Genomic DNA, 279,384 nt, shown 5'->3' with positions numbered 1-279,384 from the left:
CGCCAGAGGCCAGAAGAGGCTTGGGGATGGAGCTGTGCTTTGACAGTCGGCGAGAGCTGCCATTCTGGCAGGCCCCGCTCTAGGCCTTTTGTGTACATTTGTTTATTTAGTGCGAGGTGAAGGCAAGGAAACGGAGGCCTGGTCCAGGCCCTTTCCTCTCGGGCTGTAGCACAGGAGCTGGGTGGCCTCAGAGCTGTTGAGTGGGGCCCACGCCTTAGGGCCGTGCCCTCTGGGTCCTGCTAGAAGATGCTGCGTGGCAGTGGGAGGTGTAATATAGCCCCTCTGGGGGAAAGGCTTCCGGCTTCCAAACGCTTGCCTGTGTTAGGGCCATGGGGAGGGGGAGAGGTGCCTGCTGGGGACACGCGGGCCAGGCTCTGGCTTCAAACTCCATTGGAACCACCTTGTGGAACATCTGTGCAGCCACAGCACATAAAAATGTTTTCCTTCTGGCAGCCACTTTTATAAGGATGTAATAATATATGCAGTGCGCAAATGGTTCTATTTTTGGTGGGTTGGTATTGCCAGCGAGCTGACCCTGACCAGGTGTGGAGGGGAGTGAGCAGGGGTGGGTGAGGGGGCTGTGGAAATATGGCCGGGTGCGCTGAGCCCTGTGCCCCTCACTCCCCAGGTGCCTTTCTCCTTCCCTCCCCAGCCCCTGCGTGGCCATTTACGTGGGCTCAGCCTCCCGACCACGGGCTGAGGCCCCCTGTGTTCTGGGGAATCAAGTCTGCTCCTGGGGACAGCGCTGCACACTGCAAGCCTTCTCCACCCAACCTCTTCTACCTTTGGTGGCCATGGGGTTTGGCCTGTTTGTTGGAAGATGGCTCTTGATTCTGAAACACAAAGATAGGAACAAAGAGGCCAAATTGCTGATGTGACTGGACTTGCCCAGATGACCCAGGACCTTTGCCGACGGCCCAGGCCTCACTTTGGGCTGTTGGTGCTCATTTAAAATGGGGCCCACAGTGAGCCCCAAACCCTCATTCCTTTCCTAGGGTGGCCGGGAAGCTGCCGTCCACATGGAGCTGGGGAGGAGGAGAGACTCTGATTTGCTGGAAGGACCTCATTCATTTCCATCTGACCCCCAGGCTTCCCTGCCCGCAGAGCTGACTCCACCCAGCCCTGAGCCTGGGCACAGTAACCACCTCCACGTCGGGGAGAACACACGGTCCCCGGGGGCCGGCAGGCAAAGTTCTTTTTGAAGATGGGTGGATGGAGCCCCCTCCCTCCTGAGGGTGCGCCCCAGCTCCTGTTCAGCAGACAGCCCACCCCATCATCTTGGCACCAGGGTTTTGCTAGTGGCAGATAAAGATGATGTTCCAGCAGACGCTCCAGTGCTGCCACAGGTGGCGTGTTTATTAGACCCGAAATGAGAACTGTCAGTCTCAAGTTCATGGGCACTCACTACTCCTGTTTTATGGAGACCCCCTGGAGTCTGAGGGTCGAGATTCCTCAGGATGACTCACCAGAGTGTGCCAGGACAGATGGGAGCAGAGAAGCCAGTCTTTCTAGCATTTCTCTCCCTCTTTTCCACTAGCCTTCAGCAAAACAGTCTTGCCAGAATCAGGTGTCTGTTTTTCTGCAGAGATTTACTGTTATGACTTGGGAGGCAGCAGGTTCTGGACTGTTGCCCTCACCTAGACCCCCCTCCTTGTCAGATGCCATCCGCTTTCTCAGACTCGTCGGTCTCCTGGACCACATTACTTTGTGAGCAGATGCCTGTCAGGGACAGCTCTATCAGAACAGACCGAGTCTAGCCCAGTGAGCCATGGTGTTCTCTCACTGCTCGGTCCCCCTCTGCCATCTGCAGCGACATAGGCTGGATCTGTTCCCCTGGAAGACAGCAGGCCTTCAGAGCCCTGCCAGATTCTCTTGGGTCTCCCCTAACCCACACACATCTCCCCCGTGCCCCCCCGAGGCCTGGATAGCCCTAGTTCTTTTCCATTTCTTGGTGTCAGGGTGTTCAGACCTTTTAAGCAGATGAACTCTAACTCATTCAAAACTTTTAAAACCCAGTGCCTTAGCAGGATACAGTGGCACGCGCCTATAGTTCCAGCTGTGTGGGGGATTGCAGGAGTTCCTGTCCAGCCTGGGCAACGTAGCAAGACCTCGTCTCTTTAGAAAAAAAAAAAAAAGCCCTAAACTGATTCCAGCCCTGCAGATGTAGCCAAGCCAGGACAGAACAGAGGGGAACCACTGCCTTCTCAAGGAAGCGGTGGGACCTGGCAGCTGCAGTGTCTTCATCATGCGATGGGATGGGAACGCCTCCCCTTATCTGGGCACAAGGAATACTATCATTTATGCACCTTAAAGTTGCACCAAAGCTTTCCTAGTAGCCACATCTCGTCCTTGTCAAGCTTGAAATTATCTAAAAACCGCAAGTCTCTTCATAGGAACTGTTTGCAAGTCAGCAGTTCCCCATTTTGTACTCCATGAAATGCACCGTTGAGCCTAAATATCTGACTTGAATTTGCCCCGGTACATTTAACTGGCATGGTGAAGTAGGAAGAGCAAAGGCGTTGGAATCTAACAGTGCTGTATGATTCTTGCATCTTTAAGCTTCGGTTTTCTTCTGTAGCTAGCCTAGGTTTCCGGGTTCTGTATTAACCCTGTGACCATCTAAATCCTTGACACAGTCGATAGGAAGCTAGTCATTCTCTCAGCCGGGCCTTTACTTAAGTCGTGGACAAACAAGTTGACCAAGGGCATGCAAAGACTGCCACAGGGTGCCCCATAATATATGCAGTGCACAAATCATTCTATTTTTGGTGGGTCGGTATTGCCAGTGAGCTGACCCTGACCAGGTGTGGAGGGGAGTGGGCAGGGGTGGGCGACGGGGCTGTGGAACTGTGGCCAGGTCCCCACCCCTATCGGCACAGGCTCCATCCTCCCCTTCCTCTCAGCCACAGGTGCAGGATGGTAGACGAGAACTTGCCAGAAGGATGCAACCCTATTTCAGTAGTTGTGTTTTCTTCCAGCCCAGCATCCCCACCGAAACAGGAAAAGAAGTATTCTCGTGCAGGACTTGTTCATAGTGAGCCTGGCTGGCTCCTCGTCATCTCTGACTTTAAAATGTGCCAGCAGATGATTGTAATGATCCCATCAAAAATTGTTGTCTGGATCAGTTTCAAGCTAGCATTTCCTTGCAGAGGCCATTCTTCCTTTTTTGACAAAAGTCGGGTCGGCCAGGCGCAGTGGCTCACACCTATAATCCCAGCACTTTGGGAGGCCGAGGCAGGTGTATCACCTGAGGTTAGAAGTTCAAGACCAGCCTGGCCAACATGGCAAAACCCCATCTCTACTAAAAATACAAAAAAAAAAAAAAAGGAAAGCCAGGCGTGTTGGCGGGCACCTGTAATCCCAGCTACTGGGGAGGCTGTGGCAGGAGAATCACTTGAACCCGGGAGGCAGAGGTTGCAGTGAGCCAAGATTGCGCCATTGCGCTCCAGCCTGGGCAACAAGAGTGAAACTCCATCTCAAAAAGAAAAAAAACAAGAAAAATAGACAAAAGTCAGGTCGGCCACTGCTGCCCCCCAGTGTCAAAGATTGCAGTCACAGGTCAGGTCTGCCCCGACCCTGCAAGCCTGGTTGTTTAAAGTGACTTGGTTCTTTCCTGCCCTCTGCTCACCCCCGTAACCAGGTTGGTTCCACCTTTCGCAGCCTGAAAGTCGATCTCCCTGATGAGGAAAAGTAGAAATAGGTGAGAAGCAACAGAGCCGTACCCTCTGAGACAGGATCTCCCCCCAGCCTCCACCCTGTCTCCTGGTTCCAAAGAGAGGAACCCGCCTTTTGCTGGTTTTTCTTCTATGGGCCTGAACTCATTTTGAACTCTACCCTTTCTGATGCTGTTCTTTTCTTCCTCTTTCTTGATTATTTATTTCAGCTTCCACATTTTATTTCAACAACATCGGTCATGGTAGCTACAGATTCTTACTTTCAGTGTAGTAACATTGAGCATTTATGTGCCTAGCACTCTTCCAGGCACCCTGTGAGTTATGAGACAGGCACATCTCTCCTTAAAGAATTTATATTCTTGTCAGGGAAATAAGGCTTCAGATACGAAAAAATGGGGGGGGGGGAAGTGCCAAATTCCTTCTTCCCTAACCTGCCTCCATTTCCTCCCTCCTCCAAATGGAGATGATTGGGTCAGAGCCAGTTCTTCCTGGGCGTGGGAAGAGGAGATGGGGCTTGAGTGCTGCTGCCCCCCTCAGCACCTCAGTCTGTATTGAGACTCTCGCTCAAACTCCCCTCACAGAATAGAACAAACGGGCCCTGGTGCGAGGAAGGGTTTGACCCAGGCTCTGCCATTGCCACCTGCATGACTAGGGTGAGCCACTGAATCCTTGTGGCCTGGAGTCTCCATCAGAGGTTGTCTGTCCCTCCCCGCGAGACCACAGCAGATGGCACCCCAAAGCCACCATTCGGGAGCGTCAGGGCGCAGCAGCAGCCTGGGAGCTTCCCCTGCAGTGTCAGGCCCTGAACCCGGGGTGGACGGCCTGGCCTGGGCCTGCCAGTAAAGGCCTGAAGACAAACTGAGCGAGTCTTCTCCAGTTGGCTCGGGTGAGCCGGTGTCTGTCAAGAGCCTCTGCCTTTGCCCTCCCTGCTGTGGCTCTGGGCATCTGCCTGCTCTACCATGGGCAGCAGCAAAATCTTCTCCCTTGAAAGTGGGGGCCCTGGGCTTCTGCCGGCTGGGCTCTTTATGGTCTGAAACTGAAGTCGGTTTGTGCTTCAATTCCCAGGCTGCAAAAGTGGCCTTGTCATACCTGCAGCTGGCTCCACGGTGGGAACAATAGGCTCTTTGCAGACCGTGGAGATGGGCTGGGCTGTCTGCCGTTCTCAGAAAGCCCCAGCTTTCTCTGACTTGGAATGTTTCTGTCTTTTGCAGATGGAGAAGGATGAAACTGTGGGTGACTGCTCCCCACACATAGCCAACATCGGGCGCCTGGTAGAGGTGAGTGGCCGGGGCTCTGGCTGGCTCCTGTGTTGGCCCACGGCAGTGACACTGCACCCCCGGCACCGCTGTGCTGGCCTCCTTCTCTGCTGCTTTCTCCCAGCTCCACAGCAGCCGGCAGAGCGCTGCTTGGATTTTGCCCTGGCCTCATATTTTCGGAGCCTCTGATTTGGATGCCAGCAGGCTGTGGCTTCAGGGCCACCTCCTGCTCCACCCCCCGACCCGGGCTCCCAGAAGACTCTGCTCAGGCGCTGGCTCTGGGGCGCACTAGGTCTTGTCTCCCCTGATCGCCTGGGTGTGAACAGGGCCCTGCGCTGGGAGAGGAAGCAGATCCCAGAAATGCCAGTGGGCCCTGGCGTGGCTTCAGTTGCGGCTGCCTTGGCCCTCCTGTCACCACGTTGTTTGGGAAGGCAGGGAGGTGCTCTCCGGTTTCACAGAATTGTTCACAAAATTAGTGGGGAGTCTGAGGGGCGGTGATGTGGTTTAGACCAGCTCCCAGGCATGGGCAGAGTTGGCCGCCAATACCTGGGTACTGGCTTCCTCCCTTCCTGAGGACGGGAAGGCGCCTGGAGCACAGATGGCAGGTGGGGTCTTGGCAGCCTGGAGCTCGCTCACCCGTGTCCCAGAGCAGGTGTGTGCTGCCCTCCAGTGGCCACAGGGGGGACTGCAGGGCTGGCGGGTGGAGAGAGGGCGTTGGCCTCAGGGTTCCTGACCGTTTGCCAAGGCGCTGACCAACCTCCCTTCCAGGACATGGAAAATAAAATCAGAAGTACGCTGAACGAGATCTACTTTGGAAAAACAAAGGATATCGTCAATGGGCTGAGGTAATGTACCAGAAAGCACACGCTTTAGAAGCAGAAAGAGGGGTTTGAACCCTGGCTCTGCCAGTTACTAGCTGTGTGGTCTTGGGCCTCGGTTTTCTCATTTTCAGGCTGCAGTGCCCCTCTTCTAGGATGATCATTATGGTGATTTTGGAAAGTAAAGTCCTGGTGTGTCATCTGCACTCTCAGTAGCAGCTGTCGGTCCCTACCTGTACTGTTTGTTTTCTGGGGCACGTTCACCCTAGCAGCCATTGGTACCCTTGCCCCCAGAGCCTCCTCAGCCCTGCAGTTTGTCAGTCCCCACTCAAAAATCTGCCCAGCCCCTCCAGCCTGGGCCTAGGGGAGCCTTGACACTACATCCCAGGCAGCCCGGCCGCCTCTGGCTGGCCTGCTTTCCGAGACAGCAGAGCACAATGTGCAGGCAGGGCCCTCAGCCCGGGCCTTCTCAGGGGGCCCCCCGCCTCTCTGACGTCCTCTGCCAGGGCTCTGCTACCAGTGGCCAATGCCCTGCACCGTCCCACCCACCTCGTGCCCTCGTCTCTGCAGTGTCAGCCTGAACAAAAGCTGGGGGCTCTCTGGACCCTCCAGGTCCATGATGGACAGAGTAGGAGGCAGGCCTCTGACATGAGGCCAGAGCCCAGCTGGGGGCAGTAGACAGCTGTGGAGTGAGCACTGGCCTTGGAGTCAGGAGGCTGGGATCTCCCCTAAGCTCTGTCATCCTGAGCTGTGTGGCCTCTGGCACTCCTCGAAGAGGCCCTTGTCCGATGGAGGAGGCAGGGTCGGCTGAGATGGTGAATCTAGAACACGCTCTGCAGTCCAGCAGCACCATGTGAGTCGGGCCATGCTATGCCCTTAGCAGCCAGCCCTCTCACCCACTGCCGTGACGTAGCTCTCACAGCCCAGCCCAGAGGAGAGGCAGGTTGCAGTTCTGTTGCTGCACCAGCTCATGGACTGGGGTGGGTGACAGATTTCAGTCGCCTGCTTTACAGTTTTAAAACAGAGGAGTCCTCCTCTTTGGACCCTGGTCTTCTGATCTCCTGCCCACCTGGGGGAGGTTTGGTCTTCATGACCTGTGACAGGGTCAGAGCCCAGTGGTCCCTGGTGTTAGGCCTGCCACCTGCAGCCACTGCCCAATACACCAAGCGCACTTTCCCGCCCAGCCAACATACACAGTCCCCAGGCAGTGGCTGGGAAGTGGGGGAGAGAAGCGGAAGAGCCTATGGGTGGTGGTGGCGAGCCCCTGAAAACCACGGCCACCGCCAGCGTGGGCCTCTGCAGCGGTGATACCACTCTACAGCCCAGAGCCGCCGCGGCACCCCCCTTCCGCCTCGTGGGTCTCCCTGAATTTCCTCCTCAGCTGTGGCCCCCTGCGTTCCTGGCTTCTCGTGGTTCTCTTCCCTCCCACTCCACTCATCTTGAACACTCTCTGTAGATCTATTGATGCTATCCCTGACAACCAAAAGTTTAAGCAGTTGCAGAGGGAGCTCTCTCAAGTGCTGACCCAGCGCCAGATCTACATCCAGCCTGATAATTAAGCCGATCCAGGTACCCTGCCTGAGAGCCGCGAGACCCTCCCCACTAAAACAGGACTCACCAACCCGCCGAGACCCTGCCGGTCCGGCTGCTGCTGCGCGGCCATTTAAAACACCACTAACCCCCACGTGTGCTCCCGGCCGGTGCGCAGCCGCATTCCCGTGTAGCCGCGGCCCCGTGTAACACGGCACCTATCACGTGTGTGCGCTTTCCACTCTGGGCGGAGGTTGGGTGTGGGGAAGACGGCTGATTTTTTGGCTTTTGCTTGTGAAAAAGCCCAGGCCAAGGGACGGATGCTGCCTCTCCAGCAGCAGCCCCTTGTGTGCACCGGCCTGACTGTCCCCAGGGCAGGGGTCTGCGTGCCGTCCACTCCCCATGCTTCAGAGGAGCCTCGGATGCTGGTGCAGGGATCCCAGAAGCCAAATAAGCCCCTGCTCAGCGGTACACTGGCTGTCCAGGGCTAGCTGGCTTGGAAGGGGTGACCTCACGCTCTGATCTCTGAGTCTCTGGGGTTGGAGGGCAGAGTCAGGGCTGGACTCCACCCCGGCCGGCCCCGATGCTCTGCTGGAGCTGCCTGGACGCCCAGTGCAGACTCGGCCTCAACCAGCATAACCTTCCGCCCCTAACGAGCTGCAGCTGTTCCTTTAAACAGGTTCCGCGGATGGAAAGGAAAATAGTCTTGCTTGTTGGTAATGGCCAAGAACCATGACTTGAGCTTGTGACAGATCCAGATGTAGGGAAGGAGGCAGCATCCCTGGAGAGCAGGAGGGAAACTTGTCTGTAAAAGAAGGCATTTGGAACCCTGCCAGCTGGGGCTGCAGAGTCCAGGTCCAGGGGCTCCACACTGAAGGCCCACCCCAGAATGGGTGCAGCAGGCTTTCCAAGGTGGAGGTGGGGGTCAGGCACTTAGAAAACCAGGCGGAGCTGCTTTTCCGAGGCCGTGAGACTTAAGTGCACCAGTCTAGTCTGTGTGTGCCAACTAAGGCCGAAGACTCCGGTCAGCCTCACAGTGGGGCCATCAGGCATTTCCATCGTGGCACTGAGAAAAAACCCTGTTTAAGGTACACTGTGATGGTGCAGTTACCTGGCCGCCCACTGGGGGCGTCCTGGCGTAGAAACCCTGACAGCCAGGTCTGCTCAGGACGACTCCTCCCTCCCACAGAGGCGAGCTCTGTCTCCAAGCGCTGATTCGAGGGTGCTTGGCCGTGACCTTCCCAAGCTCTGTCCCTTAAATGAGCCCCCTGCTCCTTCCGCCTTCCACCATTTCACTTCTAACTTCCTGTGTCTAACTTGATTCTGGCTCTGGAACTTTCTCCTTTGTGCAGTCCAGCCAAGACCTGATGGGCTTGGCTCTTCCTTCCCAGAAGAGCCAGTGACCACCCAGCCTAGGGGTCTTGTGCGCTGCTGCTTTGCCCACCGCATCTCCTGCTGGCCATGTTGACCTCCCGCTGTGAGCTTGGCAAGAAGCCCCTGGGGAATCGGCTGAGATTTGGAGCCTGAGGGTCGTGAGGGCTGATGCCTTTGGCCGCCGCAGAGCCAGGGACAGTCCTGGGAAGATACTCAGAAATGTGTAGTTCCCCAGCATGAACCAAATGTCCGCGTTTCTCCTGGGAGTTTCCTCAGTTGTATGCAGCTTGCTTCCAGGTCTTGTCTATGGCACCTGCTGAGTATTTTGAGGGCTCTTCCTGTGACTTGTAGGGATTCAGTCGCCGGAACTCAATCTGGGTGCTGTTGCTTCTCCTGGGCCCTGCTTCACTTCTATTTACCCATTTTTGCATTTGGGGACTGATTTTTCTGATTCTTCCTTCCCATGGCTGGTGTGAATCAAACGTGAGAGTCCAGCTGAGTGCACCCTCCGTAGCACTCTTGGGCAGCCCTCTACCCACTCCTTCCACTGCTTCTAAACTGTTATAAAACCCACTTTTAGGAAGTCATTGCCTAACCAATATGTTGGCTAAATTTGACAAAATGATCAAAGAATTGCTAGCGGGCATTCCTCTGGGCCTCAGTTTCCGGATCTGTAAATTGGATTGATAGCTTTTTTTTTTTTTTTTTAAAGCCTTGACTTTGCTCTTTTTTGTTGTTGTAGTAGAGATGGGGGTCTCACTGTGTTGCCCAGGCTGGTCTCGAACTCCCGGCCTTAAATGATCCTCCCGCCTTGGCCTTCCAAAGTGCTGGGATTATAGGCTTGAGCCACCACATCTGGCTGGGTTGATAGTTGAGACTACCCCAGGATGCCCGTAAGAATTAAATGCGATAATATATGTGAAAGGTGTTTTGTAGACTACGAAATCTCCACAAGCCTTCATTGTTTCTGGCTTTGTTGATGAGTGTCCCCACACATACGTGAATGCAGTCACCTTGAACGTTTCCCCACAAATCCAGAATTTGACAGCAGGGATCCCGGGGGCACTTGGCTCTCCTGTGCCGCCCTTTGCAGTCCAGGCTGAGGGGTTTTCTGGGCCAAGTTAACAGCGGGTGGTACTCACAGCAGAGGCCTGAAGCACCTGCTGCGTGAGCCTTGAACACGGTGTGCTCAGAAACAGAGACACTGGTTCCTACCCACTGCCAGGGCTGGGAGAACGCTGCACCTTGCACTTGTGGGGTGAGGAATGAGGCTCTTCTGCTGGGCAGGGCCTGGGCAAGGGGGAAGCTTTTCTAGAGGAACCCGCATGGCGCCAGAGCCCTCACATCTTAGCCCCTGGCCTGAGTCCCCAGCCAGCAACCCCGGGTAGCTGTTCTGAAGCAGAGGAACTTTGTTCCATTGTGCTTGGAAGCCCAGAAGCCACCTTGTGGCTTAAGGTGACATGGGGATCTACACACAGAGGAGTGAACTTAGGGTTCTAGTGACTATGGCCGGGTCACCGGCGGCCAGGGGCAGAGATGAGCACCTGTCCATGTAAGGCATATGCCACCCCCCCAGGGCCTGGCAAGGTGCAGAGGGTGCAGGTCTCGGCCATGTGCCCCTTCACCCCTCTTTGAGAGGGGCAGATGCCCAGCCCAGTGACCCAGAGCCTCACCCCGGGAGGTGGGTCCATGCAGCAAACCAGCCAGGCACTGGCATGGTGGCCCCCAGGCCCCCACCGCCTCACCAATCCCTGTTCAATCTGCTGATAACGCCTTTCCTCCCTTGCAGGTCTGTGCAGACTTTTGCAGACAAATCAAAACAAGAAGCTCTGAAGAATGACCTGGTGGAGGCTTTGAAGAGAAAGCAGCAATGCTAAACCTCTGCTTCATGCTAACCAGACACGCCGTGCACTCGTTAGATTCCTTTCTTAGAAAACTCGTTTTCTGCTCCCTCCCCTCATCCCTTCCCTCCCCGACAGGTCACATAACAGCTGCATCATTGACTGCACAGCGCCATCTCTCCCTGAGAATAAAGCCGATAGCCACCCTCCTCCGGCTCCGAGCCTGCTTCCGCCACACCTCGCTCTCAGCTCTCTCCACATTTCCATAGAGACCATGTGGTTTTTGTTCACCCAGGCCCCCTGTCTTCCTTCCTGTCCCCCCATTTATAGGCATAAAATCCACTGTCTGCCAGCCTCCCTTCCCTCCCACCTTTTTGTTACATTGGTGTAAAAAATGTAAAACAAAAAAATTTTATGAACTAACTGTGGTGTGTGAAAGAGAGAAGAAAAACTGGAAATCTTATTCCGTGTGTGTTTGGGAGTTGCTTGGGGTTGGGGGTCGTGGGGACAGGGGACAGCTCTGGGAGCAGAGGTGGCCCTCGGTGCCGTCCTGCGCAGACTCGCCCGTCCCACGGAGGCCGCGGGGTGGGGGCTGGGGGGGGCCGCCGACCGTTCCGCTCTTCCGGCCAGGTGCTTTTCTGTCAATTTCTATGGAATGCAAAAGGAGGTTTTTGTTTTATTTTGTTTTTTTGTAAAGCTTAAGAAAAAAAATCTACATCTTATACTTGAGCCTCCATACTTAAAAAAAAAAAAAAAAAGAAAAAAAATTAATAAAAAAGAAACTGGGACACAGTTAGCGCTGGCCTTCTGTGTTCCTTCTCGCCGGCCTCACTTTCCAAGCGCGTGTGGCCGTGGCTGCGCGCTGGCTCCAAGCGGGGACGTGTGTGGGCCCTGCTCACAGCAGCAAGGAAGTGTCCGGTCCCCGGCCCCGCCGCCCTGAAAACACAACGGGCATGTGATGAGGTGCAGGGTCCCTGTCCCTTTCCGCTCTCCGCCGTTGGAGGCCACAGGCAGCAGCAAACACTGTGTTCTGGCGCTGCCCCACACGCCTCCCACCGCCTTCCCACTGTGCCTAGTGCAAATGTGAGGCAGCCGAGGCTCAGTTGCAGTAATTCAGCCAAGACGCACAGAGCACAGAGCCAGTCTGCCTTCTCCCCTCCAAAATGCCCCAGGGAAGATCTGAAGCAAATCTCAAAGTCCCTGCCGATACCACCCCCCATCTGTCCGTGGCCAATCAGCGGGCTCCACATCCTGGCCAGCCCATCTGTTTGAGGTCCCTGGCTCCTGCGTCTGATGCAGCACCTTTTTTTTTTTGAGACAGAGTTTCACTCTTGTTGCACAGGCTGGAGTGCAATGGCGCAATCTCGGCTCACCGCAACCTCCGCTCCCGGGTTCAAGCGATTCTTCTGCCTCAGCCTCCTCAGTTGCTGGCATTACAGGCATGTGCCGCCACGGCCAGCTAATTTTGTATTTGTAGTAGAGATGGGGTTTCTCCATGTTGGTCAGGCTGGTCTCGAACTCCCGATCTCAGGTGACCCGCCCGCCTCAGCCTCCCAAAGTGCTGAGATTACAGGCGTGAGCCACTGCGCCCGGCCGTTGCAGTATCTTTATGGAGTGCAAGTACCATGGCATACAGAGAGCAGAGAAGCCCCTGCCCCCTGAGTTCCTAGTGCCAGGTGGAGAACACAAGCAGGCTCCAGCCATGGGCCATGAGGAGACGCACCCAGCGAGCCACTCCCCATGGGCACACGGGTGCTGCAGCCTCCGGGTCATGTTAGCAAGGTGCCTGGCACACAGAAGGGCCCAGCGAGCCATTCCCCATGGGCACACGGGTGCTGCAGCCTCCCGGGTCATGTTAGCAAGGTGCCTGGCACACAGAAGGGGCCGGGAAAGCAAACATTTTGCTTTTCATTTTCTTTCATGCTAAAGTTTTGTCCAGGACCATCAAGGTAGGGACAGGGGCCACTGCAGTGGGGTCTTGCGGATGGGGAGAGAGAGAGAGCTCAACTCTGAGTGCAGCAGCACGGGCAGCTGGGGATTAGAGCCGAGGAGCAGGGCAGGGCAGTGGGTGGAAAATGACTCAGAGGAAGTCTCAGGGGTCAGGGGCCTTCTGGCCAAACACCCCTAACAGGATTCTTGCTGAAGACAGGCCAGGGTGACCAGACATCACCTGGGGGCGGGGATGGAAGATGAGGCCAGGTGCAGTGGCTCACGCCTACAATCCCAGCACTTTAGGAGACCAAGTTGGGAGGATCGCTTGAGCCCAGAGGTTCGAGACTAACCTGGGCAACATAGACTCCATCTCTACAAAAAACACAAAAATTAGCCAGGCGTGGTGGTGTGCACCTGTGGTCCCAGCTACTTGGGAGGCTGAATTGGGAGGATCACTTGAGCCTGGGAGGTCGAGGCTGCAGTGAGCCGAGATCGTACCACTGTACTCCAGCCTGGAAGACAGTGAGATCCTATCTCAAAAAAAAGAAAAAAAATGTCAAGGATGGGCGTTCTTGTAAAATTGACTTAGCAAGGGATTGCTGAAACTGGGTTTTACAAGGGCCCACAGGTGGGCGTATGGGAAGGTTCAGGAGCCTGAGTAAAGTTTGGCCAAGCAAATAATCTTTGTCAGTTGTCACTTCAAGAAGAAACTGGACAAATGGAAAATACCTCTCCTTGGTGAGGTCGCAAGGGAAACAGCCGCCCTGAAGTCAGTGAGACAGGCTCACCCGGAGAGTCACAGCAGAGGCCGCCAGGCCGGGAGCTCCTGTGCACGCCAGTGGCGATTCGCAGAGCTGCTGAGGTGGAGTGGACTGACTCACCTGAGAGTGACCCCCGGAGGCTCAGGCCCGCTCTCCTCTCAGGGCATTTCCCTTCAGGAAACCAGCTGCTCCTTGCGCTGTCGCCTTCATCAGCCGTACAATCCTGGGACCAAAAATCATGCTTGAAACCCAGAAATTGTGACTGTGATGTATGCCAGGCCTGATCTTGCTCTGCTATCTGGAATCTTCCACAGGGACCCTCACTACCAGTTGGGTTTTGTTTGTTTTTGTAGAGACGGGGTCTCACCCTGTTGCCCAGGCTAGTCTCAAACTCCTGGCTTCAAACGATCCCCCACCTCGGTCTTCCAAAGTGCTAGGCTTACAGGTGTAAACCACCATGCCCAGCCCTCATTGCTAGTGTTGTTCTGTTTTGTTTTGTTTTAGGATGGAGTCTTGCTCTGTCACCAAGGCTGTACTGCAATGGCGTGATCTCGGCTCACTGCAACCTCCACTTCCCAGGTTCAAGTGATTCTCCTGCCCCAGCCTCCCAAATAGCTGGGACTACAGGTACCCGCTACCACACCCAGCTAATTTTTGTATTTTTAGTAGAGGCAGGGTTTCGCCATGTTGGCCAGACTGGTCTCGAACTCCTGGAATTACAGGTGTGAGCCACCACACCCGGCCCTCACTGCTAGTGTTTTGATGCTAAATTCAGCTGGTGAGATTGGGGACAGTGGGCCTCAAGGGTGTGTTTTGGGACCCTCTCCCACCTGTCCTGGCCATGCCTTTCCCTGCTTATTCCTTGGCTGCCTGGTGGGGAAACCTCTGGCGTCCAGCAGGGCACCTCAGGCATCCCTGAGAAGAGAACAAAGGCGTATGGGAGTCCCTGGGGCTCGTGGGCTGCAGGCGACAGACTCCTGGGGTTTGGCAGCAGCAGAGCTGTCCCCCACCCCAAGGGCTCACTAGATGCTTCCTGGAGGTCCCCTTGGTGCCAACTAACAGAAGGGGAGGCAGCATTGGTGAGGGTCTCTCCAGGGCTGAGGGCTTAAGTGAGTAATCCAGGGGGTTCCCTGTCTCTCTGAAGCCCTTTCATTCCTCCCTTGCTTGGCCTTAACAAATCAGCCTCCGGAGCCGTTTTTTGTTGTTGTTTGTTTGAGATGGAGTTTTGCTCTGTCGCCCAGGCTGGAGTGCAGTGGCGCAATCTCGGCCCACCTCAACCTCTGCCTCCTGGGTTCAAGCGATTCTTCTGCCTTAGCCTCCCAAGTAGCTGGGACTACAGGCACGCGCCACCACTCCCGACTAATTTTTGTATTTTTAGTAGAGAGAGTGTTTCACCATATTGGCCAGGCTGGTCTCAAACTCCTGACCTCGTGATCTGCCCGCCTCAGCCTCCCAAAGTGCTGGGATTACAGGCGTGAGCCACCGCGCCCGGCCTTTTCTTTTCTTTTGAGACAGGGTCTCACTCTGTCGCTCAGACTGGAGTGCAGTGGTCTTACTGCAGTCTTGAACTCCTGAGCTCAAATGCACCTCCCGCCTTGGCCTCTCAAAATGCTGGGATTGCAGGTGTGAGCCACTGCGCATAGACTGAAGCCTTTCCTGAGGTTCTCCTGGGGCCCCAAGTTCAAGACTCCTAGTCTCCAAGATTTTCTCCTGCATTCAGGTTACTTTCTAGGTGACTGCTTTGTGGCAGGCCCTGGGCTAGTCATGCCCGAGGGTGTGGCACCCTCTCAGCAGGTGAGGTGGAGCAGGCATTGTGGATTTTACTAGGTGGGACAGCTCCTCTTTTTCTGGTGCCAAACCACCTCCATGGCACCTCAGCACAATGCACTCAGGACCTTCCCTCCTCCCCTGTGCGTGATCCACACTAGGACAGAAGACGTTCTGTCTTGGCCAGGTGTGGTGGCTCACGCCTGTAATCCTAACACTTTGGGAGGCCGAGGCAGGTGGATCGCTTGAGCCCAGGAGATCGAGACCAGCCTGGGCAACATAGCAAAACCCCATCTCTGCTAAAAATACAAAAAATAGCCAGGTGTGATGATGCACGTCTGTGATCCCAGCTAGATCGGGAGGCTGAGGCACGAGAATCACTTGAACCCGGGAGGCAAAAGTTGCAGTGAGCCATGATTGTGCCACCGCACTCCAGCCTGGCAAACATATCACGGCTGTCTCAAAAAAAGAAAAAAAAAATATGCCTCGTTTCAAATAGTATAAGTTAAATACTGTAAATTAAATATCATGTAAGTTAAATATGATAAAACATTTCAATTTATATTTTTCTTGATAAAACATTGCAAGATGTCACTATATTCTCATTACCCATAACTTCCTATCCAAATCCTAATACTCAATGGCACATTTGATATTTTTTCAAATGGCTTTATTGAGATATAATTCGTATACCACACAATTCTGTAGTTCTGTGGTTGTTGGTTACACCCACCAGACCGAGGGCTCCCCGAGGGTCGGTGCCTCAGCTTTCCCTTCACTTACTCATTCACTGAACATTGAGCACCTACTGAGTACTGGGGTTATGATGGCAAACAGGGGACAGTCTCTGCCTACTGTTTGGTGGGGATGGAGTACTTAGTAACCGTCGTCATTATTGAGTGGTTACCTATGCTGGGCACAGTGCTGCTACTGGGTGACTGTGTCCCCAGGGCTGTCCCAGGCTGGGGGCCTGAAGCAGTAGTTATCAGCTGAACTGAGTTAATCCATAGTGGAAGGTAACCCAGTCCCTGCCCTAGGGCAAATGCTGAGCAGATCCAGGTTTTCCTGTGTTGTTGTTGGGTTTTTTTGTTCGTTCGTTTGTTTTTGAGACACGGTCTCTGTCACCCGGGCGGGAGAGCAGTGGTGCTATCTCAACTCACTGCAGCCTTGACCTCCGGGGTCCAAGCAATCCTCCCACCTTCCCACCTCAGCCTCCCAGGTAGCTGGGTCTACAGGTGCACACCACCACGCTCAGCTAAAGCTTTTGTATTTTTTGTAGAGACAGGGCTTCACCACATTGCCCAGGCTGGTCTCGAACTCGGCTCACGCAATCCACCTGCCTCAGCCTCCCAGAGTGCTGGGATTCCAAGCGTGAGTCACCTCGCCTGGCCAGTGGATCTGTTTAAAGCTCTACCATCTGCGGTAGTTGAGGCTCTGCACCTGGCTGTCACCCAGCACCTCTGGGGTCCCCATCGGAGCCATTCAGCTCCAATGAAAGCCAAGTCAGACAGAAAGGGTGGGGAGCGGTGGAGGCTGAGGCCTTCTTCCCTACCTCAGCTTCAGGAATGGAAGGCCATGTTGTCCTGGCTGTGGCTTCAAAAACCTGGAATCCCAGCAAATTTGGGAGGCCGAGGTGGGAGGATTGCTTGACCTTAGGAGTTTAAGAACAGCCTGCTGGGCAACATGGCGAAAACACATCTCTACCAAAAATACAAAAATTAGCTGGGCGTGGTGGTGCATGCCTGTGGTCCCAGCTACTTGGGAGGCTAAATTGGGAGGATCACTTGAGCTCAGGAGGTGGAGGCTGCAGTAAGTCAAGATCGTACCACTGCACTCCAGCCTGGGCGACGGAGTGACTCTGTCTCAAAACAAAAACAAAAAAACCAGGTTTGATAACCAATGAGACCTCGGGGCTGGGAGAGCCAGGGAGGGCATGGGGTCCAGTGCTGGGCACGGGGCTGACAGGACCATCCCTTCTGCTTTGCTGGAGAATGCCACCAACTGAGAAACCAGCTTTTCTGTCCCATCCCATCCCCGGAACCTGAGGAAGCGAAGCAGCTGGGCCAGGCGCTGCGCATGTCACTTCCCCACACAGTGTCTCGTTCAACAGGTAAAACAGAACCTGCCAAGGCGGGGACCTCTGGGGGTGCCTGGCCCAGCCTCATGCTCCGTGTGGGCGTCCTAAGGGAGCCAGCCCTTCCTGGACAAAGGCAACTGGTTAGCATAGTTCCATTTCCTTGACCACACCAAAACATCCACACTTTTCCCTTCAGGCCACACCTGGAGATGAGCATCCTACCATCCCGTGACCTGCAGGAAGGAGCAGGTGTGAGCCAGGGAGAAAGAAACGCCACCTGCGGAGGCGTTTAACTTGGTAACACGTTTGCCATCAGCAACCATGGCCCCATCAGTATGGCAGAATCCCATTGATGAGATTCACCTTTATTGTAATTTTTTAAATTTTTGTAGAGATGGGGTCTTGTTATGTTACCCAAGCTGGTCTTGAACTCCTCGGCTCAAGTGATCCTCCCGCCTCAGCCTCCCAAAGTGCTGGGATTACAGGCGTGAACCACCATGCCGGGCCTTGGCCCTTCTCTTTGGGAGGAACCTGGGGGAGGTTCCAGGCATTGGTAAGCCCCCTGGTGACAAGCAAATAGAGCCATTGTTTATTTACCAGGCACTTACTGTGTGCCAGGTGCCGGGACACGAGCCTCCGTGCTCATCTTGATCATGGCTGTTCTGAGGCAGGCGGTGTTATTGGTCTCATGGGATGAAGAAACGGCTTCAGATGTCTGCTCAAGTCACAAGGCTCACAGTGGCTGGGGCACACTTGGAGCTCAGTATGCAGGACACAAAGTCTGTGCTCCCTGCCACCTGCCTCCAGCATCTGGATGTCACCAGCTCCTTCAACAGGGCTCCAGGCACCCAGGCCACCAAGTTCTTCCAGCCCCAGCCGTTTGAATCCTACTTGGGGCACTGGAATGAGGCCTCCAAGGGAGAGGAGACTCAGGTTTGGATGAGCTGCAGGCCGGCTGCTCTCTGAGGGTAGGGGCTGTATTGCCTCCATCACACAGGGCACTCCCCAGGGGGAGGAAGGAACCATAGCTCCTGCCTGAAAGTGCTATCACCCCAAAAGCTGGTGTTTCCCAGGAGGAAGGGATTACATCAGCCCATCAGACAAGGGCCTCCACGCAGGGGCTGTGTTATCCCGTCTCACTCTTCCCCACCCAGCACCAGTTCAGGCCCGCACATGGCACTCATGTGGCCATATGGTGCCCCCAGATCTTCAGGCTGAAGGGGCACCTACTGGTCCCAGGTAACTGGTGTGGAGCCAGGTCCCAGACCCAGGTGGAGCAAGACATCTGGCTGGCACCTGAGGCAGGCACAGGCCAGGGCAAGCGGGGGCTGGGGACCTGGGGGTAACTTATCCTGAAATCTCAGCAGGGCCAGAGGCTCAGGAAAGTCACTATTCAGGATGGTGAGAAGGGAGCCTGGGCCTGGCAGGGTTCGGGCCACTCCTGAGGGTGAGGCTGGACTGCCACAAGCCCTGGGCCCCCAGCACGGAGGAAGGGGACACGGGTCACCAATGTTGACCAGGCATGGGGTGGCCCCCGCAGCTGGAGGGCCTCGTGTTGCTGCTGCTCCTAGCTGGGCAAGTTGCTCAATTGCGCTGAGCCTGTTTTCCCATTTGTAAAATGGCCATAAGAATACTCCCATCTTGGCTGGGCGTGGTGGCACACCTGTAATCCCAGCACTTTGGGAGGCTGAGGCGGGCAGATCACCTGAGGTCAGGAGTTCGAGACCAGCCTGGCCAACATGGTGAAACCATGTCTCTACTAAAAATACAAAAATTAGCTGGGTGTGGTGGCGGGCGCCTGTAATCCCAGCTACTCAGGAGGCTGAGGCAGGAGAATCGCTTGGACCCAGGAGGTGGAGGTTGCAGTGAGCTGAGATCGCACCATTGCACTCCAGCCTGGGCAACCGAGCAAGAATCTGTCTCAAAAAAAATAAAACAACAACAAAAAAATAATAAAAATAAAAACTCCCCCATCTCAGAGCTGGCTGTGAAGACGGGAGATCTCACGCACTGACGGCAGGCGACGCAGCCCGCATATAGCAAGTGTGCAACTAACAGCTGCAGGCCAGATGGCATCCCAGGCTCCGTGGGTGACCCTAGGAGGACGGGGCAGGGGAGACTGGCCCTCTCTGCTCACCTGGGTCTCAGAGGTGTGCCTCGCCTCCTTTCTCCAGCAAAAGGCTCTTCCCCCGACCAAACCCCATCCCCTGCTGCTGGGCTGCTGCTGGGCTGCTGCTGGGTGTGCTCCAGGACCTTGTCCTTGGCATTGGTGTGGCTTTTCAGGCGCCTTGGAAGCAGCCCCAACACCCAACTCCAGGCCTCTGTACCTGCCCCTCCCTTTTCCTGAGTTGCCCTCCCCTCTGCCTTCAAGATCCAGCTCAAAGGCCACTCCTCTGAGAAGCCTTCCCTGATTGACCCTCCTGGGGCTGGTCTCATCTGCTCATTTCCTGGCCTTGCTGCCCTCTGGTCATGGTAACCGTCTCTTCCCCTGGAAGGCAGGGTCTTGGAGCTGGTTCACCACAGCCCGGGTGTCTGACATGGCAAAGGCCGAGCGGAGGGCTGCACTCACCAAGCATCTGCAGCGCCAGAATGGCGCGGCGCTATCTCCCTTCTCCGGGGCTGGGAAGTGAGATTCTAAAGGCAAGGCTCACTCTGGAGACACAGCTTCTCTCCCCAAGACTACCCCACCGGATGCCCCAAGTCCCTAGTTCTGATTTTCCAGAGCTAGGGTTGGGTGTGTGGGGTGAGATCAGGCCAGCAAGGTGGGTAGCTGGCGCCTCTGTGCTCCAAGTACCTGAGGGTCATGACCCCCAGCAAAGTGGAATCAGACAGGGTCTGGAGCCAGGCGTGGTGGTGAGCATCTGTAGTCCCAGCTCCTCGGGAGGCTGAGCAGGAGGATTCCTGGAACCCAGGAGTTCGAGGCTGCAGTGAGCTATGATCGCACCACTGCACTCCAGCCTGGGCTAAACAAAAATTAAAAATAAAAAAACAGGGTCTGGAAAACACTGAGTTTGGGGGTCCAGGAAGCACTCAGGGCTCAGCCCTGCCTTCCTCTCCACCCTCCCACCTTGCTTCTGTACCCGCCACTTCTTCCTCCTGCCTTCAATCCTATCTCTCCCTTTGATATCTCCCGCCCATCCTTCTGACCTGTCACCTTCTCCAGGAGGCTCTCCCTGATCTCCAAGGAGATCTGGTTGCTCCTCTTCTCCAACTAAAAGTCCTCAAAACTAACCTTTATTGAGCCCTTACTATGCGCCATGTTTGGGGCTAAACTGCATAATGTCAGCATCTTATGTAATCCTTGAGGGGACATAGGAAGTGGTAGTACTGTCCATGTCACAGATGAGATAAGCTAGGCACCGAGGAGCTGCAACGCACAACCCAGATCCGACAGAACCTTCACCACTCTGCTGCTTCCTGCGCACCGAGGGGCAGGCTCCCCGTGGGGAGTCTCTCTCCCTGCTGCGTCCCCACAGTGAGGTGTGGAGCCTGTCAGAAGAGGGCACAGACAAGCAGGCTACAGAAACCAGAGGCCCCAGGAGGCTGGGCCAGGGCTACAGACAGATGTGCTCCCCTCTGCTTGGCTCATCCTGGATCCCCATCCACATCCACCACTGGTCCCCAAAGCAGCCCCGATCCCTCAGCACCTTGAAGGAGCAACAGAAGCAGGTCTTGCGGGGAGGTACCGTTTCCTTGGTTGTCTTTTTTATTTTTTTGAGATGGTGTCTCACTCTGTCACCCAGGCTGGAGTGCAGTGGCACGATCTCAGCTCACTGCAACCTCTGTCTCCCGGGTTCAAACAATTCTCCTGCCTCAGCCTCCCAAGAAGCTGGGACTACAGGTGTGTGCCACCACACCTGGCTAATTTTTGTATTTTTGGTAGAGACGGGGTTTCACCACGTTGGCCAGGCTGGTCTCGAACTCCGGACGTCAAGTGATCCACCCGCTTCTGCCTCCCAAAGTTCTGGGATGACAGGTGTGAGCCACCACACCCGGCCTGTTTACTCGGTTGTCTGGAGTTGACAGGACAGTCCTGAGTCCCGCAGGCTGCAGCTGTGGCCCCTGGGGTGAGTAGGCAGAATGAGGTAGGTGGTAGGAGGGGCAGCCTGTCTCCTGAGAGGCCCTGGGGTCTCCGCTCCAGCCCCGGCCTTGAGGCTTCAGGGTCTACCTGAAGGTGTGTTCCCAGAGGGGACGGTTCAGTCCATGGGGGATCCAGAGGCCGCCCACACACTGATGCAGAGCTGCAGCACCATCACTGCCCACACCTCCCCCTGCCTGGTGTGGCTTCCGGTGGTCCCCGTCCTCCTGCGCTCAGCCAGCCTCGGTCAGCTGGGGAGGAGGAGGGGCTCAAGCTCCGAGGCGGCGGCGCTGCGCCTGTACACCAGGAACTGGATGGAGATCTGGGGGTGCCACGGTTAAGGCCAAGCTGAGCAGACTGGGTTGGACCCGCCCCTGGGGGCCTTCCACTCCCGGAAGCTGCCTCCCCCTCCCCTCCCTCTCACCCCCACGCTGCAGCTGGGAAGGGCCAGCCATACCCTCCTGGCCTCTACCTTAGCTGTGCCCTCCATTCGGAACGCCAGTCCGGCTGCTCAAGCCCTAGCCAAGCTCCATTTGCCTCCAAGCCCGGCACTGACTTCTCCCTCCCTTGACTCTGGCCCAGGATCTTCTCTTCCTCTCACCCTGTAGCATCCTGGAGCTTGCCAGGTGGCTGGGCCATTTTGGGGGCACAAGAGCCTACACTTTCACTTCTCCCTGCACCCAGCAGGGACTTAGCAAATATTAAAACCAAGGCCATGTTTACTTTCTCCCAAATGAGACCCAGATAACGCTCTGTCCAGCCCTTCAGCAAACACGTTCTGAGCCCTCATTGATCACGGGGTTCTGTTTCCAGATACCTCGTCTTACACAATATCCGGACGAGACAGCAGCTGTTAACTAAGGTGAAGACAGCAGCACAGAGAGGTTGACCCTGTGCCCTGCATCACACAGCTAGGAAGCAGGGGAGGAGCCAGGATTTGAACCCAGGTTTGTCCGCCCAACTCATGTGTGTCTCCACACTCCAGCTGTCATTCGCACAGCCTGGAACATTCCTCTCCTGCCTTCACCTGACTAACTTCTCCTTCTCTGTCAGGTCACAGCTTCAGTGAGACTTACAGGGGCCTTTGCTGCCACTTTAACCAGGACAGCCCCTGGACAGCCCCTGGACGGCCCCTGGACGGCCCCTGGCTAGACGCTTTGTTTTTCTCTGCAGTACCTGGTGCCACTTAATTCTTTGATGATAACGTTGTGTCCTCCCTCCCCCCACAAACTGTAAGCTTCTAAGGCACTCATGGCTGTTCTTGCTCACTCATGGCTCCAGGGTCCAGCTGGGTGCCCAGCACGCAGGTGTGCACAACTGGGTGAACGGATGGAGGGAGGGAGGGAGAGAGGGATGGCTGGATGGATGAAGGGAGGGATGGACGGATGAAGGGACGGACGGATGAAGGGAGGGACGGACGGATGAAGGGAGGGAGGGGAAGACGGATGAGGGGAGGGACAGACGGATGAAGGAAGGGACAGATGGATGGAGGGAGGGAGAGACGGATGAAGGGAGGGACGGACGGATGGAGGGAGGGAGAGACGGATGAAGGGAGGGACGGATGGATGAAGGGAGGGATGGATGGATGGAGGGAGGGAGAGATGGATGAAGGGAGGGACGGATGGAGGGAGGGACGGATGGATGGAGGGAGGGAGAGACGGATGAAGGGAGGGACGGACGGATGGAGGGAGGGACGGACGGAGGGAGGGACGGACGGATGAAGGGAGGGACGGATGGATGAAGGGAGGGATGGATGGATGGAGGGAGGGAGGGAGAGACGGGTGAGTGCTGAAGCTGTGCACAGGCAGGGGCTTCCTTGCCCACACCCCCACCACCAGCCCCACACGCCCTGAAGGATACAATGGTGTCGAGCAGCAGCACGCCCAGGCTGCCTACAAGCCAGGGCAGGTGGTGCAGCAGGTAGCTGCCCTCGCTCTGGCCCTCCTCGGGGTTTTTGAGCAGCACGCTCAGCCCATACAGCGTGTTCCCCAGCATCACCAGCGCGAACAGCGAGTAGGAGATCCCCTGGGTGGACTTCCGGAGGAACTGAGGCAGAAGGAGTTTGGGTCAGAGATCTCGAACAGGCCTCCTGTCACTCTGGATTGTAACTGTCCACATGTCCACCTGCCCCACCACAGTGCACCTGCCCTGAGCTCCTCTCTCCCTGGGTGCCCAGTATCTGACATGGGCCCCACACACAGAAGAGCCTCCTGTCACCCACAGACAAGCCCTCCCAGGCCCCTGCCCGGGTCCACAGGAGACCGTGGCTGTGCCAGGCCTGCTGGCCCCATGTCACCCTGCATTCCACCCCACACAGGCTCTAGCTGCCCAGCAAGCCTCCCCTCCCCGACTCCCCAACTTCTCCTCTCCCCTCAGGCCTCCAAGCTCAGCCCCTCACCTTCCCCTGAACTCCTACTCCTCCAAGACACACATGGGTCTCTTGCAGCCTGGCTGGCAGGCCACATCGCGCCTGTTTCCCAGAAGCAGAAATGGAAGCTTGGAGACTGGATTAACTTGCCCAAATGGAAGCTCGGAGACTGGATTAACTTGCCCAAGCCAACAGTGGGAGCAGCCCAGACTTTCTGAACCAAGGCTCCTATGCCGTGCTACTCCTTAGCCCAGAGGGCCCGGGTGGCCAGGCCGGCTCTCCTCTACTTGGCCCCACCCAGCCCCTGCTGGAGGCTCACGTTGGTGCGGATCTGAGGCAGCCGGGAGAGCAGGTACAACACACTGGAGACGGAGCCGATGACGAAGCCGATGATTTCCTGCCGGGTGAAGGGCTGTGGGGCAGAAGGGGGCACTTGGTACCTCGTAGGAGCCAGAGGTGATACCCCTCCCCACTTAGTGCCCACGAGGCTGTGCAGGGGAGAGCCCTGGGGACAAGCCAGCCTCCATCCCTTCTACCGCCACACCCACGGCTCACCTTGCTGCCCGGCTCCACGGACAGGAGCGCCCGTCCCCGGAAGCCTTCCCTCGGGGCAGCCACGGGCTCAGCAGCGCTCAGCAGCGGTGTGGCGCACGCCGTCCCCATGAGGAATAGCAGCATGGAGTTGATGGGGGCAGACACTGCACACGAGGCAGGAGGGAAGCTGAGGTTAGATGGCTGAGTGGCAGCGGGGGGAGGCTGAGTCCTGGCCTTGCCCCTCAGGGGCTGTGTGACCTTGGGCAAGTGACCTAACCTCTCTGAGCTTTAATTCTTCATCTGTTGAATGGGTACAACAGTACCGTTCTCCTAGAGTTATAAAGGTGAAACGCTGAGGGCAGGGAGGTCAGGAGGGGTTATCCGAAGCAGAAATGCTGAAGAAAAACAATCTTTCCCAGGTCCCTCCCCATGTCCGTATGGCCTCAAGCTGACCTTGTCTCCTGCTCCTCCTGAAGGCTGGGGCAGAGGCAGCTTGTGTGACTTGTCCTCGTTTCCCCAGCTCCAAGCCCAGGGCTGGACACAGAGGAGGAGCTGGAGCTGTGCCTGCTGAACGGGCCCCTGGGCGAGAGGAACTGGCCTGTGGTCTGGGCCAGGATACGCTCACTGCCCTCAAGTCTCTATCTTGGCCGATTAAGGCTCAGGCTCCTAGATAAGGCCGGGGAAGCCTTTCCGAGGTTCGGGTTATCACCCAGCCATGGGAAACCCGCTTCCTCCCACACTCCAGGCGCCCCCGTCGCCCACGGCCCCCCGCTGCTGGTGGAGCATCTGACAGAGAGCGGTCCCCATACTCACACGGAGAGGGGCGTTTCCTGAACTTGTAGTAAAAGTACAGCGTCAGCATCACCAGGTCTGCCATGACGTAATACACAGCTGTGTAGGACTGTAAGAGACGCAGGGGCCCCGGGGGTTGGCGTGGTGCCGGGATCTGGGACCGCACCCCGGCAGCCCTCTGTCCTATCCCAGCTGGGTGACCCTGACCAAGTGACTTCGCCTCTCTGAGCTTCTGTTTCCTTATCTGGCAAGGAAGAGCTCACAGTTCCCCCCTGGCAATGACAGAACAGGTGGGCAAAAGACCCAGGAAAGGATCTAGCCCAGGAAGTGCCAATGAGCTGGTGGTCAGTGCCAGCAGTCAGGACAAAGCGGGACTCCGCGGTGAAGAGATGGCTCTGGTTTCGCCTGACGCCGGGGCAGTCAACTTTCTGGTCCCACGTGGGAAGACAATGCCTTCCTGATTGGGAGCCCCAGCTCTGCCTGCCCACAGGAGCGGGATGGCACCCGGGCCTCCCACGGAAAAACGCCTTTCCTCCTCGAGGGCCCACCCTCTGGAAGCTTCGCCAGCATTGCAGCACCCTGGAGGCGGAAGAGCGGAAGCCTTCCTGTCAGACACGCTCACACTGCAGATGGGAAAACCGGGGCCCAGAGAAGAGCAGTGGCCTGCCCACAGCCGCAGTTCGGCAGACAGAAGGATGGGCCCGCACAAGATGCAACAACGGGTCAGGGTTCTGGAGACCAGGCGGGCCAAAGAGCCTGGCATCTCCTCAGGCAACCCTGCAGGGTGAGGCAGGGTTAGGGTCAGCGCCACCCTGCCCGGGTACCGGCCCACCTGCAGGGGCAGCTGGTCAGCAAGGAAGGAGCCGATGAGGTTGCAGGAGTCTCCGCCGATCCAGCCCAGGAGGAACCACAGGGACAGCGCCTGGTCCATGTTGCCCGTCTTGTAGGCTTTGATGAACTGGCTGTGGAAGAGGAAGAGGAGGGGACGCATGTTCGGGCCACCTTACAGGGAATGCCGCCTTACAGGGGACACCGCCCAGAGATGACCACAGGGGAGTGAGGCGGTAACAGAGAGGAGCTGGCCTGGGGGCCCACCTTCCCCATGGGCAGGATCCTCAGGAGCCTTCTCAGCTCTTTGGAGGAGTCTCCCGGGGAATCCCTTCTAAGCCGAGGGCTCTACGGCTATGCCTCTCTCCAGGGAAAGCCCCAGCCTTACTCAGATTCTTCTCCACCACACCCTGGGGTCTCCAGTGGGGATCTGGGGCTTATGTAGGGTCCTGCAGTTTTGTGTTGGGCCCTGAGAACCACTGCATAGAACCCTGGATCCTTTCTCCTATGGATGCAGGGAGGGGCACCGCAACAAGAACGGTGCTGGGGAAGGGACACAGGGACCGAAGGCCTGGGCACGCCGGGTCTCTAGGAGCAGCTGCAGCCAAGACAGGCAGAACCCCGGCCCGGTTCTCTTTAGAGGGCAACAGAGAAGGGCGGGGCTGAGGTGCCTGGGGCTCCACTATCAAGATGGTGGGCTTTTGGTCCCCTAGCTGTTTTCTCAAAGGTCCCCGGTGCTGGGACCCTCTTAGGACTTCTGGTCAGGTGCGGGTTTGAAGCCAAAGCTGGTGATGGCACTGAGGCCCAGGGCAGTTCTGAGCCCTCTGTATGTGTGTTGACTCATTCTGTCCTCAAGACACCTGTGCTGTCCAGTCTACCACGATGACCTCCTCACTGGGCCTGGAGGAAGCTGTGCCATACGGCTCGGATTCAACCCCTACCTGAGCCTCCGGTCTTGCTCTTAACCATTATACATACTGCCATTTACTGTTCCAGTTTCTTTTTAACCACCTGCATGCATGAAGGAAAATAGACAGACAGAAAGAAACTAAATGGTGGCCAGACATGGTGGCTCACACCTGCAATCCCCACACTTTGGGAGGTCGAGGCAGGTGAATCACTTGAGGACAGAAGTTTGAGGCCAGCCCGGCCAACTTGGTGAATCTCTACCAAAAATAAAAAAATCAGCCAGGCATGGTGGTGCACACCTGTAATCCCAGCTATTCAGGAGGCTAAGGGATGAGAATTGCTTGAACCCAGGAGGTGGAGGTTGCAGTAAGCTGAGATCACACTACTGCCCTTCAGCCTGGGCAACACAGTAAGACCCTGTCTCAAAAAAGAAAATAAAAAGAAACAAAGAAACTAACTAAATGGCAGCTCATCCCATCCATGATCCAAGCCAGAAACTAAGAAACGGGCATTGGCTGGGTTCTTCCCACAGCCAGTCCTTCCATCCGCCTCCCTCAGCCTCCTAACAAGCCTCCCTCCTTTCAGATGAATCCTCCCTTTCAGAAATCTTTCTAAAATCCCCATCTCAGCCAGGAGCAGTGGCTCATGCCTATAATCCCAACACTTTGGAGGCTGGGTGTGGTAGCTCACACCTGTAATCCCAGCACTTCAGGAGGCTGAGAAAGAGAATCACTTGAGCCTAGAAGTCCAGACCAGCCTGGGCAACACAGCAAGACCCCGCCTCTACAAAAAAAAAAAATTAGCCAAGTGTGGAGTGGGGACCTGTGGTCCCAGCTACTCAGGAGGCTGAGGTGGGAGGATCACTTGAGCCCAAGAGGTTGAGGCTGCAGTGAGCTAGGACTGCACCACTGCACCTCAGCCTGGAAGTGAGACCTTGTCTCAGAAAAAAAAATTGTCTTTAATAACAAATAAAAAAACTAAAATCCCAGTGTCACCAAAAACTGTCAGAGTCTTCCAGTGCTCTTCGACAAGGACCCCCATTCTGAGAGGGGGCCCTTGCAAGGCCCCAGGCTCGTCGCCCCAGGATGGCTGTTTTCCTCCCAGCTCTGGTCTCATATGTCCCGCCCACCCCTCCTCAGGCCCAGAGGCCTCGGAGTCACCTTTCCCATCTCAGGAAATGTCGGTTCCTCCTCTGGGCCTCCCCTGACACGACCTCCACTGGCATCTTCTCCTTCCTCCTTTGTAACACTTGACATCCCCGTCCCTCCCAGATTCACTCAAATTTCCTGAGGACAGGGGGAGTGACGAGCATAGGCCCAGCACTGAGAAGGCCCTGAACCAAGGTTTATCCCATGGCCCTTACAGTAAAGCTCCTCCTAAGATGCTATGACTCAACTTGCCTTCATCAATTGCAGCAAAGTGATTCTGTCCCACTCAGGAGAGATGGAGTCCTAGGGAAGACCAAGGGCGCAGCCACCCTCCCTCCATCACTTAGGGCTCTGTTCCAGGCCTCCAATCCCCTCCCTGGTTAATCAACCAGCCCAGGCAGAAAGGGGGAGCCTCAGCCAGCTCCTCGGAGAGCCCTGAGGAAGCTCTCACCCCTGGACAGGGAGCCTCCCACCCTTGGCCCCATCAGTTACCTACACCTGTCCAGACTGCCTGGTAAGGGCCTCTCCAATCCCCTCACCATTGATGCTTTCTGAAGGCTTCCACAGCCTCCAAGGCGGCCTCCCTGCCTCCACTCTCTCTCTGTCACTCTGCTCCTTCCTCCCCATCACTCACAGATTATCTTTTCAAGGGTACCAGAATGGAAGCTCTCCAAAGGCAAGGACAATGTCTGTTTGGCTTACCTGTCCCACATCCAACATGGCACCTGGAACAAGGTGACTCAGTAAAAATGTCAAGCCTCTGAGAGGGTGCCCGGAGAAATCAATGGGGAAGGACAGTCTTTTCAACACCTGGCACTGGGACAACTGGATATCCACATGTGCAGTGGCTCATGCCTGTAATCCCAGGACTTTTGGAGGATGAGGCAGGTAGATGACTAGTCAGGAGTTCGAGACCAGCCTAGCCAACATGGTGAAACCCCATCTTTACTAAAAATGCAATAATTTGCCAGGCATGGTGGCACATGCTTGTAATCTCAGCTACTCAGGAGGCTGAGGTAGGAGAATCACTTGAGCCCAAGAGGCGGAGGTTGCAGTGAGCCGAGACTGCACCACTGCACTCCAGCCTGAACAACAGAGCAAGACTCTGTCTCAAAAAAAAAAAAAAAAAAAAAAGAGAGACTGAACTCCTACTTCACATCATTTACAAAATACAACACAAAATGGATCAAACACCTAAATGTAAGAGTTACATCTATAAAACTCTTAGAACAAGAGATGCTAGGCACGATGGCTCATGCCTTTAACCCCAACACTTTGGAGGCCAAGACAGGAGGATAGCTTAAAGCTAGGAGTTTGAGACCAGCCTGGACAACACAGTGAGACCTTGTCTCTACAAAAAAAAAAAAAAAAAAAAAAAAAATTCAATTTTTTCACAGTAGCGTGATCTTGGCTCATTGCAGCCTCCGCCTGGTGGGCTCAAGCAATTCCCCCGCCTCAGCCTCCCGAGTAGCTGGGACCACAGGCATGCGCCACCACATCTGGCTAATTTTGTATTTTTAGTAGAGATGGGGTTTCACCATCTTGGCCAGGCTGGTCTTGAACTCCTGACCTCAGGCAATCTGCCCTCCTCGGCCTCCCAAAGTGCTAGGATTATAGGCGTGAGCCACTGCACCCGACAAAAAAAAAATCATGGGGAGGCCGAGACGGGCGGATCACGAGGTCAGGAGATCGAGACCATCCTGGCTAACATGGTGAAACCCCGTCTCTACTAAAAAAATACAAAAAACTGGCCAGGCGTGGTGGTGGGCACCTGTAGTCCCAGCTACTCGGGAGGCTGAGGCAGGAGAATGGCATAAACCTGGGAGGCGGAGCTTGCAGTGAGCTGAGATCTGGCCACCGCACTCCAGCCTGGGAGACAGAGGGAGACTCTGTCTCAAAACAAAACAAAACAAAATACATGAATGTGCATAGCAACATGAATCGTACTAGCTACAAAGTAGAAACAACCCAATGTCCATCAATGGGTGAATGGGTAAGAAAATGTGGCATACACAGAGTAAAACAGTATCCGCCACAAAAAGGACTGAAGTACTAATTTGATACATTCTATGACACGGATGAATCTTGAAGACATTATGTTAAGTGAAAGAAGCCAATCACAAAAGGTCTTGTGTGATTCCATTTATAGGAACCATGAAATGTCCAGAAGAGGCAAATCGACAGAGACAGAAAGTAGACTAGTGGCTGGCAGGGACTGAGAGGGTCCGGGAGGAATGAAGAATGACTGCTGATGGGCATGGCTCTCCATTCCGGCTAACGAAAATGTCCTAAAATTAGTTGTGGTGCCAGTTACACAACTCTGTGGCTATACTAAAATAACTTGTACATTGAATGGGTTAATTGCATGAAATGTGAATTCTCTCCCAATAAAGCTGTGAAAACAATGTCAAGCCCCTGATCAAACCCTTGTCTTTATCCCTCAGGATAAAGAGCACATTTTTTTTTTTTTTTTTTTTTTTTGAGACGGAGTCTCGCTCTGTAGCCCGGGCTGGAGTGCAGTGGCCGGATCTCAGCTCACTGCAAGCTCCGCCTCCCGGGTTCCCGCCATTCTCCTGCCTCAGCCTCCCGAGTAGCTGGGACTACAGGCGCCCGCCACCTCGCCCGGCTAGTTTTTTGTATTTTTTAGTAGAGATGGGGTTTCACGGTGTTCGCCAGGATGGTCTCGATCTCCTGACCTCGTGATCCGCCCATCTCGGCCTCCCAAAGTGCTGGGATTACAGGCTTGAGCCACCGCACCCGGCCAAGAGCACATTTCTTAACAGCACAGCATGCCCCTTAGGCCATAGGGCCTATGATGACTCCTGTGACCTCACCTCTCCCTGCCCTGACCCCCACACACTCTGTCTGCCATATAAACGCAGCCGCCCCTTCTCTGTACATCTGTTGCTTCCTCTGCCTGAACTGCTCTTCCACACCCAGCCCCTGGCTCTCACCCCTCAATGCTGTCCTATCCTCGGCTTTTAGCCTAGATGCCAACACCTCCAGCTCCCTTCTTTTTTTAAATTTTAATTTAATTTTTTTGGTAGAGATAGGGTCTCACTATGTTGGCCAGGCAGGTCTTGAACTTCCGACCTCAAGTGATCCTCCTGCCTCAGCCTCCCAAAGTGCTAGGATTACAGGCGTGAGCCACTGTGCCTGGCCTCCAGGTCCTTCCTGACTGTAATCTTCTTCCACCTCTGCAGATCGGGGTGGGTGTCCCTTTTCTGTGCTTCACGTAATAATAGCAGTGTCACCACTGACAGCTTTCAGGCTTGTGCAAACATTGTGTGAAGATCCTGAGTGGGCAGCTCTCCCTACACACCCACATGCCATCTTCATAGCAGTTGTCTCAGTTAGGTAACAACATTTCCATGACACAAGCAAGGAAACTGAGGCTCAGAGCAGTGAGGTGACACGCCCAGGTCAGGATGCTCTTGACCCCTGTGCATCGTGTCCTCGCTCCCTGATCACAGCAGCGGCCACGCAATATTGTGTTCACTGCTGTTATCTCCACCACCTGACCGTCAAAGCCTGGAGGACAGAGGCTGTGTTTGATGCGTTCCAGCCCTCCCACTCTCCCGCCCCATCTCTGACCAGCTGTGCCACCTAAAGCAAATTGCTTAACTTCTCTGGGTTTTGGATCCCTCGTCTGTAAAACAGATGGATGGTAACTGCCCTTATTTCACAAAGTTGTTGTGAGGATTAAATGAGGTGGAAATACGGCAAGTGCTTAGAAGCAAGCCAGGTATGTGGCGGGCGCTCAATAAACTGTTGCAAAGGTGATGATCCCTGCATCAGCATCGCCCAGCACAAGGTCTGGCCTGTGGGAGGGACCAGTGCAGGTCCCTCCTGGGTGGGTAGGAAATCAAGGAAGCACACCCAGCCTCCAGTCTGGAGAGGCCTGTGGCCCACCAGGCACGCCCGCTCTGAGCAGTAGCTGGAGCCACTGCCCCAACCCCACAGCCCTGCCCTGGTCCTGCCACCCAGACACTACTCACGGGAAGGTAGACGCAGCAAAGCAGAGAATGGAGATCAAGCCCAGGCCCACACTGGCCTCATCCCAGCCGTCCTGGGCACATTCACCCAGCACATCCCATATCCACTGGATGGAGCCATTAGGGCAGCTGGAGAAGTTGCGGGAGCCCGGTTTCTTCCAGACCATGGCTGTGGAGGAGGGGCCCCCGGCCAGGCGGGTCTGCACGGGAGGGAGGGTGCTGGTGTTCCGAGGCCGGCAAGGGTTCTACAGGGAGGAAGAGAGGAGGCTTTCAGCACTGGGAGGTCCAGGTCCTATTCATGGTCATCCCAAACGAAGCTCATCCCAGCCTTTTCACCGGGTGCCTCGCCCGGAACCAGAGAAGGGCAAAGACATAATCCTCACCCACCAGGACCCGATCAGCCCCCAGGTACACAGATCACAGCAAACACATGCCAGCTACAGACGCGTGCAGGCAGCGCGCTGGATCTGCAGAAGGGACGGGCGTGTTCAAACCCCTGCTTCACCACACATTCATGCTGGACTTTGGGCAAAGACTCAGCGTTTCTGTGCCTCAGCCCTCTCATCTGTAACTGGGGTCCTCACAGCGCTCCTCCCACATACGGATGTTGTGTGGGTTCAGTGAGTTCATACACAGTGTGATGAACGGAGCCCTCCATGTTATCTTTTCCTATGACTCTTGAACGCTTAGGTTGTTCCTAATTTATTGTTATTATTGTAAATTACTCTGTAAGGATCTGCTGAGGCCAGGCCCATCAAGTTCATCTAATTTACAGCAGGTTGTAGCCAGGAGCGATGGCTCATGCCTGTAATCCCCACACTTTGGGAGACCAAGGCGGGAGGACAGCTTGAGCCCAGGAGACGGAGACCAGCCTGGCAGTCTGGGCAACAACATAATAAGACCCTATCTCTAAAAAAAAAAAAAAAAAAAATACAAAAATTAGCCAAACAAGGTGGTGTGCGCCTCAGGTCCTAGCTACTCATGAGGCTGAGGTGGGAGATCACTTGAGCCTAGGAGGTAGACGCTATCGAGAGCCACGATCTCACCAACGTACTCCAACCTGGATGACAGAGCAAGACCCTGTGTCGAAACAACAATAACAAAAGATAAGGGCTAGGCACTGCGCCAGCACTCTAGGAGGCTGAGGCGGGAAACATCACTTCAGCCCAGGAGTTCGAGAACAGCCTGGGCAACGCTGTCTCTACAACGATATTCAAAAATTAGCCAGGTGTGGAGGCACACGCTTGTAGTCCCAGCTAGCTACTCAGGAGGCTAAGGTGGAGGAATCGCTTGAGCCCAGGAGGTGGAGGGTGCACAGCAAGCCATGATCGTGCCACTGCACTCCAGCCTGGGCGACAGAGCCGGACTCTGTCTTAAAAGAAAAAGACACGCACACACACACACACACACACACACACACACAAACCATAAAGCAGGTTGCCCCACACAGATGAGGCAAGTGGAGAAGAGGAGCAAGGGATCCCCGGGTTTGCCTGAGTGACAAGGACTCAAGTTTGGGACACTGCAGCCTGTATTCTCCCAGGAGCTCACAGAGCGTGGCGGACGCCTACCAGCAGGGAGTCCACAGCCACCTCCTCACTGTCACACTGACAAAGCCAGAATATGGCTGATCACAGAGGTGGGCAGGGCAGGCCTCTCCCGGTACCCGGGCACCCTGGACAGTGCGTAGGGCAGTCATTGCCTGCGTGACACCTTAGAGGAGGGAGGGAAAGTGAGGCTCGGCTGGCCCATCTCTATCAGCGATCGTCACCACAGCTCGGACCAGTGAGCCAAGCCTCCTGCATGCATTCATGTTTCATCTTCACAGCAACTATGAAGTGGGGACCACTGATATCCACAAGGAGCCTGAGCCAGAGTGCGGAAGTGATGTGCCAAGGCCACCCAGCCAGGAAGCTACAGAGTCAAACCCAAGACTCAGACCGACACCCCTGCTCACGGCCACCTGCCACACCGCCCGCCTCAGGTGCATCTGTCACCACCGAAACAGAAGCCTTTTGTGGCTGCCTAGCAAGCAGACGCAGAGAGAGAGAGAGAGAGAGAGAGAGAGAGAGAGAAAGAGAGAGAGAGAGAAGCCTCTGTGGTCTGGCAGGACAGCACAGCCACAACGTGGGCTTCCCCTCTTCTCCCTGTGCTCAGAGGGGATTTCCTCACGCAGGCGGCGGCTGTCTCTAGCTGCCTTCATTCCCACTTGTATCAGGAGGCCTAGACTCCCCAGCTAGTCCCTGGCTGGCCCCACGGAACTGCTGAGGACAGAGACCAGGGAGCACCAGGAGGGAAAGGAAGTGAGTCAGCACCTCCTCTCAGGAAGCCGCAGACCCTCAGCCCTAATGTGACTCGCTATGGGCAGAGGCCCTGGACCTGAAGGTAAGGGCGCCCCAGGTCACTGGACTACCTCCAGGGCCTGGCACAGGCAGGGAGGCTGAAAGCCTCTTCCTTGTGTCTTCGTGGCCCACCTGGGGGACCATCAGCACAGCTGATGTTAGAAGCCTTCACCTGATGCCCCATCTCCAGTCCCTGAAAGGCCACTTCAAATTAGCATAGAGTCCAGGTGTGGCCGGGCGCAGTGGCTCACACCTGTAATCCCAGCAGTTTGGGAGGCTGAGGCAGTTGGATCACTCGAGCTCAGGAGCTGGAGAACAACCTGGCCAACATGGTGAAACCCCATCTCTATCAAAAATACAAAAATTAGCTGCGCGTGGTGGTGCGTGCCTGTAATTCCAGCTACTCGGGAGGCTAGGGCAGTAGAATCACTTGAACTCAGGAGGCAGAGGTTGCAGTGAGCCAAGATCGCACCATTGCACTCCAGCCTGGCCGACAGAGCGAGACTCCGTCTCAAAAACAAAACAAAACACAAACAAACAAAAAAACCATATAGTCCAGGTGAGAACTACACGTTTGCAATGCCAAAGGCGTTTCAAATCAAGTCCTCATGTTCTCAGCCACCACTCCCAACTGGGCTGCAACCCCACACCCCCTTGCAGAGTCTGAAGACAAGGCTGCAGCTCATCCACTGCCATCCCCACCACTCCCCAGCAAGGTCGGGTATACTGTGCTCATTTGACAGGTGAGGCTGAGTGGCCTTGGAAGTGAGTTAACCGGCCTGAGCCTATCTATAAAAGGGGGCTAATGACACTCACTCCTTGGGGCAGCTGTCCTGACTAAATGCACATAAAGCTCTCAGCCCCTGTGCCTGATGACACACGGCAGCGACTGTTTTCAGGATGAGAGTCCAGCATCTCAGCCACCTTGGGGGCTCTCACTTCCCCCTTTCCCCAGGTTAGGGAGGAAATGAAATGGACACATCTCAGTACGTGTGTGTTGGGGGGTTGTCTCGAGGAAGGTACCTTGGTTTATGGAGCCTGCAGCCTGTCTCTCACTTCCCTTTCCCCAGGTTAGGGAGGAAATGAAACGGACACATCTCAATATGTGTGTGTTGGGGAATTGTCTTGAGGAAGGTACCTTGGTTTATGGATCCAGGATACTGGGTGGGTGGCCCCCTAACCTCGGACAGGACCCATATACAATCTGCAACTCAGGACACTTTGAGACACACCTGATCACCGAACAGAAGGGCCTTGCTCTGAGGGCCATCCTGCGTAGTTCCTGTCACCTAGAAGCCAGGCATGGGCCCACTTCCCATTCATACAGCACTGAGCAAATGGATGTCCAAGGTTGCAATGGAGCTTGACCTCATCCGTAAGGATGGCAAGGACCCCAGAAGGGGTACCCTGGAATCACCCTTGGAGGGTGCATGTTCAAAATTTGGAGTCAGTGCACCTGGGCTGCGGCTTAGAGATTCTGGGTTTAAGAAGTCCTCCAGCGACTCTGCTCCATCTGGTGCACTTTGAGAAAGGCTGGGTTGGAGATGGCATCTCCTGCCACACCCAAACTCTTCTCCCTGATCCCAAGCTGAGTCAGGGATACTTCAGGCACATGATCACACCCGATCATGTTCCACCTTTGTCTGCAGAATCAAGTCCAAATTACCTGAGCCTAGGCCTCCAGTTACTCCAAGAACTGCCCTCCCAACCTTATCTCCTGCCTCCTGACCCACGTCTTCAGTCATTTCAGGTCTCCAGGCTTTCGCACGTGCTATCTCTTCCCCTAGAAGTGTCCTGCTCCCCTTCAAGGGCCTGGTCATGAAATAAGAAGACTCACTTCTAAATTGCCCTTTCAAAGATGTCCTGTGAGAGCTGGCTGGATAAGGCCTGCCACCTTCCCCTCTCCCCTCCTCCACACACCTGAAGAACGCTACCACCGTCCTCTGCGACCAGTGTCCTTGAAACATACTCTCCCGACTCTGGGTTGTGCATTTCTTATTCTCCAGGTCTAAACACACCTAGAGGTTCAGCAAATGTTGAGAGAGAGAAAGAGAGAGAGGCAGAGAGAAGGACAGAGTGAAGAAGACAGGAAATAGGGGCGAGGAAAGGAGAGAGGGGGTAAAGAGACAGAAGAGGAAGGAAAGGAGAAAGGAGGAAGAGGGGATAGCTGTGAGCTCGAACAGTCCAGGGTTGAGGAGAAAAGCACTCCGGAACAGACCTGCCCGATGCCTACCAGTCTGGAACTCAAGTGATTTAGCTTTGTAGTGCTCATCTGAAAAGTAGGGGAATAATGCAATACCCACCACCTAGGCTGACTGCAGAGTTAAATGAGACAATCCAGGCCAAGCGATTACAAGGGTGCCTGGCACAGGCACTCAACACCAACAGCCCAAAATGACTATTATTTGTTCTCGCTGTAGCTCCTCCAGCGTCCAGGCACACAGGTGCCTTCAGTAAGCCTTGATCAGACATGACCTGTGACCCCGGCCCAGGACCTCTCACACTTTCAGACTCAGACTCTCCATGCACACGTTTGGAAACCTACCCTAAGCACCGCGTGGGAGGAGGCAGTGTGGGTACTCGTCCCTGCAGACCTGGGGAGAATGTGGGGGGAGAAGCGTCCCGGCTCGGGGCTACCACCCACTCCAGGCCTCGGCGTCCTCGGCCACAGCTCCCTCCTGGTGACTCAGACCGGCGCGGGCCGCCTGTTTGGAGGGATAATGATAGGACAGCTGCTGGGGCCAGCGCCGCGAGGGCCCCTCGCCCGGCCGGCCCGGGAAAAACGAAGCAGCCATCGGATGCCAAGGGGCCGGTCGGCCGGGACAGGAGGTGAAAGGGGACCCGGCCCCCAGCTCCTGGCCAGGCCAGCTCGAGAGGCTGCGCTGGTCGCCCTTGAGGTGGGGGAGCCACGGGGCTGCGGATTCCCAAGAGCCACCCAGTCCCGGCCCGGAGTCTCGCCCCAGGATGTCGCGCCACAAGGAGGGCGCAGGAGCCCGGACAGTCCAGCGGCCGGAGGAGAGGGCTGGAAGGACGTGGCAGGGAAGCCCAGGAGCCCCGACCCCCAGCCGTGGAGTTTGCCACCTGTCCCCGGGCCGGCTCACCACGTCCAGATCCGCCGCCAGGGCCCAGCTTCTGGGTCAGGGCCCGCCGGGTCAGCTGACCGCGCGCCGCCGCCGGGCCCCGGGAACCGCAGGCCCCGCCCCGACGCCGCTTGCGGGGCGGACCCGGCCTAGAGGCGCCCCTGGGGCCGCGCCTGGTGTCCCCGCCCCCAACCACCTCCGCGCTCCGCCCCGGCGTGGGCGGGGCCCTCCGGCTCCCAACGCGCAGGCGCTGCTGCTATGCTGAGCGCCGGGTCTCGCGTAGTCTCCCGCGCCGCCGTCCCCTGCGCGCTTCGCTCCCCGCAGCCCGAGGCCCGCGCGCTGGCCATGTCCCGGCCACCGCCACCGCGGGTCGCCACGGTGCTGGGCACCATGGAGATGGGGCGCCGCATGGACGCGCCCGCCAGCGCCGCGGCCGTGCGCGCCTTTCTGGAGCGCGGCCACACCGAACTGGACACGGCCTTCATGTACAGCGACGGCCAGTCCGAGACCATCCTGGGCGGCCTGGGGCTCGGGCTGGGCGGCGGTGACTGCAGAGGTAACAGTGGCCCCTGATTCTCCCCATGCATCGTGCAGAGCTGAGCCCGTCCCCAGCCGTGCACCACCCCGCCCGGGCCCGGCCGCGGGCAGCACCGACGGCTTTGTCCCTCGCCCCACCCGCGTCCACCCCGCAGCTCTGGGAACCCCAGGACAACTGGACAGTGCTTTACCCTGACTCCTTTCCCCCACCGTCCTTCCACTGGGAGTTGCAGCGCGAGAGTACCCCCCTAGCCTGGTCTGGCCCGTCGCTTCCCACCTCCATTGATGCCCCCGCCTCCAAACCTGCCAGGTGCCCATAACCGGTCCCTATCCAGGCTCTCCCCCTTTTCTCTACCCCTTCGTTGCCATCATCACCCATGCACTCTCTGGGCAGCCTTTTCTCATCCTGGCCTTTTCTTAACTACTAGACTTTGCCCTGTTCAGCTGGCAGTACCTCTGCCTGTCTCAGGGAGAACTGTGGCGATGCCTCAGGCTGGCTGGGAGAGTAGGGGTGTTTGGGAGTGCAGATGCGTGAGGGGTAGGGACTTTCCACTCTATGCCAGGCTTTGACATGGATCATAGGAGAGAAAGTAACTGCAGCCCTCCACACGGAGTTCAGAGTCTAATGGGGAAGACTGAAATAATGATTGCTGGAGAGCCCAGAAGAGAGAGTACTTTGGGGAGCTGCAGGCCAGGGAGAGGCACTAGGGAAGGCTCAGCAAATGCTGGATGGAGCTTGGCCTTAAAGGCTCAGTGGTAGGTTGGAGGAGAACAGGAGAAAGGAGCATTAGAGTCTATGCAAAGACTTGGTTTGGAAATGCAATGTGCGTGATGTGTGAAAGGAAGGCCAGTGGGCAGGTGGGGCTTGAGCGGAGGATGGAGGGGACTGTTCCTCGTGAGCCTGGTGCCCTTGATAGCCCTTGGGAGGGTGCCTGGCACACAGTGAGGACCCAGGGAACGTGGGCTGTTACCATGCTTCACCCACTGGACTATCCTGAGGCTTTTGCTGCCCACCCCTGAGGAGAGGCTCTCTCTGGTCCCACCTTAGAGTCGTAGCGTGTGGTGGGTGGGGTGGGGGGAAGAAGGCGAATGTGAATCTCAGGCCCACGCTCTTTCTAGTTCACCTGGCTGCATGTTGTTGTTATTATTTGAGATGGAATCTTGCTCTGTCACCCAGGGTGGAGTGCAGTGGCACGATCTCAGCTCACTGCAACCTCTGTGTTAGCCTCCCAAGTAACTGGGATTACCGGTACACGCCACCACGCCCAGCTATTTTTTGTATTTTTAGTAGAGATGGGGTTTCACCATATTGGCCAGGTTGGTTTCCAACTCCCGACCTCAAGTGATCTGCCCACTTCAGCCTCCCAAAGTGCTGGGATTATAGGTGTGAGCCACCGTGCCCAGCCAGGTTACATATTATTAATAATGAAGATTTTGTCCCTGAGTTAGTTTTTCTTCTCCAGCCCTTTCCCGCTTCCATCTTTGAGGCCAGGAGCTCACTGGACCAAAGTCCTCAAGCCAGGCCTGAGGCAAAGTTCATGCTGAGAATGCCTACAGGGCTGTGGGGAAATGGAGAAAATCTGGATGAGGAACTGTGGAACCTGTTCTCTTCCATATCCCAGCTGATCTCATGACACCCCTCTGAGCTACTGAGCTGAGTTTGCCAAGTGCGAAAAGTGCAGAATCCATCCACCCACCAATCCAGACAGCTGGAGTTCTTTTGTTTTGTTTTGTTTTTTGTTTTTTGAGACAGAGTCTTACTCTCTCACCCAGGCTAGAGTGCGGTGGCACAATTTGGACTCACTGCAACCTCTGCCTCCCGGATTCAAGTGATTCTCCTGCCTCAGCCTCCCAAGTAGGGGTTACAGGCACGTGCCACCACACCTGGCTAATTTTTGTATTTTTAGTAGAGATGGGATTTCACCACATTGGCCAGGCTGGTCTCGAACTCCTGACCTCAGGTGATCCACCCACCTCAGCCTCCCACAGTGCTGGGATTACAGGCGTGAGCTACCTTTCCTGGCCCAGCTGGGGTTCTTTTTTTAATTTTTATTTTTATAGAGGGAGGGTCTTGCTACATTGCCCAGGATTATCTCAAACTCTTGGGCTCAAGTGATCCTCCCTACTCAGCCTCCCAAAGTACTGCCAAACTGGGTTTACAGACTCGAGCCACTGTACCTGGACCAACAGCTGGGGTTCTTTCTAGGTGAAAGATTAGTGGAAAGTTAACTCATTTCCAAGCTGCTTGGATGCAGAACACTGTTGTCATAGCGATGTGTCTCTACAGTAGTTGGATGTATGCTCATGCTTCTGTGAGTCGGGAAGGGGAGGGGAGAATTATAATTACATTCTGCTCAGTTTGCCTTCTAAGCTCACAAATTGATCTCTACCACTAGGCCACATTCATGTGACTGCTTCGCTTTCCTAAATTCTTCCAGGCCTACCCCCTTGACTTCTTTCTCTATACTGCAGCCAAGTGTGAACACAGGTGACCGGTTCACACCCTGACAAAACCTGGAATGATCAAGTTCAGATTCAGTGGGATGGTATTTAAGAACTTTTGGGATCAGGTCTGTCCCTGTGTCTTGTCCTATGTCCCACTGCTCCTTGCTCTGGAATTTATGCTCTTATAACTTAGACTTGAAGGTTTGGAGCCTCACGTACTGGTTTTTTATTTTATTTTTTTTATTTTTATTTTATTTTTTTTTTTTTTGCCTCTTTGACTTTGCATAGGTTCCTATGCTCTGGAAGGTACTTCCTGCTCCTCCTTGTTGGCTGGGACTCTGGCGGTGATCCCCTAGAGAAAGCCTTCCCTGGAGTCTCCAAGTTGGCTTCATGCATCTCATCTGGTCTCCTTGGCACAGTGTGCCTTTCCCTCCTGTGCTTACCATATTGTACCGTCATCCTCTAGGTCTCCAGGAGGGCAGAGATCCATTGTGTTCAGTTCATCTCTGCATACTCAGTTTCTAGTGCAAGGCCTTGCACAGCCAGTAGGTTGGTGACTAATGATAGTTATTCTAATAGGTGAACATTGAGAACTCACATATATGACATTATTTAATCCCCAGGACGTCCCATTGAGGACAGTTTGATTATTATCACCCCATTTTTACAGATCATAGAATTGAGGCCAAGAGAATATTAGTAATTTAGCTAGGGTTACACAAGTTGGCAAATGGCTTTAGTAGGTTACTTAACCATTCCATTCTCTCTCCAAGTGAAAATTGCCACCAAGGCCAACCCTTGGGATGGAAAATCACTAAAGCCTGACAGTCTCCGGTCCCAGCTGGAGACATCACTGAAGCGGCTGCAGTGTCCCCGAGTGGACCTCTTCTACCTACATGCACCTGACCACAGCACCCCAGTGGAAGAGACACTGCGCGCCTGCCACCAGCTGCACCAGGAGGTGAGGGGACCCTCCGGGCTCCGAAGGTGGGCTCCTGCTCCTTTCTTTATCCTGCTCCTACTCATGACAGCAGAGGCACCAGGGCGGTCCCAGGGTGGAGCAGGGAACAGCCGCATTCCCCAGGGCCCCACCCTGGCCTCCCCTTCCTAGTCTGGGCTGCACTGGGTTCTGACTGCTGCCTCACCCCTGCAGGGCAAGTTCGTGGAGCTTGGCCTCTCCAACTATGCCGCCTGGGAAGTGGCCGAGATCTGTACCCTCTGCAAGAGCAATGGCTGGATCGTGCCCACTGTGTACCAGGTGAGGGCCGGGGCTGCAGAGGCCAAGGTCTCCAGGACTCCTGCTCATCTTGGGCTGTCTTTGCCCCTCTGACTGCCCCCTGTGCCCTCTGCATAGCAGCCACTCCCCTGCTGAAAGCCTGCAGATGGCTCCCACGTACCCTCAGGATGCCATTCAAGCTCCTCAGCCGGGCCACTGGGCGTCTGCTTCCTTCCTGCCGGCCTGTGCACCTTGGACCCCTCCTTCCCCACCTCCTTTCGTACTTCAGCCTGGAACACATTTCCCCTGCCGTCCTCCCTGGGAGAAGCACTCGGGCCTTACGTAGAGGTCTCCTCCTCTGGAAGCCTTTCTAGACAGCCCCACAGGAGTCTCCAGTCTCCAAACCTCATCTTCATACATTCAGCGAGTACTTTCCAGCTCCTTGTTTGATCGTAGAACCTAACTTTATTGTAATTAACTGCCTTCCTGTCTATTTTTTTAAACTTGAGTAAACATCTTCTGGAGGCAGGGATTTTGTGACACCTACTTGTGGTTGTAACCAGTGTCCAGCGTGGAGTTGACACACCAGATATTTGTGGAAAGATATCATTCCACTTCAATTTTCTGTCCTTGGACCCAACACCGTCCCTCCATCCCCTGCTAACAGTAGTCATGTTAGAAGATTGCTGAAGTCCTGGGCTGGTGTTGCTTTAGAGTTTTAAAAGTGGAAGGCAACAGTTCCTTCTCTTGACACGTCCACCCTCTCCCCGGGGTCCCTCTCCCTGCAGGGTATGTACAACGCCACCACCCGGCAGGTGGAAACGGAGCTCCTCCCCTGCCTCAGGCACTTTGGACTGAGGTTCTATGCCTACAACCCTCTGGCTGGTACGTGGAGCATTCCTGAGCCTGTCTCAGCCTATTTCCGACCCACAGATGCCCAGCCCAGGACCTGGGAAGCAGGGAGGGTTTGGCAAGGGGCTGGGCTGCGTCCTTCAGCCCTCCTGGGTCCCTGCCCCTCCCCTAGACCAGAGCCCCGAGGGATGTGGCAGCTTCTGGGGCACTCTGGGCCCGGGGTCTGATTGCTGCCTTCCCGCAGGGGGCCTGCTGACTGGCAAGTACAAGTATGAGGACAAGGACGGGAAACAGCCCGTGGGCCGCTTCTTTGGGAATAGCTGGGCTGAGACCTACAGGAATCGGTGAGCTGGGGTTGGGCTTGGTGAGGATGGCTGGGGTGGGGTCAGCTCTGTGTGGAATGAAGTCCTGGACTGCTCCTGAGGTAAGCCCTTCCCTTGCTGTTTGCACCTGCTCCCCTGCATTCCTTCAGGAATTCCCAAACGCTCTGTGCGTGTTCTTGTTGTCTCGGGACCTCCGGGAGGAAATGAGGCTCCCTGGATGTTGGGGTCTTGAAGTCGTCGCTCTTTTCTGAGCAATCACCTGCTGGGAAGGAAAGAGCGAGCCCAGGATGGGCCAGGCATGGTGGCTCACACCTGTAATCCCGGCACTTTGGGACACCGAAGTGAGAGGATTGCTTGAGCTCATGAGTTCAAGACCAGCCTGGGCAACATGGTCTCTACAAAAAAAAAAAAAAAAAAAAGCAAAAAATTAGCCAGGCGTGGTGGTGCACACCTGTAGCCCCAGCTACTCAGGAGGCTGGGGCAGGAGGATTACTTGAGCCTAAGAGGTTGAGGCCGCAGTGAACCATGATCATGCCACTGCACTCCAGTGTAGATGACAGTAAGACCAAGTGTCAAAAAAAAAAAAAGGCCCAGGAGGGAGTCCTGCCCCATCTGAGCAGGCTTTGTGTCCCTAGGGGAAAGTCAGAGCAGGTTCCTGAGTCCTCAGGAATAAAGATTCATTGAGGTCTCTGTCGAGGGGCCTGGCATCCTGGGTGGTTCTGATGCCCAGCAAAGTGGGAGACCTATGACTAGAGAGGACACCCTCCCCTCAGGGCTGCAGGGTGTGGGGTGGGGCAGTGGCCCTGGATGGCTCTTTGGTCGTGGCTCCCAGTGTGATCCCCATGGTACTGACCCCTGTGCCACTGTCCCCCCTGCACAGCTTCTGGAAGGAGCACCACTTCCAGGCCATTGCCCTGGTGGAGAAGGCCCTGCAGGCCACATATGGCGCCAGCGCCCCCAGCATGACCTCGGCCGCCCTCTGGTGGATGTACCACCACTCACAGCTGCAGGTAACCAGCGACCCTGGGCCCTCAGCTCCTTCCCTTCCAGGGGAGCCTTTAGGTGAAGCCCAAAGCATTTGATTTCTCAATTCCTCTGAAATTTCTCTTTCTTCCAGTTCTCATAAACACTCTTCCCACTGGTCTTTGATGGTATCTGAGTGGAGGCTTTGTAGTGAGGGCTTCGTTACAGGGATCTTCTTATTCCTTAGGCTTCATGGAGTATGATTATCCCAGTGTTATAGATGAGAAACCCGAGGTTCACCCAGCTATTAAAGTGGCAGACATTTTAACACAGGTTTAACTAAAGCCCACCCATCTCACCCTTTAGGTTTCCCTCTCTTGATGCCTCCTGTCTTCCTGGTTAAAACTTATTTCCTGACCGGTGGCAGCGGCTCACACCTGTAGGCCAGCGCTTTGGGAGGCCAAGATGGGAGGATTGCTTGAGCTCAGGCATTTGAGTCTAGCCTGGGCAAGAAAGTGGGACCCTATCTCTACAACAAATCAAAAACATTAGCCAGGTGTGATGGCTTGCTCCTGTGTTCCCAGCTACTCTGGAGGCTGGGATGGGAAGATGGCTTGAGGCTGGGAGGTCAAGACTGCAGTGAGCTGAGATCACACCACTCCACTTTAGCCCAGGTGACAAAGCAAGACCCTGTCTAAAAAAACAAGCAAACAACAACGAAAATAACAGCAACAAACTTACCTCCAGTTTCAGCATTCCATATTGCATAGTGTCTGGCATGTATCCGGTAGATGTTCAGCATGTGGGAGCTGTGTTTTACATAAGTTTTCTCTCATTCCAATGCTGAAAACAGAGAAAAAGATTGAATGTCGTGCCCATGTCGACAGCACATATACTAAAATTGGAATGATACAGAGAAGATTAGCATGGCCCCTGCGCAAGGATGACACGCAAATTTGTGAAACGTTCCATATTTTTCCGCCGCCACCACCGCACTGCACCACCTCCCACCCCTTTTTTGTACAAAACACAAGGAAAAATGTTTTTGTTTTTTTTTTTTTTTTTTTTTTTTTTTTTTTTTTTTTTTTTTTGAGACGGAGTCTCGCTCTGTCGCCCAGGCTGGAGTGCAGTGGCCAGATCTCAGCTCACTGCAAGCTCCGCCTCCCGGGTTTCCGCCATTCTCCTGCCTCAGCCTCCCGAGTAGCTGGGACTACAGGCGCCGCCACCTCGCCCGGCTAATTTTTTGTGTTTTTAGTAGAGACGGGGTTTCGCCGTGTTAGCCAGGATGGTCTCGATCTCCTGACCTTGTGATCCGCCCGTCTCGGCCTCCCAAAGTGCTGGGATTACAGGCTTGAGCCACCGCGCCCGGCCAATGTTTTTGTTTAAAAAAAAAAAAAAGATTGAATGTCAAAACAAGCTTAATAACTTAGCCTGCTTTTTTATTTTTTTGAGACAGGATCTCACTCTGTCACCTAGGCTGTAGAACAGCAGCACACTCATAGCTCGCAGCAGCCACAACCTCCTGGGCTCAAGCAATCCTTCTGCCTCAGCCTCCCTGGTAGCTGGGCCGAGGCATGCACCACCACCACTGGTTCATTTTGTTTTGTTGTGTTTTGTAGAGACAGAGTCTCTCTCTGTTGCCCAGGCTGGTCTTGAACACTTTGGCTCAAGTATTCTTCCCACCTCGACCTCCCAAAGTGCTGGGATTATAGGCATGAGCCACTGTGCCCAGCCAACTTAGCTATTTTTACACAGCTGCTGGGGGGCAGAACTGGGCTGTGAATGTAGGTCTGTCTGGAAGTGTCGTGTGGCAGTAGGGGAAAGGATACAGGTTTCAAGTCACATGGGTACAGCTATCCAAGGCACCTTATGTCCTTCTGGACATACGGGATAGAAATATAAACAGAGACCCCAAATCTCAGCAGGGAGGTGGCTGGGAGGGCTGTGAGTGGAGTTGCTGTGTAGCAGAAGAAGGTTGAAGTCTGGCTGTCTCCCTTGCAGGGTGCCCATGGGGACACAGTCATTCTGGGCATGTCCAGCCTGGAGCAGCTGGAGCAGAACTTGGCAGCAACGGAGGAAGGGCCCCTGGAGCCGGCTGTCGTGGACGCCTTTAATCAAGCCTGGCATTTGGTTGCTCACGAATGTCCCAACTACTTCCGCTAGGCCCATCGTGGCTCAGGCTGCCCAAGGCTCTTCTGTCACCTCTTTTGTTCTCTCACACTGACCAGTCTTGGCCTTAAGCTGACTCAGCAGTCTTTCTGGATTGTCTAGATCCATGCATTATTTTTCTAGCTTCCTGCCTTGCTCCCTGTTTACTTTACACTGTGAAAGGCGGGGGTGAGTCCCACTTGAGCACTCCCTGTTGAATAAAGCAGGCACTTGACCTGGCTGTCACCCAGGTCTTGAGTGAACCCCCAAAACTTGTTTTCTCTGCTGCTGACACCTTGTTTCCCATCCTACCTGGGGACTGAGAAAGGGCAGAACCATGGGCTGGAGTCTTCAGAGGACAGGGGTAGTGGGAGGGCCTCAGAAGCACACTGTCCTCCCAGGGTCTCCGCGGTCTCCCCTGGTCTGAATACTCACCTGACCTCTCAACACTGAGGTGCCTCTCACTCTTCTACACACGATAGAAAAGAGGGTTGTACACCTGCAGTACCTTTGCTCTAATTCAGAATCGCCTCAGTACATTCTTAGGAATGAAACAACTGGGGCAAAGAAACTACCATTAGAGTCACCACCAAGCAGAACGCTTCCCAGGATCTGTGGAACATCTTGAACGCTCTCAGTCTCAGCCTCCTCTTGTCTTAACTAAAGCCTCTTGTCTTTTCACCCATAAGGTTCTCAGCCTTGGCTCTGGGCCTCTGTTCGGCGTGGGGACATAGGCAGCCACGGTCCTCATTTCCCTTAGAAACCCCTACTCCAAACAGGAGGCACCAAGGCTGAGAAGAAGAATCCTCGGTTCAGTGGTTGCTGAACCTGCTGCATTCCCAGTGCAGCGAAATCCCTCCAGCCATGGGCAGGGCAGCAGGCAGCACTTGGAGCAGCTTCTTGAAGCGATGCAAGAGGCCCAACCTGGAAATTTACTTTTTCATTTATATTTATTATTTGTTCTTGAGACAGACTGTCGTTCTGTCGCCTGCACTGGAGTACAGTGGCATGATCACTGCTCACAGCAATTTTGACCTCCGGGGCTCAAGGGATCCTCCCATCTCAGCCTCCCAAGAAGTTTTTATTTCTTTTTGTGGAGTGGAGGTCTCCCTATGTTGTCACCATCTTTTCTCTTTACCCATAACAAAACAGATGCTCACCCATGTGGAGGAGCGTATCAGTTATCTTTGCACAACAAACCACATTAATAAGTTGCTTGAAAAGATAAAATCCAAGGCTGGCACAGTGGCTCATGACTATAATCCCAACATGTTGGGAGCCCAAGGCAGGTGGATCACTTGAGCTCAGGAGTTTGAGACCAGCCTGGGCAACATGGTGAAATTCCGTCTCTACCAAAAATACAAAAAAATTAATCTGCATGTGGTGGCACATACCTGTGGTCCCAGCTACTCCAGAGGCTAAGGTGGGAGGATCGCCTGGGCTCTGGAAATAGAGGTTGCAGTGAGCCGAGATCATGCCATTACACTCTAGCCTGGGTGACAACAATCAGACCCCATCTCAAAAAAAAAAAAAAAAAAATCCTTCTTATTGATCAAAAGATTTGATATAATTCCTCTTACTCCCAGCTGGCTTTTTCTTAATACTGAAATTGACTAATCCTAAGGCTCATACGGAAATTCATAGCACCCAGGAGAACCAAAACAGTCTTGAAAAACACATAGTTGGAGGACTCACACGTTCTGATTTCAAAACACTGCAAAGCTACAGTAATAAAGACAATGGTTCTGGCATAAGAGTAGAGCAACTGAACAAAACTGAGAGTCCAGAAATAAATTACTGATTTTAGAGTTGAGTGACAACTCAATAGGGACAGTTCAATAGGGAAAAGAATCATCTTCACCAATATCCAGATGTCCTCCTGCAAAAGAGTGAAGTTGGACCCCTTCCCCATACCATAAACAAAAAATTAACTCAAATGAATCACCTTCTAAATGTATAAGGTAAACTATAAAACTCTTAGAAGAAAATATTTGAGTAAGTGTGACTTTGGATTAGGCAGTGGTTTCTTAGATGTTGACGCCAAAAGCACATGTGACAAGAAAAAGTAAAGTCAACACCATCAAAGTTTAAAGTATTCATGCTTCAGAGAACACTATCAAGAAAGTGAAAAGACAACCCACAGAATGGGATGGTATTTTGCAAATCACATATCTGTTAAGGAACTTGTAGCTAGAATAGATACAGGACTCTTACAACGTAATAAAAGAGAAAACCCACCCAGGTGTAGTGGCTCACGCCTGTAATCCCAACACTTGGGGAGGCCAGGCGGACAGATCACTTGAGCCCAGGAGTTCAAGACCAGCTTGGGCAGCATGGCAAGACCCTGTCTCTACAAAAAATACCAAAACAATTAGTCGGGTATGGTGGCGGGCACCTGTGGTCCCAGCCAATCGAGAGGCAGAGGTGGGAGGATCTGTTGGGCCCAGGAGGTGGAGGCTGCAGTGAGCCAAGATCACACCACTGCACTCTAGCCTGGGCAACAGAGCAAGACCTGTCTCAAAAAAAAAAAAAAGGAAAAGAAAAGAAATCCCAATTAAACAATGGGCAGATGATTGGAATAGACCTTTTTCTAGAGGTTATACAGGTGGTCAGTAACTACATGGAAAGCTGCTTAAAATCAGTACTTATCAGGGAAGAGCAAATTAAAACCCCTTCAAATCCACTAAGCACTAGGATGATCAGAGTCAGTAAAATACAGAAAATAACAAGTGTTGAGGGTTTGGAGAAATGGGAGCCTTAGGACACTGCCATTGGGACGGTAAAACAGTGCAACCATTTTGGCAGTTTTTTTAAAAAGATTAAGCATCTATATGACCCAGAAATTTCACTCCCTAGGTATACCTAGAAGAAATGAGTTCGGGCACAGTGTCTCACGTCTGTGATCCCAGCACTTTGGGAGGCCGAGACGTGCAGATCACCTGAGGTCAGGAGTTCAAGACCAGCCTGGCCAACATGGTGAAACCCCATCTCTACTAAAAATACAAAAATTTGCCAGGCATGGTGGCACATGCCTGTAATCCCAGCTACTTGGGAGGCTGAGGCAGGAGAAGCGCTTGAACCTGGGAGATGGAGGTTGCAGTGAGCTGAGATCTCGCCACAGCACACCAGCCTGGGCAACAGAGCGAGACTCTGTCTTGGAAAAAAAAAAGAAAAAGAAATATATGTCCTTATTAAAAATTACATGAATGTTATAGCAGCATTATTCATAATAGCCAGAAAGTGGAAACTGCCCAAATGTCAATCAATAGATGAATGGATAAACAAAATATCTGTATGTACAATGGAACATTTTTCAAAACAAAAAAGGAATTAAGTATGAAACATCTACAATATGGATGAACCTTAAAAACATGTTAAGTGAAAGAAGCCCCTCACAAAAGGCCTCATATTGTATGATTCCATTTATATGAAGTATCTGGAATAAGCAAATCTATTAGACACAGAAAATAGATGAGTGGTTGCCTAGGACTGAGGGGGTTTGGGAGGAAATGGAGATGCACTGCTACTGAGTACAGAGTTTCTTTTGGGGAGGTGATAAAGATGTTCTGAAGTTGTGGTGGTTGTACAATTCTGAATACACTAAACACCATTAAATTATACACTTTAAGTGGGTCAATTGTATATAATGCCTCAATTATGTGTAATAAAACAATCAATTAGCTCAGAAATCTGTTTGGGCAGGGCTCAGCAGGGAAGCCTCATCTGTTCCTCAGTGTCTGAGAGGTGATCTAGCAGCTGGAGGCTAGGATCGCCTGAGGACATTCACTCAAGCATGTGGCAGTTGCTGCTGAGGGCCAGCTGGAATATCAGCTGCTGTCATCAACCAGCACACACGTGGCCTCTGCATGTGGCTTCCAAGGGAGCACATCCCAAGAAAACTAGGCAGAAGCCGTGTGGCCTTTTATATCCCGCAGAAGTCCATAGCATCACTCTTGTGTCCTGGGAGGAGAGTCAAAGATACCTGTGCAAAGAGCATGTGAGAGAATGGAGTGGTCATCTTTGGAAAATAAACTCTAACATTTGGAACAACAGTCCTGAGTAGTGGAGAAGGTGAGTCCCGAGACCTGCCAGGAGATTGTGTCTTGAGTATCCCCATCAGAGATGCATTTTCTGCTATGTCACATCCCATCTGTTAGACTCTTCCGGCTACTGTATTTCAAACATAGTTGATGGTCTCTTGAATTCAGCTATTGCATATATAAAGAGATTCTTGAAGACACCATGTTGTACACCTTAAATAGATATTTATAATTTTTATATGTTAATTTAAAAATAAATAAGTGAGGCCAGGCGCAGTGGGTCATGACTGTAATCCCAGCACTTTGGGAGGCCGAGGCAGGTGGATCACGAGGTCAGGAGTTCAAGACCACCCTGGCCAATATGGTGAAACCCCATCTCTACTAAAAATACAAAAATTAGCCAGGCATGGTGGCATGCGCCTGTAATCCCAGCTATTCAGGAGGCTGAGGCAGAATTGCTTGAACCCGAGAGGCTGAGGTTGCAGTGAGCTGAGATTGCACCACTGCACTCCAGCCTGGGCAACAGAGTAAGACTCCGTCTCAAAAAAAGTAATAAATAAGTGAGAGAGAACAAAAAAGTCTACAGAAGCAGAACTGGATCTGGAGAGCATCTCGTATATTTAATCATCCTCAAACTCGGGAAGCTGCTCTGTGCTGTATGAAAGACTGAAGAAGGAGGTGGCATCGATTTTTTATTTTAACATTTTGTCTTCTCTTACTGTTTTTCTTTAGGTGAGAAAAATGTACCCTTTCATGCCTGTGCTTTCTAAATTTTGGGACTGATACAGATCTACAGAGGCCACACCTAAAATTAAATTATCGTTAGTGCTAAAACTTAATTGACTGTGTATATAACTGTGCAATTGCTGTTACTGATATAACTGTTTGGGGTTCATTCAACAGACTACAGAAGCAAAGTCTTGGATTTAACACACAAACTAATGAGATACTGCTCTATACACGAATTTTAAAAACACTGTCATGCGGTTTAGTGTAGTTAATGTCATGCTTATGTCATATAACATAGCATATTAGAGTTCTCTAGATGGACAGAACAAGATATATGTATATAAGAAAGGGAGTTTATTGGCTGGGTGTGGTGGCTCATGCCTGTAATCCTAGCACTTTGGGAGGCCGAGGCAGGTGTATTACCTGAGGTCAGCAGTTCAAGACCAGCCTGACCAACGTGGTGAAACCCCATCCTACTAAAAAATACAAAAATTAGCCAGGCATGTTGGCAGGTGCCTGTAATCCCAACTACGCGGGAGGCTAAGACTGTATCGCTTGAACCTGGGGGGCGGAGGTTGCAGTGAGCCGAGATTGTGCCACTGCACTCCAGCCTGGGCAACAGAGTGAGACTCTGTTTCAAAAAACAAACAAAAACGGGGAGGTAGTTTATTAAGGAGAATTGACTCACACATTCACAAGGTCAAGTCCCATGATAGGCCATCTGCAAGTTGAGGAAGAAGGAAGCCAGTGGTGGATCAGCCTGAGTCCCAAAACCTCAAAAGTAGGGAAGCCAACAGTGCAACCTTCAGTCTGTGGCCAAAGGCCCGAGAGCCCCCAACAAATGAATGGTGTAAGTGCAAGAGTCCAAAAGCTGAAGAACTTGGAGTCTCATGTTCAAGAGCAGGATGCACCCAGCACAGGAGAAAGATGAAAGCTGGAAGACTCAGCAAGTCAGCTCTTCCATCTTCTCTTGCCTGCTTTATTCTAGCTGGGCTGGCAGGTGGTTAGGTGGTGCCCACCCAGATTGAGGGTGGGTCTGCCTCTCCCAGTCCACTGACTCAAATGTTAATCTCCTTTGGCAACCCTCTCACAGACACACCAGGAACAGTAATTTGCATCTTTCAATCCTATCATGTTGATGCTCAATATTAACCATTACACATTGGTTCAAGTTCTTTCTTCAGTCACAAGAGTAACACAGGTAGAAGAGACAAATGAATAAGTGCCAAGTCTTGCTGCAGAGTTTCCTTCATAAGTTTTGTTTGCAACTGGCCATTTCTTTTCTAAGGTCACTTTGTTCATCAGTAAGATGAACTCTGATTCTTTTCTAGGTCCTCCAAACTCCATAGGAATTGCTCATTTCAGTTTAATTTGTTTCGCTTTCTCTCTCTCTGAACCATTCTAGCTTGTAGACAACTCTTTTGTTGCTCTCGAAAAGTTTCAGCTAGTTTTTGTTCCTCTTGTTCCTCAGCCTTCCCCATGTGTGTTCCAGTCTTGAAGCCAAGTCAGAAACTGCTTAGAATATTTGTAATGAAGTTTCTGCCTTTCCTCTTGTGTTTTCAAAACATGTTCAATTCTCTTCTTAGGGGTGTGGATAAAAGCATTCTTATACGCTTGTAATCTCAGCACTTTGGGAGGCCGAGATGGGCGGATCACGAGGTCAGGAGTTCAAGACCAGAGTGGCCAACACGGTGAAATTCCATCCCTACTAAAAATAAAAAAAAAATTAGCTGGGCATGATGGCGGCACCTGTAATCCCAGCTAGTTGGGAGGCTGAGGCAGGAGAATTCCTTGAACCCGGGAGGCAGAGGTTGCAGTGAGCCAAAATCGCACCACTGCACTCCAGCTCTGGGCGGCAGAGCAAGACTCTGTCTCGGGGGGAAAAAAAAAAAAAAAAAAAAGCATTCGTATACATTCTAGCCTTTTTCTCTTTCCAGCAAAATCCTGTTTAATATCAGCTCCACTTGTAACTTCTGTACATCATCCCACACATCTTCCTCATCTGTTTCTACAAAATGCTTTCTTTCTCCATGCTCATCAGTTCCTGAATGCTTTCCTCCCAGCTCATTTCCTGGGCTGCCATAACCTGGGCCTCCGCTGCCTTGGCAGCCTTCACGATGCACTCCCTGTCCACAGGCTCCACGGCTGGCTGTCCTGGAACTCCTGAACCTTGTGAGTGCAATGATGCACTGGAAGTGCTGGAAGGAGGTGGAGATGTGTGTGGTCTACAGGCTCAGGCATCTGGAGGCCAGTGGGCACACTGGACACTCCCTGTGATCTAAGAACTTATTTAGGCAGATAGTGAGGGTAAGGAAGTCCTCAGGTAAGGTTTCCTTTTTTTTTTTTTTTTGAGACGGAGTCTGGCTCTGTCGCCCAGGCTGGAGTGCAGTGGCCGGATCTCAGCTCACTGCAAGCTCCGCCTCCCAGGTTCACGCCATTCTCCTGCCTCAGCCTCCCGAGTAGCTAGGACTACAGGCGCCCGCCACCTCGCCTGGCTAGTTTTTTTGTATTTTTTAGTAGAGACGGGATTTCACTGCGTTAGCCAGGATGGTCTCGATCTCCTGACCTCGTGATCCACCCGTCTCGGCCTCCCAAAGTGCAGGGATTATAGGCTTCAGCCACCGCGCCCGGCAGGTTTTCCTTTTAATGAAAAGCAGCTCCCGAATCCTTTCTTTCCTAACAAAGTACAGCCTGTAAAATCAAGCTGCAGACATAGATAAGCAAGCTGGAAGCTTGCAGGGGTGAATGCTGGCAGCTCTGCTAATAGGAAAAGGCCCCCTGGAGGCTAGGCATGTTCAAAGTGATGGCTCTATCTTCCCTTTTTCTTTATCAACCACATGTACAGAAAGGAGCAGGCAACATAGCGCCGGCCAGGTAGAGAAGCCATTTGTGGCTAGGTGCGGTGGCACACGCCTGTAATCCCAACACTTTGGGAGGCCCAGGCGGGCAGATCACCTGAGGTCAGAAGTTCAAGACCAGCCTGGCCAACGGGTTGAAACTGTGTCTCTACTAAAAATACAAAAATCAGCTGGGCATAGTGGCAGGTGCCTGTAATTCCAGCTACTTAGGAGGCTGAGGTGGAAGAATCTCTTGAACTTGGGAGGTGGAGGTTGCAGTGAGCTGAGATCACACCACTGCACTCCAGCCTGGGAAATAGAAGTGAAACTCCATCTCAGAAAAAAAAAAAGATCCATTTGCATAATAGAAGATAAGGGTGGGGCAGGGAGCTTCTTTCTGCACTATGTAAACATCACACCTCATACCTGTTCCAACCAATCTTTGGGCCCTGTGTAAATCAGACACTGCCTCCTCATGCCTGTCCTTGTGCATGCTGCTGCAGGTGGGAAGACCCACTCAGGTGTCCCTCTCTCTGCCGGAGAGAGAGCTTTTCTCTTTTTCTTTTGCCTGTTAAACATCTGCTCTTAACCTCACTTCACATGTGTTCGTGTCCTTGACCTCCTCGACATGAGGCAATGAACCTTGGGTGTTACCCAGATGAACGACACTGCTTCATTTTGGGGCCCCACGTGGGATCAAGGTATCATCATCAGAACAGTGAGGACAGGAGTGGACCTCAACCCTGTCTGTTCATTCCAAGGTTCTTGGCCTCCATTTTAAAATCAAATCAAATAGTGGGCCCCCTTCAGCTATTTAAACATGATTAGTGTGACTGGCAGCTTTACAAGACTTGGGGGACAGGCTTGCTGAGAACATTCTGAAGCACTGGGAATTTTTACAGTTCAAGGAAGTAACCCTGTTAGGCAAGATCAGGAAATGCCGTAGTAACTGAAGTAGAGCTCAAGGTAATGCCATTTTTGTGATTTTCTAGGAACGGTGGGTGTTCCCCTCCTCCCCCCGGTAGTGAGGTCTCTCTCTGCCCTTGGTCTGGAGAGCACATGACATTTATAGGTCAACAGCACCACCCAGTGGCATAGGAATCCTCTCCATGAGGCACATTGTCAGCCCTTTCCCAAAACACTCTAGCTTCCCAATTCTCCTCCCTTTTTGCACCCCTCTGCTAGACACCAGCCTTTATGCTACTTCCATAAATGGGAAAACTCTGCCTTCAACAATAAGGAGGAAAATGTCCTCCAAAACCAAATTTTAGTCTCAATACTGTCCCATAAGCAGGAAAATAGCCATTTGGTTCCTATCTTTCTTTTAAGGCATCTATTCTGCTTCTAATTAAAATAGTACTTAAATAGTAAGGATAATTTAAGTCCGAAGTTAACTGGAACCATACTCTAAGGGTAATACTTTAGCATGGGTCATAATAGCAGGATATAGAGCTCAAACCTGCACACTTCCTCCATTATGGAGGGAAATGCAACAGTTGCCCAAATGCAACTGTTACATAGCCTCTCCCAAGATCTATTTTTCCGGGAGCCACACAGGTCACACAAGTCTTAGAAGTCAAAAGGAAATCACAAGTGCAGGACTAGAGTCACATGGGTAAGCACGACTAACCCCAATCACTTAGTTCCTCTGGTTCCATGGCAGGGGGTCACACCTGCAACCATGGGGACACGTTTAACAAGATGCTGGGACCCAGGAACCAAGGAGGGAAAACAGTAGGGGTGGCGCCCTCACTGTCTTCCCCTTCCCTTCCTCTGGAGTGCATTCTGAAGCACTGGGACTCCTTTGACCCTGAAACTTTGAAGAAAAAGCAGCTCATTTTCTTTTGCACAAGAGCATGGCCTTTGTACTAGACTTTTTCTAACACTGCACAATTGACTCAGCTCTTTCAGCAGTCATATCAGACAGGCCCAAATGATTCCCCAAAACTAGAGAAACAAACCCCCAGGAAACCTTCAAATGCAACTTCCAGATGCCCTGGCCCTTCCTTGCTTTCACATTGTCACCTTCTCCAATTCTTCCACCCAAACTCCCAAACTTTTCTATGGTATTTTTCCTTCTTTCATTCATGATTTAAGATGGCTCCTATCTCTTCTTTTATAATGTTCCTCCAAACTGGGAGAAGTTAATTTCCCCAAACCTTAAAATGCTTGGCTTAGAGTTGAGCTTGGGGAACAGAACCCAGAAGCCTGACATGCTGTCAAAAGCATTAAAAATTTCTATTTTTATTTTGTTTTTATTTTTTTGTAGAGTCTCGCTCTATTGCCCAGGCTGGAATGCAGTGGTGCAGTCTCAACTCACTGCAGCCTCCACCTCCCCAGTTCAGGTGATTCTCCTGCCACAGCCTCCTGAGTAGCTGGGACTATAGGCACGTGCCACCATACCCATACACCATGATGGAGCTTGCTCCATCAACACTGAACATTAGTGATTGAGTTGTTGCCACTACTGGCACTTTTTGACTTTGTGTTTTGTTAATGTCTTCTTTTCAGTTTCCATTCAGACAAATGCTGAAACTCCATGTTTTCACCTGGCCAAAGGTACTCCTTTCACTGAGTTATGGAAAATTCCCCGGATTTTTTGGTTAATGGGTAGAGAAACACTAGCACAATAATATTTGCCAATATTCCATTATAAGAATGAAATTCAGTAGCAGATTCTGATAGTAGCCTCCATGGAATAAAATGCTGTCATTGCATGCCATCCAAGACAGCTGAACAAAATGAACAGGTCTTGAATGAGGAGAAAATCCAAGCCATATCTCTCAAGTAATCTTTGTGTGGGGATATTTTTGCAGTTTCTAAAGATATTCCACAAATCATATAAAACAAATTAGTGGCTCATAGCCCACAGTCATGAAGGACAAATCCTAACATCATGAGGCTTGCAGACAGCATATTCTGCACCTGGAAATTTTATTACATGTTTTGTACCAAGTATAAGACAAACATCAAAATGTGAAAGGAGCCTCCTACAGCAAAAAGCTTTGTAAGTGGTCCAGGTAGTAGTAAATCCAAGTCTGCTTTCAGGTCCTCTGTCTCATTCAAACCCCTAAAGTCTTACAGATATCTGTAATAATCACTTAACTAATTGGCGGCTATGGCATTTTGACACTGGTGGCATTTACTGTTCCCTAAACTTTGAACTTGAAATTCTTGCTGCTAAGCAGTGCATGCCCTTCTGGCTAATTTATTACTAGATACTAGTAGAGAGAGATTGTCTCATTTAAGAAGTTCTGACTTTCTGACCCAGCATTCCCATCCTTAGTAAGTTCTTTCTGAATCAATACCACATGAATGAGGTCCAAAAAAGAGATACTGTAATGTGATATTAGAATAAAGTAGACTTCAGAACAAAGAAAATTATCAGAAACAGAGAAGGACATTATATAATGAGGGGAAAAAAGTCAATCCACTAAGAAGGCATAGCAATCTTAAATGTGTAAGCACCAAACAGGGCTCCCAAAATATGTCAGGCAAAAACTGGTGGACTGGAAAGCAGAAAGAGAAAAGTTCATATTATAGTTGAACTTTAACACCCCCCCTCTTAACAACTGATAGAACAACTGCCCGGAATTAGCAATGATATAGAAGAACTCAAAGAAGCCATCAACATCAAGGCCTAATCAGCATTTATAGGACACATGGCCCAACAACAACAGTATCTTGACTGTATCAATGCAACCAGGTTGTGATATATTATAGTTCTGAAAGATGTTACTACTGGGGAAAAGTGGGTGTATTAGTCCGTTTTCACACTGCTGATAAAGACATACCCAAGACTGGGCAATAGGCCGGGCGCGGTGGCTCAAGCCTGTAATCCCAGCACTTTGGGAGGCCGAGACGGGCGGATCACGAGGTCAGGAGATCGAGACCATCCTGGCTAACACAGTGAAACCCCGTCTCTATTAAGAAATACAAAAAACTAGCCGGGCGAGGTGGTGGGCGCCTGTAGTCCCAGCTACTCGGGAGGCTGAGGCCGGAGAATGGCGTGAACTCGGGAGGCGGAGCTTGCAGTGAGCTGAGATCCGGCCACTGCACTCCAGCCTGGGTGACAGAGTGAGACTCCGCCTCAAAAAAAAAAAAAAAAAAAGACTGGGCAATCTACAAAAGAAAGAGGTTTAATTGGACTTATGGTTCCACACAGCTGGGGAAGCCTCACAATCATGGCAGAAGGCAAGGAGGAGCAAGTCACGTCTTACATGGATGGCAGCAAGCAAAAAGAGCTTGTGCAGGAAAACTCCCCTTTATAATAACCATCAAATCTCATGAGACTCACTATCATGAGAACAGCATGGGAAACACCTACCCCCATGATTCCATTACCTCCTACTGGGTCCCTCTCACAACACGTGGAAATTCAAGATGAGATTTGGGTGGGGACAAAGCCAAACCGTATCACTGGGGAAAGGGTACAAGGATCTCTCTGTATTATTTCTTACACCTGCATGTGACTCCAACATTATCTCAAACATTTTAAAGCTTATTTTAAAAACCAAACAACTGTACTTTCCATTTAAATGTAGGCTGACTGCAGTCCTGGTGATTCAGAAGGCTGACTTGGAAGGATCGCTTGAGTCCAGGAGTCTGAGGCTGCAGTGATCTATATTCCTGCCACTGAACTCCTGCCTGGAAAACAGAGAAGAACCTATCTCTTAAATATTTTATTTTATTTTTATTATTTTATTTTATTTTATTTTATTTTATTTTATGAGATTGAGTCTCGCTCTGTCACCCAGGCTGGAGTGCAGTGGCACAATCTTGGCTCACTGCAACCTCTGTCTCCTGGGTTCAAGTGATTCTCCTGCCTCTGCTTTGCGAGTGTCTGGGACTACAGGCACGCACCACCACACCTGATTTTTTTGTATTTTTAGTAGACACGGTGTTTCACCATGTTGGCCTGGCTGGTCTCGAGCACCTGACCTCAAGTGACCTCAAGTGATCCTTCTGCCTTGGTCTCTCAAAATGGTGAGATTACAGGCGTGAGCCACTGCGCCCAGCCAATTTTTTTTTTCTTATTAAAGAAACTTTTAATTAAAAATTCTAGCTGGGTGTGGTGGCACATGACTGTGATCCCAGCTACTTGAGGGGCTGAGGTGGGAGGATCACTTGAGCCTGGGAAGTAGAGGCTGCACTGAGCCATGTTTGTGCCACAGCACTCCAGCCTGGGCAACACAGCAAGACACTGTCTCAAGAAAAAAACAAAATTAAAAATAAAAATAATAGGCCGGGTGCAGTGGCTCACGCCTGTAATCCCAGCACTTTGGAAGGCCGAGGCGGGTGGATCATAAGGTCAGGAGATCGAGACCATCCTGGATAACACAGTGAAACCCCGTCTCTACTAAAAATACAAAAAATTAGCCGGGCGTGGTGGCAGGCGCCTTAATCCCAGCTACTCAGGAGGCTGAGGCAGGGGAATGGTGTGAACCCAGGAGGCAAAGCTTGCAGCGAGCTGAGATCGCGCCACTGCACTCCAGCCTGGGTGACAGAGCAAGACTCCATTTCAAAAAAAATAAATAAATAAAAATGAAATAAAAAAATAAAAATAAAAATAACAGAGGTTGTACCTATAAATCTTACAGTCCTAAGATCTGTTTTGAGGATGTACAAAATATATCGAGGATGTACAAAACATAGTCCCAGAGTTTAAAACTCTATTTTGAGTGATTCAGGCAAAGATCATCAATAGATGAAACCATAAGATGAGGTTAGGTGTGTTGGCTCACACCTGTAGTCCCAGCATTTTGAGAGACCAAGATGGGTAGATCGTTTGAAGCCAGGAGTTTGAGCCATATTGAGACTTTGCCTCTAAAAACAAAGAAACCATAGGATGAAAGGTTTAATGAGGAGCTCTTCGGTGGAGGAAGCAGGCTAACCCCACATGAACCCACTGTTCGATCTCAGCATAAGATTTAGGTGGGGACACAGCCAAACCCTATCACTGGGGAAAGTTTATAAGAATCTCTCTGTATTGTTTCTTACACCTGCAGGTAAGAAATCATCTCAGCATTACTGCTGTGTGTTGCTTCCCTTATGTGATGTATTAGGAAGTACACACACCACTGAAGAAGTATTCTTACCAAAAAAAATAATAATATTAAAACAACTAAAACTAAACAAAACAAAACAGAAAAACAAGCTGAACCAGAAGATGATCTAGCCTTTAGCACTAAATTCCATTTGACAAGAATTATGAGGGAAGACAGGAACAAGTTAGAGAAAAATACGACTTATGCAAATAGAACACGAGACATTCAATAGCCCAAATGACGGGTTTCTGGAACAAGCCAATGTATGAAAAGGGTGGAGAGATGGGTAGGATGGCTGATACTTAAAATAGATACAGAAATACAATATACCAACCAAATGCAGTATGTAAATCACGTTTTAATCCTAACTCGAACCAACTGAAACATACATTTCTTTAAACACTCAGGGATATTTGAATATGGCCTGGTGGGCCGGGCGTGGTGGCTTGCACCTGTAATCCCAGCACTTTGGGGAGCCAAGGTGGGCGGATCACGAGGTCAGGAGATCAAGACCATCCTGGCCAACATGGTGAAACCCTGTCCCTACTGAAACACACACAAAAAATTAGCTGGGCATGTTGGTGCACATCTGTATCCCAGCTACTCGGGAGGCTGCGGCAGGGGAATCACTTGAACCTGGAAGGCGGAGGCTGCAGTGAGCTGAGATCACACCACTGCACTCCACCCTGGCGACAGAGCAAGACTCCATAAAAAAAAAAAAAAAGAAAGAAAGAAAGAATATGGACCTAGTATTAGGTGACACCAAAGAGTCGAGTCGTTAATTTTGTTAGCATGACATGGGTATTATAGTTACGTAAGAAATTGTCTATTATTACTCATGTACTGAAATACGTTCATGGTCAGGCACAGTGGCTCCCTTGTAATCCCAACGTTTTGGGAGGCTAAAGCAAGAGGATCACTCAAGCCTAGGAATTGGAGACCAGCCTGGGCAACATAGTGAAACCTTATCTCTACAAAAAAAAATACCCCAAAAATTATCCAGGTTGGTGGTGTGCACTTGTAGTCCCAGCTACTCCAGAGGCTGAAGTAGGAGGATCTCTTGAACTCAGGAGGAGCTCAAGGCTGCAGTGAGCCAAGACCATGCCACTGCACTCCAGCCTGGGTGACAGAGCAAGAGCCTGTCTCAAAAAACAAAGAAACAGAAATACGTTGAAATAACTAGCATCTTCAATACAATGTTGAATAAGAGTGGACATCATTGGTTCCCAATCTTAGGGGCAAAACTGTCTGATTTCATCATTAAATATATTAGTTGTAGGTGTTTGTGTATGCCCTTTAAAAGTTATTTTATTTTGGCCGGGCGCAGTGGCTCATGCCTGTAATCCCAGCACTTCGGGAGGCTGAGGCGGGTGGATCACAAGGTCAGGAGATCGAGACCATCCTGGCTAACACAGTGAAACCCCATCTCTACTAAAACTACAAAAAAATTAGCCGGGCGTGGTGGTGGGCGCCTGTAGCCCCAGCTACTCAGGAGGCTTAGGCAAGAGAATGGCGTGAACCCGGGAGGCAGAGCTTGCAGTGAGCTGAGATCACTCCACTGCACTCCACTTATTAATTATTTTATTTTTTATAGAGAACAGTCTTGCTATGTTGCCCACATTGGTCTTGAACTCCTGGGCTCAAGCAATCCGCCCATCTTGTCCTCCCAAAGTCTGGGATTCTAGGCATTAGCCACCGCGCCTGGCCTATGGATGCCTTGTATCAGTTTCAGGACTTCCCTTCTATTCCTAGTTGGCTGAGAGGTTCTTTTTGAATAGGTATTAAATTTTGTCAAGTGCTTTTTCTGCATCTATTGAGATGGTCATATGGGTTTTATCTTACAGACTGTTAGTACAGTAAATTACATTGATTGATTTTAAAATATTAAGCCAACCTTATATTCCTGGGATGAAACTAACTTGGTCATGATGCATTATTGTTTGTATATACTACTGTATTCATTTTGCTAAGTTTTAAAAGGACTTTTGAAAAACATAAAAAGGATTTTGTGTCTAGATCCATGAAGGATATGTGTGTAGTTTCTTTCTTGTAACATCTTTGTGTCATTTGTTATCTGGTAATGTAGCCTCAAGAGGAGTGGGTAAGTGATCTTTCTTCTATATACTAGAAACATTGTGCAGAATTGATGTTGTTTCTTCCTTAAGTGTCCAATGAAGCCATGGAGACCTGGAGTTTTCTTTCTGGAAAAAAAAAAAAATATATATATATATATTTTTTTCCAGATGGAGTCTCGCTCTGTCGCCCAGGCTGGAGTGCAGTGGCCGGATCTCAGCTCACTGCAAGCTCCGCCTCCCGGGTTTACGCTATTCTCCTGCCTCAGCCTCCCGAGTAGCTGGGACTACAGGCGCCCGCCACCTCGCCCGCCGGCAAGTTGTGTTTTTTTTTTGTATTTTTTTAGTAGAGGCGGGGTTTCACCGTGTTGGCCAGGATGGTCTCAATCTTCTGACCTCGTGATCCGCCAGTCTCGGCCTCCCAAAGTGCTGGTATTACAGGCTTGAGCCACCGCACCTGGCCGGAAATATTGTTTTATTAAGAATTCAATATCTGGGGTAGACGAGATGGCTCACACCTGTAATTCTAGAGCTTTGGGAGGCTGAGGCAGGAGGAATACTTGAGCCCAGGAGTTTGAAACCAGCCTGAGCAATATAGCCAGACCCTGTCCCTACAAAAATATTTTTACAATATTATCTGGGTGTAATGAGGTGCACCTGTAGTCCCAGCTACTTGGGAGGCTTGGGTAGAAGGATCGCTTGAGCTCAGGAGGTTGAGGCTACAGTGAGCTATGCTTGCACTATTGCACTCAAACTTAGAAGACAGAGCAAGATACTGTCTTAAGAAAAAAAAAAGTTCAGGTTGTTGGTTTCTTTTTCTTTTTTTTTAGACAGGGTCTGGCTCTGTCGCCCAGGTTGGAGTGCAGTGGTGTGATCTTGGCTCACTGGAACCTCTGCCTCCCAGGTTCAAACGTTTCTCCTGCCTCAGCCTTCCAAGTAACTGATTACAGGTGCACACCATCACACCCAGCTAATTTTTGGATTTTTAGTGGAGATGGGGTCTCACCATGTTGACCAGGCTGGTCTCCAATTCCTGACCTCAAGTGATCTGCCTGCCTCGGACTCCCAAAGTGCTGGGATTATAGGCGTGAGCCACTATGCCCGGCTGTCTCGTTTTTCCTTAGTGGGCTTTGGTAGTTTGTGTTTTTCAAGGAAATTGTCCATTTCATCTAACTTATTAAATGTATTCACATAAAGGTTTTAATCATCTACCCTATTGTCATTTTAATTTTTGAACAATCTGTAGTGGTGTCTCTTCTGCTGTTTCTGGTGTGGTTAATCTGTGTATTCTCTCTGTTATTCCTGATCAGTCTAGTCAGAGGTTTATCAACTTTAGTGATCTGTTTATAGAACCTACTTCTGGTTTTACTGACCTTTGCTAATGTTTTTGTTTTCTATTTCATTTATTTTGGCTTTTTTTCTTTCTTGGAGATGGCGGCTTGCTCGGTTTCCTAGGCTAGCACGCAGAGCAGTGATCTTGGCTCACTGCAGCTTCCGCCTGTCGGGTTCAAGCAATTCTCCCACATCAGCCCTATTTTGGCCATTTTTATTATTTTTATTATTATTATTATTATTATTATTTTTTTTTTTTTTGAGACGGGGTCTTGCTCTGTCACCCAGGCTGGAGTGCAGTGGCCGGATCTCAGCTCACTGCAAGCTCCGCCTCCTGGGTTCACGCCATTCTCCTGCCTCAGCCTCCCGAGTAGCTGGGACTACAGGCGCCCGCCACTTCGCCCGGCTAGTTTTTTGTATTTTTTAGTAGAGACGGGGTTTCACCGGGTTAGCCAGGATGGTCTCGATCTCCTGACCTTGTGATCCGCCCGTCTCGGCCTCCCAAAGTGCTGGGATTACAGGCTTGAGCCACCGCGCCCGGCCTATTTTTATTATTTTTATAATAAAAAATAAAATATATATATATATAAAAAATATAATTTAAAAACTGCCTCGGCCAGTGCCGTGGCTCACACCTGTAATCCCAGCACTTGGGGAGGCCGAGGCGAGAGGATCCCTTGAGGCCAGGAGTTCACCAGCCTGGCAAACATGGTGAGACCCCTTCTCTACTAAAAATAAAAAAATCAGCCAGGCACGGTGGTGCATGTCTGTAATTCCAGCTACGCAGGAAACTGAGGCATGAGAATTGCTTGAACCCAGGAGGCCGAGGTTGCAGTGAGCTGAAATTGCACCACTGCACTCCAGCCTGTGCGACAGAGTGAGACTTTGTCTCAAAAAAAAAAAAAAGTAAATGCTTACATTATTGATTTGAAATATTTCTTCTTTTATAATATGTCAGCGTGGTGCTATAAATTTCCCTCATAGCATTACTGTGGCTGCATCTCAGAAAATTTGATATGTCCTGTTTTTACTTTCATTCAGTTCAAAATATGATCTAATTTTCCTTGCGATTACGTATTTGCCCCATGGGTTATTTAATTTCTAAATATCTGGGGATTGTCCAGATATCATTCCATTATTATTTTCTATTTTTCCTTTTTCTTCTATTTATTAACTTATTTACTTACTTTCAGTTCCCTCTCAGGCTCTAAATTCTGTTATTTTCCTTTTCTTTTTCTTTTTCTTTTCTTTTTTTTTTTTTTTTTTGAGACGGAGTCTGATGGAGTCTTTCTCTGTTGCCCAGGCTGGAGTGCAGTGGTATGATCTCAGCTCACTGCAACCTCCACCTCCCAGGTTGAAGCAATTCTCCTGCCTCAGCCTCCTGAGTAGCTGGGATTACAGGCACACGCCACAATTCCCAGCTAATTTTTTTTGTATTTTTAGTAGAGATGGGGTTTCACCATATTGGCCAGGCTTGTCTTGAACTTCTGACCTCAAGTGATCTACCCACCTCTGCCTCCCAAAGTGCTGGGATTACAGGCGTGGACCACCGTGCCCAGCCTCTGTTATTATTTTCTAGTTTAATTCCATTGTGTTCAGAGATGTACTTTGTATGATTGGAATCCTTTAAAATTTATTTATTTATTTATTTATTTATTTATTTATTTATTTATTTATTTAATATGGAGTCTCATTCTGTTGCCCAGGCTGGAGTGCAGTGGCCTGATCTCGGCTCACTGCACTCTCCACCAAGCAGGTTAAGTGATTCTCCTGCCTCAGCCTCCTGAGTAGCTGAGATTACAGGGGCATGCCACCACGCCTGCCTAATTTTTGTATTTTTAGTAGAGACAGGGTTTCACTGTGTTGTCCATGCTGGTCTCAGACTCCTGAACTCAGTTAATCCACCTGCCTTGGCCTCCCAAAGTGCTGGGATTACAGGTGTGAGCCACCGCTCCGGGCCTCTTTTACATTTATTAAGACTTGTTTTATGCCTCCAAATATGGTATATCTTGGGGGATATGCACTTGAAAAGAATGCATATTCTGCTGTTGAATATTCCATTCATGTTGTTTATGTGGAATTGGTTAATAGCATTGAGTCTTGTACACCTTTACTGAGTTTCTGTAAATTATGACTGATAACTGTTCTACAACTATTGAGAATGGTGTGTTGAAATCTCCAATTATAATGTTGTATTTGTCTACTTCTTCTTTAGTTCTATTATTGTTTTTCATGTATTTTGATGATCTATGCTTAGATGCATATATATTTAGAATTATATCTTCTTTATTAATTGACCTATTTGTCATTATGATATGTCCCTCTTTGTCTTTGATAGTTTTTGTTGTTGCTGTTGTTGCTTTGAGACAGAGTCTCAATCTGTTGCCCACGGTGGAGTGCAGTGGTGTGGTCACAGCTCACTGCAGCCTCGACCTCCCAGGCTTAGATGATTCTCCCATCTCAGCCTCCCAAGTAACTGAGACCACAGGTGCATGCTACCACATTTTGATAATTTTTAATTTTTTTTTGTAGCGATAAGATCTCCCTGTGTTGCCCAGGCTAGTCTCAAACTCCTGGGCTCAAGCAATCCTTCCTTCTCAGCCTCCCAAAGTGCTGAGATTACAGGTGTGGGCCAGTATGTCGCCCACTGTGGGGGCAGTCTTTGTTTTGAAATCTACTTTCTCTGATATTCATTTAGCCATTCCAACTTTTTAAAATTTGGTTTTGTCAGTATATGCCTTTTCCCATCTTTTTGCTCTTAAACTATCTCTGTTTTTATATTTGAATACCTTTCTGGTATTTACCATATAGTTCGGTTTTGCTTTTTTATCCATTCTAACAATCACTGCCCTTTTACCTTGAGCATTTACATCATTTATATTTATGTCATTATAGATATGATTGGGTTTAAATCAGTTTTGCTATTGTTTTTTCATTTGTTCCATCTGTCTATTGATGTTTTTTTCTTTTGTATTTGCAGACAGATATGCCCTCTGTCACCCAGGGTGGAGTGCAGTAGAGCTATCACAGCTCACTGCAGCTGGGCACTGGTCCATTTTTCTATCTTTTTTTTTTTTTTTTTTCTGTTGATACAGGGCCTCCCTATGTTGCCCAGGCTGGATTCAAACACCTGGGCTCAAGTGATCCTCCTGCCTTGATCTCTCAAAGTGTTGGCATTACAGGCGGAAGTCACCAGAGTCAGTCAGTTTTTTTTCACTTAGGTATAGAATTCAATGCCAACAGTTCTTTTCTTTCAACACGTTAACCATGTCACTCCATGAGGACGCTGTCTTGAGCTTTTGGTAAGCCTCGTTCTCCAGGACCACACGGCAGGTGCGACAGCCCTAGGTCCACCCCACCCCGTAAGCTCCCTCCTGGAGGAGACAGAGACCCGGGACAGCTCCGGGGCAAGGCCGAGGAAGGAGGGACGACCGGGCAGGGAGGCCCGAGGAGTCCCCGCCCTTTGGGATCGTCGCCACCCTTGGACCCCCTCACCCTTGGGGACGTTGAGGAGTGTTAAAATCTCCAACACGAGAGTCACCGGTAGGAAGCCCCAGCCATTTCGCAGTTTGCTCGGTGCAAATGCAGACGGTCCTAGTCGAGCGCGGAGTCGAGCGCGTGGGCGGTGTTGAGGACCTTCGGGGGCGCAGTCAGCTCCACCCCCCGGTGGGCGGGGCCCGAGCCAGTCCCTAAAGGCAAGCAGCTGCCGGTTCCGGAGCAGGTGCTATCGATCACTGCACGCTGCTATCGGAGTATCCCGTTGCCGCCGTCATGTCCCGGCAACTATCACTGGCCCGGCCCGCCACGGTGCTGGGCGCCATGGAGATGGGGCGCCGCATGGACGCGCCCACCAGCGCCGCAGTCACGCGCGCCTTTCTGGAGCGCGGCCACACCGAGATAGACACGGCCTTCGTGTACAGCGACGGCCAGTCCGAGACCATCCTGGGCGGCCTGGGACTCGGGCTGGGGGGCAGCGACTGCAGAGGTAACACTGGCCCCTGATCCTCCCCGTGCACCGTGCAGAACTGAGCCTGTCCACCGCCGTGCACCGCCCAGCTCTCCCTGGCCCCAGGCAGCACCCACGGCTTTGTTCCCCGCTCCTCCAACCCCCGTCCACCTCGCAACCTTGGGAACCCCAGGCTTCTCAGGCACATCTAGCTCCAGACAACTTTTCTCTGGTCTTATCTTTTCTTCGTCTCTCTTCCCTTCGGGAGGTAGCCACCACCCTCATTGACGTCTGTATGACTTGGTCTTGCCTGGAATGACTTGGCTAGCCCCTCTCTGGAGCACGAAAAACATTGGAATCTGGCATTGTGCAGCTCCTGTCCCCACCTGTGCCCTGCAGGTGCTCTTGACGGGCCCGATCTGCAGAAATTCTGTGCTTATCGGCTGGCACTCCTTGGCACAGTCCGAAATCAGTTTGGACCCGGCACACTCTCTGCTTCTTCCTTCACACGTGCCAGCCTGCTCGCTCCCTGGACTTTGCTCTGAGTAACTTGTGGTACTCGCAAGGGCACCTCACCAGGTTCAAAGGCACCTCACCAGGGTGGCAGTGCCCGGGAGGCTTGGCAACTCCCTCAGGGGGATGGGGGATTGGGGTGGTACAGGTTCTCACTGCCCTGTCTGTGGGAGGCTCTGTCTGAGGCTATTGGAGAGAAATGGACACTAACCCACTCCAGGAAGCTCCAATTCTAGAGATGGCTGGGGAGCCCGGAGTGAGCCCTCCCTGGGAGGGACCCCGTGAAGAAAGAACAGAGAGGAGTTTGCCAGGAAGAGTACGAGGGGCAAGGGTGTCAGGGCAGTGGGCACGGGTGTGGAAAAGCAAATGTGATTTGGCAATGCCGCGGGTGCTGGAGGAAGCAGGTGTAGCCTGAGGGGAAGATGTGTGTATAGGGGCAGGAGGAGCCGCCCTCAGTCTGATGCCACGTGCAGTGCTTAGGCCAGTGCCTGGCAAGCACATAGTGAGGGCTGGGAAATGTTAGCTGTTTCTTTGTTCTTAGTATTAGCACCATTTACCTCCTTCCACTCTGAGTGTCTGAGTGGAGTCATTTCTCCTCTGATTCACCACATGGTAGATCCCGAACGAACCCAGCCTGTGCGTGCATCTCAGTGCCACACGCTTTCTAGATCACCCCGCTGCCACTCATTGAGAGCTCTAGCCATATTTCTGATTTTTTTTTTTTTTTTTTTTTTTTTTGAGACAGGATCTTGCTTTTTTTGCCCAGGCTGGAGTGGAGTGGTGCGATCATGGCTTATTGAAGCTTTGACCTCTCAGGGCTCAAGGGATCCTCCCACCTCAGCCTCCCGAGGAGCTGGGACTAACACAGGCCTGTGAAACCACACCCAGCTAATTTTTTGTATTATTCATCGAGATGGGAGTCTCACTTTGTTGTCCAGGGTGGTCTCAAACTCCTGGGCTCAAGTGATCCTCCTGCCTTGGCCTCCCATAGTGCCGAGATTACAGGTGTGAGCCAACACAGATCTGCACCCTCTGCCTGGGCCTTATTTCTGGTTTTTTTTTTTTTTTTAATCCTTTTTTGTCTTCTGTCTTTGAGTCCACGGTTGGCTGGTGAAAATCCTCAGATCTCAGATCTGAAGTGAAGTTCAGTTGAGAAGGAGAGGGGTGGAGGTGGCATGGAAAAATTCCAAATGAATAGTTCCTCAAACCTGCTCCCTCCCAGGTCTCAAGGGCTCCAGTAACTGCCCTCCTGCCAGCCTAAGTGACTTTCTAAGTGTGAAAAGTGGGAAGAGGACTCTCCACTCCCCTGTTAGTCCAGCTCACTGACTCACTGAGAACTAAGATTCTTTTTTTTTTTTTTTTTTTTTTTTTTTTTTTTAGAAGGAGTCTCACTCTGTTGCCAGGCAGGAGTGCTATGGCACAATATCGACTCACTGCAACCTCGTCTCCTGGGTTCAAACAATTCTCCTGCCTCAGACTCCTGGCTAGCTGGGGACTACAGGCGGATCCCACCACGCCAGGCTAATTTTTGTGTTTTTATTAGAGAAGGGGTTTCATCATGTTGGTCTGGCTGGTCTCAAACTCCTGACCTCCTGATCTGCCTTCCTCGATCTCCCAAAGTGCTGGGATTACAGGTGTGAGCCATGGTGCCAGGCCCTGAATTTCGTTTCCCTCTCCTCTCAGTGAAAATTGCTACCAAGGCCAATCCACTGTTTGGGAACTCCCTGAAGCCTGACAGTCTCCGGTTCCAGCTGGAGACGTCACTGAAGCGGCTGCAGTGTCCCCGAGTGGACCTCTTCTACTTGCACTTGCCAGACCACAGCACCCCCGTGGAAGAGACACTGCGTGCCTGCCACCAGCTGCACCAGGAGGTGAGGGGACCCCTGAGCTCTGGGAGGTGGCCCACTGCTGCTCTCATTCTGATCCCACTGGTGAGATCAGAGGCACCAGGGCGGTCCCAGGGTGGAGCAGGGAACAGCCCCACTCCCAGGGGCCCCACCCTGGCCTCCCCTTCCTGGTCTGGGCTGCACTGTATTCTGACTGGAACCTCACCCCTGCAGGGCAAGTTCGTGGAGCTTGGCCTCTCCAACTATGCCGCCTGGGAAGTGGCTGAGATCTGTACCCTCTGCAAGAGCAATGGCTGGATCGTGCCCACTGTGTACCAGGTGAGGGCCGGGGCTGCAGAGGCCAAGGTCTCCAGGACTCCTGCTCATCCTGGGCTCTCTATTCCCCTCTGACTCCCCCGGTACCCTCTACATAGCAGCCACCCCCTGTTCAAACCCTGCAGATGGCTCCCACATACCCTCAGGATGCCATTCAAGCTCCTCAGGCTGGCCACTAGGCATCTGCTTCCTTCTTGCCTATCTGTGCACCTTGGACCCTTCCTTCCCCACCTGGCCCTGCACTCAGCCTGTAACACGCCCTGCCCTGCACTGCCCCTTCCCTGGGAGAACGGTTCAGGTCTCACATATGGTGTCTTCCTCTGGAAGCCTTTCTAGATGGGCCCAGAAGACCCTGAGACCTCAGATCCTCGTTTACCTCCTCATCATTCATTCCACAAATGTTTGTACACCTGCTTGGTGCCAGGCACTGGTCACGGAACTTTCTAGTCTATTGTGAATGCCTCATTACTCGATTATAACTGTTTATACTTGACCTTATTATAAAACCTTGAGAGAAGGGACCCTGTCCTTTTGGCTTAAGAATCTAAATCTGACAACCAGCTCGTAGTTGGTGCTCATGAAAGTTGGCTCAGTGAATGAATTTTCCTCGGGCATAAGCCCCTTTCACCAGCACCAGTAAGAATAGGTAAATGCCCAGATGGTTAAAGTGCTAGAATTGTTAAGGTCTGAAATAAGGGTTCTATAAGGGTAAATTTGAGGTCCCTTCTTTTGACACATCCACCCTCTCCCCTGGGCCCCTCTCCTTGCAGGGCATGTACAACGCCATCACCCGGCAGGTGGAAACGGAGCTCTTCCCCTGCCTCAGGCACTTTGGACTGAGGTTCTATGCCTACAACCCTCTGGCTGGTACGTGGAGCATTCCTGGCCCTGACTCAGCCTATTTCCAACCCACAGATGCTCAGCCCAGGACCTGGGAAGCAGGGAGGGTTTGACAAACTTTGACCTCTCAGGTCAAAGAAGTCAAGGCTGCATCCTTCAGCCCTCCTGCGTCCCTGCCCCTCCCCTAGACCCAGAGCCCTGAGGGATGTGGCAGCTTCTGGGGCACTCTGGGCCCGGGGGCTGATTGCTGCCTTCCCGCAGGGGGCCTGCTGACTGGCAGGTACAAGTATGAGGACAAGGACAGGAAACAGCCCGTGAGCCGCTTCTTTGGGAATCAGTGGGCAGAACTGTACAGGAATCGGTGAGCTGGGGGTGCTTGGTGTGGATGGCTGGGGTGGGGTCGGCTTTATGTGGAATGAAGTCCTGGCTGCTCCTGGGGTAAGGCCTTTCCTCGCTGCTGCACCTCCTCCCCTGCATTCCTTCAGGAATTTCCAAACCCTCCGTGGGTTTTCTCGTTGTCTGGGGACCTCCAGGAGGAAATGAGGCTCCCTGGACCTCAAGGTCTTGAAGTCGTAGCTCTTTCCTGAGCAATCACCTGCTAGGAAGGAAAGAAGGCGCCCTGGAGGGAGGTCCAGGAGGCCTGGGGCCGAGTCCTGTTCCATCCCAGTGGCCCTCGTGTCCCTAAGGAAAATAAGAGCAGGCTGCTGAGTCGTCAGGAATAAAGACTCTTTGAGGTCTCTGCTGAGGGGCCAGCATCCTGGGTGGTTCTGACGCCCAGCAAAGTGGGAGACGCATGGCTGGAGAGCGCACCTGTCCCTCAGGGCTGCAGGGTGTGGGGTAGGGCAGTGGCCGTCGTTGGCTCTTTGGTTGTGGCTCCCAGTGTGACCCCCATGGTACTGACCCCTGTGCCACTGTCCCCCCCTTCCCAGCTACTGGAAGGAGAACCACTTCGAGGGCATTGCCCTGGTGGAGAAGGCCCTGCAGGCTGCGTATGGCGCTGGCGCCCCCAGCATGACCTCGGCCACCCTCCGGTGGATGTACCACCACTCACAGCTGCAGGTAACCAGCAACCCTGGGCTCTCAGCTCCTTCCCTTCCAGGGGGACCAGCAATGTCTTTCGATGAGGGCTAAAACATTTGTTTATTGATTCCTCTAAAATTTCTCTTTCTTTCAACTCTCAGAAACATTCTTCCCACTGGTCTTTTTCTATGTTTCATTTTTTTTTGGAGACAGAGTCTCACTCTGTCACCCAGGTGGGAGTGCAGTGGCACGATCTCGGGTCATTGCAACTTCTGCCACCTGGGCTGAAGCAATTCTTTTGTCTCAGCCTCCTGAGTAGCTGGGATTACAGGCATGCACCACCATGCCCAGCTAATTGTTTGTATTTGTAGTAGAGATGGGGTTTCACCATGTTGCTCAGGCTGGTCTCAAACTCCTGAGCTCAGATAATTCACCCTCCTCAGCCTCTGAAAGTGTGGGGATTACAGGTGTGAGCCACTGCGCTCGGCCTTCCCATTGGCCTTGATGGTATCTGAGTACCAGGCTTTGTAAGAAGGGCTTTGTTACAGGGATTTCATTATTCCTTCAGCTTTATGAAATGACTGTCCCGGTGTTATTGATGAGGAACCTGAGTTTCGCCCAGCTATTAAAGGGGCAGACATTTTAACATTTTAACACAGGTTTAACTGTAAAACCTACTAGTCTCATCCTTTGGTGGGAGCTGGAGTTTCCCTCTCTTGGTACACCATGTCTTCCTCATTCAAATTTATATCCAGCTTCAGCCTCAGATGTTGCAATAGTGTCTGGCATATATACAGTAGGTGCTCAATAAACGGGAGCTAAGGACTCTACATAATTTTTCACACCCATAACTATGTTGAAAATAGAGAAGAGGATTGAGTCTCAGAGAGGTTTAATAACTTAGCCACGTTTACACAGCTGCTGGGGGGCAGAACTGGGCTGTGAATGTAGGTCTGTTTGGAAGTATCGTGTGGCAGTAGGTGAAAGAATACAGGTTTCGAGTCACATAGGTACAGGTATCCAAGGCATCTTATTTCTGGACGTCTGGGATACAAGAGAGCCCAAATCTCAGCAGGGAGGTGGCTGGGAGGGCTGTGAGTGGAGTTGCTGTGCAGCAGAAGGTTGAAGTCTGGCCATCTCCCTTGCAGGGTGCCCACGGGGACGCGGTCATCCTGGGCATGTCCAGCCTGGAGCAGCTGGAGCAGAACTTGGCAGCGGCAGAGGAAGGGCCCCTGAAGCCGGCTGTTGTGGACGCCTTTAATCAAGCCTGGAATTTGGTTGCTTACGAATGTGCCAACTACTTCCGCTAGGCCCATCGTTTCTCAGGCTGCCCAAGGCTCTTCTGTAACCTCTTTTGTCTCTCACGCTTTCTTTAATTTAGAACTGCCTCAGTACATTCTTAGGAATGGAATTATTTGAACAAAAACCTAACAGTAGAGTCACCACCAAATGAAGAATAAAACCTCCCAGGATGCTGTGTGTTAGTCTGTTTGCATTGCTATAAAAGAATACCTGAGACTGGGTCATTAATGAAGAAAAGAGGTTTCTTTGGCTCACGGTTCTGCAGTCTGTACAAGGAGGTGTGGTGCCGGCATCTACTCCTAGCGAGGGCCTCAGGAAGCTTACAGTCACGGCAGAAGGGGAAGCGGAGCCAGCGTGTCACATGGCAAGAGAGGGAGCAAGAGACGGGAGGAAATTCCAGGCTCTTTTTAACAACCAGATCCTGTATGAACTCATAAAGCCGGAACTCGCTCATTACTGTCCGCATGGCACCAAGCCATTCATGAGGGATTTGCCCCCAAACCCTGACACCTCCCACCAGGCCCACCTCTAACATTGATCACATTGCAACATGAGATTTGGAGGGGAAAAAAACCCTAATGATGTCATTGTAGCAGTACCTCCCCACAAATGTCATGTTCTTCTCACATTGCAAAATACAGTCATCATTTCCCAATAGTCACCCAAAGTCTTAACTTGTTCCAGCATCAACTCAATCATAAGTCCAAAGTCTCACCCAAGACTCAAGGTAAGTTTTATCCACCTATGAACCTGTATAATCTAAACCAAGTCATTTACTTCCACGATACAATGGTGGTACCGGCTTTGGGTAACATTCCCATTGCAAAGGGAGAAATTGGCCAAAAGAAAGGGGCAACAGGCCCACGCAGGTCTGAAACCCAGTAGGGCAGGCATGATAAATGTAAAGCTCCAAGATAATCTTGGACTCCATTTCCCACATCCTGTCTGCACTGGTGCAAGGGGTGGGCTTCCAAGGCCTCGGGCAGCTCCACTTAGGTGGCTTTGCAGGATGCAGCCCCACGGCTGCTCTCACTGGTTGGGGTAAGTTCCTGTGGCTTTTCCAGGCTCTGGGCACAAGCTGCTGGTGGCTGCACAATCCTGGGGTCTGGAGAGTGGTAGCCTCTTTCCCACAGCTCCACTGTGTAGTGCCCTAGTGGAGACTGTGGCAGGGGGCTCCAGCCTCACTTTGCCTCCGGCATTGCCCTAGCAGCATCTGTGAAGTTTGTCCTGAAGTCTTCTGAAATGGCTTTGAGCCCTTTTCCCATCATCTTGGCTATTTAGCACTTGATTCCCTTTTAGTCATGCTCATCTCTCTAGCAAGTGGTTGTTCTACAGCCGATGTGACTTCCCCTGCTGAAATGCTCTTTCCTTCTTGATCACATGGCCAGGCTGCTAATTCTCAAGCTATTACACTCCGGTTCCCTTTTAATTATGAATTCCAACTATAATTCATTCCTTGGCTCCTGTATCTGACTGTAGGTTTTTGGAAACAAGAATGCCACATCCTGAATGCTTTGCAGCTTTGAAATTTCTCCCACCAGATGCTCTCGGTCATCATTCTTCAGTTGAACCTTCCACAAATCCCTTGAACAAGAACACAATGCAGCCAAGCTCTTTGCTAAGGGATAACATGGGTGACCTTTGGTCTAGCTCCCAATAAATTCCCCATTTCCATTTGAGGCCTCCTCGGCCTGTCCTTCACTGTCTGTATTTCTAGTACGTTTTGGTCACAACTACTTAACAAGTCTCTAAGAAGTTCCAGACTTTCCCTTATCTTCCTGTCATCTTCTGAGCCCTCCAAACTCTTCCAACTCCTGTCCATTACCCAGGTCCAAAGCTGCTTCCGCATCCATTTTCAGGTATTGTTACAGTAATGCTGCACTCCTCAATACCCATTTTCTATGTTAGTCCATTCACATTGCTATAAAGGAACACCTGAGGCTGGGTACGTTTTAAAGAAAAGAGACTTATTTGGCTCACAGTTCTGCTGGCTGTCTGAAGAGCATGACACCAGTTCCTGCTTCTAGTGAGGGCGTCAGGAAGTTTACAATCACGGTGGAAGGGGAAAAAGGGAGCGGGCATATCACATGACAAGAGAGGGAGCAAGAGGCAGATGGTTCCGGACTCTTTTAAACAACCAGGTCTCATGTGAAGTAATGGAGGAAGAATTTATTATCATGAGGATAGCACCAAGCCATTCATGAGGGATCTGCCCCAATGACCCAAACACCTCCCACAAGGCCCTCTTCCAACACTAGAGGTTCCGCTCCCCTCCCCTCCTCTCCTCTTCCCTTCCCTCCACTTCCCTTCCCTTTCTTTTTTTTGACAGAGTCTAGTTCTGTCACCCACATGGAATGCAGTGGCACAATCTTGGCTCACTGCAACCTCTGCCTCCCGGGTTCAAGCGATTCTCCTGCCTCAGCCTCCCGAGTAGCTGGGACTACAGGCGCATGCCACCACTCCGGCTAATTTTTGTATTTTTAGTAGAGACGGAGTTTCACTGTGTTGACCAGGCTGGTCTCGAACTCCTGACCTCGTGATCTGCCCGCCTCAGCCTCCCAAAGTGCTGGGATTACAGGCTTGAGCCACATAGCACCTGGCCTGGAGGTCACATTTCAACACGGGATTTGAAGCGGAGGGAACATTCAAACTGTATTAATGTGGAACATTTTTTAATATTCCATAATCTCCGCAATGGCTTTCCTCTTGTCTTAGCTAAAGCCTCCTGTCTTTTCATCCATAACTTTCTCAGTGGTGGTTCTGGGCTTCTTTTTATTGGGCTTGGGGGCAAGGGCAGTGGGGTCCACATTTTCCTCAGAACACCCCTACACCCCTACTCCAAACAGGAGGCACTCAAGGCTGGGAAAGGAAAATCCCAGGTGTGGTGGTTGCTGTTTGACCATTGCAGCAAAATCCTTCCAGCCGTGGGCAGGGCAGCAGGCAATACTTGGAACAGTCCCTTAAAATGATGAAAGGGGCCCAACTTGGAAATTTAGATAACACCACTCATCCAAAGCCCGACCCCAAGAAAAGTCCCATTTGCTGACCAGAGGGAGACACCCTCCAGACAAAATTTATTCTTTATAAAAAGAAGTCAACCCCTGATTCTTTTTATCCATACAACATAGATTCTCCCTGATGTGTAGTGGTCTGTCAGTTATCTTTGGACAAAAAAGCACACCAAAATTCAATTGCTTAAAATGACAAAATCCCCCAAGATGATGAGAAAATTCAACATAATCCTTGTCCAAATCCCAACTGGCTTTATTTTATTTTATTTTATTTTATTTTTCAAGATGGAGTCTCACTCTGTCTCCCAGGCTAGAGTGCAGTGGCGCAATCTCGGCTCACTGCAACTTCCATCTCCCGGGTTCAAGTGATTTTTCCTGCACAGCTTCCTGAGTAGCTGGGATTACAGGTGTGAGCCACCCACCTGGTTAATTTGTGTATTTTTGTAGAGACTGGGTTTTGCCATGTTGTCCAGGCTGGTGTTGAACTCCTGACCTCAGTTGATATGCCCCTCTTGGTGCCTCGAATGCTGGGATTACAGGCATGAGCCACCATGCTCAGCCAGCTTTTTTTTTTTTTTTTTTTTTTTTTGAGACCACAGAAATTGGAAAACTGGTTCTAAAATTCACAGGGAAATTCAGGGCACCCAGGATACCCAAAATATGCTTCAAAAAGAACACAATTAGGGGACTGACACTTTCTGATTTCAGAACTTACTACAAAACTACATAGCCGGGCGTGGTGGCAGGTGCCTGTAATCCCAGCTACTCGCAAGGCTGAGGCAGGGAGAATTGCTTGAATCTGGGAGAGGAAGGTTGCAGTGAGCCGAGATCAGGCCACTACACTCCAGCCTGGGCGACAGAGTGAGACTGCATCTCCAAACAAAACAAAACAAAAAACAAGCAAATAAACAGAAAAAGAACTACAGTGCTAAAGACAGTGTGGTCCTGACATAAGGCTAGACATAAATCAATGGATTAGAATTTAGAGTCCAGCAATAAACCATTTCATATATTGTCAATTAATTTTTAAAAGTGTCAAGACAATTCAACAAGCAAAATAACCATCTTCAGGCTGGGTGCGGTGACTCACGCCTATAATCCCAGCACTTTGGAAGGCCAAGGTGGGCAGATCAAGAGGTCAGGAGATCGCAACCATCATGGCTAACACAGTGAAACCCCATCTCTACTGAAAATACAAAAAATTAGCCTGGCGTGGTGGTGGGCACCTGTAGTCCCAGCTACTTGGGAGGCTGAGGCAGGAGAGTGGTGTGAACCCGGGAGGCGGAGCTTGCAGTGACCCCAGATCCTGCCACTGCACTCCAGCCTGGGCAACAGAGCGAGATTCTGTCTTAAAAAAAAAATAATAATAAAAGAAGAAGAAGAAGAAAATAACCATCTTCAACAACATCTAGATATTTGCAAGTAAGAGAATGAAGTTGGACCCCTTCCTCACACCATACGTAAGAAAATAAACACAACATGAGTCATAGACCTAAATCTATGGGCTAAAATTATAAAAACTTTTAGAAGAAAATACAGGGCCACGATCATGGCACACTCCTGTAATCCCAGCTACTCTGGTGGCTGAGGCACCAGAATCACTTGAGCCCAAGAGGCAGAGGTTGCAACGAACCAAAATTGTGCCACTCCACTGCAGCCTGGGTGACAGAGCGAGACTCTGTCTCAAAGAAAGAAAAAGAAAATATAGGGATAAATCTTGTGCCCTTGGATTGGGCAATTGTTCCTCAGAAGCACACACAACAAAAGAGAAATTAAATTAGACATCATCAAAGTTTAGAACTCTTTTGCTTTAAAGACTGCATAAAGCAAGTGAGGCTGGGCGTGGTGGCTCATGCCTGTAATCCCAGCACTTTGGGAGGCCGAGGTGGGTGGATCACTAGGTCGGGAGATCGAGACCATCCTGGCTAACACATGAAACCCCGTCTCTACTAAAAACACACAAAAATTAGCCGGGCGTGGTGGTGGGCGTTGACTGCAGGAGTTTGAGACCCTTTCCCTATACCATACACAAAATATTAACTCAAACGAATCAGCCACCTAAATGTATAAGGTAAAACTGTAAAACTCTTAGAAGAAAATACTGGAGTAAGTATGACTTTGGATTAGGCAGTGGTTTCTTAGATCTTGACACCTAAAGCACACGTGGCAAAAGAAAAAGTAAAATCAACACCATCAAAGTTGAGAATGTTCGTGCTTCAGAGAACACTATCAAGAAAGTGAAAAGACAACCCACAGACTGGGATAGTATTTTGCAAATCACATATCTGTTAAGGAACTTGTAGCTAGAAAAGAGACAGGACTCTTACAACTTAATCAAAGAAAAGACCCACCCAGGTGCAGTGGCTCACGCCTGTAATCCCAACACTTTGGGAGGCTGAGGTGGGAGGATCCCTTGAGGCCAGGAGTTCGGGACCAGCCTGGCCAACAAGGCGAGATGCTGTCTCTACTAAAAATACAAAAATTAGCCAGGTGTGGTGGCACATGCCTGTAATTCCAGCTATTCAGGAGCTGAGGCACGAGAATTGCTTGAACCTGGGAGGCCGAGGTTGCAGTGAGCAGAGATCACACCACTGCACTCCAGTCTGTACAACAGAGCGAGAGTTCGTCTCAAAAAAAAAAAAAAAAGTGAATGCTTACATTATTGATTTGAGATATTTCTTCTTTTATAATATGTCAAAGTGATGCTATAAATTTCCCTCTTAGTACTACTGTGGCTGCATCTCAGAAAATTTGACATGTCATGTTTTTACTTTCATTCAGTTCAAAATATGATCTAATTTTCCTTGAGATTACATCTTTGATCCATGAGTAATTTAATTTCCAAAAATGTGGGGATTTTCCAGATATCATTCCGTTATTATTTTATTTTATCTTATTTTTTTTTGAGATGGAGTCTTGCTCTGTTGCCCAGGCTGGAGTGCAGTGGCCGGATCTCAGCTCACTGCAAGCTCCACCTCCCAGGTTTACACCATTCTCCTGCCTCAGCCTCCCGAGTAGCTGGGACTACAGGCGCCCGCCACCTCGCCCGGCTAGTTTTTTGTATTTTTTAGTAGAGACGGGGTTTCACCGGGTTAGCCAGGATGGTCTTGATCTCCTGACCTCGTGATCCGCCCGTCTCGGCCTCCCAAAGTGCTGGGATTACAGGCTTGAGCCACCGCGCCCGGCCTCCGTTATTATTTTCTATTTTTCCTTTTTATTCTATTTATTTATTTACCTATTTACTTATTTTCAGTTCCTTCTCAGGCTCTAAGTTCTGTTATTATTTTCTAGTTTAATTCCATTGTGCTCAGAGATGTACTTTGTATTATTTATTTATTTATTTATTTATTTATTTTTAAATTTTTTTTTTTTTTAAATCACAACAGGGCAGACCATAGGAAGTTTATTGTGTCTTTGAGACACTACAATGCAGACTCCTCTTCCAGAAAAAGGTCTTTCAGAGACAGGGAACCGTCATCCGGATGCATTGCTCATTTGTCATTTTCATAGGCAGCTGGATTCTTCCTCTTGGATTTCTCGACCTCTTCAGTCCCCCATTTGTAGAGAAGATAAAACACTACAAACTGCGGCACCATGCGAAAGAAAGACTCCCGAACGCGGCGCAGCATGTTGGGGACTCCTTTACTGAAAACATGCGGCAAGGCGCGCTGCTCGAAAGGTGACAAGCTGTAGGTGATCACATGCCGAATCCGCGTCAGATTCCCAAACTCGCGGCCCATCGTGGCAACGGCCCCCAGCCCAGCGGGGGGCCCGTAGCCTCTCAGGGTCCACCAACACTGCACAACCAGCCTCCCACTCACGCACAGGTACTTTGTATTATTTAAATCCTTTGAAGTGTATGTGTTCATTTATGTCTTTTCTTTTTTTCCCCTTTTCTTTTCTTTCTTTCTTTCTTTTTTTTTTTTGAGTCGGAGTCTCACTCTGTTGCCGAGGCTGGAGTGCAGTGGTGCGATCTCGGTTCACTGCAACCTCCACCTGCTGGGTTCAAGCCATTTTCCTGCCTCAGCCTCCTGAGTAACTGGGATTATAGGCATAAGCCACCACCCCCAGCTAATTTTTGTATTTTTAGTAGAGGTGGGGTTTCACCATGTTGGCCAGGCTGGTCTAGAGAAGCCCTGACCTCAGGTAATCTGCCTGCCTTGACCTCCAAAAATGTTTGGATTACAGGCGTGAGCTACAACACCCAGCCTGTTAATTTATTTTTGTTATTTTCTTTTTTTAGACAGAATCTCACTCTGTTGCCCAGGCTGGAGTGCAGTGGCATGATCTTGGCTCATTGCAACCTCTGTCTCCCAGGTTCAAGTGATTTTCCTGCCTCAGCCTCTCGTGTAGCTGAGATTACAGGTGCATGCCACCATGCCTGTCTATTTTTTATATTTTTAGTAGAGATGGATTCTCACTATGTTGACCAGGCTGATCTGGAACGCCTGATCTCAAGTGATCTCCCTGCCTCTGTCTCTCAAAGTGCTGGGATTACAGATGTGAGCCACCACGCCCGGCCTCTTTTGCATGTATTAAGACTTGTTTTATGCCTCCAAAGATATATCTTTGTGGATATATTGGTATATCTTGGTGGATGTCCACTTTAAGGTACATTCTGCTGTTGCTGGGTATTCCGTTCATGTTGTTTATGTGGAATTGGTTAAATAGCGTTATTCAAGTCTTCTTTTTTTTTTTTGAGATGGAGTCTTGCTGTGTCACCCAGGCTGGAGTGCAGTGGCACGATCTCAGCTCACTGCAACCTCTGCCTCCTGGGTTCAAGCCATTCCTTGCTTCAGCCTCCCAAGTAGCTGAGATTACCATGCCACCATGTCTGGCTAATTTTTTGTATTTTTAGTAGAGACGGGGTTTCACCATCTTGGCCAGGCTGGTCTTGAACTCCTGACCTCGTGATCCACCCGCCACAGCCTCCCAAAGTGCTGGGATTACAGGTGTGAGCCATGGCGCCGGGCCTGTTCAAGTCTTGTATACCTTTACTGAGTTTCTGTAAATTATGACTGATAACTGTTCTACAACTGTTGAGAGTGGTGTGGAAACCTCCAACTATAATTTTGTATTTGTCTATTTCTTCTTAAGTTCGATTATTGCTTTTCATGCATTTTGATGCTCTACTTTTATTTGCATATACATTGAGGATTATATTTTCTTTGTTAATTGACCTCTTTGTCATTATGGCATGTCCCTCTTTGTCTTTGGTAGGTTTTTGTTGTTGTTGTTGTTGTTGTTGTTATTGTTGTTTTTTTGAGACAGGGTCTCAATCTGCTGCCCAGGTTGGAGTGCGGTGGCATGAACACAGCTCACTGCCCCCTTGACTTCCCAGGCTCAGCTGATCCTCCCACCTCAGCCTCCTGAAGAACTGGGACCACAGGCACATGCTACTACATTGTGATAATCTTTTTAAAATTTTTTTTGTAGAGATAAGATCTCTCTGTGTTGCCCAGGCTGGTCTCAAACTCCTGGGCTCAAGCAATCCTCCCTTTTCAGCCTCCCAAAGTGCTGAGATTACAGGTGTCAACCACTGTGTGGGCCAGTATTTTTTGTTTTGAAATCTACTTTGTCTGATATTGATGTAGCCATTCCAACTTTTTAAAATTTAGTTTTGTCAAGGTATGTCATTTCCCATCTTTTTACCTTTTTCTTTTCTTTTCTTTTTTTTTTGAGACAGAATTTTGCTCTTGTTACCTAGGCTGGAGTGGAGTGCAATGGTGCGATCTTGGCTCACCGCAACCTCCACCTCCCAGGTTTAAGCAATTCTCCTGCCTCAGCCTCCCAGGTAGCTGGGATTACAGGCATGCACCATCACGCCTGGCTAATTTTGTATTTTTAGTAGAGACGGGGTTTCTCCATTTTAGTTAGGCTGGTCTCCAACTCTTGATCTGAGGTGATCTGCCCCCCTTGGCCTCCCAAAGTGCTGGGATTACAGACGTGGTCCATCTTTTTAGTGTTCACTTACTCTGTTTATATATTTCAATAGTTTTCTAATATTTACTATATAGTTGGGTTTTGCTTTTTTATCCATTCTAACAATCTCTGCCTTTTACTTGTATTTTTTTCATTTATATTTAATGTAATTATTGATATGATTAGGTTTAAATTAATCTTGCTGTTGGTTTTTCATTTGTTCCATCTATTTGTCTTTTTTTTTTTTTTTTTTTCTTTTGCATTTGGAGACAGATTTGCCCTCTGTCACCCAGGGCAGAGTGCAGTGGAGCTATCACAGCACACTGCAGCCGGGCATTGGTCCATTTTTCCATCTTCTTTTTTCTTTTTTGCTTTTGAGACCGGGCCTCCCTATGTTGCCTAGGCTGGATTCAAACTCCTGGGCTCAGTCTATTCTCCTGCCTTGATCTCCCAAAGTGTTGAGATTAGAGGCGTAAGTCACCACAGTCAGTCCGTTTTTTATTTTTATTTTTATTTTTTTATTTTTTCCACTTAGGTACAGAATTCAATGCCAACAGTTCTTTTCTTTCAAGACTTTAACCATGTCACTCCACGGGGACTCTGTCTTAAGCCTTTGGTAAGCCTCGTCCTCCTGAACCACAGGGCAGGCAGGTGGAACAGCCCTTAGGTCCACCCCACTCCTAAGCTCCCTCCTGGAGGAGACAGAGACCTGGGAAAGCTCCCGGGCGGGCGAGGCCCAGGGTTGAGGGGCGACGGGGCAGGGAGGAGTCCCCGCCCTTGGGGATCGTCGCCACCCTGGGACCCCCTCACTCTTGCGGACGTTGAGGAGTGTTAAAATGGCCAAGACGTGAGTCACCGGTAGGAAGCCACAGCCATTTCGCCTCTTGCTTGGTGCAAGCGCAGACGGTCCTCGTGGTGGAGCGCGGAGTCCAGCGCGTGGGCGGTGTTGGGCACCTTCCGCCGCGCCCTCAACCCCACCCCGCGGTGGGCGGGGCCCGAGTCAGTCCCTAAAGCCACGCGGCCGCCAGCTCCGGGGCTGGTGCTTCCGACCGACCGCTGCGCGCTGCGCCCGGGCTGTCGCAGTCTCCCCTTGCCATTGTCATGTCCCGGCAGCTACCGCGGGCCCGGCCCGCCACAGTGCTGGGCGCTATGGAGATGGGGCGCCGCATGGACGCGCCCACCAGCGCCGCAGTCACGCGCGCCTTCCTGGAGCGAGGCCACACCGAGATAGACACGGCCTTCCTGTACACCGACGGCCAGTCCGAGACCATCCTGGGCGGCCTGGGGCTCGGGCTGGGGAGCAGCGACTGCAGAGGTAACAGTGGCCCCTGCTTCTCCTTCTACACCGTGCAGAGCAGAGCCTGTGCACAGCCGTGCACCGCTCAGCTCTCCCTGGCCCCAGGCAGCACCCACGGCTTTGTTCCCCACCCCCCAAACCCCGTCCTCCTCTCAGCCTTGGGAACCCCAGGCTCCTCAGGCACATCTAGCTCTGGACAACTGGACAGTACTTTGTCTGGACTCCTTTTCTCTCGTCTTCTCTTCTGGGAGGTAGCTCAGCACCCTCACTGACGCCTGGATGACTTGGTCTTGCCTGGAATGACTTGGCTAGCCCCTCTCTGGAGCACGAAAAACACTGCAATCTGGCATTGTGCAACTGCTGTCCCCACCTGTGCCCTGCAGGTGCCCTTGACGGGCCTGATCTGCAGAAATTCTGTGCTAATCGCCTGGCACTCCCTGGCACGGTCTGAAATCAGAGTTTAGGCCCAGCACACTATCTGCTCGCTCCTATGCTCACGCCAGCCTGCTCAGGGACCTGGACTTTGCTCTGAGTACCTTGTGGTGCTCACAATGGTACCTCACCAGGGTGGCAACGCCCGGGAACCTTGGCAGCTCCCTTAGCGCGATGGGGAATTGGGTGTGGTACAGGGTCTCACTGCCCTCTCTGTGGGAGTCTCTGTCTGAGGCTATTGGAGAGAACTGGACACTAACCCACTCCAGGAAGTTCGAATTCCAGAGATGGCTGGAGAGCCGAGTGAGCCCTTTTTGGGAGGGACCCCGTGAAGAAAGAACGGATAGGAGTTTGCCAGGAGGAGTAAGAGGGGCAAGGGCGTCAGGGCAGTGGGCATGGGTGTGGAAAGGCAAATGTGATTTGGCAACGCTGTGGGTGGTGAGGAGGCAGGTGTAGCCCGAGGGGAGGATGTGTGTAAAGGGGCAGGAGGAGCCAGCCTCAGTCTGATGCCACGTGAGGTGCTTAGGCCGATGCCTGGCAGGCACATAGTGAGGACTGGGAAATGTTAGCTGTTTCTTTGTTCTTAATATTAGCACTATTTCCTCCTTCCACTCTGAGTGTCTGAGTGGAGTCTTGTCCATTTCTCCTCTAAATCACCAAATGGTACATCCCAAACAAAAGAAGCCTGTGTCCGCATCTCAGTGCCACACTCTTTCTAGATCACCTGACTGCCACTTGGTGAGAGCTCTGATCTTATTTCTGGTTTTTTTGTTGTTGTTGTTTTGATACAGGGCCTTGCTCTTTTACCCAGGCTGGAGTGCAATAGTGCGATCATGGCTCATTGCGGCTTTGACCTCTCAGGGCTCAAGCCATCCTCCCACCTCCGCCTCCTGAGTAGCTGGGACTAACACAGACCTGTGCCACCACACCTGGCTAATTTTTTGTATTATTCATCGAAACCAGAGTCTCACTTCGTTGCCGAGGCTGGTCTCCAACTCCTGGGCTCGAGTAATCCTCCTGCCCTGGCTTCCCAAAGTGCCGAGATTACAGGTGTGAGCCAACACAGATCTGCAGCCTCTGCCTGGCCCTTATTTCTGACTTTTTTCTTTTCTTTGTTAATCCTTCTTTGTCTTCTGTCTTTGAGTCCAAGGTTGGCTGGTGAAAGTCCTCAGATCTCAGATCTGAAGTGAAGTTCAGTTGAGAAGCAGAGGGGTGGAGGTGGCATGGAAAAATTCCAAATGATTAGTTCCTCAAACCTGCTCCCTCCCAGGTCTCAAGGGCTCCAGTGACTGTCCTCCTGCCAGCCTAAGTGACTTTCTAAGTGTGAAAAGTGGGAAGAGGACTCTCCACTCTCCTGTTATTCCAGCCCACTAGGATCTAGGATTTTTTTTTTTAATTTTTCTTTTGAAACAGGGTCTCATTCTGTTGTCCAGGCTGGAGCGCAGTGGCACAATATTTGCTCACTACAGCCTTGACCTCCTAGGCTCATGTGATCCTCTAACTCAGCCTCCCCAGTAGCTGAGATTACAGGCATGTGTCCCCATGCCCGGCCAAATTTTGTATTTTTTGTAGGAACGGGGTTTCACCATTTTGCCCAGTCTGGTCTCAAAACTCCTGGGCTCAAGAGATCCACCCTCCTGGGCCTAAGTGTTGGCCTTATGGGGGTGAGCCACTGTGCCTAATCTCCAACTAGGATTTTTTTTTTTTTTTTTTTTTTTTTTGACACAGAGTCTGGTTCTGGCACACAGGCTGGAGTGTAGTGGCAAGATCTCGGCTCACTGCAACCTCTGCCTCCTGGGTTCACTCGATTCTTGTGCCTCAACCTCCCGAATAGCTGGGATTACTAGTTTGAGCCACTGAACCCGGCCTCCAACTAAGATTCTTTTTTTTTTTTTTTTTTTTTGACAGTCTTGCTCTGTTGCCCAGGCTTTACTGCAATGGCGTGATCTAGGCTCACTGCAACCTCTACCTCCCAGATTCATGCAATTCTTTCTTTCTTTCTTTTTCTTTTTTTATTTTTTTGAGACAGACTCTCACTTTATCGCCCAAGCTGGAGTGCAGTGGTGCGATCTCAGCTCACTGCAAGCTCCGCCTCCCAGGTTCATGCCATTCTCCTGCCTCAGCCTCCCCAGTAACTGGGACTACAGGTGCCCACCACCATGCCCAGCTAATTTTTTGTATTTTTAGTAGAGACAGGGTTTCACCGTGTTAACTAGGATGGTCTTGAACTCCTGACTTTGTGATCTGCCTGCCTCAGCCTCCCAAAGTGCTGGAATTACAGGCGTTAGCCACCACACCGGGCCGGTTCATGAAATTCTTGTGCCTAGCCTCCCTAGCAGGGATTACAGGCGTGCACAACCACCCCCAGCTAATTTCTGTATTTTTAGTAGTGACGGGGTTTCACCATGTTGGCCAGGATGGTCTCAAATTCCTGACCTCAGGTGATTTACCTGCCTTGGTCTCCCAGTGTGCTGGGATTACAGGTGTGAGCCACCACGTCCAGTCCTAAATTTTCATTTCTCTCTCCTCTCAGTGAAAATTGCTACCAAGGCCAATCCATGGATGGGGAACTCCCTGAAGCCTGACAGTCTCCGGTTCCAGCTGGAGACGTCACTGAAGCGGCTGCAGTGTCCCCGAGTGGACCTCTTCTACCTACATGGACCTGACCACAGCACCCCGGTGGAAGAGACACTGCGCGCCTGCCACCAGCTGCACCAGGAGGTGAGGGGACCCCTGAGCTCTGGGAGGTGGCCCGCTGCTACTCTCATTCTGATCCCACTGGTGAGATCAGAGGTACCAGGGCAGTCCCAGGGTGGAGCAGGGAACAGCCCCACTCCCAAGGGCCCCACCCTGGCCTCCACTTCCTGGTCTGGGCTGCACTTCGTTCTGACTGGAGCCTCACCCATGCAGGGCAAGTTCGTGGAGCTTGGCATCTCCAACTATGCCTCCTGGGAAGTGGCCGAGATCTGTACCCTCTGCAAGAGCAATGGCTGGATCCTGCCCACTGTGTACCAGGTGAGGGCCGGGGCTGCAGAGGCCAAGGTCTCCAGAACTCCTGCTCATCCTGGGCTGTCTTTGCCGCCCTGACTGCCCCCTGTGCCCTCTGCATAGCAGCCACCCCCTGCTGAAAGCCTGCAGATGGCTCCCACATACCCTCAGAATGCCATTCAAGCTCCTCAGGCTGGCCACTGGGCATCTGCTTCCTTCCTGCCTATCTGTGCACCTTGGACCCTTCCTTCCCCACCTGGCACTGCACTCAGGCTGGAACACGCCCTTCCCCGCCACTGTCCCTTCCCTGCCACTGCCCCTTCCCTAGGAGAATGGATCAGGTCTCATATACGTGTCTCATCCTCTGGAAGCCTTTCTAGATGGGCCCAGAAGACCCTGAGACCTCAGGTCCTTGTGTACCTCCTCATGATTCATTGCACAAATATTTGTACACCTGCTTGGTGCCAGGCACTGGTCACAGAACTTTCTAGTCTATTAAGATTGCCTCATTACTCGATTATAACTGTTTATACTTGACCTTATTATAAAACCTTGAGGGAAGGGACCCTGTCCTTTTGGCTTAAGAATCTAAATCTGACAACCAGCCCGTAGTTGGTGCTCATGAAAGTTGGCTCAATGAATGAATTTTCGTCGGGCATAAGCACCTTTCACCAGCACCATAAGAATAAGTAAATGCCCAGATGGTTAAAGTCCTAGAATTGATAAGGTCTGAAATAAGGGCTCTATAAGGGTAAATTTGAGGTCCCTTCTTTTGACACATCCACTCTCTCTCCGGGGTCCCTCTCCCTGTAGGGCATGTATAGTGCCACCACCCGGCAAGTGGAAACGGAGCTCTTCCCCTGCCTCAGGCACTTTGGACTGAGGTTCTATGCCTACGGCCCTCTGGCTGGTACGTGGAGCATTCCTGACCCTGACTTAGCCTATTCCCGACCCACAGATGCCCAGCCCAGGACCTGGGAAGCAGGGAGGGGTTGACAAGGGGCTGGGCTGCGTCCTTCAACCCTCCTGGGTCCCCGCCCCTCCCCTAGACCAGAGCCCTGAGGGATGTGGCAGCTTCTGGGGCACTCTGAGTCCTGGAGCTGATCGCTGCCTTCCCGCAGGGGGCCTGCTGACTGGCAAGTACAAGTATGAGGACAAGGATGGGAAACAGCCCGTGGGCCGCTTCTTTGGGAATCAGTGGGCAGAGATCTACAGGAATCGGTGAGCTGGGGGTGCTTGGTGTGGATGGCTGGGGTGGGGTCGGCTTTATGTGGAATGAAGTCCTGGCTGCTCCTGGGGTAAGGCCTTTCCTCGCTGCTGCACCTACTCCCCTGCATTCCTTCAGGAATTTCCAAACCCTCCGTGGGTTTTCTCGTTGTCTGGGGACCTCCAGGAGGAAATGAGGCTCCCTGGACCTCAGGGTCTTGAAGTCGTAGCTCTTTCCTGAGCAATCCCCTGCTGGGAAGGAAAGAAGGCGCCCTGGAGGGAGGTCCAGGAGGCCTGGGGCCAAATCCTGCCCCATCTCAGCGGCCTTTGTGTCCCTAGGGGAAAATAAGAGCAGGCTGATGAGTTCTCAGGAATAAAGATTGGTTGAGGTCTCTGTTGAGAGGGCCGGCATCTTGGGTGGTTCTGATGCCCAGCAAAGTGGGAGACCTATGACCAGAAAGGACACCCTCCCCTCAGGGCTGCAGGGTGTGGGGTGGGGCAGTGGCCCTGGATGACCCTTTGGTTGTGGCTGCCAGTATGACCCCCGTGGTACTGACCCCTGTGCCACCGTCCCCCCTTTCCAGCTTCTGGAAGGAGAACCACTTCGAGGGGATTGCCCTGGTAGAGAAGGCCTTGCAGGCTGCATATGGCGCCAGCACCCCCAGCACGACCTCAGCTGCCCTCCGGTGGATGTACCACCACTCACAGCTGCAGGTAACCAGCGACCCTGGGTGCTCAGCTTCTTCCCTTCCAGGGGGACCAGCATTTAGGTGAAGCCCAAAGCATGTTTTCTCGATTCCTCTGAAATTTCTTTCTTCTAAGTCTCATAAACACTCTTCCCCCCGGTTTTTTTTTTTTTTTTTGATATAGAGTCTCGCTCTGTTACCCCAGCTGGAGTGCAGTGGCATGATCTCAGGTCACTGCAACTTCTGCCTCCCAGACTCAAGCAATTCTCCTCCCCTAGCCTCCTGAGTAGCTGGGATTACAGGCGTGCACCACCGTGCCCAGCTAATTGTTTGTATTTATAGTAGAGACTGAGTTTCATCAAGCTGCCTAGTCTGGTCTCGAACTCCTGGAGCTCAGACAATTCACCCTCCTCAGCCTCTGAAAGTGCTGGGATGACAGGCGTGAGCCACTGTGCTCCGCCTTCCCATTGGTCTTTGATGGTATCTGAGTACCAGGCTTTGTAATGAGGGCTTTACTGCAGGGATTTCATTATTCCTTCGGCTTTATGAAATGACTGTCCCAGTGTTATTGATGAGGAAACCGAGTTTCACCCAGCTATGAAAGGGGAATACATTTTAACACAGGTTTAACTGTAAAGCCCACTAATCTCATCCTTTTGGTGGGAGCTGGAATTTCCCTCTCAGTGCTTCATGTCTTCCTCTTTCAAATTGTCATCCAACTCCAGCCTTAGATGTTGCAATAGTGTCTGGCACATACACAGTAGGTGCTCAATAAATGGGAGCTAAGTGCTCTACATTAACTTTTTCATACACATAATTATGTTGAAAATAGAGAAGATTGAGTGTCAGAGAGGTTTTAATAACTTAGCCACCTTTACACAGCTGCTGGGGGGCAGAACTGGGCTGTGAATGTGGGTCTGTCTGGAAGCATCATGTGGCAGTAGGGGAAATAATACAGGTTTTGAGTCACATGGGTACAGCTATGCAAGGCACCTTAAGTTCTTTCTGGACATATGGGATATAAGAGAGACCAAATCTCGGTAGGGTCGTGACTGGGAGGGCTGTGAGTGGAGTCGCTGTGTAGCAGAAGAGGGTTGAAGTCTGGCTGTCTCCCTTTCAGGGTGCCCACCGGGACGCGGTCATCCTGGGCATGTCCAGCCTGGAGCAGCTGGAGCAGAACTTGGCAGCGGCAGAGGAAGGGCCCCTGGAGCCAGCTGTCGTGGATGCCTTTAATCAAGCCTGGCATTTGTTTGCCCACGAATGTCCCAACTACTTCATCTAGGCCCATCGTGGCTCAGGCTGCCCAAGGCTCTTCTGTCACCTCTTTTGCTCTCTCATGCTTTTTCTAATTTAGAACTGCCTCAGTAAATTCTTAGGGACGGAAGTATTTGGACAAAAACCTAACAGTAGAATCACCACCAAACGAAGAATAAAGCCTCGCAGGATGCTGTGTGTTAGTCTGTTTCCGTTGCTATAAAAGAATACCTGAGACTGGGTCATTTACAAAGAAAAGAGGTTTCTTTGGCTCACGGTTCTGCAGTCTGTACAAGAAGGTGTGGTGCCGGCATCTGCTCCTGGGGAGGGCCTCAGGAAGCTTACAATCATGGCAGAAGGGGAAGCAGAGCCAGCATGTCACATGGCAAGAGAGTGAGCAAGAGACAGACGGGGGAGAAAATTCACACACTGATGGAGGGAATGTACAATGGTACAACCACTTTGGAAAATAGTTTGGCAATTTCTCAAAGGATTAAACATAAAATTACCACAGGATTCAGCAGTTCCACTTGTGGGTATATAGCCAAGAGAAGTGAAAACATATCTCCCCACAAAAAACTTGGGCATGAGTTTTCACAGTATCATTACTCATAATAGCTGATAATTAAAAACAACCTAAATGTCCATCAGTGAATGAATGGATAAAGAAAATGTGGTATATTCATACAATAGACTATTATTCGGCCATTAAAAAAAAAAAAAAAAAAGAGCAGCTCACACCTTTATTCTCCACACTTTGAGAGGCCAAGGCAAGAGGACTGATTGAAGACAGGAGTTCCAGACCAGTCTGGGCAACAGTAGTAGAGACGGGGTTTCACCGTGTTAGTCAGGATGGTCTTAATCTCTTGACCTTACGGTCTGCCCACCTCGGCCTCCGAAAGTGCTGGGATTACTGATGTGAGCCACTGCACCGGGCCCAGAGTTTTATTCTTTACAGGAGGTCAGTGCCCATCACATTCCCTGTCTACAGACAAATAAAGAGCTGCTCTCTTCAGAGGGCGGCAGCAGTCCTGCATGGTCCAGTGAGACCCAGAAGGTTCCAGGAGGCCTTCAGTCCTGAGTCCCTTTCAGTCATCGTCTTCTGAGTCTGACTCTTCTGCGGACTCGGATGCGCTCTCTGGCAAGTCATCTCCCATCTGCTGGAACCTTCCCGACTGGGAATCCCACATGTATTTGATGGTCACCTTGAATTCAGCCATCTCATACCCAAAAAGCTTCTGCAAGAGACAAAGGGAACAAAGAACCAGGAGGAATGAAGGTATTCAAAGTGCAGGGGTCGTTTTCAGCAGGCAGAAGCAAGCCAGCGGCCCCTCCTGCAATAGCCCTCAAGGCGCCAGACTCACCAGGACGCGAGCCTGCTCTGGGGTCAGCACGTCGCCCTCCTTGCACACCTCAAAGTCGGATAGCAGAGTCACCACACCTGCAGAAGAGGGTGGCTCTCAGTTACCTCTGGCCCAGAGGCCTGCAGAGCCCTCTCTGTCCCTGCCACGTTAGGAGGAATCCATTCAGCCACCTGCCCTCCCCACAGCTCCATCACACACTGGGCAGTGGCTGTCTCCCTGAGGTCCCTTTGATTCGCCACAGCCTTGACCTCCTGGGTTCAAGTGATCCTCTTGCCTCAGCCTCCCATGTAGCTAGGACCACAGGCACACACCACCATGGCTGTCTAATTTTTTGACTTTTTTTTTTTTTTTTTTTAAAACAGGTGCCAGGCCCCTGATGTCCCCTGTCCCTCAACAGCTGCAAGACTATAAGTTACTGTCTGCTTTCACCCCAACTGTGAGGCGTGCACTCTTAGCCCCATTTTCACATGAGAAAATGGAGGCTTGTAGAAATAACTTGCTCAGCCAGAAAGGGATGAGCTTGCAGGCTTGTGCTCTTGGACTCTAGGCTGTGAGCTTTTGGCTCCAGGGCTGCCCATACCTCTCTTGAGGGTGGTGGGCAGGCCCAGCTGCCTGAGCTGTGGCTCCATGGAGTGGGGGAACTGCTCCAGGGGCCCCGGGTCCAGGCTCACAGTGAATGCTGCTTTGTTACCAGCGCGGGCGTAGTCCATTTCTGTGTATTTTGTGAACCACCTAAGGGAAAGAGAAGCGGTAGGAGGGGATGCTCCTGGCCACACCACCAGCCCATGAGTCAGGCTCCCCCAAGTGTCCCGTGGCCCTGGGCCTTTACAGACCTTGGCTGCTGGCCAGCAGCCAGCCCACCACACCATGCTGGAGAGGGCAGAGAGGGCTGTGGTCCCAGGTCACTAGCTCAGTGACAGGCTTCCAGGAGCAGTTCCGACTTGATGCCGCATATGGAATGAAGTCCCTGCATCATTCCCTGCCTGAAATCCCCCTCACCCGCCTCTTCCTCTCCGTTCCTCAGCAGTACTTACTCATTCACCTCCTCCTTTGTGCGGTTGGTGAACAGGAGACCCACTTCACCCCTCAACCTTTTGCTGACCTACAAATCAAGAGTGAGGCCAGCTTGGTCACATTAGAGCAGTGGTTCTCTACTAGGCACATTTTTGCTCACAAGGGGACATTTGGCAACGTTTAAAGATGTTTCTGGTGGTCACAGCAGGAAGGAGTGGGAGGCAGGAAGGGTGTTATTCCCTGGGTCCGGAGGTGAAGGAAGAACCCAGAGCTTTAAGCCAGGCCCTGCTCTCCCTGAGCCATGGGCCAGCCGACGGCTGGGGGAGGCTATCACGTGGGAGTAGTGGGAGAGAAGGCGGCTCTGCCTCAGCCCCACCCCGTGAAAACCAGAGACTTACCTGGTGCAGGTTGTCTTTGTACTCATCAGATGGGCTCCGACCCAAGGCCACCATCATCACCTTGTTTTTGCCAAAGAACATCCTACCAAGCAAGAGAAAGAGCGTTCTGTGAAGGAAGTGCCCTGCCCTCCCTGCCCCTCAGCAACATGCAAAGCAGCTCTGGTCCCCAGTGAGCTCAGGCCCAGGCTGAGCCAGTGGCACTCACTCCTCCATGCTGCCTGGCCACACTGTCCCACTTCGGGGTCCTTTTCATTATGTTCCCACCCACAGACCCCTGACATGGCAATACTTTGTGTCCCAGCCCATCACGAGCATCATGTACTCATGTATGGGTTCTCCGTCTGGATGTATGCAGGAGGCACGTTAACAGCCTGAACCAGAGCTGGGGCGGCAGGAGACCAACACCAGAGCCACCTGCTCCAGGACAGAAACTGCCCATGTGGCTCCTGTATCCTGCTCCCAGGTCACTGTCTGTGTCCCAGTGCCCATGCTGACATTCTAAAACTGGTGTGATGCTCCTAAATGGCTCAAAGTCCAGGGTTAAAGAGCTGCTTCTCCAGAAAGGACCACCTCTCAAACATCTCCTCAACTGCCAAGTCCTGTCCCCAGGAACTCAGTGCAAAATCTGCTTTTTTTCTTTTTGAGATGGAGTTTCACTCTGTCACCCAGGCTGGAGTGCAATGGTGCGATCTCAGCTCACTTGAACCTCATGGGTTCAAGCAATTCTTCTGCCTCATCCTCCCGAGTAGCTGGGATTATATTATAGGTGCCCGCCACTATGCCCGGCTAATTTTTGTATTTTCAGTAGAGAAGGGGTTTTGCCATGTTGGCCAGGCTGGTCTCAAACTCCTACCTCAGGTGACCTGCCTGCCTCAGCCTCCCGAAGTGCTAGGATTATAGGCATGAGCCACCGCACCCGGCCCAAGACCAGCTGTAACAGTGAAAAGGAAGTACTCTTCAGTGGCAGGTAGCACTTTGTCGTTATTAAGGTGTCAGTGGCATGACCCAGGCACCTAAAGGGTCAGATATTGCTCCTATACTTTGACTGAGAGCAGCCTGGCCGGGTCCCCACTCAGAAGGGCCTTCTTCCCCCTGCCCACTCACCGGCTGTGCTTCCAGGCGTTCCGGATGTCCTTCAGCTTGCTGTTCCTCATGTTGGCCACAGAGAAGATGAAAAGGTACTTGTAGGTATCCACACATTTCCGAAGCTGTGGGACAATTCACCAGGCTCTGAGTTCAAGCAGCAGCATACAATGGGCACTACTCTGGCCTCAGATGAGAAGGAATCTGCTCTGGGCCTCTGACAACTATGGAAACTGGAAGAACTGGAGGCCTCTAATTGGGTTGTCTCCTACCTCTATTACTGAAATCAGGATCCCTAACTACAGGGGGGGCTGAGCCATGGATCTACACCCCACGGCCTTTTCCAGGTTTCTCACTTATCTATGACCAACAGTGGAACTGACCATCAATGGTTAACCTAGAAACATTCACCCACACTATGAAGGGTCCTGCTGCGTGGAAACACATGGAGCCTCACTGTTATAAGGGGAGGCAGCTGATCGGCACTGCTCTGCACATGGTGCTGGCCAAAGCCACCAGGAGGCAGCCTCCAGGAGTGGAGTCATTGAGCAGAAGGAGACTGTTTCATCCAGCCTGCAGCCCAGGTTGGCAAGTCAGAAGCTGTACAGATGGTGGGTTGGTGCAGTCACCTACACCTGGTAAATCTCCCAGCCTTTTTTTTTTAAAGACAGGGTCTCACTCTGTTGCCCAGGCTGCATACCGCCATGTCCAGCTAGCTTTTTTTATTCTTTTTGTAGAGATGGGGTTTTGTCATGTTGTCCAGGCTGCTCTTGAACTCTCAGACTCAAGCTATCTGACCACTTGGGCTCCCAGATTACTGTAATCCCACGCTGGGATTACAGGCGTGGCCCACCGTTCCTGGCCTCCTCCTGTTTTTTGTCATTGGGCAGGCTAACAAACCTCTGTAAGCTTCAGTGACCCCAAACGCAAAACAGCAACATCATCACCTAGTACCCACATCTCAGGGATGTTATGAGGATGGAGTGGAATGACACATAAGAAACACTTAGTGCAGGACAGGGCACAGAGTACAAGCTAGTCAAAGCTGGAATCATCACTATGGAAGTTTTTGCTGGTGCTGCTGCTGGAGGAAAAAGGGCTGGATTAGCAGCTTGGAGATTTTTTTTTTTCCAATAGTATGCTCCCCTGGCCAACAGTCCTATACCTACCTTGATAAAACAAACAATTGCAAGCTCTAGAAAAAGAACCACCTCTTACCTCTTCTATCAGGTTTTGTTTCAGTTCCAAGCCTTTCTTGGCAGTTTTGGTTAAGGAGACTAATACAAACAAAAAGGAGAGAGATGATGAGAGACCAATCTAGATGCATTGGAGACTTATTTTTTCCTCCCCTTTGGCAGAGAGCTCAGCCGGATGCAGCCATTCTGAAAAAAGGCAGCAAGGCCTTCGTGGCCATCATTTCTGGCACACAAAGCCATTCCCAGGGCCCATGGAATGCCTACTCATCAGCATCCTGGCCCTGAAGATCTCTAGATATAACTCCTGCTATTTAGACAAACTAGCCCTTTCTTAGCCCCTAAGGCTGACCCAGAAAACTTGATTGTGGTGTGGGGGATTGTTCCTGCTGCTGGGAGTGCTCTCGGTGGCAGACCTCACCCGCTGGCTGAGGCAGGCCCCTGTTTTTTATTTCTTTTTTGAGATGGGATCTCACTCTGTCACTCAGGCTGGCATGCAGTGGCACGATCTTGGCTCACTGCAACCTTGAGCTCCTGGGCTCAGGCAATCCTCCCACAGGATGACAGGCACACCCCACCATGGCCTGCTAATTTTGGCTGGGACCATAGAAATGCACCACCATGCCCAGGTGAGTTTTGTATTTTTGCAGAGATGGGTTTTGCCATGTTGCCCAGGTTGGTCTTGAACTCCTGGGCTCAAGAGATCTGCCTACCTCGGCCTCCGAAAGTGTTGGAATCATAGGTGTGAGCCACCACACCCGGCCCCTTGCTGCTCTTGACCATGATGCAGAGGCCACTCTAGCTGGCCTATGCTGTGCAACCATGAGACTGGGGACTGAATCTCCTGTTATGTATCTGCACTCCAGTTTTGCAATTTGGACCCATAGATGCAGCAACACCTCTCTGGGGAGGAATATGTACCTCTACTGTAAAAATGGCTGGGGCCCAATTTGCCCTCTACCCAGAGAGTTTGCATTTGCCAGACCTGACCTGGGCCCCCTCCACAGAATCAAATCGTTCCACAAACACTTAACAGAACTCCCACTGCAAAGCCCCGGGCGCCTTCACAAAGGGACCCGGGCCTCTCTTCTTTAACCTGCCCGGCACTCAGCCCCTCTTAACAAGGTACCACACAGACAAAGACACTGACATCAGTCAATGGTAAGTGGAGTAGAGGGGGGCAAACGAAATATAGCGGGCCACTTCCCATCATTTCCACTGTTACACCTTTGGCTCAAGTCAGCATCACCCTCTCTTGGATTAATGCTGGTCTCACTGCTTCCATCCCTGCCCTCTGCCCTGTCTTCCCCAACTATTCTCACCAAGGCAACCAGAGTGACCCTTTATAAGCAAAGGTAAATCACATGGGTCCTCTGCTACCCATTTCACCTGGGCAGGAAAGCCAAAGCCTTACTAAGGCCGAGGAAGCCCCGCCCTCTCTGCCTAACCCCTCCCCCAACTGTATTTGGCTCCTTCTGCTCCAGCCCCACTGGCCTCTTGTCCCAAACATGTCAAACCTGCTCCCACTTCAGAGCCTTTTCAGTCTACGTTCCCTCTACTTGCAACAGCATTCTTCCAGATAATTCCACAGGTGCACAATTCCACAGGTCGCTCGCTTCCTTTAATTTTCTGTTCGTCGCCTCATCAGTGAGACCTTTCCTGACCACATTATACAAAATATCGCCGTCTCTTCACCCCACTTTTACTCAATCTGATTTTTAGCATTTTGTGGAATGTGTTTCCCCTGAAACGTTAGGCTCGATAAGAAACAGGCCTTCTTTGTAACTGCTGTATTCTCCAACGCCTAGAAAGTGCCAGACCCCTGAATATTTTTGAGTATGCCAGGGAGTCGGGTTAAAAGAGATGCCACCACAGCAAAGGTGGTCAAAAATGGTCTCTTAAGTGAGCCACTACGCTCAAGTCGGGCGTAGTTCCAGACCGCTTTGGCAACACCCTGAAAGTCGTCTCTATAAAACAACAACAGCAACAACAACAACAACAACAACAAGAAAACCTAGCTGGGTGTAGTGGCGTGCGCCTGTAGTCTCAGCTACTCGGGAGGCTGAGGTGGGAGGATCGCTTAAGCCAAGGAGGTCAAGGCTGCAGTGACTTATTTTTGAGACGGAGTCTCGCTCTGTCGCGCCCAGGATGGAGTGCAGTGGCGCGATCTCGGCTCACAGCAACCTCTGCCTCCCGGGTTCAAGCGATTCTCCCACCTCAGTCTCCCAAGTAGCTGGCATTACAGGCACCCGCCACCACGCCCATCTAATTTTTAGTATTTTTAGTAGAGAAGGGGTTTCACCATATTGGCCAGGCTGGTCTAGAACTCCAGACCTCAGATGATCCACCCACCTTGGCCTCCCAAAGTGCTGGGATTACAGGCGTGAGCTACCGCACCCGGCCTGTGGCGCCACTGCACTCCAGCCTGGGCAACAGAGCGAGACCCTGACTCAGAGGAGTCCTATTAACTGACAACTAAGAAGGAGCAAGCCATACGAAGAGGTAAGCATGCCAGACAGAAACAACCGCAGACACACAACGCCAGACACGGGAACAAGCCTGTGCTGAAAGAAGGGAACGGGGAAAGGCAGCCAGGGTGGCGGGAGCGCAGGAAGATGAGAAAGGGCCGAGGTTGGGAAAAGTGGGCCGAAACGGCACCAGGCACAGCCGGGGTAGGTGTTCAGGAGCTGCCTCCCGGCCCAGTAGGCCTTGTAAGAGCACTTGAAACTAGGCAAGAGTCTCCGCTCCCTGGACCCGACCAGGCGTCAGCCCCCTCTGGCGGTTTTACAGCCTCGAAGCCCCCATTCCAGCTAGCAGCGAGGCAGCGGAACACCTCGAGGATGTCCTGGCGTTCCATTTTGCGCCCCCGACGCCCCGAAGCTCTCACCGCAGGCTGGGCAGCCAACCCACGGAGGCCCCCCAGGGGCCCAACGCCCCCTTCACCCACCTTTCTTGTCGCGCTTGGATTTGGGCATAGCGCTGAATCCACGTGCGGCAGAAGACGGTGCACCCCGTTAGGACCCCGGCGGCGCGGGGGCCTCTGGGACGGCTCTCGGGGGCTGCCCCTCGCGTGTGCCTGACCCAGTGTGCACTGCAGCCTGCCTTTTCCTGCCGAGCCACCACTTGCGCTTTCTCCCGCGCCTGTAAGGCGACTTCCCGCGTGCCGAGGAAATCCCCGAATCCCGAGCGTCCGACCGAGGGCCTCGCGCACGGTCCCAACTCTGTGGTCCCGCGGAGGCGGAGCCCGCGGCCCGGTGCATGCCGGGACGGCGGTGGGCGGTGCCTGCGCTCGCATCATGGCGGCTGAGTGGGCTTCTCGTTTCTGGCTTTGGGCTGCGCTGCTGATTCCTGTGGCCGCGGTCTACGAAGACCAAGTGGGCAAGTTTGATTGGTGCGTACGTGTAGAACATATTCGAGAGATAAGTGGCTGTTTCCACGGTACCTGTCTCCTGCCTGCTAAAGGGAAGGGGGTTGTCATGTAACAGGATTGGCCGCATAATTTGCAGGACCCAGTACAAAATGAAAACGTGGGGCGCCTTGTTCAAAAATTAAGGATTTAAAGTCGTTCGAAGCAGAGCTTTAAACCAAGTGTTAGGGGTCCTTCTAAGCTGATCCTTGTGTGTAAGCCGGCCCTGCCATCCAGGCATGCTTGGGGTGCTGGTCAGAGGTCACCAATCCAGTTCTCCCTCGTCAGGTTCCATTTCTTTGACTGTCAGGTTTCTGGTCTACCAGGTGTCAGAGGTCGCCACGCCGTCAGTGAACTTGAATTCCTACTCGAATTGGTGTCTTGTAGGCATTTGAACAGGAGCTTTCGTCTTAAAAATTCTAAACTGAACCCTTTTCCCCCTCTCATCAACCTAGTCTGGCCCTGGGCTCAGAGCAGGATTGCCCAAAACTCTAAGCAGCTAGAATATGCCTTTCATTCCTTCATTCACCCACTCGCGCCTTCCTTAAGGCCCTGAAGTAGCTTGCTTTTGTTTAAATTTTACCAATTAAGAGTTGTGTGATCTTGGGGAAAGTGGCTTAACCACTCTGTGCCTTTGTTTCTTTATCTATGGAATGGGTTTACTAAGTCTGTTATCTATTACAGTACTTGTGAGAATGAATGAGATAGTCCAGTTAAATTACTTAGAACAATGCCTGGCTCATTGAATGCAGTCATTAAATGTTACCTGTTATTATTGCTCTTTACACTTTATTCTTCAGGGCCCAGCTCAGATTTCTCCTCCTCTGAAGTATTTTCTGTCTTGGTAAAAGTTGATTCACATATATGTTGAGTACCTGTTACGCCAGACAGTGTGACAAATACAACATAAGTTACATTTTTAATGATGTGCACAACTGTTCACAATGTTATATGTGTATATTACACATATATAGCAGGTGATGTATGTATCTAATGTTGCAGAATACTAGGTATATGCAATTTTCTTTTCATGAATGAATGAATGAATGGCATTTCCTAACTGCTTAGTGTTTTGGGCAACTCTGCTCTGAGCCCAGGGCCAGGCTAGGCTGATGAGCGGGGAAAGACTCTGTTTAAGACTTTTCTTTCTTTTCTTTTCTTTTTTTTTTTTTTTTAAGACGGAGTTTCCCTCTTGTTGCCCAGGCTGGCGTGCAGTGGCGCGATCTCGGCTCACTGCAACCTCCACCTCCTGGGTTCAAGCAATTCTCCTGCCTCAGCCTCCCGAGTAGCTAGGGTTACAGGCATGAGCCACCATGCCCAGCTAATTTTGTATTTTTCGTAGAGACGGGGTTTCTCCATGTTGGTCAGGCTGGCCTCGAACTCCTGACCTCAGGTGATCCACCCGCCTCACCCTCTCAAAGTGTTGGGATTACAGGTGTGAGCCACAGAGCCTGGCTAATAAATACCTCCGGTTTTTTTTTTTTTGAGGCGGAGTCTCACTCTGTCCTCCAGGCTGGAGTGCAGTGGTGTGATCTCAACTCACTGCAAGCTCCGCCTCCCGGGTTCATGCCATTTTCCTGCCTCAGCCTCCCGAGTAGCTAGGACTACAGGCGTCTGCCACCATGCCCAACTAATTTTTTGTATTTTTAGTAGAGATGGGATTTCACCATGTTAGCCAGGATGGTCTCGATTTCCTGAGCTTGTGATCTACCCGCCTCGGCCTCCTGAAGTGCTGGGATTACAGGCATGAGCCACCGTGCCCGGCCACAAACACTTCTTATATGTCCTAAAATGAGTGTGATGGTGATAGCCCTGTGATTTGTTCTTTTCTGGAGCATTTTGTGGAATGGCGATTTTAGCTCCTTACATTCCCCTGTACTCTTTTCCTCAGGAGACAGCAGTATGTTGGGAAGCTCAAGTTTGCCTCCTTGGAATTTTCCCCTGGATCTAAGAAGTTGGTTGTAGCCACAGAGAAGAATGTGATTGCAGCATTAAATTCCAGAACTGGGGAGATCTGTGAGTGAACTGGGAACTGTGTCTACTGGCTGCCTAAGGGATAGAAGGCTCACCATTGCCAACTCTGCTTGGCTGATTCCTGAATAAGGGACATGTTGGCCAAAAGACGCCTCTCCTAGTGGATTCTGATACTTTTTTCAGTCTTACCATCTTTGAATGTTTGTATATTCCTATAACTGACCTTTGCAGTTTATTCTCTTAGCCTGAATCCTGAGTGCCCTTAAATAAGATATTGCTGCAAGCCCCGGCGGGAGGATCACTTGAGCTCAGGAGTTCGAGACCAGCCTGGGCATCACAGTGAGGTCCTATGTCTAAAATTTAAAAAATTAGTCAGGCATGGTGGCGTGTGCCTAGAGTCCCAGCTACTTGGGAGACTGAGGTGGGATTCTTGCTTGAGCCCGGCAGGTTGAGGCTACAGTGAGCTGTGATCATGCCAGTTCACTCCAACCTGCGCAGTAGAGCGAGACTTTGTCTCAAAAAAAGATGCTGCTGCAGAAAACACATTATTCTACTTTGCGGTAAACTCTCACATACCCTCACTTAATTACCTACATTGGCTGGATGTTTTTAGGCACTAAAATAATGGAAATAGAATTTATGATCACTATTTTTCTTGTGACTTGGATGGATTTTATTAATCTTATTGTTGTTTGTTTATGTTTGATGGGGTGGTAGTGGGGCCTGGACAGTAGTGGCTCCTCTTAACCCCTTCTACCCTCATTACCCCGTGAATGGTACTGGATCACTGCCAGTTAGCTATACTCCTTCACTCCCTCGAAATAAAATTGGACATTGCTGTGCAAATGAAGAGCTCTTCATTTATCTCTTAGTCTTCTGGGTTGCCTCCTTCTGTTCACAGTAACGTCTAACTTTCATGTCTCTCAGTGTGGCGCCATGTTGACAAGGGCACAGCAGAAGGGGCTGTGGATGCCATGCTGCTTCACGGACAGGGTAAGCAGAGTCCTGTGTCTCCATTGTGTGGCCGGCTCCCTGTCCCATTCCTTGGCTCCGTCATCTGTACAGGATCTGGTAGGGAAAGGAGATGGGGGACTCCTGACAGTGAAGGACAGGTACCTGTTTAACATGTATTTGCATCCAGAAATCAGAGGTGAGGCCATTGCTCACAGTGGGACCCTCGGAGGCGACAGAACAATTGGGAAGTGACTTCACCATGATCTTTTCTTTTCCAGATGCAATCACTGTGTCCAATGGAGGAAGAATCATGCGTTCCTGGGAGACTAACATCGGGGGCCTGAACTGGGAGATAACCTTGGACAGTGGCAGGTAGGGGAGAAACTGGATTCTATCTTGACTGAGTTAAAGGATTTACCAGAACACAGATCTGCACAGACAGCAAGTCTGGGCTTCTGGCTTTTTCCCAGGGACCACTGGAGAGCCAGCCATTGAGTCCCCATTGTGGATATGCTTGCTCGGCCAACGTGTATTGCCATTGAGTGCCCGTTGTGGATATGCTTGCTCAGCCAACATGTATTGAGCACCTGTTAGATGCAGAGTTTCCAGGTGCAGTGTTTGCGCTTGTGCTTGAATGCTTTTCCTAATTTCACTGTGATTTGTGAGTTTTGCAATGTTCCAGATAAAAGAACATAATATAAAACTTCCAATGTTTAGTTTTGTTTAAAGAATAACTTGACCTATTGTTACATCTTTGCTCAAGTTATTTATTTTTATTTATTAAGTTTTTTGAGAGATAGTTTCACTCTGTCGCCCAGGCTGGAGTGCAGTGGTACGATCTTGGCTCACTGCAACCGTTGCCTCCCACGTTCAAGCAATTCTCATGCCTCAGCCTCTCCAGTAGCTGGGATTACAGGCATGTGGACCGTGCCTGGCTAATTTTTGTATTATTAGTAGAGATAGGGTTTCACCATGTTGGCCAGGCTGGTCTCGAACTCCTGGCCTCGTGATCCTCCCACCTCATCCTCTCAAAGTGTTGGGATTACAGGCGTGAGCCACTGCGCCCGGCCCCTAAAGTTGTTCAAATGATAGGGTCATTTGTATTAGCTTATATATCTTCTGATAGTAATTCATTTGGTAAACACGTGGTGAGCCCCAGGTGATGGGAACACACGGGACTGTGAGACAGCTGCTGTCATCGAGGATTCCGCTGTCCATTGGGAGGCAGGCAGGTAGCACAGTAATAACAGCACTGTCTGATGGGTATGTGGCAGAGGGTAGGTCCAGCTGCTGTGAAGTCCCGGGGAAGGAGGGAACAGCCCTTAGGAGAAGTAGATGGTTTCAGGGAAGCAAGCAGTGTGACCACATGGTTGCGAGTGCAGAATCTCAAGTTGGCTAACAAGAGGCAGAGCCAGGATTAGGATTCAGCTGTGTTTGACCCCAAAGCCTGTTTCCTTACCCACCAAGCAACAGTGAGTACTGTTCTGGACTGTCTCTCCCAGCTTGAGGCTCTGCAGGTGTGGGCTGCTCTCAACCTGTACTTGTGCTCAGTTTCCAGGCACTTGGGCTGGTTGGCCTGCAGGAGTCTGTGAGGTACATCGCAGTCCTGAAGAAGACGACGCTTGCCCTCCATCACCTCTCCAGTGGGCACCTCAAGTGGGTGGAACATCTCCCAGAAAGGTAAGGCCGCCTGTGTACAGGCAACAGCTGCCTCGTCCTACTCTCTACGAGCTCCTCTTTCTCCTTGAGGGACCCAAAGCATTTGCTTTAACCCAGGCCTGTCTCTTGTTAGTATTGCATGGAGTGTGTTGCACTCACAAGATCCTGAAGGCTGTGAGTATGGGTGAGACTCCAGAGTATGCCTGGAGTTTCCTTTGCACTGAGGAGAACACTCTCAAACTGGGGCGCTAGGGCGAGCCATGCTACGGGAGCCACTCACTCGCTCGTGGTTATGGTACTTTGTGCCTTCTGACTTCTAGTTCAAGTACCAGTTCTGACTGAGCCTTTCATTCATATTAAGAGTTAGAACAACTCAAGAAGAGCGCAGGGTAGGCTGAGTGAGTATGAAATGGTTTCTCGAGCTCCTGCTGGTAGAAAGCATTGAAATTGGGAAGGAACAGGAGGGAGGGAGGGAACAAGAGAAAAGGCTCTACTTAGATACCCTGTGGCCATTTTCAAAGTTTAGAGCAGGACTCAAAACTTCAAATTCTTGCCTGGCACGGTGTCTCACACCTGTAATCCCAGCACTTTGGGAGCCTGAGTTGGGTGGATCACTTGAGCTTGGGAGTTCGAGACCAGCCTGGGCAACCCCATCTCTACAAAAAATACAAAAAATTAGCCAGCATGGTGGTGCATGCTTGTGATCCCAGCTACTTGGGAGGCTGAGGTGGGAGGATCACCTGAGCCTCGGGAGGTAGAGGCTGCAGTGAGCCGTGATTGCACCACTGCACTCCAGCCTGGATGACAGAGTGAGACACTGTCTGAAAAAACACAACAAAGAAAATGCTATGAGACAGGTTATGGAATATCCATGAGCAACACTGGCTAAATGGGAGCTGCAGAGCGCCTGGCCTGCCTGGAGGGGGCAGCCTTACCCACCTGATTGGCACTTTGTATTTAGGCTTAGCGTTGTCACATATTCTAACTGTAGGAAGATTTAGAAATCTGATTGTGAAGTATAATCTCTTCTAAATGTTGACAACTAATTCAAATTAAGAACAACAACAAAAGCCCCCAAACTGTATGAGCCAAGCAAAACTTATTTGGGAATTACTAGTTTGTGACATCTGGCTGAGGCCTGGCAGCCCCTGAGAATAATCCTGTCCTGGGTTTAAAGCTAACGTTCCCGTTTCTTCTTCCCTCTCTTAGTGACAGCATCCACTACCAGATGGTGTATTCTTACGGCTCTGGGGTGGTGTGGGCCCTCGGAGTTGTTCCTTTCAGCCATGTGAACATTGTCAAGTTTAATGTAGAAGATGGAGAGATTGTTCAGCAGGTACGGGAGGGTGACAGGAGCCTGTGAACAAGGTGGGGTTGGGGGGGACTCAATAGATTTCTTTGTACTGGGAAACAGGGAACGTGGCTGGGCAGATGCAAAAGCTACTTATGCTCCCTCATTGTGGTCACTTGCCAGCTGCCTTCCCATTAGGCCTCTATTTAAAGTACTCATATTTGCATGTGTTATCTTCTGGGGTGGCTAAAAAATTACACAGATCTAGTCCCTGCCTGTAAGTATCTTAACAGTGCTGTGAAATCACAGTAGGACACCACATATGACAAATATGGTAGAGAAGTGCAGATCTGAAGTGTCAGGTATTTAAAATTATTGGGTTTATTTTTCCAGTGACCAGAAAATTCTGATATTTTTTCCACCTTTGGAGGCTCTCAGGAGGTTGGAGGGTGGGGTTTCAGGGGACAGGAAGAATTCCTATGGAAGAACCTTTGAACTTAGGACCCCCAGTGGGATGCTGGCAGCAATACTGCTGTTGGGCTGAGAGGGAAATGTAAAAATCTTTCACGAGCTTCCTGTTAATGATGACTTTTCTGTAGGTCAGGGTTTCAACTCCATGGCTGCAGCACCTGTCCGGAGCCTGTGGTGTGGTGGATGAGGCTGTCCTGGTGTGTCCTGACCCGAGCTCACGTTCCCTCCAAACTTTGGCTCTGGAGACGGAATGGGAGCTGAGACAGATCCCGCTGCAGGTGAGAGGCTGCCACTGCTGCTTCTGGCCTGAGGCACTTCCTGCGGGGAGTAGAAAGTTTGGCATGATTCCCCCAGAGGGTCTTTCTCCCAGACTCTTCCTGAGCAGTGGAAGCCATTCAGGCCTCTGGCTGAACTGGCATAAGGGGAAATCGGCCACTTTCCCCTTTGGGGAATTTGAACTGGAGCATTTGGAGCCACCTGCCGTGGCCCAGTTACTTCCCCTGGTAAAGTAGGGCAGAGGATATGAGCCTTGGATGGGTCAGGGACTCGTCAGCTGTCATTTGTAATCCTCCTCCTCCTTGCCTTCCAGTCTCTCGACTTAGAATTTGGAAGTGGATTCCAACCCCGGGTCCTGCCCACCCAGCCCAACCCAGTGGATGCTTCCCGGGCCCAGTTCTTCCTGCACTTGTCCCCAAGCCACTATGCTCTGCTGCAGTACCATTACGGCACCCTGAGTTTGCTTAAAAACTTCCCACAGGTAACTGCAGGCAACACAGTTTGCTAGGATTCAGGACATCTCTCCAAGACATGGATGTTACAAGGCAGTGCTTTTGAATCTGGAAACATTTGCTCTTAGGCCCAAGACTGATGACACCTTCCCTTAAATGGTTTGAGAGGGGGTAGGTAGCCTTGCAGTAGAAATGGTATATTTCCTCCTGAGTATTACAAAGGATCTTGAGAGCAAAACCAGTGCCTTCCTTAGTCCAAAGGAAATATGGGGACATAAATGAGAGCTTCCCCGTAGATAGTAAGAGCAAGCAGCATGGGACTTAAGATTGACGTGTGCCTGCGTTGGAGGTAGGGGAGAGTTCTGTTTTCAGCTGTAGATGCAACTGGGGCCTCGCTCTGCTCTTAAATGCCTGACCATTCTGCTCCAAAGTGGGGAGCACTTTCAACTCTTAAGGCCAAGGGCCTTCCCTGGAGAGGTGACCGTCTGTAAGGCAGCTGGCTAGTACTGGTCCCACTTAGGAGCTGATGCCTTGCTTTTCCCCCAGACTGCCCTAGTGAGCTTTGCCACCACTGGGGAGAAGACGGTGGCTGCAGTCATGGCCTGTCGGAATGAAGTGGTGAGTATTGAGAACAACAGTCAGCACTTGGGGTTTTCCTTCCTGGTCTGTGCCAGGAACCCTGAAAATCAGAAGTCTGGGCACATTGGCCTGGTCAGTTTGAACCCGGGGGGCAGGAGGCTGTTGAGAAGTGAGGTCTTGCCTCACCTATAGAGCTTTCTGTACACCCCATTTCTCCCCAGGAACGAGACCCTAATGTGATGACCTTACTTTCATATGGGGCTATTAAGGGTCGAATAGGCTTTGTGGGCAGGGGTGAGAAATGGGCTTTGCCTTCTCCCAAGTGCTAAGAAGACAAAAACAAAAGCTTCATTTCAGTGACTGGGAAGTGACACTTTGGCTGAATTTTCTCCTGTCCTTCTCTTTCTCATAGCAGAAACCTAGCAATTCTGAAGATGGGTCAATGGGGAGCTTTCCGGAGAAGTCTAGTTCAAAGGTAGGGTGTGGCATTGGGCAGTATGCCAGACCGAGAGACGCAGGAGGCCACCAAAGAGAGTTGGGGGCACAGCTTTGGTTAGGAGCAGGTCTTAGAGTTCCCAGCTTCAAATGGGGTTTCCTAAGTACTGTAAATTAAATGATGTTTCTCTTAATCTCATTTTACCGGGTTATTAGGAGGTAGAATGCCTAGAGTCTGTTCCTAGCCACTTTCTCCTCTGGGCCTCAGCATCCCCATTTTTTTGGGGATCCCGGCTGGCACAGTTGAGTAGTAATCTGTGCAGTTACCCTGAAGCGGAGGCGTCAGCCCCTGGCTGGAGGCATAGGTTCCTGCTGTGGCTTCCATCTAAGCGTTTCCCTGCCTCCTGTCTTGCTCAGTCTTACTTTGCTCAGCCCTATCTCTCTTTCAGAAGTCTGCTACTCTGTACTGGCTTCCAAGACAAGTATGGTAGTTGTAATTTCATTTATTTACTCAGGCACCTTATTTCTGCCTTAGGATTTGGCTTGCTTTTCTCTTTTATTTTCCTTTGCATATACTTCCCCTTCTGGCCTGGCTCCTTCTTTAGGGTATTTGCCCCCAATCCTTGGACTTCCTTTGGTGGGCTTTGCTTTTGGGGGATGCCTCTAGTTGACCTGTGCTGTCTGTACCCCTAGGACTCTCTGGCTTGCTTCAATCAGACCTACACCATTAACCTGTATCTCGTGGAGACAGGTCGGCGGCTGCTGGATACCACAATTACATTTAGCCTGGAACAGAGCGGCACTCGGCCTGAGCGGGTGAGGCAGAGCCTTTCTCTGCAGACTGTCCTGTGGGCTTCTCAGCACGTGCCTTCCTTTCCTCAGGGCCAGGTCTTAGCCATGGGGCTTGGATTAGGCTCTCTGAACATGTGTTCTAATGCTCTCTGAGCCACTGACTTGTTGGAAATCACAGTAAAGGCAGGTATTATTTATGCCAGCTCGTCATTGTGTACCAGGCACTGTTCTAAGCTTTTAACTTACACATTAATGAATTTAATCCTCTGAACACTCCCGTGAAGCGATTGTTCCTGACCTGGTTTTAAAATGATTCTGTGGCCTGCTGGGATCGAGTACCACGGCCAGAGTCACGGAGCCAGGAAGAGGTGTTGCTGGGGTTCAGATTCAAGTCTAACCTCCCACAGCCTGGACTCATCACTACCCAGTATTGCCTCTGTGTACATTTGGTTATTTTCCTCAGCTGCTTGGGCTGTGGCTTCTTTGTTTCTAAAGCAGAAAGTCTAATCCCGGCCTCCTGCTCACTTTGTGGGGTGTGATTAGAACATGGATGAATGGTGTAGTACCCGTGCAGTACTCATGTTCCTCCATAGAAAGATCTGGGAGACCCCAGCATCATTGTGTTGGCGCCTAAGAATATGTATCACTTACTGGCATCCAGATAATAGCTACATTGTTTAGATATCAAATAATGCCATGGCTTGGGCCTCTGTTAAGTCCTAATGCTTTGACTCCTGGGGTCTGGGGCTCTCAGAGGCATTTGGATCCTCACCGACTACACTGGTCTTGACTGTATGGCTTATAGCTGTATATCCAGGTGTTCTTGAAGAAGGATGACTCAGTGGGCTACCGGGCTTTGGTGCAGACGGAGGATCATCTGCTACTTTTCCTGCAGCAGTTGGGTAAGTAGACCTCATTCAACCCATTTTTTTATTTCCCCAGGCCTTCCGATGTGTTCCAGTCAGACTGTTTTTTGGGAGGCTGCAGGTTTCTGGAAGAGATTCAAGTGGAGTGTGCCCCAAGCGTTTTGTTCACAGCCAAATGTCACCTGCTGTTTTTTTCAAATTTTTTAAATTTTTAAAATTTGAGATAGAGTCTTGTTCTCTTGCCCAGGCTGGAGTGCAGTGGCATGATCTTGGCCCACTGCAATCTCCACCTTTCGGATTCAAGCAGTTCTCCTGCCTCAGCCTCCCGAGTAGCTGGGATTACAGGCATGCGCCACCACAACCAGCTAATTTTTGTATTTTCAGTAGAGACAGGCTTTTGCCATGTTGGCCAGGCTGGTCTCGAACTCCTGACCTCAAGTGATCCGCCTGCCTCAGCCTCCCAAAGTGCTGGGATTACAGGTGTGAGCCACCGTGCCTGGCCTGTCACCTGCTTTTTTTTTTTGAGACGGAGTTTTGCTCTTGTGGCTCAGGCTCGAGTACAGTGGTGTGATCTCAGCTCACTGCAACCTCTGGCTTCCAGGTTTAAGTGATTCTCCTGCCTGAGCCTCCCAAGTAGCTGGGATTACAGGCATGCACCACCACGCCCGGCTAATTTTGTATTTTTAGTAGAGATGGGGTTGCACCATGTTTGTCAGGCTGGTCTCAAACTCCTGACCTCAGGTGATCCACCTGCCTCCGCCTCCCGAAGTGCTGGGATTATAGGCATGAGCCACCGTGCCTGGCTCTTTTTTTCTTTTTTGAGACAGTTTTGCTCTTGTTGCCCAGACTGGAGTGGAATGGTGTAATCTCAGCTCTGTGCAACTTCTGCATCCTGGTTCAAGTGATTCTTCTGCCTCAGTCTCCCGAGTAACTGGGATTACAGGCGTGTGCCACCACACCTGGCTAATTTTGTATTTTTAGTAAGAGACAGGGTTTCACCACGTTGGTCCAGGCTGATCTCGAGCTCCTAACCTCAGGTGATCTGCCTGCTTTGGCCTCCCAAAGTGCTGGGATTACAGGTGTGAGCCGCCACACCCGGCCTTTGTCACCTGCTTTTGAAGAATAACTTGGCCTTCTTGGTGGGATACGTAACTTTCCTCCCTTGACCTATTGATTCCAGCCCCTTGCTCTGCCATTTCTCCTTTTATGCAAGAGCTTGTAGTAATCCCTGAGTCAGCAAGAAGAGTCTCTTTAGAACATCTGGGAGGCAGCCTTAGTTTTTTTTTTTTTTTGAGACAGGGTCTCACTGTTGCCCAGTCTGGAGTGCGGTGGTGCAATCATGGCCTCACTGCAGCCTCAATCTCCCGAGATCAAGTGATCTTCCCACCTCAGCCTCCCAAGTAGCTGTGACTACAAGCGCTTGCCACCATGCCTGGCTAATTTTTTGATATTTCTATTTATTGATTGATTGATTGATTGATTGATTGAGATGGAGTCTCGCTCTGTTGCCCAGGCTGGAGTGCAGTGGCGTGATCTCGGCTCACTGCAAGCTCCACTTCCTGGGTTCACACCATTCTCCTGCCTCAGCCTCCCGAGTAGGTGGGACTACAGGTGCCCACCACCACGCCCAGCTAACTTTTTATATTTTTAGTAGAGATAGGGTTTCACCATGTTAGCCAGGATGGTCTCGATCTCCTGACCTTGTGATTTGCCTCCCTCGGCCTCCCAAAAGTGCTGGGATTATAGGCGTGAGCCACCTCGTCTGCCCCTGATATTTATTTTTTGTTGAGATAAGGTTTTGCCCTGTTGTCCAGGCTGATCTCAAATTCCTGGGCTCAAGAGATTCGCCCACCTTGGCCTCCCAGAGTGCTGGGATTATAGGCATGAGCCACTGTGCCCAGCTCCAGGCTTAGCTCTGTAAAAATGTTTCCTGTAGCAGGGAAGGTGGTGCTGTGGAGCCGTGAGGAGTCCCTGGCAGAAGTGGTGTGCCTAGAGATGGTGGACCTCCCCCTGACTGGGGCACAGGCCGAGCTGGAAGGAGAATTTGGCAAAAAGGCAGGTATGAACCTAAGAGGTTGGAGCTGCAGAGTTGCTGGAGGGGTCAGTCTGGAAATGACCACAAGAGACACCGTGTCATGCATCTCCGGCTTCCTGGGCTTGGCAGATTGCTAGTCTTTTCTGAACGAGCTCTGTGATGAGGTTCTAGTGCATTTGTGGCCATACGGTTTATGAAACCGTTCATTTCTGTGAAAGAATGAACTGTGAATCCTTCTGGGGAAAGCTAGGGAAAAATCCCTCTAGAGAAAGCTGAGGGAAAAAAGTCTTTTTTTTCCCTTTTTTCTTTTCTTGAGACAGAGTCTTGCTCTGTCACCCAGGCTGGAGTGCAGTGGCACAGTCTTGGCTCACTGCCATCTCCGTCTCCCGGGTTTAAGCAGTTCTCCTGCCACAGCCTCCTAAGTAGCTGGGTTTACAGGCGTGCGCCACCATGCCCGGTTAATTTTTGTATTTTTAGTAGAGACAGGGTTTCACCATGTTGGTCAGGCTGGTCTTGAACTCCTGACCTCATGATCTGCCCGTGTTGGCCTCCCAAAGTGTTGGGATTACAGGCGTGAGCCACTGCGCCTGGTGGGGAATAAAGTCTTAACTTGGTATAGTAATAGCTACCATTGCCTGTGTACTAAAAATTTACCAGGCACTGTATACTCATTGTCCCTAAAGCAGCAGCCACATCTGTCTGGAGACATGATTGGGTTGATCTGGGTATTGCGGAAATAGCCCAGTGCCCTCTAAAGCTGGCCATGGTCCCAACTGCCAGGATGAACTTGATTCACTCTGCTCTGATTCAGTCCTGCCCCCCGCCCTCTCTCTTCTGTCCATTCATCCAGCTCTCCAACGGATAGCTATTGAGGGCCTGCTGTGGACCAGGCACTCTGCTAGGCAATGCACATTTTCTTAAGCTGAGGATTAATTTGACTTTACTGTTTATTTCTGCTGCCTGGATCCAGCGATTCAAGGTAAAACCTGCTTCTTGCTGCCTTGTTGCTCATTGCCTGCTCACATGGCTAGCTTTTGGTTAATTGTTTTTCTTCCTAGCTTGGACCAATGAGGTACATCCTTGGTGGCGGGGTGTGTGTGTGTGTGTGTGTGTGTGTGTGTGTGTTGACTGCCATGCTTGTGACTTGTCCTGTTGCTTCTCACTTCTCTTCCTTGAGCAGAGGTGGGTGGAAAATAAGATAAGCAGAGGTTCTGCTCCTTTTTTAGTAAGTGCTTACCATGTACCAGGCACCACACTAAATCCTTGATGTACATCGTATGATGTAATTTTCCAGCAATCCAGTGGGTTACATGCCACTTTACAGATGAGGAACTGGAGGCAAAAAGGTGAAGTACCTTTCTCAAGGTTGCCCTATAGTGAGTGGTGAAGCTGGGATCTTAATTTGGGCCTGGCAGATTCCAGAGACCATGCTCTTTACCTTGCTTCCTTGCATCTGTGTCCAAATCTGTGGTCTCCAATGAGGAGATCTGGAGGGCAGTGGCTTCACTGATGGAATCAGGGAAAGAGTGAATGATGGTCCTGGGAACTCGTTGCAAATATGTCTGTTGGGTGCAGGTTAAACAGTTGAAAAAGTAGGAATGAAGCAGTGGGAGATGGAAGTACCTGCTCATGATACACATTCATTGACCTGCACCCTCCACCCCCACACTCATACCTCTTCTGGCTTTGTCATGGCACCCAGAAACCTTCCTCTGGCATCTTGGATGTGGGGCTGTGGTGGAGACATTCACAGCATGGCTGCCTCCTGCATGCCTGATCCCTGACTTCCTAGTCTGTTCCAAGATTCCAGCTGGGTTTAGTTGTAAGAGCCAGTTAAGTAGTTTTTGGAAGCTCCTGCATGAGCCTTACCTGAGTGTGAGACTATTGGCATCAGATATAGGACTGCCCTTTGGGCTTGTGGCCTAGAGTGTGGACTTTACCACTCCATAGGAGAGGCAGAGATCCCTCATTAGGAAAGCATGTACCTCCTTCTGGACCCCTAGTCTGATGTAGAGTGTGTTACTTTTCCTTTACACCAGATGGCTTGCTGGGGATGTTCCTGAAACGCCTCTCGTCTCAGCTTATCCTGCTGCAAGCATGGACTTCCCACCTCTGGAAAATGTTTTACGATGCTCGGAAGCCCCGAAGTCAGATTAAGAATGAGATCAACATTGACACCCTGGCCAGAGATGAATTCAACCTCCAGAAGATGATGGTGATGGTAACAGCCTCAGGCAAGGTGCGTGTGGTTTAGACTCCAGTTACTGAACCTTTTCAAGTTCTGAGGGTGAGGAACAAAAAGCCTTTGGTGGGGGATGACACTGGTTCTAGTTTTCAAGGACAGACTCAGTTCTTTGGTTTCTCTTTCTAGTAGTGAGCCAAGTATTTGTTTATCTTGCAGCTTTTTGGCATTGAGAGCAGCTCTGGCACCATCCTGTGGAAACAGTATCTACCCAATGTCAAGCCAGACTCCTCCTTTAAACTGATGGTTCAGAGAACTACTGCTCATTTCCCCCACCCCCCCCAGTGTACCCTGCTGGTGAAGGACAAGGTGAGGCATCCAGCTCTAACTTGAGCCAGACTCAGAGTGGCTTTTTTTTGCTATTTTGTAACTTAAATTGCTCCTAGGCCCTTGGAATTATGTGAGTTAATGAGGCACATTCAGGAGTTAGAACTCTTGTTTCTTCTAGTTTCATGCCTGGGTGGAGGAACCAGCCAGCACTGATGTGGAATTGTTTAGAAAGTGGGTGTGACTTCACCAGCTACATAGGGAGCCAGCTCTCCTCTTTTCTAAACATTGGCTGTTAGTAGCTGAGTGGCTATTTTCTCTTCTCTCTTTGAGGAAGAGCAGGATATTTTTGTGTCTTCCCAGAATTAGAATGGATTTTTGTGTATTCATTCTAGCACAGAAGGTGGGCTTGGTAGACACTTTCTTGGAATGGCTGCCTGGTGCGATTTTGGCTCACTGCAGCCTCCACTTCCCAGTTTCAAGCGATTCTTGTGCCTCAGCCTCCCAGGTAGCTGGGATTACAGGCGCATGCCATCATGCCTGGCTGATTTTTGTATGTTTAGTAGAGACGGGGTCTCACCATGTTGAGATGGTCTCACCATTCTCTACAAAAAATAAAAACAGAATTAGCCACATGTGGTGGTTTGTGCCTGTAGTCCCAGCTACTTGGGAGGCTGAGGTGGGAGGATCGCTTGAACCTAGGAGGTAGAGGTTGCAGTGAGCCTTGATCATGCCACTGCACTTCCAGCATGGGTGACAGAGTGAGACCCTGTCTCAAACAAAAAAGAACTGGCAGAGACAGTTTGACTTTTTCCTTTGTGACGTTAGCCTAGGGGACTATTCACCTACAGCCAAGAACTTATTTTCCACAAAGAGGGCAAAGACTAGGGAACCCCCACAGTTGCTGAGCTGGAGTCCCAGCTCTTCAGGTCTATCCCTAGGATTTGCAGTCTTTTCTTGTTGGTGGAGCCTGACAGTTTGCTCATTTTAGGAGTCGGGAATGAGTTCTTTGTATGTCTTCAATCCCATTTTTGGGAAGTGGAGTCAGGTGGCTCCCCCAGTGCTGAAGCGCCCCATCTTGCAGTCCTTGCTTCTCCCAGTCATGGATCAAGACTACGCCAAGGTGTTGCTGTTGATAGATGATGAATACAAGGTACTGTGTTCAGAGGGGATGGAGAACATGCTAGTGGAGTCGGGTTTGGGGCCAAGTGGTCAAACACAGCAGCCCAGAGATGGAGTGCTCTCTGCACCCAGCACGTGTTTGGGCTCTAAGGCCATCCTGAAGAGAAATGATGGCTGTATCTGCATTTGTGAAAACTCAGGTTCTTAACAGAACTGAATGTAAACCCTAAACTGAGTTCACTAGACTTGAATTCTTTTAAGATTTGCTGTTTTATTCTTAAGGCTCTCTTTGATGGGGAAGTTTCCTAACTCTTTTCTTGGGCTCTCTGGGTTTTTCAAGGTCACAGCTTTTCCAGCCACTCGGAATGTCTTGCGACAGCTACATGAGCTTGCACCTTCCATTTTCTTCTATTTGGTGGATGCGGAGCAGGGACGGCTATGTGGATATCGGCTTCGAAAGGTGGGAAGGCATGTCCTGGCATGACCCTTTGTGGATGAGATGCAGGTGTTTCCTGGCCATTTGGCTAAGAAGTGAATTATGCTACTCATTCTACTATAAACTTAGATTAGCGTAATCCTGATGTCTGATACAAAGTCAATCATTTATTCATGTTTGTTGGGCAGCTACTACATGGCAGGTATGGTTCTAGGTGCTGCGGACAGAGTGGTGCACAGTAGACCAAATCTCTGCCCTTATGGAGCTTTCATTCCACATTCTTTTTCTTTTTTTTTGAGACGGAGTTTCGCACTGTCGCCTGGGTTGGAGTGCAGTGGCGCGATCTCGGCTCACTGCAACCTCCACCTCCTGGGTTCAAGCGATTTTCCTGCCTCAGCCACCCAAGTAGGTGGGATTACAGGCATGTGCCACCACACCCGGCTAGTTTTTTCTATTTTTAGTAGAGACAGGGCTTCACTGTGTTGGCCAGGATGGTCTCAAACTCCTGACCTTGTGATCCACCTGCCTTGGCCTCCCAAAGTGCTGGGATTACAGGCGTGAGCCACTGCACCCGGCCACATTCTTTTTCTGTAGCAGACAGATGGGACTTTTTTTCCATTCTTGGGAAAGTAGAAGGTAGGAATGTGGGTTGAGTAATAAGTTGTACTTTTATATGAAGATGATGTTGACCAACTCATGATAGAATGTGTGCTTTGAATTTTATTTCTAGAAAGGGGGTCAGTTTGCTTTAATCCTCACGTACTTGAGACCAACTCTTGTAAACAGTGATACAAGCTGGCTCTGAAGTCCAGCTCTGAAGTTCACGAGGGGCTGGCATGGCCTTGTTAGCAGGACTGTTTGGAGAAGCACTCTGTGGTGTGCACTCACAAACAGCTCTCCCATCCTGTCCTGTAAGGCCTTTTGAGAGGCGTAGAATTTAAGAGCTTAGACCCAATTTGCTGGATTTGAAGCCTAGGTTTGTCACTTACTAACTTTGTGACCTTAGACTCTGGCCTTCTGTTTTCTTAGCTGTAAAATAAGGTGATAAATACCTGTCTCAAAAGGTTGTTGTGAGAATTCAACATATAAATCACATAAAACTGCCTGGCACATGGTAAATGCCATCTGAGTTGGAGACGCTGTTGTTTTGAAAATGCAGTGCCCTTTTGTGACATTTGTAACAGCTAACCTTAGCATAACCGGCACTGGAAATGGTCTGCCCAGAAGACACATCCTTTACCCTTGTGAATGAAAAAAAAAATCGTCCTTCTGAGTTAATAAAATGAGGACCTTGAAAGAGACAGTTTTGTAGATTCAGGGAGTGAACTGGAGTGTGGGTGTCATGAATCTGGAGTCTTGAGGACATCATCTGAGTGAACAATGACAAAGGAAGACAAAGGGGGCAGAGCTGTCTGTGGGAAGTGAGCCAGGTGTGCGCGCGAGTCCTGGACCACAAGGGAGTGTACTGCCTTTGCCCTCACTTGGTGACCTTCCTCTCTGGGGATGTTTTGGTGAGTTCTCATGTTTTCAAAGAAGGTTGTGGCAATGAAGTCTTATTATTAATAACTTTTATTATTTTAAAAATTTAGGTAATACATGAGTATATTCTCGTTGTAAAAGAGTCCATTGATACAGAGAGGTGAACAAGCAAAATGTGAACAGACCCTTGTAGCCCCATTTCCAGCGGTCTTCCCTTCCCCGGGTGGAAAGCCTGTCAGCAGTTTGCTGTGCCTCTTTCCACTGTCCTTGTGTATTTATGATTCCATATCAACAGCTGTGTGGACACACATGTGTGGCTCATACTTTTTTTTTTTTTTTTTTGAGACAGAGTCTCGCTCTGTCACCCAGACTACAGTGCAGGGGCGTGATCTCAGCTCACTGCAACCTCTGCCTCCTGGGTTCAAGCGATTCTCCTGCTTCAGCTTCCCAAGACTACAGGTGGGTGCCACCACGCCCGGCTAATTTTTGTATTTTCAGTAGAGATGGGGTTTCACCATGTTGGTCAGGCTGGTCTCAAACTCCTGACCTCAAGTGATCCTCCCACCTTGGCCTCCGAAAGTGCTGGGATTACAGGTGTGAGCCACTGCCCCCGGCCTGTTTTTTTTTTTTCTTACTCACATGGAATTGACCTATATTTATTCTTATGAAATTTGCTTTTTTCATTTAATGGGTTTTCTACCTCATTGTTTTGTCAAATTCAGTTTTTTATTACAGAAAAATATTGACAAAAGTGCAAAATCATGAGGTATGGCTCAGTGAACTCTCACCAAGGGAATACACTTGTGTGCCTGGTAATCACATCAGGAAACAGAACAGCACCAGCTCCTAGAAGGCCCTTTTGCCCTTTGCCAGTAACTACTTCCTGTCTCCACGCCCAAGTGCTCCGCATAATTCCATAGGATGGATGTGTAGTAATATATTTAACCATGAGTGTTTATTGGTTAGTTTCCTATGACCATAAAGAATCATACACGAAATGTTTTGAGGTCCCTGTTAGCTTAGACATTCACTGCTGGCCCTAGTATACGGGCATCTTGGAGTTTAGTAATAAATGGTAAATTTTCCTTGCATATTTTCTACTCAGATAAATAACGGGATACTACTGAGCATTCGCCTCCTTTTCTACTGGCTTTATTGTCTATCTTTTTTTTTTTTTGAGCCAGAGTTGCCCAGGCTGGAGTGCAATGGCCGTAGTCTTGGCTCACTGCAACCTCCGCCTGCTAGGTTCAAGCAATTCTCCTGCCTCAGCCTCCTGAGTAGCTGGGATTACAGGCATGCGCCACCATGCCTGGCTAATTTTTTATTTTTAGTGGAGATGGGGTTTCTCCACGTTGGTCAGGCTGGTCTCAAACTCCTGACCTCAGGTGATCCACCCGCCTCGGCCTCCCAAAGTGCTGGGATTACAGGTGTGACCCACTGTACCTGGTCTATTATCTATCTTAATCAAACCGAGAGTTCTGAAATTTCTTCATAAACTAGATCTCTATTGCCATTTTTCTAGTTTGTTTTATTTTTGAGTCTTGCTCTGTCACCCAGGCTGGAGTGCAGTGGCGTGATCTCAGCTCACTGCAGCCTCTGCCTCAGCCTCCTGAGTGGCCAGGATTATAGGTGCCCACCACCACATCCGGCTAATTTTTTGTAAGTTTAGCAGAGATGGGGTTTGGCTTTCTTGGCCAGGCTGGTCTTGAACTCCTGACCTCAAGTGATCTGCCCACCTTGGCCTCCTAAGTGTGGGGATTACAAGTATGAGCCACTGCTCCTGGCTCGTTTTTCTAGTTCTGATCTCTGTTCCTTCCTGCACAAAGGCCTCAAATAATGAACTGTAGGATGGGTCTAACTCTAGCTGTTTCAGTTCTTTGTGTCCCCGCCCTAGGATCTCACCACTGAGCTGAGTTGGGAGCTGACCATTCCCCCGGAAGTACAGCGGATCGTCAAGGTGAAGGGGAAACGCAGCAGTGAGCATGTTCATTCCCAGGGCCGTGTGATGGGGGACCGCAGTGTGCTCTACAAGGTACGTACAGCCAGCTGTCTGGTATACAGCAAGGGCTTTTGAATCAGGAAAACAAGGGCTTCAAGTCTGGCCGTAGGACTTGGTAGATATATGACTTTGAGTAAGTCATTTAATCCCTTTGAGCCTTAAGTTTTGTTTGTGAAGTGGGGATAATATACCCTCTTCCTAGGCTTGTTGTGATGATCACATGAGATATTCATGCTTAGCCCAGTGCCTAGCATATGGTAAGTAAGCAACAGATGTTAGCTCTTATTTTTTGGACCTTTTTGTTTTGTTTCCTGAGACAGAGTCTTGCTTGTTGCCCAGGCTGGAGTGCAGTGATGCAGCCATGGCTCATGGCAGCTCCGTCGTCCTCCTGGGCTTACACGATCCTTTCACCTCGGTCTCCCAAGTAGTTGGGACCATAGGCACAGGCCATGTTAATTTTTTAAAAAAGGCTGGGCTTGGTGGCTCATGCCAGTAATCCCAGCATTTTGAGAGGTCGAGGCAGGTGGATTACTTGAGTCCAAGAGTTTGAGACCAGCTTGGGCAACGTGGCTGAAACCTTGTCTTTACCCCCGCAAGAAAAGTAAAAAAAATACAATTAGCTGGGCATGGTGGTGCATGCCTGTAGTCTCAGCTACTCGGGAGTCTGAGGTAGGAGGATCACCTGAACCTGGGGAGGTCGAGGCTACAGTGAGCTGCAGTTGTGCCACTGCACTCCAGTCTGGATGACAGAGTGAGACCCTGTCTCCAAACAAACAAACAAAAAATTTTTTTTTTAACTTTTTATTTTCTGTAGAAGATAGAGATCAACCTAGGGAACATAGTGAAACCCTGTCTTCAAAAAAAAAAAAAAAAAGCTTTTAAAAAATTTCTTATTTTTGTATTGACAGGGTCTCACTATGTTGCCTAGGCTGGTCTCTATCTCCTGGCCTCAAGCAGTTCTCTTACCTCAGCCTCCCAAAGTGCTGGGATTAGAGACTTGAGCCACTGTGCCTAGCCCAGCTCTTATTACTAGTGGTAGTACTGACAGAGCATTCTGGGGTTAAACCATAGTCGAGCCATCAGAAACTCCATCTCTGTGATCCAACACTCTAGTTAGTGTTAAAGAGAGGGAGATTGAGGTGACTAGTGGGCTGCAAAACTGTTGTGGTAGAGAATGTAATCACAGTAGTAATGCACATTAATTACACCCTCTGGTACAGCAGAGACTGAGTAGAGACTGAGTTGGAGGGGGTGTCATAGAATAGAGTAGCGAGATCACGGAACTTGATGGTAAAGCTGGATCACTAAGCATGATCCAGTGCAACACAGTGTAAGCCTCTAGTTTGACTGTCAAGTTAAGACGTGGCTCTGCCATGGCCTAGCTGTTCATCTCTTAGGCTGTCTGAGCTTCCATTTTCCCCAGTATAATGGGGTGCAGTGGTGCGATCACAGTTTATTGAAGCTTTGACCTCCCGGGCTGAAGCAGTTCTCCCATCTCAGCCTCCTAAGCAGCTGGGACAACAGGTGCATGTCACCATGGCTTATTTTATTTTCTTTCTTTTCTTTTTTCTTTTTTTTTGAGATGGAGTCTCACTCTGTCGCCAGGCTGGAGTGCAGTAGCACGATCTCGGCTCACTGCAGCCTCCACGTCCCAGATTCAAGCGATTCTCCTGCCTCAGCCTCCCGAGTAGCCAGGACTACAAGCGCGTGCCACCATGCCCAGCTAAATTTTGTATTTTTAGAGATGGGGTTTCACCATGTTGGCCAGGATGTTCTTGATCTCTTGACCTCATGATCTGCCCGCCTCGGCCTCCTGAAGTGCTGGGATTACAGGCGTGAGCCACTGTGCCCGGGCAGTTATTTTATTTTCTTTAGAGATGAGGTCTTGCTGTGTTGTCCAGATTGGTCTTGAACTCCTGGGCTCAAGTAATCCTCCCATCCTGGCCTCCCAAAGTGTTGGGATTACAGGTGTGAGCCACCGCACCCGGCCAACAGCAAGTATTTTTTGAGTGCTAGTTGGATGCAGGCACTCATTTACACACTGGGATATAAAATGGGCAAAATAGACAAAACTTCCTGACCTTGTGAGGCTTTCATCATAGTTGGGTGAGGCTAATAATAAAGAAAATAAATAGGTAAATTAGATAGTGTATTAGAAAGTGACCAGTTCTATAGAGAAAAAGCCGGGAAGAGGGAAAGCGAGTACAGTGTAAATTGGGTGGCTAAGGAGGGGCTTAGTGAGAAAGTGGCATGGAGTGAGTGGACTTGAGTGAGGAAGTGAGTCGTGTGGATAGCTGGGGGGAGAGCCTTCCAGAGAGAAAAGTCAGAGCACTCCTGGTGTGTGTGAGAAACAGCAAGGAAGACTAGGTGACTAGAAGATGATGAGTGAGGAGGCATGTCAGGCCTGCTGAAGGCAGAGGGCAACAGGGCCAGATCACAGGCCACCACCGTGCCTTCACTTTGGAGCATGGTGAAGAGCCACTGGGAAGTTTTCAGCAGAGGAGTGACATCAGTGACTTGAGATTCCACAGGTTCATTTGACCTAGATGAGACTGTAGAGGGGTGAGGAGGAAAGCAGACCATTTAGGCTGTGGGATCATCCAGGTGCTGATGGTGGCTGGAGCTGTGCTGGTAGCACGGAGGTGGGAAGGAGGGATCAGGTTCTGGGTACTTTTGAAGGTAGAGCCAAGAGCGGGTATATGTGTGTTACAGAGAAAGGAGTCAAGGATGACTCGAGGCTTTAGGTCTGAGTCACTGATGTATGGAGTCGCCACTGGCTGGGGAGGAGACTAGGAGCAGATTTTAGGCAGGGGTTAGAACAGTTCAGTTTGGGCCATGTTAAGTTTCAGATGAGACATCTGAGAAAAGATACTGAGATAGTTTCTTAGTGAAGTCTGGAGTTCAAAGGAGTGTCTGGTTTGGATACATACATTGGGCATTGCCAACATCCATAAATGGTGTTCAAGCCATGAGATTGGCTTGAGATAGACCACCATGAGGGTGAGCATGATGGAAATGCTTAAGGCTTGAGAGCTTCCTGGTGTGTTCCACCATGAAGAAACTGGGGAGATGTGGAAGAACCTCCAAAAGAGTCTGAGAAGGAGAGGCCAGTAAGGTAGAAGGAGTGCTGGGCAGGGATGTTCTGGAATCCAGGTGAGAAAATGTCACAGGGAGGTAGTGATCACCTGCATCACGTGGTACTAGTGGGTCAGGTAAGATGAGGGCCAAGACTTAGCCACTGGATTTAGCGATGGGGAGGGTGGTGGTGACCCTGAGAAGAAAAATATCACTGCAGCATTTGTCCCTAGGTCAATGAGTGGGCAGACCTGGATTTTATCTAGGGTTACTATATGCTCTCTGAGACTTGAGAAGCTGCTTAACTACTTTGAGACTTTTCTGCAAAATGTGGACCATAATAGCTACTCTGCAAGATTGTTTACGGGATTAGATAAAATACAAGGTACCTGGCATGGCACCCAGTACCCAATGCACATAAAACAAGTGCAGTGATGAGAAACTCCAAACAGGAAGCTCTTTTCACCAGAAACCCTGATTCCTCTGCCAGGCTGGAGAGCTCCAGGTTGGTCTCACAGCACAGGAATGGAGTGTGTGATGAGTCATCGTGGTTGTAAGGGAGCTTCTCTCTCTCTCTCTAGAGCCTGAACCCCAACCTGCTGGCCGTGGTGACGGAGAGCACAGACACGCACCATGAGCGCACCTTTATTGGCATCTTCCTCATTGATGGCGTCACTGGGCGTATCATCCACTCCTCTGTGCAGAAGAAAGCCAAGGGCCCTGTCCATATCGTGCATTCAGAGAACTGGGTGGTGGTAAGCAGTCACTACCAGGGACACAAGGTAGCTCCAGAGGTCTCCCTGCTTCCTGAGTCCTTTCCAGAAACCCAGTTGCTGCTTTGGTTTTCTTAGGATCTCAAATTCCCTGGATGGCAGCAAAGCGTGCTGGTTAGGGCGCTAGGCTCAGGAATCAGACTGCTAGGTTTGATCCTACCTCTTCCATTTCCTGACTGTATAACCTCGAACTAGTTGTGTATACGCTCTGTGTTGCATCATTGGTAAAACAGGGATAATAAGTCACCTTCAGTCTAGCAAAGAACAATGCCTGGCACTTAGTAGTGATTCAAAGGTTAGTTACTATTATGGCTTCTAAGAATCTTGAGAATTTCCTTTGTTTTCTGGTGAACTTTGGATAGCCTAGATAAAAATACTTTGAAAGTTAGTAAACTTGGTAGTAAGGAAGAAAAGTGAGGTGCTAGTTGATGGTTTTCCTTCGTGGATCTGTAGCTAATTAGAAAGGTGCCTTCCAGTGCAATTTCCCTTTCCAGTTGAAGCAGCTGGGAAGCCCTGAGCTGCCTCCTCCTATCCCTGCAGTACCAGTACTGGAACACCAAGGCTCGGCGCAATGAGTTTACCGTACTGGAGCTCTATGAGGGCACCGAGCAATACAACGCCACTGCCTTCAGCTCCCTGGACCGCCCCCAGCTGCCCCAGGTCCTCCAGCAGTCCTATATCTTCCCATCCTCCATCAGTGCCATGGAGGCCACCATCACCGAGCGGGGCATCACCAGCCGACACCTGCTGAGTGAGTGCATGGGGAGCCTCTGGGATGGCTGGGTTCCCTTGGGCAACCACACTGAAGGACAGAGCAAGGGACACATTGCTGGCAGAGCCCTGTTGAACCACCTGTAAGGGAAAGGTGGTGAGGAGGGCTATATATCGGTGGAAGAAGTTTATTAGTTCATCTTTGCCACCTATGAAGGTGACCACTTCTCTCTCAGTCCTCATCTTTTTTTTTTTTTTTTTTTGAGACAGAGTCTCACTCTGTCACCTAGGCTGGAGTACAGTGGTGTGATCATGGCTCACTGCAGCCTCAACCTCCCGAGCTCACTTGGCTAATTAAAACAATTTTTTTTTTTGTAGAGATGGGGTTTTGCCATGTTGCCGAGGCTGGTCTAGAACTCCTGGGCTCTGATGATTCTCCTGCCTTGGCCTCCCGAAGTGTTGGGATTACAGGTGTGAGCCATTGTGCCTGGCCTTTAGTCCTCATTTCTGATATACCACCTCTCTATTTGGCATTTTCACCTAGCTCAAAAAGTCAGTTCCGGATAGCATTCTTAACATAGCTAGCCTGTGCTGACAGGTTACAGGAACTGGCAGGGTCTGTTGCCCAGGCTGGAGTGCAGTGGCACGATCTTGGCTCACTGCAACCTCCGCCTCCTGGGTTCAAGTGATCCTCCTGCCTCAGCCTCCCAAGTAGCTGGCATTACAGGCACCCACCACCATGCCTGGCTACTTTTTGTATTTTTAGTAGAGATGGGGTTTTGCCATGTTGGCCAGACTGGTTTTGAACTCCTGACCTCAAGTGATCCACCTGCCTCGGCCTCCCAAAGTGTTGGGATTACAGGTGTGAACCACCATGCCAGCTCTAAAATCTCATCCTTATGTAACCTAAGCCCAGGACTTAGGACACAGTGGTTAACAGGTTCCTGTGTTTAGTTGATTTTACCAAAGATGTTTGGGACTCAGATCTGATGGGCACTTGGCATTACTGTTGCTTTTTTTTTTTTTTTTTTTTTTTGAGATGGAAGCTCGCTCTGTCACCGAGACTGGAGTGTAGTGGCATGATCTCAGCTCACTGCAACTTCCGCCTCCCTGGTTCAAGCGATTCTCCTGCCTCAGTCTGCTGAGTAGCTGGGACTACAGGCGTGTGCCACTATACCCTGCTAATTTTTTGTATTTTTAGTAGAGATGGGGTTTCACCGTGTTAGCCAGGATGGTCTCGATCTCCTGACCTCGTGATCTGCCTGCCTCAGCCGCCCAAAGTGCTGGGATTACAGGCATGAGCCACTACACCTGGCCTATTGTATTCTTAAATTCTACAGAAGTCAGCCCTGTAGGCAGTTTATCAGCTTTAATCACCATTACTGAAACTAGTGCTATGATCGATCATGCTTGGTCCTCCAGTCTTCCCTGGCCACTGTACTGCAGCTGCATAAACAGCTGCGTTTGCTCAACGGGAAGGAGACTCCCTGCTGGGGGAGGTATTGGAGGGAGGGGGCATGAGGAAATCCAAGTCGCCTTCTACATTTTTCTCTTTCATTATTATCCATATCTTGATTCTAGAACTTTATTTTCTGGTATCTTGGAATGTTAAGAAGCTAGTGTCTTCAAAAGCGAGAACCTTCATTCAGACCCATGCATATTATTGGATTATTATTTTTGGCTATGTAAGGGAGCCTCATTTACCCACTTTTTTGTTTTAAACTCTTGTTTAAATTTCTGCAATAATGACATTTTTGTAACTGGCCCTTGCTGGACACTGGATCGGTGTGAACATTCACTTCTTCCTGTGTAGTTGGACTACCTTCTGGAGCAATTCTTTCCCTTCCTAAGGCTTTGCTGGATCCCCGCCGCCCCGAGATCCCAACAGAACAAAGCAGGTGAGACCCTCGTGGGCGGTGCTGAAGGCTCTGACCTTACGGAACTTAACCTCACTGATTAAGCTTGGTTCTCAGTTTCTGTGTGCCTTCATGCTATGCTAGGGGCTGGGGATGTAGCAGGGGGCAAGTCTGAAAAAGTCACCTGCCATCATGGAGCTTACAGTCTGCTGGGAAATGGGCAATAAATAAATAAATAAGATAAACAAGTAAAATATATACTATGTTAGGTACTCAAATGCTAAGGAGAGTAAAACAGGAATGAACTAGGAAGTGGGGACGGGGATGTGCATGGGTATAATTTGAGAGATGGCCTGGGAAAGCCCCTTTGAGAAGGTGCATTTTGAGTGAAGGCCTGAAGAAGGTGAAGGAGCTAGCTGTGTAGATATCTGAGGAAGAACTTTCTAGGCAGAGGGAACAGGCAATGCAAATCCCCTGAGATCATGTCTGGTGAGTTTGCAGAGGGCAACGCTAGGAAGTGAGATCACTGAGGTAATTGGGGCCAAATCATGTGGGCAAGCCAGTAACTTGTTCACTGTTGGTATTGTTGTATTAACAGCCACCATCCTGTCGGGTTTTCTTACCTCCATCCTCAATTTCTTTACCTAGGGGCATGAGGAATGGAGAGAAGTATATGAGAGACAGGAGGTTAAAACTAGGAAGACACAGGATGATAATCAGGTTTCAGAGAAATGGGGACCAAGAGGCACCCTGGAGTGGAGAACAGGAATTAGCTTAGTGGTTCAGTGTGTTGGTTTTAAAATGGTCGGCTTTCCTCTTGTGGTGTGAAATGCCAGTCGTGTGTATGTCCTTTCTTTTCAGATTTAGAACAAAGTAGGAATCTAGATCTCAGTCTTACTCTCCAGAGAGCTTCCTTTCTTGTAGTCCTTCCTAACATTCAGCTGCTAAATTCTTAACTACCTAATGCAAGTAGACCTCCTAGGAGATTTGAGGCTAGATATGTAGCCTGGAAACCTTCCAGGACTCAGGAAGGGCAGCCAAGAGATCCCTTTACAGCAGTGCTCAGACTGCCTGTCCCGGCTGGTGTTTTGCAGAGAGGAGAACCTAATCCCGTATTCCCCAGATGTACAGATACACGCAGAGCGATTCATCAACTATAACCAGACAGTTTCTCGAATGCGAGGTATCTACACAGCTCCCTCGGGCCTGGAGTCCACTTGTTTGGTGAGTAGCTACACACAGCTACCCTGTTTCACCCTTGGTGGATCATTGGTTGCTTCTTCCCTAATTCTTATTCCGTCTGCCTTCCAGGTTGTGGCCTATGGTTTGGACATTTACCAAACTCGAGTCTACCCATCTAAGCAGTTTGACGTTCTGAAGGATGACTATGACTACGTGTTAATCAGCAGTGTCCTCTTTGGCCTGGTTTTTGCCACCATGATCACTAAGAGACTAGCACAGGTGAAGCTCCTGAATCGGGCCTGGCGATAAAGACCAAAGACTGTGCCTAAAAGTGGAAGCCAGGGGGGTGTGGGTCAGAAAAGCAGCTACAGCTGCAGTTTGGTGGATTGGTGGAGAGTGTGTGTGTGTGTGTGTCAGTGTGTCAGCGCTCAGCTCAGTTAAGAGCTGCAGGGAAGATGGATGACCTCCGCCTCCACTCCTTTTGGGATACACATGATGCAGAATCCTGCATGGAGAGAGAACTCACTCTCAGCTGAGAATCTCAGAGAATCCTGATGAGCTTTCCCTTGAAGTCCAAAGGCCTCTGCATTGTTTCCTTTCTTTGCCCATCCATGAATTGTATTTTTTTTTTTTTAATAAGAATTCCAGCTGATTGTTGTGAGGCCTGTTTAAATTTTTACTCTGCCTTTTGTGTTTCCCAGTTTTATCTAGAAATCTTTCTGGCTTTTTCCATCTCTTGCTTCAAAGTAAGAGGGGAACTCTCCTTGCCGACTCCACCTTACAGGTGCATTTGTTGTGCACTGGGAAGAAATAGGATCCATCCTTAGCTGGGGCTCGAGGACTGATCCAGCCTCTCATGGCTTCCCTCCAAAGTAACTTAGGGTTGAGGGATCTATATGTGATGTCAAAACTTACGTTAAACCTCAGTTTCATGCTGTCATTCATTAGGCTGGGCCACCAAATGTTTGTTTCAATTTATCAGAAGCCAAGTCATTAGCGTCTTGTTTGTTGCCCATTGCCTACACTTTTCACCTGAGATGTGTGAGTTGGGGCCTTTTAAAAACTACTGAATTGTCTGAGCCTCGAAGACATTTCCAGGGAGAAGAGATAATCTCTCATTTCACTCACAGGCTGGTCTAATCATAACCTATTTAAAGATGTCCTTGTTTAAGAACCCCATTATTTATTTTTAGTTTTTAATATAAATTAACATGTGGGGCATCGTATTTCTCTTTAAATGAGGAAATTTTAAGTCTTATTGATCTTAAATAAGACTTAAAATAAGTCTTATTTAAACCTTTGAAGCTTTAAAAAAGGAAAAAAAGGGTGGGGGTGGGAAACTGGCATACTGTTTATAGCACTGCCGATTGGCTAAGCCACTGTGTCTCTGGTACAAATTAAAGAAATCCTAAAAGTTTTCCTTGGTCATAGAGTTGGGGAATGACAGAATTTTTCTTTACTGTGAAATGTATGTACAGAGTGGACCACCTCTAGCCCTGTGGCGAAAGAGGTACACTCGAATGTCTGAATAAAGCAAGTGATGAATGACATGTTTAAGTCCTCTTTTGTGTCTTAGAAGATCACTTTGAGGCTATTTTCACATTAGAGGGGATAAAAGCAGTGAAGACCTAAAGTAAGTGTATTTTATTTTAGTAGGGAAACTTGTCAGTTTAATCATATATGGGTTGGTCAGGTTATCTAAAAATTTGTCATCTTTCTGTGGTCATATGCTGATGGCAGAGAAGAGGAAATGACAACCATTTTATTAATTGTCAATTTGATACTGAGTGACTGAACGTGTAGGAATCTCCAGAAAAAAACCGGCATCTATCATCCTGACCCAAGGCATATTTTAACATAACCTGGGAGAAGAGAGTAGGTACAAGTTAAAAAAATCTGCCCTAGTTTTGAGAAAGCCTGGCTGGAATTCTGAATGTCTTTCATACATATGTGCAAGGTTAGCCTGCAAGATTCTAGTTTTTATTTACCAGTATGCCAGAATCTGAAACAAGCTAATGGGATGGAAGTTATTTGTCCTTTTGTCCTTTAGTAAAATTCCCTGTATTTCAGCTGTAATCAAAGACCTCAAAGAAGTCTTTTTTTTTTTTTTTTTTTTTGAGATAGAGTCTCACTTTGTTGCCCAGGCTGGAGTGCAGTGGCATAATCTCAGCTCACTGCAACCTCCACCTCCCAAGCAGCTGGGACTGTAGGCACGTGCCACCACGCTCGGCTAATTTTTTGTATTTTTAGTAGAGACGGGGTTTCACTGTATTGGCCAAGCTGGTCTTGAACTCCTGGCCTCAAGTGATCCGCTGGCCTTGGCCTCCCAAAGTGCTGAGATTACAGGTGTGAGCCACCCCGCCTGGCCAAGTACTTAAAATAGTTAATGCTAATACCACAGTCCAATTTAAATCTTTTCTTAGTTCTCAACTTTCCTTAATCTTAAAGCAGCATTCGGTTCTGAGCAGCTATGCTCAGTCTCCACCAATGGCTGCTGAGACTGTATCTTTCCTCTCTCAATTCTCTGATCTATTTGCTTTCTTGTCATTCCTTGTTTTTTGTGTATTCCTTGACTTACCTCTTCTCCTGTCTTCATTAATTAGGTTAACTTTGGGGCCCCCTACAACATTTCACTTAAAGAGATCTGGCTGGGCGTGATGGCTCATGCCTATAATCCCAGCATTTTGGGAGGCCATAGTGGAGGATCTCTTGAGCCCAGGAGTTCCAGACCAGCCTGTGCAACATAGCAAGACCCTATCTACAAAAAGTTTTAAAAAAATTAGCCAGGCCTGGTGGCATGTGCCTGTGGTCCTAGCTAGTCAGGAGGCTGAGGTGGGAGGATCGCTTGAGCCTGGGAGGTCGAGGCTGCAGTGAGCCATGAACATGCTACTGCACTTCAGCTTGGGCAACGGTGAGACCCTGTCTCAAAAAACAACAACAAAAAAAACAAACAAAAAACCAAAAACTAATTTGTTTTAGTATTCATTACGTATATGAGCACTGGTAGTCTAGTGTTGGTTCTTGTATACAATGTTTTCTTAAATGAGATGATGCTGTTTAATTGTTACTTGTTTTTTCAACTAATGGATCTTTTAAAGTTTTTTATTTAAATTTTTTGTGGGTACATGGCATATATACTTACGGGGTACATGAGATGTTTTGATAAGGGCTCAACTAATGCATCTTGAATATCATGTATTCATAAAGATGACTGAAATACTTTCTGGAACAAAGTCTAATAGAAAAAATACTCAATTCCTAAATTTAAGAGACTTTAATGTAAGCTACCTAATCTTAACTAGTTTCATTATTTGCGTGTGGGTACAAGTTATGTGCTCTGTAAGGCATCTTTCAATTTGAAAATTTCAGAATTGTAATTTCATTGCCTTTATAAATTGCTTTTTTTTTTTTTTTTTTTTTGAGGCAGGGTCTCTGTCACCCAGGCTGGAGAGCAGTGGCACAGTCATAGCTCACTGCAGCCTTCAACACCTGGGCTCAAGTGATCCTCCCTCCTCAGCCTCAAAAAATGCTGGGATTACAGGCATGAGCTACTGCACCTGGCCCATAAATTTCTATACTTTTGAAGAGTCTATTACACAAGGTATCATCAGAATCATCCCAAGACTCACTTCCTGATCCTAATTATTTAAAATTTTGCTTGTAGGCAAGGCATAGTGACTCACGCCTATAATCCCAGCCCTTTGGGAGGCCAAGGCGGGCAGATCATTTGAGATCAGGAGTTCGAGACCAGTCTGGCCAACATGGTGAAACCTGAAACCCCATCTCTACCAAAAATAATTAAAAAAAAAAAATTAGCCAGGCATGGTGGTGGGTGCCTGTAATCCCAGCTACTTGGGAGGCTGAGGCAGGAGAATCACTTGAACCCGGGCGGCGAAGGTTGCAGTAAGCCAAGATCATGCCTCTGCACTCCAGCCTGGGTGACACAGTGAGACACTGTCTCAAAAATAAATAAATAAAAAATTGCTTTTAAATCATGAAGCTATTGTTTACTTGGAATGTTTTCTTCCCTGCTTAAAATCTGGCTTGTCTCAAATCTGAACTCCTCCATAAAGTCTTCCCTATTGGTTTCAGCTACTCAGGACCTTCAACCATCCTGGCTGCTCACCACGTAACTTCCTGAGTGATACACCGCACTCTTTATTGTTTCAGATATTGTGTCTCTCAGGGACTGCTGCACTGTTTTCTGAATTCCCTATTATCCCAGACACGAAGTTGCTTCTCGACAAATAGTTCCCCAAATGGCTGTACCTTCTCACAGAACCCTTAGGAACTTTGTCCTCAGTTTCCCAAATTTCTAAGACTTCGGTGACTTAGTAAGGGAATTTTTTTCCTTTTTTTTTCTTTTTTGTTTTGAGACAGAGCCTCACTCTGTCTCCCAGGCTGGAGTGCAGTGGCTTGATCTCGGCTCACTGTAGTTTCCACCTCCCGGGTTCAAGAAATCTTCCTGCCTCAGCCTTCTGAGTAGCTGGGACCCCAGGAATGTGCCACCATGCCCGACTAATTTTTGTATTTTTAGTAAAGATAGGGTTTCACCATGTTGGCCAGGCTGGTCTCGAACTGCTGACTTCAGGTGATCTGCCTGTCCGGCTTCCCAAAGTGCTGGGATTACAGGCATGAGCCACCGTGCCTGGCCCCATTAATTTTTTTTTTTTTTTTTTTTTGAGACAGAGTCTTGCTCTGTCTCCCAGGTTGGAGTGCAGTGGCGCAATCTCGGCTCACCACAACCTCTGCCTCCCCGGTTCAAGCGATTCTTCTGCCTCAGCCTCCCGAGTAGCTGGGGCTACAGGTGTGTGCCACCATGCCCCGCTAATTTTTGTATATTTATGGAAATGCCAAGAGATAGTTCAATCTGTATCTCTGGCATGCCATGGACACCAGGTCTGACAAACCCTTTTACTCCTTAAAACAAATGTTCACATGATCAATACGGGGAAATAAGCTGCATGTTACCATAACTTCTAAAAGGGAAAAGTGTCTCTTTGGTATTGCTTTGGAAAACATTATTCTTTATCTTACCATGTAAAAATTGACAATTATCCTTCCATAATTAAAACAGGTAGACAACATCCTGTGCCCTTTCATTTTTTGTAAAATGTAACCTGAAACTATTCAGCATTCTTGAAGCAACCTTTCAATAATGGAGATAGTGGTGCTTCATATCAATTAGCTGTTTTGATTTTGTGGCTAAGTTCTTTATTTTAAAAAGACTATGTAAGTTAAAAAAATTTTTTAACAATGCCCCCAAATTAAGGTGAGTGTCCCCTTCAAAACCTCCCGCACCATCTGTTTCCCAGAGGTCACAGCTGAATAATTTGGTATCTCTCCAGGTAATATAATCTTCTGCAGCTTGGTTTTTATCACTCAATCTATCGTGGAGAGTGCCTGTGTGAGAGGTAATGGATCTACACCATTTTTAGTGGTCACACAGTTGAAATTCTTAAGTGCTATTCCATTAGAGATTTTTATGAGACTGAATACTCTTTCGGGAAAGTCTAATATTTAGGCCATCTTTCCAGTAAGAAATTTATAACATAAAGGATGTGTACACACCCACCTTCCCATTTTTTTAGGAATCAGAGTGTGAAGTTAGTTGAGACTGACCTCCAACGAAGAAGCCTGTTTTCCACAAGCACTAAGGCTTTTATGTATTTCTGATCCATGATGCTGAGAAGGTGGCTTTTCCGGGATAGAGACTAAGAACATTTAGGAAGGTGTGTTTGTAAAATAGCCCCAGCTTTATATTGAAGCACACTCTTCTCTATGTCCCCTCATGTGCAATCTGAATGAATGCAAGTCAAGAAAGCAAACTAAAACTATAATTAAAAGGCACAATTACTCAAACAAACTCCATTATACTTCATAGTTTGTTCACATCATGGCTTTGATGGTATCATATATCCCATGTGCTGGCATAAAATAACTAGACTAGACCAATCAACCAGAGGCCAGTTTATTGATGATAATGAAGACTGCAATTGCAAAGAGGGCTAAAATACTCATCCTGCTGGAATATATATCCGCTCCTATAAAAAAGGTGATATAAGTTAAAATGCTATTATAAGTTTGCTTGGTTGTTACGGAGTTAGGAGATGTGATATCTTACTCATGCTTTTTACTATAGGCACATACCTTCCAAGGAGACCAGAATAGTCCCTCTCTGCGCCCTGACCCCCCATGTCCCCACCCCAAACAGTGCTAAAGGATACACACAGTGTAATCATTTGGCTCCACTTTTCCCAGAGTTTACACGTAAACTACTTTCCTTCTGTTAAGTATCAGGCCTACAGTAGGCTCTCTCTGTCATCATACTCTGTTTTCCTAATTATAAAGCAAATGGATCATAAAGTATTTATAAACTGTTTTTCTTTTGACAACACAATTTCAGACTTACAGAAAAGTTGCAATAGTACAAAGAATTCCCAGATCCCCTCCACCCAGATCCCCCAAAGGTTAACATTTTACCACATTTGATTTATCCTTCTCCTTCTGTCTGTCTTTCTGTCTCTCAATCTGATGGGTCAAAACTTTCTTAAAGTGACATTGTATTCTAGTCCCTCCACAGTTACCAAAATTGTTTCTTTTTCGCTCTTAAAGCAAGAAGGCTGCAAAGCCTGTTTTCTTCTTCCTTTTAAGGTCATACTGGGTGAATTGTTAAGTATCATGGGAAAAATAATACTGTGGGTTACAAATAATGTCTCATAATTCTAAATTAAATTTGGCTTCTAATCTAATTCCTTATATTCTTGGTCATTTGAAAACTAGCTCTGTTGTGAATTACCAAACAGGAGCTACTCTCTCCATTTGCAGTTTTCAGTATTGCAGTAGGAGTTTCAACACAATATGCACTGATTACTTGTTCTTGTAACTTTGTAAAAGCTTGAGAACAGATTGACCTCTCTTGGCTCCTCCGGGGTAACAGCTAAGGTTTATTCATTTACTTGTTTCTAGAAACATTGTATCTATTAGGATTTATTTCAAGCAACTCTATTAGATGGCTTAAAAAAAAAAAAAAAAGAAAAAAGATGTTCTATCTCTCCCTTTTGAAGCTCCTGTAGTGAGGCACCCTGACCTCATTTGTTTTTAGATTGATGTACAATTTACAACCACCAAAGTGTGCAAATCATAAGTACAAATCATGGCTCAGTGACTACTGTGTGTGCACATCCATGTAAACATAACTGTGTCAAGGTACAGAACTTTTCCAGCTCCCAGCAGGCCTCCTCATCACTACCTCTACACAAATCTTTAAACCATATCATCCATCAATGTCTGCCATTTTTACTTCATTGAATTCCCTGTAACATGACTGTATCATGTCTTTGATCATTTTCAATTTCAGTTTCTTGGCAGGCACTTATTAGAATGGAACTAGTATTTTAAGTCCTTCAGTTAATTCATAAAAGTTATTTATTATTCTTTAGTTTCTATCTTATTTTCTGGACCAGAATATTAGAAGCATGTGTTTCATCTAGAAGTCTTTTATTAGTCTGTTTGTCATCTAAATTTATAACATAGATGCCATTCCAAATCTCTGTGGCAACACAAGACCAAACCTCCAGTACTGAAATAAATGTGGCATTTATAAGGGAAGTTCTTTATCTGGAGTGCTCTCTCCCAATCTATTAACCAGAAATATAAAGTATATAATAAATAATTTAGGTACAGGTGAAAATTTCCCTGTGATAGTTTGCATTTGCCTTTTATTCTCTCGGAGAGGGAAAGGAGGAGAGCAGAAACATTTGATCTTTTATTTCCTGAAATTTCTCCAAGACAGTCTTTGCAGATTAATTTTGTCCTTTGGTTAAAATAAAATTAATGTCCCAAAGTCATTATAAAATTCTGGGTCTCCAGCCTTTCTTGAGGGCTCTGGTTCAGTATCTTGAAATCATGCAATATTTATAGTGTTATGGGAAGTTCTTTTTCATTTCGGATGTTTTTATGTTTAAGAAACTTGCTGTTATTATTATCCTCTGGTAAGTAGGCACTGAAGGAAAACCCCTACTGCTGTCATCGAAGCCACATTTTCCTCCAAGACTGGCTTTAACTTGACAGAATTTTATTTCGAATGCAAAGATGCAGGCTGGGCGCATGGGTCAAGCCTGTAACCCCAGCACTTTGGGAGTCCAAGGTGGGAGGAATCTAGGACTTCGAAACCAGCTTGGCCTACCTTTCTCTTAAAAACAAACAAACAAACAAAAATTAAGAGTGGTGGCCTGCACCTGTATAGTCTCAGTTACTGGGGAGGCTGAGGCTGGAAGATCGCTTGAGCCAGGGAGGTGGAGGCTGCAGCGAGCTGCAACTCTGCCACTGCACTCCAGCCTGGGCTATGGGGCCACAGAGCAGGATCCTGTCTCGAAAAAGGTAAAGTATGTCATATCTTAATAAAAGTGCAGATTAATCACTAGGTACCAATTCATTTATCAGTGTTACACACCAAGAACAAAAGCTCTTCCTAAACTTGGGGGAGAATTTCAGGGCTTTAGGAACTTGAAAGCGTCTTCACAGTTCCTTCGAAGTCTTATTTAGGCCGGCTGTAGACCACAGGCCACAGGTCTACAACTTGAAGCTGTCCACCAATATCTCACACACAGGACTGTTCTTAATGCACGAATACCTCTCCTCGAGCAGACTGCTTTTCCCTCTTAGATCTTGCAGCCAGATCATTTTACCGGCAAAAGTCTCAGACATCTGTGAATAAAAGCTTACATTCTTTCCTTGTCAGTAGAAAAAAGGGGAACACGAAACCATACGTGGCAAATTACAAAGAGGGATGCACTGTACGAGCTGGTAAGATTGTTAATGAGGGCAATCCAAACAGAAGAGATTTGAGCGCGAACGGAATATGGATCAGTGGTTAGAAGGTGGTGTGGGAGGGAGAAAGCTTTGTAAGCTGTGGCGCGCTTTAGTATTACTATCGGGGGGATCTAGGCAGGGCAAGAAGCGGGTGAAAGCGTTTTAGGCTTCGGTCTCCTCTCCTCGTCCTTAGCTGTCCCAGGCCAGGGCCATTCTATTCGCCGAGGCGTAGTCAATTCCACTGCCCTAGACTTGCCCACTGAACCCATGCCCCCAACTCACCTTTCCCTGCTGCCCGAAAGCCAAGTCGCTACCACCTGCTCGAGCAACTCCCACCGCGCAGGCTCAGAAGTTAACGCTCTCCCGCCTTTCCCCGCTGCGCTACCTTCTGAGCAGGCGCAGCGACTACGATCCGTTCCCTCGCGGCGGCTCGACCCCGGTGAGGGGAAAGGCCGCTCCGCGCGTCGCGTTTTTGACCCATGACGGCGGCGCGCAGTCTGACGCGACAGATTGCGTCACTTCCGCCCCCTCCCGGGAGGCGGCGCTGGGCCGGTGGCAAGCCCCCGGAGGGAGCCGCAGTAGTACGACGGAAGATGGCGACGAGCGGCGGCGAAGAGGCGGCGGCAGCGGCGCCGGCGCCCGGGACCCCGGCAACGGGGGCGGAGACGACCCCGGGCTGGGAGGTGGCGGTGCGGCCCCTGCTGTCCGCGTCCTACTCCGCCTTCGAGATGAAGGAGTTGCCGCAGCTGGTGGCCTCAGTCATCGAGAGGTACCGGGCGGCGGCTCCGGCGGGCGACGCTGTGGGGGGGGGGAGGGGATTTCGAGCCGGATCGTCTGGACCCGCTTCCCGAGCCGCCCCCTGACCCTTGGGGATCCCCGCTCCAGCCACGGATTCGGGGTTCCCGGGTCCCGGGAGACTAGAGCTTGCCCGGGTTTCCTTCCGCCAACCCATGTAAATCACCTGTACCTCAGTTTCCCCTCTCGAGCAAAACTTTTGCGGCCTCCCTTGCGGGAGGGCGTGGCCGGGCACGGTTGAGAGTGACTTTGAGATGCATTCGCGCTCTTAAGGGAATGTTCACTGGGCTGCCCCTTGGGTCAAGTCACAGATGAGTTTGCATTTCTCGCCCGCACTCGTTCCCCTAGCCTGGGCCGGAGCGGAGCCGTACGGTATAATTTAATAACGGTCTCCCCGCGGTGCTGTAATCAGTGGGGGCACGTGCTATTTCTGTGACTAAAGCCACTAGCTACCATTGATGACCTCTTTTTACGTTGCACTTCTTGTGCATTCCTACTGTATCGGTATTTGATTAAAAACATTTCAGTGTGTGAGTCTGAGAGGTCAATTTCCCAGAGGATGTGTGGTGTGTGTGTTCTCTCTCTGCCTCCCATCCCCCTTGCATTAAAATATCATCACATTCTTTTACAAACGGTACTATCTATTGGTTTCCTTTTGTGTGTTTTTGTCTTTTTGCACAGCGATTCTTAGCTATTGAGAGTTATTATATAGGTACACAGATGGTGATCTCAGAGTGCCTTCCTTTTCCTGACATACTGTGCTCAGAGCAGTCTTTCATTAGTTTAATGGTAGATTTTTGCTTTTAAAGCCAGACTGACTTTCATTTTTCTAGCCATACCTCATTTCAGCAACTCCCTGCAATTGTTAACTGGGTCATTTTAGCTTCATGATGACAAGGGTATATCTAGGTGCTCTACAGAGGTTAGAAATTGCTATTTGTTACTCAAAGGAGGCCCATGGTTTGACAGATTGCTTGTTTTTGTGCTTTGTTGTTGTTAGGCTTGTAATCCTTTGGATGCAGTTTTTTTTTGTTTTGTTTTGTTTTTGAGATAGAGTTTTGCTCTGTCGCCCAGGCTGGAGTGCAGTGGCACGATCTCGGCTCACTGCAAGCTCTGCCTCCCAGGTTCACGCCATTCTCCTGCCTCAGCCTCCCGAGTAGCTGGGACTACAGGCGCCCACCACCACGCCCAGCTACTTTTTTGTATTTTTTGTAGAGACGGGGTTTCACCATGTTAGCCAGGATGGTCTCGATTTCCTGACCTTGTGATCCGCCCACCTCGGCTTCCCAAAGTGTTGGGATGACAGGTGTGAGCCACCGTGCCTGACCTGTATGCAGAGTTTTTAACAAATTATAATAAAATAATGGTTGGGTTTGGTAGCTTCACAGTCAGCTTTACAGATGGGTTTTCTTATCTGATCATCAGGCCAGGAATGTTCTGAAGATGTAAACAGGTTTCAAATATGCTACTTTCAAATTATGTAGCTGCTTTTTGTTTTAAACGTTTGGATTGGCAGTATTTTTCCTGACTCATACTCATGTTATGTAGAATCAGTAACGTTCCAGTCTTTTTAGAACATTTGCTTTTATGTTTTTCTGGACATGAGCTGGATAGCTTATAAAGTATTAATAATTTGTTATTATTATAATAATAATTTGATACCCTTCCGTAAATCCTGTATTTGGGGGCCATGCCTTTAAAGCTGTAATACTTAAGGAACACCCTCCAACCAAATACATCACTAGGTTTGAATTTTGCTATATATGTGGTAGTGGTCTCTGCCATACTGTCTGTTTGTACAGATAATCAAGAGTTGTATTTGTAGATGTTAATAAGATCTCTCTTTATGGTTTAGAAAATAAGTCCAAACTGATGGCCCTTTGGTAATGCATTTATTGGAAGGCAAGATCTCCCTTTTTTTTTTTTTTTTTGAGATGGAGTCTTGCTCTGTCACCCAGGCTGGAGTGCAGTGGCGCCATCTCAGCTCACTGCAAGCTCCACCTCCCAGGTTCACACCATTCTTCTGCGTCAGCCTCCCGAGTAGCTGGGACTACAGGCACGTGCCACCATGCCCAGCTAATTTTTTGTATATTTAGTCGAGACAAGGTTTCACCGTGTTAGTCAGGATGGTCTCTATCTCCTGACCTTGTGATCCACCCACTTCAGCCTCCCAAAGTGCTGGGATTACAGGCGTGAGCCACTGTGCCTGGCCGGAAGGCAAGATCTTTTAAGTCTTCTGGTTTTTGGAGCTCAGTTAACTTTGAAAGCCTATGTGTCCTCTGCAGGCTGTGTGAGAGGAGTATGATCTAAAGAAAAATTTCCGTAAGAAATACCTGGCTTACAAGTTCTTTACAGTGAGAACGGCTAAACGTATCAAGTGTTCAGTTTGTTATAAAGCAGGGGTCGGCAAACGTCCTGTAAATGGCCAGATAGTAAATAATTTTGGGACATGTGGTCTCTGTGTGGACTGCTCAACTCTGCCATCATTGTGTGAAAGCAGCCACACACCATACATAAATGAATGGGCATGGCTGTGTTTAAAATTGTGTCTGTGGGCAGTGAAATTTGAATTTCATGTGATATTTACATGTCACAAACTATTCTTTTGATTTTTTTTTTTTTCAACTGCTGTTAGCCATACAAAAACAGCTGACTTTCTGGATTTGGCATGCAGACCATAGTTTGCCAACCCCTAGCTTGGAGCACACAGATTATACCCTGCTATCATTATTCTGATTTTCAAAGGATTTATTTATTTATTTATTTAGAGACAGAGTCTTGCTCTGTCGCCCAGGCTGGAGTGCAGTGGCATGATTTTACCTCACTGAAACCTGCGCCTCCCAGGCTCAAGTGATTCTCGTGCCTCAGCCTCCCCAGTAGCTGGGATTATAGACGTGCGCCACCAGACCTGGTAATTTTTGTATTTATAGTAGAGATGAGGTTTCACCATGCTGGCCAGGCTGGTCTTGAACTTCTGACCTCAGGTGATCCGCCTGCCTTGGCCTCCCAAAGTGCTGGGATTACAGGCATGAGCCACTGCACCCGGCCCAAAGGTTTTATTTACTTGTCTTTCCAAAAAGTAAAGGTCTCAGAATTGTGGGAGTATGTCTTGCTTAGGAAGCTGTAGTACCAGATCAAAGCCAACACTGTAGATGCTGAGGTGGTCCTTGTTTTCTAGCTAATCAGAGGTTGAGACGTCTAGGCTGCTACTTTAGTTCTGTGCTTGCCACTCCCATCTTCTGCAGTTTCCTGGTTTCTTTCTCTTGTTAAGCCTGCCATGTTTTTTCTTCCTTGTCACCGGGGACCATCTGTTTTTCTGTTGCAGTCTACTATCTGCTTCCGTTTTTGATATCCTGGCTCCATCATGCCAGCTATTACTTTCTACCTGGTAGCCTGCTTATCCATTGTATTTGTCTCTTGACTATTGAGAACGATGATGTGCTCAAGACTCCTCAGTACACCACATTCTACCTTTTTTTATATTGAAATTGACCTTTTGAAGAAAAGGTAGATTAAACGTTCCTAGGTCTAACCCCTATTTCTTAAGTTTGACTTTGCAACCAAACTGAAACAGAGGAGAAATAGATCAACATGGATAAGTTGGAAAGCATACTCTCAAGTCATTAGATTTTTTAAAAGAAAAAGATATCTGAATTTATTTAAAGGGAAGATTTTTTCCATAGCATGTAGCTAGCTAGCGTGTCTTAAAAAGACTACTAAAATATTTTTTCTTTTTTAAGAGACAGGGTTGGCCGGGCACAGTGGCTCACGACTGTTATCTCAGCACTTTGGGAGGCCAAGGCGGGAGGATAACCTGAGGTCAGGAGTTTGAGCCAGCCTGGCTAACATGGTGAAACCCTGTTTCTACTAAAAATACAAAAAATTAGCCACGCGTGGTGGCACGCGCCTGTAACACCTGTAATCCCAGCTACACGGGAGGCTGAGGCAGGAGAACTGATTCTGAACCCAGGAGGCGGAGGTTACAGTGAGCTGAGATCGCACCATTGCACTCTAGCTCGGGCAACAAGATAAAAACTCCATCTAAAAAACAAAACAAAAGAAAACAATATGGGATCTCCCTCTGTTGACTGGAGTACAGTGGGACAATTATAGCTTACTGTAGCCTCAAATTCCTGGGCTCACGGGATGCTCCTACTTCAGCCTCCTGAGTAGCTACAGTAGCTAGCTAGACTACCGGCTCCCACCACTAGGCCCAGTTTAAACTCTTTCTAACACTGTTACTTAATACATAGTTTAAAGAACATTTTAAACACACTGTTACTTTTCCAAGCCAGAAATGGAGCAGAACTAGCTCAATGGAGCACATGCCGTCTATGGGATTAGTTAGTATAATCATTGCTGAATGTAGCCTTCTGTGTTAAGGTATAGATAATTCCTTTCTTAACTCTGTGCAAGATAGGCTGGTGAGCATGGTTATCATTGGACAGCTTGACTGACTCTTTGTAGATAAAAAGAAATATGCTCCTTCTCTCTGAGCCAATTCTTTCTAGGCTGACCTGGCCTTTTAAATGATAAACCTGTTCGAGGTTCTGTTTCCAGATGTTTGCTAGAATTTAAGGGCAAAGAGACCTACTTTGGAAGGGGGAGACTGTTACAACATTTCCACTAGATAATGCACAGTAATTTCTTAAAAATCCTGAAGGGAAGAAAGGGATGCACTCATGCTGTGATCTTTTGAATTTGTAAGCAATAGGATGTAAATTGATAAATGACCTAAAGGAAAAAAAAAAAAAAAAAAAAGCCCACCACCAAAAGATAGATAATGATTGTGAGATTAGTCTTTGACTCCTGTTTCTATGTCTTAGTTTCACATTAACCACAGATTTGTCAAGAGTATGAGGGAAGTATCTGAAAGACAGTTTTCAGTTCTTCAGTTAACATGCAGCAGATTATAGATAGAAAGATAGGAATAAGCATAATGGATTGTATATATACTTGAGAAAGGAGCTTGTGAAGTTTCCACCATTTACAAAAAAGATTGATAGTATGATATTGAGGAGGGAGAAGGGAAGTGAATCTTTAGTCTTTTATGATGCCCCTCCTCAGATTCCCATTTCTTCCTAAAAAGATCTAGATTTTTCCAGACGCTGCCAGTTCTTTTTTCACTTACACATCAAATTGGATTTCTCTGACCTCTCTGCTTAGCTGCTGTTTCCCTTTGTACTCTGCATCACATTTATTTGGTATAGAGTATAAAAGCTTCAGATTCTCTGTCTATCCACAGTGTTTCAGGCTCAGCAGTACTGTTGTTGCAGTTCATTAGGAGCGGCAGGTGATTCAGGAAGATACTTGACCAATTAGAGCAAAGACATATTTTCACGTCTATCTCTTTATTTTCCTTCCTGTACTTTATATTTGCTTCCATTTCTTCATTCTTCTCCTTCCTACTCAACTTTTTGTCCTTTGTTCCGTTTTTCCATTTCTTATTCTCTGGTGTCTTGGTGTCTATCGTTTTCTCAGGGAATGAGAGTGAGGTTGGAAATTATGGCAGCACATCCCTATTAGCTGGCTCATGCACACTGTTTCTTTAAAATCAAGAGATATGACAATGTCCATTACTTCTTATTTCTTCCTTCAAGTCTTCAAAACCAATTTTTCCCCAGGTTTATCCTTAGTTGTCCAATGCACATTTTAAGTAGAACTGAAGATTGTTCCATTTTTCCTCTGCCAATGTCTGTCTTTTCCCAAAATGCATTATTCTTCCTGTTTCTTTATTGGAATAAGGATGTTATGTATTTCTAGGGGAGGAAGTTGGGTTCGTTAGATCACAATAGGATGATACTGAACCAGGCAATTAAATGAGTTTACTCCTATATATATTTTTAAATGTATATTTCATTCTCAGAATTGGTATGAAAGCAATAGGCTAAGTCCATCCTTTGGGTGGGCAGTATTTCTTTTAGATTTGGTAAACCTGTTCAGCTGGAAAAAGTGGGGGTAAGCAGCTCTGAACTTTGGAAATAAATCAGGAAAGGTAAATAAATCCGGTAAAATAACATCAAATGTCAGAGTGGGAAAGCCTTAGAAAAACGAATAAGAAAGTATAAGGGTGGGGCCAGGCGTGGAGGCTCATGCCTGTAATCCCAGCAATTTGGGAGGCGGAGGCGGGTGGATCATGAAGTTAGGAGTTTAAGACCAGCCTAACCAACATGGTGAAACCCCGTCTCTACTAAAACAAATACAAAAATTAGCCAGGCGTGGTGGCACGCACCTGTAATCCCAGCTACTCAGGAGACTGAGGCAGGAGAATCGCTTGAACCCGGGAGGCGGAGGTTGCAGTGAGCTGAGATCATGCCTCTGCACTCTAGCCTGGGCGACAGAGCGAGACTCCATCTCAAAAAAAGAAAGTATAAGGCTGGAAGTAAAGGAAAAACTAAGTATATGAGGTAGAAATGGGGATTTCGTAGGGAGTTTTCTGCTGTACATGTGAGCCTTAAAACTGTGTTTAGTCACCAGGAACTTTTGAATGCTACTTGTTGTAGAAAGGTTTTTATTTTCTCCTTTTTATGTACCCTGACAAATGGAAAATGACCCTCACTTAGCAGGAGGATCCTTGCACACATCATAGATGCTCCATAAATATTTTTTTTTCTTGGTGAAGGAGTTATTCTGAGTTAGGGACTAATCTTTGATACATACCCATTTATCCTTGCTCTGCATATAGCAAAGTGCTTGTAATGCCAGACTTTCAAGTGTTATTTAAGGTGATTCATCACTGACATTGGCACCTTCCAAATAGTGACTTGTCCTTTTGGCTCTTGTGTTCATTTGGCAAGTAGATAGTCTTGCAGGCAGTGAATGGAGTATTCACTCTGTTTACATTTCCCTTCTTAGGTTGATACTCTTTTTTTTTTTTTGAGTTGGAGTCTCACTCTTTCTCCTAGGCTGGAGTGCAGTGGCACAATCTCAGCTCACTGCAACTCTGCCTGCCTGGTTTAAGCAATTGTTGTACCTCAGTCTCATGAGTAGCTGGGACTACAGGCGGATGCCACCACACCTGGCTAATTTTTGTATTTTTATTAGTGACGGGGTTTCACCATATTGGCCAGGCTGGTCTCGAACTCCTGGCCTCAGATAATCCCCCAGCCTCTGTCTCCCAAAGTGCTGTGATTACAGGCTTGAGCCACCAGCTACAATGCGTCCCGCCGTAGGTTGAAACTTCTTGCTGGGAATTGACTCACTAAGGAAACTATTCAACCACACTGTTGTTCTTTCCATTTAATAAAATATATTTTAGTCTTTGCTTTACCTTCATGTTTCTTTTTTTTTTCTGAGACGGAGTCTCACTGTCGCCCAGGCAGGAATGCAGTGGCCCGATCTCAGCTCACTGCAACCTCCGCCTCCCTGGTTCAAGCAGTCCTCTGCCTCAGCCTCCTCAGTAGCTGGGATTACAGGCGTGTACCACCACACCTTGCTAATTTTTGTAACTTTAGTAGAGATGGGATTTCACCTTCTTGGCTGAGGGCTGGTCTTGAATGAACTCCTGACCTTGTCATCCACCCAACTCTACCTCCCAAAGTGCTGGGATTGGAGGCATGAGCCACCATACCTGGCCGGCCACCGTGCCCAGCCCATGTTTCATCAATTGTGGATTAGCACCTGATTTGATAGAATGACTTTAAATGTATCCAGCCTTTAAACCTAGTTGGTCTCTAGATTTTTTCAGAATAGGGCATTTCCCCAGCTAAGGATAAAGGATGTGGTTAAAAAAAAAAAAAAATCACTGACTCTTTTGTGATCTCGCTTTAGTCTACAGTCAGAGGGATGGAGTAGGGGATGACTCTGTTATCCAGTGAATTTTGGATTTTAGCACTCATCATATGACTTCCTATCTTGAATTGTTGATTCCTTTTAAGTTACCACATTACAGGCCAGCCTTATTTGGTCTAAAATTGGTTACTTTAATCTGTATTCCCACTAACAGTATATTGAGTACTCTGGTCTGCCCCTTTTTGGCTATCAATAATGAAGGCATATTAGTGATCGGTCTTTGCCAGCCAGTAATACAGAACAGGTTGGTATCCTGTTAGGTCTTTACTTGCATTTCATTAGTTCTGCTTGACTTTGAAAATGTTTTCTGTTTGTTAGTCTCTGCTTCTTCCTAAGCCTGATGACCTTGAATGAGATATTTAATTTGAATTCTCTAAGCTTCACCTTCCCAGTCTTTTTTTGGGATGGAGTCTTGCTCTATCACCTAGGCTGGAGTACAGTGGTGCAATCTTGGCTCACTGCAACCTCTACCTCCCAAGTTCAAGCAATTCTCCTGCCTCAGCCTCCTGAGGAGCTGAGACTATAGGCACATGCCACAACGTCTAGCTGATTTTTGTATTTTTAGTGGAGATGGGTTTTCACCATGCTGGCCAAGTTGGTCTTGAACTCCTGACCTCAGGTGATCCGCCCACCCCATCTTTCCCAATCTTGAATGGGAATAGGTTGATGATACTATCTACCAGGTAGTGAGGATTAAATAACGTAATATCCATAAAGGGGTATCTGGCACGTAGTAAGCGCTAAGTAGATGCTGGCTGAATTGTTATTATTTTTGCAGTGAATCAGAAATCCTGCACCATGAGAAGCAATATGAGCCATTCTACTCATCTTTTGTTGCACTTTCCACACACTATATTACAACAGTTTGCAGTCTCAGTAAGTATTCCACTCTTGTCCCTGCCTTCTGAGGGCTTGTGAATAGGGGAATTGTTTATTCTCTTGTTAGTGTATCTGAACAAGTTGTTAATGAAGTCTAGGTTTTAGCACTCCTAAGCTGCTCACCCAAGAGTGGAGACAACTGTCAGCTAGGATGAGGCTCCAGAGATTCCCTTACCTAGGCTAACCAAGTGGAATTTTAAAACTACTTGGCTTGGACACCTGCTTTATAAGTATTAAGTCAACCTCCTTTCCCTTCTTAATCCAAAGCATTTTATTGATTTCTCATGTAATTACTGGTGTGTTAATTTCCTGGGGAAGAGGGTGGTGGATACTGACCTCTGGAGCTAGCAGCCACTCAAGGCTCTATTTCCTATTTGGTTTTAGTGAGGATGTGGATTCTCCCTTGTGTTCTCTGGTATATGAAAGGATTTCAACTTCAGTTCTCTAGTTTCTTCATTTTTCTACCCCCAAAATGGCTAAGCCCTATTTTACATTTCTGAATTTTTACACTTTTCTAAAATCTTGACTCAAATAGTTCTGAAGAATTCTAATTATTTTAATTTTGCTTTTTTAGAGAGAGGGTCTTGCTCTGTCACCCAGGCTGGTGTGCAGTGGTGTGATCATAGCTCACTGCAGCCTTGAACTCCTGGGCTCTAGTGATTCTCCTGCCTTAGCCTCCTCAGTCCTAGCTGGGACTACAGGCACAAGCCAATATGCGCAATTAATATTTTATTTTTTTTGGTAGAGACAGGGTCTCTCTATGTTGCCCAGGCTAGTCTGGAAGTCCTGGGCTTAAGCAATCCTCCTGGCTTGGCCTCCCAAAGTGCTGGGATTACAGGCAGGAGTCACCATATTTGTTTATTTGAATAGTTTGCTAAGCAAGTAAACTGAAAGGACACTGAAGAATTAGTGTATTTTTTGTGTGGCCCAAGACAATTCTTCCAGTTACTGAGTAATCCTTCAGTGTCAGATACTGTTTAATACAGGCTCTGGCTACTGGCAGAAAAATCAGTTTTAGCTTGGAGAAACTTTATGTAAGGAAGTCATTTTATTTTTTTAAGTTATACTTAAAAATTTTATCCATTTATTTATTTATTTTGAGATTGGGTTATGAGACTAATTTTTGTATTTTTGGTAGAGATGGGGTTTCACCATGCCGGCCCAACCTGGTCTGGAACTCCTGGGCTGAAGTGATCCACCTGCCTCAGCCTCCCGAAGTGCTGGGATTATAGGTGTGAGCCACTACGCCTGACCAGGACGTCATTTTAGAATCCTTGGGAAGGAGTAGTAGTATCGTCTAGTGCAAGCTTGTCCAACTCACGGCCTTAGGGCCACGGGATGGCTCTGAATTTGGTCCAACACAAATTCATAAACTTTCCTAAAACATTATGAGATTTTTTTTTTTGGTCCTTTTTTTTTTTTTTAAAAAAAAAAAAAGCTCATCAGCTATTGTTACTGTTAGTATATTTTTTGTGTGGCCCAAGACAATTCTTCTGGTGTAGCCCAGGGAAGCCAAAAGGTTGCACACTCCTGGTTTAGTGGTTAAGAGCATAAACTCTAGAGGCTGACTGCCTGGATTTAAATCTAGCTGTGTGACTTTCGTCAAGTCATTTAGTTAGCTCAGCTGTTAAAAATGGACAGGGATAATATGAATATCTGCCTCATAGAATTGGTTTAAGAATTAGATGAGTTAGTACATTTGAAGTGCGTTGCACTGGTGTGATGTATTTCCTATTACAGTTATCCTGATTTCTAGTAAATATGAGATAAATTGATCTGATAGTTATTGATGTTAAAATACCTTTGTTCACCCCTTGGGTTTTTGGCTCTGAATAATTGTTATGATATTGGGAATGTTGGACATAGAGCTCAATACTTACTTTGCTTGATTTCTTGACCAAGGCTGAGCAGTCTGAAATTAAGTAATGTTTATTACTTTCTCAGTTCCCCGGAACCAACTTCAGTCAGTGGCAGCGGCCTGTAAAGTTCTAATTGAGTTTTCTCTCCTGCGTCTGGAGAATCCAGATGAGGCTTGTGCTGTGTCCCAGGTGAGAGTGATGGGCCCATTTCTTGCCCTATTCCAAAGCAGTATTGTGACTGACTAGTGGCATAGAGCAGAGGTCAGTGAACTTTTTCTGTAATAGGCCAGATAGAAAATCATTTGCAGGCTGTATGTTATCTGTTGCAGCTAGTTAACTTTGCCTTTTTAGTGTGAAAACAGCCATAGATTAATATGTAAATGATGAACATGGCTGTGTTCCAGTAAACTTTATTTACAAAAACAGGCAGTGGTTGAATTGGAGCTGTATTTTGCCGGCCTCTGGTACATGGGGCTACAGAGTCTTCTCAAGGATTGGACATTTTTGTATTTTTTGTGGAGTCAGGGTTTTGCCATTTTGCCCAGGCTGGCCAGGTAAGTAACAGAAAATGAGTAAAGTGTGCTAGTTGAGAAGATTGCAGGCCCCAACTACAGGGGCCAACCACTATTTGGCTCTGGCTTATTATTGCCATGCAGGAATGGAGGTGCAAGGTTGCTATACTGTGAATTATTTGAGAGTGAGAAGTTTGGATTTGCATGTGAATCTTTTTATTCACTTCAAATTTTAAAAAAAATATTGTGAGAACAATAAGACATCTGCAAGCTACGTACAGTCTAAGGACATCAGCTTGCAGTCTTTGCGTTAGTGTTTATATGAACCTAAATTTGACCCTGTGCCAGTTAGAATTCCCAAAAGAGTAGAATTTTCTGAAAGATCTATTTGCATTTGTTTTCTTTCTTTCTTTTTTTTTTTAAATTATACTTTAAGTTCTACGGTACATGTGCACAACGTGCAGGTTTGTTACCTATGTATACGTGTGCCATGTTGGTGTGCTGCACCCATTAACTCGTCGTTTACATTAGGTATATCTTCTAATGCTATCCCTCCCCGCTCTCCCCACTGCATTTGTTTTCTTTTCAGAAACACTTGATTCTTCTAATCAAGGGCCTGTGCACTGGCTGTAGCCGACTAGATAGAACTGAAATTATCACATTTACAGCAATGATGAAATCCGCCAAGCTGCCCCAAACAGTGAAGACACTTTCAGATGGTGGGTGTTCCTTTGACAGATCTGATCACATGATCACCCTCATGGCACCTTTTCCATGGCACCTTTGCCTTCTAGTGGCACTTTCCTCAGCCCTTTTTTTGCTTTTGTATTTTGCAGTGGAAGATCAGAAAGAGCTGGCCTCACCAGTAAGCCCTGAGTTGAGGCAAAAGGAGGTACAGATGAATTTTTTGAACCAGTTGACCTCAGTTTTTAACCCTAGAACTGTAGCATCGCAACCTCTCAGTACACAGACTCTGGTAAGTTTCTTTAGTCAAATGTCTTCTTCTTTGTGGGATTTGTTAAGATGATGACACTAGGGGAGACAAAGTGATGTATTTTGTTTGCGATATCAAATGATATACATGTCTGTGGGACAAAAGAAATTGAGGAATACAAAATAAAGCAAGTAAAATTCACCCCAACTCCTTCTTCTGTCCACAGTTACTACTGTTTTGACAACCATTCTAGGCCTCTCTCAATGCAAATTAACAAATGTAAGGTATATGTACAGTTTTCTATATAAAGGCCTCACTCCATTTTGGTTATAGAAGATATATATATTTTAAAGCTGTATGTTTTTTTCCCTCCTCCTGGAAATGTAGCTTGTATTTTCTCCAACATTAGTAAGGAATTTTCCCATCATTAACTGGGGAGTCTGGAGAGTATCCATGCAGCCACTGCTCACTTTTGACAGTTGGTTTGGTGAAGAGATAATAGTATCTTGACAGGCCTTATGTTCCTTTTCAGGTGGAAGGAGAAAGTGATGAGCAGTCATCTACAGATCAAGCCTCAGCTATCAAAACCAAGAATGTGTTCATAGCTCAGAACGTGGCTAGTCTTCAAGAGCTTGGTAAGACTCTCAACTGTTATCAGAAAGCTGATTTCTGGGCTATTAAAAATTCCTTAAGTGTGCTTCTGTCATGTGCATAAGAATCAAGCATCAGACAAAGGCCTGTTTGTGAGGTCGTGGTTTTCATTCATTTAGGTGGCTCTGAGAAGCTACTGCGTGTGTGTTTGAACCTGCCATATTTCCTACGCTATATCAATCGGTTCCAAGATGCAGTGTTAGCTAATTCCTTCTTCATAATGCCTGCAACAGTAGCAGATGCCACTGCTGTTCGTAATGGGTAAGGTGCTTCACGGTGCACATGCTTTACTTTTTTCGTTTTGTTTTGTTTTGTTTTTGGGATAGGGTCTTGTTCCGTCACCCAGGCTGGAGTGCAGGGGTGCAATCTCAGCTCCCTGTAACCTCTGTCTCCTGGGCTCAAGCAGTTCTCCCACCTCCTGAGTAACTGGGGCTACAGGCACACACCACCATGCCTGGCAAATTTTTGTATTTTTTGTAGGGTCAGGGTTTTGTCATGTTACCCAGGCTGGTCTTGAACTCCTGGGCTCAAGCAATCCTCCCACCTTGGCCTCCTAAAGTGTTGGGATTTTAGGTGTGAGCCACTGTGCCAGGCCCATGCTGGTAATTGCTTTAACTGTCACATTATAGAAGTGAATGATTCTAAGAGACACTTGTCGATCTCTGTCGTGTTCCAGCTTTCATTCATTGGTGATTGATGTAACTATGGCGTTGGATACCCTTTCTCTACCTGTGTTGGAACCTCTCAATCCTTCTCGTCTACAAGATGTGACAGTCCTCAGCCTAAGTTGTCTGTATGCAGGTGAGAATTTATTATATCTGGTCTCATTTTCTCTGTCAAGCACAGATATACTTTCAGGAAACCGTGAAAATCCTTCTGAATACTCTACTCATCCCCCTTGCTCCCTTCCCTCAAGGATCATCTAACGTCCCAGAAAGGTGAAATGAGGACTCAATAGGAATCTTTGTAAATGGTCCTGTTGGTTCACTGCTGCCATTGCGTTATACGCATATTTTATTTTATAGTATGTGCAGATGTTAAATATTTACTATATAAAAAGCAAAGTGCCAAAGACTGTTGGGATATTGAGATGAACTACGTGTAGTCTCTGCCCTCAAGGAGGCTACATCTGAGCAGCAGAGAACACATAAGGCTAAACAGTATAATATAAAACAGTATTAAAGGCAATAAGAGAAGTATAGAATATTTTGGGTACACAGAGAAGAAAGGAGTTGAGTCTTGCTGTGGGATCGGGTTTGAAGAAGGCTTTGTGGAACAGGTGGTATCTGTTTATACTGATAAATGCAAAGAATGGTATTCTTTAAGCTTTCATAAAATCCCCTTTCTTCCTGTTGATCTTACTGCCTTTGAAGCAGGACCTGACAGCTGGTGTTTACTCTCTTTTAAGTTATTGTTAAAAGGACTTTTTAGCCCAGATCACTGATCTTTGGCATAAAGTTGCAAGACATATCATATCTCTGGTATGTCTTGGAAGTTATAGCGATTTTAGAAGTTTACTTGGTTTTGCAAGTGAAGCTTTGAGCAGATAGTCTTGGAAACCTGACCTTGGAAACACCACGAAATTGCTGAGGTTGATCTCACTACATTCTCTGAACAGTTTTAATTTGAACATCTATGTGTGAATAAGAGTATAAAGATAAAGGCATCTGTGCCCTCAGGGACCTTACTGTCTTTTAGAGGATGTTAGTAAATAACTTGTAAGTAAAGAAACTGAGTGAGAGATGAGAAAGTACTTTGGAAGCTTAGGGGAGGGAGAGCTCGCTTTCAGTTGAGAAAGGCAGTAATCATGAAGGAGTTTTGATGTTGAATCTTAAGTCAGGTAGGATCTCGGCTTGGCTATTTCTAGGCAGAGGCAGAAGCAGACAAAAAGTATCCAAGAGTTTGGGGGAACATACTGCATAAGTTGTGTGTGTGTGTGTGTGTGTGTGTGTTTGTGTGTGTAAGTCTGTAGGTTTTATGGCTATTCGTGGGTGTTGTATAATTGGACAGAAAGCAAGACTCAATTAGAAATGCAGACTAAGTCATTTGGACCATATCCTGTAGATAGTAGAGACCGTTACAGCTTCTGAGCTGTGAGAGGATCTGAGCTGTATTTTAGGAAGAACATTCAGGCAGTAGTGTACAAGGTAATTTGGTGTGGGGAAATATTGGAGGCAGGGAAACTACTCAGGAGGAATTGGCAGTCATTCAGGCAGCACACATTTAGGGCCTCAGCTAGGGCAGCAGCATTAAGAGTAGAAAGTTAAGGATACATGTGAGAATATGTTCTCTTGTAGCTAATTTCCAGTATTGAGCTTCCTCGTGCTCTACTGTTGATTTTCCATTTTTAAATTTGGGGTTTATTTATTTTGATTTCCAGGGAATTTCGTTACCCTCACATGGATCTCAATGTACTCAGTCAGTAAGTGATTCAAGTCAGTAAGGACTAGAGATTCTTTAAAAATTCATAGTCGGATTACCCAAATCTGGTTTGTTAAAATTTGATCACTTGGGATTTGATTTAAGGAAAGGAATTTGGCTATGATGTCTTTGAGAAATTCCAGGTATAGGATTTTTTTTCATAATCTTAAAATTTATTTTTATTTTTAATTTTTTCAAATTATTAGATTTTATTATTTATTTATTTAAGAAATACGGTCTTGCTGTGTTGTCCAGGCTAGATTTGAACTGTTAGGCTCAAGTGATCTTCTCACCTCAGCCTCTTGAGTCCACTGTGCCTGGCTCTAGATTTTAAATTTAATTAATTAATTATTGTAATTTTTTTTGAGATGGTGTTTCGCTCTTTTGCCTAGACTGGAATGCAGTGGCTCAGTCTCAGCTCACTGCAACCTCTGCCCGCCAGGTTCAAGTGATTCTCCTGCTTCAGCCTCTCGAGTAGCTGGGAGCTGGAATTATAGGCGCCTGCCACTCCGCCTGGCTAATTGTTGTATTTTTAGTAGAGATGGGGTTTCACCATGTTGGTAAGGCTGGTCTCGGACTCCTGACCTCAGGTGATCCGCCCGCCTGGGCCTCCCAAAGTGCTAGGATTACAGGTGTGAACCATCATGCCCGGCCTTAATTATTTATTTTTATTCCTTTTTTTTTTTAAGAGACATAATCTTAGTGTTTCAGCCAGGCGGGGGTGCAGTGTACCAATTATAACTCACTGTAGCCTCAAACCCCTTGGTGAAAATGATCCTCCCACATCAACCTCCCAAGTAACTGGAATTAGAGGCTTGTGCCACCTCACCTGGCTTAGATTTTATTTTTAAAGCAATTTTAGGTTTATAGAGTTCCCATGTACTCCCTCTCCCTTATAGCTAGTTTCTCTTATCATTAATACTTTTAATTAGTATGTTAGATTGTCATTGATGAACCAATATTGATATATTATTATTAACTAAAGTCCATAGTTTACATTGGGGTTTCATTTTTGTGTTGTACAGGTCTATGGGCTTTGACAAATGTATGGTGTCATGTATCCATGATTACCATATTGTACAAAATAGTTTCACTGCCCTAAAAATCCCCTTTGCTCCACCTATTCATTCCTTACCCCATCCCTCGACCCCTGGTAACACCACTGATCTCCACTCTCTCTCTAGTTTTACCTTCTCTAGAATGTCATGTAGTTGGAATCATACAATAAGCCGGATTTTCCGATTGGCTTCTTTCTCTTAGCAGCATGCATATAGGTTCCTCTATGTCTTCTCATGGCTTAATAGCCCATTTCTTTTTATTGCTGAATATTCCATTGTATGGATATACCACAGTTTATTCTCCTATTGAAGGACATTCGTGTGTGTGTGTGTGTGTGTGTAAGTTTTTAGCTTATTTGGATAAATACCTAGCAGTCTGGTTACTGAATTGTATGGTAAACCTATTTAGTCTTACTCTTAATGGTGTTTATTTTAAGTAATCAAATCATGGAATTGCTTGTGGGTGGATTGTGCTTTTGTGTTTCAGCTTTGGTGGATTCTTGGGTGCACTCCATGGCTGAGACCTGTGCATCTTCTTTTTCAGGTGTGAGTGTGGCAACCTGCATGGCCATCCTGCATGTGGGTAGTGCCCAGCAAGTGCGGACAGGGTCCACGAGCTCCAAAGAAGATGACTATGAAAGTGACGCAGCTACAATTGTCCAGAAATGTGTAAGCCAAAGATCTGGGGATAAGGGAACCTTGATTGTTCAAATGAGGGAGTATGGCCAGTTCCACTTTCTTCCATGATAGAACAAAGAACTTAAAGTATTCTCCACACTACTTTCCCTGGGTACTAGTAGGTCTAAGAGGTAGGCATCCAGCTTGTTGATTTGGTATATTGGTTGATTTGGTATACTGCTGTTTCCCTATCTCTGTAGAACACACTTGAAAGATTAGCCATTAATTCAGCAAATACGTTTGAGGGCTTACTGTGTGTCAGTGTACTTTTAGGGGAATGCAGTAAACAGGAAAATATGGGATAGTGATTAAGTGCACTGAAACAATACATTGTGATTAAGAGTGATCTGGGCCGGGCGCAGTGGCTCACACCTGTAATCCCAGCACTTTGGGAGGTGGGTGGATCACCTGAGGTTAGGAGTTCAAAACCAGCCTGGCAGCATGGTGAAACCCCATCTCTACTAAAAATACAAAAATTAGCCAGGTGTGGTGGCGCATGCCTGTAATCCCAGCTACTCTGGAGGCTGAGGCAGGAGAATCGCTTGAGCCTGGGAGATGGAGTTTGCAGGGAGCCGAGATCATACCATTGCACTCCAGCCTGGACAACAAGAGTGAAACTCCATCTTAAAAAAAAAAAAAAGTGATCTGATGTGGAGCTGCGCATGCTGCTTTTGATTGGGAGGAGGGATGGCTTCTGAGATGGTGACATTTGATCCACATGAAAAGAGGGAGTCAGTGCCATGTGAAGGTCAAGGAAAGTGCAATGGAATGTATCATTGAAAAGAGGATATTGAACTCTTCAAGTTAAATTGATTTGGGTAGGATTTAGCATTTATAATGAAATCTGTCAGCTTGTTTAGATTTTTGTGTCTGTTTGATATTGTACAGCTCGAAATCTACGACATGATTGGACAAGCAATCAGCAGTTCTCGCCGAGCTGGTGGTGAGGTAAGAAGCTTATCTGTCTCTGCTGCATACTTACTATCTTGTCCTCTGTGAGATGTGAATATCTCTATGATGATGTTTTTTATTTTGTGCCTTTTACAACAGCACTATCAGAATTTCCAATTGCTGGGTGCTTGGTGCTTGTTAAACAGCCTTTTCCTCATATTGAACCTCAGTCCTACTGCACTGGCTGATAAGGGGAAAGAGAAGGACCCGCTGGCCGCCCTCCGAGTCAGAGACATCCTTTCTCGTACTAAAGAGGGAGTGGGCTCTCCTAAACTGGGGCCTGGAAAAGGGTATGTGTCTACTTGATTGTAACTTATATTTTGTTTTATTTCCCTAACATTTTATATTGACAGGGAGCTAGTATGACTTCGTATCAATAGGAAAATTTGCCTTCCTACCTGGTTTGAATTTAACAACGAAGATAATGATCATGATCTGTTATCTCCACAACATAGCTTGGTGATTTTTAGATAAGTCACTTATTCTCTTTGATCCAATTTCCTCATCTATCAGAGGGGAAAAATATCTGTGCAATGTGTATTTCAGGAATTTTATGAAGTTCAAATCAGAAAAACATGTTTCTGTCTTGTAAAGCGGGCTTGTTGACTTGGAGTTGAGTTCTTGCATGTATAACCCATAAGATGAGAATATTGTTAGGGCCTGCTGGTTTGCTTCCTGTAATGTTTGCTATTGTTTTGACGAACTCTGAAAGAAGAGATATGACCAATGTGCTGTTCAGGTTTTGTTTTCTAAGCCCAGGTGTTTCTGGATTTTATTTTTTCATTCAATCCCTATCATATGCTAGGCCCTATTCTAGGCATTGAGGATATAGCACCAAACAAAGTGATGCCCTTGCCTTTATGGAGTTTATTTTATATCTGGAGAAACAGTGAACAAATCTACTAATGAGTAGATTATAATCATATATAAATGTTGTGAAGAAAAAGATGTCAGAACGAGGGGCCAGAGAGTCATAGGGGTTTATTTTATTTTATTTTATTTTATTTTATTTTATTTTTTTGAGACAGAGTCTCCCTCTGTTGCCCAGGTTGCAATATAGTGGCGCGATTGTGGCTCACTGTAACCTCCAATTCAGGGGTTCAAGCAATTATCGTGCCTCAGCCTCCCAAGTAGCTGGGATTACAGGTGTACACCACCACACCCAGCTAATTTTTGTATTTTTAGTAGAGATGGGGTTTCACCATGTTGGCCAGGCAGGGTTTTGAACTCTTGACCTCAAGTGATCTGCCCACCTCAGGCTCCTAGAGTGCTGGGGTTACAGGTGTGGGCCACTGTGCCCAGCCCAGGGCTATTATTTTAGTTAGGATGATCCAGAAAGGGCTCCAAAGACATGGTGTAGAGACCGTATGTGAGGTAACAGAGCTATGTAAGTATTTGGGGTAGAATTGTTCAGGTTTGAGATGGAAGTATGATTGACATTGCTGAGGGATCAGCTAGGTCTGTGTGGCTAAAATGGAGAAACCAAGGTGGGAGAGTGGTAGAAAATTAGTCAGACAGGTAGCCAGTGGCCAGATCATCTAGGGCCAAGTGCGCAGTCAGTAACCGTTAGAGGGATTAAACAAGGGAGAGATGCAACCTGATTTATTAGTGATCTGAGAATAGACTGCAGGGCATAAGATAAGAAGGAGGGAGAACAGTTAGCATCAAATGCATCATTCCAGGTGAGATATGAAGGTGACTTGAATAGAGTAGTGTGGCAAAGGCAGAGAAAAGAGGTCAAATTGGAATATATTTGGAAGGTACAGCTGTCAGGATTTACTGATGGCTTGCATGTTGGGTGTGAAAAAGATGACATCACGATTTTTTGGCTTGAGGCCACTGGGTTGTATAATTTACTGATACCAGAAACACTTGTTTAGGAGTGGGTTGAGTGGGAGGAAGGGGGAAGAAATAAAAACGTAATCTTGGCCATGCTGAGTGTAAGATGACTGTCAGACCTCTATGTCAGATGTTGAGTGGGCAGTTGGATATGTGAGTCCGGAGTTTCAGGAAGAGGTCACAGCCTGGACTGCATTAACAAATTACCCTCTGAGCATCTTCTCTGTCCCAGGCTCTGTGTTAGTTCTGGGTGCTGTGATGAACATAAAAATGGACATATTCTCAAGAGACATGAAGTATATATCCATACAAATATATCTTTTTCTTTCTTTTTTTTTGTTTTTGAGGCAGAGTCTCACTCTGTTGCCTAGGCTGGAGTGTAGTGGTGCAATTTCAACTTGTTGCAACCTCTGCCTCCCAGGTTCAAGCAATTCTTGTGCCTCAGCCACCAAGTAGCTAGGATTACAGGTGTGTACCACCAGCCCAGCTGATTTTTTTTTGTTTTTGCATTTTTAATAGAGATGGGGTCTCGCCATGTTGGCTAGGCTGGTATTGAACTCCTGGCCTCAAGTGATCTGCCTACCTCAGCATACCAAAGTACTGGGATTACAGGCATGAGCCAATCTGGCTGGCCATGTCAAATTGTATCTAGAGAGTATTAGAACAGGGGCATTTGACCTGGGTAGGGACATCAGAGCAGGCTTCCTCAAGGAATTAAGCTGAAATCTGAAACCGGTATTGACATGGTAAGGCGATAGATACTAGGCAAAGTAAGGAGGTGAGAGTGTTCCAGAGCAAACGGTAGTTGGTGATTTTATGAGTGGCCATTTTCATTCTTGGCATTGTAAAGGGAAATGAAAGAATGCCAGTAAGTATATCCTTAGAAGTAGCAGTCACGGTTTTTTTCTTTTTTTTTTTTTTTTTGAGATGGGGTCTTGCTCTGTTGCCCAGGCTGGAGTGCAGTGGCACCATCTCTGCTCACTGCAAGCTCCACCTCCCGAGTTCATGCCATTCTCCTGCGTCAGCCTCCTGAGTAGCTGGGACTACAGGTGCCCGCCACCACGCCCGGCTAATTTTTTGTGTTTTTAGTAGAGACGGGGGTTTCACCATGTTAACCAGGATGGTCTCGATCTCACGACCTCATGATCCACCCGGCTTGGCCTCCCAAAGTGCTGGGATTACAGGTGTGAGCCACCGCGCCTGGCCGCAGTCACGCTTTTAAAATGGCTGTTGTTTCTTCATATTTTAAAAGAATGCATGTATGTTGTATAAGTGACAAGCCATAAAGATGGGCATAAATAGGAAAGGTAAAAATGATCCCAAATTCTACCACTCAAATTGGTAAACATTCTTTCAGACATTTTTCTGTGCACATATAAAAACTATGTAAGTTCACAAAAATGGGATCGGTGTATATGAAATACTGCAACATCTTTTCAGTGACACTATTAAAATGTCTAAGTTTTTAATGGCCAGCAGTGTTCCACTATGTAAATATACCGTAGTTACCTAATTCCCCTATTGCTAAGCACTTATTTAGATTGTTCCAAATGTCTTGTTTTGGTAAATTTTGCTTTGATAACTTCCTGAAATATAAACTTTTGGGAATTTAATTATCCTCTTGGGATGAATTCCAAAAAGTGCCATTGTTAGGACAAAGGGCTCACATATTTAAACACTGGAAATGTTTTCTCAAACTACTCTTTAGAAAAGTAACACTAATTTGCATTGACACCAGCTGTGTGCTTATATGCCCATTTCCCCATGCTCTCTTTGACACTGGGTATCGTTAGTCTTCATGTTTGCTTATCTTAGAGGAGAAAATGCTATGATATTTCATGTATTTGTATTTCTTTGATTACTAGTGTGATTGTATTTCATTTCATGTATTTATTGGTCATTTGTATTTCTTTTTTTTTTTTTTTTTTGAGATGGAGTGTCGCTGTGTTGCCCAGGCTGGAGTGCAGTGGCGCGATCTCGGCTCACTGCAAGCTCTGCCTCCTGGGTTCACACCTTTCTCCTGCCTCAGCCTCCCGAGTAGCTGGGACCACAGGCGCACACCACCACGCCCAGCTAATTTTTTGTATTTTTGGTAGAGACAGGGTTTCACTGTGTTAGCCAGGATGGTCTGGATCTCCTGACCTCGTAATCCGCCTGCCTCGGCCTCCCAAAGTGCTGAGATTACAGGCGTGAGCCACCGCGCCTGGCCAGTCATTTGTATTTCTTTTGTAAACTGCCTTATGTCCTTTGCCTTGGTTTTCTTTTTGGTATTTGTCATTTTCTTTTTAATTTTTTTATTATTATTTTTACAAAGATGGAGTCTCACTTTGTCTCCCAGGCTATAGAGCAATGATAGGATTATAGCTCACTGTAACCTTGAACTCCTGGGCTCTGGTGATCCTCCCATCTCAGCCTCCTGAGTAGCTAGGACTACAGGTGTGCACCACCATGCCCAGCTAATTTTTAAAATTTTTTGTAGAGATGGGATCTTGCTGCATTGACCAGGCTGGTTTCGCACTCTTGGCCCCAAGCAATCCTCCTGCCTCAGCCTCCCAAAGTGCTGGGATAAAGATGTGAGCCACCGCGTCTGGCCTGTGGTTGTTCTTTTCTCTTTTTGATTTATATGAACTTGTAAATCAGATATATTAATCTTTTGTTATGTGGACATTTTGGATAGGAGGGAAACACTTTACTCGAATGTAATTAATTTTCTGTTCTTTTTCTTTTTCCTTTTTTTTTTTTTTTGAAACAGAGCCTCACTGTATCGCCCAGGTTGGAGTGCAGTAGTATGAACACAGTTCACTGCAGCCTCCACCTCCTGGGCTCAAGTAATCCTTCTGCCCCAGCCTATTGGGTAGCTGGTACCACAGGTGTGCACCATCACGTCTGGCTAAGTTTTTCATATTTTGTAGAGACGGGGTCTTGCCATGTTGCCCAGGTTGGTCTTGAACTTCTGGGCTCAAGCGATCCTCCCACCTTGGCCTCCCCAAGTGCTGGGATTATAGGCATGCATTGCTGCTCCTGGCCTCTCTTTTATTCTCTTAGATTTGTTTCCAGATATTTTATAGAAGTTGGTAATTCTAACCTTTTTCTTTTCAAAACAATGACTTTTTAAAAGTTCAATCTACATTTAAAAGTCAGCATCTTTGCATATGCCATTAGCTTTGAACTGATTGTTTAAATTCCAGAAAATTTTCGATTTGGGTGTTTCTTCTATTCCAGGAGGATTTATTTGTTTATTTATATATATATATAAAATAGTTTTTTTGTATTTTTTAGTAGAGATGGGGTTTCACCGTGTTAGCCAGGATGGTCTCGATCTCCTGACCTCGTGATCCGCCCGTCTTGGCCTCCCAAAGTGCTGGGATTACAGGCATGAGCCACCGCGTCCGGCCTATTTATTTATTTTTGTTTTAAGACAAGGTCTTGTTCTGTCACCTAGGCTGGAATGCAGTGGTGCACCTCAGCCTCCCAAGTAGCTGGGACCATAGGTACATGCCACCACGCCCGGGTAGCTATTTAATTTTTTTGTAGAGATAGGGTCTCCCTCTCTAGGTTGCCCAGGCTGGTCTCAAATTCCTGGGCACAAGTGATTCTCTCATCTCGGCCTCTCAAAAGTGTTGGGATTTAAGGTGTGAGCCACCATGCCCAGCCTAGTCCAGGAATTCTTAACCTGCAGATCCTTAGGCCATCTGTGGATGGGGTTCAAGGAGATTGTGAACTTCAGAAATTTTATGCAGATGTATGTATGTACAATTTTTTTTTTTCCGAAGAAAGGTCCACAGAGTCTCAAAGGGGTCTGAGACCCCAAAATGGCACTCTTTCAGAAGTTGTAATTTATTGTTAATTATTTTAAGGATTGTGTTTTCCTTTTTCTTTGCGTAGGCATCAGGGATTTGGGGTACTCTCAGTAATATTGGCAAACCATGCCATCAAACTGCTAACGTCACTCTTTCAAGACCTACAAGTGGAGGCGCTTCACAAGGTGAGGAGGTTATCCCCATGGTAACCAGCATATTGATCGCGGGATCCACTTCTGGCCAAGCTAGCTTGATGCATCAACTCAAGTTGTTTTTTCTGGCTGAGTAGTATCATTAATTGCCCTTTGATATCATTGCCTTCAGGGTTGGGAGACAGATGGCCCCCCTGCAGCCCTGAGCATTATGGCCCAGAGCACTTCCATACAGAGGATTCAACGGCTGATTGACTCTGTCCCACTGATGAACCTGCTCTTGACGTTACTTTCAACTTCCTACAGAAAGGTGGGTGGGAGTCAAGCCATTGATAATTTAGAAGAATGTCTCATAATTTATATATGATACATGTTATATGTTTTATACATAAATATATTTATTTTATAGATATATATATCTATAAAACCGTCTTGAAATGAGTAAGACTGACTATACACCATGATTTTTATAGACCCAAAGTTGTGGTAATGGTGTAGAAGAAGTGAGAAATTCTTAATGGGTTGAATCTATCCAAACATTTGAATCAGTTGTTGATGATCAGTTTTGTGATACATGTAGCTACTTGGTGATTTCTGATGATTGGCCTACTGAAGCAGAAGCATAGAGGACACTATGGAAACACTCGTTTTTTTCAGTTCTTGTCCACGTCTCTGGTTGGTAGTGTTTTTGTAGGATAAAGTGATGAAAGTCCTTAAGGGAGCTATTAATAGGCATACTTCTTGGATTTAGGAAAAAATAAAGAGATATGGAGAAAGTTTTCATGTGGTGAATGAGATTAAATAGGATGGCTCTGGTTGTGTAATTGTCATTTTCCTAGGCATGTGTCCTGCAGCGGCAGAGGAAGGGCTCCATGAGCAGTGATGCCAGCGCCTCCACCGACTCCAATACTTACTATGAGGATGATTTCAGTAGCACGGAGGAGGACAGCAGCCAAGGTAGGGGCCGCTCTTTTCTCTCTCCCAGAGATAAGCTATAGAGTGCAACAGGAGTGTTCTCAGCAGATTCCTGTAGTTTCCTGAACAAACAAAAGTTTCCATTTTGTTTTCACCTGCTTAGCCTGGACCTTGGTTTTATGTGCACTCAAAGATGACATGTTATTTAAGATCAAGTTGAGCTGTTGATGAATGAATGATGGACACAACTTTCAGCCAAGCCTGGGTTACTTTTCATTCCTTTCCCTCCAAAATCAGAAAACATCTCAGTTATTCCATATTTCTTCCTCTGTTGTCTCATTTTGTGACCTCTGCTCTAAGCTTTCTCAGTGAAACTCAAAAGGTTACATGTGAGGTGTTCGGTTTGGATGTTGTCACAGTCATAGTTTAGGGAAGCTTGAGTAGAGAAACCTAATCCTGTTGTAGTGAACACACTGGCATGCCCTCCTGCCTTAGTTTGATGAGAGAGTGAATAAGGTAACTACCTCAGATTCTTTCATAATCACGTTTGTGGGAACAATGTGAAATATGGAGGGAGACGTGATTCTTACCATCCTTTGATTTATGGTTGATAAGGCAGGTATAAATTTGCTCTTGAAAATGTTTGGCTTGTTACCAGTTAAATAATGTGAAGTTGTTTCTCTTTCTTTGTTGGGCTCCTTAAAGAAAAAATAAATCGGCTGGGCGTGGTGGCTCACACCTGTAATCTCAGCACTTTGGGAGGCTGAGGCAGGTGGATCACAAGGCCAGGAGTTCGAGAGCAGCCTAGCCCATATGGTGAAACCCCGTCTCTACTAAAAATACAAAAATTAGCTGGGCATGGTGGCACGTGCCTGTAGTCCCAGCTACTCTGGAGGCTGAGGCAGGAGAATTGTTTGAACCCAGGAGGTGGAGGTTGCGGTGAGCCAAGATTACGCCACTGCACTCCAGCCTGGGTGACAGAGTGAGACTCCCTCTCAAAAAAAAAAAAAGAAAAATAAATCAGTTTTATTGGGGTATAATTTACATGGAATAAGATGCTCTTATTTTATGTATGCATTTAGATGTGTTTTGATAAAAAAAAATGCAACCTTGTAACCACCATCACAATCAGGATATCCTTGTGTTCCTTTTGACTTAAGCACTTTTAGGAAGCAGATGCACTAAAAACATTAAAAAAAAATTATTTTCGTTACTTTCTCTTTCTCTATTCAGACGATGACAGTGAGCCTATTTTGGGGCAATGGTTTGAGGAGACTATTTCTCCCAGTAAAGAGAAAGCAGCACCTCCGCCCCCTCCCCCACCTCCTCCACTGGAAAGCTCTCCTCGGGTTAAAAGCCCCAGTAAGCAGGCCCCTGGTGAGAAGGGCAACATTTTGGCGAGTCGCAAAGATCCTGAGTTGGTAAGAGTAGGTTTGTAAGGTTTAGGGGAAGTGGACATGGGGAACTAGGGGGATGAGAAGCAGATCATTTGAACTCAAACATTTTGTGGCTTGGATAACTGTAATGTTTAAAGATATTTTTGCTTAGGAGTTATATGTCTTGATTATGTGTCATTAAATATCTTGTGTGACTGTTACTGTTTCTCTACTGGCCTTTAGAATTAATCAGAAGTAGGTTTGAAACCTACTTCTGTCACTTACTGGCTTTGTGACTTTGAGCAAGAATCTGAAGTTTTTCCAGCCTTAGTTTTGTCTCCTATCATATGAGAGTGATTGTACCGGCATCTAAAGGTGTCGTGACATCTTAAAGAGAGACTGTAAAGTGCTTAGCGTAAGTCGGATACATCATAAGTGTTTGCTATGGTTGAACTGTTGGTTCAACTAGTATTGATTATCTAGTAAGTGTCAGTCCCCATTCTGATGATGTGAGTCAGATACAATTCTTGCCTTCATATTTATAACTTACAGTCTAGTCAAGGATGTGGACATAAAACATTTATATAATAATTCAATTTAATTTTAGTAGAGAAGAGCTAGGAATTCTATATATGTATAATAATCATTAATATAGGCTTCAGGATTGAATATATCAGTAATGAATTGGAGCTGGACAAAGGACCTTAGGAGAACAAAAGAAATGGGTCAGTCTATGTGGAAATCCTGTTTTCATACACTGTTTTGTAACATCTGTTATATTAAACTGGAATACCATTTTGTGTAAGTAGAATTACATGGGAAAGAGAGACTCTCATAATGAAACTTAGGCCCACTGTAAGTGATTTAAAATCTGATTCTTTCATTCATTGTGTTTATTGCATGAGACCTCTGAGCATATTTTATTTTCGATCTGTAATCAGAGTTTAGAGGAACGCTGGGCTTATGACCCTGATAAGAACTTAGTTTTTGTGTTCCTTTCAGTTCTTAGGTCTGGCTTCCAACATTTTGAACTTCATCACCTCTTCCATGTTGAACTCTCGGAACAATTTTATCCGAAACTATTTGAGTGTATCTCTTTCAGAACACCATATGGCCACCCTAGCCAGTATCATCAAGGAGGTAGACAAAGATGGACTCAAGGGTCAGTAGACAAGATATGTGCCTGGTGGATTTTTTTTCTCATGGAGTTTGGCTGTTGGCAGGGAGGTGTGGTGCATTCAATAGCTGCTTAAATAATTGACTTTTCTACTTATCTTCCAGGTTCATCAGATGAAGAGTTTGCTGCAGCTCTCTATCACTTCAACCACTCGCTGGTAACCTCTGACCTTCAGTCACCTAACCTGCAGGTTTGTGTGTGCTGTGACCATCTAAACAAGAGCTCATGACACCTCCATAGGCTGCAGCTCCAGTTGTTTGTTTGTTTGTTTTTTTGAAATGGAGTCTTGCTCTGTTGCCCAGGCTGGAGTGCAGTGACACGATCTTGGCTCACTGCAACCTCCACCTCCCAGGTTTAAGCGATTCTCCTGCCTCAGCCTCCAGAGTAGCTGGGATTACAGGTGTGTGCCACCATGCCTGGCTAATGTTTGTATTTTTAGTAGAGATGGGTTTTCACCATGTTGGCCAGGCTGGTCTCAAACTCCTAACCTCAGGTGATCCACCCACCTCAGCCTCCCAAAGTGTTGGGATTACAGGCGTGAGCCACTGCGCCCGGCTTGTAGCTCCAATTGTTAGGGAGAAGTTTGTCATTAAATCCCCTCCCTGGAAAGAGCGTTGAGAGGTGATTCTAATATGTCCCTGTGCCTTATATTTAGGATCATTTCCAGAAATAAAAAATATGTCCTTTATCTTAAGTCAGTAAGCTTAAAGAAAAGGAAAACCCACAAAAACGGAAACTCCTGATGATTATACTAGCAGAAAAGTGGACAAATACACAAGGAGGCAATTTATATGAAAATAAGTATAAGTGGTCAATAAACATAGGAAGAGTATTCAACACCCCTAGTAATTGAAGAAAGACAAAATGTGTGTTTTAAAAGAATCAATCAAATTATAGGAGATAGATACTGTCATATACACTTGTACTTGCAAACCCACCACCAAAACAAAATCTAGGACATTGATTGTGAACTTCCAATCTTGTGGTTCTCTCTCCCCACTGAAATAGCTGATGTCTTGAATCCTGCATCTCAAGTTCCTTATGTCCTTAGTCATATATGTATATGTATGTGTATGTACGTATATAATCTGTATTCCTTAAATTTAAAAAAAGTTTTAATATTTGCTTGTAGTTTTATAGCAAATGACATCATGCTCTATGTAATGTTTTCAGGCTCTCTCTTTTTTTCATGTAGTATGATATAGGACTGTATTGCCAAGATTCATCTATATTGTTATATATTTCTATAGTTCTTGTTTGGACAAATGTGTGATATTCCATTATGTTTGTGACTCAAAACCACAATGAGATACTACTTCACTTACACCCATTAGGTGGCTATCATTAAATGGAAAGTAAGTGTTGGTGAGTTTGTGGAGAAAGTGGAATTCTTGTTGCATTGCTGGTGGGAATGTAAAATGGTACAGTATCTGTGGAAAATAGTATGTCAATTCTGCAAAAAATTACATATAGAATTACTATATGGTGGCACGTGCCTGTAGTCCCAGCTACTCAGGAGGCTGAGGCAAGAGATCACTTGAACCTGGGAATTTGAGGCTGTCGTGTGCTATGATTGCGCCTGCGAATAGCCTCTGTACTTTAGCCTGGGCAACACAGCAAGATTCCCATCTGCCAAAAAAAAAAAAATAGAATTACCATATGATCCAGCAGTTCTACTTATATACCCCAGAAGAAAAGAAAGCAGGGGCTTGAACAGGTGTTTATCCACCCATGTTCATAGCAGTGTTGTTCACAGTAGCAGAAGGTAGAAGCAACCCAGGTGTCCATTGACATTTGAATGGATAAACAAAACATCCATCCCTGCAATGAAAGTTGTACAGCCTTCAGAAGGAGGGAAAGTGTGACCCATGCTACAACATGGATGAACCATGAAGACATGATACTAAATAAGTCAGTCACAAGCACAAGTACAATGCTGTATGGTTCCACTTCAGAGGTACTTAGGTAGTCAAATTCATAGAGACAGAAAGTAGAATGCTGGTTGCCTGGGGCAGGGAGGTGGGAAAGTGGGGACTTGGTGTTTAGTGCGTACAGTGTTTCAGTTTGGAAAGATGAAAAAGTTCTAGACGTGGATGGTGGTAAGGGCTGCAGAATAATGTGCATGTACTTAATGCCACAGAACTGTTCATGTACAAATGGTTGAAATGGTAAATTTTATGATACTTTACCACACAAGAAAAGTAAAACAAAAATAGTGCTTGGTACCTAGTACTAATACCTACTAAATGTTAGCTCTCTTTATAATTGTATTATTGTTTAATATTATTATTGCGGTTTCTTGTTTCATTTGTTCAATACATATTCATTGGGCACCTACTATGTGCCAGGTACTATTATAGACACTGAAGAGGTAAAGATAACTTGAATTGGTGTGGGATCATGAAAAAGGAGGGAGATACGGCACAGGACATTTAGCAGAGATCATGGGCCATTATTTGAATGGGGTGAAGAGCACGGAAAGGAAGGAGTCCTGGATATTACCCGAGTTTAAAACTCAAATGAAACTAGAAGGATGCTGTTGTCATTAATAGAGGTAGGAAAGTCAGGAAGGAAAGTTGGTTTGGGGGTAAGAGAGACTGGGTTTTATTTAGTTTATTTTTTTTAGAGGTGGGGATCTTACTATATCTCCCAGGCTGGTCTTGAACTCTGGGCTCAAGTAATACTCTTGCCCTCAGCCTTTTGGGACTATGTGTGTGTGCCACCATCCCCAGCTGGTCGGTCTTCCCTCCCTCCCTTCCTCCCTCCCTCCCTCCCTCCCTTCCTTCCTTCACCCCCCCACCCCCGCCCCGTCTATCTGTCTGTCTTCCTGATGGGGTCTTGCTATGTTGCCCAGGCTGCTCGAACTCCTGGCCCAAGTGATCTTACCACCTCAGTGTCCCATATAGCTAGGACTGTAGGTATGAGCCACTGTGCTCGGCCTAAGGTTTCAGTTTAACTATGAAGAAGTTTTGGGGTGCCAGTGTCTAGAAAATAGTTGGAAATGTGAGTGAAATTCAGGAATTAAATTGGGGCACTTTTTGAAGTAATGAGAAACAGTAAGACTAGCAAGAGAGCTGAAGGCTGAGGCTGAACCCTCAGAAATGCCAGTATGAAAGAGGAGTGGAAGAAGGGAGGACTCGGCCAGAGTTCTGCTGCTAGATGGACTGTGGTGCAGTTTGACTTCTTAGAGAGTCAGTTACTTTATTTAGAGCTGAGAAGGAAGGATTGGGGTGGGAGCGAAAGACCAGGTTCCTGTGGCATGTTAACTCATTTTTGTGGCTCTGAGGCCTGAAAAACTGACACAAAGATGAAAAACAAGAGCTAAAAAAATAGCGTTAAAAAATAGCGTTATAAAGAATATGTGTTACTTATCCATATATATGGCTAGGTACACGCCTTGATTTGAACATTTAGATTTTTTTTTCCTGATTTTTCCATTATTAGAACTGTGCTACAGTTAGTATTTTTCATGTAGCTCAGGTAGGTTTTTTTTTTTAAATTGTTTCATCGAACTTAGGAAATTAAGAAGTTGTTTATGACTGTGTTGAGAACATGGTGTTGAGAATGGTGGTTAAGAACATGGTTTTAGAGGCCAGGTGCGGAGGCACTTTGGGAGGCGGGTGGATTGCTTGAGGCCAGAAGTTCGAGACCAGCCTGGCCAACATTGTGAAACCCTGTCTCTACTAAAAATGAAAAAAATTAGCCAGGCATGGTGGCACATGGTAGCATGTACCAGTAGCTGGTAATCCCAGTACTCAGGAGGCTGAGGCACAAGACTTGCTTGAATCCAGGAGGCAGAGGTTGCAGTGAGCCGAGATCGCGCAACTGCACTCCCGTGATCTCAGTGATGGAGTGAGACTGTCTCAAAACCAAAAAAGAACTTGGTTTTAGAGATAAACCTGGCTTTACCACTTAGAGACCTTAAAGCTTTGGTCATGTTCTTCACCTTCCCTCCTCAGTGACATGGAGCATATAATACTTCCTGTCTCTGCCTGGCACATCCTGTGTGACAATAAAGTACGCTCTGCGCTTAGCTCGACCTATGGTAACTGCTCTTGAGGCCGGCGACATTTTGCATAACATTCATTTTCAAGGAAGGGTCCTTGAGGATGTAGTGTAAAAATATAATTTAATTTGGCAGACTTAGAAATTTATCCTACATCCCACAGTAACCATGCTTTGTGTCTTCTGAAGCCAAATGAGAAAGCAGGCATTTGTCTGGTTTTCCATTGGCATCCTGCTCAGTGTGTGTGTGTGTTTGAGAAGATAATTTGCAGCTTAGCTAACTGAGCTGAAAATGAAGCTCATTTGAAAGACATGCTCCACCTGGAGGTAAAGAACAGCCTTGTTGAGTTCTGGGCTTTCAGATCTCATAGGCAGAATTTCTCTGCCAATACAGCGAATCTCTTAAGTTGTTGGATCTTCCCCTTTTGGGTGTTATTTGTATTATGTAACTGATTATTAAAGAAAAACTATTAGCTATTATAGTTGCTCAAGAAGTTTGCTTTCAAAGGCAACAACTTTTCATGTTTTGTCCCTTTACAAAATTATCCCAATTCTGATATCTCAATGCTTTTCTCCTTTTTCAGGAGCCCATGTCTGACACTCATTAACTATAAATGTTAATGAGGTTAGATCAGTAAATTTTCGTTTATGTTTTTCTCATTTGTTGACCTAAATGATCTTTATCCAAACTATTCCAAAATCTGAATTTCTGGGTCCTTCTTTCTTTAAAATATTCTGTCCAATACTAAAACAAACAAACAAACAAACATTTGAGAACATGAGTAACCTTTTGACTTTATCCTATATCTGTTTCCTAATGTTGGGTTCCATGTCTTTCTTGTCAGAACACACTGTTGCAGCAGCTAGGAGTGGCTCCTTTTTCTGAGGGCCCTTGGCCCTTGTACATTCACCCTCAAAGCCTCTCTGTGCTTTCACGCCTCCTGCTCATCTGGCAACATAAAGCCAGTGCTCAAGGTGACCCTGACGTCCCTGAATGCCTTAAAGTTTGGGACAGGTAAGATGCCTCCAAGAGAAGGCCTGTAGAGAAGGTTATTTCCTTTTTTATTTGTTTGACTTTGTAGTTAATCTGTGGCTTTGATACATTACTGTAATGATAATGTTTAGAGTGGGAAGGGTAGAAGAGGGATGGAGTTGGAGAAGTGCTGTTAAAAAAACAAGTATGTCAACTTTGGTCTGGAAATAAAGTCTCCCTGTAGCACATGGCGGATTTGGTTATAATTATTAGATGGAACTACAATCTTGAACAGAACCAATTTTATCCTGATCTGTTTTTTTTAAAAGACAAGCAGGGAAGCCAACTCTGTCCTTGGTTATTTTGCTTTCAACATGAAGCCACTTAGGGGGACTTGCAGTCTTTTTTGGACAAATTTTAAAGAATTCTTTTCCTTGGGGGAAGCTCAGATTAATCATCTAAATCCGCTTTAGATGGACCTGTATTTGCCATTTTTGTTTACATGGTTAGAAGTCTTCAAAGCAGTTTGTTTTCCTAAAAGGCTTTGCTTTCTTTTCCCCATTCTAGGATCAAATAGCTCTAATGCTGGATTTTAGAAATCATAAACCTCCTTGAATGCCAAAGACTCACTATATTTTTCCTGGTGGAATCTTGCAAAAAGGCTGAGAGGGTAGAGGGGTGCAATGAGGGAAACCCTTGTTAAACACACAAATCTCTTTCCTAATATTAAACCACAAATCTCTTTCCTAATAGCCAAAGGCAGTGGAAACATTTGGCTACATTCATTCCTTTTTTGCATAAAAGCTCTTCTGACAAGTTCTCTGAATAGTATACTTTCTTTTTTATTGCTTTATAGTCTATTGAGTTATTTTTGACTATTATCATGCAGTGATTTTTAACCTGTAGTATAAACTCTCAAAACTAGAATTAAATGATAGAATCAAAGTATAGGGAAAAGTAATTGAATTAGTTTTACCTGTCCAAGTTTATTAATCAGAAAGGAACAATAGCAGCATTTTTGGGGGTAGCTTGTAGTACTTTTCACGGTCACAAATGACAGGGTGGGCATTAATATGCCTGTGTTAAGGCTTGCCTCAAGCGATCCTCCCCTCGACCTCCCCAAGTGTTAGGATTATAGACTGAGCCATTGTGCCTGGCTGGCCAAGTCTGACTTTTTTTAGCCAAAATTTAGTTTCTGTCTTCTCTTTACCATTTAGCCTTTTTTTCTTCCTTAATTTGTTATCTTACTGCCTAGGTTTAGGAAATTTAACTCTTCTAATGCTTGCCATTATAACTCTTGGAGAATGCTCTTTTTCCCACCAGACATAGTCATCTTTTCTCTCTGGTAGGTTTTTGTCTACAATGAAGCAGAATGCCCTGCAAGGCGTGGTGCCCAATGAGACAGAAGATTTGAATGTAGAACACCTGCAGCTGCTCCTCCTCATTTTCCACAACTTCACTGAGACAGGCCGGCGGGCCATATTGACGCTTTTTGTCCAGATCATCCAGGAGTTGAGCGTCAACATGGATGCTCAGATGCGCTCCGTGCCACTCATCTTGGCTCGCCTCCTTCTCATCTTTGATTATCTGCTTCATCAGTACTCCAAAGCCCCTGTGTATCTGTTTGAGCAGGTACAGACCAACACATTCTTTTTTGCTTCACTGTTATTGAGAAGTTAATTCTTCTCAATGGTTACCATGATCCATAGCCCAAATGACCTAAATAACCTGCTCACTTTAGGTTTCAAGTGTTGGGAGGTTGGTGGGTAGGATTAGGAGAACCACTGAGACTTGTAGTTGATGTTTAGCCGAAGTGATAAGTGTAGATTACTTGATTTGATGCATTTTTTAAAAGTGGAATGTAGGCTGTGTTCAAAGGCGTTCTTCCACGAATTGCCCTGCTCTACCTGTGTCTGATGCAGTGCCCTGAGCATCGGCCCTCAATGAGTATTTCTTAGTGGTTGAATGACAGTCAAGTAGTAACTTTTATGGATTGGTAAATTCCTTTGTTGTAAGGATCCAAAATGAGAATAGGAGGTCCGTTCAAACTTAACTGTGTTCAGCATTTCTTAAAATGTTTCATTGAGCACTAGTCCCTTTATGTTCCACCAAAAATTGCATTCCAAAAGTAGTCACAGAAAAATCTTTAAATTTTTATTTTGGCTAATGAGTTTCCCAGGCTTTGATATACCAAGCTATTATCATACCTGAGTGAAAAGCTGAATGGTGCCCAATAAAACAGAATATTTGAATGTAGAATACCCACATTCAGACTCCCAAGATTTAGTGTATCGAGCTATTATCATGCCTAAATGAAAAGCTGAATGGTGACTGTGTATCTTTCTTAATTTCAGTATTTGTGTTTTAAAAGGTACAGCATAACCTGCTAAGTCCTCCTTTTGGGTGGGCAAGTGGATCCCAGGACAGCAACAGCCGCCGGGCAACCGCTCCTCTCTATCATGGGTTCAAAGAAGTAGAAGAAAACTGGTCTAAGCATTTCTCATCAGGTCAGAAAGAAGATTGTCAGTAGGAAACTGACTTACTGGTTCTCACTGGCGGGGTTGAATTAGAAGCTTGGAGACTCTTGGAGGATCTTTGGTCATTTGCTTTAGTGTAATCCCTATGGATGGCAAATCACCTATGGATTAAAACATTTCAGAAATGGACTCCCACATAGCCTACATTTATTTATTTTTTTTAAATTGAGGCCAGGGACTGTGGCTCATGCCTGTAATCCCAGCACTTTGGGAGGCAGAGGCTGGCAGATCATTTGAGGTCAGGAGTTCGAGACCAGCCTGGCCAACATGGTGAAACCCCATCTCTACTGAAAAAATACAGAAAACATTTAGGCAGACTTGGTGGTGCCTGCCTGTAATCTCAGCTAGTCTGGTGGCTGAGGCAGTAGAATCACTTGCACCAGGAAGCAGAGGTTGCAGTCAGCTGAGATTGCACCACTGCGCTCCAACCTGGGCAGCAGAACAAGACTCTATTTCAAGGAAAAAAAAAATTGAGGCTGAGAATGGTGGCTTATGCCTGTAGTCCCAGCACTTTGGGAGGGCAAAGTGGGAGGATCGCTTGAACCCAGGAGTTTGAGACCAGCCTTGGCAACATCGATCCCATCTACCAAAAATTATTTTAATAAGTAGCTGGGCATGGTGGCACGTGCCTGTGGTCCCAGCTGCTTGAGAGGCTAAGGTGGGAGGATCGTTTGAGCTTGGGAGGTTGAGGTTGCAGTGAGCTGTGATCACGCCACTGTACTCCAGCCTGGATGACAGAGTGAGACCCCTGTCTCAAAAAAAATAAAAACTAAAAAATAAATTGAGACACAAGAAATTAGAATCCTGGTGTCTGGCCATGGGGTACAGTATATGGATTCTTGCCACTCTATGTGATTAATTTTCCTCATTTTCCCTTAGAGTTGTGGTTCTAATGTACAGCTAAATTTCATTTTGGGTCTTGGTGACATGCTGGTCTGAAACTAATGTGAACATGAGATTATCTCTAGTGTTTCTCTCATATAGCAATTGTCTGTTCTTTGGATGACGTATTTCTTGTGTGTATTTTTAATGTGCATTTGTGCTTATCCTGAGGATTATTAGATGTTAAGTGTATTTTGTGGAAACTTTTGTGAAACCTTAGTATGAACTTACTGTTCTCTCTTACTATTTGATGTTAGGGAAACAGCATGTAAGTTTAATGTGTTCAGACTAATGACATAATTTGTTGATTGCTTTGATTCTAGAGCACCCTACTTAACTCTTAGAGCAATGGTTCTCAATGGGTGGTTTTGTCCCCTCCCCTCCAGGACATTTGGCAATGTATAGAGATATTTTTGGTTGTCATAATGGGGGTGCTACTGGCATTCAGTGGGTAGAGGCCAGGGCTGCTGTTAAATCACCTAGAGTGCACAAGATGGCCTCCCATAGCAAACACTTATCTGGCTCCAGATGTCAATATTGTTAAGGTTGGGAAATCTTGTTATAAAGTATTTTCTGAGTTTTTACGTTGCATACTAGTTAGACAGAGTTAAGAATGAGACCATTCTTTTAATCAGCACATTACTTTTCAGACGCTGTCCCACAACCCAGATTCTACTGTGTCCTGTCCCCAGAAGCCTCAGAGGATGATTTGAACCGACTTGATTCTGTGGTACTAGGAATTTTAAAACTGCATTTTATATGTGGGTCAGATGGTTTTCCACCAGAATCAGCCTACTGGGGGGAAAGGGAATAACTGACTTTTTATAGTCAGGAAATGTGGTCTGTGTTACGATTTGAGCTCATTCTAATAGGAAAATGTTACTTGGATATTTATTTGTTGGGTGCACTTTTGATGTGGGGGTCGTCCTTGCTGGATTGGCGCCTCTGGCACTTGATTTTTGAAGACAATCTTTGTTAGCGTTTTTCACATGCAAGTATTTTAATGGACAAAAATAATTGCCTTACTCTCTTATTCTAATGCCTGCAGTTGTGTGCTCACAATAGCTTGCAAACTGTGAGTACCATCCCAGAATGGGAATCTGCTCCAAGGAGAAGTTAATGAATATGATTTGATGGGATATTTTGTCAATCATGAGGATAAATGATAGTGCATAGGCAGTAGGAAAAAATACTTTAAAAATAAAGAAATGATTGTCTGTCTTTCTTTCTTTATGTCAGGCATGTGACGTCCTTTTCTCCAAGCTTGTCAAGTATGATGAGCTTTATGCTGCACTGACAGCCCTGCTTGCAGCTGGGTCCCAGCTTGATACAGTTAGGAGAAAGGAAAACAAGAATGTAACAGCCTTGGTAAGATGTTGGAACCCTGAGAAGTCTTTGGGTTGTGTTTGATCATTGATCATTTCTATCAGAAATTTTCTTCTGAGATGTAATCAGTTTATTGAATATTAATTTGCAAAACTGACTGATTCTTCAGTATTTCTAGGTAGTTTGGGTAGCTATGTTTACCTTAAAGAGAATTTAATCAGCTTTTGCATTTTTTTTGGTTACCATTGAGATAACTGTAATTTAAGAATTAGTGGTCCCCCCCAAGTGCCATCTCTCCTGTGAATACTGGTTGATTGATGTGTGATATTGAAAGCTTCAAGCTTGATATTTTTCTGTGGCTCTGTTAATGTGTCTCTATACTTCTAGAAGCAATTCCAGGCCACAAAAATGAACAGCTGATTGCAGGTCTGCTAAGCAGAATGTCCTGCCCTCTTTTGGTTAATTAGTAAATTATTAGGGAGCCAAAGTTGTCTTGGAATAGCCTTTTTGGTCTGTGAAATGTGCAGAATATGGAACAAATTATTTGTATGTGTGTTCTGCCATTTTCTGGTAGGTGCACTCTCTAGAAAGATCTGGAGAATGGACTTGGGGGCCAAATGTCAATTTAAAATCAGGACTCTACACAGTTCTTTAAAAGTTGCATTTGGAGCAGTTTGTACTGTGAGGGAGATCTTGAGGCAATACCAAGTGCTACCTCTATGCTCCTTTTCCTTTCTCCAGGAGGCCTGTGCCCTTCAATATTACTTCTTGATACTATGGAGGATCCTAGGAATTTTACCACCATCAAAGACTTACATTAACCAGCTATCCATGAACTCACCTGAGATGAGCGAATGTGACATCTTGCACACTCTGCGATGGTCTTCTCGGCTCCGGATCAGCTCCTATGTCAACTGGATAAAGGTAACACAGAGCTTGCTGCTAAGACTATTCAAAGCCAGAGTGCTTTGTGCTTTCTGAAGCTTTTAAATTTGAAGATGATGAAAGCTTTGGACTCTGCCTATATTGATCTCCTAAACACTTTTTCTTGCTGTCCAAATAGGATCACCTTATCAAACAGGGAATGAAGGCTGAGCATGCTAGCTCGCTCCTAGAACTGGCATCCACTGCCAAGTGTAGCTCAGTGAAATATGATGTTGAAATAGTAGAGGAATACTTCGCTCGACAGGTATGTAGTATTGGAGCCTAAATGATAGAACTTGGTTTCTGCCATAGCCTTTTGCCACAACTAATTATATTTTGCATATTTTTAAAGATCTCATCCTTCTGTAGTATCGACTGTACCACCATCTTGCAGCTGCATGAAATTCCCAGTCTGCAGTCCATCTACACCCTTGATGCCGCCATCTCAAAGGTCCAGGTCTCTTTGGATGAGCATTTTTCTAAGATGGCTGCTGAGACTGATCCTCATAAGTCGTCTGAGATTACCAAGAACCTACTTCCAGCCACGCTGCAACTCATTGATACCTATGCATCGTTCACCAGGTGTGGTGAACTGCCTGCCCAGAGATGCACATGCACTCTGCACTCTGTGCAAATCCCCCAGTGACTCAGAATTTGATGTTTTTCCCTTTCGTCAGCTTAGGGTTTTTTCCCCCATGGTATAATGCATTCTTCTCTAGTATGAAGGGGTGCTTGATGAGGGAATTTTCAAATAGTGCAGGAGGAGTCAGGAGGAAGTTTAATGTCTATAATTCTTTAAATATTTTGTACCATTTTACTTATAGGATACAGAGAAAGGTAATGTAATTTTTCTAAATACTGTCATTTTTCTTATTAACTGAGTTAAAGCTCCTCAAGTGCTCTTTATTATTATTAAAGAAAAATTTTTTTTTGAGGTGAAGTCTTGCTCCTGTTGCCCAGGCTGGAGTGCAGTGGTACGATCTTGGCTCACTGCAACCTCCACCTCCCAGGTTCAAGCGATTCTCCTGCCTCAGCCTCCTGAGTAGCAGGGATTACAGGCATGACCACCATGCCCGGCTAATTTTTGTATTTTTAGTAGAGATGGGGTTTCACCATGTTGGCCAGGCTGGTCTCAAATTCCTCACCTCGGGTGATCCATCCGCCTCGACCTCCCAAAGTGCTGGGATTACAGGCATAAGCCACCGCGCCTGGCCTTTAAATGCCCTTTAAATGTCATGATATGTACTTGGAGAAAAACATTTCTGAATGAGTTAGAACTTATTTCAAATTCAACTCTTTCTATGACAAACACTGTAGACTTGCATGCCCTGTAGACTTTGGTCTGTATGATGTTTAAATATTTTAAAGTTAATTTCAGTATATAAAATTAGGAGATTATTCACAAGTCTAGATTTCTGGCTTTTCTTAATTTGGAAGAACTGGCAAAACTGGGCCTGACTTACTTCTGAAACAACAGTAACAGACTGGAGCTGAGAATTAGTTCCCTTTGCAGCAGTTTTCACAGAGCTCTCTCAAGCTTATTTACTTTATCTGGTCCCTGTAGGATCTCAGTGTTCACTCCTGTTCTATGGGGCTTTTTTTTTTTCAGACGTAGTCTTGCTCTGTCACCCAGGCTGGACTGCAGTGGTGCGATCTCAGCTCACTGTAACCTCCGCCTCCTGGGTTCAAGTGATTCTCCTCAAGTTTCCCGAGTACCTGGGATGACAGGCGCATACCACCATACCTGGCTAATTTTTGTATTTTCAGTAGATGTGGGGTTTCTCCATGTTGGCCGGGCTGGTCTCGAACTCCTGACCTCAGATGATCCACCTGCCTCAGCCTCCTGAAGTGCTGAGATTACAGGTGTGAGCCACCTCGCCCGGCTCTGTGGGCTTTATGCTGCCCTAGATCTTTGTCGTACTTAACTAACCTTGTCTCTTAGTGTGACTGCCTTGCAGAAGATAGAGGGCCGTTGTTTGAGGCAAATTTTTTGAACAAATATGTATGGCTGCTACGTGCCACATACTTTTCTAAGTGCTAGGGTTATGGCAGTGGCCAAAGCACACCAAGTCATTGCCCTCTGGGAATTTACAGGCTGTAATCTGGCCTACTAGGCCAGTGTTTTCCACACTGAGCTGTTAATGTTCCTGGCCAAGTAAGCTTGCAAAATGTTGGATAAACAGTTTTTTTTGTTTTGTTTTGTTTTAAAAAATAAAGTATTCAGAGCCTTTACTAGATAACCTTGTCAATCTTCTGAGGTGGAGGAGGAGAATAGATATAGTATTCACTGTTTCTCAGGCTTGTCAGGCAGTTAAGGTTTGGAGATTTTTTGGGAGCATTTCAGAGGAGGGGACATTCTTTGGGAAACGATTACCCATGAGACCAGGAGGAAGCAGGCACTATCAATTATATTAAATAGATAGGAAACTGAGAGAGAGGATTTTCAGCCAGTCTAGGCCTAGTTTTTCCTAACTGGTGGAATTAGATTCCTATGGCTTCACTTTCCCCTATTTTTCCCCCAGAGCCTATTTGCTGCAGAACTTTAATGAAGAGGGAACAACTGAGAAACCTTCCAAGGAGAAACTGCAAGGCTTTGCTGCTGTTTTGGCTATTGGCTCTAGTAGGTGCAAGGCAAATACTCTGGGTAAGTGAACGAATGTGCTTTTGAATAATGTTACAACAGCTACTACTGCTAGTACTACTACTTCTCTCCCTTGGTGCCTACTGGCATTTACTGCTTATTGGAGCCTTTTTGTGTATCAAGCATTTAGGTAGGTTTGTCTGTTTTGATCTTCACAATAACCCTATGAAGTGTTACTTTGATCCCCATTTTACTCATTAGAAATTAGGTCTAGAGAAGTTACTTGTCCAGAATCCTGCATCTTGCAAGTGATGGAGCTGGGATCCAAACCAGGATCTGTTGGTTCCAAAACATAAGGCTATTTTGTCTTTAGCACAGATCTTTGCTCCGCTCCCCTCCCTTTCCCTCCCCTCCTCTCTTCTCTCTTCTCTCGGCAGAGTCTTGCTCTGTCGCCCAGGCTGGAGTGCAGTGGTGCTATCACAGCTCACTGCAGCTTTTACCTCCTGTGTTCAAGCAGTCCCCCTGCCACAGCCTCCCAAGTAGCTGGGATCCCAGGCACATACTACCATACCTGTATGGTATTATACCTGTATAATTTTAAAATTTTTTTGTAGAGATGAGGTCTTGCTATGTTGCCCAGGCTGGTGTTCTTTTTATTTAGAGGGGATAGGAGGATTAGCAAGCTGGTACTTTTGTGCCCGGAAATAATCTCTTTGCTGGGTTAGGAATGCTCTGGTAGAAATTTAGGGTGGAAAAATCAAAGGGCTTGATTGGAGTTAAGTACAGTAGTTACCCTTTAAAATTTACAACCGTTTGTATTTTCCTTAATTTCAAGCTTTAAATATTCATTTAACATTCAGATAGTCTCACTTTGTACTGCTGCATTGAGTGCTGTTCTTAATGTATGTTATGATCCCTGCCCTTAAGATTTGTCTTAAAGAGAAAAGAGATCAAGAGAAAAGTGACACCTATTTATAGAAGGGGAGCAGATGTTTAATGATGATTTCAGTCTGACTTGCAATGATTCACCCTCACTTCGCATCTTATTTTCAGTTGTCGTCTTTACTTGCAAGATTAGAAAGTGAATATGATGGGAAATGAAAACCTTACAATTGAGAGTGTTAGCTATTAAGCAATTAACTGGTTCTTGGAAATAGTACTGCTATTGAAATATCCATCTAAGCTATCTTACTAATTATTTTGACAGCCTGGGCTGTACTGTTTCTTTCTGCATTTGGGCTTGGCTTTTAAAATGCTCTGTGTCGTTCCTTCTTTCTTGTGATGATTCCTTGTCCTTTCTGTTGCCTCCAGGTCCGACACTGGTTCAGAATTTGCCATCGTCAGTGCAGGCTGTATGTGAGTCCTGGAACAACATCAATACCAATGAATTTCCCAATATTGGATCCTGGGTGAGTCCCTGTCTGTTCCAGGGGTAGAACTACTGAGTGCTAGTCATTCTGTCTTTTGTTCTTAAGCCTAAAGGAATTAGGCTTAAACTAGCTACCAAGAGATCTTCATATACTGCAGTAATATTGGCTATGGCTGAATCAATAATCAATGCATTTAATCACCTAGTTGGTTCTCATATGGCTTTTTGCTCATAAGTTTGTGTTGTCAGAAGACAAACCATTTTATTTATTTGAGCCTCAGTTTCTTCACCAATTGAATGTTGGACTGCGACGATTCAGTGTATTGAATGTTAAGTGCCTAGCATATTACCTGGCACATGAATTCCCAATACATGTTAACTCTGTTTCCTTTGTAGGTTATATGGCAGGAACCTGCTCCTTTTGTAACAGTTTTACAGGGTCACTTTTAGCTTCTCTAGGCTTTTAAATACTACTGAGTCTTCTGTCAGTTTACTTGCTCTTTGTATATCCTCTGCTCACACTACCTCTATTAACAGATTATTCGCTTACTGAAGTTCTTTTGAAAAGCTAAATATTATAGTCTTGTTATCCCTGCTTTATGATTGTGACCTCTGTTTACACCACCCAGAGCTTTAGTAGAGACCAGATGCATTGCAAAATCCAGTTCCTTCTCAGTCATTATAGATAAACAATAGTTTTACTTTAAATATAGTGCGTTATATTATACTCTAATCATTTGAAAGTGGTATCGGATATTCATTGCATTTAACTGTTAACTTTGTACTAATTAAAATTTAACTGCTTTCTTTTCTGTACCCCACTTCTCTTCCCAGCATGAATAACAGTGTATACTGAGTAAGGCTATTGTTTATAAACGTCAGTGGGGTCTTAGTTTATATCAGTTTTTTTCCATGTGAGAATTTTTTCCAGGGTAGATGGTCTATCCATTTACATCTGCTTTGCTTCCTTTCAGCGCAATGCCTTTGCCAATGACACCATCCCTTCAGAGAGTTATATCAGTGCAGTGCAGGCTGCACACCTGGGGACTCTCTGTAGCCAAAGTCTGCCCCTGGCTGCTTCCCTGAAGCACACCCTCCTCTCACTGGTCAGGTTGACTGGAGATCTTATTGTGTGAGTATCTACTACATAGCCCCAAGGACTCTACGTCTGTATTCTATTGTGGTTAAAGAGGGAGAGTGAGAGTTTTATAACTATGTAGTAATGCTTTCTTGTATACTTCTTTAGCAAAGAGTACCTGTTGTTTTAAAGTGTGAACACTTACCTAGAATGATTTTTTAACTTAGATCTGAAAGACAACAGAGTACTTCCTCTTTTCTGTAGTATTTTTCAGAAAAGGCTTGCTGGCTTTAAGACATATTGCAATTTGGAGATGTCTTGGGTTTAAATTTTAAAGTGATAGTGACAGATTATTTGATAATGTTTCTCCAGAATCATAGTGGGATAAATTCCACTATTGTAGGAACCAGGTCAGGCCAATGGAGGGACTATTTTATCTTCTTATACATAGGTAACAGGTAAAGTCTCATATCATATTGCCCTAAAAGTGATCCAGGTTCCTGGCAGTTCTTCTAGAAGGCTTGTCTGGAATGGAATACTTGCTTTGGTTTCAGTTAATTTTCTTTATTGAATATTAGAAAATGCAGCTCATTAATTTGACATTTTAATAAATGAATTTTTCAAGTGAAAATGATTTTTGTTTCTGATAAAATAATGAAAAAGAATAATATGAGATTGTATGATGATACCTGTGTATAAAATAGCTATCATGAGAAAAAGACTGGAATAAAGGTCCTTGCGCAATTCCCCTTCCCCTCTCCCCTGGCAAATAATTGAATTACCCTGTCCTTGCTTTGCAGCTTTTTGAAGGAGTGTGTTCACTAACTCGATTTCATTTTCTTTGCTAAAGTTGGTCCGATGAGATGAACCCACCACAGGTCATTCGGACCCTGCTACCACTTCTTTTGGAATCAAGCACTGAGAGTGTTGCTGAGATCAGTAGCAACTCCCTGGAACGTATCTTGGGCCCTGCTGAGTCTGATGAGTTCTTGGCTCGTGTTTATGAGAAGCTGATCACTGGTTGTTACAACATTCTGGCCAATCATGCAGATCCTAACAGGTGAGCTTGATGGAGAACAGTCAGGTTTCCTGTGACCTACTGCTACTATCAGTGAAATGTACCAACACTGCTGCCTTTAGGTCATTAATTAATAGCTTATTGTTTTTGTGTGTGTGTTTTTTTTAATTCTGAGATATGGTCTCGCTCTGTTGCCCAGGCTGGAGTGCAGTGGGGCTCACTGCAACCTCTGTCTCCAGGGCTCAAGCAATCCTCCTACCTCAGCCTCCTGAGTAGCTGGGTCTACAAGTACATGCCACCATGCCCAGCTGATTTTTTTTTTTTTTTTTGTGGTAGAGATAGGTTTTGACATGTTGTGTAGACTGGTCTTGAACTCCTGGGCTCAAGTGATCCTCCTGTCTTGGCCTCCCAAAATGCTGGGATTACAGGTGTGAGCCACCACACATGGCCAGCTTATTGTTATTTGTGTTTTTCAGCAGAAAATTCTGTACTTGTGTGCATTCTGCATTAATATGGAAATATGTGAAGAGTTTTTTGGAGTCCTTTTTTGTGATTAATTCTTAGGAATAGACATTAAGAAAATGGAAGACTTAAATGTTTAGATTTGGAGACTTAAAATTGTTTTTAATGATTATCAAGTGCTACTCTGGCTCTGATGAGATGTACAGAGGAGCTCACTGAAATTCGTTTCTAAAATTTGGTGATCGTGCCGCTGAAATGAGTGTGGAATGGGCAGTCCCACAGCATAGCTGTACCTTGGTAGTTTAGGCCACATTGCTGTAGATGAGCTGTAAAGAAAATTCTGTTTCCTTTTCACCCCACTGAGAATTATACAAATGAAGGCGCCACATGTTGGAATTTCCTGTCTCTTTGTTGTTGAGTAGTCCAGATTTTCATCAAGGATTCCTTTTATTCCCTTTCTCCTCTTTTCTTTTTCTTTTTAACAGATAAATAATTCCAGACACTTTTAGCTGTGTGGAAATGATTTGTCCAAAGTGTCTTTTTCCCTAAATCACTAGCAGATCTGGATTAGGACCAAGTTTTAGATGCCTTTCCTGTTTAATTTCCTAGGAAAGAGGATAGAAAAATAAAGTTGAGAGGCTGCTATTAATTCAGTAAACGTGTATTGAACACCTACTTTGTGCCAGGCTTTATGTTAAGCTTTGCCAAAGCAAAATTGGACATTGCCATCAAGGTCAAACAGGCAAACTTTGGATTTTAATAAATCACCATGAGGAGGACATTGAAACAGGTCTTAGTACTGGTGGTTAAGTTTTCCATTTGATCCTCAGTGGACTGGATGAATCCATCCTGGAGGAATGTCTCCAGTACTTGGAAAAGCAGCTGGAAAGCAGCCAGGCCCGTAAAGCTATGGAGGAGTTTTTCTCTGACAGGTGAGCCGTGTTTTGCTTTATTCCGTAAATAGTTTTTGAATGCCTCTTGAAAGTAAGGAGCTATATATGTTGATTTAGGTACTTATTATCAGCAATATTTAAGGCCTGCTTAGGTGTCTGCACTTTGGGGAGTTAATTGCTGACTCCTTGGGGTTATTGGTGAGGGGGTTAATTTCATGAATGCCTTGTGTCATTGACTCATAAGTGGCCATTTTCCCCAGAGGAGATGAGATTGTGAAGAAAGGATGCTTTTTATGTGAGGCTTTAATGTGATTCTTCCATTTTTCTCCCCTCCTGCCTCCCAGTGGAGAACTTGTACAGATCATGATGGCAACAGCCAATGAGAACCTCTCTGCTAAATTCTGTAACCGAGTTTTGAAATTCTTCACCAAACTCTTCCAGCTGAGTGAGTGACAGCTTTTAGTAATCTTCTTATGGGAACTTTGATGTCCGGCAAATACTGTGCATATCTTCTGCCTGAGTTTAACTACAGCATGAAAATGCTAACAAGTGGAGAGAATCCCTCAGAGAAAGTTTGGAAGGAAGTTGAAAACTTGCTTTGAAGCCATTTCCCCTTTTCCTGGCTCACAATTTGCCCCTTCTTTCCCTTCCTCTTGCCCTTCTTTATTGACCCTGGCCTCTTGTTCTGCTCCTAGCTGAGAAGAGCCCTAACCCGAGCCTGTTGCATCTCTGCGGCTCCCTGGCACAGCTGGCCTGTGTGGAGCCTGTGCGCCTGCAGGCCTGGCTCACCCGCATGACTACATCACCCCCAAAAGATTCTGATCAGCTGGATGTAATTCAGGAGAATCGGCAGCTGCTGCAGTTACTGACCACATACATTGTTCGGGAAAACAGGTAGAACAACTACATTTCTGTCGTGTTTCCCTAGCAACCCCAGAAATATGTTGATATTTGCAGTTATCTTTTCTTCAGGCACCAGTCTTAGCTTTTTCAACATTTTCATATCTACCTCTCTCTAGACTCAAGGATTCTAGTGTATGTAGCTCCTTGATTTTTTTCCCATGGGAAAACTTGGAATGACTTGGCCTGTCAATTACAACCTGAATGAAATGTTTTATGTTCTGCTAGCCCAAGTCCAAAACTGGGATTGGTATTGTAGTTATGTATTTAATGTTTAATTTAAAACTTCTTTTATAACACACAGAATGAGATTCCTGTTGATTATTCACCAACTTGCTCTTTCTTTTCTCCTAGCCAAGTTGGGGAAGGTGTGTGTGCTGTTCTTCTGGGCACCCTGACTCCCATGGCAACAGAGATGCTGGCCAACGGTGATGGGACTGGCTTCCCTGAACTTATGGTTGTGATGGCCACTCTGGCCAGTGCAGGTCAAGGTGCTGGTCACCTTCAGCTTCATAATGCTGCTGTGGATTGGCTGAGCAGATGGTAAGATGCTGAAATTGTATCTGTAGGTTACAACATTGATCTTGGAGAAGTGGGTTACTTTCTTTATAGCTCAAAGTGAGTATAGAAGAAATTTGAATCTCTACCCTTTTATTGGAGTTTGGGGTACGGGTAGCAAATAGCTTTGTTCACTTTAGACTTCGTCTTCATCATTTTCTTAGTAGAGTTTCCTATTCATTGTTCCCAAGAGAACTCTTGGGGAAAGTATGCCAAGTGTTAACGATAATTCTAAGGCCAGAGCACCCCAAGCTATGTAACTATATAGTACTTATGGAGTTTTTTAAGAGTGCTTCTGCTTCCCAGTGTCCTCAGATTGATTCAAAGTTAATAAAGATGCTTTATTTCTTTGGTTTCTTAGATGATTTTTTGTCTCCTCTTTCCCCTCTTTTTTTCTTTGGGACAGCAAGAAATATCTGTCACAGAAGAATGTGGTTGAAAAACTGAATGCCAATGTAATGCATGGAAAGGTAAGAAAAGTGAGGAATGACAATGGGGGGTGAAAGGAAAGATGATTCTCACCTCTGTGGTCAGGTGGAAGTCTCTTGTTCCTATTGAGTTCTGTGCCCGGCTAGCCTACCAAGGATAAGGCTGATAATCTCGAAGATCTAGAAGTGTGTAATTGCTAACTGTGTGCCTTTAGGCATCTTTTGGCTGGCAAGAAGTGATGGGAAGGAAATATACTGGTAAATAAGCAGACAGAATCTTTCTTAAAACGTAGAGTTCCTGCCATCCTAAGATATTGGAATGTTATGGGAAAGTGTCTCCCTGCTCAGGCCTTGGAACTGTGCCACTCTGAGTCAGTGTTATAAGAGGCCAAATACGGCCTCCTCAGCTCTAGCCCAGATGCTAAGCTTTGTTTAATTTGCCTGAAGGTTCTGGTTACTCTGGTGAGAAAAGGGGTTTGAAATTGACAGAAATCCTGCATTCAGGCATTTTCTTCTCCTGCCCAACCCATGAACTGGCATAGGTGGCTAGGAACAGATAACTAGCCTCTGAGAACCACTGTGGTACCATTCATTACTCCCTCCTTACTTGCTGATCTTTATCCTTTCAGCACTGACATGTCAGAGTGCAGAGCAAAGGAACTTAGAAATCTGAGTCTTTGGTGCCAATTCATTGGGTTTTCTAGGCAAGCATGAACTATCTGTAGTGATTTGCTAGAATTTTTTTTCTCTTGATTTCTGAAGCTATTCCTCTCCTGCATTACTTTAAAGCCTGATAATTAAAATGACTTTCACTTAATGGTTAAAAAATGCTAATGTTAGGGGCAGAATGCTTCATACTCTAATCTGGTCTTTTCTTGAGTGATTTTAATCTGTTTTTACTCTATTCGTCTAATTTCAATCCTACTTCATCTTACAAGACTTTGTAAAGAGCTGTCTTTGTGCTTAAGAATGAAGGAATACATGTTACTTCAGTACAATTGACTGACCAGCTACGTGGGGAAGGAGTGGTAAAAGCTGGTTAATAGATAATAAAAACACACTGTTTTTCTTCTCTGCTTTCATACCATTTCCGTGATCTTGAGCTTTATTTGAAAACATGGAGAATCTGAAGTTTCTGTGGGGCTTCTCTTGCAGCATGTGATGATCTTGGAGTGCACATGCCATATCATGTCTTACTTGGCTGATGTCACGAATGCCCTGAGCCAGAGTAATGGTCAAGGCCCAAGTCATCTCTCAGTGGATGGGGAAGAGCGGGCCATTGAAGTAGACTCAGACTGGGTGGAGGAGTTGGCGGTGGAAGAGGAAGATTCCCAGGCTGAGGATTCAGTAAGTACTAAGTAATCTCGAACTTAACCTTTCAAGGTAATGACTGACTGGCATGATACCAAGCTTTTGGGCTCTTTTCTCCAGCCTCCTGTGAGCTTCAAAACTTCCTAGACCTTGTTGCTGCCAGACCCCAATTTTCTAGGCCTTCAGAGCAAGGCATGGGGATCTAATCTCTGTGGAAAGGACTTTTTCTTTTTCCAGAGTCCCTTGTCCTGCTTTTTCAGTCTTTAATCTCAAATGGAATTTTAGGGATGAGTTCTTCATGGGGGTAGTGGAAGCTCCCCTATAGAGAAAGCATAAGATGTTTTTTTCTTAACCACAAACCCCTAAGGTCTCACTCACCTGAAATAACAACAGATTTTCAGCCAGCTAGCTATTTCCAGTTGTGGTAGATTTCCACTGGTCATTTATGAGTCAATTATTAACCCCCCCATAGAGTGTTGAGGCACGTGTGTTTTTGTGGGTGTTTATATACAGGGGTATATTTTGAATTAAAAAGACTTCTTGTTTTTGAAGGATGAAGATTCTCTTTGCAATAAACTCTGCACTTTTACGATCACACAGAAAGAATTCATGAACCAGCATTGGTAAGAGTAGTTCTTCCTTTAAGGTGAAGATTTGCTGGGCACCGAATATTGGGACTTCTGAGCTTATTTGCTGGTTCTTGTTCTTTGCAGGTACCACTGTCACACCTGCAAAATGGTGGATGGGGTGGGTGTCTGCACAGTGTGTGCTAAGGTGTGCCACAAGGATCATGAGATTTCCTATGCCAAGTATGGATCCTTCTTCTGTGACTGTGGAGCCAAGGAAGATGGCAGCTGTTTGGTGAGAGGACCCTCCCTGAGCTATAAAGGGTGGCTTGTTCGTGACATGGGATTACTGAAGCCAAACTGGAAAATTCCCATCACCTCTAGGATACCTGAGTCTAGGAAGATGTTCCAGCTCACTCGTTGATGATCTCTACAGTTGGTGGCCTAAGCATTTCATTTAGAATATCAGAACCAGCAAATTCCTTAGAGATCTTGTAGTTAATTTTTCCTAAGACCTCCCCACAATTTCAGATGTTATAATAAGGCCTGATACTGTGAGTGGATAAAGAAGTTAGATATTAGGTGAATATTATGAAGATCAGAATTTAGGCTTTTGAGTAACATTGAAATGCTTAGCCAGTTTCTTCTTTGGGTCAGATTTTCTTCAGAGATCTCAGACAGTATTTCCTCTGTGCTTGAGGCAAGAACTTAGGGACTCTGACGTTTTCTGTCCCTAGGCACTGGTGAAGAGAACTCCTAGCAGTGGCATGAGCTCTACCATGAAGGAGTCAGCATTTCAGAGTGAACCCAGGATTTCAGAGAGTTTAGTGCGTCATGCCAGCACCTCACCAGCTGACAAAGCCAAGGTTACCATCAGTGATGGAAAGGTTGCTGATGAAGAGAAGCCCAAGAAGAGCAGCCTCTGCCGCACAGTAGAGGGCTGCCGGGAAGAATTACAGAACCAGGTGGGGCAGACTGGTGCTCCCTAGTAAGCAGACAGAGTTCAGAGCCTGCTGAACTGGTGTGAGAGTAAACAATGCACTTGGCTCCGCTTGCAACGCATTTTCTCCTTTACCCATTTTCATAGTGTGAATACAAATACTACGTATTGTCATCACAAGGGAAGGATTTATGACTGAGCACTATTAGGCATATTATGGGGGGTGATGGAAGCATAAATTTTAGTTGTGTCATACTCTAGAGTACCCTTTCTTGGCCAGGGTTCCTTATCTGAAACACAGAAAACAAAATACAAAATGATTTGAGGGTTTATATTCTCAATTTTCCCAAGGATGGTACAAAACCCAAACCATTCTAGATACATAGGAGAGAAGTTAGCTCATTTCATATGAGGGATGCCTTTGCGCATTAGGATATCTGTGCAGGACCCCTGGTTTAGAAAGATTGCTCTGGAGTTAGTAGCGCAAATGCATATTGATTGGAATCAATGCCAGGATTGTGAGAATGAGAAGATGGCTAGAATATCAAGCTGGAAGTGAAGTAGCTGGATTCTGAAGGAAGTTACTGGCAAGATGATTGTTAGGAGTATTATCCATTGTTTTTCTTTTTTTTTTTCACTTGTGTATTTTTTCTGTTTTTCTCAGGCCAATTTCTCCTTCGCTCCTCTCGTGTTAGACATGCTTAATTTCCTTATGGATGCCATTCAGACCAACTTCCAGCAAGCTTCAGCTGTCGGGAGCAGCAGCCGTGCTCAGCAAGCCCTCAGTGAGCTGCACACAGTGGAGAAGGCAGTGGAGATGACAGACCAGCTGATGGTGAGTGTCTTGGGCCATGACGTTTGGTGGCTGTGGGAACCAACAAATTTGTTGAGATCCCAAAGTGTGCTAGATGCTCTGAGGAGTATACTTAGAGCAGTTGATCCTTGGCCGTCCAAAACTTAGAATCTAAGACATCATGACATGCCCAGAACATATTATGAACAGTGTAAAAATCAGCATATGAGGTGTGGCTTCAAAAGAAGAGAACTGGCCAAGGGTGCGCCTATTATCCCAGCACTTTGGGATGCCCAAAGCAGGTGGATTGCTTGAGCCTAGGAGTTTAAGACCAGCCTTGGCAACATGGTGAAACCTCATCTCTACCCCAAAAAACACAAAAAAAATTTAGCTTGGTGTGGTGGCGCAGCAACTACAGTCCCAGCTACTCAGAAGGCTAATGTGGGAGGATCACTTGAGCCCAGGAGGTTGCAATGAGCTGAGATCATAGCACTGTACTCCAGCCTGGGTGACAGAGTGAGACTCTGTCTCAAAAAAAGGAGTGGGGCTGGGGAATCCAGGGTCATTTTGGCCAACAAAGAGAATAAATCTCCTTTTTAGTTCATATAAATATATGAATCCCCAAGAGGTGGGGAACTCCATTTTGGAGCAACTAGAATAGTAGAGAGTTTTTATTTTTAGAAAATAGAACTTTATTGTATCTTCTCTAAAGTTCATCTAACTTGCAAAATAATGTTTGTCCTTTTTTGCATATAGTCCTTTAGATAACTTTCCTTTAGTTTCTCGTGTCACATTGGTTATAAGGTATAAGTCATTATTGACTTTAAAACCTGCTGCTCAGCACTGAATATATGACTTCTGATGTGGCCTTCCTGGCCTTTTTTAGCAGCAGAGTTAAGTAATAGAAAGTAAAGTGGTGGCAATTCCAAAAAGGAAGTGAACAAATATTATGAATGAGATACATGAATAGATCTCATAAATTGGCTGTTTTTTTTTTTTTTTTTTTTGAAGACGGAGTCTTGCTCTGTCACCTAAGCTGGAGTGCAGTGGCATGATCTCAGCTCACTGCAACCTCTGCCTCCCTGGTTCCGGCGATTCTCATGCCTCATTCAGCCTCCTGAGTAGCTGAGACTGAAGGTGCGCACCACCATGCCTGGCTGATTTTTGTATTTTTAGTAGAGATAGGATTTCACCATGTTGCTCAGAATTGTCTCAAACAACTGTGTTCAAGTGATTTGCCCCCTTGGCCTCCCAAAGTGCTGGGATTATAGTTGTGAGCCACCATTCCCAGCCAAAGTTGGCTGTTTTTTGTTTTTTGTTTTTTTCTTTTGAGACAGAGTCTCGCTCTGTCACCAGGCTGGAGTGCAGTGGAAGGATCTCAGCTCACCATAACCTCTGCCTCCTGGGTTCAAGTGATTCTCCTGCCTCAGCTTCCGGAGTAGCTGGGATTACAGGCGTGTGCCACCACGCCTGACTAATTTTTATAATTGTGGTAGAGACGAGGTTTCACCATGTTGGTCAGGCTGGTCTCGAACTCCTGACCTCATGATCCGCCCACTTCAGCCTCCCAGAGTGCTGGGATTACAGGCGTGAGCCACCGCACACAACAAAAGTTGGCTGTTTTTAAGGGAATAATAGTCAGTTGGAAATATACACGTACATACACATATATATTCTGGCATTTTATTAAAATCAGTCACAGTTTTTGCCAGGTGCAGTGGCTCATGCCTGTAATCCCAACACTGGGAGGCTGAGGTAGGCAAATCACTTGACCAGAGAAGTTCGAGACCATCCTGGGCAACATGGTGAAACCCTGTCTCTATAAAAAATATACAAAAATAATTAGCCAGGTGTGGTGGTTCATGCCTGTGGTCTCAGCTACCTGGGAGGCTGAGGCAGGAGGATTGCTTGAACCTGGGAATTCGAGGCTGTAGTGAGCTGATATCACATGACTGCACTCACCACTGAACTCCAACCTGGGTGACACAGTAAAACCCTGTCTCAAAAAAAAAATAAAATAAAATTAGTCACAGTTGTATTTGATATTCTTGGAATTAAAAGAAGTCGTAAGATCAGTCACACTGTTAGAGCGTTGGTTTTTAGATATTAAAGATGAAGTGAAAAAATACTTGGGTTGGGGACCCATCAAGTTGCTGATTTTTATGTTGCCAGGTTAGATCAATGAAAAAAAAAATCATCTGTCACCACAATTTGTAAGAGATTGGACATTTTAACATTCTTTTTAAAAGAAAGACCAGTACTTTGTATTTAAGTTTAGCTTTATGAAAACATTTACTATGTTGTTCTTAATGGATTATTAATAACTTTTAACAAATTTACCCAGCCATCCATGGTTTGAAGGCTGAAATCACTGCTTTTGGATGACTCCATGGTGCGGTGTCTCAGTCTCATGAATAGTGCATGAATCCACTTGATTTTATTTGCTTCATTACTGCCCGCTTTCTCTGCTTCTTTCTTTGCCAGGTTCCCACCTTAGGCTCCCAGGAAGGTGCCTTTGAGAATGTGCGGATGAATTACAGTGGAGACCAGGGCCAGACCATCCGGCAGCTGATCAGCGCTCATGTGCTCAGGCGGGTGGCTATGTGTGTGCTCTCCTCTCCCCATGGGCGCCGCCAACATTTGGCTGTCAGCCATGAGAAGGGCAAGGTGGGTCCTCCAATTCTTGTGCACTTACTTTAGGTCATATTGTCTTAAATGCTAAGCAAAACAACTTGATGACCACGTTCGGATTAGCCCTCTGTGGGAAAAAGTCCGTTGGGTTCTAAGAATGCTTTAGGGACAGATCTTGTTGAGCTTTTCAAATACTTGGACCCCGAGTTGATTTGATTAGACCTAGAGCTGGTATGACTAGGATAGACTGTTTCTAATTAGTGAATTTCCACTCAAAACGTATTCTTCAAGCCCTCAGGAAAAAGTAATGACTAGCAGTTACCTAGGACAGGTTGACTCCCAGTCTTGCCCTGTTTGGTCACTCTGGCAGGCATAAGCCGAGAGACAAAAGTTTTCTTTTGGAATAGGAATACTCAGTGTTGCTTATGTAGTCCTGCCCTGCCTTCCCAGCTCTGTTAAGGATATAAGTAAATTTGTATTGTTTTATAGAGCTTGTAGAAGTTGGAAGAATGCTAGGTATCTTAACTCACACTTTTCTGTATTCTGGCCTCTCCATCACCACTAATATTGTTTTCACTTTTAAGTGAAAATATGGATACTCCTTAACTCTAAAATCATTTTAAAAACAGTTCCATGGAAAACTAGAAAAGGACAGTGGTACATAGGTATTCTTAAACTATTTTGCGAACTAACTTTATAAAGAGAAATTGTTTTCATTACTTACCTGTTCTGTCCTCCATGGAAAGACATTCCGTGGCTTTTAGTCAGGAGAAATAGAGATTAATATTGATCTAGGATTTTCTACTAGACTTATCTGTAAAAAAAAAGAAAAAAGTGTGCAACCTGTTACCCCTATTGAAAGAGTTTTTGTTACTTGCTTGGACTTCTCTGAGAGGACCAGGAGTAAGAATAAATTGGTCATTGTTCCTTTGCAGATCACTGTTCTGCAGCTCTCTGCACTCCTGAAGCAAGCGGATTCCAGCAAAAGGAAGTTGACTCTGACCCGCTTGGCTTCTGCCCCAGTTCCTTTTACTGTGTTGAGCCTCACAGGAAATCCCTGCAAGGAAGACTACTTGGCAGTTTGTGGGCTAAAGGTAAAAATCCTGATCTAGGTTTTGATCCTTGAGCTGTAGATTCTAGTCATCTTCTCTCCCCTGTTCTCAGAACTACTTTTTCTTATTCATTGTTGAAATTAAAGCTTAAAACCTACTGAAATGCAAAAGGAATTTTTCTTTGAATTTCTCCCAGATCTTTCAGATTTCTCCAATATTGAAACTAATGTTTGTGTTCATGAAACCTGAATGTTACTAGACAGTCTAAATACTGTCTGAAGGCAGGGGATATTAGAGAAAAAAGGGAACGTCAGAACTCTGAAATGAATTAGCCCACTTTCCAGATCATCTTTTCACCATTTTGTTCCTTAAACATTATCCAGGACTGCCATGTGCTCACCTTTAGTAGCTCAGGCTCTGTTTCGGATCACTTGGTTTTGCACCCTCAGTTGGCAACGGGGAACTTCATCATCAAAGCCGTGTGGTTACCTGGTTCACAGACCGAGTTAGCAATTGTCACTGCGGACTTTGTTAAGGTACAGTTACAGTTCTTTGTTGATATGGTTCTAGACTTTTTCTACTTTTAAATCTAGAATCATTATGTGCTAGCTTCTCCCAGAAGTTAAAAAATCAACTGGGTGCCATGAGTTGCACTTGTGGTACCAGCTGCTTGGAAGGCTGAGGCGGAGGATTACTTGAGGCTTAGTTCAAGGCTGCAGTGAGCTGTGATTATGCTACTCCACTCCAATCTGGGTGATAGAGCAAGACCCTGTCTCTAAAAATAATAGCCATATTTTGTCACCTTTTACTATGTTGCTGACTAGGAGCTTTCTGTCTTTAGGCAATAGGGAACTGATTCTGGTTCTACCCTCACTGTACCAAGTGCACACTTATTGCCATACTTGTTGCAGAATTTATTTATGTATGTCTGTCCCCTACTCATTCCTTGAAGGAGAGTGAAAGGTGTTCTGTTCATCTTTATAAGACCAGTGCCTGACACTCCATTTTTTATTGAATGGAAAATGAATGCCCGTTATTGGTCAGTTCTGGCTATTTGGATTCACTAAGATATTTGGGGGATGGGACTGAGATAGATTTCCCTTATTTAATTTTTCTTCCATCCTGCAGATTTATGACCTGTCTGTTGATGCCTTGAGTCCAACCTTCTACTTTCTCCTGCCAAGCTCAAAGATAAGAGATGTTACCTTCCTTTTCAATGAGGAGGGAAAGAACATCATTGTTATAATGTCTTCAGCTGGGTACATCTATACTCAGCTTATGGAAGAGGCCAGCAGTGCCCAGCAGGGACCCTTCTATGTCACTAATGTATTGGAAATCAATCATGAGGACCTGAAGGTTAGAGCACATGTTGCTATTTCCTTCTATTCCAGATTTAATTATTTAGCAACTCCTCTATTCTTTTCTCTTTGTTCTTTTATGACATTTTTCTGTGGACTTCATCTAACTGGGTCTTTTTTTCTTTTTCTTTGTTTTTCCTTCTAACTTTCTACCTAATAGCAAAATCTCTTATCCTTTAGGGCTAAACTAATTCAACTTCAAGTTCCATTTTTCTCAGGGTCTTTGTAAGATTTACCCACAGGGATCTCATGCTTAGAGTATGAGAGCACCTGATCATGATTGAAAACTAATAACCAGTATAACCTGGAAGTTGGTAGCCAAGGCAACATGAATTACTGCAAATATGTGTTTTTGTGCCAGCAGGACAGTAACAGCCAGGTGGCGGGCGGCGGTGTGTCTGTGTACTACTCCCACGTGTTGCAGATGTTGTTCTTCAGCTATTGTCAAGGCAAATCATTTGCAGCCACCATCAGCAGGACAACCCTGGAGGTGTTACAACTCTTCCCCATCAACATCAAAAGGTGGGAATGAACATTTAATGTTCACCTTCCACAATGTCCACATTCAATGATGGATCTCCACTCCCACTATCTGCTATCTGTTCTGAGTTTTGTGAAACTTAATTTTCTCCAGCCAACCTTTTTTTCTCCCTGCTAGATATCTTTAAAATCAAGAATCTGGGTTTGGCAGGTTGGGTTGTCTGCACAGTTTGTCCTCCACTGTGGAGACCCCAAGCCGTCAGAGGTAGTTTAGGGGTCCACTGTTACTTAGAAGGAAAACGTATAGTTAATGTTATAAATGTGATTTTAATGTGAGAAGGGAACCTAAATTTCTCTTAGACGCTCATTCTGCCATAATGCCCTTTAAGTTTTTCTCCTGGGGGAGACTTACTCTGTTAGCAAATAGAATGTATCAGTAATGGGGGCATGGTTGGATTTGGGGGAGGAAGAGACTTTCACCAAGTTTGCAGATAATAGAGGGGTGTGTAAGGTAGTGAGAGTTTCACTTAGGGAGGAGGAAGAAGAGGCTTAAGGTATCATCCCTTGTTTCTTATCTGCCATTGATGACCCATTGTAGCACTTTCTCTCAGGCCTTTCTTTGGGAATTACCTGGTTTGGGATGAAATAAAATGGATACCAGTTCACACTAACTCGATGTTTTTGGAGATCCTGACAGGACATTGGGTCATTGCCTTAGGCAGCTCCTGGCCCTCTAAAGTTGACAGCCTCTAGGCACATAGGGCCACCTGTTCTTCAGACATGGAACCTCACAGTGGAGATTTCAAAGGAGGACTGCCCTGCCGGAAGCACCATTGGGGTGTATGAGCGTGTGTGCATGGCTTGGAATAAAACTGACCTGTGGATAATCTGACTCCCTGGCCCAAGGATATTGCTTTGGAGTCACGTAGCCAGTTAGAGGATGGTTTTTAGGTCAAGAAAAGAACTATTGAATGGTGATTGACACTCTAACTGTGGCCAGTTTTGTTGTCTGCAGTTCCAATGGTGGCAGTAAGACTTCTCCTGCTCTTTGCCAGTGGTCTGAGGTGATGAACCACCCTGGCTTGGTGTGCTGTGTCCAGCAAACTACAGGGGTGCCGCTGGTAGTTATGGTGAAACCAGACACTTTTCTTATCCAGGAGATTAAGACTCTTCCTGCTAAAGCAAAGGTCAGTGCCAGATTTTCCCATTCATTACTTTGCTGTAAACCTGGTCTCTTTTTATATTTGTTTATTCATTTCACTTCCCCAGCTCTTTCAGTGGAGGCCCATAAAAGATTTTCAGTTCTTTTTCTCCTAGATGCCTTTTCTTTGCCACCCTTCTGTACAGCCCCTCAACTGACCGTGAAACCAGTTGCATCTCTGCCTCTTTTTCTGTGTGGATGCTGATCTGTAGGTGTGGGAACTACGACCCTCCTTTGTCCTCTCCTCCTAGATCCAAGACATGGTTGCCATTAGGCATATGGCCTGCAATGAGCAGCAGCGGACAACAATGATTCTGCTGTGTGAGGATGGCAGCCTGCGCATTTACATGGCCAACGTGGAGAACACCTCCTACTGGCTGCAGCCATCCCTGCAGCCCAGCAGTGTCATCAGCATCATGAAGCCTGTTCGAAAGCGCAAAACAGCTACAATCAGTAAGGCTCCTTAGATGACTTGTGGGGGAGTAGGAATGGTGGTCTTCTAGACGGTGACTCAGAATAGACTGTTGCAAATATCTGTGAAGAAATGGTGACTGTCCTACTTGCACATTTTGTAAAATTAGAGGTATGTGCTAGCTAATTTCCCAAAAGCAGAGTCACAGTTCTGAGTGGCAAGCACCCATTGGCTGCCTGTTTCAGGCCACCGGTTCTTTGGTGCCTAGTAACGAGTTATGTCCTGGACCTTATTTGAGAGATTGTTCTCTGTAGGTTTAGGGAGAATGACTTCTCTGAAGAATGGAACTGATTGAAGTATAGATCTCTTCAGTTGGTTAATTTCCCACTGAGTAGTGAAGAGCCCACCACAGGTCTCTGAGCTGGTGGTCTAGCACTTGACTGACTGAGGACTCTTCAGGAAAGTGAAAGCTTGAGTTTAGCAGTGAACGAATCCAGCTAAGCAAAGACCATTACAGGGATCATCACATTACCTTAAATTTGCTCTAGAGTACATTTCAAAAGAATTTTGGTTTATTCATTTACATTCTCCTATAAAGAAGTAGTTTCTATTGTTCATTTTAAATAACCCAGTTACGGGAGAGCCTGTTGTTATTAACTGTACACCCAGTACCAATGCCAGATTTCTTTGTATTGCTAGGACATGTCATAGTTAGGGATAACAACCATTGAAGAGCTAACCACATGTAGGCATTATGCTGATGCAAATGTTATAATCCAGAGTTTGTTTAGATTAGAGTGTGAGTGTGGGCTCTGTCTGGGAGGAGTCTTTACCAGCGGTGTCGGGTCAAAGGTAGGAGAGACTCTCTGACGATCTGGTATCATTCTCTGCAGCAACCCGCACGTCTAGCCAGGTGACTTTCCCCATTGACTTTTTTGAACACAACCAGCAGCTGACAGATGTGGAGTTTGGTGGTAATGACCTCCTGCAGGTCTATAATGCACAACAGATAAAACACCGGCTGAATTCCACCGGCATGTATGTGGCCAACACCAAGGTGAGAATGGCACTGAACTGGGATCAGTCCCTGGGTAAAAGGATTCATAAACAATATGGTTTGGGAATACATCTCCTTTTAGAATGCAACTGTGGAGTATATACTCGCAGTCACAACCCTCGGTTCTAGTTAAATGGTTCCTTAGAAAAATGGATATTCTCACTCACTTGGCAAAGGACTTGTACAGGTTGGGTTTCCACCAGTACCAGCAGGATTACTGTGTAGAGGACACCAAAGAGGTTGTTAATGCTGAGGAGAAGGAAGCCTGACATTGAAGAGAATCTGCTCTCTTTTCCTATTTTCCCATTCTTAGAAACAAGGAAGTCATTACCGGGGAGTTAAAAGGGTAAGATTTAATGAGCTTCACATGTTGAGACAATGTCAGAGAAGAAGGAGTCCTAGTTCAGACTTAAGAACTTCCGTTAGTTTCTTGATGTGTGCCTTGTCTCCCTACAGCCTGGAGGCTTCACCATTGAGATAAGTAACAACAATAGCACTATGGTGATGACAGGCATGCGGATCCAGATTGGGACTCAAGCAATAGAACGGGCCCCATCGTATATCGAGATCTTCGGCAGAACTATGCAGCTCAACCTGAGTCGTTCACGCTGGTTTGACTTCCCCTTCACCAGAGAAGAAGCCCTGCAGGCTGATAAGAAGCTGAACCTCTTCAGTGAGTCACCAACCCCTGGTGCAGACTCTGTCCTCATTGTGACTGCAAAATTGGGAGCCACTGGTCTGTGACTCTCCAATATTCTGGGATCTCTCCACTCTACTGGTTTTTCTGTCCTTTTGTCAGGAAACTTTGAGCTTCATTTGAAATATTAAAGAGGCAAGGTGACAGGAAAGGAGTACACTGGAGCATGGTAGCAGTAAAGATAGGGCTGCACTTCGTTAAGTATTCATTTCTATAGTGTTGTGTCTGCCTCACTAACGGGGCTACTTCTGTGTTTAGGCTGAGAGGAGGCAGATTGACATGAAATTGCAAGGCTTTCTTTTTTTTTTTTTTTTTTTTTTTTTTTTTTTTTTTTTTTTTTTTTTTTGAGACGGAGTCTCGCTCTGTCGCCCAGGCTGGAGTGCAGTGGCCGGATCTCAGCTCACTGCAAGCTCCGCCTCCCGGGTTCACGCCATTCTCCAGCCTCAGCCTCCCGAGTAGCTGGGACTACAGGCGCCCGCCACCTCGCCCGGCTAGTTTTTTTGTATTTCTTAATAGAGACGGGGTTTCACCGTGTTAGCCAGGATGGTCTCGATCTCCTGACCTCGTGATCCACCCGTCTCGGCCTCCCAAAGTGCTGGGATTACAGGCTTGAGCCACCGCGCCCGGCCGCAAGGCTTTCTTAAAGCACAGAGGAAGACCTCAGGTCCACGTGGCTGAGAGATGGTTAGCAATGGCTTGCTATGCCACTGAAAACTAAACCCTCAGAATACAAATCCTTGAGCCTTACTCAAGACTGCATTTCTCTGTCAATTATTGGCCACGATCTGATACTCTTTCTCCTAGATATAGTTGCTGTTAGTGAGAATGGTCATGATCTGTACTTTGAACAAAGAAAGTGTGTAGAGACACTTGGGAGTGAGGGGTAGGGGATACAATACTCTGAAGCAGAAGAGGACCCTTACAGTGATGATTAGGGACTCTTCTGAGTAGGAGACGTAATTGACTTTCGGTCCCTGGAACTTTCTCCACATGTATTCAGCATCTATACACAATTAAAGTGCTGTGAATATCTCAGAAGATAAAGTTTCTCTATGTCTGTAAAATTGGTGTGATTTACTTCTTTGCTCCAACTGTTCTGGTCTTTGATTTGGAGGGGTGGCTCTTTAGAGAATGTGCTTCCTAAAGTCCTCTCTTGCTTATTGCAGTTGGGGCCTCGGTGGATCCAGCAGGTGTCACCATGATAGATGCTGTAAAAATTTATGGCAAGACTAAGGAGCAGTTTGGCTGGCCTGATGAGCCCCCAGAAGAATTCCCTTCTGCCTCTGTCAGCAACATCTGCCCTTCAAATCTGAACCAGAGCAACGGCACTGGAGATGGCGATTCAGCTGCCCCCACTACGACCAGTGGAACTGTCCTGGAGAGGTACCAGTGCTGGCAGGGGGTGGCTTCAGTTTTTACATCTTCCACTCACTGCAGAACCTTCCTGTGTCTTGAGAGAGCCAGCTTCTAGTAACCATCTCAAGGCTAGCCTGGGATTTTTTCAAGTTTTCATACAACTCGCCCATATTCAGTGTCTCTTTAGTGTGCAGACAAAGCCTGAAAAATGTGCTCAGAGTCATGTGACACCAGAGTCTCTCCCTGGGCAGAAGTTCTGTCCCTTCTCTTAATGCTCAGGTACCCTTTAGAGTAGCCAGAGGCCACAGGCTAGATGATGCTTAAGCCAGTATTCTAGATTAGGATACAGGCTTGCTGAAATGATAGGAAAACATCCTCCCTTCCATTCTGAGCTCATCATCTTTTCATCATCTTTCTCTGCAGTAGCTACTTCTGTGGTAATAACATTGCCAGCAAAGAGGCTGTCTGCTGCCTCTTGTAGCAGAGTCCAGAGTTTCCTTAAGTCTCCCTACAGTGGCATTCTTAAGCATTGTGCTTGGCTTCTTTGTGCTAGGTAGCTGCTGGTTTGCCATGGTAGATGAAATACCATAATTCATGATGTAAGATTTTGAGTTTCTTACATTGTAAGTCACAAGAATAGCCTTGCTTGGAATCACTGCCTCCCACCAGCAGCCTCCTCCCTCCCTTCCTTTCTCTTTCTTTTTCCCCGATACCCTATCCATACATGGTTGCTTAGGATGTGTTTCCAGGTTTCTCTGAGCTTCACATTTTTTTCCTTTTTTTTTTCTTTGCTTCTCCCCCAAGTTCTGAAACTGAGTCCCTAACCAAGCTGGACCGGTTAGTATGCCCTCTTTCTTTTCTCTGCACGAGTGAGTGTGTGTCAGAGAGCAGTGTAACCAATGGTGTGGCTTTGCATTGATTCTGCTTCTGTTGAAGAGTCCTCCTGCTTCTTTCTGTTCTGGTCATTGCATGGCTACAGAGCTGTCCCTGTGTAAAAATGGAGTACATGGAGGATCGTAAGTGCACTCTTGATGTTGGCCATGTCAGACACTCTCTCAACTCTCTCTTCCTTACCCTAGTCCTCTCTGCTCCCTTTCTAAGTGGATGAAAAGGGGGTTCGGGGTAGAGGGATTAGCAGCAAAGTCCTACCATCTGATAACCCACTAGAGAGCTCGTTCTATCCAAATTTATTTTATGCCTCAGGTTCCTCTTCCCTAGTTCTTTATTGCCTTCCTCTACCCCTTAACCCTTTTCTTTCCAGTTACCTTCTGAATACTTTTCTTTCTCTGTCCAGAGCTTCAGCTGTCAGGATGTTGTTCTTTTTACTATGCCACATTAAATTGAAAGGAGTAAACCCTGGGGAGCATGTTACTTGGTACCCTTTAATAGTAGTAGTTGGGTTTCCTATTCCTTTCCTAAGGGGAAATCGCTCAGTTTTCTAAAGATGCTTTGTATTTACCCCTTGAATGTTGGCAATTGGCATGCACCTAAAAAATAGTTTGTTCTCTCCCCTATACTTAGGGACTCATAGGAAATGCCTTTGTGCATATATAACTTTAAACTTTCCAATATAAGAAGATGGTTTTTACCTTTCCCTTTGTGTATCCTTTTGCCCACTGATCTCTGGGCACCTGAGCTTCGGGTCCCATTGCATCAAGACTGTTAAGCCCATCTCAGTGATCCCTGCCACAGGCAGCTGAAGGAAGCACATTTATCCTCTTTGAGGAAGAAAAGCCCCGTCTTTGAGTTACGGATTATGAACATGGCCTCAGGTTGATCTCCGAGCAGGAGCCAGGTTTCTCCTGGCCTGTAACATAGGAAACGATATGCATGGTGCCTGTGGCAGGTCTTATTGTGCTTTGATTTTGTATTTGGCATTCATTAGCTGTCCCCAAGGTCCTCATGACTATAGTTTGCTTAGGCTAAAGCGCAAGGCGGAGAGAACGGTGTTGTACTCAAGCCAGGTTTTCTGTCTCCCCAGGCTGGTTGTGAGTTCTTTAGAAGCCCTGGAAAGCTGCTTTGCCGTTGGCCCAATCATCGAGAAGGCAAGTCACTTTTTCAAAGCACATGGAAGCTTTCTGAAGAGGCAGGAAGTCAGTGGAGTTGTCTGAGGCCCTGAGGCCTCGCAGCTAAAGAACATTTATAGTAGCATAATCTTGATTTGCTAAGAAGCTCCAGAGAAGTCTTCAGCTTAAGGCCTCATGTCCTACTTTTAGGGCCCATAGTGAGCATGTGTCATAGAATAGGATGCGTGTTGGTACAAGAACACTGTTCTGGGAATCATGAGCTTGGATTCCATTTCTTCATCTGGTAGGAAGGAGGATTATAATTTCTGAATTTTTTTTTTTCTCTTTGCAGTCCATGGAGCATAACCTAGCCCTGGTGGCCTAGAAGGAAGGAAGGGCAGGCAGAGTGTAGATAGTTCATTCTGCCTCGAGTTGGTGGGGTTAGTGATAACCTTGCTGTCTTTTGCCTCAGGAGAGAAACAAGAATGCCGCTCAGGAGCTGGCCACTTTGCTGTTGTCCCTGCCAGCACCTGCCAGCGTCCAGCAGCAGTCCAAGAGCCTTCTGGCCAGCCTGCACACCAGCCGCTCGGCCTACCACAGCCACAAGGTAACTGTTCTCTCTCATGGATGCCTGTGTGGGAAAGGAAATTGCAGTGCTGACAGGGAATCAAATAAGTTAGCTTTTCATTGTAAAGCAGCAGCACAGCAAAGTAAGGTAGAGAGAGGATAGCATTCAGATTAGACCTACATTTTACAGAGTTTGTCCTGAGAAATTCTCAAGTGCCACTCAAAACTGAGGATAAGCCAGTGACTGGGCCCCTGGTTTGTACTTATTTTTCTGTCACTCTAACAGGATCAACAAGACTTAAGAAAGAGAGGGAGGGACATTGAGTGTGGGTGGCCTTCTCACTGGAAAAGGGTGAGGTGAGGGAGTCCCTCAGGAGACAGACTGCTAGTGTTTTCCCTCCCTCAGCTGTGGCGTAACACGAGAGGTGCACTGTCCTTGTTGGTGAGACAAGTGTTGCATAGTTGTTGGAGTGCCTCTGATGGCAAAATCTGGGGAAAGAGGGTGTCACTTATAAAAGAAAGGCATTGCCAAAGGAGACAAATTGGGCCGATTTCTGTAGATGGAAAAGATGACAGTTCAGACCCCTGAGGAAGAAAGGCTCTGAGAGGAACCATCAACCCAGAGCTTTGGTTAGCTTCTGTGCCTCCAACCCAGGGAACTGAAAAATGTGAGTTTAACCTGCTGAGCCTCTCGAGGAAAGGCAATTTTGGAAACACTGTCCTTGGGTAATATGAATTTGCTAGGAAATGGCTCTTCTGTTGTAGGAGAAAGAAATCCAGCAGTTCTGGAGACTGAGTAGATTTGAATTTTCCCATCATACTTTGATACTGCAGGGTTTTTAATTTTTTAATAACATTAATAATTTATGTATTAAGAAACTTAACTATATGGGGCTGTTTTGAAGATTTGTTGTAGGTGATTGGTGTTCATTGGCCTGTTCTCTTGAGAGGAGGTAATAATCCTGGTGATCTGCCAGCTTTTCTCTCCTCTTTGCTTTTGTACCCAGCTCTTGCTTATGGCTGACCCTCTGTGCCCCTGTTGTTTTATAGGATCAGGCCTTGCTGAGCAAAGCTGTACAGTGTCTCAACACATCCAGCAAAGAAGGCAAGGATTTGGACCCCGAGGTGTTCCAGAGGCTGGTGATCACAGCTCGCTCCATTGCCATCATGCGCCCCAACAACCTTGTCCACTTTACGGAGTCAAAGCTGCCCCAGATGGAAACAGGTGAACTTGGCCCCTATGGCCGTGGTCCTGAGATCTGCTTCATATGCCTATTTACCCTCTCATCCTTACTGTTCTTACTGGCCTCTGACTGACTGCATGCTCAGAGACAAGGATTTTGCTTCTTGGTCTTTATACCTTGTAGGGCCTTTTGACGTTGAGATTGTACCATTTTAAACACATTCTTTTTCCAGTGCTTATCCTTTTGATTATCCTTGAATTTATTTAGTGTTATAGACATCAGATATAATCTGTCTCTGAAGTTACTACCTCTTAGGAGCTTCAGGGGAAAGCTAAGCTTGGTTGGGCCCTGGTTGCTTTGAAGCATCTGTGGCATATCTTTCACTTTCATGCTGTTCTTTTGCCAGTGCTATTATTAATATGTGTAGCAGCTTTCTCAGTGCTTAGTGCTGTTTCCTCATCCCCTTTTCTGTTGGCTGGGTAGCAAACCTGTTTTGTCATTGTCAAATTGAGCTGATTGCTGCCTTTACAATTCTCTGTTATTTACATGCTCCATCATCATCCTGTTCCTCCTTTTAATACTAGAATCCCAGAATTATTCTAGAGAAATCTCTAGAATGTTCATATGTTCCTCTAGGTTTTAGAAGTTGAACAGTTGGAACTGAGATCTTTGAATCTGCTGTAAACATCCTAAATGCTCCCCCTTCTACTTAATTCTAACATACAATGTTTTCTGCGATATTCCTTTCCCAGACTGTTTTTTTCCTAGATGTGCCTGCTGGAGTCTAGGGATAGTTGGCATATTGATTGGGCCCCCACTTGAAACTCCCTCCCCAGGCAAGCTTCCTTGACCTGAGTTAACCTTAAAACAAATTAAATTCCACCTCAGATTTACCATCGTTGATAATTTTCTTTCTCCTGCTTAGAAGGAATGGATGAGGGGAAAGAACCACAGAAGCAGTTGGAAGGAGATTGCTGTAGTTTCATCACCCAGCTTGTGAACCACTTCTGGAAACTCCATGCATCTAAACCCAAGAATGCCTTCTTGGCACCTGCCTGCCTTCCAGGTATGTTAAAAGGGATATTTGAATCTTGGTAATGAAGCCTGATGTAAGTTCTGTCTTTGAACAGCCATGACCATTAGCCATTAGCCTTCATTCTCCATAATCCATTTCTTCCAGAATTCATAATTGAGAAGTAGAAGTCTGTGAGATAAATGCAATGTTCCTGAGGAATTTAGCAGTGTGGCAGAGTGGGATTTTCTTGTACCATATCTTTTCACTGGGGTTGAATATTTTACATAAAGAGGCACTGTGTGTGTGTGTGTGTGTGTGTGTGTGTGTGTGTGTGTGTCTGTGTGTCTCCTCACTGGTTTATCATTGTTTTAAAAAATCTTTGATAACTTGGCTTAAAGCCAGCTCAAAAGGCAAAAGTATCTTGAGGACTATTATATTTCTTTTGGTCTCTAACTTCTTATACCATTGAAAATTCAGATTGAAGGGTAAGGGTCTGAATAGCAATATAGAAAAGTAGGATGATCCTGGTGCTCATTCATGTTTGGAGGACACTTGGGTGGGTGAACCTAAAAGGCATGTCAAGGTCATGTTTTGTCATCACCTGAGGTTGGAGGATATTAGGGGACATTTAGTATCTGCCTTCCTCTTCATATTTCCTTGCCTTGTCTTTTGATATCCAGAGAGAGTGGACAGCTACTTATTTCTGTGACTCAAGATATCTGGAAAGGCTTTTGAGGACAATTTGGGAGATTAGGAAACTGTTAATGAAACAAATCACAAATAATACTGACAGGCTACTGTGTGTGAGTGAGTGTGTGTGTGTGTTTGTCATTTTGTTTGCATGACCTTTTATGCGGAGATAAAAAGCTACACTTTTGTCTCAGACTCTCAAGTAGTTAGAGCTTTTTGCTCCAGATTTTCAAATAATGTTTGTGTCTCCTTTAGGCCTAACTCATATTGAAGCTACTGTCAATGCTCTGGTGGACATCATCCATGGCTACTGCACCTGTGAGCTGGATTGTATTAACACAGCATCCAAGATCTACATGCAGATGCTCTTGTGTCCTGTACGTAGCATTACAATCCCAGAGAGCTCTCAGCAGCCAGGGAATGTCTGGAAAATTGTTTTTAGCTTGCTTGCTAAACTAATGAAATAAAATAGATTTAAAGGAAGCTGAAGGGATGAAGTTTCGAATATCAGTAAAAGCTTTAAGATCTTACTCCATGGAAGAGAAAGATTTGCAAAGGGGATGGGCTTAGTCTCTCTTGTTCAGTGCTGAATCACCAGGGATTGGCCTGCTGCTTGCTGCATAGTAAGTGCTAGGTAACTCAGTGAATTGTGACTTAAATGAGGCATGAATGAAAGTAGTACATCAAGATTTCTATTTCCAGTGACCCTTTCACAGAAGCTTAGTGTTAAAACTACTGATTTTAGCACAGAGCTAAGATGCGCACTGGGGGCCTGATCATCTGATAAAAAGCCAAAGCCATTTGTAAGGGGCCAAAATGGCCTCAGGAGCGAATGACCTGCCAGTCTATCCCCAGGAACTGAGAGACAGGAAGTTAGTGAATGGCTCTTTTATGTGTGCCAGGTCAGGAACGGGGGATTAACTTAACCTGCTGATGTGCCTGCTGTCCGCTGGGTTGCAGGTGAGAGTAGAGAGGTATCCACATGTGTGGGAGTGAGTGACCAAGAAAGGAAAGTGTTTTATAGAGAGTTTCATGAATAATACGAGACCAAAGCGTGACAGTTTCCTTTTAAACCTCAGGATCCTGCTGTGAGCTTCTCTTGTAAACAAGCTCTAATTCGAGTCCTAAGGCCCAGGAACAAACGGAGACATGTGACTTTACCCTCCTCCCCTCGAAGCAACACTCCAATGGGTAATGTGAGGTCTGGGTTTAGGCTCAAGCCTGTATTTGGGAGGAGGGGAGAGAGGGAGGTACAGTAGCATTAGACATGCTGCGCATGTTGACCAAGGTCCTGGAGACTTTTGTTTATGTATCTACCTTTTTTCTAATGCTACCTCACCCCATAAAGAATTTAAGGTGGCACATCAAAATGTATATGGTAAGTAGAATAAAAATAACGATGAGAGGCCATGGCTCACCTAACAACCATGTAGGACCTTGTGAGGTGGCTGAAAGTTTCCTAAGAGCCATAGCAAAAATAAAAGCACAGTGACCAAAGACAAAACAAAAATGTAACTTTTCTTGCGATAGAAGCTCTTCATTAAATGTCCATTTTGTTGCCAAAGGGGCAGAATCCTTAGTGGACTTACCTACAATAAGTTGGATAGCAAATTTCACAGGAGTTTCCCTCATGATACACTTGGACACAGTCAAGGGCATAACATTTTACGATTCAGTAAAGGCAATTCTAAAAGGTGTCTGAATAACAGAATTATATAATTCTGGTTACTTGGCTTGATTTAGAAGTAAATTTCAAATGAAAGTCACTATGTACCTTTACATTTTCTTTTCTTTTCTTTTTTTTTTTTTGAGACAGAGTCTCACTGTATCATCCAGGCTAGAGTGCTAGAGTACAATGGTACAATCTCGGCTCACTGCAATCTGTGCCTCCCAAGTAGCTGGGATTACAGGCGTGTGCCACCACACCCAGCTAATTTTTGTATTTTTAGTAGGGACGGAGTTTCACCATGTTGGCTTAGCTGGTCTCGAACTCCTGACCTCAAGTGATCCACCCGCCTCGGCCTCCCAAAGTGTTAGGATTATAGGCGTGAGCCACTGCCCAGCCGTACTTTTAAGTTTTCTAATAGCAATATTATAAAGAGTAAAACGTAAAATTGATTTACTAATTATTTAATCCAGTATATCAAATATGTTATTTCAACATATATTGTCAATATACAAAATTTATTAGTGAAATATTTTGCCTGTTTTGGTACCATTTTGGGAATCCAGAATGTATTTTACACTAGTGGCACATCTCTTTGTAGACAGCCATGTTTTAAGTGCTCAGTAGCCACATGTGGCTGGTGGACAGTGCATGTCTAGAGGAATGTACACAACTTTGTGACTTTCAGACAGTCTTCCTTGCATATCATTTATCTTGTCTAAGTTTGTGGCTCTTTTCTCTAGCAAGAACCTAGAGTGGAGATAGTTTATGTTTCTAAGGGACATATTTACATGCTTTAGCAATCCATTGAGTGGAAGATGAGGTCTCTATCCTCTTCTGACAATTAGGAGTCTCACCTGGACATCTTCCTTATTAGAAGGCCTTCTCACCTTCACACAAAAGCTGGCACAGGCAGGACCTGCAGTGGTATCCTTGGTTTCCAGTCAGTGGTTTTACACTTCAGTTCTGGTTCTTTTCATAATACTTACATAGTGTGAAAATCTCACTGACCTAGTTGTTTTAGAAAAAAGTAGTGAAACAAATTCTAATCTGTCATGACAGACAAAAGGTAAAGATCCCAATCATATGATTTTTCCTGTCTTATCCAAGGTCTCCTGAGAGTCAGTGGGCACTTGAGGGGCCTCCTGGTTTTAGATCTCTCGGCTTTATGGAAATCCCTTTGGAATCCAAGGTTGTTTCCTTCACTAGCTGGAAAACGTTTTATTTTTGTGGGGGGCAAGCTGTCGCAGCCGCCTCCATCTTCCCAGATGCTATAGGTCCAAGAAGTAAGAGAACAAGGCCGGGCATAGCACCCTGGAGTTCTCCCACTAAAGCCCAGGGTGCTAGCTGGTAGCTTGGCCAGGCTTTTTGTTGCCACGTGACTTACCGCACCATGTGCCAAGGGAAGAAAGCAAGCACCTTCAGGTGACTGGGGTTTCTTTGACTCAGGAGACAAGGATGATGATGACGATGATGATGCAGATGAGAAAATGCAGTCATCAGGGATCCCGAATGGTGGTCACATCCGTCAGGAAAGCCAGGAACAGAGTGAGGTGGACCATGGAGATTTTGAGATGGTGGTGAGTCTCTGGCAGCAGGAGAAGGGGAGGAGGAGCTTCAAAACTCTCCTCTAGCTCTTATTCAGTGGACTTCCAAAAGTTACCATTTACCATGGGACACTGACAGAGCTTTCTCTCTGCAGTCTGAGTCGATGGTCCTGGAGACAGCTGAAAATGTCAACAATGGCAACCCCTCTCCCCTGGAGGCCCTGCTGGCAGGCGCAGAGGGCTTCCCCCCCATGCTGGACATCCCGCCTGATGCAGATGACGAGACCATGGTTGAACTAGCCATTGCCCTGAGCCTGCAGCAGGACCAACAAGGTAGAAGGCCATGCCAGGAACAAAGCAGCCCATTGGCCTTGCGCAGGAAAAGAGGGTTTGGCAGTTACTGATATCCAGCTGACTTAGCTTGTCCCCAGATTTGGGGAGAGGTTGATCTGGGTGAGAGCTGTTCAGAGATACAGGTGGAGAGTGAGAGGGCTGTGGTGGGAATTTCAGTCTGAGCGCCAATCTCATAGTTTCTGCCAGTTTGGGTTATTTCCTCTAGAATCTTAGATTCCTCCAGCCTGTGTCCTGCCTGAGCTGAAGGAAGCATTCCACCATCTCTGTAACTGAACTTGGTGGGTGGACAGCAGTGGCTGTTGGCTAACTTCCTCTAGGCCAGAGGGGGTCACATGCTGGTGTTTGGAGACTCTTGAGGGCAGCACGTGGCCAAAGCAGCACTGTGGATGGGACCTGGAGGGGATGTTGTGCTCACTCTCCACTTGTTTCCCAGGCAGCAGCAGCAGTGCCCTGGGCCTGCAGAGCCTGGGACTGTCCGGCCAGGCACCCAGCTCTTCCTCTCTGGACGCAGGAACCCTCTCTGACACCACAGCATCAGGTAACTGTCCACAGCAAGGAGCACGGCTCAGGGCCCCAGGACCCTCAGGCCTTGTCTCCACTGCTGTGAGAGTGTAATGGGCAGCTGCTTTGACAGGCCATTCTGGACTTCCTGCTTCTGCCTTGGCTTTAGAAAGATGGGTGTGGAGGGTGTAGTGCTGTGGCTCGGCCCTGCTGCGCACAGCTCCGCTTCCTCACACTTTGCATGCTGCCTGGCTTCAGCTACTTCCCCATGGAAAAGCCGAGAGAGCGGCATGCAGGCTGATCAGCTACAGGGCTTCCACTTCAGCTTCCAGCGTTCTTTGTCAGAGCTCTAACAATTTAGACAGCATTAAAAGAGAGACAAGAAATAGAACTCATACTTTTTACTTTTTTTATCTTCATTTGCAAATGAAAGGAGAGCTACAAGGAGCTAGATGGTACTTCAGAATTCTTGGTCCGTGTGACCAACCATCAGGGATCTATGAGCTTGAGAGAGAGGGTTTTTGTGGACAATTGAAATCTATAGGAAATCTCCAGAACTCATCTGCTCTTTATTTTCAATCTTTTCCCTAATCTGATTAAAAAAAAATGTTTCCTGAATAGAGAGTTGGACCAAATGGAGATACCTGGTCAACCCCTGAGTCATTTAAGGGTTGATTTATAGTTTTTGAGACTGATGCTTCCTTGTGGTTTTTTTTTTTTTTCTTTTCTTTTGGAAGTTTTAGCCTGGGTAGATAAGAAAGGGAGAGAGCGGCTGGCCCCACCTGCTGCCATGGCTTGTTGCTTTTCTCAGGTCTCTTTAGTTGCTGCCATTTCAGGCTCTGAGGTTGCTGTTGTGTTGTGCCAGTCGTGTTCCCGCTGTGCTCTGTGGCTGTCCTGGCTTTCCTCCCCCATGTATCTCATCCAGCATTTTCCTCCTGTCTCAGCTCAGCCCTGATCCTGGATGCTGTGGCTGTCTCTGGGGAATTTCCTTGCTTCATTATTAGCATCTGATGAGGATGATTAGGAGATGTGAAATTTCCCCATGAGCTCCCCTTTGGACCACTTGCTAAAAAAAAACAAAACCGGGTTGATTCAAGAGCTCATGCTAAGTGACTTCCTAACATAAGCAAAAATTGACTGATTTCAAAACAAATCTCATTAAAATTCAGAGTTCTATGCTTTGAATGGTAATGGCTAGTTTCAGATCTCTCAGCAGGTGTCAGTAACACCTAAACAATGGTAACCATGAAGCATTTTAGCTAGAAAACTCAGCGTCCATGTCACAGATTCTTACTGAACTTGCACTGTAATGTAAACAGCGAAGGAAATGCCCAGTGAACTGGGTTTTCTTCACTCCTGTCTAAGTACTGTTTGCAATGCACCGTGTATAGTGTTTGTTTCTGTTAGCGATTAACCAGCAAAGCAAATCTTTCCCTTTTTTTCTTTGACGACAGGATATATAAACTGCATTGTGTCCTGTGCACTATGTGGTTTGATGCTTTCATCCCAAGGAGGGCTTTTTTTTTTTTTTTAAATTTTTTTATTTTTTAACCTGTAACAGCTCTCGTTACTCTCTCAGCTCCAGCCTCAGACGACGAGGGCAGCACAGCAGCAACAGATGGTTCTACCCTTCGGACCTCTCCTGCTGACCACGGTGGTAGTGTGGGCTCAGAGAGCGGGGGCAGTGCAGTGGACTCAGTGGCTGGCGAGCACAGTGGTAATGTGCCATGGAGGGGGGTCCTGTCTCCTTGGGCAGAGGGTGGGGACAAAACAGGAATCTCTGCTTGGGTCCTGGGGTTGGTTTTTGCAAAGAAAAGTTATAGAGACTCATTGAAAGTCTTGTGGACTCTCTGAAAGTCTTATGGATTCATTTGGCCTCAACTTTCGAGTTTCAAATGTTCAGTGGCTTAAGCTCAGGGGGTTAGTATTGAAATATTTTACAGATATTTACTAATTATCTGTTAGTGGAAAAAAAGCATTGACATGCATAATTCTTTTTTTTTTTTTTTCCTCTCTGAAACTGTGATGATGTGCATAATTCTAAGTCATGATTAGCCTAAAACAGTTATGGTGTCACCTTGAAACCCGTTATCCTATGGTTTCTGCTCCTTATTTATTTGGGAGAGGGTTTTTTTATGCGATCTTATTGTTAATGATCTGATGTGTTCACATAGCATACCATCCCCACAGTCTACTAGCTGATGAGGTGGGACTCTAGGAGGAGGGAACATGACAGCCATTTTGGTTTGACCTTCCATATCAGTCCGTGGGTAGCAATCAGATACAATTTTTACAGAGGAGATTAAGAGCAGCTGATAATTTATAGATTCCCATGTCAGTGTATGTTTCCTCTGAAGTACGAGATAGAAATGTATTAGCATCTGAGATTAAGATTATTCTTATAGGTGGGTCTTATGTACTGGGGAAGGGTTAATGGCTACTGTGAGAGTGATTTAACACAGTGCTGTGGGGTCTTACTTAGCTTTACGTATAAGAAAAAAATGCTACCAGTTGCTGTCTAATGCTACCCGTTATTATCTATTGGCTACTGCTTTAGAATGCACTGGGTTCCTTCATGCTTTGGGAGTTGATTTGTGCTTTTTAAACTATTTCCCTCTAGTGTCTGGCCGGAGCAGTGCTTATGGCGATGCTACAGCTGAGGGGCATCCGGCTGGACCAGGAAGTGTCAGCTCAAGCACTGGAGCCATCAGCACCACCACTGGGCACCAGGAGGGAGATGGCTCCGAGGGAGAAGGAGAAGGAGAAGCTGAAGGAGATGTCCACACTAGCAACAGGTCAAAACCTAGTCCTCCACAGTTAAGAGACTTGCCTATCTGAGACTATTTCAGGAATAGTAGGACTGATCAGTTGTAGGAGGTAGAGTGGTGATAACAGTATATTTATTTTGAAATATTAAGGTGTAAACTTCTGAAACAGTTTGAAATCTTAGGAAGTGCTCTAGGTCTGTCTTTGTCTTAGAATTATATTAAATCAGTTACAGAGAGAATAGGAAGTGGTCTTTCTCTTAAGGCTCCTCTGAATATCTTAGTGACTGTAAAGTGATTGTCATAAAAACATGTCTTCCTTACTCAAATTTTTCCAGTTTCATCAATATCCATACACTCAATGTACGGCATCCTCTTTACAAATGGCACCGCTGGAGGCTCAACATTTAGGTATACGTATTAGGTGTCCTAGAAGTGCTCCTTGTTCAGCATGTTCATAAGGTGAAGGAGAAATAAGACATAGCAAATACATGCTTATGGCTAGAAATACCAGTGGTGAAGCATTTTGAAACTGAAAGTGATCTATAAAATCCTAATCCATTTTTGTGGTGGAGTTTGGTGCTAGATTGGTGAAGTGAATGTATTCTTATCCCAGAGGTAACTAGAGAAATAGAAGACAAACCTGAAAAATAAGACTCAAGATATAATGTTTGTTGAATTTGTTGAGGCCAGTAGTTGTTACATTAGTGCAAAAATAAGTAAGTCAGAATTTTTTTTTTTTTTTTTTTTGAGACAGGATCCTCCCTCTTGTCACCCTGGCTGGAGTGCAGTGGTGTGAACACAGCTCACTGCAGCCTCAACCTCCCAGGCTCAGGTGATCCTCCTACCTCAGCCTCCCGAGTAGCTGGGACTACAGGTGTGCGGTACCACACCTGGCCAATTTTTGTATTTTTTGTAGAGATGATGTTTTGCCGTGTTGCCCAGGCTGATCTGGAACTCCTGAGCTCAAGTGATCCGCTCATCACCTCCGGAAGTGCTGGGATTACGGGTGTGAGCCCCTGTGCCTGGCCCAGAATTTTGAACTAACTGATTTCTATCAGGGAAAAAATATGGTGCCTGATGCAGTCAGGCATCAGAGACATTTAAAGGGGGCATCAAAGAGTGCCTTCCACATTCTCTATATCCTACTGCTTGAATGTAAGCCGTTTACTTCTCTGGATGAATTTCTCTGGTTCTGTTAATAGATATTTTGATAGAGTTTTTTTTTTTTTTTTTTTTTTTTGAGACGGAGTCTCGCTCTGTCACCCAGGCTGGAGTGCAGTGGCCGGATCTCAGCTCACTGCAAGCTCCGCCTCCCAGGTTCACGCCATTCTCCGGCCTCAGCCTCCTGACTAGCTGGAACTACAGGCGCCCGCCACCTCGCCCGGCTAGTTTTTTGTATTTCTTAATAGAGACGGGGTTTCACCGTGTTTGCCAGGATGGTCTCGATCTCCTGACCTCGTGATCCGCCCGTCTCGGCCTCCCAAAGTGCTGGGATTACAGGCTTGAGCCACCGCGCCCGGCCTTGATAGAGTTTTTAAAAAATCTCCTAATATTTTTCTTAATGTGATTTCTAGGTTAATTCCCTTATGTTCAGTTAACTTGGTCTCTATGATTTTTTAAAAATTTACTTAAAAAATTTAAAATCCAGTCTACTTTTGTGTTCTAGTTGATATAGTTGAGTTCATTTACAATTAATGTTGATTGCTGACAGATTTGGAATGGATGTCTGCTATTACTTTGTGCTTCTTATTTGTTCTATGTGTATCCTTTTCTTTCCTTGTTGGCCTTCTTTTGAGTTGACTTGCTAATTTTTTGTTCCTGTTTTTTTCCTTTTTTCCTCCAACTCTGCAGGTTTGGAAGTTGTTTACTCTGTTTTTAGTCTTTCAGTGGTTATATTATGCATTTTAACTTGCATACTTACCTTATTCAAAACGAAGTTTAACTAATAGCTACACTTTCTGAATAATATGAGGATCTTAGAAGACTTTACTCCTTCTTATCAATATAAATGATCATTTTTGTGTGTTTTAACTTTTTTAATGTCTTCTTAAAGCCTTTAGGATTTTATAGTTTATATGGTCAGTGTTTGTTGAAGTTTTACTCATATGTTTACCATTTTCTGTGCCTAACATTTCTTTATGCCTCTGAGACCTCCCATCCAGGATCATTTTTTTTCTGAACTGTATCATTTAGATTTCCCTTTAGGGAGGTTTGCTGGTTTACAATATCTCAGATTTTGTTGGTCTGGAAATATCTTTATTGAACTTACATTTGAGGATGTATTTTTGATGGGTATAAAATTTTGGGTTGGCAGCACCCCCGACCTCCCTAGTTGAAAATGGTATTCTATTATTTCCTGGCTTTTGTTATTTCCAATGAGAAATCACCTCCTATTTTAGCTGTTGCTTCTTTGAAAGTAATGTCTTTACTGCTACTTTTAAGATCTTCATTTGTCATTATTTTTGCAATTTTACCAGGATATGTGATTTATTTCTTTACATTTGTTTTGCTTAGTAGTCTTTGGGACTCTTGGATGTGTGGGCTAGTGTCTTTTATTTTGGAAAAATCTCATCTATTAATCTTATCAGATATTCTTTTTGTCTTATTTTCTGTTATTTCTCTTTCTGGGATTTCAGTTAAATAGATGTTAGACCATCATATTCTCTTCTTCATGTCTCTTAAAATCTCTTTTTCTTTTGTGTTCCTTGTGCTTATTATAAATTTCTTGATCTATTTGAGTAACATTAAAAAACATCAAATAAATAGCAATAAATTAGAAAGATATGTAAGACTTCTATTCTGAACACTGCACAATCTCAGAGAAGTTAAAGACCTAAATAAATGAAGAGCTACATTTATGGATTGAAATATGTTTATGGATTGAAAGACTCATTGTGAAGATAATTGTCTTCAAATTGATATAGAGCCGTATAATCCTAGTCATAAATTTTGGCTGGAGTTACGTGTTAAAATTGACAAGTTGATACAAACATTTATGTGGATTAGCCAAGGCAATATTGAAGAAAATTCATAAAGTTAGAGGACTTTATAGAACTATAACTTATTATAAAGCTACGGTAATTAAGACAATGTGATAATGGTATGAAGATAGACAAATAGATTGGTGGAATGGGCTGGAGTTCAGAAACAGCTTCACATATACCTGGTCATCTGATTTGTAACAAAGGTGACACTTATGTACAATGGGGGAAAGGAGGGTTTTTTTCGATAAATAATAATGGGTCAGCTGGAAATGCACATAGAATAAAATGAACCTTGACCTGATCTTATATGCAAAAATCAACTGAATTATAGATGTAAATGCAAAGGGTAACACCTTCTTACTTTTAAGACAAAATGTCTTCATAACTTGGCTTTGGCGAAGATTTATTGAATAGGACACAAAAGCATTAAAAGGAAAACAAATGTATAAACTGGATTATATTCTCAGCAGCTATTCATTTTCTCCTCCCCTCTTCTCAGTGTTAAGGTTTCAGTTAGGTAGTTTTTCTTTTAGGCTCCTAGGCTAGAGTGGGGCGGGAGGTGCAGGTGCAGGGAAGAGTGTGAAGGGAAGTCATTTATTACTGTTTACTTTTAAAGTGAGGGTGTAGCCTTCTGTGGTTCTTCTATGAGGTTCTCTTTGAAGACCTTCCCTACTGTCCACAGAGGAGGTCTAAAGAAAAAAAAAATGAAAACCTTCCCCACTTAAGGAAGATCCTCTGCTTTTATTTCTATTCTAAATGCCCTGCGAGGTCCTGGCAACCAGAGGGTCAAGTTGCCTTCAGAACATCTTGGCCTTAACTTGTCAAATTTCAAAATTCCCTAAAATCTGTCTCTGAGTTCTGCTTACATCTTTGGCTTAATAACTTGTTAATTGCTAGTGAGCTCATTATTACTTTTATTTTGACTTTGTATCTGATCATCTTTCTTAGTTCACTTATTCTTGTTGTTTCTTGTTTTCTTTTCTTTTAAGACAGTCCTACTTGCCCAGGCTGGTGTGCACAATCATAGATAGCTCACTGCAACCTTGAATGCCTAGGCTTAAGGAATCCTCCTGCCTCAGCTGTCTGAGTAACTAGGCACATGCCAGCATGCCCAGCTGTTTGTATTTATTTATTTATTTTTGAGACGGAGTCTCACTCTGTTTCCCAGGCTGGTATGCAGTGGCACAATCATAGCACCTTGCAACCTCAAATGCCTAGGCTCAAGGAATCCTCCTGCCTGAGTAGCTAGGTGCATGCAACCATGCCCAGCTGTTTTTAATTTTTTTTTTTTTTGAGACAGAGGTTGGAGTGTCTTGCCCAGGCTGGAGTGCAGTGGTACAATCTCAGCTCACTGCAACCTCCACTTTCCAGGTTCAAGCGATTCTCATGCCTCAGCCTCCTGAGTAGCTGGAATTACAGGCATGTGCCACCACACCTGGCACCCAGCTAATTTTTGTATTTTTAGTAGAGACAGAGTTTCATCATGTTGGCCAGGCTGGTCTCAAACTCCCGACCTCAGGTGATCCACCCACCTTGGCCTCCCAAAGTACTGGGATAACAGGTGTGAGCCACCGTACCCGGCCTAGTATTTATTTATTTATTTATTTTATTTATTTATTTTTTTGTTTAAACAGCATCTCGCTATTGCCCAAGCTGGTCTTGAACTCCTGGACTCAAGTGATCTTCCTTCCTCAGCCTCCCAGTGTTGGGATTACAGGTGTGAGCCACTGCACCCAGCTCACTTATTTATTCTAATGATAGATTTTAGTGGATTTTCTGCGTCCACAATCTTATCACCTGCAAATAACAGTTTAACTTTTTTCATTCCAATCTTCGTACCTTTTAATTTTCTTTTCTTGTCTTATTTCATTAGCTAGGGCCTCTTGTACAATGTTGAAAGAAGTGGTGATGATGAACATTATCTCATTCCCAAACTCAGGGTGAAAAGGTTCAATACTTTCTCATTAAGTGTGATGTTAGCGCAAGGGTTTTTTATGGATATTTATCAGATTAAGGAAATTTTGTTCCTAGTTTGCTGGAAGATTTTTATCTTAAATGGGTTTTTCAAGATTTCCAGTTTCTTGTGTTTCATGTATTGAATCACTTATATGGTTTTTCTTTATTTTATTTAAGTTTATAGATTACATTAATTGATTTTTCTATTATTAAACCTATTTAGTCATGGTGTGTTATCCTTTATATCACGTGACCTGATTTGCTAATTTTTAGTTTAGGCTTATCATTTTTCTTTGAGATGTCTTTGTCAGGGATTGATATTCACCTTATTCTGGCGTCATAAAATAAGTCAGGGCATGATCCCCTTTTCTCTTGCTCTAGAAGAGTTTGTATAAGATTAGTGTTCTTTCTTTCATAAATTCTTAGAGAAATTCACCAGTGAAGTCATCTGAGTCTGGACTTTATGTAAGGGAAGATTTAAAATTAGGTTTATTCTTTAAATGCTAGAGAATTATTTTTATTTATTTTGGTTTCAATTTTGGTATATTGTATTTTAAAAGGAATTTGTTGATTTTATTAAAGTTGTCAGTTTTACTGGCATAAACCTGTTCATATTTTTTTTTTCCTCATCTTTTTAATGTCTTGACAATCTGTAGTGATTTGCCTTTTTTCATTTCTGACAATGGTGACTTATTCTTTGTCAGTCTTGCTAGGAGTTATCAACTTTATTTGAAAGAACTGGCTTTTGGTTCTGGTTTTTTTCTGTTGTATGTCTGCTTTCTATTTTATTCCTGCTTTTTATTATTTCCTTTCTTTTGCTATTTACCATTTTTTACTATTTTTTTGTTGTTGTTCTATTGTTCCTGTTCTATCTCTGGCTCATGAGATACAAACCTAAATCATTTAATCATATGTATTTTAAACCTACTTTAAAAATACATATTTGGCTAGGTGCAGTGGCTCACGCCTGTAATCCCATCATTTTGGGAGGCCGAGGTGGGCTGATCACTTGAGGCCAGGAGTTCAAAACCAGCCTGGCCAACAAAGCAAAACCCTGTCTCTACTAAAGATATAAAAATTAGCCTTGCATGGTGGAGTGCACCTGTAATCCCGGCTACTTGGGAGGCTGAGATAGGAGAATTGCTTGAACGTGGGAGGCGGAGGTTGCTATGAGCTGAGATCATGCCACTGTACTCCAGCCTGGCTGACAGAGTGAGATACCATCTCAAACAAACAAACAAACAAAAAAAACCAACCATATTTGAAACAACGTATTTTTTCTAAAATTCCATCTTAATCTTGCTTTGGCTGCAGCTCACATATTTTGATAATGTTGTGTTTTGATAATGTATTTTCAGTGCTGTTCAATTCAAATTGTTTTCTATATTCTGTTGTAATTTAGTCTTTGGCCCATGGGATATTTAAAAGTATGTTACTAAATTTCTAAACATTTGGGAATTTTCTATTTATCTTTTTGTTATTGGTTTATAGTTTAATTTTACCATGGTTGGGAACATGCCGGGTGATTGTAGATTTTTTTGTTTGTTTGTTTTTTGAGACGTAGTTTCACTCTTGTTGCCCAGGCTGGAGTGCATTGGCATGATCTTGGCTCACTGCAACCTCTGCCTCCCAGGTTCAAGTGATTCTCCTGCCTCAGCCTCCCAAGTAGCTAGGATTACAGGCATGTGTGACCACGCCCGGCTAATTTTGTATTTTTAGTAGAGATGGGGTTTCTCCATGTTGGTCAGGTTGGTCTTGAACTTTTGACCTCAGATGATCCGCCCACCTCGGCCTCACAAAGTGCTGGGATTACAGGCATGAACCAGGTGGATTGTAGATTTTTTTTTAAAATCTCTTGAGACTCATCACTGCTTCTAAAATGGTGTTATATCTTCTTAGGATTTTCATTTGTTTTTAGGAAGAGGGTGAATTTAGGTAACCTAGCCATATTGACAATGGAATTCTCTATAGTGGTTTTAAGTTAACCTTTTTTCATGAATAAGTTTATTAAATAATTGGTTAATGAATTATTTAAAAATTTTTTGGTTTTATTTTCTGTCTTTGCTTAGTTGAAACATGAATTATTTTAAATAAAACAGAATTTTACTTTAAGTCACTAAAGAAAAGGAAACTGCAGTTTTTGGTGCTGTGTTTACTTTTTTTTTTTTTTTTTTTTTAAGTTTTAGGAGTACTGTGTAAGAGTTTGAAAATAGGTTGGGCCTGGTGGCTTATACTTGTAATCCCAGCACTTTGGGAGGCTGAAGTGGGACGATCGCTTGAGCCCAAAAGTTTGAGATCAGCCTGGGCAACACAGGGAGACCCTGTCTCTACAAAAAATAAAAAAATTAGCCGGGCATGATGGCATGCGCCAGTGGTACCAGCTACTCAGGATCCTGAGGTGGAAGGATCTCTTGAGTCCAGGAAGTCAAGACTGCACTGAGCTGTGATTGTGCCACTGCACTCCAGCCTGGGCAACAGGGTGTCCTAGGCTCAGAAAACAAAATGAATGAATGAATGATGTTTGAAAATATTCTGCTGTGATCTTGGTCCAAGTCTAGACTCTGCTCATTTTGTTGACTTTTTCTTCATGTGTATATATTTGCGTGTATGGTCTCCAAATCTGAAGATATTAATCCATCTCAAAACAAATCTGTCTTATGTTTTATGTTGAAACTGTTGAACTGCTGCTATCATCTCCCCTTTCCTCACTTGTACCTGGTCCATCTTTGAACAATTCCTAAATCATTTGTAGTCCCCACCTAGCTTGGCTAATTATTAACAGACACGTGCATGGTGTTCTGAAGAACAGTTAGCTCATTCCTTTGAGTTCTTTTTAGAATCATAATAATTTATAATTCACGTAAGACCCCATACTTTCTTTCATTCATTCTTTTTTTAGAGACAGGGTCTTGCTCTGTTGTTCAGGCTGGAGTGCAGTGGCATGATCATGGCTCACTGTAACCTTGAACTCCTGGGATCAAGTGATCTTCCTGAGGCAGGACTATAGGCACATGGCACCACGTCTGGCTAATTTTTTACTTTTTTGTAGAGATGAGGTCTTGCTATGTTTCCCTGGCTGGTCTTGAACTCCTGCCTCAGCCTCCAAGTGTTGGGATTATAGACATGAGCTACCACACCCAACCCTAGACCCTGTACTTTCATCCAGACTTGTATTATTTTGAAAAGATTCTGGGCTGGGTACAGTAGCTCACTTTAGCTCTGTTGCCCAGGCTGGAGTGCAATGGTGTGATCATAGCTCACTGCATCTTTGAATTCCTGGGCTCAACCAATCCTCCCTTCTTAGTCTCCTGAATTGCTGGGATTAGAGGCACACCATCATGCCCAGCTGTTTTCTTTAAAACAATTTTTTTGGTCCTTTTTTGTATTTAAAAAAATTTTTGTTTTTAAGAAAAGAAAAAGAAAATATTCTGGATACCTGCTAAGATATGTAACACGTGAAAATCACACATTAAAAAAAAAAAAATAGGCGTGTGGTTTCTTACAAATAATCTCTAAGATAAAAATGAGACAAGGACCATTTACTAATTATGAAAGTGAATCCATTGATTTATTCAGCAACTATATTCTTAATCTGTATGAGATTGTGTATTAGGGGAGACTGGCAACCAAATTGTCAGCAGGACCTTAATTAATTTTCATCATCCTCTTGAATCAGCATATTAGCTAGAGATCCAGGGGCACATACTTAGTACAGAAGGTCAGCTGTATATCTGCAGATGAAGGCTAGGTAATGGCCAATTGATTATATGGGAAAACTCATGGGTCCTGTAGGAGAGTGTGACGTTGAAACAGAATATTGTATTAGGAAGATGGTGGACAAGGTGTGAGACAGTAGAGCAGTGACTGGACTTTATAAGAATTTGGGAAACGTGAGAAAGAAAGGGCTGGGCCACTGCAGCTGGGTGATACAGAATTTGTATATAGAAGAATTCTAGAAAATAATGTCTGGAGGCACAATAGGGCCGCATACTAGAAAAAAGCCATAAATCTTGCAGTTGGAGCTTTGGCTTTGAAACTGAGAACTACCAGGGCCTGGAGGCTTGGGAAATACTTTGAACTTTCCTGTAGTAGGATTTCTTTCAGTGCCATCAGTTGTATTTTGGAATAGTTTTGCTTTCTTTTAACAGAGTGAGATCTCTCCTTCTGTGTTGCTGACTGGCATACCAAGTAGGCAGTTCTTAACTTTTTTTTTTTTTAATGCTGGAGATTGTTCCTAAGTATTAGTCTTCTTGTTGACCTTGGTAGCAGGGTTGGAGTGGGAAGGGAACTATATTCAGCTGGTTTCTGTTGGAGTACAGCTCATGTTTTCTATCTTTTCCTCACCCTTTTAGGCTGCACATGGTCCGTCTAATGCTGTTGGAGAGATTACTGCAGACCCTGCCTCAGTTACGCAACGTTGGGGGTGTCCGGGCCATCCCGTACATGCAGGTATCTCTTAGCTCACCTGGGTCTCTGTCAGGTCATGATTGGACTACCCTTAAGCATGCCCGCATCTCTGTTGCAGAGGACCTGGAAGCCTTCGTTTGGTATTAGGCCACAGAATAATGCAATTTAATTTTTGAGCTACAAATTATAGCTCTTCATTTTATAAATGAGAAGGCTAAGGGTCAGAGAATTTTTTCAGTGCGCAAGTTCTTCCAGGTAGTTATTGACAGAGCCGGTGCAAAGCCCGCTCCTGAGATTCTGAGTCTCTAGTTTCTTCGTTGATATTAGTGAGCTAATAGCTGTTCTTCCACTCACTAGCTGTCTTCCTCAGATTCAAAACTGTTCTTTAATTCTTAGTTCAGTGTACCACCTTTTCTCAAGCTGCTTTGCTTGGATATAATATAGGTTAGTCCATTAATTTTACAAACTTTTTACAAAACATTTTTTGTAACGTCACGTGTGGCATATATCAGAATTTGACTTTTCTGACTCTGAACACTGAAGCTTTGGATACTGGGAATTTAGAACGCTGTAATGGATTACAGTTATGATTGATAGGGGTGTCAGGAAGATGAGAGTTTCTTCTGAAATACCCCGTATTTCGAGTCGTTCTTCTTTAGGAAATTGGGTTTTGTGTTTTCTCTCTTTGACTTCTAGGTCATTCTAATGCTCACTACAGATCTGGATGGAGAAGATGAGAAAGATAAGGGGGCCCTAGATAACCTGCTCTCCCAGCTTATTGCTGAGTTGGGTATGGATAAAAAGGTAAAATCTGAGAGGCAATCTGTGTGAGAAACAGGATTGGCTGAGATACTTCCTCAGGTTCCCATTTGTTTCATAGAGCAACTTCACCTCATTTTAAGGGGTAACCATCCACTGAGGGCTCCAGTTCTGTTGAGTCAACAGAAGTGTATTCAGGGTCTGCTTTGGCCCGAGCATAGTTTTGGACTCTGAGCATAGTTGAGGGCAAAGATGAAGTTCTTACCCTCATGGACCTTTAGTGCTCAGTGAGGTGAAAACATCAAATTAGTTGTTCATATCTTAATATGACCTCCTAAGTGTATCGGGCTCTGGGTACCCCATGTATAGTCCATGGATATACTGGGGGTTGTTTTGTGTCTGATTCAATCTAAGGAACACTTTAGGGCTGATGGGCTTGATTTGAAGGGATCTTGTTCAGAGGATGCCTCAAGCATCAAGTAAGTAGAAGTTTCTGGGCTTATGCTTTGGCCTGCAGGATGTCTCCAAGAAGAATGAGCGCAGCGCCCTGAATGAAGTCCATCTGGTAGTAATGAGACTCCTGAGTGTCTTCATGTCCCGCACCAAATCTGGATCCAAGTCTTCCATATGTGAGGTATTTTTGCTTTGGGTTTATGGGTTTGGGGAAAGGTAAGAGGATTGTCTGGGTAGTGCTAGGGCCAGCGCAGGGGTGCTAGTCCTCTGTAAGAATAAAGCCATTGTTCCCTGAGGGGAGTAAGATTCTAAGCTGTCACCTTTTCAAGAGCAGAACCTCCACCTTTTTCTGAATCCCTTCCAACCCTAGTCTTTGCTAACAGTCCCTCCAATGGAGGGGTTAAAGGGTTTGGAAGTCCCATTATTGAAAAGCAGGGCTCTCTTCTGCAAGGCACAGAGTGGCTAAGAGGATTCCCCTAGTGTATGTTGCTATAAGGTATGGTAATAAAGCAGAGAGAAAGCGATGTGTGTGTGGTGAAAGGAGATTAGCACAAAGCAGAGAAGGTAGAAATTGAGGCTGAACTGCATCCAATCTTAATGAGCTTAGGAGCTGTGGGGTTTGCTGGGATTTGCAAGGCTCTTCTAATGGTTTTATTTACAGTAGCTTTTCTCCTACTTTTTTATGCATGTGATCACTCACCCCCATCTCCTTTGGAAGCTGGTTCTATGGAAGACTGTATAGGGGGTGGGGTGGGGTTGTTCAGAAGTGCCTAAAATGGAAAGTTTTCTCTCTCCTTCTTGAATTGGGCTTATTTTCTAGTTGCTCACGGTAAAAGAGGAAACCCATCCCCTCCAGGGCGAAAGGTTATCTAATCTTGCCTCCCTGGCCTCTGGCACGTGTGTGTGTGTAGCAAGGTTAGAGTTGAGAACAGGTGTGTTTCTTTGTCTTACCATGTGGTTGTTCAAAAAAGTTCCAAAAAACCTCACAAACTTCCTTGGGGAAGTTTCAGTGCAAGAGCCTGATTCACTCACTGCCATAGAAACCAGGACTATTGTGAGTGTGTTTCCCATCCCCAACACCCACCCGGATTTCACATTGTTTTTACAAGCCATTCTTACCATCTCTGTATTTTCTCTGTCTCCCAGTCGTCTTCCCTCATCTCCAGTGCCACAGCAGCAGCTCTGCTGAGCTCTGGGGCTGTGGACTACTGCCTGCACGTGCTCAAATCACTGCTGGAATATTGGAAGAGCCAACAGAATGATGAGGAGCCTGTGGCTACCAGCCAGTTGCTGAAACCACATACTACCTCCTCCCCACCTGACATGAGCCCATTCTTTCTCCGCCAGTATGTGAAGGTGAGATATTTCCCTCATCAAAGAAACACTCGTCCTTTGTTCAGAGCACTCTTCTCTTTCCTTGAGGTGAAGAGAAGAGAGCTCAAGGGGCTGAGGGTGAAGAGCCATAGAAAGGAGCCGGTATTCCTTGGTAGGGGTTAATCTCAGCGTGACTGAATAAATGACCACTTCTCCCAACCTTCTATGGGATTCTGGTTTCTGCCTCTTTGTAAATTGGAGGATTTGAATGAAATCTCAGTTATCTCATTTCACATTAAGTTTAGAAAAAGATGAGAAGGTACAAGCTAACGTCATCAGTTGTGGGTCATGACGTGTATGTCAGATATTCCCTGTGCTGTCACCACAGAGAGGCCCTTTAACGTATTATTAAGAAGATGGGCCTCCTGATCAGATGAATCTGGGATAAGTCCTGTCTTGCGTTTTTACTTACCAGTCTTGAAGCATGGAGAAGTTCTGTCTGTCTAACCTCCCTAAGCTTCAGCTTCTACTGCTGGAAAATGAGCATGCAGATGGTATCTACTTTATAGGGCTGTTGTGAGTGTTGAATGAGGTGCCATTTGTAAAGGACTTAGCACAGTACCTAGCATGTATCAATGCCCAGTCCGTATTAACTGCTATCACCACTCTCTTCCTCACTGCCCCCCTAGAATAGCTTTGAGTAGGGGAGAAATACAATAGGCATAGAGTGTGGATCTGACTGTGTCTTGCTGTTTTTTCATGACTCTTTGGTGGTTTTCCATAACTTATAGGCCAAAAAGTTCTGGAGGACCTAGCCACCTGCTTGACTCTCTAGCTTTGTCACCTGTTACACCTTACACGCAGCCCTGCCAGCCTGTGCATTTCCCAAGATGTGACGTGTTGCCTTTGTTCGTGCTGTCCCTTCTGGAATTCTTTCCTCTCCCTCTGCTCCCCTTTCTTCCCCTGCCTAGTGAATTCCTAACCCATCTTCAAGACTCAGCACAAGCTTTGGATCCTAGGGAAAACTTCCCTAACACACTCCCTGCCATCAAGTCTGCTCAAGAGAGCCTTGTCCTGGGTTCCCGGAGCACCCTGTGCACTCACTCACCTGTCTTCCCCTCCACACTCTCAGCAGAAACCGTATTTTATTACTGTTTACAACTCCAGTGCTTGATACAGAACCGATGAATAGCTGGGAGTTGAATATGTGAGGCACAGTGTGCCCTCGAACTCTTACAGATTCTTTTTATGGGACCACACAACTTGCAGGATAGCTGTTGTTTCCACTTTCCTCACATCTCTCGTTTACCTCTGCCTTTTTGTGTTACATGAAGCCAGGAATCTTGGCCGAGTTTAGTGATCTTGACAGCCTTGGTTTGTTTAACAATTTCTTGTTATCATGGGAAATTTTGGTTCTAGGGAATATAATACATCTCATAGAAGTCAGAGATCCTTACTACCTTTTTTTTTTTTTTTTCAATTTTTTTGGTCTTTCTAGCACTCATTTTTATGTAAGCAGAGTACAGTCAACCCAGTGTCAAAAGCCATAGAGTGAAATATTAGGACTTTTAGAAGTGAGGTCTGTCTCCACTGTAACCTTTGCATGTAATTAAATTGCCCCCAGAAGCCTGGGCCTTCTGAGTTTGTAGAATAAACTGTCAGTCAGTCTTGATTCCAGCTCTGAAAGGCGCCCTTTACCACCTCCAACATGTAATATGCCTAGTGAGCCAGCAATTTCCTAAGTGTGGTCATGGAAAATCGACAGTCACAGGTTCTCATGCAAGTTTTCTTCTCCCAGGGCCATGCTGCTGATGTGTTTGAGGCCTATACTCAGCTTCTAACAGAAATGGTGCTGAGGCTTCCGTACCAAATCAAAAAGATTGCTGACACCAATTCCCGCATCCCACCTCCTGTCTTTGACCATTCGTGGTTTTACTTTCTCTCTGAGGTAAGTGAAAGTCCCAAGCTGCTTGCTTGTTGGGCTGAGGACACATCTGCATTCGCCTCTGTGGGCCCCTTTCTTCCTCGTCCTCACTCGGTATTTCCCCTTGCAGAGTTCCTTTCTCCCTTGCAGGTCTTGGTTTGCCCTTCTGGAACATACTGTGGGTAGAACTGTAGGAGATGTGTATCAAGCAAGCCATACTTTACCTTCTGATTCTGTGTGTTGAACTCCCCCACTTGTGCTCATAATGGGCAAGTTTAATAATTTAGGTTCTGTCAGGAAAACAAAGTATACTAGTTATCTTAACAGAGAGATTTCAATATGGGAAATTGGGTGAATGCTCTTGGACAACAAAAAAGGCAAAAAGGAAACATTGAGGTAACATAGGGAACATTGAGGTAACACAGGGATAGTAACTGCCAGAAGCAGTTATCAGGAAGCGGGTGCCCTGCGGGGATGTGATGCGGGTGATTCTGGGACCAGTGAGAGAAGCTGATGATTAGAACTCGTGGCGGCCAGGGTTCAGGGCTGTTGCTAGGACTGCAGGAAGATGGGAAGAAACAAGCCCCTTCTTCCTCCTGCTGCCAGCGTCCCTCTCTGTTGGCAGAACCTAAGAGGGAGCCAGCTGGCAAAGAAGTAGTGCACTTGGCATAATTCTGGCCTGGGCATCACTGGGCAGTGTTGGTGGGTGGGTTGGGAACTGAGAGACAATAGCTTAATAACCTTAGTAACCAGCACAGCGACCCTGAGATAGATTAACTCTGGGAAGAATAATCTGTTAGCAAACGTCAGATGAGGATTTCGAGTTACATAGTTGTACCAACCCAAACTTTTCTTTAGCTCTTTTACTTGAAAAAGAGATTTGGAATTTTTTTTTCTTGATAGTTTCCGTTTGGGTGGGCTGAAGTGGAGGCCAGCTTCCCTGTAGATTCCTAAGGGCACAAGGAAGATATACATGAATATTGATATTTTCCTCTGATTTCTTTCTCTCCCTTTCTTTCTCCTGGTCTCATTAAAGAATACTTAAGTTCAAGAGAGGCTGGTTTGGTCAAGAGGAAATAGCTTGGTTTGTGTTTCTCCCCAGCCCCCTGCTTTTTTTTTCCAGACTGAGTCTTGCTCTGTTGGCCCAGATTGGAGTACAGTGGCACGATCTCAGCTCACTGCAACCTCTGCCCCTTGGGTTCAACAAATTCTCCTGCCTCAGCCTCCCTAGTAGCTGGGATTACAGGCAGTGCTACCATGGCCAGCTAATTTTTGTATTGTTAGTAGAGACGGAGTTTCACCATGTTGGCCAGGCTGGTCTCAAATTCCTGACCTCAAGTGATCAGCCCACCTTGGCCTCCCAAAGTGCTGGAGTTACAGGTGTGAGCCCCCGTGCCCGGCCTCTCCCCAGCTTTTAAGAACAGTTTATTAAAACCCGGGTTGTGAGAACCACAGTTGATATGCATACAGTCCCAGAGTCATTTACTCTTTATGGTGTTTTTCTCCTCAAGTACCTAATGATCCAGCAGACTCCATTTGTGCGCCGTCAAGTCCGCAAACTTCTGCTCTTCATTTGTGGATCCAAAGAGAAGTACCGCCAGCTCCGGGATTTGCACACCCTGGACTCTCATGTGCGTGGGATCAAGAAGCTGCTAGAAGAGCAGGGGATATTCCTCCGGGCAAGTGTGGTTACAGCCAGCTCAGGCTCCGCCTTGCAATATGACACACTCATCAGCCTGGTACGAGGGCTGGGACCTGGTAGGGCAGGGAGGGCGCATGTGATAAGGCTTAGCCAAGTAGGTAATAGGGCTAGAGGTAATAACGCAGGACTTTTAACTGTGTTGACAATGGCATGGTTAGGGCTGAGATGAGGGTAAATCCGTAACCCCTGTCTGGGTGCTGTACCATGCGTAGTTGGCTTCAGGGTCTGGGATGTCCCCCTCAGCACTCTCGTCCCACCTGGCAGCAGTTCCTCCACTGTGAGGTGAGTGGCCTGGGCTTCTTACCAGTGCCATTTGCTTACATCCTAGCCAGAATTGACCTCTTTACGCACCTCTGGTTTTTACCCTTGAATACTAAAGAAATGATGAAGGTTCGAGTAGAAAAATGTATTACTCCCTAAAGAGAAACTGTTTGGACTTAGAGAAGTAAACTGAGTATTTTGTACGTGAAAGAACCTAGAAAGAACGTCTTTAATCTAGCTGGCTCGTGTCCTTGCTATTGTGTTTATATCAAGAAAAGTAAACTGGGTTGTAGTTTCTTAGGTCATAGTCTATCTTTTGCTGTTGCCTTTTAGAGTAGTCTGAAGGTTCCTGAAAACAGCACCTCGCGCGGGGATGGGGGTAGAACAAAGGCAGGTTCAGTAAGAGCCGGAGTGGTTGTAGCAGTGTGTGGGCCATGGTGCCAGGTTCACCAGACATCCCAGCAAGCACCTGCCTTGCTCAGAAGATCATGTTCAGCTTGTAGTCCAGAGCCAGGGAGATGGCTCCAGGCAGCAGGTGTGGTGCTTGTCTGGGCAGCATGGTGGAGTTACTCCTTTCCCACGGTTGGCTCCTATTTCAGATGGAGCACCTGAAAGCCTGTGCAGAGATTGCCGCCCAGCGAACCATCAACTGGCAGAAATTCTGCATCAAAGATGACTGTAAGCAATGCTGCTCCTTTTGATTGCTGTTATTCATTCATTCAGGAACTATTAAGGCCTACTATATGCCAAGCCCTGAACTGGATGCTGGAGATATAGCTATGAACAAGATACACAGACTAGACAGAACTCTGCCTAGCAAAGAAGACAAGTAAAAATCTAAAAAAGTGGTGAGGGCTGGTAGTCAAAGTTTGGGGTGCTGTGGAAGCACAAAGTAGGAGTCTCTGACCTCCAGGTAGTGGCAGTAAAGCCAAAGAGGAGTAGGTGGAGTCTAGAGAACCCCTTATTCAAAGGAGCAGGGGCCTCTGGTCAGTGTGTAGTTATAATACTTTTCAGAGATTTCCACAGAAAGTATAACTTCTTCACAATGTCCAGCAGAGAGGACATGGCAAAGAAAGCTGGTGAGAACAGGCAGTCTCAGCTGTAGGGGGACGTTGCTTTGGTTCTTGTGAGTCTGGTCGGGGTCATCTCAGAGCTGAGCCACTGTCTCCTCTGCTTGCAGCCGTCCTGTACTTCCTCCTCCAAGTCAGTTTCCTCGTGGACGAGGGCGTGTCCCCAGTGCTGCTGCAACTGCTCTCCTGTGCTCTGTGTGGCAGCAAAGTGCTCGCTGCACTGGCAGCCTCTTCGGGATCCTCCAGTGCTTCTTCCTCCTCAGCCCCTGTGGCTGCCAGTTCCGGACAAGCCACAACACAGTCCAAGTCTTCCACTAAGAAGAGCAAGAAAGAAGAAAAAGAAAAGGAGAAAGATGGTAAGGGTCACCCTCTTGTCATTGTGACCACAGTGGTGTGTGTAAATCTCTCTTGGAGCACCTGGTTTGTTCTGTTGCAAAAGGTCTTTTACTCCTGATTTACAGGGGACCTAAGGCCCAAATGTTCTCTAGTGTCTACTTTCGGTCTCATGTTCAATTATACTGACATGACACCTTAAACAGCATGACTTCTCATACCAAGTGACAATAATAAGAAAAGTCAAAGTGTACTGAATATTTTTAGTAGGCCAAATTTCTTATTCTGTGAAATAATAACAGCTTCTCTGTGGAGCTCCCATCAGAGTTAAGTGAAATGTGACTGAGTACATTGGTAAATGCTCAGTAAATGTTAGCTCTCTTAGCTGATCCTCACTGTCAGCTGCACTGCTTTCCATGGTCCTTGGAGACCTGAGATCGGTGATCAGGGTTGAGACCAGTGGTGGTGGTTCACATTCCCCCAGTTAATGGTCGCACATCTCTGTGCAGGCCTATTGGAAGCTCTCGAAAGGAAGTTCCTCCTCCAGTGTCACTGTATTTGTTCAGTGCCAGCTTACATAGCACTTTATCCTGTGGTTTTTCAGTGTCATGATTGTATGTCTTGTCTGGAAGGCAGTTGTGCTCACCACTGCATCCCCAGTGCTGCATGTATGTCTCATTTGGGGCTGACCTGTTTGTCCCCCAGTGAACAACTCAAAATTGTTTTGCAGAATATCAGCATTCAGTAGAAACTTTTAGAAATGGACAGAGTTCCTTCCTTCCCCATTTGGTAGCCCAGGCCTTAGGACCCTAGAGGACTTCTTCCTACTCTTCAGCCCTCAGTCCTGTCCTAATCTTACAGGTGAGAGCTCTGGCAGCCAGGAGGACCAGCTGTGCACAGCTCTGGTGAACCAGCTGAACAAATTTGCCGATAAGGAAACCTTGATCCAGTTCCTGCGTTGTTTCCTGTTGGAGTCCAATTCTTCCTCGGTGCGCTGGCAGGCCCACTGTCTGACGCTGCACATCTACAGGTAGGGCCAGGGCTGGGTTTGGCAGATCTGCAAGGGTCTGAGGCCAGGGTGCGTAACGCAGTTCTGTTTTGGTTTTCAGTTACATACAGTCACAGAGTCAGTAGTTAGCCTGAATCCGTTTGTGCTCTAGAGATTTCTTCATCTTTGTCTGCTTTTTAGCCATTAAACTGATGTCATAGGCAGGAGAGGATCTGTTTTCTACTCAGAATGCTATATTTCTGGGTTTGTAACATGACTGAGCTTGACTCTGTAGGCTAAAAAAGCTCAGTTTCTGCTCTGGGGTACGTTGGGTGATGGGTAGAGGCAGCAAATGACTATGCTGCATCTGGTAGGATTGATTGTCAAAAGAGAAACAAAACTGTTCAAACTTAACCCATAATTGTGGGGAAATAGATACATTTATAAAAACAATACCAGGGCCTCAGTGATGAACACAGGTGCCTCAGGGTTTTCTGCTGCTTGGTAACATGAGCTGTCATATATCTACAGAAATTCCAGCAAATCTCAGCAGGAGCTCCTGCTAGATCTGATGTGGTCCATCTGGCCAGAACTCCCAGCCTATGGTCGTAAGGCTGCCCAGTTTGTGGACCTACTAGGATATTTCTCCCTGAAAACGCCACAAACGGAGAAGAAGGTAACAATTGCTTTATGGTCAGAGAGGCCAACTTACCATATTTAGCCTTTTTTCTCTTGAGTTAAGAATATTATGAGCAACCCAGATTCAGGGAGTCCATATACAAAATCTCTTTTAAATATATCCAATTTTGCATTTCTTGTTAAGCACTTGTAATATGTCTGTGATGTAGACAGTATACACTAGCAAATCTGACTTAACATAGGAAGTAGGTCAAGGTCAAGTGGGGAAAGAAGATAGAACTCATTACAGTTCCTTGGAAAAGCAAGTGCTCCTGGTTTTGCTGGTAGCTCTGATTACATACCAGAAAATGTTTCTGCAATTAGCTAACCTTTATGGCTTCTCCATAAGAATAAAAATGATCTTCCTCCATCAGGTTGGAAAAGCGTACCACCTATCACTAAAGCTCGTGGAAACTTCTAAAGGAGATAGAATCCATTTAAATGATTGAAATTAGGCCCAGCTTTGTATGATTCTGACTGAGAAGTCTGGTACGTCTAGGGCAGTATTCAGCTAGAATGCAGAAGACAAAAGTCTTTTCCAATAAGACTTCCCCTTGGGCTTTAACTTGTTTCTTTACTGAATTCTCTTTCAGTTGAAGGAGTATTCGCAGAAGGCTGTGGAGATTCTGCGGACTCAAAACCATATTCTTACCAACCACCCCAACTCGAACATTTATAAGTGAGCTTTATTTTGCTTTCTACCTTTGGGAAGCTCAGTCAGCTTTCTGAGGAGTTATTTGAATGTTGATAGGCTCTTACATAGGAATTGGCAAGCCCCTGAGAGAAGAGTCAATCTGCCTAGTTGAGATTCCAGTCCCCTCCATGTAGCCCAGGGTCTTGCACATAGAAGGTACTCAAAATGTCATTGCTGTGTTCAGGGTTTGCTGAATAGTAATGTAGAAAGGTTTGTATAGCCTGAGCAACATAGTGAGACTTCATCTCTACAAAAAATTTTTAAAAAATTAGCCAGGCGTGGTGGCATGTACCTGTGGTCCCAGCTGCTAGGGAGGCTAAGGCAGGAGGATGGCTTGGGCCCAGAAGTTCAAGGGTGCAATGAACTGTGAGCCAAGCCACTGCACTCCAGCCTAGGTGACAGAGTGAGACCCTGTTTCAAAAAAAAAAAAGGTCTTTAGTTTCAAGGGTTTAAGTTAAATAGGATAAAACAAATCTAAAGAAAATGTCTTCCTTTTTTAAAAAAACTTTTATAAGAGGATATTGGTTAAATTGACAGTGCATTATTTCTGTGGTTTAGTAGTGACTGTTCTTTAAAAAAAAAAACCAAAACTTTATTGAGATCATTTATGTGTTCACCTATTTTAAATGTACAGTTCAATGATTTTTAGTAAATTTAATTATGACTCTTGAGTCAAATTTTACTACTTTTTAGAATTCCTCTGAAGGATAGATCAAAGATTAGAAAACATTAAGGTCAGTTAGTTGAAATTTCTTTCCTGTGACTTCGTAATCCTATTGGGATTTCTCCTGTGTCCTTGAGTTCTCATTAGAGTGGGGCTCACTTTGGGGGGCATTGACCATGGCTTTCTCATGATTTTTTTGTGAAGCTCAGTGCTTCCTAAGATGAAAATTTATTCATGCTAAGACTGGTTTCTTCCTTAGCACTTTGTCTGGCTTAGTGGAGTTTGATGGCTATTACCTGGAGAGTGATCCCTGCCTGGTGTGTAATAATCCGGAAGTACCGTTCTGTGTAAGTAACGTCTGTACATGGACAGTCCTGAGGCCTATAGGTCCAGTGGGATTCTTGTTTCCAGAGATGGATCATTATCACATAGATGTTCCTCTCCTAATGGTTGGTCACCAATAGTAGGAATTTTTATCTGCCACATTTATTACCTTAAATAGAAACTTGGCTGGGTGCAGTGGCTCAAGCCTATAATCCCAGCACTTTGGGAGGCTAAGATGGGAGGATCCCCTGAGCCCAGGAGTTTGAGACCAGCCTGGGCAAGATGGTGAGACCGCATCTCTACAAAATATTTTTTAAAAAATTAAATAGAAACTTCATCTTGTGGATGAAGAGTGGGTTACATTGATGAATTTTTTAAAAGGCAGTATGTGTCTTGAACTAATACCATGTTTTGTGAACTCTTGTATTTAGTATATCAAGCTGTCTTCCATTAAAGTGGACACGCGGTACACCACCACCCAGCAGGTTGTGAAGCTCATTGGCAGTCACACCATCAGCAAAGTGACAGTGAAAATCGGGGATCTGAAACGGACCAAGATGGTGCGGACCATCAACCTGTATTATAATAACCGAACCGTGCAGGCCATCGTGGAGTTGAAAAACAAGTACGGACTTTTTAGGCCTCGGGAGGGGCAGCAGGTCTGTAAGGCTCAAGCTCAGTTGCTGCCTTTGGTTCCTGGAATGGAGTAAGGCAGCACATCCCTAGAGGCCTAGTGCATCCTCTTGGCCACTCCATTCATGACTGAAGGGCAAAAGTGAAACAACAGTTCTAAGGATGTTGACAAAGATTATTTCTAAATTAGTCCAGTGGAGCCATAGGGGTCTGTGGAAGCTCCTCAACAGCCTGCCTAGGGAGGGGAAGCTGAGTGAGGGGACCTCCAGGCTTCTCATGCCCATTTTAACTATTCTTATGTAAAGTTCTAGTCTTAGATAAAACCTTCTGTATTGGGAAGTAATTGTCATTTCTTGGATGAAGACAGCTGTGCTCTTGCTCATAGGGCAGGAAGTTATTTCTCAAGAAGCTTCTTTAGTACACACACTCTTCAATTTCTGCATAGTGCCTTTCCTCTATATCTGCTGATACTGGATCTTCCTAGCCCATGTATCCCAGTGACTGAATGTCGTATATAGGCCAAGAGAGGCACTCACATGGGTTATAGTGTTGACTTTCACAGAGACAGGTCGCCTTTTGTTGAACTCTCAGGCATTGCTACTGGATGGAGAACACAGGTCGATGCTATTTGAATAGTAAGACTTACAGAGCTGTTCTGCACACAGGATGGAAGTATTGCTGTTACTCCAAGAGGCAGAATAAGGCTTGTGTACCACAGCAGCATGTGGCCGTGAAGGCTGCCTAGGGAGGTTTCTCTTCTCGCCTTGAAAAGCCTAGTTTCACCTTGGTGACCTGAAAGTAGATGCTGCGCATTAGGATGACCCATTCCTCTCCAGAGGAGGTGGGTTTGATTTTTCATTGTGTGGAGTCAGCAGAGCTGCTGGTAGACTATTTGAGTTCAGATCCCAGCTCTGCTGCGTAGCTCTGTGACCTTGGAGAAGCTGCTTAACCTCAGTTTCTGTTAACTATAAAATGGAGGTAGGGCCCCACTTCCAGGGTTTTATTTTAAGGATTAAATGAGTTAGTATGTGTCAGGTGCTGAGAACAGAGCCTAGCACATAGTAAGTACTCAGTAAATATTAGCTCTCATTATGTGAATATAATCACCCCAAAATTATTACATACCTTCCTTTTTATGACTTGACTTAGCACTTGGTTCAGACCCTGATTTTCGTCCTCTGCCTCTCTAAAACAGCCTAGCTTTATCTTTCCATGGTTGCTGTCAGGATGGGAACTTGGCAGCATGCATCATCATTGCACCTCTTACAGGCTTCAGTGTGGCATGCTTTTGGAGTCATAGTTTCCCTTGTTATATGCTTCTGTTGTTTTCCTGGAATTTCAAAAGGTATCATATATAACAGCTTAAAGCACTCATATGTTCTTTTCTTTTTTTATAGAGAAGAGGTAATGGAAAACTTTTTTTAAACTGGCTTCCTATTATATGCGAGATTTCTTTTCCTTAGAGTAACCACTTAATTGCCTTAGACAAATACATGGGCCAGTCTTCCTCTTTGTCTCATCAGACTGTTATCACTGAAGGTGAGATGAGAAAATCTCAAGGCTGTCTGTCTTTCCTAGGCCAGCTCGCTGGCACAAAGCCAAGAAGGTTCAGCTGACCCCTGGGCAGACAGAGGTGAAGATTGACCTGCCGTTGCCCATTGTGGCCTCCAATCTGATGATTGAGTTTGCAGACTTCTATGAAAACTACCAGGCCTCCACAGAGACCCTGCAGTGCCCACGCTGTAGTGCCTCAGTCCCTGCCAACCCAGGAGTCTGTGGCAACTGTGGAGAGAATGTGTACCAGTGTCACAAATGCAGGTAAGTCAGTGGTCATCCCCTAGGCCAGGGCCGTGTGCCGTGCACATTCCTTGTTGTTTTTCTATAACGGTGTCAGTGTGAGCGATTGCAGTGTCTGATTCCCTCAGAACATTTAGAGAATTATGGGTTTATAGAGTGGGTTCAAGGGTAGAAAGGGAAGAGGAAGAAGAGAGAGTGTGTATATGTGCGTGTGTGCACGAGTGTGCCTGTCCTGAGGCAGGGGTGGAGGGTTAAGGTGGAGCGAGGTCCAGAAGTTTAGCTCTGGGTCTTGCTTTCTTGTTACCTGGCTGCTTAAGTCATTCATTTGTTATTGTCCCTTCAGTAGCCCCTGCAGTGGTTACCAGAGTATGTAAATGTGGCACAATACATCTCCTCGGAGTGATCCCTACCCCACCCAACCTTGTCACCTCACTGACCCAAACGCTTTGGTTACTCAGATCCATCAACTATGATGAAAAGGATCCCTTCCTCTGCAATGCCTGTGGCTTCTGTAAATATGCCCGCTTCGACTTCATGCTCTATGCCAAACCTTGCTGTGCCGTGGATCCCATTGAGAATGAAGAAGACCGGAAGAAGGTGAGGCCAGATTTGGCCTAGACTCAGGGCTGTGGCCTTGATCTGTACTTTGGGCAGAGCTGGTACTGTGCAGTGCACTTTACTTTCTAGCCCAAGCCTTCTTCAACTCAACACCAGTTTCAGGACCCAGCTTTTGGGTGGGAGCAAAGAATGGTGTAAGGTGTATTATATTGGAAGACATGGTTTGCATAGGATTTTAGAAAAGTGTTGATTGGTAATGAAACTAGAGTATCTCCAGGTACAAATAACTTTGGATTTGGGTGCTTTGCCCTGCATTTGTTCCACAGACTGCTTCATATTGAGGCTGTTGGTCCTCCCTCGGTATTAACTTGTCCAGTGCTAGTTCCCAGCCTACATGATATGGGTGGGGGTGAGGTTCTAGATATTAAAGAACAGTGGAAAGGGGGCACCTATAGGGATAACAGAAGAACATTTCGCTTTGGAGTCAGAAGGACAGAAATTCTAATTCCAGCCATACTTTTAATACTTGTATAACCTAGTATAAGTCACTTCTCTCAGCATTGTATTATTATGTATCACAGATGTGCATTGTATTTTTATTAGAAATAATATACCCACCTCACTGGAAGGATTATTGTGAAGAACAGAGATAATGTATGTGAAACACAGTGCCTGACCCATAGGAAATGTTCTGGTAAATGGTTAGCAATGAGGATTACTCAGGGAAAGTCATCAGCTAAAAAGCCTTCACTCAGGTCCCTGTCTTTTCTTGTCTAGGCTGTATCCAACATCAATACACTTTTGGACAAAGCTGATCGAGTGTATCATCAGCTGATGGGACATCGGCCACAGCTGGAAAACCTGCTCTGCAAAGTGAATGAGGCAGCTCCAGAAAAGCCACAGGTAATCCCATGCTGCAAAGGGCATTTGGAGAAGGCCTTGGGTCATGATCAGAAGACTGCCTCCTAGGTGAGATCACCTTAGGTGAGAAGCCTCACAGCTTACCTCTTGGGGTTGCAGGATGACTCAGGAACAGCAGGGGGCATCAGCTCCACTTCCGCCAGTGTGAATCGGTACATCCTGCAGTTGGCTCAGGAGTATTGTGGAGACTGCAAGAACTCTTTTGATGAACTCTCCAAAATCATCCAGGTAGAGAGCGGGGAGCTGCTTTTGGGTGTATTTTGTCCAAGTGTTACTGGCGTTGTTTTCAAAGCAGTCTTGGTGTTGTCCCTGCCCAATCCAGCTGAAAAGGCAGGCAGGCAGCTGCACCAAACGGCATCTCCCCCACTGTGATTTATGGTGCTGGTCAGAGTGCTGAATTCGTGCTAGATAACTGAGCATACTGGTGATGGGAAGGTAGCATAGATACGTTTGTTTTTTTTGTTTTTGTTTTTTTTTTTTAGCCATTAACAACCTGTCTCTTAGTAGAGGGGTTCTGGTCTTAAAAAATTTGGTGCCAAGATTCTGTTCCCTCTTTTTCTGATATGCCATGTTTGCAGGCTGTAGGGGCACACCAACTGCAATCAACCAGGGTGGGCCATGTGTCAGTTGCAGTGTCACAGACCTAATCTCCATGAGATGGGAGGCTAGCCATAGACAGAGGTACCTCAGATAAGGAGAGCATCCAGTTTACCTTCCCCCTCAACCCCAGATTGCTGGAGTGCCATCTTTGCTACACGTGTATTAGCTTCTGACCTTTGTCTTTGTTACATGGGAGTTGAGAGCATGAGCCTACCATCTGAGTCTGAGTTCAGACCCTGCCACTTATCTTGGTCAAGCGAGTTCCTCCGTGCTTCAGTTTCCTTCTCTGTAAAATGGGGATAAAGCATCTAACTGGTTGGGTTATTGAGAAGATTAAATTATATAATGCATGTAAAGTTTTTTCTAAAGCAAAACTAACTTTCCAATTAACATCCTCGTCTTATTTTAATTGCTAATTCCCATTACTGTTGCCTTTTTGTTCTTAGAAAGTCTTTGCTTCACGTAAAGAGTTGTTGGAATACGACCTACAGCAGAGGGAAGCAGCCACTAAATCATCCCGGACCTCTGTGCAGCCCACATTCACTGCCAGCCAGTACCGTGCCTTATCCGTCCTGGGCTGTGGCCACACATCCTCCACCAAGTGCTACGGCTGCGCCTCAGCTGTCACAGAACATTGTATCACACTACTTCGGGCCCTGGCCACCAACCCAGCCTTGAGGCACATCCTTGTCTCCCAGGGCCTTATCCGGGAGCTCTTTGATTATAATCTTCGCCGAGGGGCTGCGGCCATGCGGGAGGAGGTCCGCCAGCTCATGTGCCTCCTAACTCGGTTAGCACCTACACCATGGTTATGGGCCTAGTGATTCCTACTGACACTCGGGATGGTGGCAGCAGCCACGCCAGGAGCGTTACAGGGTGCACAGAATAGTGCTTCTGACTACCCAGCAGGTTAGATAGCTTATAACAGGAAAGATGGAAAGAGACACAGGGTGTAGGTGAGTAAAGTGCTTTTTTGGTTCCAGTACAGTGTCTTGAGGAAACTATCCCTGAGTCCTTGTGAGGGAAGGGAAGGGAGACACTTGAACTCAAGAAAGACTCACATGAAAGAAGATAGTGGAGCAGAGCAGTGGGGCCTGGGGATTAAGAGCTTGGACTCTGGACTGGAAAGACTCAATTTCAGTATCTGATAACTTGTACTATATGCCTTGGACAGTTTCCTTAATTTCTCTGAGCCTGTGTTTTCCTCATCTGAAAAATACTGACAGTAGGCTGGGCGCAGTGGCTCTTGCCTATAATCCCAGCACTTTGGCAGGCGGAGGCTGGTGGATCACTTGAGATCAGGAGTTCAAGACCAGCCTGACCAACATGGTAAAACCCTGTCTCCATTAAAAATACAAAAATAGGGCCAGGTGCTGTGGCTCACGCCTATAATCCCAGCACTTTGGGAGGCCGAGGCAGGCGGATCAGCTGAGGTCAGGAGTTTAAGACCAGCCTGACCAACATGGAGAAACCCTGTCTCTACTGAAAAATACAAAATTAGCTGGGTGTGGTGGTGCATGCTTATAATCCCAGCTACTCAGGCGGCTAAGACAGGAGGATCGCTTGAACCTGGGAGGCGGAGGTTGCGGTGAGCCAAGATCGCGCCATTGCACTCCAGCCTGGGCAACAAGCAAAACTCCATCTCAAAAAGAAAGAAAGAAAGAAAAATACAAAAATAGGGCCAAATGTGATGGCTCACGCCTGTAATCCCAGCACTTTGGGAGGCCAAGGCAGTCAGGTCAGGAGTTTGAGACCAGCCTGGCCAGCATGGTAAAACCCTGTCTCTACTAAATATACAAAAAATTAGCTGGGCGTGGTGGCACACGCCTGTAATCCCAGCTACTCAGGAGGCTAAGGCAGGAGAATCGCTTGAATCCAGGAGGCGGAGGTTGCGGTGAGCCAAGATTGCGCCATTGCACTCCAGCCTGGGCAACAGGGTGAGACTCTGTCTCAAAAAAAAAAAAAAATTTCTTGGGCGTGGTGGCTCACGTCTGTACCCCCAGCTACTTGGGAGGCTGAGGCAGGAGACTTGCTTGAACCCAGGAGGCAGAGGTTGCGGTGAGCCGACATCACACCACTGCACTCCAGCCTGGGCGACAGTGAGACTGTCTCAAAACAAAAACCTGACAATAATAAACACCTTAAAAGCATGTGGTTGAGAATAGATGAAGTAGTTCAGTAAATAACTCATGCATGTCCAGTGCTTAGTATGTCCCAGATCCTACAGCCAGAGCTATGTGGATTACTTTGTGTGGCATAAATTCTGGAATATGATAGATGCTTGATAAATGGTATTTGCTATATTATTTATTCCCTAACTTAACAATTATTTATTGAGCAGCTGCTGAATGCCAGGCACTGTTCTAGACTCTGGGGATACAGTGGTAAATGGAATAAAGTTCCATCCTTGTGTGGCTTATATTCTAGGTGGGGAGAACTGCAATAAACAAAGAATTACACAATATAATGTCAGGAAATAAGATTGTGAAGAAAAATAAAGCAGGGATGGTGACCCCGAATACAGGAAGGCATGCTATTTTGGATAAGGTAGTCAAGGAGGACTTTCCCGAGGGTGTGATACTTGAGCAAAGACCTGTGTGAAGGAAGGCGGGCAGCCAGCCATGGCAATGTCTCAGCAGTAGGCTGCATGCCTAGGAAGTAGCAAGTGGGGAGCTGAGAGCAGGCGCGTGCCAGGAATGCTAGGGCGTCACAAGGAACCCGTGTAGCTGGAGACAGGGATGCAGTAGGGAAGACTCGGGAGGAGGATCAGGTCGGAGGGTGCGAGGGCCAGATCCCGTAGGGTCTTGTGGGCCTGTGTAAGGACTTTGGGGCTTATTCAGTATGTTGGGAAGCAAGAGTGAGGTGATAGGTTTGTTTTTTGTTATTAATAATGAGAACATTGCTACAAAGAGACGTAAACTAGGATGTGAGGGCCTTCTGGAAAATGACATGCAGGCAGAGAGGTTGGGGAAAGAGCTGTGACCAAGACTAAGAGTTGACATCTAGGTTTTGGAGATGTGTCACACCAGACAGCAGGGCTCTGTCGCCTGGGACATGGGTCCCACAAGGTGGTGCTGCTCTTCCCTCAGTTAGCATCTGTTCATAGGTAAGGCAGCTGTGATGGGCCCGTTACTATTACCAACCATGGTTTTGTGAAGCTAAAGCTGTAGTCTCGCCCCTGGGAAGGAAGTAGAAAATTTGGGGCCAGGTAGCCTTAGACATTGATTTCATTTTCTCTGGGCCCCTTCAGGTGGAAAGGAGTGTCACAGCTGATTGTGAATTACAGAACTCCATTTCTCTTTGCTTCCACAGAGACAACCCAGAAGCCACTCAGCAGATGAATGACCTGATTATTGGCAAGGTCTCCACAGCCCTGAAGGGCCACTGGGCCAACCCCGATCTGGTGAGCCGGCCTATCAGGCCCAGCTGTCCTCGCTGACTCCCCCTCACACGCCTTGTGTTCCTCAGTGTCCCCCTCCCAGGTCCTGCGGTGACTGAGGAGGGAAGGAGAAGAACATTATCCCAGAATGGTTTTCCCAGGGAAGAGCCTGGAGCACAAGGGTCTCCGTCTGTCCTTTGTCTCTTTTGGAGCCACCTAGGACCAGAAATTGTATTAATGGTTAAGAGTCGCTGGACCGTAGCTGACCCTCTTGACTCATGTCTCTTCCCATTGCCTTCTAGGCAAGTAGCCTGCAGTATGAAATGCTGCTCCTGACCGATTCTATCTCCAAGGAGGACAGCTGCTGGGAGCTCCGGTTACGCTGTGGTGAGTTAGGAGCTTTTCAGAGAAAGGAAAGGAGGCTCCAAGGTGCAGTCCTGGCTAGAATGGGAGGGGAGGAGGGAAACATGTTTGGGCGGCCTCTGCAGAGCAGGTGTGTAGTGTTCCTGATTGTGACTCTGCCTTTCCTGACCATCCCTAGCTCTCAGCCTTTTCCTCATGGCTGTGAACATTAAGACTCCCGTGGTGGTTGAGAACATTACCCTCATGTGCCTGAGGATCTTGCAGAAGCTGATAAAACCACCTGCTCCCACTAGCAAGAAGAACAAGGTACTGGGCCAAGCAGGGGTCTAACAAGGAAGGGCAGGGCGGCCGCCCTCCTCATTCCCTCCAGTGTGCCCTGCCTCCTCATGGTCTCTGCTTTGCCTTGAGCCCACCTCACCTGAGTGGCTCCCGTGCAGCCTTTGCCTGAGTTCAGCAGACATGGGTTGGGATTTTTGAGAAGGATGGTTGAAGTAAAATAAACATGAAACTGCAAAGCAGAGAGCAAAGTGGCTAGCTGTGAAGGTTGAGCTCTTTCCAGTCATGTTAGATAACTTGCAGCCCCCAGAAAGCATTGTGTCCTTCCTACCCCTGTGCCTTTGCACATGCAGTGCTGTGCAGTGATAGAAATCCCAGGCTCTGAAGCAGACTTTCTGAGTTCAAATCCCAGCGCTTCCATTTATTAGCATTGTGACCTTGGGCAAGTCGTTCCTTAGTTTCCCCATCTATAAAATGGCAATATAGTCTCCATCTTGAAGTGTTGTGAAAAATAAATGACATAATGCAGACTAAGTGATCAAAACAGTGTCTGCCTAAGTTAATCCTTAACAAACGTTAGCTGTGGCTGTCTCCTGCTTTGTTTGCCTAGAATGTTTTCCTTCACTTTGTTAGCTGCTCCTTAGAGGGTCAGTTCTCTACTAGGCTAGCTGTAAGCTCCTTGAATCCAGGGACTGGACCATCTTAGTAATACTATTTATGTCTAGTATATAGGATGGTATAACATCTGTAATAGCTGCTTAGTAAATTATTGTTAAGTGAATAAATGAAACCAAGTTTTTATCCTAAAATAACTGTAGCTGAGCCAGAGATTGACTTGCTTGTATCAACTTTTGAATTGGCAGGCCATAGTTCTTTCTTTGGGCCATGCCTAAGGCTCTGCCACCAACTTGCCCTGGATTGGGCCTTGGGTCCTTCTGACTCCTTTCTGTCTGATGGGCCATCCCTTATGGGCAACAGAGTCCTCATGGCGGGAAGATTGCTTTCTGAGTGCTAAGCACTAGGATTATGCTGTGGGGAGGGTGGACATTGAAGCTGCCTTCAGAAAAGGCAGCACTGGGCACTCTACTTCCTTCCCTTTGATGGAGGGATTATTTTCCCCCAGATTCCCAAGTAAAATCGGCCCTTGGTTGAGAAGAGGGCACCCATCCCTACATGACCGTCATTGTTTCCACAGTGTGAGGCAAAGGGAGATTTTTCATGGAATTACTTGCACTGTAAGGACTGAGGCCTGGTGTGGATGTTCGCATGTTGCTCCGTGTAACTTAGCGAGAGCAGCAGTTCCTAAAATCTGGCTCACAGACTCCGGGGTGTTCTTAAGACTTTCAGAGATCTGTGAGGACAAAGTTATTTTCATGATTGTCCTAAGACACTATTGCCCCTGTCATTCTTGTGATGTTTGTGCTAACTGTACAAAATCTTTGCTGCTGGGGAGATGGCCGGTGCCTTAGGTTGACAAGGCGGTGGCCCCATGCAGTTCTTCACTGCCACCCGGCTTCATCAAGAATATCCTTGATGAAGCAGTACAAATTAATTTTATTAAATCTCCACTCTTGGGTACTAATCTGTTTAATGCTCAGTGTGACAAAATGAGTACACAGAAAGCGCCTCTGCTGCCCCCCAAGTACAGCAGTTGTGCTGAGAAAAGGCACTTGTGTGAGATGCAAGCCAAACCAGCTGCCTTTCCATGGATCTCCGCTTGTGCTTGAAAAATAATGGCTGATGGGCAAATTGTGGTTGTTCAGGCTTAGGTATTTGCACATATTTTCCTCAAAATGAATGAAGTGAGCTTTAAGAAGAACTGACATAACCATGTAAACCAGTGTTTTCTAAATGACCAATGCATGTTATAGTATCCTGCCAGGTAAAAGATGAAGGTTAGTGTAATGAACTATGAAAAGTTTATTGATGTGATTTCAGAGTCCATACTACAGCTAATCTTTCAGACCCTAGAATTTGTTGAGTTTTGGTATAGTCTCAATGAAAAAAATCCATAACTAGTTGAAAAAGCTATTAAAGTATTCTTTCCTTTTCCAACTGTATATCTGTATGAGGCCAAATGTTTTTTGTATACTTCAACCAAAACAACCTGTCATGACACTTTGACCATAGAAGCAGATATGAGAATCCAGATGTCTTATAAAGCAGTCATTAAACAATTACCAAAAATGTAAAACAGTACCACATCTTTCTGTAGGTTGTTTTTGCTTTGGAAAACATAAAATTTAGGTTGACAAATAATAGATTTACTCTTCTTTTTAAATGAATTAACAAATATCTTAAGAATTTCTCAGTTTTTTATTTTTATTTATGTATGTATGTATTTTTGAGACAGGGTCCCACTCTGTCACCCAGGCTGGAGTGCAGTGGCACGATCTCAGCTCACTGCAACCCCTGCCTCCCGGTTGCAAGCAATCCTCCTGCCTCAGCCCCCTGAGTAGCTGGGACTACAGGTGTATACTACCATACCCAGCTAATTTTTTTGTATTTTGTATCGAAATGGAGTTTCACCATATTAGCCAGGTTGGTCTTGAACTCCTGGACTAAATCATCATCTGTCTGCCTTGGCCTCCCAAAGTGCTGGGATTATAGGCGTGAGTCACCGTGCCCAGCCAGTTTTAATTTTTAACATGAGAAATGTCGATAGATACAACCATGTAAAGCAAAACTCTCTGGAGTCCTTAATAAATTTTGAAGAGTATAACAGGGTTCTGAGGCCAAACAGCTTGAGACGCGCTGGCCTGGAGTGTCTGTCTGTGGCTCGCTCTCTCTGCAGGCTGCTTCTAGTTAGTGACAGTTTGCATTCTGGAGGCTGCTCATGACCCTTGGAAGATTTATGCTTGGGAAACTGCAAATCAGCCATGGGATAGGAATTAGTGTATGTGCTATAGGATTGTCTGTAGGAAGCCAGCCACAGCTTCTGCTGCACAATAAAAATCATTGACCTTAAGCTCAGTGTGGAGATACTGCTGCTAAATTGGATCAAAATGGTTAACAGGAACACATATTTGGGCATAAAAGATACACATGTTGATCCTCCTGATCTTCTTGCCTTTGCATGTTACCCCCTGGGGCACCAGTGCCATGCTGTTGGGGCTATGGCTCAGGTGTGCCCTTGAGCGCCCTCACCTTGCTCCACTTGCCTCCTCCAGGATGTCCCCGTCGAGGCCCTTACCACGGTGAAGCCATACTGCAATGAGATCCACGCCCAGGCTCAACTGTGGCTCAAGAGAGACCCCAAGGCATCCTATGATGCCTGGAAGAAGTGTCTTCCTATCAGAGGTATGTCTTTCTCTTCAAGATGCCGGGAAGTCCTGCCTGTGCTCTGACAGCCCTGCCTTCTGTCACTCTTGTTTACTTACCTACCCCTGCAACCCTTGGCCTTGCAGGAATAGATGGCAATGGGAAAGCCCCCAGCAAATCAGAGCTCCGCCATCTCTATTTGACTGAGAAGTACGTGTGGAGGTGGAAACAGTTCCTGAGTCGTCGGGGGAAGAGGACCTCCCCCTTGGATCTCAAACTGGGGCATAACAACTGGCTGCGACAAGTGAGTGGCCACTTCTGGACTCTTCACCCCCTGCGCCCCTGACCCCAGACTCTGAGCGGTGTGTTTCTGCCCCTCACCATGTGTCTGTGCTGCCATCCCTTCTTTCTCTTTGCTGTTCTTGCTTCTTCCTTTCAAATAGGGAGTGAGTACAGGTTCTTGGTTGTAGCTGTTGGGCTAGCATGGTGGGCTGGCCGAAACAGAATTTCCTCTGCTTATCTCAACAAGCTCCTTGTGCTTTCTGCTTTCCTCCCTGACCATAGTCCCTTTTCTCCTTCCACTTCTCATATCTTCTGCTGTCCTTCCCCTCCCTCTTCTTTCTAGCTAAAGTAATTCTGTTAGGTAATGCATTTGTCCGTTGATACATAAAATAAGAAATATTTGGTTTACATTAAATGAAAGTATTCAGCATATAAGTGTCCCCAAAAAAGAATGGTCTTTGCTAAGGAAGATCCGTTTTTCCTACTTCACTTATTGTAGGTGTGTTCTTCACATCTCCTGATGGAGAAGTCTCCAGGCAGAAGCAGGGCTCTTTCACAGCCCCCTTCCGCACCTAAAACAGTGGAGTCTTGTGTTAACTGGTGATTTTTACCTCTAATATTTTCTTAGAGAGCTGCCCAGAAGACCTCTCCTAGACGGGTGGCAGTTGACTGCCCTGCTGGAGGCCTGGTGAGGCAGGGCATCCTCTGAGCCTACGGCCTCTTCTCTCCCCTGTCCTGCAGGTGCTTTTCACTCCAGCAACGCAGGCCGCACGGCAGGCAGCCTGTACCATTGTGGAAGCTCTAGCCACCATTCCCAGCCGCAAGCAGCAAGTCCTGGACCTACTTACCAGGTACCATTTGGGAGTGGGATGGGGAGGGTGGTTAGACTTCCTCTAGAGCCTTTTCATCTTTCCCGGGGGAATCCATGGATCAGGGTAATGAAAGGCACACCTCATTCCCTGTAGAAGACCCCAGAAACAACAAAGTGTTAAGAAGCTGACTATTAGTGATAGTAGTGGTGGTGGTGGTGAGGGTATTAGCAGCAGCAGCTAATATTTGAGATCTTATGCAGCTAATATTTATCGCGATTGAGTGCGTAAATGCTTGGCATGCATTATCTTATTTAATTCTTTCATAGCGGTCAGTGCCAAAATATGAATGCTTCGATTCTGTGGCATTCACTCCCTGTGGTGTGCTCTGAGTGCTTCCTAGGTGTGGGAGATTCCCATGTGGGAATTGGAGCTTTCTTGGATGCTGTTCCTCCCTCTAGGAAGCAGGAGAGACAGACAGCAGAAGATAGGAAAGATTGGGAGGAGAAAGGGGAGCCTTGGAGCCATTTGAAATGTTAGAGTTCTTGACTAGAGTGCCCTGTCCCTCCTGGTGGCAGTTACCTGGATGAGCTGAGCATAGCTGGGGAGTGTGCGGCCGAGTACCTGGCTCTCTACCAGAAGCTCATCACTTCCGCGCACTGGAAAGTCTACTTGGCAGCTCGGGGAGTCCTACCCTATGTGGGCAACCTCATCACCAAGGTATCCTACCCTATTGCCCAAGAGAGCCCCTTCCCTAATTCCCCCTTCATTGTACCTGGATGTAAGCTCTACCATAGTGTTTTGTTGGTTTGTTTTTGCTGAGAAGAAGTATTTGTTGAAGGGGTTTGGAAATTTTTTTTGACTTTGTTATATTTATTATATAGCTATAACAAACTCTTGGGGGCATTTAGACAGTTTACAGTTTTTAAGCAATCCCTTACCAGCGCTGCAACTGTTCTTGGCCTCCTGGAAAGGAGTTCTGCAAGGGTTTGATTAAGAAGATGTAACTCCTGAGTGTCTAGTGCTGCAAGCTCCTGGGACAGTGGTGGAGGTAACTGGTATCCTTGGCAGTGCTGTCACACTGACTGCACTTGTCATCCTGTTTAGGAAATAGCCCGTCTGCTGGCCCTGGAGGAGGCTACCCTGAGTACCGATCTGCAGCAGGGCTATGCCCTTAAAAGTCTCACAGGTAAAGAGAGCCTCTGGACCTTCCTTTAGGGCATCCTGAGTGTTTTAGGGACAACCCTTAGTTCCTTGGGTACTGGGGTTGACTCTCTTCTGTCTTGTACTGACCTTAGTGCAGATTTAAGCTCTGCATTTTTTTCTGTGTTGATATGTTTATGATTTTGATACCCTGTTTGCTATTGACTATTTCTGCTCGTTGAACACCTGCTCTGCGCCATGCACAAAGGCAGATTTTCCCTGCTTTTTGAGTTGCTCATAATCTTTTGAGACACAGACCTTCCTTATGTTCTCATCCAGAGCTCTCACAGCAACATTTTCCTGTCTCTACAGGCCTTCTCTCCTCCTTTGTTGAGGTGGAATCTATCAAAAGACACTTTAAAAGTCGCTTGGTGGGTACTGTGCTGAATGGATACCTGTGCTTGCGGAAGCTGGTGGTTCAGAGGACCAAGCTGATCGATGAGACGCAGGACATGCTGCTGGAGATGCTGGAGGACATGACCACAGGTAGCACTGCCCAGCGGCCTGGAGCCTGAGACACTGTCCCTTCTGGGGCTGGTGAGGTGCATTCAACCAATTTCCTCCAGTTCTACAGAGCCAGAGGAGGACTGGCAAGCATTTCCCTGCATTCAAGGAGAGGCTCATTTCTTGACAAAGTGTTGGCTCTTGGAGTTTTAAATTCTAGAGCTGGGCTCACTTTGGATTTTTCATGTTGAGCTTGTAGAGTGGTACAGGGTCAAAGGCTCTCTGATTGGTGTTTTTTATCAGTCTGGAAAATTCTCAGCCATTGTCTCTTTAATCCCCTCTGCTGTGTTCTCTTTCTTTTCCTTGTGAAACTCCATTTTCACTCTGTCATCCATATCTCTCCTCTCTTTCATAATGTTCATCTCATCGTGTGTTTATGCTGCATTTTTGACAGTTTGTTCAATTCAGTTTTTCTTCACTAGGTGTGAATGTTTAATCAACCTGTTGAGTTCTTGTAGTTCTAGATTTTATGGTCTCTTTTTTATTTATTTATTTATTTTTTGAGATCAAGTTTTGCTCTTGTTGCCCAGGCTGGAGTGTAGTGGCGTGATCTTGGCTCACTGCAACCTCTGCCTCCCGGATTCAAGCGATTCTCCTGCCTCAGCCTCCCTGAGTAGCTGGGATTACAGGCATGCGCCACCATGCCCAGCTAATTTTGTGTTTTTAATACAGATGGGGTTTCTCTATGTTGGTCAGGCTGGTCTCAAACTCCCAATATCAGATGATCCACCCACCTTGGCCTCCCAAAGTGCTGAGATTACAGGTCTGAGGTCTCTTTTTAAAAATTCATATTTCCCTTCTTCATATGATCTATAAGCATATTAAACATTTGTGTCTGATAATTCTAAAATTTGAGATATTTACAGGCCTGATTCTGCAGTTTGTTGTTTTGCCTCTTACTCATGATACCTTAAAGTCTTGTTGTATTTTATGAGTTTTGACTGTGACCTCATATTTTTTAGCTTTATCTGTGGAAATTCTTTAGGACTGGGCCAAAGATGGGTTTCTCCAGAGAAGATAAAGCACTGCTTCTGTGAGGCAGTGCAGGGCACTGCTGTCCCAGTTCTGAGCCTCAGATTTTCAGACCTCCTAGGTAGTGAGAGGTTTGAGCCGCAAACCCCTGTGAGGGGCAGCTCATGGCAAGTCTTCAGAGGAGATTTTTCCCTGCCACTTGATGGTGAAGTTTAAGGAAAGTCCATTTCCTCAGTTATTTGGTTGGGGGAAATGTATAGCTGATCTCTGCACCAAGGGTGTAGCTCTTTGGGGTACCATATTTGTATTTGTGGGGCATGGGGTTGGGGTTTTCTGTTAGACTCTTTGCCTCAGTGGATTCCGGGCTTTATCCACCTCTCAAATCTGGGCAGGGAATGGAAACCGAAGCTCAATGCAAAAACTGACTCGTGTTTTGCTTATCTCCCTGGCTTCCCGATTTCTCTTAGTTTTTGGCTTTTGGCTGTTCTGTGTTAGTGTGGCAGTTCACTGATACATTTTTATTCAACACTGTAGATTGTTTTTGAGTGGTGGAGAGTGAGGAGTAGGTCAGGGAACCTCGTTTGCCTTATTGCCCGAAATGGAACTCTTCTGATGCCATTTTCATCGTGCCATACTGAACTGGTTTGTGACTTTGTCAGGGACCTTTACCGTGTTTTGTTTTGTTTTGTTTTTAATTCAGACCCACCCAGGAATATAACAGTGGGACTTTTTTTTTTTTTTTTTTTTTTTTTGCCTCCGCCGAAGTCTCACTCTGTCGCCCAGGCTGGGGTACAGTGGTGTGATCATGGGTCACTGTAACCTCTGCCTTCTGGGCTCAAACCATCCTCCCACCTCAGCCTCCTAAGTAGCTGGGATTATAGGCATGTGGCACCACGCCCAGTTAATTTTTGTATTTTTTGCAGAGATGGCATTTTGCCACATTGCCTAGGCTAGTCTTCAACTTGTGAGCTCAAAGTGCTCACAAGACCTTATTTTTTAAAGACTGTATTTTCTCACCTTCATGTTACTTTAAGTTGTCTTTTTTTGCTTATAGAGGACATTCTACCTAATCTTTTAGAATGAAGCTAAAAACTATAACTTCCTTTTGATTTGACTGGAACACAGGATTATTTGACATTTTCTGAGTGCCTGTTTTGGGCAAGGAGATGCTAGTTAAATAAGGCACAGTCCCTCTCCTTGAGGAGGTTATATCCTGAGAGAGAGCAAGACATGTACACAGCCAACCACGATGAAGTGTGTGGACTTGGGTGTTATGGGTTTCAAACTGAATGTGGTCTGAGGATAAAATCAATCAGCATCAAATTTCCAATTTGAACTACTGATATTGCCATGTAGGGCATTTAAAGACTTACCAGGCAGAAATAATTTGTCAGTGATGGTACTTCAATTAGAAGTCTCATTTCAGCTTCCATGGGAGAGGCTCTTTCCTAACTTGGCCACTTTGATTTCTGGCAGGTACAGAATCAGAAACCAAGGCCTTCATGGCTGTGTGCATTGAGACAGCCAAGCGCTACAATCTGGATGACTACCGGACCCCGGTGTTCATCTTCGAGAGGCTCTGCAGCATCATTTATCCTGTAAGCAGTGCGGTGCTTCCCATGGCTCTCGAGTGTCAGCACGGGCCACTTTGCCATGAAGCCTCTTGGTGATTCATTAAAGTTATGGGGAATTGTACCAGCTGTGGGCCACTTAGTCGTTAGTGAAAGAAGATCCACCACCATAAAAGAGAAGCAACCTCATAATTTTCCTCTTGCTAACGATGGGACATTTAATGACCTTCCTTGGTCTTATTTCTTAGATTCAAGTAAAGAATCAGGTTTTTTTAAAAACTAGGTCTAACCTCCATTACCAAAATCCCATAGCATATCAATCCAACATGCTGTGGAAGAAGCAGTATTGAGCTAGAATATAAAGATGTTTTTACTCTCTTCCTTCTTTACCTGCCCTGTATTTTGTGCACACGTGCAGCATGTGTTTTTTTCCTAGCCTGAGTTGTGTAGAAGCACAGTATTATACATGAGAACCCTGCCTGCTATTGAGGAAGGATGAACACTAGTATAATGAAATGAGAGCTAGCAATGAGAGCTCATTGGGGGTGTGTACCTGAGTGTCGTGTCCCATAGAGAAGCCCCTTTCTTGACTTCAGGGTCATCAGTGACAAAGTCCTCTGGCCCCAAATTGATTAGCATCACATGAGACCGGCAGGAGGAGGAAAGAAAGTCCCTCCTCGCACCTCTTCCCCCATTTCATTAATACATCTCTCATATGTCACTCCTTGTCTGCTGGTTTTGTTAGGCTTTATCTCCTAATTCACCCTGGGGTTTCGGGGGAGATGCTTGATATTTTAGACTACTTTAGTTAGTTTAGATTTTTGGAAGTACCTCTGAGTTTCCTGTCCTTTATATCTTTAAATGTTTAGGGGACTTGCTGAGTTTGGTGTGTTTTCTTCGAGCATCCATAGAACAAGGTAGCATGGTATAAATCTCCACCTCTGCCATCCCTTCTGATGCACCCACCCTTCTCTCTGTCCTCCAGGAGGAGAATGAAGTCACTGAGTTCTTTGTCACTCTGGAGAAGGATCCCCAACAAGAAGACTTCTTACAGGGCAGAATGCCTGGGAACCCGTATAGCAGCAATGAGCCAGGCATCGGGCCGCTGATGAGGGATATAAAGAACAAGATTTGCCAGGACTGTGACTTAGTGGCTCTCCTGGAAGATGACAGTGGCATGGAGGTAATGACCATAGGACAGTGCTGCCCACGTTTAAGATTAGGGGCTTCCTCCTAGTCTAACCAAATCCAGGTACTTCTTCCTAGTAGCTGATTAACTTGGGGCAGGTGGCCTTCAGTTTCCCCGCTCTATAAGTTGGGGTTAATGATTCCCACCTTTCTGCCTCACCTAATGCCAAGGTTAATGACCTGTAAAGGGCTCTGCCCAGTGCCTGGTAAGAAGTAAGAATATTTTTAGTGACTGTTGGTTGTAGTGGTGGTGGGTATTTATTATTATTGTTGCCTCTGGCAGAGACTTCTCAGTGAGTCTGAGTTACTGAACCCCTAAATATTGGCGTTTTACCCCCTGTGCAGGTTAATATCCCTGTGTCAGTTACTTTCTGGCAGACCCTTGAGGGTCTGACATTTTTACATAGTGAAAAGCCTTTTCTGGTGCTGAGCTTGCAGGAGAAGGTCCCCAGTGGGTGTGTCTAAGCTGGAGCCCATGTGTGGGTTAGGGATGTTTGCAGCCCCTGAAATTTGCACAAAATTCTGCGTGTTTTGCATACATGTGGATTTTTTTAAAGTGGGAGAGTTGATAGGTCCATGACATATAAAAGTTATGAATTATGAACCATTGCCATAAGGTGCCCTTTGCTCTTAGATTTTACTTGTCTTACAATTATTTGGAATAACAGTTTCACCTGCTTTTCTGTTCAGCTTCTAGTGAACAATAAAATCATTAGTTTGGACCTTCCTGTGGCTGAAGTTTACAAGAAAGTCTGGTGTACCACGAATGAGGTATGTGCCTGCTTTCTTGTTTGGAGGTGTGGTTTAACTTTTCTGACTTATGCAGACTTGTACCAGCAGGAGCCATTGTTCGTCATCACTTACCTGGCTTGTAGCAGCTCTCTAAGGCTTTACTTTTCCTGTTTGGGGTTGTGTGGAGAAAAACCAATCATCTTGTTTTCCTTTGGAGGCATCTGACTAATGGAAGGATATTTAATGACCTTCATGAATCTTCAGGAAAGCAAAAGTATTTTGCTGGGCTGTGCAAGTTGTCAAACCCCAAGGACTGAAAGCCAAGGGGTGTTGAAGGAGGCTCTGTGCTGGGAATGCTTGCTATCTTATTCCCGTCAATATGGACACCTCTCAACTGAGATTAGTTCTCAGCTTTTATGGGCCTGCTCACTTAGTAGAACATTTTTCCAGTAGCTGTGTCAAGGAGCATCATTTCTGTTTTACTAATTGGGGAATGGAGGCTCAAACAGGCAGTTGTTCTTGAGGAGGAGAAAAGGGAAATGAAGGAAGTCCAGCGCTCTGGGCCTTTTGGTCATCACTCGTGGTGCTATTTGTCCACTTATGGACGTATTAGATGGTCCCCTTCACCTTTCCCTCCTTTTTTAGTCTCCATTCCTTCCTTTCCTCTCTTCCTGTTTCTTTTTCTTCGCCTCCATTTCTCTCTCCCACTGCCATTTCTTCCCTTCTCTTGTTTCTATTGGGAGGAGAGGTCTTTAGTACATGAATCAGATAAGTAACTTAATTACAGCAAACTAGTGTAGCTGGGATGCACAGCAAACTTTTCTAGACTTGGTCCCAAATACTTCTGTAGAGTTTGAGAAACTAAATTGGCAGTATACTATTTGTACATTTTGATCTTTAATTTGTTACATATTTCCGCCTCTCTCCTTTCTTTTCTCCCACTGGGCTGGGAATCCTGGTCACTGTTGACTGTTGGTCTGCTGCCAGTTGGGTCAGTGTTGCACTGTTGGCTGAGGGACAGGCAGAGAACTGTCCCAGCCAATACATCTTGTCACACACATTTTAGCATCAAAACAGAACAATACGGATTTAATCCCTGATGCACATAAAAAATTAAGACCAAGCTTCTGTGGGCACTGTTGTAAATGGTGGTAGTGAACCCACAGACTACACAAGGGTATCTCCCTTGAATGGTGAAGCAAGATAGAAGTTGAGAATCATTTGCCCCTCTCATTGATGTGCTTAATCCAGTTAGAAGTAGTTTTCTGGCCAAGTCCAGAGTTTGTGATAGCCTTTGTTCTGGGACTTCAGCTTCCCTTCTCTATCTTGCCCTCCTTTTCCCTGAGAAGCAGCCTACCTCTTTAGCTACTGACTAGAACCTGCTCTGTGTTCAGTGTCTGTGGTGGTACTCTCTCTGAGGAATTCTCACTGGGCTTCCGTAGCCAGAAACACTTCTGCAACTGGCCTTTCTGGCAGGTTGTCTTCCTCCAGGGTTTCCTGTCCTGAAGCTAAGCACAGACTTGGAGGCAGGCTGCTTGAATCAGTGTGCTACCAAATCCCCCAATGGATTTCATCGAGGGTCACTTTGAGCTCCAATTTCTAGTCTGCAAGATGAGAATAATATTAATATATGTGCTCAGTGCCAGAAATATAGTGAACTTTCCTGATCCTCCAATTTAGTGAAGTTGCTGTAATTTTGTCATTTATAAAAGACTTGATTCTTATTCCAGTCAGATTGTGGGTTTAGCTTAAAGAATTGTGGATGAACCCCCTCCTTGTATGGTTATATGAAGATGTCCAAATCTCTACAGGCAAAGATTGATGTACTCTCTTTTCCTGTTTTGATTCCCGAGGCTTGAGTCAACGCTCTTTGATTTAAATGGCCTTTCTTGTCCTGGGTAGTAGTCCCTATTGATAGGAGAGAGTTTCTACTCCTGAGGAAGGTCCAGGCTTGGAATTAGACCTCCGCTTATAGCTTGGTAACCTTGAACGAGCTGTGTAACCTTGTGTAAAAGGATCATATAAAGTACTTAATTAGCATAGGACCTGGAACAGAGTAAAACATTCAATAAATATTTGTTAAATTATTACATAGTGTTCTAATGAAATGGAAGGAGGTAGTGTCTTTAAAATGTTTCATACAATGCCTAGCTTCTAGTAGACACAAAATAAAATTAACGTTCTTTCCCCTAAGTGAATTGCTGTGCATTTGGATTCTAGATGCTGTGGTTGAGACCTTGTAGAAAAATAGAGGCTCTCCACATTGCTGGGGCTTTAAGCAGGACCAAGTATGGAGTCCTTTGCATTTGTCTGGGCCTGTTTCTAAGTACCTTTCTCCACTTTCTCTGCTCAGGGAGAGCCCATGAGGATTGTTTATCGTATGCGGGGGCTGCTGGGCGATGCTACGGAGGAGTTCATTGAGTCCCTGGACTCTACCACAGGTAGATCACAGACGGCGCTGCACATGGGATCTGAGGCTCGGGACTCATGAGCGGCTCACGCCCTGGGATTTAGGGGCATTCTCAGGAGCTTCTCTCTTGTACCTCTACATCAGAACTGTGGGGAGAGTGTTTCTTCAATTGAGGAAAAATAGAGGTGTCTGTGGCATGATGCAGATACCACTGAGGGTTAAACAAACAAACAAACAAACAAAAAACACCAGCAAACCTCTAGAGGAAAATGCAATTAACAGTAAACTGGAGTTCAGATTTATTTTTAACCCCCTCTTCCCCCCCACTCCATTGATGGTATTGGTGCTCATACTTTGACATTTGAGTAAGCAATTTTAATTGACTTGAAACTTTGAAAAAGCTCCCACTGAGAGTGGGATAGTTTAGTATCATCCATCATTGACCCCTTTTATTGGCTGTGTCTTTATTGGAGATACGGAAAAGCGTTGTCAGCCATCAGTCAGGAAGAGGGCTGTCTTATCCTGGCCTATTTTATTCCCATCATCACCTTACCCTCCATTGTTGCTTGGCTTCTCTTCTCCCCTAGATGAAGAAGAAGATGAAGAAGAAGTGTATAAAATGGCTGGTGTGATGGCCCAGTGTGGGGGCCTGGAATGCATGCTTAACAGACTCGCAGGGATCAGAGATTTCAAGCAGGGACGCCACCTTCTAACAGTGAGTTGGGAGCAGCAAGGTGTGGGGGCCAGCCTTTCTGCACTGGGAGAGGCCCCTGTGGAAAGAAGCTATGGCCACTGTGTCATTTTACCCTACAGGGCAGCGTGGTGCCACGGAGCAGTGCGAGCCAGTGAAGGACCTGGCAGTTAGCACTACATTCTTAGGCATGCCTCTTCCCGTCCTGCTGGCCCACTTCCCTTCTCTGATACCTCTTTATAGAGCCAGCATCTGACCGTCTTTCCCCAAATAACTGCACTTGTGTTAACCATTATCATAGTTGTTGTTTTTAAAATGGATTTTATAATGTAACTCATTTCTTGCATTATAGGGTTTTATTTGGGTATTCATCCAACTAATCTCCTTAGCAAGGATTAGAGCATTCCAGAGAGGCACCACAAATATTATACTGTTATTTTCACTACCCCCCCCCCACTCCCCCAGGGTTTATGAGAATATGTAGTATTGTTATTATTTGCCTTTGTTTTAAATGACCTGTGTGGTTCTGAGCTCTCACAGGCCACGAGCTTTGGGATCATTCTCATTACTATTAGTTTAGGGTCTGGATTGTTGCTGGGATTTCCCCCAAGACAACAAACAGAACATCACCTCTTCCATTAGGAACTGGTGTCACTGCCGTTGTATTAGAGATGGTAGAGACATATCCAGCCAATGGAGCTACCTCTGGAGACAACTGCTATTTAGAATAGCAGCCTAATGTGAGAGCGCAGCCATCTCACTGTGTCCCCTGAGGGGCCACTTCTCCCTCCTGTCCTCTTCGTTTCAGGAGGAGCCCTTGCTGATGGTGTAGACCCTGCTTAGACATCCCTTTCCTACTGGCCCCCACGTCCTACACTCTCATGTGGCCTCATGGGTTTTGACTGGCTTTTCTTGTCAGGTGCTACTGAAATTGTTCAGTTACTGTGTGAAGGTGAAAGTCAACCGGCAGCAACTGGTCAAACTGGAAATGAACACCTTGAACGTCATGCTGGGGACCCTAAACCTGGTAAGGAGCATGGGCTGCAGGTGAAGAAGTGTGGCCCTTGGAAGTCTGGGTGCGAAAGACATCTCAGTTCTGGGCTCAGATGAAATGGACTCATGGCCTCTTCAAGCCCTTCATCTCTCTGACTGGTGCAGAGGCTTGGGTCATTCAGCTGCCCTTCTCCTCTGGCTGGCTGACCCCCTGCCCCATGCTGCTGCCATGGCACCCAAGAGCTTCCTCGCTCCTTTCCTGAGTTCAGATCAAAGATAAGAGGAAGGCAGTCCCTTAAGCAGTCTAGACTACACACCAGTGGGAAAGAAGTGCCCCTCTCCTTGGGGCGACAAAGAAAGAGATCTGGAACTTCATGTTTTCCCTGCCGTCAAAAGCTCACATGCGTGTCTCCCTCTCAGAAGATGCATATACACGCACATTCACACACATGGTCATACACACATGGTTTCTGGGGAATAAGGCCATGAGGGCGTCCTTGAGAGCAGTTATCGGTGGTAAGTGGCTGTGGTCTTATTCTGAGAGTGACTGGGTCTCCTTCTCCTACAGGCCCTTGTAGCTGAACAAGAAAGCAAGGACAGTGGGGGCGCAGCTGTGGCTGAGCAGGTGCTTAGCATCATGGAGATCATTCTAGATGAGTCCAATGCTGAGCCCCTGAGTGAGGACAAGGTGAGTGAGGCCCAGCCCCTCCATCTGCAGGCACTGAGAGCCTGCACTGTCTCATTGCCCACAACAGGCCTGTTAGTGTCTGGCTTAGCCCACTTGAGAATGACAGATCCTGCTTAAGCTTTGGAATGTCAGGACTCAACTAATGATGACATAATTGTATTAAAATCTGAAATCTTTGGATTCAGAGCAAGCACAGTTGCTAAGGATAGTCTTTCACTCGAAAGCTGCTCATTAATGGAATCGTGGCATGTCCCAGTTGATAGGCAGGGGCTTTAGTCCAACCTTTCATTTCATTATTGAGGAATTGAACAGTCCACTTCATTTCCCTGGACTTGGCATTTCCTCAACTGTGGTACATAGTTGGTTACTGGTAGAATCAGGCCTAGAACCCAGGTCTCCAACTCCCAGAATTTCTCTCCACCTATTATACCTGTAATTTCCTCCATTCTTACTGATGCTAATGATTTGGCTAGAGCTATGACCAAGTGAATGTCCAGCAGCCTGCATTCTCTTATAGGAAGGGAAAATTGTATTGGTATATTTTGACCACCTGAGACTATTAACAGGACTGGCTCAGAAATTTAGAAACGAATTTCTCAAGTGAAACTGTTATTCCCCAAGAAGTGCCGAGACACAGTTCTTCTAGGGGTACTCTTGATGACTCTGATGGAAATGCTGACTTTTAGGGCTCAGATGTTGGCTGCAGCCACAGTCCTGACTGCATTAATGGCATGTCCACCCTCTTTTCTGTTGCAGGGCAACCTCCTCCTGACAGGTGACAAGGATCAGCTGGTGATGCTTTTGGACCAGATCAACAGCACCTTTGTTCGCTCCAACCCCAGTGTGCTCCAGGGCCTGCTTCGCATCATCCCGTACCTTTCCTTTGGAGAGGTGGAGAAAATGCAAATCTTGGTGGAGCGATTCAAACCATACTGCAACTTTGATAAGTATGTTACTTGGATTTCATATAGTGAAGTGAGAGTCTCCACTAAAACCCTGAACTAGGGTTTTCTATTAGATTTTTCTATTAGAATTTCTATTAGATTTTTGTGTCCTCGTTCTGGCTTTTAAGGAGCTCAGTCTAGTTGGGAAGTGAATAATTAGTACTATATTAGAGTAGCAATTGGCTAGGCAGAGAAGGCAAAGTGGTTGGTGAGATAGGAGGAATATGACGAGATGGAGCCACGTGTGCGTCTATGTGAGTGCGAGAGAAGGCCGTGAGTGTGGGAGATACAGCAGGTAACAGGGAAAGTGGCGGGAGCCAGGGCAGATAGGACTTTGTGTCACATTAGGGAACTTAGCCTTGATCTTCTCTAGGCTGTTGACAGTTGTTAACCAAGAGGGTGACATGATTGGGTTTTGTCCTGCCTTTCATACCCTCAAACTCTTTGTTGTTTTCTCCTAGGTATGATGAAGATCACAGTGGCGATGATAAAGTCTTCCTGGACTGCTTCTGTAAAATAGCTGCTGGCATCAAGAACAACAGCAATGGGCACCAGCTGAAGGATCTGATTCTCCAGAAGGGGATCACCCAGAATGCACTTGACTACATGAAAAAGCACATCCCTAGCGCCAAGAAGTATGAAGCCCTCCTGCAGCAGGGCTGCTTTGCCTCCCCTTTGCCCTTTCCTTTTCCTTCTCCATCAGCATCTTGGTGTAAAGCTTCACGTATGCTCCTTGTCCTCCTTGGGGCCTCCCAACCCCTTCTGGAAACTATGTGGGTGACCAGACCAGTCAACTACTGCAGAGTCCTTGGGGCTTACGGGAAAAGGATGGCAACTTTTTGGTTTCTACTTAGAGTACTCACTTCTTTCTGGCTCTTCAGCTGAGCTGGGTGGTTCTATGTGATTCTTCATGACACTTGGAGAGGGTCACGATTAAACACTCTCTGGGAGTTTAAATAAGCTAGAGTCAACAACTGGTTTCTAGGTAGCCTTTGCTTCCCTGACCTGCTGATAAGCCTTCCTTTGCTTTGCAGTTTGGATGCTGACATCTGGAAAAAGTTTTTGTCTCGCCCAGCCTTGCCGTTTATCCTGAGGCTGCTTCGGGGCCTGGCCATGCAGCACCCTGCCACCCAGGTGGGTAGCCAGGACAGGTAGTGTGAGGGTACAGGTGTGCAAGTATAACCACCCTAGTTCACCTTGAGACATGACTTACCCTAATATATGAGACTCCTAGAGTAGAAGTGAGCCTCAGAAGTCATCTGCTTCATCTCTCTGTGTGCTGAGACAAGTAAGCTGTATTTGTGGTTTACTCATTCTTAAGTGGGGCTTCACTGTCTAATGGGTCAGCTGTGCAGCTGTTGAACTGTGAGGGATTGGCTGACCAGAGAGTAAAACACTTGGGTGTCTGGCCGGTCACTAGGACACTTATATTACCATCACCTCTATTTTCTCTGCCTCAAGCAGCTGAACACCTTGTTCTTAGGCCCACCCATTCCACTCCGCAGCTTATTCCTGATTTCACCCCACGGTGCGGAGCGTTAACCTTTCACAAATCCTATCCTAATTGGCCCTGGATAGATGGCCAGGACTGGGTTTTTTTTTAAATTGAAGTTTTAATTTGGAGATTATTATAAATTCACATGCAGTTGTTAAGAAACAATACAGAGAAATCGTATGGGTCCTTTTCCCACTCTCCCCCAATGGTAACATGTGGAACCGGAACACACACCACAATCAGGATGTAGACATCGGTGCCGTCAGGACGCAGGGCAGTTCCTCAGCACAAGGGTCCCTCTTGTTGGCCTTTCGTAGCCACATCCATCTTCCCCGACTCCCCTGCCACAAGCCCCTGGCACCCACCGATCTGTTCTTCATTTCTGTAACTTTGTTATTTCAAGAATGTTGTAGAAATGCAGTTGTACAGTATGTAACCTTTTAGGATTGTCTCTTTTTTTTCTCAGCATGATTTTCTGGAGTTTCATCCGGATTTGTTTAACTGTTCACCCATTAAAGGACACCTGGATTGTTGCCAGTTTTTGGCTGTTATTTATAAAGCTGCCATGAACACTTGTGTGCAGGTTTTTGTGTGAATATAAGTTTTCATTTTTCTGGGATAAATGCCCAAGAGTGCAGTTACTGGGTTGTTATAGTAGTTAAGTATTTTGTTTATAAGAAGCTGCCAAACTGTTCTCTAGAGTAGCTACAGCATTTTACATTTCCCTGGAAATGTATGGCTGCTCCAGTTTCTCTGCGTCTTAGCCAGCATTTGGTGACTATTTTTAGTTTGAGCTGTTTCGTAGATGTGCAGTGATTCCGTCTGGTTCCATGTTTTCCTAGTGGTTCATGATGTTGAATGTCTTTTCATGTGCCCTGTTTATCTTCAGTGAAATGTCTGTTCATGTCTTTTGCCCAATTTCTAACTGGATTGTTTGTTTTTTAATGTTGACTTTTGAGAGTCCTCAGCATTGCATTTTTTTCTATTTGTAGTGTTCTGCATTGAAAATAGTTCCACTGTCTCATTTGGTCGTCTGTTCTGGTAACTCGTTCCAAAAACATGGCAACTTGAGTACAGGAAAGTTTCTTCACTGTGTCTCACTGAAATTCCTTTTCTAAACTTTTGTTCAACTCAGTGGAGTCATAATTAGTATATATTTGTGGAGATACTTTTTCCTACATAGGAATTGCACATGTATTGTTTTCCATATCCTTGTAACATCTCTATTTTGTATATGGATAAATCAAAGAACACGGTTGTGATTCGGCCAAAGGCAACACAATGAGTTTGGAACTCAAAGTCAGCTGATTTCCAGGCTTCTTCTTCTTCTTCTTTTTTTTTTTTTCCTTGAGATGGAGTTTTCCTGTTGTCACCCAGGCTGGAGTGCAGTGGCACGATCTTGGCTGACTACAACCTCCGCCTCCCGGATTCAAGCGATTCTCCTGTTTCAGTCTCCCCAGTAGCTGGGACTACAGGCACCTGCCACCATACCTGGCCAATTTTTTGTATTTTTAGTAGAGATGGGGTTTCACCGTGTTGGCCAAGCTAGTCTCCAACTCCTGACCTCAGGTGATCCACTCGCCTCAGCCTCCCAAAGTGCTGGGATTATAGGCATGAGCCATTGTGCCTGGCCTTTCAGGCTTATTCTTAGTTACCAAATTGAATTACTTTCTTTAGAATAAGGCTTTATCTAGTTAGATACTTGGCATTTATGCTATGGCCATTCATTTTTCTTTCAACATATATTGTTGTGTAGCTGGTCCTGTGTTAGACCGAGGAGACAGTCGCCGTCTGTGCCTGTTGGGAGCTTACTGTCTGGTGGAAGATACAGCCAAATACAGAGTAATAACTAAACAGTGAGATAGACGCAGTGTGGAAGGGGCTGGGGCCTAAGGAAAGAGGAGTGTTAAGTAGAGGCCATGGCACCTGCAAAGGCTCAGAGGCCAAAGAGCGCTTAAAGCCTTCCAAGAATTGAAAGCAGCTGCAGTGGGAGGTGAGGCATGGCGAGAGCTGCCGATAGAGACCCGAGCAGGGCCAAAGCATGTTCTTTCTCCCGGAAGAGGAGTATGGGTTTTCTCTTGAGGGCAGTGCCCCGGCTGTATTTTAGAGAGTGGATTCAAAGGAGGTGAGATTCGAGGTAGGAAGAACAGTTGACAGGCTTTTATTGTAATTGAAGTGAGAGAAATGGTGGCCTGAACTAGCTCACGGATAGATTCAACAGAGATTGAGCTGGGAGGAAGAATAAATGGGATTTGGAGAGTGACTGAATGTGAGAAGCGAAGAAGCTGGATGAATCAAGAACCCTGCTCGGAGATCGAGACCATCCTGCCTAACATGGTGAAACCCCGTCTCTATTAAAAATACAAAGATTAGCTGGACGTGTTGGTCGTGCCTGTAGTCCCAGCTACTCAGGAGGCTGAGGCAGGAGAATGGCGTGAACCCAGGAGGCGGAGCTTGCAGTGAACCGAGATCACACCATTGCACTGCAGCCTGGGCGACAGAGTGAGACTCCGTCTCAAAAAAAAGAACCCTGCTCAGTTTCTGGACTGAGTGATGAGGTGAATGGTGGTGCCACTGAGATGGAGAAGATCAGAGGTTTGCAAGTAAGGTGGAGGAGGGAGAAGATCAGAGGTTTGCAAGTAAGGTGGAGGAGAGTTCATTAGACTATGCTATGAATGTATGGTCTGTCCTATTAATAACTAGAATGTAAGTTAAATGAGGGCAAGGTCTTTGTTTTCCCAGCACCAAAAACATGTGCAAGCATGCACACACAGTAAACAGCCAGAATGTTGAGTTTGGGAAACCTGTGGAAAAGCTCAGTACGAGTTGAAATATGGGCTTAGCATTTAGGAGCATGAGACATGAGGGAATAGGTAATTTTGCTGAGACACAGATATCGGAAGCAGACTTACTGTGAGAACAGATTTATGAGCTGCTGAGTGATCTACTGGCTGTGTTGTTTTCAGCCTGTCATCTCATATGTAGTAATTGCTGTCAAGTCACTTGTGACACGGTGGTGAGGATTTCAGGGATGTGGTGATATTTCTCAGTGAGCTCACCTGGAGCGCTTTTTCCAACTACACCTGCCTTTAGCCTTCTGATGTTCTCCACCCCTGTTTATTGCGTGGCCCTATATGTAGTGACTTCCAGCTTTTTCAGGCACAGAGGTTTCTTGTTAATATCTTTTTTGTGGTTTAAGTTTTTAATGTCCATACCTGCTTGTAGTCATTGCACCTCTAGTATCCCTAGCCTGAGAAAACTGTGCTCCTAGGTTTGGTGGACCCAGGGGCTCCCAGGTGGAGAACTTAGGCAGGTCCTTATGAGAACGTCCAGCGCCTGCTCTGGCTGGTGAGTTCACCATTTAGGACTCGTCAGGTGCTGCTGCTTGTCTTACCAGAATAAGGGAATCTTCTCCTGACCCCTTTCCACATCCTCTGTGATGGATGCTTTGCATATGTTATCTAGTTTTCAGTCATCACAGCAACCCTTGCATTATCCCCATTTTATAGATGGAAACACTGAGCTTAGAGCATAGGAACTGGTCAGAGGCAGTAGCAGAGCCAAACCCTCTTCCATTTGTCTGTCTGTCAAAGTGTGGAATCAAAGGACGTGATTGCAGCTGAGCAGGTGACATGAGATGGTGCACAGTGGTTGAGTTTCTAAACCTTTAAGCTCCCGGGAAGAAGGTTTGTCTACGTAATTGGAGGCATGAGTCTCTCTGGTCTCTTATTGGCAGGTTCTGATTGGAACGGACTCCATCCCGAACCTACATAAGCTGGAGCAGGTGTCCAGTGATGAGGGCATTGGGACCCTGGCAGAGAACCTGCTGGAAGCCCTGCGGGAACACCCTGACGTAAACAAGAAGATTGACGCAGCCCGCAGGGAGACCCGGGCAGAGAAGAAGCGCATGGCCATGGCGATGAGGCAGAAGGCCCTGGGCACCCTGGGCATGACGGTAAAGCTACCTCCCAGAGTCCCCATGTTTCTGCCCACACTTTGATGAGGAGGTGGCCATGGGGCAGCCCTGGGGTTGGCCATGGGGAAAGAGAAGGCTGGACAGAGGAGGAGGAAGGAACTAGGTGTGGTCGACCCTCTCAGAGGTGGGACTGCTATTGTTCTATCATACAGATGAGACTCGGAGTAAGTGACTTACGAAGTTTACCAGAACAGTAAGCCGGTGATAAGAGCCATTGTTTATTGAGGACTTACTTAAGCCCTCAAGTTGTTCTAGGAGGTAGATATTGTTATACCCATTTTCCAGATGAAGTAACTGAAACTGAGAGGTGAAGTAAATAGGCCAAGGCACATAACTAATCAGTGGTTGACACAAAGGGCTCTGTGCTCTTCTAACTGTCCCACCTTGGAGGAAGCAGAGTCCTACAAGCTCTTTCTCCAAAGCACAGACTTGAGTGTCAGCAGTTGAAAAGCTCACGTGGGAACAGTGAATGAATCAGTGCGACAGCCCTTGGAAGCTGAGACTTGGCATTGCTGGCACAAAGATGCTGGCACGAAGAAAGGGGGCTTTTCTGATGGCAGGTGGCACCTTGCCAGGGCTCCAGCTGGATGATTTCCTTTGCTTCAGTGGCTCCTGTAGGAAGAGAGAATAGCAGAAGGGCCTGGGTCTTTATCCTCATTAGAAGACAGCTCAAGGGCTTTCTTCTCATGCACCTGTCCTTTTAGTGGAGGTAGAAAGTTAGCCCTGTTCCTGAGCATCCCCAAGCTAGGGTGGGAGAGGGTGTATGGAAATCCCCCTTGACATGCCGCTGGGGTTCCCCTACAGACAAATGAAAAGGGCCAGGTCGTGACCAAGACGGCACTCCTGAAGCAGATGGAAGAGCTGATCGAGGAGCCCGGCCTCACGTGCTGCATCTGCAGGGAGGGATATAAGTTCCAGGTACAGCTGCTGGGCTGCGGTCGGTCTTGAGGGCCCAGCCTGGCCCCTTGTGCTAGGTAGCATCCCCTTCTTCTCCAGGCCATTTTGTTCTTAGCTAGGCAAGGTCAAGGCCTGCATCTTAGGAGATTAACAAAAGGACCAGCTGTCCTCTTTAGAGGCAGGAAGGCAAACTCACCCGAACTTTAGACTTTGTTGTCTTTATCATCATCATCACGACAAATGCTACTGATCGGATTCTTCCTGTATGTGAGGCCTCATGCTCAGAGCTTTGTGTAAACTGGATAATTTTATTTAAACCTGTAAAAAGTCTCAACTTGTGGTTAAGCAAACAAAGGTCACATGGCAGAGCCAGAATTCCAGCCTAGGCTTCTCAGACTCCAGACCTGGGCTTTTAAAAACACGACATGCTGCCTCCATTCAGAATAACTGGGGAGAAAATTAGAACTTTCTTGGCTTATCCAAACTAGATTCCACCTGAAAGGAGCAGAGCAGCCAGTGACCTGCTGGCTCTCCTGAAGGCTCAAAGGTGGCCTCTTCTCTCCAGCTTGAACTTACTGCTCAGAACACAGGCTGTGGAAGGGCAGGTGCCTGGGCCACAGGGCTCGTTAGTTCTGTATAGTGCAGGTTCCTCAGAGCTGCCTGACAGGTTTTGAAAAGCAAGGGAATATCGAGAAGTCACTTCTGCATTTTCAGACAGATGAAGCACAAAGTAAAGAAAGATGGCCGAGGCTTGCTAATGTGTCTGCCTCTACATCTGCACCGCATCCCCTTCTTACTGGTTGCTCCCATAATCCTCATTTCACTAGGGCTGCGCCCAGCCAAGTGCTTCACCAACAGACTGAGGAACTGGCCTCATCTGCTCTTCTGAACTTCCCTAGTGAGAGCAACATGAACCCCAAGGCATTGTCCAAGAAGGGCGACAGTTCCCCTCTGCTCTGCTTCCCCTGAGCCTGACTTGGAGTTTCTCCTCTCCTCTCCTTATGTTGTCATCTTTGCAGCCCACAAAGGTCCTGGGCATTTATACCTTCACGAAGCGGGTAGCCTTGGAGGAGATGGAGAATAAGCCCCGGAAACAGCAGGGCTACAGCACCGTGTCCCACTTCAACATTGTGCACTACGACTGCCACCTGGCTGCTGTCAGGTAGGCCCTGGCTCTTGCGGGAAGGCTCCTTCAGTAGGCCTGCCTGTGGGCCTGGAGTGGGTGGGACTGCCATCCTCGTGGTTTTAAATCTGCTCCTTAGGGTCTGGGGAGTAGGGTGTTCTGCCTGACACCATATAGGTCCCCAAGCAGTTATTTGAATGATAGGAAAATATGCTTTGGCCTGGGCCCAAGGCTGGTGAGAGCAGCCCTGCCTACCGCAGTCAGCAAAGCCAGCATGTACCACATTGAGGCTACAAATGGCAAATTCTCTTCGCAGGGTCAGGAGCCTGGGCTGACTGACTTCTTAGTGTTGGCACGCCCCCACCCCCACCCCCGCCCAGGTGCCTAGTGGCCACCTTAATTCCAGCAGTCGCTTGTCCCTGCTCTCCTCCCTATCCAGGTTGGCTCGAGGCCGGGAAGAGTGGGAAAGTGCCGCCCTGCAGAATGCCAACACCAAGTGCAATGGGCTCCTTCCAGTCTGGGGGCCTCACGTCCCTGAATCAGCTTTTGCCACTTGCTTGGCAAGGTGAGTGTTGAGTATTTTTCCATGGTGGGATGGAGGGGATTTGCAGGGGATGGAACAAGACCTGCTATCAACCCAATCCCTGGTGACACCATTTCCTGTTACCTGCTTTGGGAATCCATGTCTGTCTGGTGACTGGGGAACTGTCCAGAGCAGACAGGGTGGGGGATGGAGGCTTACTCAAGGGGTGACCTGACATGGCCTGCCACAGGGTGGGAGGAACCAGCACCCTCAGCTTACCGGGCACCAGATGAAATTTCTGGGTCTTCACTATGCCTTTGCTTCTCTTATGACATAAGATAAGATGTGGGACCCTGACTTGGTCCTTGAGGCCAGAATTTGAGTTCACTTCTACAGCGTGTGGCTCTGAGGTTTAAATAATGAAACTGGCTTAGTGGCAGAGGGGATGCTGGGCTCCTTAGAAGGCCTCCCTGGTCCTGAAAACTCGGATAAGAATAGCTAAAGCATCTGTGAGGTCCTCATGTCTTGCTGATGCCTTGTGGAGTGGTGCCCCACCCCAAGTCCTGTTTTAAAGCTCAGAGATAAAACCATGCCTGTCAATAAAACAGGCAGCTGACAGTGATAGCGGGCAGCATGTTGAAATGCTTAAACTGTGTTCTTTTGTTTTGAGACAGAGTTTTGCTCTTGTCACCGAGGCTGGAGTGCAATGGCGTGATCTTGGCTCACTGCAGCCTCCGCCTCCCAGGTTAAAACGATTCTCCTGCCTCAGCCTCCCAAGTAGCTGGAATTACAGGTGCCTGCCACCACGCCCAGCTAATTTTTTTTTTTTTTTTTGAGACGGGCGTCTTGCTCTGTCGCCCAGGCTGGAGTGCAGTGGCCAGATCTCAGCTCACCACAAGCTCCACCTCCCAGGTTCACGCCATTCTCCTGCCTCAGCCTCCCAAGTAGTTGGGACTACAGGCGCCCGCCACCTTGCCGGGCTAGTTTTTTGTATTTTTTAGTAGAGACGGGGTTTCACCATGTTAGCCAGGATGGTCTCGATCTCCTGACCTCGTGATCCACCCGTCTTGGCCTCCCAAAGTGCTGGGATTACAGGCTTGAGCCACCGCGCCTGGCCACCCAGCTAATTTTTGTTTTAGTAGAGACAGGGTTTTGCCATGTTGGCCAGGCTGGTCTCGAACTCTTGACCTCAGGTGATCCACCTGCCTCGGCCTCTCAAAGCACTGGGATTACAGGTATGAGCGCCCCCGCCTGGCCAGGCATGTATTCTTGTATACATTGTACAGGTGAGATGCAGAGTTTGAGCAACTTGCTCGAGGTCACCCAATTAATAAGAGGCATAGCCCAGATAGATGGGAACGTGTATTGACAAAGGGGGGAAAATGCCTTTGTTTGGAGATTGAAGAGCTCGTTCTTATGGACAGATCACTTTGTCAGTCAGAATGGATGAGTTCTACATTTCTTCCTCCAAAATGTACTTCACTTGCAGCCACGGTATGTCCTACAACATTGGTCCATTCAGAAATGGGCCCCCAGGAGTGGTGGGCTCTCATCAAAACTTGGAGAGTGTCACATTCAGTCACTGCAGAAATGAAAATGTCCTATGGCCTTGTCATCCTGCTGGCCCCAGCCTTGGCCTCAACTTTCCCTTTTATTCTTGTCTCCATTTGCAAACCTTTGCAGCTATCAGGCCCGGGAGTATTGGAAGGAGGCTCTATCTCCCAAACTGGGTTTTCACCAGGAACTACTTCCATTTCATTGTTTGTCCTGCTTCCCCTCTAGACACAACACTTACCTCCAGGAATGCACAGGCCAGCGGGAGCCCACGTACCAGCTCAACATCCACGACATCAAACTGCTCTTCCTGCGCTTCGCCATGGAGCAGTCGTTCAGCGCAGACACCGGCGGGGGCGGCCGGGAGAGCAACATCCACCTGATCCCGTACATCATTCACACTGTGCTTTACGTCCTGAACACGTCAGTACCCTGTGTCCCAGGGGCGGCATCTCACACACCTACCCTGCATCCCTCTGCCCGAGATCCCTCAGCTTCTTCATAGCCTTTCTTGCTAGTTCCAGAGCAAGTGTCTGGCCTGAGGCAGCCTTTTTGCTGAGGTGGGGATCCTCATCTGCGTTCTTTTAGGGCCATGCAGAAAAAGCAATAAAGGGAACTAACTTCCCCCAAACTGCCCTATCTCCCACCATGGGCAGCCCAAAGACCACATCATAGGGGAGCAGCTCATAGGGGAGCAGAAAATGGGAAAAGTCAGGCCACTGAAGCCTCTACTTCGATGCAGCTGCTACTTCTAGTTTCCAGACTGTTCTCTTGAATAGGGGGAGGCCACAGGTTGGAGCTGCACCCACATCATTAGTCAAGGGCATATGGTTTGTTACAGGTGATGGTTTCCCATCAAGGGGATGCAGCAAAGCTAAGGACCAGTTCATAAATGGAAAACTGGATTTGTTATCCCTGTTTTCTCTACACTGGGTAATGCTTCTGGCAAGTGTGAAGGGAAAGGGAATGTTCAAGATTATCTGGGAAAGTCAACCGACAAGGAAGGCAGCCAGGAAAAAAAAGAGATTGGTAGTTTTATCCATATGCACATTATGGGACAGTTAGGTTGGTACCTGGAAATATAATTTTAAAGAAGCTCTTAGGCCAGGCACGGTGGCTCACACCTGTCATCCCAGCACTTTGGGAGGCCAAGATGCTGAGCCCAGCCTAGGCAACATAGTAAGACTCTGTCTTATTAAAAAACAAATTGTTTTAAATTAGCCAGACACACACCTGTAATCCCAGCTATTCGGGAGGCTGAGGTGAGAGGATGGCTTGAGCCAAGGAGGTTGAGGCTGAAGCGAGTTGTGATCACACCACTGCACTCCAGCCTGTGTGACAGAGCAAGACCATGTCTCAAAGAAAAAAAAATTAGGAGATTGACTATCCTTTAGCTCTTCCATTTAATTCACTGTTTCATGCTTGTAGGCCCCATCTCCTAGCAAGAGGCTTACAGTTCCCTGTTGAAAGGTTGTGTATAGCTCACCCCGGGTAGCTGCAGCACAGTTTAGGCAACAGGACAGTCCATCTCTTGTCTTTTCTGGTTCTTTCTCTTCAACAATGTTATTTTTTCCTTCCCTCCCGTTTCCTTGTGAGATAAAAGGCTGACCTCGAGACCACAGGCTTCATTGTTAAAACATGCAGGGGCAGGTTGACATCAGTACATTACATCATCTGCTGAACTGCTTAGACTGGCGGGAGCAGCACCCGGCAGCACTGATGGCACAGACCTTCCCACTGTCCAAATGTCGCTCCTTCTCAGTGGTCCTGGGGCCCTGGACAGAGCCCTGGGTAACTAGGTGTCAGTATACTTCTGAAAAGCAAGACATTTGTAATTCTCAAGTCCCTTCACTGGAAAGGGAATTGGCTCTCTAACAGTTACTTTGGTCAGCCTGAGGCTGACCCAGAAGCTTCACGGAGAGGCCTTGCTTCTTGGCCACAGACTGCTTCCCAATTGACAGCTATCCAATTGACATTGGTGGGCGCTTGGTCACAGGGGGGTGAGTGCGTTTGGTGGAATATATGTGTATGGAAGCAAGTATGTCACAGCATGGCCACTGTAAGCCAGACCAGAGCCTGAGCAGGTCCTGCAGCAGCCAGAAGCCTCAGATTCCTTACAGGGCTGGAAGATCAAGTTGAGTGTACCCATCCATGCCCATCTGCAGGCAGCAGAAGCAGGCAGGGTGTCCTTGCACCCTCTCCTCCTGCTTTCCCAGAGTCCAGCATCTGTGCCAGTGTCAACTATAGACCTGGTAACTTGGGTTCTAGTGTTGTGTTTGTCCCCACCTCTCCCCACCAGTGCCGCATGGGGTTAGGATAGGGCATCAAACATTCACGGCATGAGAGCACCATTCAGGTTCTAAGGAGAGAGTGTACCCAGAAGCATGTCATCAGCAAGGACTTAAGTCACCTCTCAGTGCTGACTCCGTCAAATGTCAAAGCTTCAGCATGGGGAAGGAGGCAGGGTTAAGATGGACAGGCTTCCTGGCTTCAGAGCCCAGTTCTTTCCACGATGTGAGACTTTGGCAGAATCCTTACCTCCTGCGTACTGCAGTTTTCTGTTTCTTTAAAATTGGGATAGTGGTGGCACCTGTCCCATAGCGTTCTTGTGAATACCCAGTGAAGTAATCCCTATAAAGCACTTAGAGCAGTGCCTGGCACTGAGTTTGCTGTGGTCATCATCATCATCATTGCAACTTAGGACACATGAGGACAAGAAGCCGCGCTCATCTGGGAGAGACTGTTCTCACGAAGGCGGGAGGACCTAGGTCATAAGAAGACAAACTGGAAGAGGGAGCCTAGGAAAGGAACCACATGCAAATTTAGTGCAAACTCTGTAAACGTAACAAGACTATGTGGAGCAAGGGGGAGTCAGGCTGTGGACCCGCTAGGGAGTCTTGATCCATGTTTTGACCCCATTACTCACTAGCTTGGTGACTGGGCAAGTCACTTCACTTTTCTGGGCCTCTGGAGTTACTAGCACCGTTCCATGTTGGCGGGGTTGTGAATGTCCCTGATACATGGTGCTCAGAAGCCAGTAATTGCTTGGAATTGTGTCAGAGCTGAGGTGGGAGCTAGAAGCGGGGGCCAGGGAAGAAGGGAAGATGCCACAAAGAAGGGCCTGGAAGGGGAAGAAGGGCATGGATCATGGACTGTCAGAGGGAGTGGGAGGAGTAGTCAAGGATGGGTGGGGAGTGTTCAGTCATCCAATGTGACATTCAGCAAATGTCACAAGACAATGACAAATTGAGCAAATTCTTCCTGCTCTTGCTGCCGGGTCCTACTTCCACCCTGCTCTTATTTTATCGTGCCCATTTTCTTCTAGAACCCGAGCAACTTCCCGAGAAGAGAAGAACCTCCAAGGCTTTCTCGAACAGCCCAAGGAGAAGTGGGTGGAGAGTGCCTTTGAAGTGGACGGGCCCCACTATTTCACGGTCCTGGCCCTTCACATCCTGTCCCCTGAGCAGTGGAGAGCCACACGTGTGGAAATCTTGCGGAGGCTGCTGGTGACCTCACAGGCCCGGGCAGTGGCTCCAGGTGGAGCCACCAGGTCAGTACCTGCTTCGGGAAGCTGCTGCTCACTATTTCCCATCATCAGTTTTGAAAAGCTGCTTAGCGGTATGCATGTGCTAGGTGGAGGCATGCTTTGTGACTGCGGCAGTGGACACCAGCCCTTCTCCCTTCTCAGTCTGTCATGTCAGGAGTCTAAGCTGATAGCTGGAGGTTGCCTGATCATTTCCAGGTTTTATGTTCAGCTACTACAAAGGTAGAGGCAGGCTTACCTACTGTAGAAAATGTTGGAGAGGAAGGCAGCCAGGCACAGGGTGGTACAACCAATGAGACGATCGGAGCTGCCAGGGCTGAGAACAGTAATCAGGTTTTCCAAATCTTGCTGGCATTGGCATAAGCCAGGAAAGTTTCAGTGTGGCCACATGGGGTATTTTCTAATAATGAAAAACTCGTCTTCACTCTCTCTTCTTGGTTACATTCCTATCCCATGCGTCCCACAGTCCATGAACCTTTCTTCTTCTAGACCGCTCTCCTGTACATGTGGACACCTCCCCAAGAAAGAGCGTGTCAGAAAGGAAGTGGTCTTTGATTTATGACCTTGGGCTGTGATTTGGGTCTGATGGTATCGAGAGAAACAGCTGTAAACAACCACCACAGCATCTCTTTGAGGACCCACATGGATTGCTGTGTGCAGGGGAGACTCCATGGGTACCACTCAGGCTGCCAGTGGCCCCACACAGTCTCTGCCTGTCGTGGGGAGCTACAGAGCAGGCTTTGGGTTTGGCAGTTTGATTCTGTCCCTTGAGTGAAATGTGCCTCTGCTTCATTTCTGGAAGATCGGTTTTGTGATTTTTGTGATACTGCTTTAGCCCAGCATTCGTGGGATCATGTCCACATTTGTAGGCCAGCCAGGGAGCAGAGGGAAACTTTTAGGGCCATGATAAAGACAAGCCAAGTGGAAATAGCGTGTGCCCTCATTGGCACACCTGGTATCTTTATGTCCATTAGCCCTAATTGATCAAGCATTTCTGCTCTGTGGGCACTTCATGCCTCCAGAGAGACCAGGTTGGAGCTGTACTGTTGAATCTGCCCTGTACCAAATTGTCACTGGAGAGTGGGAGGGGCAAGTCTTGTTAGATTCCTAGGTAACCCCTGCCCCCATTCCTAACATACCACTTTCCAGTATTTCCCAAGAGCCTGAATTAATAGTTAACTAACTGCTGGAAATCAAAAGTTAGATCTTGAGAATACTAAGTTGAGAAGTCAGGCTTGGCCTCCATCCATTTGCTGCATCCATGCAAAAGAGCGGCCGTTTATTGGGCACAGTCTCTCCATGGCGGGTGTGAAATCGGAACCCACAGGAGCTGTTTTGCTCTCTGTTAGGAGGCTAGCATTCATTGCTGTCCCAGGCAGTTAAGGAAAAGCTGATTTGGTCACAGCTTAATTAGGAAATCCAGTGTGAGCTACATTCATGAGTTGCTGTTTTCTCTGTAGCAGTTTAGTCACCTTTACTAATTGGCCTTAAATAATTAAGTTGGGCAGGGTCACTCAAGCTTTCTGCTTACCAAAGCAGAACAGCCACAGCAAAGGGCCAAACATGGCCATGGTCTGGGGCTGTGAACCCGGCACTCATCAAGGAGACTAGGAAAGGCACTGTGAGTTTGCCCGATACTGGGAGGAGACCCACTGGGAAGAGACCACGGCTGGAAGGGCATTTAGAGGTATCATCCTGGCGTTGGGGCAGCCTCACTGGCGGCAGTCTTTGTCCTAAGGCCTGTAAGTCATGGGGTAAGGAGTAGTAACAGAGACACAGAAATGTAGCTCAGCAGAAGCTGGCCTCTTCTGCACATTTGACATTCAGAAAAAAAGTTCCTCTGCCAGGAACTTGCAAGTACAGAAACCTGGGACGTTCTCAGGCATCTGTCAGAACTTGATCTGTTACCTTATCTGCCAGGGTAAAGAACTGCAGAGAAATGGATTCTTGTCCTAGTCCATGGGTCCACCTTCTAGGACTTTAGGCTGCAGCATCGTCACATGTATGCAGGAGAGAAAGTAGGGGCTCGGGAAGGTACTGGGGTAGAGGGAGGCCACAGGAAGCATATTTTAGTAGAGAGGGAATTGTCCCCATTATTATTATTAGTCTTTTGTGAGTTATTTATTGAATGCAGGTGTGGATGGCCTATCTCATGCTAGGCAGCCCTTCACTTGAGGCCCATATAGTTTTAGCTTCTATAATAAATACCATCTATGTTGTCTTATTTTTATGATTCTTATATATATCCATGCATTTTAATACTAAACATTTAATATATGTCCCTTTAGTCATGGGATGTGTTCCAGCCGAGGGGAGCCTGGTCTTTCTGTATTTCATGCTGGCTCTACCTGCTGTAATCATCCCTCAAACCAAGAGTGCCTGCTGAGAATGCAGTGGACGTTGTTAGAGGCGTTCCCCACCCCGCCACCCCCCCACCCCCCCATATTCCAAGGAACTGGCTAATCTTTAATCCTGAACTGAATCATTGGATTAAGTAGCAACGATACTGGTTAGAAACAACGGGGTGTGGTGAGCAACTTGGATTATCCCAGGATTTAGGTGATGTCAGGGTGGCTGCATGCTCCATCTTAGACATTACCATTGCTTAACACCAACTTCCTAGCAGCTTGCTGCCGTTTAACACAGCACACATTTGACAAGTTACTGTGTTTGACTGGTTTAGGTCTGCTGGCTTTTAAGAAATTTCTCCTAATGGGAGCGTAAAGACTGAATTAGAACCTTGTTTCCTACCTCATTTATTAGGGTCCATCAAATTCCAAGAGTTTGTGGGGGCCCAAACACAAGGGATACATAGGAATCCTTTGCCTTTCTTTAAGTCAGTAGCCTTGTGTTTGCCACATCTGCCCTGGTGATGTCTCCCCCGGTTCCATTTTACCCTGATCTGGAAGATGAGCACGAGAGAATCAGATGAATTTCATGGAGCATTTTTATGACCAATAAACTTCTGGGTCCCAGGGCTCCAGAGGTTCTTGCCCACAGCTGCTTTTTTCCAAGCAGAAGGCAAGTCCCTGGAACTCCAAGAGGCACAGACCACTGTGACTCTTCCTTGCTCCCAGAATGCCTTGCTCTGTCCTTGTGAGTATCCTCCTAGGGACTTCATGTGATGGAATTGGATTTTCTTTTGCAGGCTGACAGATAAGGCAGTGAAGGACTATTCCGCTTACCGTTCTTCCCTTCTCTTTTGGGCCCTCGTTGATCTCATTTACAACATGTTTAAGGTAAGGAGGCTGTCAGAGGCCCAGTGGGTTTTGGCAAGAATGTAAAATGTGTGCACTCCTGTCCCTGACCCTGCCTCAGCACCCACATGGCTGCTCCTCTGCTGGCCTGGGGGCGCTTTGTTCCTAGAAACAAACAACCCCAGCTGTGGGAGGGATTGGCACTGGCAGCCTGGAGCCTTTGTCTGTGAGGTACATTTGTTTTGTTTTGTGAGACGGAGTTTTCTCTTGTTGCGCAGGCTGGAGTGCAGTGGTGTGATCTCAGCTCACTGCAATCTCCGCCTCCCAGATTCAAGTGATTCTCCTGCCTCAGCCTCCCAAGTAACTGGGACTACAGGCACGTGCCACCATGCCTGGCTAATTTTGTATTTTTAGTAGAGACGGGGTTTCTCCATGTTGGTCAGGCTGGTCTCAAACTCCTGACTTCAAGTGATCCACCTGCCTTGGCCTCCCAAAGTGTTGCTATTACAGGTGTGAGCCACCGCACCTGGCCCACATTTGTAGCTGAGATCACTCCCGTCACCTGCTCCTGAGCCTGCTCCAGGCTCGACTGTGCAGGAAGACCTTCCCTCCTGGGTTTCTCTTTGCTGCTCTTGCCGCGCTATTGGGATAAGCTCTGTTGCCCTGAGTGAGTCTGACCTACCGCAGCCAGCTTATAACAGGACAGTCCTCTCCGGAGAGAATCTGAGTTTTTGAGTTGGTTCCTTTCGTCATTGGAATGAAACAGCTCATGGAAGCACGTCGACAAGTCCCTTTGCTCTGGGGAATGTGGATGGGAAGTGTATGGGGAAGGAATGCAGCCACTTGGAACCTGTACGTTCAGTGCCTAATAAGGGGGCCCTAAGAGGAATGACGTAAAATTTTGTTGTTCCTGGAGACAAAACACGCGCTCTAGGGTGTGTGTTGGTATGCTTTGGTGTAGGTTGGGAGGGCCGTCCTTTGAGGGGTTGAAATGGCCTGACTGACTTGAGGTGGAAGATGAGACGGCAGTCACCCACCTTTCTGTCTCCTGTTGATTCTCGTAGAAGGTGCCTACCAGTAACACAGAGGGAGGCTGGTCCTGCTCTCTCGCTGAGTACATCCGCCACAACGACATGCCCATCTACGAAGCTGCCGACAAAGCCCTGAAAACCTTCCAGGAGGAGTTCATGCCAGTGGAGACCTTCTCAGAGTTCCTCGATGTGGCCGGTTAGTGTCAGGGTTTTCTCTTTTAAAGATCCTCCGCAGCAAAGCCCTGCGCCTTCCTCAGTGGGGCCAGCCGTAGCTTTATTTTCACAACCAGAGGAAACGCAGTATGGGCCAGCCTGTCAGCTGCCACCAAAAGCCCTGGGAAAGATGCCTACATAGCAAGTCACCAATAATAAGAACAGCAGCTCTAACATGTACTGAGCACTCCCTCTTTCCCAGGCATGGTCTGTTCACTGTACATGATCTCAGCCCTCGCGGCAGCCCTATATGAAGCAGGAGCTTTGGTTATCCCCATTTTCTAGATGGGGTAAATGAGGCTCTGAAGATCAAATGAGTGGCCAGGGGAACATAGCTAGAAAGTGGTAGGGTCCCTGTTTGAGTCTGTTTTTTAACGGCAGTTCAGAGAATTCACACGCAAATTGCAATACGCCGTCTTCCTCCCGCGTCTTAGGTCACAGTTGAGGGAGACATGGGCGACCGAGCAGGGCCCCTCTGAACTGTGGGTGTGGGGGTTGTGGTCCAACAATTCCTTATCCCACTGCTAGTAAAATTGAAATTCTTTGTATAACAAATTTATCATTCTAATTGCGAACAAACACATTAGAATTGTTTTGGATTTCATAACCAAGCACCAAGTGACAGCAGAGGGAGGTGACTTGGCCCGTGCCTGGGAAATCCACCTAGGGTTAAGAGACAGTGCCCTGTCAGGTTGTGGGCGCCATGGCGTTACAGCCCCCATCAGAACACCCTGCCTACAAAGGTCAGCTCCCCAGAGCCAAAGCACAGGTCACCAAACCTGCTGACTCTTTTGTAAACTTGTTTCACTTTGTTCTGGTGTTCATCATGGGAATTTTTTTTTTTTTTTTTTTTTTTTTTTGAGACGGAGTCTCACTCTGTCGCCCAGGCTGGAGTGCAGTGGCGCAATCTCGGCTCACCGCAAGCTCCGCCTCCCGGGTTCACGCCATTCTCCTGCCTCAGCCTCCGAGTAGCTGGGACTACAGGCGCCCGCCACCTTGCCGGGCTAGTTTTTTGTATTTTTAGTAGAGACAGGGTTTCACCATGTTAGCCAGGATGGTCTCGATCTCCTGACCTCGTGATCCACCCGCCTCGGCCTCCCAAAGTGCTGGGATTACAGGCTTGAGCCACCGCGCCCGGCCCCATCGTGGGAATTTTGTGAAGTCTAAAGGAGAACAATCGCCCCCAGATCCCACTCTTAGGAGAACGCCTCTGCTAACGTTTTCTCTATTTTGTTATCCTCTGGGAATGAGACCCACTACAGGGCCGGAGGGTTGCTCAGTGTGAATTCCTCTTTCTTCCCAGCTCAGAGCCAGCTGACAGATTTTCCCACAAAGCTCTGTGCCTCCACGTTGGCTGCCCCTTGCAGTGGCCTCAGTGGAAGCTCTGTGCTGGGATGGCCTTCGTCGGCTTGGTGCCTGCCTCCGCATCTGGGTGGGCCTGTGCTAGCACTGCTCACCTCCGTGTGTTTGTTAACTACACCACCTCTTTACAGCTCCCACTGGCTCTGTTTCAGCCTAGACGTTTCACCAGCATCATACCTTAGCACATGCCTCGTGTTCTTCCCAGAAAGTCAGCCCTGGGACCAGGTGGGCTGCTAAAGTCCTCAGTGCTGGGCCCTGTGCCTGTTGCATGAGCCTGTGTCACTGTGACTGTGGAAGTTGGAGCTAGTGAGAGGAGGAGGAGGTGGGCAGGGGAAGGAGGGTCCCCTGGGCTCGGGCTCCACACCAGCCCTGAGCTGCTGGCAGCACCCCTGGCCTGCAGCCGGGAAGAGCCAGAGTCCTTGCCGGGCAGCGAGCCTCCGTGCCTTCCAGTCCTAGGTCACGTTTTGACAGCACCCCTTTATTACTTTGTTTAAGCTGTTAGAAAATTTCAGAACAACAGACACACCCTGTTCAAATGTGAGAACAAAAACACCTTCCAAAGCCAAACGGGGATAGTCTGAGCCGCTCTCTCTTCCATCAGCCCAGATGCTTGGGCGATGACTTCAGTTCGGATGCTGCCAGGCCTTTGGGGCTAGCAGCTCCACGGCTGTTTTACATGTGGCTCCGGCGTCTCCTGTCCCCTGCTCAGTGACAGAGGGGTGGGGCCACCAAGGCCTCCGTGCAGCATGAGCACCTTCTGTGAGTGAGGCACTTGCACATGAAGGGCCTCATTGAGCCCCCACGGTGGGGCCACAGGGCTTCTCCCTGTCTCCGTTTGATGGCTGAGGAAATGGAGCTCCTGAGCTTTGACAACCTGCTCAGGAGCCCAGGACCCATCATCAGATCAGAGCTCAGAAGAAGCTGGGGTCCTGCCACCCTGCGCTGCTCCTCCCAGCCCTCAGGGGCAGGGCTTTCTCTGGTCCCTGGGTGTCCCTGAGCCAGGTGTGGCCTCTTCCACTTCACCCCCAGCAGCAGTGCCTGCTTCTGGAACAGGACTGCTGCTGCGGAACAGGGTTTTGCTCAGTGACTGCCTCCCCGGTCATGCTGCTGTCCGGTGAGCAGCCAGGCCAGAGCTTTGGGCCGCAGTGTGTTCTCTGCTCGATGCGGCAGCCGTGACTCAGGGGGAATGGGGCTGCACGTCTGCCCCTGACACACCTCTGCCCGCTGTGCTTTACAGGTCTTTTATCAGAAATCACCGATCCAGAGAGCTTCCTGAAGGACCTGTTGAACTCAGTCCCTTGACCACCACACAGCAGCTGCAGCAGCGAAGACGAAGCTGGCTTGCCTTCCACCCTCTGTTCTCCCTCCTTGTGCGTTGAGTTCCCTCCGCGGATGCTGCATTGTTACCCCGCCCTCCCCTCTCTCATTTTTCTTGGTGTGGCTTGGGGTTTTTAGGCTTCCTGTTTTATCTCGTGTGTGTGGTGCACTAGCTATGAAGTTGTCTGTAACCCAAGCCATCAAAGGGCCTGTACATACCTAGGAGCCATGAGTTGTCCCGGCCAACTTCATACTTGAGTGTGCACATCTTGAGAAATAAACAAATGACTTAATACACATTGAAAAAGAAGGTGTAGCCTGCTGCATCAGCTCCTCCTCAGTGGTGCAGGCCAAATGGTTTGCCTTGAATGCACAGCCGTTTCCGGCGTCAGCCCGGGAAGACTCGTGTCAGAATCGCTGTCTCCAGGCCTGTTGTCAGTGCTAAGTGGAACCTGTCTATTCTTGGCCAGCAAGTTGGGACACCACATTTGATCGCTCTGATTTTTCCCAAAACAAAGCCCATGCCTTGCTCTTAATTTTTTGGCCTTAAGAGCTGGAACCCAAAGATACGTGGAACGCAGAGCTTTCCACGCCCTCGGCCGAAGGAAGGCTTGTGGAGTAGGGCACGGTCTTGTTGGACCACAGAGGCCTGGGGAGCATTTGACGTTCTCATGCTGCTGTGAATCGGGAATCCCTTGGTGACTTCTCTCCAGGGTTGTCATGTTAAGAGAGGGCCTGGGGCAGACTTAGGATCAGGATAAAGAGAGTGGCTGCTATCAACATGCCAGGCACCCAGTGTATCTTATTTCTAATCTCTTCAAGAAAGGGCCCATGAGCCAGAGCCACTCACCCAAGGGCTCCCAGCCAGGGGCTGTGGAGTTGTCAGGTTTGTGCCTCCGAAGCTATGTCCTGACCAGTGTGGCTGCTGCTCCTGGAGAACTCAGACCTGCTCCCCTACACACGTGGGCAGCAGGACTCCCGAGGGCCTCTCCCCAGACTTCGGGAAAAGGCTCCCCTCGTGGGAGGGAAGGCTCGCTCATGCCTGTCTCTTTTTTTCTTTGTGGGCCACTCAGCCAACTGACGTCGCCTCCTCTGTCTGCATGTCCAGTTTCTGTGGCTCACTCCTCAGGCCAGATTGTCTGGGACTGGGGGTGTCCTCTGGGCTCCTGTAGACTTCCACAGCCAGGATTTCACATCCTTCCCCAGAGCCTCTGACCGAACAGCCACAGGCGGGCATGAGTGTCGTGCGTGGACTGAGCTGGAGAGACAAAGGCGTTTGTGGCAAGGGCCCAGCTGGAAGCCCTGGCAGACCAGAGCATGCATGTGCTGGCTTGCACGAGCACACTTTGGTGTTTGTGCTGGGGACACCGGGCTTCTGAGGGACTGGCATGGCTCCAGGGAGGGGAGCAGCCTGGTTGAAGCACGGCCAGGCACTCACTCCTTTGTTCAGATCCGAGCTCCACTGCCTGCTGTGTCCACAGTCTCCTCACCTGTCAAATGGGAATATCTTTGTGGCGGGAGGGTGCTGAGGTTTCCACGAGCTAATCTGCCTGCCATGTAGAAACTAGTAGCTTCTCTTACTGTTAGTGAATTTGTTTTAGTCTGAAGGAGGCACCCATGCCCCGGGTGAGGACGATGGAGACCCTGGTCTCGGCACACTTCCGCCTCACACTAGGAATGCCCCGGGCTTGCGCCTGCTATGTATCTGTGCTGGTCACTTTCTGTTGGTCTCCGAGAGACCGATTCAGGTGTTCAGGAGTCTGTGTTCACTGTTACATCACCCCCTTGTGAGGAATAAAGTGGAGCAGCCTCATCCGGACAGCGAAGCAGGGAGGGAGCGTGGGGAGCAGCCAGGTGAGCTGGTGGCATGGGGTCCGCTGCGCAGAGACTGGCCTCGCTGCTTCGTGTGGCTCAGGGAGGCTCAGCACGTCCATCATCACACTTCAGGGCAGTGAGAGTGAACCTGGTGCCTTCAGAAGCCGTCCCGAGGCCTGCTGCTCTGGGCTGCAAAGGTGGAGTCACCAAAGCTCATTACAAGGTGTTTGCTTATTTTTGTCTGCCGTGCATTTTTTTATTTCTTGTAAAGGCCTCAGAGGATGTTGGCCCCAGCCCAAACATATCTTGTTTTCACTGGTAGAGCTTTTCCTGGTGTCTGCACAGGGATGCTTCTAGTGGCGCTGCCATAGCTCCAGACAGGCTGCTGACACGGCAGCCATGAGGTCTGCAACAGGTTCCAGGGGGTGCTTTTGGCCTGCTCCAGCAGGAGTGGAGGCTGGTCTGGGCTCTGGCAGGAGTGGAGGCTGGTCTGGGCTCTGGCAGGAGTGTAGACTGGTCTGGGCTCCAGCAGGAGTGGAGGCTGGTCTGGGGAGGGAGCCACACCTCTCCAGGCCCAGGTCTCACGAAAGGAGCATAGAAGGGCACCGAAGAAAAAGCCACTTAGCCGTCTCCTGTCCCACACCAGTATCTGGGCCCGTTGTTTCTTGGGTCCCTGTCTTTCTCAATAGGCAGCCCCTGTTGGGGAATTAAGTTGATTCTGGATTGCCTACGCCTAATGATAGCTGCACTTTTAATCCTATAAAGTTCGAGTTCAGCTATAAAGTTGGGGAGGCAGTGTCAACACCTTCCTTGTAGAACGGCTGAAGCCTCTGGCATTCCTCAGTCAGCAGCCGCCCTGGCGCCCAGCTGTCCAAGTTTGTTGCTCTTAGAGGTGAAAAGGGAGGCCCCCTGCCTGCACCTCCCCTCCGCAGGGTTGTTTGTTGGGACACCAGGGGCTGTGCTGTGTTCTCTGCATTTCACTCTTGCATCAACCCCGTACATTAGGTGCTGGAATTTCCGCCTTGGCGATGGGGAGGCGGCCCCCAGAGGAGGTAACTTGCCTGCTAGGGAGTCAGGAGCTGAGCGGTCTGTGGGACTCCAAAGATTACTCTGGGTCATGCGACTTCATTTGTTCCTTCCAGGATGTAGCAAGTGTCTCCTCGGTGCCAGGGACTTAACAGAGGCGGAGGGCACAGTGTGCACCAAACAGGCTCTGTCCTCATGGAGAGGAGAGAGTCAGAACTGAGGGGTTCCAGGACAGGTGTGAGGTGGCAGTGTGGAGTGTAGACAGATCAGCATGGGGGACAGGCTGTGGCTGACATGCTCCTTAGGTGGGTGGCCGGGTTGGTCCACCCCCAGCTCCAACCTGCCCATGGCCAGATTCTCGTGTCTGGTTGCAACGGGCATCCTCTTTGGTCACTTAGCAAACCTCAGCTGGGCACCTAGTCTGTGCTTGGCTGTCAGCATGGGGTCCCTTTAGGGGACTGGGAGGAGCCAGAAGAGACTCACTCTGCTCTCTAGGCTGCAGAATGTAGCCCAGAGCTGGCCACTTCCCACCACCTTTGCACCCAGACCCAGCTCCTGGATCTCCCACTTCCTCCCGCTCTGTAGTCCGTTCTCCAAGCACCCAGAACCGTCACTTAAAAAACGCTGCAGGCGGTTGCCTCTGAAACTCTTTTCACTTTCACATTTTGAAGGCCAGCTAAACTACCTCCCAGGCTCCCAGACCCTCTCCAGCCTCCCTCCTCCCTACTCCCTCTCATCCCCCGGCTCCACACACTTGCTCCCTGCTGTCCCCTCGCACAGGGCACACCTCCACCGCCCAGGCTTTCTTTGTCCCGTTAGCTCAGATGTTTGCATGGCTCCTCTCCTCCCTCCACTCAGGTCTCAGAGATGCCCCTGAGCCCCAGTGTGGGAGAGCAGTGCGCTCCGGGGCCCTCTCTGCCCCTGCCTGCCCTGTTTTGGTGCTTTCCGCCGGCCTCATGCAGCTGTGGTCAGCTCGCCTGTTCATCTCCCTCAGCTGCGTCCTGCTAGTAGCTTTCCTTTATTTCCTGCTGCATCTGCAGTGCCTAGAACAGTGCTTGGTGCGTGGAGGACACTCGGGGAGTATTTGTTGGCTGAATAATGGGTCTATGTCAGGATCTCCCAAGAAACAGTCAGCTATCTCCACAACGCTATGCCTAACTCTGGGATGATGGGCGGTAAATCCAAACCTGATTCCAGTAACAGGCTGGAGCAGGTGGGCCCATGAGGGCCCTTCCCCACCATCTCCTGCCCTTCACTGTTCCTGCAGCAAGGCTGGGCTGAGGGCCTGGAACATGCTGGAGGCAGAGCTGGCTCAGACCCAGGCTGGAGTGCCCAAGTCAGGGCTCCAGCCAGGCTCCTGCTCCGGGTCATACCCCTTCCTCCTCCTGTCATAGATCACCTCAGGGCAGGGCCATTCCTTTGCCTGGAGCTAGCTTTGGTCTCCCAGACCACAAGTCCTTTTCAAGCTTGAGTGGTTCCCAGCAGCACCAAGAGAATGGCAGAGAGGGACAAGGTAAATCCCCAGGCTGAGCTTCCTGGAGCTGGCTGCTGATGCTTACCTGGGGCAAGGCCTGGACGAATCCCCCACCTTCTCTTGGTGCCCTTGGCCCTCTTTCTGATCCCAGCCTGGCTGGTGGCTCAGATGCAACAGGGGGAACAGAGTAGCCTCTGAACAGGAAGGGAGCTGAGGGCCGGCCTTTACTCAGGGCCTGCAGGAAGCTTGTGTTTCACCTGCAGCACGTCCTTCCATCCTTGCGGCCATCCCAAGCGGCAGGTGGCATTCCCTTCTCCACACAGGTAAACACAGGTAAACAGAGAGGCTGATGACCTACCCAGGCTCACACAGCAAAGGGTGGAGCCACGATGAGAACCCAGATGTGTTGGGCTCTGAAATCCCCTTTTCAGAGAGCGTTGCTGGCCTGGGGAGACTGGCTGCTTTTCATGCTGGGGCATGGGGACCAGAAGGAGGAAGAGGGTGAAGGCTGACTTAGGGAGTGTGACCCAGTTTGCTCCCTCCTGTCCCCGTGGCCGGCGGAGGCAGCCTCAGGGCCCCGTACCTGAGGATGCGACCGAGAGGTACATGTCCTGGGACTAAACAGTTGCATTGCATGGGCTCTGAATTTGGGGTGCTGCTCCCCATCAGAGGGCAAGGGCCACATGGTGTAGAGGCAAGACCAAGGGCTCCAGAGGGGGCCCAGCCCTGCTATGGGACTTGAGCAAATTTCCTAACCTGTCTGTGCGGGTGAGGATTCAAGGAACAAATACAGGAGAAAGTTCTAGAACCTGGCACAGCCCAGGCACGGCTGGCCTTAGCTGTGACCGTCAGTGTTACTGTATCAGTGTGTCAAGGAATCGTAGATGGCCGGGCACGGTGGCTCATGCTTGTAATCCCAGCACTTTGGGAGGCCGAGGCAGGCGGATCACTTGAGGCCAGGAATTTGAGACCAGCCTGGCCAATGTGACAGAACCCCATCTTTACTAAAAATACAAAAATTAGCCGGGCGTGGTGGTGGGTGCCTGTAATCCCAGCTACTTGGGAGGCTGAGACAGGAAAATGGCTTGAACCCCGGGAGGCAGAGGTTGCAGTGAGCTGTGATTGCGCTACTGCACTCCAGCCTGGGTGACAGAGCAAGATTCCATCTCAAAACAACAGCAGCACCAACCACAAAAACCAGGAATCACAGAATGTCTGGGGGAGGATCCCTTAGGCTCCACAGCACCCCTCTCCTTGTCTTATGGGTGTCAGGACAGATGCCCAACCTGACACGCACACACAGGTGTACACACCTTCCAGGCACTCACAAGTTCAGTTGCTTTGGTAACATCTGTTTGCTTTCCGTGGTTTGTTTCTGTCTCTCTGCTCCATGTTTCCTGCCCTGCGGGGGGCTACTGCCTTCCTCCCCTTCCTTATCTGTTGCTCAGTCTTGGAGCTTGGCCTGGTCCCCATAAGTTGCCAACTTGCCCCCTTTGGCCTCCTTAACAGGCCTGGAGAAGCTGAGCAAGGCATGTGCAGAGGTAGAGCCGTTTCCGCTGCCGCCTGGCCGTGTCAGAGGGACCCCACCCTCCAGAGCATCAGGGCCCCAGCCTGGGATGGGAGGGCTACTGGCTGCCATCTGCCTTGGGAGCTGCCCCTGGCCAAGGCGGCCGGGGTCGGCATCCACTGCGTTTCACTCTGCCCCTTTGCCCTGACTTCAGAGCTTGAAGGTGAACTCTGACCCCTTCACTCTAGGGTTAGGGACAGTGGGCACGGAGAGCAGGAGCGGGCTTGCATGAGGCCCCTGTCACTTTCCCACATTGCACGCAGGCCAACCTGGTCCTGGGCATGTGGGGCCTGGCCGCACTGCAGGTGGATGCCCAGCAGTGTGATGACTTCCTGGAGGAAAGCGTGGGGTGGGAGGTGCCTGGCTTGAAGTGCGGGGGGAGCTGGTGCTCTGTTTTAAGGGTCAAAGTGACAGGTGGATTATGAAGACAAGAATCCCGCCAGCTCACCTCCTCTGGCTACTCTGGACTCTGAGTCGGTGCCGATCTCCGGCCACTGCCACAAGCCCCAATGACCTCCAGCATCTGCAGCAGGCTGCGGGCTTCCTCCTGAGGGGCATGGGGTGCCGCCCTCTGGCAGCCCCCTGGGACATTGCCAGAGGTTGGCCAGGCCTCTCAGGAAAAGGGAGATGAGCTTCTGAGGCGCTGGGTTGAGGAAGCTGTGGTGGGAGGTATCTAAGGTCACCACCT

At 47.3% G+C, this 279,384-nt stretch overlaps 9 protein-coding genes, 1 long non-coding RNA gene and 1 other non-coding gene across 25 annotated transcripts in view; 7 read left to right on the top strand and 4 right to left on the bottom strand.

The window, feature by feature from the left end:
- The window catches only part of CAPZB (capping actin protein of muscle Z-line subunit beta), a 148,392-nt gene extending 137,102 nt beyond the window's left edge, over positions 1 to 11,290 (top strand). For 2 of the 4 annotated variants that reach the window (XM_025361069.1, XM_025361052.1), the window contains exons 7-9: positions 4,886 to 4,951; positions 5,699 to 5,775; positions 10,442 to 11,289. In XM_025361069.1, coding sequence (XP_025216854.1) covers positions 4,886 to 4,951; positions 5,699 to 5,775; positions 10,442 to 10,529 — 231 coding nt within the window. In that variant the 3' untranslated portion in view covers positions 10,530 to 11,289. Of the gene's footprint in view, positions 1 to 4,885; positions 4,952 to 5,698; positions 5,776 to 7,204; positions 7,318 to 10,441 lie in introns of all 4 variants that reach the window. The other 2 variants (XM_025361062.1, XM_025361077.1) reach the window with 2 other exon arrangements.
- Positions 11,291 to 20,706: 9,416 nt separating this feature from the next.
- On the bottom strand, positions 20,707 to 37,285 carry PQLC2 (PQ loop repeat containing 2). 3 transcript variants are annotated; one of them, XM_025361106.1, is made up of 9 exons: positions 37,126 to 37,285; positions 36,570 to 36,729; positions 31,686 to 31,927; positions 25,635 to 25,764; positions 24,824 to 24,911; positions 24,032 to 24,174; positions 23,796 to 23,888; positions 22,969 to 23,154; positions 20,707 to 21,430 (listed from the first exon to the last, which is right to left on the bottom strand). In XM_025361106.1, the coding sequence occupies exons 3-9, from the start codon at positions 31,847 to 31,849 to the stop codon at positions 21,356 to 21,358; spliced, it is 879 nt and encodes a 292-aa protein (XP_025216891.1). In that variant the 5' UTR covers positions 31,850 to 31,927; positions 36,570 to 36,729; positions 37,126 to 37,285; the 3' UTR covers positions 20,707 to 21,355. The 3 variants fall into 3 exon arrangements, with proteins under 3 accessions (XP_025216891.1, XP_025216912.1, XP_025216902.1); XM_025361127.1 differs by lacking the exon at positions 31,686 to 31,927 and having other exon boundaries at positions 24,824 to 24,880; positions 37,126 to 37,235; XM_025361117.1 differs by lacking the exon at positions 31,686 to 31,927 and having other exon boundaries at positions 37,126 to 37,229.
- A 61-nt stretch (positions 37,286 to 37,346) lies between these two features.
- LOC112622230 (aflatoxin B1 aldehyde reductase member 2) lies at positions 37,347 to 45,860 on the top strand. 2 transcript variants are annotated; one of them, XM_025381538.1, is made up of 7 exons: positions 37,347 to 37,660; positions 40,860 to 41,047; positions 41,240 to 41,344; positions 42,091 to 42,187; positions 42,399 to 42,498; positions 43,358 to 43,487; positions 45,442 to 45,860. In XM_025381538.1, exons 1-7 carry the CDS (start codon positions 37,363 to 37,365, stop codon positions 45,601 to 45,603), a joined length of 1,080 nt encoding a protein of 359 aa, XP_025237323.1. In that variant the 5' UTR covers positions 37,347 to 37,362; the 3' UTR covers positions 45,604 to 45,860. The 2 variants fall into 2 exon arrangements, with proteins under 2 accessions (XP_025237323.1, XP_025237329.1); XM_025381544.1 differs by lacking the exon at positions 41,240 to 41,344.
- LOC112615166 lies at positions 44,312 to 44,418 on the top strand. The gene has a single exon (XR_003117295.1). It is a non-coding gene; the product is annotated as a U6 spliceosomal RNA (small nuclear RNA).
- A 20,034-nt stretch (positions 45,861 to 65,894) lies between the features above and the next one.
- AKR7A3 (aldo-keto reductase family 7 member A3) lies at positions 65,895 to 72,610 on the top strand. Of its 2 annotated transcripts, XM_025381556.1 has the most exons (7): positions 65,895 to 66,630; positions 68,788 to 68,975; positions 69,165 to 69,269; positions 70,037 to 70,133; positions 70,368 to 70,467; positions 71,036 to 71,165; positions 72,275 to 72,610. In XM_025381556.1, exons 1-7 carry the CDS (start codon positions 66,417 to 66,419, stop codon positions 72,434 to 72,436), a joined length of 996 nt encoding a protein of 331 aa, XP_025237341.1. In that variant the 5' UTR covers positions 65,895 to 66,416; the 3' UTR covers positions 72,437 to 72,610. The 2 variants fall into 2 exon arrangements, with proteins under 2 accessions (XP_025237341.1, XP_025237352.1); XM_025381567.1 differs by lacking the exon at positions 69,165 to 69,269.
- A 6,216-nt stretch (positions 72,611 to 78,826) lies between these two features.
- Positions 78,827 to 79,262, bottom strand: LOC112622263 (cytochrome b-c1 complex subunit 8). The gene has a single exon (XM_025381615.1). It carries the CDS (start codon positions 79,177 to 79,179, stop codon positions 78,931 to 78,933), a length of 249 nt encoding a protein of 82 aa, XP_025237400.1. The 5' UTR covers positions 79,180 to 79,262; the 3' UTR covers positions 78,827 to 78,930.
- A 3,076-nt stretch (positions 79,263 to 82,338) lies between these two features.
- Positions 82,339 to 89,414, top strand: LOC112622246 (aflatoxin B1 aldehyde reductase member 4). Of its 2 annotated transcripts, XM_025381580.1 has the most exons (7): positions 82,339 to 82,676; positions 85,624 to 85,811; positions 86,001 to 86,105; positions 86,892 to 86,988; positions 87,200 to 87,299; positions 87,869 to 87,998; positions 89,091 to 89,414. In XM_025381580.1, the coding sequence occupies exons 1-7, from the start codon at positions 82,463 to 82,465 to the stop codon at positions 89,250 to 89,252; spliced, it is 996 nt and encodes a 331-aa protein (XP_025237365.1). In that variant the 5' UTR covers positions 82,339 to 82,462; the 3' UTR covers positions 89,253 to 89,414. The 2 variants fall into 2 exon arrangements, with proteins under 2 accessions (XP_025237365.1, XP_025237375.1); XM_025381590.1 differs by lacking the exon at positions 86,001 to 86,105.
- Positions 89,415 to 90,043: 629 nt separating this feature from the next.
- Positions 90,044 to 97,574, bottom strand: MRTO4 (MRT4 homolog, ribosome maturation factor). The gene is made up of 8 exons (XM_025381602.1): positions 97,224 to 97,574; positions 94,302 to 94,360; positions 93,105 to 93,208; positions 92,001 to 92,082; positions 91,623 to 91,690; positions 91,169 to 91,320; positions 90,589 to 90,665; positions 90,044 to 90,462 (listed from the first exon to the last, which is right to left on the bottom strand). The coding sequence occupies exons 1-8, from the start codon at positions 97,249 to 97,251 to the stop codon at positions 90,313 to 90,315; spliced, it is 720 nt and encodes a 239-aa protein (XP_025237387.1). The 5' UTR covers positions 97,252 to 97,574; the 3' UTR covers positions 90,044 to 90,312.
- On the top strand, positions 97,490 to 125,830 carry EMC1 (ER membrane protein complex subunit 1). Of its 6 annotated transcripts, XM_025381488.1 has the most exons (24): positions 97,490 to 97,667; positions 99,574 to 99,698; positions 100,584 to 100,649; positions 100,889 to 100,982; positions 102,162 to 102,290; positions 103,479 to 103,605; positions 104,160 to 104,309; positions 104,621 to 104,788; positions 105,306 to 105,377; positions 105,751 to 105,813; positions 106,467 to 106,589; positions 107,371 to 107,467; positions 109,368 to 109,490; positions 110,437 to 110,445; positions 111,506 to 111,705; positions 111,868 to 112,017; positions 112,967 to 113,128; positions 113,438 to 113,557; positions 116,907 to 117,044; positions 120,668 to 120,841; positions 121,400 to 121,610; positions 123,384 to 123,468; positions 124,521 to 124,650; positions 124,738 to 125,533. In XM_025381488.1, the coding sequence occupies exons 1-24, from the start codon at positions 97,573 to 97,575 to the stop codon at positions 124,915 to 124,917; spliced, it is 2,991 nt and encodes a 996-aa protein (XP_025237273.1). In that variant the 5' UTR covers positions 97,490 to 97,572; the 3' UTR covers positions 124,918 to 125,533. The 6 variants fall into 6 exon arrangements, with proteins under 6 accessions (XP_025237273.1, XP_025237291.1, XP_025237300.1 ...); XM_025381506.1 differs by lacking the exon at positions 110,437 to 110,445 and having other exon boundaries at positions 105,754 to 105,813; XM_025381515.1 differs by lacking the exon at positions 110,437 to 110,445 and having other exon boundaries at positions 109,371 to 109,490.
- On the bottom strand, positions 103,920 to 133,878 carry LOC112622269. 2 transcript variants are annotated; one of them, XR_003118965.1, is made up of 2 exons: positions 133,705 to 133,878; positions 103,920 to 104,349 (listed from the first exon to the last, which is right to left on the bottom strand). It is a non-coding gene; the product is annotated as an uncharacterized LOC112622269 (long non-coding RNA). The 2 variants fall into 2 exon arrangements; XR_003118966.1 differs by lacking the exon at positions 103,920 to 104,349 and adding an exon at positions 114,236 to 114,562.
- Positions 133,879 to 134,011: 133 nt separating this feature from the next.
- Positions 134,012 to 273,121, top strand: UBR4 (ubiquitin protein ligase E3 component n-recognin 4). The gene is made up of 106 exons (XM_025381474.1): positions 134,012 to 134,191; positions 142,787 to 142,884; positions 144,832 to 144,935; positions 145,848 to 145,977; positions 146,095 to 146,234; positions 146,725 to 146,827; positions 146,963 to 147,104; positions 147,520 to 147,644; positions 150,867 to 150,991; positions 151,889 to 151,948; positions 152,051 to 152,241; positions 157,676 to 157,775; positions 157,915 to 158,052; positions 158,582 to 158,699; positions 159,891 to 160,078; positions 161,036 to 161,195; positions 161,315 to 161,400; positions 166,061 to 166,230; positions 167,538 to 167,820; positions 168,560 to 168,695; positions 170,258 to 170,337; positions 170,847 to 170,975; positions 171,675 to 171,857; positions 171,997 to 172,122; positions 172,210 to 172,439; positions 174,380 to 174,501; positions 175,750 to 175,847; positions 176,782 to 176,939; positions 177,736 to 177,945; positions 179,196 to 179,297; positions 179,603 to 179,703; positions 179,954 to 180,152; positions 180,513 to 180,701; positions 181,123 to 181,186; positions 182,300 to 182,491; positions 183,008 to 183,078; positions 183,169 to 183,316; positions 183,759 to 183,986; positions 184,626 to 184,796; positions 187,239 to 187,421; positions 188,321 to 188,479; positions 188,821 to 188,973; positions 189,566 to 189,793; positions 190,160 to 190,317; positions 191,291 to 191,462; positions 191,728 to 191,929; positions 192,782 to 192,945; positions 193,402 to 193,618; positions 194,809 to 195,025; positions 196,980 to 197,043; positions 197,477 to 197,611; positions 198,622 to 198,796; positions 199,681 to 199,821; positions 200,716 to 200,837; positions 201,540 to 201,651; positions 203,576 to 203,706; positions 203,829 to 204,006; positions 204,461 to 204,565; positions 206,108 to 206,245; positions 207,149 to 207,323; positions 216,589 to 216,685; positions 217,340 to 217,447; positions 217,920 to 218,036; positions 219,002 to 219,211; positions 220,968 to 221,117; positions 222,605 to 222,832; positions 223,656 to 223,734; positions 224,237 to 224,482; positions 225,321 to 225,489; positions 225,979 to 226,123; positions 226,719 to 226,804; positions 227,743 to 227,830; positions 228,239 to 228,432; positions 230,019 to 230,258; positions 230,696 to 230,834; positions 231,573 to 231,698; positions 231,816 to 231,944; positions 232,763 to 233,106; positions 235,629 to 235,719; positions 235,998 to 236,082; positions 236,237 to 236,364; positions 239,505 to 239,634; positions 239,742 to 239,899; positions 240,619 to 240,728; positions 241,265 to 241,406; positions 241,794 to 241,875; positions 242,202 to 242,375; positions 244,842 to 244,963; positions 245,922 to 246,119; positions 246,815 to 246,895; positions 249,210 to 249,297; positions 249,854 to 249,981; positions 250,877 to 250,984; positions 251,519 to 251,638; positions 252,395 to 252,585; positions 253,044 to 253,217; positions 253,617 to 253,716; positions 257,814 to 258,032; positions 258,858 to 258,971; positions 259,970 to 260,112; positions 260,513 to 260,638; positions 262,379 to 262,573; positions 265,476 to 265,700; positions 268,843 to 268,933; positions 269,956 to 270,118; positions 272,735 to 273,121. The coding sequence occupies exons 1-106, from the start codon at positions 134,016 to 134,018 to the stop codon at positions 272,797 to 272,799; spliced, it is 15,549 nt and encodes a 5,182-aa protein (XP_025237259.1). The 5' UTR covers positions 134,012 to 134,015; the 3' UTR covers positions 272,800 to 273,121.
- The last annotated feature ends 6,263 nt before the right edge of the window (positions 273,122 to 279,384 follow it).

The sequence above is a fragment of the Theropithecus gelada genome, chromosome 1 (genome assembly GCF_003255815.1).
Source record: "Theropithecus gelada isolate Dixy chromosome 1, Tgel_1.0, whole genome shotgun sequence".
In the NCBI taxonomy this organism is placed as follows: domain Eukaryota; kingdom Metazoa; phylum Chordata; class Mammalia; order Primates; family Cercopithecidae; genus Theropithecus; species Theropithecus gelada.
This window is presented reverse-complemented; position numbering and strand designations above follow the sequence as displayed.

What these genes read in the sequence shown, in the direction of transcription:
- PQLC2 (XM_025361106.1), bottom strand. Translation starts at nt 31,849, where the DNA reads ATGGTCTGGAAGAAACCGGGCTCCCGCAACTTCTCCAGCTGCCCTAAT. An exon ending in TTTGCTGCGTCTACCTTCCC is followed by an intron (nt 25,765 to 31,685) that starts GTGAGTAGTGTC and finishes CCTCTTCCACAG; the next exon opens with CCAGTTCATCAAAGCCTACA. An exon ending in CTGACCAGCTGCCCCTGCAG is followed by an intron (nt 24,912 to 25,634) that starts GTGGGCCGGTAC and finishes CGTCTCTTACAG; the next exon opens with TCCTACACAGCTGTGTATTA.
- LOC112622230 (XM_025381538.1), top strand. Translation starts at nt 37,363, where the DNA reads ATGCTGAGCGCCGGGTCTCGCGTAGTCTCCCGCGCCGCCGTCCCCTGC. An exon ending in TCGTGCCCACTGTGTACCAG is followed by an intron (nt 41,345 to 42,090) that starts GTGAGGGCCGGG and finishes CTCTCCCTGCAG; the next exon opens with GGTATGTACAACGCCACCAC. An exon ending in ACCACCACTCACAGCTGCAG is followed by an intron (nt 43,488 to 45,441) that starts GTAACCAGCGAC and finishes TCTCCCTTGCAG; the next exon opens with GGTGCCCATGGGGACACAGT.
- AKR7A3 (XM_025381556.1), top strand. Translation starts at nt 66,417, where the DNA reads ATGTCCCGGCAACTATCACTGGCCCGGCCCGCCACGGTGCTGGGCGCC. An exon ending in GCAGAACTGTACAGGAATCG is followed by an intron (nt 70,468 to 71,035) that starts GTGAGCTGGGGG and finishes CCCCCTTCCCAG; the next exon opens with CTACTGGAAGGAGAACCACT. An exon ending in ACCACCACTCACAGCTGCAG is followed by an intron (nt 71,166 to 72,274) that starts GTAACCAGCAAC and finishes TCTCCCTTGCAG; the next exon opens with GGTGCCCACGGGGACGCGGT.
- LOC112622263 (XM_025381615.1), bottom strand. Translation starts at nt 79,179, where the DNA reads ATGGGCCGCGAGTTTGGGAATCTGACGCGGATTCGGCATGTGATCACC.
- LOC112622246 (XM_025381580.1), top strand. Translation starts at nt 82,463, where the DNA reads ATGTCCCGGCAGCTACCGCGGGCCCGGCCCGCCACAGTGCTGGGCGCT. An exon ending in GGGGAGCAGCGACTGCAGAG is followed by an intron (nt 82,677 to 85,623) that starts GTAACAGTGGCC and finishes CTCTCCTCTCAG; the next exon opens with TGAAAATTGCTACCAAGGCC. An exon ending in GCCACCAGCTGCACCAGGAG is followed by an intron (nt 85,812 to 86,000) that starts GTGAGGGGACCC and finishes TCACCCATGCAG; the next exon opens with GGCAAGTTCGTGGAGCTTGG.
- MRTO4 (XM_025381602.1), bottom strand. Translation starts at nt 97,251, where the DNA reads ATGCCCAAATCCAAGCGCGACAAGAAAG. An exon ending in ATCCAAGCGCGACAAGAAAG is followed by an intron (nt 94,361 to 97,223) that starts GTGGGTGAAGGG and finishes TGTTTGTATTAG; the next exon opens with TCTCCTTAACCAAAACTGCC. An exon ending in ACAAAGACAACCTGCACCAG is followed by an intron (nt 91,691 to 92,000) that starts GTAAGTCTCTGG and finishes CTTGATTTGTAG; the next exon opens with GTCAGCAAAAGGTTGAGGGG.
- EMC1 (XM_025381484.1), top strand. Translation starts at nt 97,573, where the DNA reads ATGGCGGCTGAGTGGGCTTCTCGTTTCTGGCTTTGGGCTGCGCTGCTG. An exon ending in TGAGACAGATCCCGCTGCAG is followed by an intron (nt 104,310 to 104,620) that starts GTGAGAGGCTGC and finishes CTTGCCTTCCAG; the next exon opens with TCTCTCGACTTAGAATTTGG. An exon ending in TGCTTAAAAACTTCCCACAG is followed by an intron (nt 104,789 to 105,305) that starts GTAACTGCAGGC and finishes CTTTTCCCCCAG; the next exon opens with ACTGCCCTAGTGAGCTTTGC.
- UBR4 (XM_025381474.1), top strand. Translation starts at nt 134,016, where the DNA reads ATGGCGACGAGCGGCGGCGAAGAGGCGGCGGCAGCGGCGCCGGCGCCC. An exon ending in AGTTGGGTATGGATAAAAAG is followed by an intron (nt 217,448 to 217,919) that starts GTAAAATCTGAG and finishes TTTGGCCTGCAG; the next exon opens with GATGTCTCCAAGAAGAATGA. An exon ending in ATCCGGAAGTACCGTTCTGT is followed by an intron (nt 227,831 to 228,238) that starts GTAAGTAACGTC and finishes TCTTGTATTTAG; the next exon opens with TATATCAAGCTGTCTTCCAT.